This window comes from Echeneis naucrates, chromosome 16 (genome assembly GCF_900963305.1).
Source record: "Echeneis naucrates chromosome 16, fEcheNa1.1, whole genome shotgun sequence".
NCBI lineage: Eukaryota > Metazoa > Chordata > Actinopteri > Carangiformes > Echeneidae > Echeneis > Echeneis naucrates.
The window spans coordinates 10,012,668-10,238,305 of NC_042526.1; the positions used below are offsets into that span (position 1 = coordinate 10,012,668).

Genomic DNA, 225,638 nt, shown 5'->3' on the forward strand with positions numbered 1-225,638 from the left:
GACAATACTTCCCCTGCCCCCCAAAACCTCCAAGTAAAAAAAGAAACATCCTAATTCATCTTCCTTTTCAAGTGGAGGAAAGACCTCCATCCTTTTGTGATGACTGCTTTCACCCGGCACATCTGCTACTGTGGGTATGTATGCTACACTGAAAAACACACAGTGTCTGAAGTCAATCACCAGGCTAGATGTTTGGAAGCCTTTGCTCAGTTCCTGTGAGCAAAGGAAACGAAATACTTAGACCATAAGTTGACCTTGAACTGATAATGTGTTTGCTTACAAAGCGTTTGAAGGTAAGCATTTGTTTTTAAACTGAAAATTAAGATCAAGCATCACCAAAGTAAGTTTCGGTCTTGCAACTTGAAGCATAGTAAAGAGTTCTGCCTGAACCACGTACTTTCAGGTTGCCTTGTGAAGAATCCTCCTCTTAACCAGGTTATTGTGTAAATTTAAAGTCTATATTTATATTTGTTCTTGTTTCTACAGCCATTTGTGGTGTGTGATGTCACTGCTTACTTCCAAAGCTGGTTTAGTTTGTGCTTTATACATTGTCAGAGGAGAGTGTTGTATTCTACATGATGGTCTCTCCTTCTCATGTGTTGCACATCCATAGGAAAATCTTTCCATGTTCACTTAAAAAAAATTATGATGTTAGTTTGCATCTTCCAGGCGCCATCTGCAATGAAAATTGCATGCAAAGTGAGGAGATGAATTCTGACCGCAGTTCAACCCTTTCCCATGCCACTTAAACATAACACTATTAAGAACATGCTGGTTCACTTTAGGTCAAACTAATTCTTGTCATTATGTGTGGCACTGCTCTGCACGATTAAAGTTATTAAAAAAAAAAAAAAGAATTCAGCAAAATCACTATTGTTTTGCTGGAATAAATTAAAGCTAACATAGAAAAAGCATGAATTTAGGTTTTGCTCCCTTCACATTATTTGGAAATGGCATGTTTGTGTTCTGCTCTTTCAGCTGTACTGATTTACCAGAGCTCTGAAGGCTGAAGCACACAATCATCTGCCGGTCATTTGAATTCCTGGATGTGGTCATGGAGGGTGACTGACCACAGGGTGTAACCCTCATTTGTGATCCTCATCTTATCTTTCCATGACCTTACAGAGAAGCTCAGCACTAAAACAATTGTTAGAGGAACTAATCTTTGTAGGCAGTATGAGTCATCTCCTCTTGAAGCTTATTGCTAAGACTGTTTTGTAGCTCTGGTTTTAATACAGTGCAATGTTTTCAGTAAAAATTGTGTTCATTCTGATGCACTTTTTTTTTTTTTTTTTAACTTCAAGTTATCTTCAACACTTTCTCAGTATTTTCAGTAAAGATTCAGAGGTAACGAAAGAAACCAAAGTCCCCTGTCTTCTATTTGCATTGTAAATTGGTATTCCTACTGTCTTTTGGAGTCATTAGAAACTCATAAAGTGAGAACTTTCAGAGGGAGTTGTTGTTTCAACAGCCTCTATGAGATGCTCATGCAAAAACATGTTACTGAGCACTGGCAGCTTATGACAGAGGCTTGCAATGCAAATCAACCATGACAGCACAGATGAAGAATACATTATGCTGATCTCTCTCTTTTGCACTCTCATGTACATTATCATACAAAACAGTCAGGCCACCATCTAATTGCAGCTGATTTGCCTGAACTGTCTCATTAATGTCTGCAATGCCCTTCAATGTGCCAGGAAAATAGCATTAATCGCCGTTATCTAAATATCTAAGATGAGAGCAGAAACACTCCTGTAAATGGCAGTATTACATTTATACTATAACTATACAGAACTATAAAAAAAAAAATAGCTGTCTTCATTTATAGGTCAGACATAGGTCTTCACCTCTGTTCCACTCTGTTCCTTGGTCTTCCAGATGTCTTAACTTCCACAATTCGTCCATGCTGTCATTTCTTCAACACATCTTTGAGCAGTGGAAAGTTTGAACTGGAAGCACACTGAGGTCATTTATGGCCTGCCCTGTTTTGCAGACATCGGTTGCTCAGAGAAGCCCCTTGTTACTGAGCCTTCACATTAGGCCTGAAAAACAAGGGAACTTATTAGCCCTCGTCAGTCTTCAGTTTATGTTCTGTAAAGGTGTATTCATCAAAACTTTCCCTGTGCAACAGCAGCACAGAGATAAACAACTAAAAAAAGGACGATTGTGGGTGTTTATTTCGTGCAGGGGTTGCATTCTGTGGTCTGACAGCAGAGCAGTCTCTGTCAGGCGGAGGGAGACTATCTGAAAATACGCTTGTTGCTCTTCTACGCATGCGCGGTTCGGGGGTCTAATGGGAGAAGAACAGGAAGTGAATATTTGCAGACTCGGAGTTGATGTCTGCTCCTCCCTGCTGCTTCTCCTCGGTGGCCACTTCGGACTGAGAAGAGAGCCAGGCGCCCTGTGAGCCTCACTTTATGTTTGCCTAATCCCTGAGACACCTTGGTGCTGAGGTTTGGAGCTCGTGTGCGGGATAAGGGCGTATTTGAATCGCAAAGTGTCGGAGAGACAGGCTGCCTCCTCCCTCCTCCTCCCTCCCCCTCCTCGCTGGGTGCTAACTCGGTGGCCTTTGCATGTAGCCACACTCCTAGGAAAAGTTGTGTTGTTAGTCTTCGCCCCTTTTTTATTTATTTACCCGGAGGTCAGAGCCGAAGAAGATGGGATGTACTCTGAGCACCGACGACAAGGCGGCGCAGGAGCGGAGCAAGATGATCGACAGGAACCTGCGGGACGACGGAGAGAAGGCGGCCCGGGAGGTCAAGCTGCTGCTGCTCGGTGAGAGAGACGCGGAGGGACGGGGTCTTGGTCCGTGTGCTGGGGATGAACCGTCCTTCTGGCCAACGCCTGCTGTGAAATGATATCCTACATACCCTACACAAGTTTGTTTGTTGGCTAAATTCAAGTTTTTGACGTTGAACGGTTTTCCGGTCACGGGCGGTGGAGTTGAAGGCGTTTCTCGTATTATGTGACGGTTGGAGGTAAAGTTAGCTATTAAAAAAAAAAAAAAAAAAAGTTTGGCTTTGGGGCTTCTCTCTTTTCTTTTTCTCCAAGTTAAAATAACACCAAACGACAAACCAGGTGTCAGTTCACAATGAGATTAGTTTAATCCCAGAGCAATCACAGCGACCGTTAAATCACTGAGCTAATTTAGCTAACGCAATTAGCTACTTAGCTAGGTTAGCGCCCCGCTAGCTGGGATTAGTTAGCGCACAGAAATCATAAACTTCTGGATGATATTTTATCCATCAGCAAGTTTAAAAGGGACAGCCTGCTTCAAACAATGAAGCCAGACAATCTTCACATTTTAAATAAACATTAACTGCATATTTGTAAATATAACCATTAACTGCAATTAAGGCCGGTTTATCTCGTTACAAAGCGACCAGTCTGAATGAAGCAAGATAATGTTTACAAAACAGGTTTCTTGTAAAAGCATATCCCCGTTACGGAAAAGTAGTTGTGCTTTGTGAGGGGGAAAAACCTAAATGCAGCTCATGTAGTGGTTCAGAGACAATGCCAGCTATGCTGCTCAACTAGTTTGGATGTTCCTGTTAACTTACGATCTGGGAGAAAAGCTACAGTAATGATCTGTCCTGTCGAAAACCAAACACACACTTTTAAATTATCACCCCCTTTCAAAATGTAATCAAATCTTACGTAGCTAAGGATGGCTATTTTTCTAACTCAGAAATTGGTAAAGGGACCTATACTGCTTGATGTATGACAATAAATCTATAACTGATCTTACAGATAATATCCAGATTGACATCCACGTGGCAGAAGTTCATTCCCCATATTTTTCAGGAATTGTGTCCTTGTTTCAAAGAAGGCTGCCACACCTCCTCTCAGGTCTTTGTGTAGCTGGAGGTTGAAAACCACTGCTGGCTGTTCATCAGGAAAGGAGGGCCAGGAGGTTGCATAGCAACCTACTCAGCCGACTGACAGCAATATCTGAGGCAACTATGCACACAACACAGATAGTGCATGGTGGCTGGAAGTCTGCATGTGCCATGTAGTCGACAAGCTGTTCAGAAAATGCAGCAGTATTATGCATCTCTAGATAATCCCTTCCCATGCAGGTCTGTCTGTCTGTGGCACCATTTTTATTTTATTTTTTTTAGACACGTGACTTCACTACAGCTGCATATGCTTTACAATTCTCATCCAAAGCAGTCAGATTTTGTATGTCAGTGCGTCATTTGAGATGGAACTGATTTGAATTTTCATGATTGTGTCCGCCGCCCCCCCCCCCTTCTGTCTCGATTCCCACAAGCACCTGCCTGAGACATGTGGAAACGGTTTGTGGATTTATCACCCGGTGGGGCTGTTACCATATATCTTTGAACACACGGGCATGTTTCATGGCCATATTTTGTACTGTATTTGTATTTCCAACAGAGGAAGGCAGCTTTACCCTATGTGTGCAGTGCAGTTTTCTTTTCTACCATCCATCCCACTGGGGCTGTTTGCATTAATGCAGTGATCTGAAAATGGCTTGCTTTTAGAGATAAGTGTTTTTAGTAGGAGAGCTGCTTCAGATGTGTATTGAGTATTACATAGACACAACAGCAAATTCTAGTCATTGATCTTTAGATTTTGTTTAGTGGACATTTCATAGTACAGTTGCAGAGAAAACAGCACATAATTTTTCTTTGATAGGAAGATATCTGCATCTCATAGCCTGACAGAAATGTGCATTTCCTGGTCCAGCCAATCTTTCTCCATAAAACATAGATTACATACTTCTGTCATATTTTTCACAATGCCCACCTATGAAGTTATTCAATTTCAGCAGTCCAGTGAGGTGTGGGCCAGGAAATTAATTTTGTGTGTTGTGATAATTGCAGAGAGATCAGTTGTGTGGCTGTTTATCATTTTGTGTCATGAATTGATAAACAGTTCACCTCACTAGAGAGTTGTTAGTCCCAGCAGAGATAAGGTAATTAAAATGTTGTGTACTCAGCTGAATAAAAACTCTGGATCTCAGAGGACCTGCAGGAGTATGAGAGCAGGTGCACTAAACTCTCCTTGCCTCATGGAGGTGGTTGTTCGAGTTTCACCATTGTAAGCATCTTAAACACCTAAAACTTACCAGAATTTTTTTTCAGACTGCAGTGCCATTATGCTGCCAGTGTTGTATATTGATGGTACATTAGCAACATGGTCCATATAAGATGCATCTGAGAACAGAGTGTCTAATCAGTCGGCCTGTTGCAGCAGGAGTTCATAAGATTCATATAAGCTCATTGACAAGAGGATCTAGTTGATTAATCCAATTGCACTGTGACCTGTTCAAACCAGGCTTTATCCACTTCTTCAATTCTAGTGTAGCGTTTAACATGCTACAAAAAGTAAATAAGATTAAGAATAAAATGTAGATCTGGTGTAATTTGTGGATTTAGGCTGCACAACGACAAAAAATATGGTTTGTGTAGTTGCATCGTGAGTGGTGTAATGTTGTTTAAAATTAAAGAATTTTCACCGCACATTTTGATGATCAGATTGATGTTTGACTTTTGATAATCTGCAAAAAGATTGGGAACGGCAATAACATGACCATTCTCTCAAGTGTATCACCTGTCACTGAATTGGAAACATCAATAAAATAGGATCATGTGTTTTTTTTTTTGGTTTTTTTTTTTAACAAATGTATTCTATTATTGGGATATACATATCCATTTCTGATTGATGCTAAGTCAATATGTCTGACTTCACATAGCATCTTCATCACTGAATTGAGTGGTTTATATTTATCTTAAGCTTAAAAGAGAAAATTAAGTAAATTTTGCTAAGAAATTAAGTTTCAATAAAAGGAAATAATTTGTGTAACAAAATTAGTTTATATCGGAGTAGTCTGCAATGAGGTGGTGACTTTTGGGGCAAGCTGCACGTACTGTACCTAGATCTGTGAGTGAGGCTTAAGCCACACACCTCACGCCTCTGAATTTACTGTAATAAAAATGTTGTCTCATTTGTTTCAGGGGCGGGAGAGTCTGGAAAAAGTACAATTGTTAAGCAAATGAAGTAAGTGGATTATCAACATTACATTTCACAAAATGACTTCAAGACTTATAGTAGTGTTTGTTTTACTAAGTATGGACCTGATAGCCTCATTCCACTATTAAAAACCAAAGGGGTGTGTAAAGAGGTGAGATGCACGTAACACATGCATACACTGACAGGAATAATTTCTTCATTCACTTTACTCTATTATCCGGCTGCTGAGCAGCCACTTTAACTTCCCTTGTCATTGTTCTATTGTTCGTTGTCATCTTAGAGTTTTATGAAATGTCTGTCAGCCTAAAATTCAAGTCAAATAAGATGAAAATATTTCTTTCGTTTTTCAGATATAAAAACATCAAACACCTTAGTTTCCGTGCAATTAGATTTCATGACAACTCAGAACAAAAGGTCAAAATTCTGATGCAGAAACCACAAGCAACAGTTTGCCTTTCTCAGCCAAAAACCTCCTGTTGATCATAATGATTTTTTTCATGTGCTATTTGGAGGGTACTGCTAATGTCATGTCGTTGTTTGCCAGGATCATCCATGAAGCGGGCTATTCAGAGGAAGAGTGTAAGCAATACAAGGCCGTTGTCTACAGCAACACCATCCAGTCCATTATTGCCATTATCAGAGCTATGGGACGTCTCAAGATTGACTTTGCTGATGCAGCTAGAGCGGTGAGTGAAGGAAGAACTGCTGCTCTCATATCACAGGCTGTTCTTCTGTGCTAATGTATAGCTTAGTGTTAGTCACGTCTCCTCCAGGCAGGCCTACTGAGCATCATCCTTTTCTCTGCCTCCTCTGCAGCAGGTCAGTACATCCTTCAACAACGTCATCAAAGTCATCATTTATTGACATGAATAGAGCTGCTTCTAATAACTTTAATCATTTATCACTAATTATTTTTATATAAGAAAAAAAAAACAAAACAGTGAGACATCCAGACACCTTAGTTACTTTCTGTGGAATAGAGTTTTGCTTCATAAGACACTGAGAAGACATTGAGAAAAGTGTGAAGGAGCAGGAAAGGTGGATCTAAAGTGACAAACCAGAAAGCCCACAGGTTCTCTAACTTGCAAAACAATATACTTGCCATAATTTGCACTAGACCTTCAACAGGAAACAAGACTAATAGACTATTCCCTTGATGGAGGTCTAGCACCTGCAATGTGGCAAATAGTTTGTTTTGCAAGTTTGCAAGTGTGTGGGCTTTTTCGATTATAGAAGAGAGACACCGGTACATCCCTGTGAGTGAGAGAGGTCTTTGTGTGTACTTTCTTCATTCCGGGATGTTTCTTAGCTAGATGGAGAAAAAATAAGGAAAATCTTCAGTTGTTGCCTACTTATCCTCTATAAACTTCCAAGTAAATATGGCCAAAAAGGAAGCACAGCCTTTGTCTTTAGCCTTTATTTATGGAGACCTGCAAACTAATACAATATAGTCTGCAGAGTTACTTTATTCTTTATTCTGAACGCATTCCTGTTTCATTTTTGTGGAATAACAAGAGGCTTAGTCATTACCTCACCATGACCAATTTTACCACCAAAGTTTTTTTTGGGGGGGGATTTGCTCATTTTCTGCTCTTAAATGAATCAATCTTTGGCCACCGACTGCTTAAGAGTATGCTCAGCTTTTTGAAATCCAAACTTAAGTACAGTGTGGCATAGCCAAAGTTACCATAACTGACACTTAATCATTATTATTTTTTTAAATTCATCTCTTGATTTTCTCTTAGACAGGGCTGTTTGTGAGTTAGAGATCAAATTCAGTTATGTGATACTTACACTAAATCTAATGTGATTTTGCTGCAATACAGTAAATCTTTGGCAGTTAACATGCTTTACTGGAGGATAGTGTGCAAAATGTGTTGCATTATTATTATTATTATTATTATTATTATTATTATTAATGATTTCCTTTACTGTCTGTCTCATCAGGATGATGCTCGGCAGCTGTTTGTCCTGGCGGGCTCAGCAGAAGAGGGCTTCATGACAGGCGAGTTGGCCGGGGTCATCCAGCGTCTGTGGAAAGATGGAGGAGTTCAGGCCTGCTTCAGCCGCTCTCGAGAGTACCAGCTCAACGACTCTGCGGCATAGTGAGTAGGACATGTTGACACATACATGGGAAATGTGGTGTTGTGTCTAACAATAATGCAATGCAGAATATCTGGTGTGAATCTTTCGGTCTGTCTTTCCGAAGCTACCTAAACGACTTGGACAGGATATCCCATGGTGCTTATGTACCTACACAACAGGATGTGTTGAGGACCAGAGTGAAAACTACTGGTATTGTGGAAACACACTTCACTTTCAAGGACCTGCATTTCAAGTGAGTACAGCCAGCACAGTTGAATCTCTGCTTTTCAGTGAAACACATAGGTCCCGTGTCTCTCTGCTCGCAGCTGTATATACCAAGTTTTATCACCTGATTGTTGGCCCATTACGCAATGGTGGAGGATTTGATGGAAAAAAAGAGAAAAAAAAGTGTATTTTCCAATATTTTGGATTTAAACTAATGTCAAAACAGCGCCTGATAACCTCAATGAGCCTATTTGAAAACATGTGAAGAAGGTAACACATGAATTTAGTCTCTTTAATCTCTTATGCTGAAGCTGTTTGTTACCCAAATGGGAAATGTCCAAATTGTTTCATCCGTAGTTCCCACTCCCTGAATAGAAAGGGCTTATTGTTATAAAGTGATCCACATTCTAATAAAGCATCAATGATAAGAGTCAAGTGGTAAGAGTCTGAGTCATATTTCTCATCACCTGAGGAGACAGTATGGCTACAGGGAAAAATGATTCTTGTGTGAGAGTTTTGTTGTTGACTATATTTGAGGATGAAACTGTTTTATGTGCTACAGTTATTTTACATACAACTATATGCATGTTTTTGTGCTCTTGCTGCAGAATGTTTGATGTAGGTGGACAGAGATCAGAGAGGAAGAAGTGGATCCATTGTTTTGAGGGCGTCACTGCCATCATCTTCTGTGTGGCTTTGAGTGACTATGACCTGGTGCTGGCTGAGGATGAAGAGATGGTAAGACTTGTCTGCCCATAGCTCCCCTTTACTGAGCTTTTTGTATTCAGGAATTCTAGCTTCTCAAGTTGTTTATCACTGTCTCTACACACTTAGAATCGAATGCACGAAAGCATGAAGCTGTTCGACTCCATCTGCAACAACAAGTGGTTCACAGACACCTCCATCATTCTCTTCCTTAACAAGAAAGACCTGTTTGAAGAGAAGATCAAAAAAAGCCCCCTTACAATCTGCTACCCAGAATATGCAGGTGAGCAAAAGGATATACAGATAAAACATAAAAACAATGTACTTTTGTACAGTACATATGAAGAATAAGTCTCCCTAATTTTTATTTATTTATTTCAGAGTTCTCTGCCTCTTGAGGCCATTCAAAGGTGTGGCAGCAGTTAACACTAAGATCTTTCTTTATTGTCCTCTCTGCTCTAAACTGAGTGGGCTGATTCATGTTAATACAATATGTCCTTGTTAGGTCTGCCAATAATTACTGGTACTTGCATGTCCGGAGTCCAAGAGAGATTTTAAGGAAGCGAAAGTCATCATTTCTGCCCGAACAAAAGTTTATAATACAGAATATTTCGTGATAATTTCTTCATTCATTAATCCTCAACCGCTTATTGCCTTAAATTGCTTGCTCAGTTTATTATTTAAAGGCTCTGAATTATCGGGCAACATTGTGTGTGGTGTTGTCTGTTCCCTGTAATTGAGTTGCTGTTGCCCCCTATTTAGGGTCTAACACGTATGAAGAAGCAGCAGCCTACATACAGTGTCAGTTTGAAGACCTGAACAAGAGGAAGGACACCAAGGAGATCTACACCCACTTCACCTGTGCCACTGACACCAAGAACGTGCAGTTTGTGTTCGATGCTGTCACTGATGTCATCATCAAGAACAATCTGAAAGACTGCGGCCTTTTCTAAAGGTAATGCTTGGAACATCAGAGACAAGTTATATGGAGTGTGGTCTGCCACATTTTTCTCCTCTCATCCTGGTCTATCTGTCTTTTCAGGCAGCCTGGTGGCCGACTTGCCAAGTGACGTCATTCAAGGAGAGTCTGACTGGAGTGATCTTCATGGACCCTGCTCAGAATGTCACTTTTAACCTCTTATTAACTTATGTTCATCTCTAAAGGTTTTAAAGATGGTGTGTAGAAAAGATGTTTTGTGTAAAATATTTGTATAACTGTCTATGCCCAGTTATTTTTCACAGTTTTTAAAATGTGCTCATTTGACCTTATTTTTAATTTTTATATAAAAGGGGGCCTTTACATTTTTTTGTCCATGAATGAATGCTTCGCTTTTTTTTTTTTTTTTTTTTTTTTTTTTGTTTGGTAGTTGCTTGTGCCTTGCATGCTTTAGTTGCAGTGTCATTTTGTTGACTTAGATGTTAGGTTTATGTAGATGTTACCATTCAACCCAAGCCCCCTTTATTCCACATCCATTTTTTTTTCTGATTATTTCATTATATCATTTTTGCCTCCTTGTACAAATGAAGCAAGACCAAGTAACTCAGTCGACCAACTCACTCTGACTCTGACATATGTGAGAGATGTGTGTAAATCTTTCTGGATGTGTGGTTTGCATGTGTGTTGCAAATGGGAGCTTTGTTTTGATTGAGGCCGAAAGCCTGTGTGACTGGGAGTGATTGTGTGTCAATGTGTGCACAATATAAGACAAAGGGACTTTATTCCTCTACTTGTCATCCTCTTTCAAAGTCTTATTTTTCTAAGTGACCAAAAAGAACCTACTCTCTAATTAATGAGCGAAAGTTGTTGGTGCACGGTTACAAACTGCAACATTCCCGATTGAACCATGAAATAAAGAAAAGCTTTGAAAAGAGGATGCCAATGGTGGCCTTGTAGCAGACAGTACGACCATATGTAGATCTAAGTTCAGTGCATAGACAGAAAAGTGGCTGGGTACAAGTGCACTGTTATTGATCATGATCTGTGACGGTTTCAAGTTACATATCCCCCCTAGACCCTCAGCCCTCTGTTTCCATTGGATGGGGACATTAGTGGACTAATTGATATCAATAATTTTGCTAATAAAAGAGTTCCTATGGTAAAACCATGGTAACTCATGGAACACATTTTTCTCTTGTGATTTTATTTATACTTTTTGTGTGTGTGTGTGTGAGAAAGGAAAACATGACAAATTTTACTGGTAAATTTAATTAAAATATCGCGATAAAATTAATTACAAAAGCAGATGACATTTTGTACTGACTTTCCTATCGCTGAGCTATAAGGCCTTTGTATCTAACAAAAAAAGGCTTTGTTTAAAAAAAAAAAAAATCTAAATCTATGTTCTGTGAACATGATGATTTTAGACTGGACATGAAATGTCTCCAGTGAATAGTGTATTTATCAGAGCGTGTGTACTACAAGTTTCAGATTTTCTTGTCCCATTTTTAGAAACTTCCTTTTGGACCATGATATGCTTCAAATCCCCCTCATATAAACACGTCATCTGAGATTGAATGTGGACAAAATTTTAGTTTCCCTCTTCTGCAGATGAAAAGAGCTTTTTAGTATCAAACATTGAAAATGCGTCATCCTGCATAGTGTCTAACAGATGTCCCAGTAAACAGAAGTGGGTTTTTAAGCCAAAATGTGTTTTTCTGGGGAGAGGATTTAAACATTTATGCCTAAACTAACTGGAAAGTGAAGTGCTGTAGGGAGGAGATGTAGAGGAGGCTTTAGTGGCAGCTCTCAGTACTTCTCAGGAGTGAATAGTTCCATCTGGTGGACACATCGAGAAAATACTAAGACTGATAGTGGTTTGATGGTCAGTAAGGACACAATGGAGGAAAATCAGCCGTTTTAATGTAATTAACAGATTTTTCCCGACAAAGACGGATTGGCCTTTTATACAAAATCTCCATAGGAAACGCCCCAAGATTAGGACTAATTAATCCTGAACTGGAATGAGATTTATTTTCAACCAAACTGTGGTGATTTAAAGCAAGCACGGCGGCCCAGAGTCCTCTCCAGTATTCATGTGGAGATCAACTGTTAAATTAATTAGTTGAGAGATAGTGATGGGATTATCAGAACAACTGTTGTATTCCAGTCTTTCCCCCTGATTTTTTTATAGATTTGATAAACACCAACATGATGGCAATGAACATCCTACAAATAGGTCACAGCAGTGCCAAGGCTGAATCCGGTCTTGCAGACTTGGCTAAGCCATCACTGCTCAAGCACAATGATTAGGCATTAGCTGAGACACTATTTTTGGGAGTCATTGTGTCATTTTAAAAGCTAACTGCAAACTCATTTAGCTAATCCCCAAAGTCCTCCAAGGGAGATAAAACAGTGTGGATATGAAACTTCTTCAAATAGGAAGGTATGTAGTTCATGAAAGAGTGAAAGAGAAGAAGAAGATGATGCTAATGAATGTGATCAAACAGCACATCTGCAGACTGCAGCTGAAGGAATCCAATCCAAACCATGTATCTCATCTGAAGAAACTCTTTGAACACCATGTGTAATAGCCATCTTAAGTCGTGCTCCAATTAGGAGTTCACATCTGAGAAAATTATAAAAGAATTTATTCCATGTCTTAAATCTGCTAATAGTGTTTCGATAGAGACAAAGATTATTGCCATGGATTGTTTTAAGGCCAGGACTCATGTTTGGAGGGCAGTATACATAAATATGTGTCTGAATATGCAAGCTGATTACATTGCAACATTTGGGGAAAAAAAACAAAAACAAAAACGCAGATTTGCTTTTATGCCAATAATCACATAAAAAGATCACTTTCAATGGTTGCCCTTGTTTTTCAAACCTAACTAACTAACCGACCAGTGGCTGTAGCCTAAATTTACAGATCTGATAAACTGAGACACACTGAGGTGGAGGTCAGGTGGTGACTGCAATACAAGTATTGACTAATATAATATAAAATAATATAATGAGGTAGTATCAACTGATTCAGATGATTAATTCAGTCTTTTTTTATCACTCAGGCTCCACTGAGGAAGTCTCCTTTCAGTTTGGACTTTTACAGGTGTACTTTGCCATTATTAATTTCACTGCATAATTAAATCTTATTGTGAGCCTGAAGAAAAAGCCACCGTGATTTAGTTGCCAATTCCCTTAAGCCATTCAGTCTAATTAACTTATTCTCTGTGTGTTGCATTTGAGCGTGTGTGGGAGCATATTTGAACCAGATTTTTAACCACTTCTCCAGTTTAGCACACTTCTGGGTTTCTATTTGATGCCACCATGTCGTCTCTATTCTTTTAAGTAAAGTGCCTTCTAAATAGTGTAATGCCCACACATAAGACAATTGATGATTCATATGTTTGCCTGCAGTTTGCTCTTTCTATTTAATTTATGGCGGGCCTGTAGATAAAATGAAGATGATAAAGGAAGCGGCCAGTTCATCCTGTGGAGAGCTTCTGTGTGAAGGTGACCCCGCTCCCCCCCAGTCTTTGTTGAGCAACACAACAACTTGGAGTGCATTTCTTGCCTAAATGCAAATGCAGAAAGAGCGTCAATGACTGAGGCAGTGAGCTAAATCCATGTAAGTATATTGAAATTCCCTTCTGAGCGCACAGACTGCCTCATGTTATTGTATTTTGCCTTCTGTTGTTGGCCATCTGCTTTAGGATCATTAGCCGTCGTGGAACTCAGTAACACTCAGGCCAAAGGACTACATTACCATGTTGTTAGGAACTCATGTAAACTAGCTTCCTCCCGATGCTGTCCACGTGTGGCTCTGCTGAGTGCTACTGCATTTTAGTATCCTGTCACGAGGACATCTTGGATGTGCAATGAGCTGCTTGAAGTGACTCCAAATTTAGACGCTCAAACTCAAAGCTTTTTGACAGCTGACGGCTTTTCTTTTTCTTTTTTGTCACACTTCTATTTACAAAGTGGGTCCAAAATAGTGAAATACTCTGATCCAGATATAGATAGATGAGCACAGGACAACAATTTACTTGATGATTTCCTGTACCAAAAAAAAAAAAAAAAAAAAAAAAAAAAAAACTACTTATGTAACAGAAAAAGCTTCACTGTGCCAGATTTGCATTTTATTTGAAGGCGACGTCAGATGATCCCACAATTCAGTACACCAATAAATGCGAATGAGCTGCTGTCACATGAATACCACAGTCCCCTGAACAACCCATGCTAAGTGCTTCCTCACCCCTGAAGCTGCAGTTCCGACATCCACCAGCAGAGGCACAAACAGAGCAAAGCGGGGAGGGATTCATTTCCCCTCTGAGTGTATAATCTCCCAATCCAGCCAGTTTTCTGGATTATAGCAATACTCTTTCGCTACTGTCGCGGTTAGTCTTTAACAATGATCTGGTCTGAATCATCGTCATCTGCTTAGAATCAGTGTCAAAAGCATCAGCTGGAACCGGGACACGCAGTGTGACCTAAATGCAAAGAGTGAAGTAAATAAAGCGACAAAGTGAATCCGCTGCTCTTCATGGATTATTTACTGGTACAGTAATGTGTTGTTGGGCGGATACTCACATCAAAAAGGCACACTGCATGTCTTTAAAGACACACACACACACACACACACACTCACACACAGTGGCAGTAAGAGGGACTCTAGTCCTCAGTAGATTTGGAGGAACGGCTCTTGACTTTTGTGTTTAATTTTGCATGAAACGTTACTTCATCCCCTTCCAAAAGTCATGCAGTCATGAAAAAATAATGTCAACAAAAGGATTTGTCGTTCTCTGATGGAGTTGAATTTATGTCATCATAGCAGTGATGTAACTGTAACCAATTTAAAAGGGTCACATTTACAGAAACGCAGATGCTTAATGTTGCTTCTTTCACATTAGAACAGTAAAAAAAAAACATTTTTCGTTTGATTGTTTGTTTTTTAAACTTGTTTGTATTCCACTTACACAAGGGCTGTTGAAGAATTGTGCAATATTCAGGTTTTCATTGGGTGGCAGGATCACTCTGTGAACTTTCTGCGCTCTCTACGTATTCATGGTAAAGAAAACACTTCAGCATTAGATATCAGATCAGATCGGTGGTATAAATTAAATCGTTTCAGTTTGTAATTTGATCGCGTTGTCCATGTTGCATGAACGCACTCAAATTTTATTTGCAGTTGCATGTTTAAAAAAAAAAAGACGAATCTCAGCTCTATTTGCAGCCATGAAAAGGGGCTTCAGGTGTCTCCTTCCTGTTGTGTTGTGTATGTGAGAGGCGCCCCCGGCAGTGTGGTGGGAGTGAAGCGCCTCCTGTCTTATTTCCCCTCCTCTCCATCCTTAAACGCCGAACCAGAACCATTCATCTCTCCCCTCCTTCAGGCTTCACATCCGGGTCATCCGCCAGTATCTGTCTCTCGCGTCTGTGTGTCTGACAGAGTAATCATTTTTTTCACCCGCCGCCGCCGAGCTGTGCTGCAGCCCTCCGTCCGACTGCGTGGCTCGCCGAGCGGACACTGCGCCTGGCGTGCACCGGTGATGATGGAGCCGCGGGCGCCGTGAAGCTGCAGCCGGTCGCACAAAAGGGAAGGGATGAGACGGTAGGAGGCTTTTTGTATGGGCTAGCCCGCCGAGATCAACTCGCCCTAACGATGTCTAAGAGCCTCAAGAAGAAAAACCACTGGACCAACAAAGTCCACGAAGCGGTGATCACCCGGGGGAAGGAAGGGGAGCTGGGCTTCGAGCTGAAGGGGGGCGCGGAGAACGGCCAGTTCCCCTACTTTGGCGAAGTGAAGCAGGTGAAGGGACTGATCCAGAGCGGAAAGCTGGCCCAGGATGAGCTGCTGCTAGAGGTCAACGACATGCCGGTGGCCGGACTCACCACCCGGGACGTGCTGGCCGTGATCAAGCACTGCAAAGACCCGGTCCGCTTCAAATGTGTCCGGCAAGGTGAGCGGGGCGAGGAGCGCACTGCCGCGGTGACCGGTGACCGGCGACCGGAGGGACGGGCAGGAGTGTGTGTGTGTGTGTGTCGCCGATGTGATGAAGATGTCATCTGTGCAGTCATCTGTCAGTCTGCACTGACGGGAGAGGACGTGTGTTTAGTTGGAAGCGGCTCAAACCGAAGCTGAGGCCCGTTTGTTGCTGAAACGTAAACAGGAGCGTCAGTCCTCCAGGATCAGGAGCCGGGATGATGATGTGCTGCCGTTTGTTTACCACAGTGTTGCTGGTTCGATGCCACGGGCCCGGAGGGGGTGTGTCCGTTTAGGCGTGATGCCACAGCCTGCGGTTTTCTCCTTATTTTGGTCGAGCTCAGGGCTCGTTTCACCAAACAGGCCTGCACTGGATCCAATGTTTTCCTCTGTGCTGCTGTACAGTCTGAGCCACACACGCAAATTACTACTGTATCATCACCCACGGGTGAAAAATCAAACCCATCTTTGATTGATCATGGGTGCCATCTGCAAGGTTTGCTTTAAGTTGCATCTTCAACATCTCACTATGTCTCTCTCTCTCTCACACACACACACACACACACACACACACACACACACACACAGACATTTTTCTTTGTAAAAGGTCTCGAAGTGGAGAATAATTGTGCAGGTCTCTTCAGTCATGCTGTGATGAGCGTTTGAGTGTTTTGTTGTTGTCACTTGAAACAGTGTTGAATAACGATTGTAGGCCTCTGAAGCTGGAGGCTCGTTCAGATGTTTGTGTCCACAGCAGTGGATTTATGGCAACGCTGTTGACTGAGTGACCTGCTTCTGTCAAGCAATGTAAAAGCAGACAGGGCCTATATGAGACTAGAACATTGGATTGAAGGAGATAGTTATCATCACACCCTCTGAGGCTCAGTTTAAGTCCCAATAAGTGGCTGAACGCGCTGCGTTCTCAGCCATGAAATGAGCATTACAGTGGCTCATTTCTGGGACACGAGTAAAGCAAGAAATCAAAGCATTTTTTATTTTTGGACATCGCCGAGTTTGCTCACAGAGGATTTGTATACACATCCTCTCCTGACTGCTTGCTCTCAATCTCTGTGTTTCCATGGCTTGTGTCAATGTGATTGATTATTGAGTTAGAGCTGCTGACAGAGTAAGAGTCCGGTGTTGTTATGTGCGAGTGGTTAATGCAAATGTGAATAAATCTCAGACAGGTCTATTTTCTCCCTCCCTCTCTTATCCATTTAAACATGAGTCTGTGTGTTTATTGAACGACCCACCTCCCGTTGTTCTCCAGCTGAATGTAGCCTTTGAACACCCTTGAGGACACTGTTGTTTCTGCCTATAGCTTGTTGTCCCCTTCACTATATATTTTTGTTATCATCTCCTTAGTCTCCCTCTCTCTTGGGTGTCATATTACTGTTTGACTTCCATTCAGTGGAAAGTGGCACATATTTATGACAGCGGGTTTACAGACAGCTGCTGACATTCGTGGCCTGCTGAGGAATCATCTAGAAGCTCAGAGGCCACACACTCCCAAACAGGAGATGGATGTCCTGTCTGGCTACCATGCAAACACGCACACACTTACACATTATAAAAGTCTTTTTTTTTTTTTTCAGTCAGGTAGCTTGTGGAAACACCCCCATCCCTTGTGGATGGAGACAGAGACCAAAGGGCCTTCAGCAGTGGCATGAACCTCCAGAAAGAGGTCACCGCCTGGTTACGCCTTGACCTGTTTCACTGCCTCTGACCAGAATTTTTGTAACCCTAACCCTTATGTGGAGGGATATGTTGAGTCTCTTTAACAACTCCATTAAGGGTTTGATCTAGGCCTGCTCTATGTGTAAAGTGCTTTGATTTAACTTTGTTATGATTTGGTGCTATATAAATACATTTGGAAAAAGAAAGGCGGTATAGTGGTTAGCACTGTTGTCCCACCAGAAGGTTGCGGGTTCAGTTCCTGGCTTGGGTCCTTTCTGTGGGGAGGGTTGGGTCTTTCTAGAGTCTGGAGACTCTAAACTGACCGTAGGTGTGAGTGTAAGCGGTTGTTGTTCTCTGTTTGTCCTTGTGTGTCGGTCCTGTGATGGACTGGCGACCTGTCCAGGGTGTACCCCTCCCCTCACCCAGTGTGTGCTGGGATTGGTTCCAGCAGCCCCACGATCCGGAAACTGAAAAAGCGTGTGAAGATGAATGAATGAATGTTTCATATTAGAGCTATCATTCAGAGAAGTAATTTTATTATGTCACACTAGCACAGTAAAATGTAGCAATATAGTACACAGTAAAAAGCAAAATGAATGAATGGCTGAATTCAATTTGGCTTCTTCAGTTGGGGGGTCCAGGTCAAGGACATCTTGTTGGCTGTCTGTCACACAGGAATTGGGAGACTTGAATGGATCAGAGCCTTTGTTATATTATTAGTAACACTTGTGCCTTTCCGATTACGATGCATCATGTCCGTTAATTAGTGTTATCAATATTTCCACTTAGCTGCAGACCGCATGGAAAGGATTGTTTTAAAACCTAGATAATGAAAACATCTGCAGTTGTTATATTCAAAATATCCACATATATATAGTTTTTGATTTTATCCTACATGCTGCCTGTAAATGTACGTCAATTTTCATGTCCTCATCTGCTCAGCTTAGTGAGGTGGATTTATAAAAGTGTGCAGAGAGGTGTTAGAACAGTATGGAATGTAGAGAAGTGTGAATGTGTGTGTGTGTTTGTGTAAGTGTGAGTGAGAGCGAGAGATTGAATTAAAGAGAAGAATATGGTAAAGGTGTGAGAATACACACTTGAGGAAACCAAGAAAATGAGGTCTTGCGATTTTTCGAAATTCTCTCTGGCAGATTTTTCATGAAATAAATAGATAATTGAATATATAAATTGATACATTTCTAGATATTTAGGCTCTAGATAAATAAACAAATGTTGGGATTTCCATAACAGTGAAAATCAGATGTGTTATTCTCCTACCTAATTTCTGGACACTAGATGCAGCCATAAAGCCACAAACCTGTCACTACTTGCTAACATTGTGGGATGCAATTAATTTCCTACTTTCCAAATGGACTTTTTGTGACTTGGAGAAGAGCGTGGAGGAGGAAGGGTTTATAAAATACCTTATGCGGTGCTTTATGATGAGAAACAACATGAATTTAAAACGTTAACATGCCCTTTAACATCTAAGTGCAGCACAGCCAGCCTCCACCATACTGTGCAGCAGCTCTAGGCCAGAGCTTATATAGGCCAGGCCAGGCCAGGCCAGAGAACTCTCACTATTACAAATGAAACTGTGACGAAAAAATCTGAAGTTGACTTTAACCACTATATCTGATATATAAAATTTCCTGCTTTTAAGTGTATATTTCTGTCAGTGTACCATTTGCCAAGTAACTGTCACATTTTCCGCTCTCATAGAGCGCATATGCAGGTTACAGCGATAATGGTGGTCTAATCATTGGGTACAGTTTTACACAGAAATAAACCAATGCGGGCTTCACATTCATAGCCATCAGTTTTGCCAACTAAAATGACAAGACTGTAGCAGAACTTGCCAGCTGTAGCCAACCAGAGTAAGCTAATGCTAATGCTGAAACCGCAAAAGTTTCCTGAGACCTCTGTCTCCAGCTGAATGTTTAATGCTTCAAGTGCACTGGAAGCATGAAAAAGTCCCGAATGGAGTTTTAAATATGTGCTATAATCCTACAAGAATGATAATAAATTTTAATAAACAAAATCTTGGCCACAAATTACTACAGTAGAAAAATACACTGTATAACTTTATGTGGAAGCAATTTAGTGAGAAGATGAAGTCTTAAATGGCGCAGCAGCAAAACAGCAACAGTAAAAGTAATGCAGAAGAATAAGAAATTGGTTTTGCCACCTTAACATTAATATCAAACAGATGAATGAAGGGCATAGCTACGCTCTAAAATCTGATAAGTAACATCTTATGTCCTACTTCTTTAACTTCATAACCTGAAATGTAGCCCCACAAAATAACCGTTAGCAATTAGTGGGCTAATAACGGGACCTTTAACTTTTCAGCTAAGATGACTTCTCACTAACCGTGCTTGCGTTTGCAGATTACACAATGTGTGAAATGTAATCTGTGTGAAATCTAACAGATTAGAAAAGATAAACACTAATTCATTTTTCTGGTAATTTTGGCTATGTAAAAACACAGAACACTCCAAATGCCTAAATAAGTAAATAGAGCCTGTTTGAAAAACCTAAAGCTTGACAGGTCATCTGTTTGGTTTTCGAGTTTATACTGTTTACATTTAAAGCTACAGACATCAGACTAAATAAAACAATACTTGTGTCACACCATGATGAAGAATTAGCATTTTGCTGCCCCGAGGATCTAGAATTTAATTAATTGCTTGAAGATGTCAACTTTTCTGACTCTGCTCTCTAAGTCCTGCCAGTCTTTCTAATGGGGATACAGTATGGAGGGACAGATGGAGCAGAGGAAGAGAAAGTGACCTTCTTCTGCTCTCTTGTCGCTTTGTTAATGAGAAGCTTGAAGACTCAGTGAGTAACTTCCTGCCTGCTCTGTTGATATTAATAACTCACCAAGAAACGAGTTCTGTCAGAGGCAGACGGTGATTTTTATTGAGGCTTGAAGCTGCTGGAGCTCAGCTCAGAGGATCAAACTCAAACTCAGCCAGCCAATAGCCAAATTTCTCACTGGTCCAGTTAAGTGAATCAGGTCAATGTAATTCTCTCCACCAGTGACACTCTGCATGGAACAATCTGTAACTGTGCTGCTGTCTGTGTTTCTGAAATGTATTTAGAAGTGGTGTTTTATATGGAAGACAGAAAGAGGTTTGGTCCAGGAATTGCTGCTTCAGTCCAAAACAGTTATTTTACTAATGATGGTGTTTGATTTGTGTCACTGTCCTTTTTGCTTGTAGGAACTGCTTGAACTGGAGATTTTGGCCTCAACAGTTATCATTTTCAGGTGAAAGAGGAAATGGGTTGGATTTCTGACTAACAGGCTGGTCAGTGGAGGGCCTTCAGGGGCTGACTGTAGGATCCATTGTGTAGCACAATGTGGAATATATTCATTTTATAATTTTTACACTCTATGAATATATAAAGTGTTTAGCTAAACAACAAAAAACATGTTTGCCATGCTACATGTGACACTGGAAATGTGTTTATTCCAAGACACAAACATTTTTTCTTATGTGTTGTGTGTATGATGCTCCTCCAACCACTTGGAGGAGTATCTTTTTTGGAGGTAACTAACAGACTTATTCAAGCTCCTCTGCTTTGTTAAAGAAACATGCAGCCTGTTTTCATTCTGTTTGTTATTCTGTCTGTGCAAAGTGTTTTGGGATGGACTCATCGCTGCAACAGCTTTTGAAAAATAATTAGTTCACTTGTGTTTTCCAAACTGAAGGTACTAGAGCAGACTTTATATTCCTTTTGAGTCTGCAGATGTTCACGCTCAGTAAGGCTGCTGCAGCTGAGAGACACAGCCATGCCTAACTTTCAGCGAAGCAGCCAGGGCAACTGGGCCATCACCACTATGGCATCAACCTGTAGTGAAAGTCTCACTGTGAACATCAATAATCTGCACATCGCTCCTTTCTGAGTATGACAGGCCTGTGCTGAAACAAGAATCCCCCCTCCCACCTCTTCAGAGTCATATCTCATTCAGTCAGGCGTGTCAGAAGGCAGTGGATGGTTTCATTCACTGACATAGTGTAGATTAGCAGGGCGCGCTAATCTGATAGTTTCGCTGTGGGTTTCAGATCTCAATGAGAAGGATTACAAAAGCTGGCATCAGGAAGCTGCTCCAGCTGCAGCGCTCAGATTGGTAGAAGCCTACCAAATATGTTCTGTTCTTTTCTGACTTCCTCCATGTGACTTTCTGGAATTAATATCTTGTGTTACACTGTCTGATACAGCGAACGAACTAAGCATGAGTGAAACTGACAAAACATTTAGTTTAAGGCCCTTATGTATTCACACCTCAACTATTTAAAGCCATTTCATGCATATTCTTGTCTTTATCTATAAATCAACATTTTTCTTTATATCATTATCAATAAATAATGTGTCCCACCTGAATTTACCTCATCTTTGTATCTGATATATAGCAGGTGCTTGAGTGCTAATGGATCACTTCATGTAAGATGGGAATTTAATTGCTGGATTGTCTAAATATGAACCCAAATTGCTCTCTTAGCTAATCATATTAATTGCAGCAGTGGCAGCCAGCTTCCTGTCTTCCTAGAAGAAATCTCATCTGATGTGTTTAAGTGCTTAATTTGCATCAAGGATTATTTTGTCACTGTAGTAAATGATACCTACCAATAGAGGACAGTAGCTGTCCAATCAGATAGAACTTCAAGAAGGCCTGAAGCTGCTTTGCTCACCACACTGACAGTCACTGGAAGATATGGTCTAGGACAGACTGAACTACTGACATGATGCTGTTTACATTCTTTTGTATCATAGTAAAGGTTTAAACCTTTACTCATCTGACAGATGTTGATTTCAGAAGTGCAGAAAACTGCACTGAGGACGACAACAATAATAAAGAATTTCTATTTTTTCAAATTGATGAATGAATGAATTTCTAAAATGATCAACTCAGGAGTGTCCTTGTACCTACTGTAGTTACCTGTATGTTAATAAGTTTGTGTTTGCTGTCTTATATTTTAGTGCGGTGTAAGTTGTCTACAGAAATTATAGGTGCACTTAAAATATTAAAGGACATTAGTGGTCCAGTGTCAGTCCAGTGTTTAATTTGCCACTGATTTATCCAACTCTGAAGCAGCAGGCTCCCTGAAAAAACCTGAAAAACTACGTGCTAGCAGATATGAGTTAAAACGGCCCGTTTTTTTATTGTGTAACTCAGTTTAACAAACCACATTGGTTCAGGACAGTACAGATACTCAGTAATGTCTCAATGCTTTGATTTTTGTTGAGCCCAGCACTTATTTTGAATTTTAATATCCGGATACATATTTTATTATGAGTTCATATTTAGATCATGTAATAAGTAGAGGAAGGAGGGAATATTTCTTTGGGGCCTTTCTGGCAAAGGTAAAAATACTTGGAGGAGTCTGTATGATAATAATCTCTGTGTTGATGTATTCAATAAAAATGCACCCTTTCAAGTAGCTTATAAGTAGTTTCCACCTGACTTGTTAGGATGTGAGTTATAGCCAATTTTCACTGACTTGCGCACGGTGTGTATTATATCTCTGTTCATCTCATTTATTCTAGCATGTTCTAATGGAGAGTAGACAGGAGCAGGTCAGTACAGATGAGCTGAATTAAATTTCTTTCAATTTGGAGTTAGCAGCACGAAAGACCCCTTAATCACTACAGACAGGCTTTATTAGACTATCAGCCCATAGCAGCCAAATATAGCATTGGATAGAAGTATCATTATGTTGCTCTGATGGTGGCAGCATCCAGAGTTATAAATCTTTTGTATTTGAACACACCCCTTTTGGTTTTAACCCTCAAGGTTATGCACAATTGCGCCTCCATAATCAATGAATTTCTTATTACTCTCTCTTTCCTCAGAGGCTTCTTCATATCTCTCACGGTCTCTTTTTTCTCCCAATGATTGTTTTATTTTGTTTTTATTATTTTTTTATGGCTAATTTAGCCAAAGAAGAGGGGATGAAGTGTCTGAACTTACAACCCCCTTTAATCTCTGTCTCCATTCTCTTTCCCTCTTCTATCTCATTTTGCTTTAATTCTCATTAAGATGCATCTTGCTTGTTGTTCTTGATAGAGTCTGAGGAGCGCTGCTTGAAGTGAAGAGCGCAATCAGGAGTGAGAAACGTCTCCATATAGTCACATTTAAAAAAGGAGCCACAACACACAAACAAATACACACTTCCCCATGTCCATTGGTATTTATCTCATCAGCAGAGACTTGAGGTGAGGGGAGACAAGGAATTCATTTGCACAGTGTGGGAGGAGAATGACAGGACAAGGAATATTAGGGCTGGCAAATCCTATAACTTTGCTCCTGTAATCTTGAGGTCTCATTTGCAGTGTGGGCTTGTTTCTCTTCATGGTGACTCAGAGGTGGTAAATGCGTGTCTGGCTTTGATTACAAAGCTGTAGACAAAGACAAGGAGGAATATCATCATTAAGACCAGTCTGAGAATAGATCTGGATCAATACTAAGACCTTTAGGAAAGTCTCTGTCATTTTCTGTTAATAATGAGCCCTGCCACCTGCTGTAATAATGCCATTAGGAGTACTGCAAAAAGATCATTCATCCACAGCTAAATGGCAATCACATGTAGAATCAGTACATTCATATACACACACACACACACACACGCCACCCATCTCCATCTTAGAACCAGACACAGGCCTTCTAAGGCCAGTACAGACTACCTGTGCCTAATTGGGACTGTAAAAGAAGAAAAAGGAGACCAGGTCAGATAACGGTAGTCGTAACTGCACCACTGGAGTAAAATCTAAAATCTCAGATGGCACATAGAGGGAAGAGAGAGGACAGACAGAGTAAAGAGACAAAAGGATAATTGGAATAACAGAATAGGGGAAAAAATTGTAGAGAGAGTAAATGGGGAGAAAAAAAAAATACAGAGATGATTTTGGCACCTACCATTCACAACATAAACTGCGTAGGATTGTAACACTTCTTGCACTTCTTTCAGAATTTTGGGGCGCAACAGCTCTCAAACATCACTTCATCTGCAATTGTGCAAGTACTAACAAAAATTTTGTCTTGGTCAAAAAAATTACTTTCTTACCCCCAAATAATTTTTTTCCTCAATAAAATCTGCATACACCTGTTTACTGTCGTGGCATGAAGTGGGCAAATATTGAAATGAACATATGACTCCTGTCTGATTGATGTTACAACCAAACTCGGGTCTCTCCTATACATTTTATACATGTTATGATCAACATACCTACATACTAGCATAGAATAGTGAAAGTAGAAAAATGTAATATCAGTCGGTGCAAAATGAAATAGAGAGTAAAAATAAAACTACTGGGTCCTGATTCAAATGTCTCTCATTACAAGCAGGGATCAGATTTGTAAATTGTTCCTGCACAGAGTTTTCTTCAGACCTTACAGGTGCAAAGTTTGTGTTTAAAGTTAATTTGGGCTTTTATTTTGCCTTATTTTGAAAGTCAGAGGTGAAAACAGGAAATGGGTCAGACGGACGGTAATGCTGTGACTGAGATAAGTGGCAACAAAAGCTCATTAGAAGATTTAAAATTGAGTTCATCTTCAATTCAAAGCGGCAACAATGTACATTTAACCGACTTATGCATTAATAATGTTTGTTTGCTTTTCTTTTTTGTTTGGTCGCTCCACATTGAATTAATAGCTAAAATGAACTGGCAGTTAAAATGAATTCTTTCAGATGTCCTTGTGAAAAAAAAAAAAAAAAAAACCATTAGATTTCCTAATGGATCAAGGCATCAGCTTCAGAGGAGTTAGTATCACGGCCTGACTTCTGCCATGAGATGACTCAGTGGATTTGTTGATGTTTTCCATGGCATCCTCTCCCCCTGAGCCCGGCGTGTCAACCGATTTGGTTCCCCCCAAATCCCTGTTCCCCTTTACGCTGATTTACTGCTGAGTTACCGTGCGTACTTAAGGAAGAAACACAAATAGAAACACAGCTGGATGTACGGAAAGCGAAATGGAAAAATCCAATGTGTAGGCTACTGGTGTGTTATTTATTATATAAAAAATAAATTGAGAATGCATTTGTTCGGCCATTCATTGTCAATCTTTGTGTAAATGGATGCCAGCTAATATAGCTGTGCGAGAGTAGCCTACGTTAAGTAAACCTCAGTGCCGGATCACTTACACTAGTTAGTCGCTTCGAAATGGACTGCTAGCTAACTGGTTAGCTAACTGGTTAGCATGCTCGGCTGACGAACTGATGACATTATTTTTGACGTATAACGTTACTATAGTTTACCGTTCATTTGGAAACGGGCGGAGCGCCTGCGATCATTGATCGATCAACCAGTTAAACTATAGCCTATATACAAGAAAAATGTCAGCAACAAAGCGTGGTATTTATTTACTCATAAAAATTATGAACAAGTCAACAGGCGTGGACTCGGAGCTAAGAAGAGGTCACGTGGGATGCTGGAGCCAATCGCAGCCCACTCTGGGTGGCACGTCATCACGGTTAGGTCAGGTGACGTAATGTGAAATGGTGAAGTAGCGCAAATGTATGCAGCAACTCCACCAGCGCTGTGGCGCAGCGGTAATGCTGCCGCCCCGCACCTAGGTGGGAGGGGTTCGATTCCCGGCTAGGGTATGTAATGTATAATGTAATGATAATGTTAATATGTATACATGATGTAAATGTAATGTGATTGTATGAGTTAATGTAACCATAAATGTATGTAATGTTGAATATGAATGCAAATGTATGTAATGTGTATGTATGTAGAGGTCCATTCCCGCTGTGGGCACCTGAACGTGTCTACGGAGTTAGGTGGTTGCGAGTATTGGACTGGGCTAATGCAGATACGGCGCCCCCCCCAGGACCTAGGCCGAACCACACCAGACCGGTGACGGCACCCCTCCAGGAACGGACCGAGACCAGACCGGAGACAGGACGCGTCCACAGACTAGACCAGTAAAGCGAACAAGTCACCCATGACTTGAGATGAACTATTTTAATGAAAGATTATTTAATATTTCAGTATATTAACTTGTTTTCTTCCTAATTCCTCCTTCCTAATTGTAACCACCCCCACAACAAATGGTTTTGCCACCGACCCTTCGCTAAGCCCCGCCCCCATTGGTTACTGTTGCTATGCTAGCCTGTTGTCTGAAGTTCGGTAGGAAAATGTCCAGTCAGCATCAGTCCAGTGATCAGAAAGGAGAAGAAAGAAGACTAAGAAAATAAAGGGTTGAGAAAGTTTCTATACAAATGTTTTTTTAAAAGGTTGTGACGGTGAATTTGGGACGAGAAACGTAGAGCAAGGTAAGAAACAGGGTCGTTAGCTTGTAACGTAAGCTAACTGGCCAGCTCTAATGCTAATGTCCATTAGCCTAGCTTGTATTAAAGCCCGACACAAAACGTTATCTTTGACAGAAACAGCTGAGTTTGGGAGCTCCATCAGAGCTCCGCACCGCACCTAGGTGGGGGCGGCAGCATTACCGCTGCGCCACAGCGCTGCTGGAGTTGCAGCGTACATTTGCGCTACTTCACCAGTTCACATTTACGTCACCTGACCTAACCGTGATGACGTGCCACCCAGAGTGGGCTGCGATTGGCTCCAGCATCCCACGTGACCTCTTCTTCTTAGCTCCGAGTCCACGCCTGTTGACTTGTTTATAATTTTTATTATAGTCAATAAATGTCATGCTTTGTTGCTGAATTTTTCTTGTGTACATGCTACAGTTTAACTGGTTGATCGATCAATGATAATTATGTAGACCTATAGCCTATTTTATGGGCATGTCGTGCAAGAGATAACAGATAATGTGTAGGCTTTCAGGGAAAAAAAATTTTAGTGTTCAGTGAATGGATCATTGACTTTCGTATAAATCATGCCCTTACTTGAAACTAACCCAGGGCATAAAGTAATTCCCAACCCAGTTTCCCAAATGGCGCAAAGTTGATACATTCGGGAGGCCAGGATGAGCGTTTGTCATGTGAGTGTATGTTCTTAAAATGGTAAACTTGTGTTCAACGGGTTCGTGAATTATGAAACATACGGACACTATCCGGTGGGTGTTTCCAATGAGCAGAAATGTTTCATTCGCAGGCGCTCCGCCCGTTTCCAAATGAACGGTAAGCAATAGTAACGTTATACGTCAAAAATAATGTCATCAGTTCGTCAGCCGAGCATGCTAACCAGTTAGCTAACCAGTTAGCTAGCAGTCCATTTCGAAGCGACTAACTAGTGTAAGTGATCCGGCACTGAGGTTTACTTAACGTAGGCTACTCTCGCACAGCTATGTTAGCTGGCATCCATTTACACAAAGATTGACAATGAATGGCCGAACAAATGCATTCTCAATTTATTTTTTTAGATAATAAATAACATACCAGTAGCCTACACATTGGATTTTTCCATTTCGCTTTCCGTACATCCAGCTGTGTTTCTATTTGTGTTTCTTCCTTAAGTACGCACGGTAACTCAGCAGTAAATCAGCGTAAAGGGGAACAGGGATTTGGGGGGAACCAAATCGGTTGACACACCGGTTCTGTCCGAGGTTTCTGCCTCTTATAGGAACTTTTTCCTTGCCACTGTCACTCTTGGAGGGATATGTTGAGTTTCTTTAACAACTCCATTAAGAGTTTGATCTAGGCCTGCTCTATGTGTAAAGTGCTTAGATTTAACTTTGTTATGATTTGGTGCTATATAAATGCATTTGGAAAAAAACAAAAAACAAAAGAAAGGCGGTATTAGCACTGTTGCCCCACATTAACAAGGTTGCTGTTTGGTTCCCGGCCTGGGGCCTTTCTGGGCTGAATTTGTATGTTCTCCCGATGGCTGTGTGAGTTTTCTCCAGGTAATCCGGTTTCCTTCCACTGTCCAAAAGACATCATGTTTTGGTTAATTGTCCGTAGGTCTGAGTGTGAGTGTTCGTCTCTGTGTGTTGGCCCTGTGAGGGACTGACGACCTGGACAGGATGACCCCTCCCTCACCAAATGTGACCTGGGATTGGCTCCAGCATTCCCACGACCCAGAAACAGTTAAGTGGTTGAAGCCTCTAAGGTGTTTCCACAGAAATCAAACATCCAGCTCACACTCACCTAATTTGAGGGTGTTTTTCCAAAAGGCCTTATTTTCTTCTTCTTCTTCTGTGTGAACCCACACAACACACTGGCACCAATTATTTAGAGCCACAGATGCATTTTGTTGGTTAATTTTTGTATTTTACATGATACAATTCAGAGTTGCTGTATAACAGCCTTTAACATCTGAAATCCTGAACGTTGTCCTTTTCCAACACTGTGAAGTGAAGTTCTTCCTCTCCTATATCACAGATATATCCTTTTTCACTGGCGTGTGTTCAAGAGGTTTAATTGTACATATACTGGCTTTCACCATGTAGTTTTGTTTTCCTTTGTAGCTTGTGTGAGTGTGGGCAAGAGATTGATCACAAAGTCTCTCTCTGAGTTCTATTCTCCATGTATAACCACTTGGGCAATGGCACGGCTTCACCTCAGCTATCCCCAGATGCCCCCGACCATCAGCCAAATCTCAGCCTTTAACCAGCTAGCTGGCCCCTCAGTTTGCTCAGTGTGTACGTTTTTGTTTTTGTTTTTTTTTTGTGGTGTGATTCACATGTATCTGTGCTTTGGTTAGGAGGAACGAAAGAATGTTTGTGTGCATCAAGATAAGTGATTGTGTGCAGAAAAGTTGGCTAGGTTTTGACATTAACAGTATTGAGCATCTGTTTGACATGTTATCTTGGGATTGTGATATTTTATTTGTGTGCGCGCGCATACAGTACGAGTGCTGGCATCTATTAATAAAGCATGAGTGCATGGTTGTTTGCACATAAGAGTGGAGCAGTTAAACCTTGTGAAATGATAGATTTAGAGATTTGTGGTGCTATGTGCTTCGCTCTTGGCCTCCATGGAGAGGGGACTTGTCAAACCTAATTAGGGCTCCTTGAATGAAACAAAATGGCACCTGCTTTTACACGCATCAGCTCCGCCTTCAAGCTTCCTGTTTCTGCACACACAAACAATGCAGTGTGTTCAGACTTGCCTCATTAGAAGAGTGTATTACTTGTCCATGTGAGGAAGTGAGCCCCAAATCTGAACCCAAATAAAGTAGCAGCTAAAGTAGTATAAAGTATGTAAGTTTTAGGATTAAGCATTAAGTTGAATAGAGTCAATAAAGCAGGAAAGAAAAACCAATGGCCTTAAATCAGTATGAACAGCAGCGATACAGAATGGGGTTCTGGTGAGCCCTGCATGCTGATTTTGATTAAAGAATATCTGCCCTCTTTTTCCTGTGAGCATACGGCTTGCATGCTGGTCAGCTCGAATCATCCAAGTAAGATAGTTCATCAAAAAAAGTGACAGATTTTGAAGTGTGATCTTGACCTGCCGAGGGTGTTGAGGGCAGGATTAACAATGCAGTGAACTGCCTTCTGCAAAAAGTTGTATCATTATTATGCCTGCTGTGCAACAGCTATGATGTTCCTCCATCGTAGTTTTACTCATAAATACCTTAGCATCGATGGAAAGAGAAACAATATCCTGCAAAGATGTTTCTTATTGAAATGTAAGAAAAAAGGAAGCTCACATATCTTCTTCACTTGTTAGTTAATGGTATGATTATTTTTGAAGTATCTGTGTGTTTGCAGATGAGATGAATTTAGCCTTTTAACAGCTCTTGGGGCTTCTCCTTGGAAAAACCGACCTGATCTTACACAGGACTTTCTCTTTTGGGTGCAGTTGTACGAAGCTGATAAAGACAATAATGGAGCCAGATAAAAAAAATTCTTTGTTTCCACATGTTTTCATGGTTGACCAGTCCGTCCGCAGTCCTCATAACCAGTCCAGATGTGCTCTGGTCTTTTTTCTTTCTTTTAGGCCTTTTACGTTGCAGTAGAGTATTCTGGAAGGTAGCTTTCATCTGACTACTGAGTACTGTGTACAGTTGTGTGTGGGCTGCGCCTGTGGGATTTTTGAACAGAGGGACATTATAGGGAGGACTAAAAGTTTAACGGGATGATTCGCCTGCACAAGCATGAAGTTGGCTGTCAAAACAAACACCAGACAAATATAGAATCCAATACACACAAAAGGTGTGACACTTTGTTCTCCGCCCTGGACACCATTATTCAAAGATATTTTTAGAGGGAAAATAGTTCCTATTGGTAGAATTTGCTGAAACTGATTGCTATTTAATATCTATTTCCAAAACCTTTGGATGTCCTAACCTGTTATAAATCTACAGCAACAAATACACACCAGAGTTATTCATAAATGGACAATTTGTACTGGAGAAAAATTATTCAACTCAATGCTGCTAATTCTGCAGTTCAAATGACACAAACAAAAAAACTGAAAAATCCATTGAAATACCATGAAAATATTGTAGTCTTTAAAATGAGAAGAGGAACTCTGAATATGTGGCTGTCTTGTAACAGGTGTAGAGTGTTTGTATTTAGCTTTCTGACTTTTGTGCTTGTTAAATCAGGACAAAATTCAAATGTTCTGTGGTGTAGCCCGTGTTGGCTTGGCTGCTCAGAGTGTAAAAACCCTCTGCAGCACTAAGTAACAGTGATGGAGTTCATGTCAGATCTAGTTGTTGTTTATAGTCTTAATTGAAGTCAACTGCAGGCTTTTTACGGAAGTGTTTTAAGTACCAGAAGAAGCCTGTGGGCTTTGGGGTTTCCTAGTCTTAATGCTGCAGAGTGGCAGGATAGCAGCTTGCTTTAAAAAATTCTGTGGCTGAATCTACATTGCTTTCACTTGACTGTGAATTTGCCTTATAATTTGAAATGTACCTGACTAACTGGCTGACCATTGGTCTGCTTAATGCCTTGTGAGTGAGTTGGAGTTTCTGATGGAAACAGTTTCTTTTGTGTACTGCTAAATTTGAATGTTATTCACTTGTGAGCTGGCGACTTTCTTTCAAGCAAGACTGGATATAAACATGCGATATGACTGGACTGTATATGAATGCTCAGAGACCTCCGGGCTCTTACTGCTCAGAAGCCTGAGGAAAGTGGAGGAACGCTTCTAATAAACTGACCCTGAAGGACTTCAGGGCAAATGAACTACATTCATTACATGTAGCGTAATTTCTAAAGGAGGCAGAGAATAAATACACATAAGCCACACAGATCAGGAGGGTGGAAGAGTAGGAGGAAGAGAGACAAGCCAACAGAAACTGCTAAGCTCAAGAAACTTGCAGATTTAAATAGCATGTAAATAACACATACACTAGCAACTGGATTTGAGACAATAGATTTACTGCAGCACAGCAATAAAAGCATTGTTAAGAATTATAACAGTTTGTGCCCACTGAAATGTTCGAAGGCTTTTAATTTGGAACAGTTCCAGGAAGTGTTGAACTTATTACCGTATAAATATTGCAAATGGGAGACACTCTAAACAAGGTTTGATGCTAGAATACCAGTGTGACCAACTGAAATAAATATAAACAGCTGCCTTAAAAGTCTGTTTTGGCTGTATGAAGACTAAACTACTGAGAGATACTGAGACATAAAAATAAGAATGACATTCTTACTTCTAACTTCCTCTCTGACTGACCATATATGTGAAATCACATCTTTAGTTTATGTATCTGGTCAGTTTGTCAGATGTATGAAATCAGGATTTGGGTGTGAGTGGCACAGCTCTATACTAGGTATCAGCCAAGTCTCTCTTAACTGTTAGTGGGCTAAAAATTAACGTATACCACCAAATTTCATAAACAGGTGCTGCTAAGCATTAATTTGCTGTGTTTTTATTTTAAATGATAGAGGTCCTTTGATAAGTATGTTTTAGGATTGTGGTTAAGGTTGTGTCCCGCTTTTATGTTGTGCTTTTTTTTTTTTTTTTTTAACTTTAGGGAAAAATTTCCCATCGGGCCCAAACATCCAATACTAATTTTGAGGCATCGAGGTGACACAGCTGTTATGACCTGTTATGCCGTGCAAACATAATTTTCCCTTTTTGACCATATCACATCTGTTGCATGCCACTCCTTTCTTTCTCTTCGCACATTACCGTACATAATTGTAGGTTATTGCATATTTTCTCTTATATGAATACAGTCATTTAGAGCCCATTTAGGATGAAATGATTTACTGAGAAACTAAGAATCAGCTCTGTCACTACTTTAGCAATGATGTGTTCGGAAAACAGCTGTGTAAACATATCTGCTTCTTTTGTGTTGCTAAGCAACAAAGACATTAGATTATGATGTGTATGACATTATCTGTCAGTACGTCTCTATCTGTGAGACTGATTTCTCTTTGTGTTCTTTCAGATATAAAAATCTATACCAGATACAATGTACAGACCACATATGGCCTAATGCTCCAGATTCACAGCCCCGCAGTAACAGAGAAGACACATACTGCCAGACGCTGTCAACATAAATTCAACAGATGAGTGTACAGATGCGCTGGACCATCGTGTCGTGCTGACAAATAAGGTAGCGAGAGAGCCAGCAGCTCCAACAGGAACTGATGTTACTGCATCGCAGGGAGGAATGTGCTGCTGACAGCTTTAATGGGCCACTTTTTTCAAGTGTCGCTACACAATTGGTGGGGTCGGCTTTTTCAATCAGTTGATGGTCAGTTGATGGGCAGGAGACAATGTGGCTTGCGTGAACTAATGTGAAGCTCCACAAAGCAGAAGCTGAACCGATCGCTGTTTGCCTTGATGGGTTTGTGATTGATTGCAGGTGTCATCCTTTTCTCCCTGATACGATTGTGGGAAAAGCTCTCCACCTGCTTTCCTCAGAATTTTTACAAATTTTGTTTAAACAGCCAGAAAAACAAGTTGCTCTTGTCGGTGTATACAGCAACAACTTTAAGGTAGCAAAATTTGGTCAGTTTGTTATACCAGTTAAACATCTTAACGCAGCAGCCAAATTAACAGCTCTGTGGCTCTCTGTCTCAGGTGATTGTAACTGGGAAAAACACAGTAGGCTATTTAGCAGTTTTAGGTTAGGGATACAGAAGAGTAAAGGGGCTGAAAGCTGAGCTTCTTCTAATGGTTTCTTTAAAATACCAAATGCAACATTTACAAAATTTATTAATGGATGGAGCCATTTTTGCAATGAGCTTGTGGCAATAGTGCGACAATGTGTGTGACAATATTAACACATGCACACAGTCATGAGGACATTGATGGGCAAAATGGATGATCGCTTTGATAGAAATCAATGCTTTTGCCAGGTTTGAATGTTGCTAGAAACACACCATTACACAAATCAACAAATTGTGTTTCCAGCAATTCTTAGGTGTTTGAATGTTAATTCACCGTAAATATATTAAAATACAGCCCAATTTCGCACTCAGCTGTGCTCTGGGCGAAGTCCTCGTATCATGTGTTGGTGTTTGTTTATGCATTGTATTTAGACCAAGACTGCTGAAGGCATCTTGCAGCTGCAAGTTCATCAGCCTTCCATGCGTGTACGGGTGTCTGTAACCTCAGTATGACATCTGCTGCTAATGCTGTTGATGCTGCTGTGTCTCACAGTGTTACACAATGGTTGGTGACATTTACAGGAGGTTGAAGCATCTGGTGGGTGAGACAGAATATCAGAGGAACATCAGGGACAGCCGCACACACACAGATAGACACATCTAAAATACTTTCATATACATTTATTTCCTATGCTACATCAATGCCTCTCCTTCTCAGTGTCTTGCATACACACACACACACACACACACACACAGATAAGCAGTGCAGTGCAGTAGCAGCAGCAGCAGATAGGGGCTGCTGCAGGACTGTGGAGGCTGCCTGACCAATCCCGGTAGCAGGCTGTCTGTTGCCCGGCATCCCATTGCCTCATCTCCTTCTGCTTCTCTTCTCTCCCAACGATCATCATCTCCATCTTTACGTGTCTTTCTTCCCCTCCCTTCCTTCTCATACTCGTCTTCTTGTCTGGGATTAAAATTGGCTGCAGCCGGGTGCTGTGTGTTGGAGCAGCAGCTGAGCAGCAGAAGCAGAAGGTGGTGGTGGTGGAGGAGGGGGGGGGGGGGGTGGGGGCAGTGTGGTTTCACCGAGGCGACAGAAGATGTGCGGTGGTCTGTTGCAGAGCTAGAGGACGCCTGGGAGGACAGACTGTCTGTGGATGTATACCTGTGGAGAAAGGACCATTTTTTTTTTTACCATCTAGGCCTGCAGCTGCTGACGAGGTGTCTGGATTGCGCTGCCTTCCTCCTGACTGTCTGTCCCTCCATCTCTCTCTCTGATCATGTCTTTGTGTGCTGGCTTGCATGTATAAATATGTGTGTATTGGTGTCTATATATAGGTATACATATACATAGCTGGGTGATACGATCGGCAAACCATGACAATCTCATTAATACGATTTCATCCTGTCTTTCTTTGTTTTCTCCTCTCCTCTCCTCCTCATTTCCTTTCCTACCCTATCCCTTTGCTTGTCGTGAGACGATTCACAGCGCTCCCTGGCTTTGCTAAAATGGTTTCATTTTATAGATGTTATTCTGCCAGGATTCATAATTGCAGAATCACAGTCACCTGTCAGTAATATCCATGTATCTGTATCCATATAGAGGATTTCCTCTGACGGCATGTTTCATGTTCTGTCTGATGGCTCGACTGCATTCATCTCAACTGGTAGATGCTGTCAAGTTCATTTGGCAGGGGGTCACTAGAGTATGCATGAGTGAGAAGACATGTTTGTCATTTGTAAATGCATGACATGTAGCCTAATTTTTTCTGCTGCTGGATGCGATAGTCTTTGCAGGCTGAATGTTGTGTGGAGAATAAGTTCCCCTCCTCACATCCTTCTGGGCTTCTTTGGTTTGGGATGAAGGGATGGGAAACTATTCATGGACATTATCATACAGTGTGTGTGTGCAGCACAGATACGTTGGCCTGCTCTTAGTCTTCTGCCTTCCAATAGGTTTGTAATTTATTTTGCTTTGCTCCAATTCATTGAATTCATGAGAAGGAAGACAGCTCTGTTTGACTAAAAATCTGAGACAGAGGTAAAGAAAAGGTGGTGCGTGTGTCTGTCTTCTGTAGGCTTTTGTCATGCAACCTGCTGACACCACACATTTGGCCCCAAGGGGATCACAGGTTCATGCAGTTACCATGATCTCTCTCTCTCTCTCTCTCTCTCTCTCTCTCTCTCTCTCTCTCTCTCTCTCTCTCTCTCTCTCTCTCTGTGTGTGTGATGTCAATAGATGTAACAGCCTTTGCCTTATTACTGTGGTGTAAAAATCTATGTAACCTGATTAAGCCATTTCCACCTCACATTAAACCATTACATTTTTTTTCTGTAACACTCTTTTACAATTTTTCCTTTCAACTACAGGTTCTGAAAAATCATCCTCAATCTTACTATTTGCCATCTGAAAATTCTGATCCTGTATCAGGTTGTTTAAATTATTTTTTTAAACAAACAAGTTGACATTGATTAAAATATATTAAATTTAAGATGAAGCAGTTTTTATGGATGCTTCATTCCTTCATAGTGAAATATTCTACCTTCAGTATGGTCAAAGTACACTTGCCAAACATTCAGTGTGAGATATTTGGTATCTTTGGAAGTTTGGGATCTCCACTAGCTGTACAGCTTGAACTTGAGTTGGTCTTTGGTATTTTCAGACAAAAGATCTAAAAATAAACACCACCAACAACAACAAAAAGAGAATAAAGCCAAACTGTAACTTCTCTCTCTGTTGGTGTTTAGGGGGAGTGGTTGACAAGGATTTGCGGCACTACCTCAACCTGCGCTTCTCCAAGGGCTCTGTGGACCACGACCACCAGCAGATCATCAGAGACAACCTCTACCTCCGCACCGTCCCCTGTGAGTCCACATCCCCCTGGCTGTGTCCCTCTACTTTCTATTTCTCTATTTGTTGTATTCAGTGTCTTTTTCTCTTTCTCAGATATCACTCTACACACCCTCCACCTCCCCCTCCTACAGTTCAATCTCCTTCTCTTGCTCTCTTTTAGTTTTCCTTCCTTACCCCTGAGAGTTTTTCATCACACATGCTCTTTCTCTCTGTCTCTCATGTCTGCCGTTCCTTCTTTTCCCTCAATCGTCCGGCTGCTGAGCTCTCAGCCTGAGGTTTCCACGGCAACCACCCTCCTGTCTCAAGGCCTGTGTTGCTGTGACGCCCTACCCCCTTCAGCAGCACATGCATAGACACACAGATATTTAAAAATAATAACACATTATTCTGTTGGGTACATATTTTATTTATTTGTATGGCAAACTGTACTTTATTCCCGTGGATGGCATGTGGTTGAACATGCCTGTGTGTACATTGTGCTATCGCTGCATTTGCCTGTTTCCTATTGAGGCACAATCTTATTGCAGTGATTGATGTTCAGGGAATGCCGCCAGCACTGTCTGCTGTCAATACACAGAGCAACTTGTGAATCAGCTTCCCCTGGAGAATGAAGCTGCTCCAATGCTTTGCTTTGCAGCTGACATGTTAGTCCTTTCATGCAGCATGTGGCTCAGGTCACTTTGATTTGATGTTTGTTTAAGGGCTATGTTCTTGTATGACATGTGCCAATATCTGGTGAATAACCCCAGATATGCTGTCTGGGGTTTTGTGCAAGTAAAAGGTGGTTGAGTTTAATCAAGTGGCTATTTGGGTGTTTGTGAACAGACTGGTTCTGCTACAGAACCATGGGAAAGCAAAGCTCCAATTTGACGTCAGCGATGGTTGATTTTTTTCATTGGCTGAGCACTTCTACTATCCTGGATGTCCTCTGCTGGTGTGTTGAGCCACTGACACAGAAGTGATTGTTTAATACGCTCTCACAGCTGCACAGTTCCTGAGCCTCTCTCTCCTCCCCTCTCTCCTGTCGACTTTATCTCTTTGCTTTCACTCCTAGCCCTCCCTCATGTTCCGCCTGTCTGTCCCTCCTTCTCACCCTCTTTGATTTTGTTTGGTCACCTCACTCTTAGTTTTAACTCCAGATGGCCCATGCTCTCTCCTCTCCCTCTGCCTCTTTCTTTGTCTACCTTCTCACTCTGTTGGCTGTGTAATAGTGACAAGGTGATGGCTCAGGTGATCAGGGCTGACTGAGGTTCAGGCCCCTTTGACATGTGATGTCACACGTCCCTCTTGGCAGCATGAACAACAGTTTTGACGACCCTTTTCAATTATTATCTGCCTTTCAGCTTCATGAGAAAGAAAAGACAGTTATTCTCTGTGATGTGCAAGTGGTAATGACATCCCCATAATTAACTGCCTATCACTTCACAAAGCTGATGCAGTGTAATGAAGATTATAGAAATTCCAACCCATGGACCTCCTGCACAGCAGCTTTGGATCTTAGCTCACTATTTAAATTTCATTTAAATATCACAGCAATCCCCCAAATTTGTCTTTATCTGACCAACCTGATTTAATTTGTCTTTGGCCAGCAGGTCATCTGTGCACATGAGGATGGTTCATAAACTTTCACTGCTTGACTTCCCGGCAGTTTGAGACACAGGGCGGCAGCCCTTACTCAATCATCACAGTGGCACAGCATCAGACGGTTAAAAATCTGGCATAACGGTCCTGAGCTGTGCTGCTCATGCCCGGCAGGCTGTTTGTTGTTGTGGTTTGGAGCGTTATAAAAATCACTGTTTTTCTTCCGCGTCTGCAGCGGTCTGACCATGCTGTCAGTGTGAGTATGTCAGCTTGACAAGCAGACGCCACTCTGCATCACAACATGCTGTCACACTCTGAGGGGCATGGGAGGAATGTGTGAGTGTGTGTGTTCATACAGCTAGAAGGCTTATATGCTGACATCAACTCCTGCATTCTGTTACATCATTCCTCTCAAGGATTGGCTGCTCTTCCCTCCAAAAGAATAGGAATTCAATTTTGATAATTTGTCATCTGGCATTATTACAGTTGTATTGTTGCCTCCAGGCTGTCTGCTATGTGTGTCTTTGTGTTTGCCTCTGCATTTGCATGTGAATATTTACTTATCTGCAGGTTTGTTTTCCACATGCATTCCCACTTCAACAAGTACACTTACCAAAAACTAGTTGGACTGACGCTTAAAGAATATTCACACACATCTCAGGAGATGGACCAATGCTGACTGATTAAAAAAATAAAAAATAAAAGAGCAGATCGTGCAAGAGTGAATCAATTGTTGCAAAATGTGTCAAGCAGAAGAAAATCAAGAGAAAGTGATTTGGGAGAGTTGTATGGGAAATAAAACTTGGGATAGTCATCACAGTTTAGAAGTTGAAAGATCAGATGAAATTGTCACTACTGGACAGCCTAACTAACCTCTTAAGGTTCAGAGTAAAAAAAAAGGCAGCACCATTTTGATTCATTTGACCACAAAATTAGTCAGAGTTTTTGGCAAAACACATGCTGTTGAGAAATCTGGAGAGTTTTAGATGGTCTCATTCTGCATATAAACAGTGTCAGTGGCTTTTTGATATCAATGGACCTGAAGGGCGAGAAAATCTGGATAATAGAGAGAAACCAAAAGGTGGGTTCTCTAGGCAGACACAGGGAGGGGGATGGTAGATGTGGACATAAGTAAAGAATACAGAGCCTTTGCAAGAAGGACAAATGCACAAGACAGGAGTGAAGTAAAGACAGCAGGGGAGAGGTGGGGAGTGAAGAAGAGAACAGGCAGAGGATGGAAACTGAGAAGGCGAGTTGATGCAAAAAGATGGGAAGAGGATGGAGGGATGATCTGAGCAGATACACGGAGTAGAAGGGCATACGTGCACTGAATTGGGGTAGAGGGAGATATGAAGGAGACTCGTAAGTCATTCCCCAGAGAAACATCTCCTCTCCTACACTCAGAGGCATCAGTAAAAGGCTCTATAAATAGCACCGACCGTGAGCCGCACGTTTCTCTACTCAGATAGACTATAAATACATGCAGCTTCTGTCACTTCACATCCTCTGCTCTGTCCGCATGCTGCCCCGCAGCTTTGTAACCAGCACCAGGGAATCCTCCTCTGGAGCCAACACAGGAGGAGAACATGAAGAAGCTGATGAGGGACATTGCCAAGATGTTTAGGCTTGTGGTGGTGGTAGTGCTGATGGATGTTGTTTATAATGATAGATGTAATGAAGATGACTTTCTTGATGATGTGAGGACACCTCTTAACACTGATGCATACAGGAGGCTCTAATATACAGTTCTGGTTTCACAGCATTGATGCTGCAAGCATTTTTCAGTGTTCAGTTCCACTGCAAAATACTTTGTACATCTCTATGCACCACCATACAATTAATACAACAGCATTTCATGGTCCAAAAGATCAAAATGACCAGGGAGCTTTAAACAGGTTGGCATAAAGCTGTGGATCTCAGACCACTGCCTGTGAATTCACTAAAATTAGGTGTTCATGATTGATGGAAATCAGGGATAGGGAGAGATGAATTTTGCCTTTCTTCTGTTGACTTGAAAGAGAAAAATTTGTTTTTTTTATACCACAAAATGGATGGTTTACATACTATACATACAAAATATGCTACATTATAAATAGAAATTATGAAATAAACGATACAAATAAGTTTTTATTATTTTTTTTACCAGATGGGTTGAAAATTCTCTTATTTGTTGTCTGTTGTAGAACTGACACCACAAAGATGTTTCATTCAGAAGCTGCTGTGACTGGTCAGTCTACAATCAGCAATTTTTCTCTGTGATAATTGACTTTTAATTTTTACATGGTGTTCTGTCTGAATGCGGTACAACCAAAGTGTTCACAGAAATTAAACATGTTGCCGTATAAAGGTTTGGATATGATTAATCTACAATTTGAAATTAGTCCTGCAGAAGGCCACAAATGGAGTAGCTGCTGGTGACTCAGTTTTAATTACAATGAATTAGACAGTTCTAACATTTGTGCAATGACTGTATTTGTTGTTAATGAATCGAAGAAAATGATTTATTGCATAGCTTAGTGCTGGTGTTTGAGTCCTTTTGAAATAATTATTTTTCTGACCAATATTTATTTAAATTATTAAAAATGTCTTTCTTCATTGAATGTGGGAATTTGTCTATATATATATATATATATATATATATATATATAAAAATCTTTTTTTAAACAAAGGAACAAGGCTACCAGCAGTAAAACTGTGTCTGCCAGCTGAGGGATGATGCTTCTGGTACCTGTATCCATTCAAACTGTGACTGTTTGGCACAGACAACATGGATGCCAATGTCTTGTTGTAACAAAGTTAAATTTAAAATTATTGTGTTATGCCTGTGTGCAATCTGATGAGTGGCCCTGCCTGCTGCTTGTACAATTGGATTGACTTCCTGGCTCAGGAGCCAATGGGCCGAGTCGGGGCAGACAGCCTGGAATGAAACTGTTTGTTTCAGTGGGCCCCATCGTCTCTCTCTCCCCCTTCTGCCCAGGCCGACAGGAGACACATTGTTGTCACAGCTTGGCTAGGGTGTTGCGTAGTGATGGAGATAATTGACTTCTTCATATGAAGTTGATCATTAATTCAATATGTTTCATGTGAGATTCCCCTTTCCCACCCCTCTTTTTTATACAAATATATACAATGGGACAAAATGTACATCTAAAATGTTTGTCTAGCCATGAAAAAATCTCAAAAACATCTTTGTTATATCCAAAAAATTAAAAAATTAAACCAAGAATGTGGGTTAGATTTCTGGTGTTGATGTTGAGGCATGTTCTTTAGGATTTCACTGTTGAATCAAGTGTGCTTTTCTTATTGAATTGAATTATTATTGGATGTGAGGGGGCTTTACCCTTAATTTGGTTCTATTACTGATAATGATAAGGTGAAGAGGAAGGAGGAGGAGTGATGAGTAATTGGAGGATGTTTGTTGTGATGATAATGGTTGGATCTGTTGAGAAAGATAAAATGAATCCCCTGTGTGTATGTGTGTTTGTGTTTGTTTCAGTGGAGGATATCTGTATCGCTGTGTGTTTGCACACAAACATGGTATGAATGCACAGGAACGTATGGGTATGTATGTTTTTGGTTTGGTTTTTTTTTATGTTGCATTGATTATTCTGTTTGTGCTGAGATTTAATAGGCCAAGCTGATAAATGAATAATGGGAGTGTTACACGTCATTCTCTTTGGAGGTTGTGTGCTTGCCTCAATATGTTAGAGAGAAATACATCATCCCCCAGGGACTCTCTCCTTAAAGGGGTGATTTGGCTGCTGGCTTGCTCTTGTTAAAGGGCTGGCAGACATGCTTTGATGTGGTTCTGTGCTCCCTGTAGTTTGATTGGCACACTGGATTAATGTTGCTCCACAGATGAAAGAAACTGCAAGGGAATGATATCAATTTTATGATATGAAAATAGCAAGTAGTGAACATGATTAATGTATTGGTTGTGTTTGGAAAGTGCTTTCTGTGTTCAGCTCTGTCACCTCATTTCTTTTTTTCTTCTTCTTGGTGTGCAATTACTCAACAACTAATCACAAAACGAGGCTCTTATGAAGTCGTCTGTTCTGTGTTTGTGTTCCTGTGTCTAGTTTTACCTCTTCATCACCTCACCCTCCTTTCCTCCTTCACACCACACCTCTGTGTGTGGTACTTCTAAGATCAGGGTAATGTGCAGCGATGAGCCAGGTGCTTGGTGAGCAGTTCATCCTGTGATGGTTAGTGAGTGCTGACACCTCAGAGAGCCTGATTGTTTACTCTGGTTGGGCTTTATTTCTCCACACAAACACATACACACACACAGCTCCACATACCTCACAGCACACACTAGATACAAGCTCTGTGTGCAACATCACGACCCACACAGTCGTCCTGTGGCAGTCAGCTCTGCAGACTAATGAAGGTGCTGTTCAGCCTATCAAGGTTGATTTCCATCACCACAGTAAACACCTCAGTACAGGGGTAATTTCTCAATGTCACCCAGGCACCGAATTCACCAGACGCAGATCACTGAACAACACAGATGTGTTTGAAAATGCGAGTGGACCAGACAGATACATTAAGGGGGAAAATCCAAACAAGTTGCAGTTACTATTTTTAAACTGGAATTAACTCTGTAGTTAAGCACTTTTTATTTTTTTGGGAGTTTTATTTGTAGGCATATTTATCATACTTTTCTTTAATCATTGCGTTTCTCTGCTGGTTTCAGTAAAAGGCCCCGAATTACAAATGTTCAAGCACACTAAATATGTCATTTAAACTTCTGACACTGCTGTCCACCATGACAATTATAGCTCACAAAATCCTTAAAGGATTCTCTCAGATACCTCTGGGAGATAACACCAATCAGTCAATATGCCAGTCATGAATTGCTTATGAACAGATATTCTGAAAACATCTGGCATAGTGAATAAGTGGCTAAAGTAATCTTAAATCCAAACTGTCAATTAACCAATCAAGCACTTGACCAAACACAAAATTAAGACTTTTTAACTCTCATGTAATGTTACAGGTAAGGGACCGTTAGGTATTTTGGAAAATACCCTTATTTATTTCCTGGCAAAGAGGTTGAATATAAAGCTAAAGCCACGTACCTGTAAACTAAACCCTAGTATAAATACTGCAACGGGCTGGACCCTATCCCATCTGAAAGGGGCTGTGAGGTGAGATGCCTTTCAGGCACGTTTAAAGTTGATAGTTTGGGCTGAAATGTAGGGACAAGCATTCAGCTTTCCATTCGCAGGGAATTTGGATGGTTGGTAAACCAAACCTACATTTGTGCAGGGTGACCATGCTAAACCACAGTTCTGCCTTGTTTTACACCAGCCTGCCTCTCACTCTTTAGCTCTGTGCGTCTATAATTGAGCGAGCAGCTCAGTCTCACAATCAGCCCACACGCACTGTTACTTCTGGCTACAAGTAGACAAAATCTGTGGAGGCAGAGCATTCTTCAGGCCCAAAAGGGATTTACATTGGCCACCCAAGGCCCCCAGTCCTTCTAGCACGTTGGAGTTAAACCTGTCTACTTATATGCCATATGAATTACTCCAAGCTAACCAGGTGTGAGCTCTCAGTGGCCAAGCTGTGAAAGTAATTGATTGATCAAGTGCAAAGCAGTGAGAAGTACAGACCTGCAGCTCTGCAGAGCAAAATGGCTTAAACAGAACACCAATGAGACTCTAACCCATACAACACACGAAGAACAGCAGTGCCTTATCAGCCATAAATGTTGTTTTTCGAACGTTATGTAGATGTAGAATGTAGATGTTGCAGCTTGTTACCATGGCAAGGCTGTGTTGCCAGGTACAGACGTGTTGTCGTGGCAGCAGACGCTCCTGTCAGGGTGTTGCCATGTTGCAATGCTGCATCTGTAGCCTGGGCTTTGTAGTGTAAATAAAGATGCCTGTGTGTGTGTGTGTGTTCTACAGACCTGCTGTCACACCTCACGACTGCCCACAAAGGAGAAGGAGGGAGGAGGACAGTGAGAGTGAATGAGACATGAGAGACCTAAGTGTTAGACAGCTTTAAGGAGAAACAAAAGAATGTCGGAAAATAGCCACCAGAGGAACAAATGGATGGAAGGGTAATGAGGTAAACTGGGGATAAGAGAGAGAAGGTAATGGAGAAGTACTCAGACAGATAGCGAAAAAGATAGATATATAAATGATAGATGTGAGACTGAGACAGTAAATAGATAAGACAGCAGCTGTGCTGTGTGTAGTGCAAGAAACAAACTGTTTTCATACTCCTCTCTCCTGTCATGCTGCCATGGCGCTTTGCTTGCTCTGTGTTGAAAAGGATTCTGGGTAAACAAGTTCAAGTTTTTGAGGACAGTGGTTTGGATTATTTATTTATTTATTTTTATTTTTTTTGTCTGGTATGGTTGCGATACTGTGTCCTGATATCCAATGTTCCCATTATATTCCCACTTGGGTAACTTCAATATCAAATATGTTTTTATGGCTGCACAATTAGATTGAATAGAAACACTTTAATGCATCATTTCATGCTCTTTTCTTGTGAAATATTAAAAATTGTGGAACCCTTGAGATCTTTACTGGTATCAAGTAAAGGCTTTTGCATCTGTCTGCTTCAGATGCACAAAATATAGGGACATTAGCAAGCCTCACTTCAGCTAAGAAGATACATATTCAGAAAAGTAATGTTTCGCTTTCCGCTTCCTGCTGCAGTTCCCCTGTCGGTTTGACTTACACTACGCTCTGGATACAGGTGAGCTGACAAATCTGAACTTGTCTGCTTGAATCCTCTTTCATGGTAAACCCCAAATTGATTAATGTGAAAAATATCACACCTGCTCACCTTTTAGAGCATGTTTTTAGTTACTGGTTGATTTGGTGTTATCTTGGCCTAACAAATCGCTCCAGCTCCCAAAGCAACCTGATGGCTCTGATGGATGATGATGCTGAATCCAAGAGGGGTTTCAGAGACAAACAGATCAGTACACAGAGCTGGAGGCTCAGACCGGACAGACATGTATTCCTGTTTTTGAGTTGAGTAATTTGAGTCTCAAAAATTCTGGGGATGTAAGGATATCGATCTCTGTATTTATATTTATAGCTCTTGTTTATACCCTCAACTTTTAATATTTAATGTGAAACAGATGGTTGGTTCACATTCATCTCCACGTACACGTGTACACGTATCCATACTCAAGGCAGACAGTATCATGTGACCACCTTCCCCCACTCTTTATTATTATAATCAGTCAATTGATAGTCTTTTTATAGCTCTGAGTCTAACCCGCTCTGCTTCCGCCTCTTGTGACTTCCTTTCTTATTATACAAACGTGTATGCATACATGTACACTGACTCAAACTCATCCATATGCTTCTGTGGATGCATGGTGGAGTTAACCAATCATTCTTTCTCTCCTCCCACTGTCTCCTTCTCTGTTCCTGTCTTTTGCTGGTTGTCTCTGTTTTTACCACACTTCTACCACTCTATTATTTAGCAAAGGTCTTTGCCCTGTTATCGTCTGACGCCCAGCAGAGTTATTTCAGTGTATCAGCTATTTTAGCTTCAGCTTCAAATGGACTTTCCTTGTTATGTGTCTACATAATTTCTCTCTCTCACTCATCCCCACTAATGTGAAAATATTCCGTAGTGCTCAGTCATCTGGGTTTTTTAGGCAGCAAACATCTTAAACCTTAAAATACAAGGTCCGAAGCTTTTCTGGGCGATTGTAGGTTTAAGTTATTTAAGCCATAAATCTCTATGGCCCTCATCCTTCCACTTCGCAGTGTCACCGCTGAGAGGTTTGGGTACACTGGCTGATTCCAATGCAAAAAAAAACAACCTTTTTTGGCTCATGGCCGACTTTATCCTTTACTAGTGAGAGCACGACATCCAATCAATAGTCAACAGCAGCAGTGCTGTTCGCTCAGAGGAAGTGTTGCTGTCTACCCTCAGTGCAGTCTGCAATTTCTTTAATTTGAACACCTGTGCAGCTTGTCCTGCTTTGCCCACTTAATTTATTAACGCTCTGCTTAGGAGTTTGTGTGGCCAGTGGACAAAATATGAACTGAACTGAAGACATTTAATGCTTCTTCCGCAAGACTTCATCAATTATAAAATGAATTTTTATCAGTTTTAGCATCTACCTGAGAGCTTTCTAGAATAAGAAAAAAGGAACTTGCTATGTTTAAAGATAGATAAAGACCAAGAAAAGACGAAATGGGGTACATGGAACAGAAAATGGATTTTGCTGGGGGCTGTGTCAATAATGGCACTTTTTAAGGTCTACTTCACAGTTAGTTATTGGTTATTGATAACAGTAAAGGGGAAGGAGGAGGAGCAACGGGGGAGGGAGCAACACAGGTAAGGTGCTAAATCGCTCTAAGTAGAAACGTGTGAAAAGGAAGAAAGAAAAGAAACGGTCGGCCTATCTCAAGGCCAAATAGGCGATCAATATTCCCAGCTCAGATCCAACAAGGCTCTCTGTGCGTCTCTCTTGGCTCGATTGGTGTGTCCAGTGAGGGAAGCAGTGGGAGAAGGCCATCAGCAGGTCATCAGTATTCCAGCTGGCTGTGCCTACTCTGGTGTGGGCAGCAGAATAATTTCACTCTGATCTAACAGATCAATAGCTGTACCCATAGGAAGACGACCAGCCCAGCCTGGCTGGCTGAGCTGCTGCAGTATTCAGAGTAACACTGCACATGCAATGGACGGAGCTCTTCATGATTCATATTTTTAGTTTTGTGTGCAGTGTAGTCCACGGAGTGGGCCGTGAGTTAGCGGTTTGTGAAGTGTCTTTACATAGGCTTCTCTACATATTCTGTCGTGAGGAAGCAGGAGTGCTTTGAAGACAGACTGGGATGTGTTCACACAGGGACTTCTGTATGCCTTATCCATTAACTACCAAAACCAGAAATAGTGTTTGGACAGAAATGTATGGTCTCTGCTCAGGAAACAAGCTGCTGCCTACAGGACAGGAGTGACGAGAAAGAACTGAAGCCAGGCATCAGAAGGCCACAGGTACAAGCTGCATATTATTGGACTCTTTGAAAGCAACAGACCCTCATAACATGAGGAGAGGTAACTGTTGATGAGGTAGCTGAGACTGTTCACCAACATCTTTCCTTTCTCCCTATTACAGGCTGTTTTCGTCAGCTTTAATTGAGCTATTTGTAGGTTTTGCTATTGTAGCCATCATTAGCATTAACAGCTGTTCCTTTGCCAGTCTATGGGGTGATTTTATGAGTTCAGCATCGAAGTGCATTTTTCAGCCCACTATGGACTCCAATGGTTCTTTTTTTCTGCTTATATTAGCAAGTTTTCCAGCTAGACCTTGTCTGTCTCACCGCTCAATAATTACAACTGACTGTAGTCTCCAGTCTGTCCTGAGGACAATCTGGTCAATGGATCTTGTATAACCTCTGAAAATGCAACAATGGCAAGCAAGTACCAGTAATGTCTCACCTGGAGAAATTAAACATATTCCAAGATGCTGTTTGTTGGCTTTGCACCACTTTAATACTACACTCCCCTAAAAACTAGGATACAAACTATAGGTTGTTGCAGTCCTCATCATAGAAACCATAAAATGTAAGAATGAACAGCAGCACATTTTCAGCTTTCATCTCCAACGCAGGTGAGCTGTGGAGCTGTGTGCTTAGTCCAACACAATGGGGAGGTCTGCTAGTGACACCACTATAGTGGGATTATATCCAACAATGATTAGACATGCTGACAATTTAGTCTGAAACACCACAAAAATCCCTCACCAGGAAGACCATACATCCCACTCTCCACATAAACGTTGAGGAGATAGATAGTACCGTCAACATCAAATTCCTGCAAATCCACACAAACAAGATCTCATGTGGCCCATCGACACCTCCCATTGGACGAAGAACGCACAGCAGAGGCTTTTCTTACAGGAGACTCAAGCACGCCAAACCCCATCTCAGCTTCTGGTTAAATTCTGCAATAGCACCACAGGGAATATCCTGTGCCACTTACCACAGCCAGGTATGCTAGCTACGCTGCCAAGAGCTGTTCTATCATGCACTGTTTTGACTGCTGCTGTCTAACCATGCCTCATTTCAATCACATGATGCTTTCATATACATACCTCACTATAAAAATATTGTGTATAGTGTATAAACATCAACATTTCAACTTTTTATCTTGCTATGTATTGTTTCTCGGTTCCATCATTTATTCATTTTGGTTAGTCTTGTATTTTTATTTCCCTTATGCTGCTGTTGTTTTCTACAACTCTATTCAAGACTGCACTTTATTTCATTTTATACCTGACAAAAAATTCTTGCATCTTTTGGAATTGTTTTAAGATAAGATAATCCTTTGTTATTCCCTTAGTGGGGAAATTTGCACATTAAAGCAACGTATAGAAAGGGTTAGGGTTGCACACAGGAATATAAATACAAAACAAGGGAATTTAAGCATTAGATATGAGAGACTAGCCAGTTTCTAGGAACACTGGTAGATTTACAATATAAATAATAATTACCTGGTAAAATCTTACAATTTAAGATAAGATAAGATAAGATAAGATAAGATAGACTTTATTAATCCCTTGGGAGGTCTCCGTCAGGGAAATTGTTGTTCCAGCAGGTACAGCACCGACAAGAACAGTAAAAGAAAGCACACAGTTTGAAATATATAAACAACAAATGTACAACCATAAATATTCAGGTTTTTTTTTTTTTTTTTTTTTTTTTTAGTGTCCCATCTTCTCCAATCCCTCTTTCTTCCTGCTACTCCTCCCCCTCCCACCTAATGCAGTATACAATACAATGTGTTACACTTAAACTTCTTAAATTTTAGGGGTCAATGGCAAAAATTATACCCAGTGACTTTAATTGCCCTAGCACGGTTGTTTTGCAATATATCATATGGCGTGTAACGAACAACTTGGATTTCCAGTGGCACACGGGAAAAAGATACTTACTAGTGAAGTAACAGCAAAGACAGACTAGCTGTTAATGCTGAGATAAACAAAATATTGGCAGCTGTGTTCAGTTCTCCGCTTTTAGTATGTAAATCACTATAATTTGTCTAAATTTGAAGCCACTTTACTGGTATTTGTGGCTGAGTAATGGTACTTGCTCAGTATTAACAAAGCACAACTTTAAGATGATGTTCTTGTACAAACACAAAATCTGAAATATGAGATATGATGCAGATCCTGAATGATGCTGAGATTACACTGGGATGTTTGTATGGTGTGACATCTTTTTGTATGACATTTGTAGGTTGTATAGCTCGAGATGAGCATGACAGCCAGTTGAAATATATGTGACTGTCTTGTACCTGCGGTGTGGTAGATTTAAAGTGTTGTACTGAGATGTGATCAGCTTGGAGATTGGATTAATTTGGTCACTTAACCACCATTCAGAGTAACAAAGACAAATAAACACATATACAGACACATGGACGGATCATCAGCACAAACACATACCCTCTTTGCATGGCATGACAGTGTTGGACTGTGTAATATACAGACAGACTATAGATGTCTGAAGGTCTGGGATCACGTCTTTGCTCATTATGTGTTGCTAAGATCACACTTCTGCTCCCACTGGAGAAGTAAATACTGTAGTAAATGTTTAGATGCACTACAGGAGGAAAGCAGTGACAGATGATCAATAGAGATCTAATGATTAAGAGATCACACTCCGGAGAGACTTACAAGTCCCTGCATTGCACAAGATGACTTACCTCCCTCTCACTGAGTGTACGTGCATATGGACGCATTTCATGTATATTTCTGTGTGCGTTTGCGTGTAGTCTCAACAGAATATCCGTCATCTGCTTTAATTTCCCAGAACTCACAGTTAGGATTACGATACTAGTATTTTTTTTTTTTTTTCATTCTTACCTGAACATATGAAATGTTCCTTTAGTTTATTATAACCTTGTCAGAGCTGCTCATATCTTTTTATAGACATGTGTACTGAGACTAATGGAGCACAGATCTTACACTTAAGTCAGATCTGACAACCATACAGCCAGACCAATCTGACTTACATTTTTACAGACTTGTTCAATGACTATTTTCAGGCATGATCAGCAGAGAACAGGAATCAGCCCCAGCAGACTGAGCCTGAGCTGAAAGTCCACTTGGCAGAGACACAAACACAGCACCTCATTAAACTCGACACTCCCATCGCTGCCATCACAGACCAGAGCTTTGACGCTGCACTGCCGATGGAGATCTCTAGAGCATTGATGTAGGAAGGCTGTAATTGCTGCATGTTAATGTAGCGCCTCTGCAGTCCTGCAGTTTTGACAACAATCCAGTCAACACAATGTTGTGTATTGTGTAAGGAGGTTTGAGTTGTGCTTGGTAAAAATGTCAAATTGATGAACTCGCTTACTGAAACAGCACCAGATTGGCTTATAGAGGCTGAATGATGGTGATTTGGTGTTTTAGCAGCTCTGGCAGCTCCTCTCTAGCTGTGTCTATCTGTGTCTGGCTGTCAGTCACACACAATTGTGTGAATGGATTTGGCGATCACAAGTGATGTCTCTTTATTCAGCCTCTTCTGTTGCATTTCCTTTCCCCTCCCATTTCCTCCCATGCACTTTGTAGCCTCAAATCTGCCGTCTTTTCCTGGCCATTCCTTTTCTAAGCTCTTTCTCTTTCTTCCTGCCTTTTCTTCTCAAGTGCCCTATTTGGCTCTGATGACCTCTCCCTCCCTCCCCCTTTCTCTCTCTTCCTCTCTGACTCTTTTTCTGCAGGTACCACCAGGCAGCCTAAGGAGGGGGAGGTGCCTGGGGTGGACTACAACTTTGTGAGTGTGGAGCGTTTTATGGAACTGGAGCAAAGTGGAGCCCTGTTAGAGAGTGGAACCTATGAAGGTGAGTTCTGGGTGAGGGTCAGTCCTCACTGAGCAAAGTGGGAACTTTTGCTACAATTGTTGTATCATAGATGGATCAGATTTGTTAGGTAGTTGTATGTGTGTGCACGTGTCTGCGTAAAGGATGTATATATGTCCGTGTGTGTTCCCTTTTTGTATGTTAACGAAGATTTTACTTGTGATTTTTTTGGGCTTTTTGGTTTTCTGTGGCTGCATTATAGGTGCAGAATCTCATTTTGTGATGCACATAAAATAAGACTGTTGAAAATAAAGACGGGAGATGAAAACACTAAAAATCATGGAGAAAGATTAAGAAAGCGAAACATATAGTATCATCAGAGGACTGTTCAAGGTCATTGTAGTGCATGTGTGCACGATTCAGTGCATGTAACGCTTCACGTATGTGACGGTTCTTTCCTAATATCAGTCTACCGTATATCCTGCTGGAATGAAAGTGGGCTGCTGATGCTCCATTTGTCTTTTCCAGCACATGGCAGGGGCTTTTCCTGGGAGGTTGGTCAGTTTTTATACCCCGATAATTCACACCAAACTCCAGTCCCAGCAGACTCCAGTCTGTTTTAAATGGGGGGAAAAGCTCTCTGCAGTGTCAGTCCACAGACACTGTCCTCGATCTCTATTCTCAATATGGTAATGAAGAGGTGTGTAAACAAAGACAATATCCAGGGTGAATTTGACTTACTCATGCGACCTTGGACCTAAGGAGCTTCTTGACTACCTCAGCAATCTCTGGCATGGATATGGGAAAGGTTCCCCCGAGCTGCTCCTTTCACAACCTGATGAAAACCCTGCCCAGAGTCAGCAGTTCTCCTCCCCTCTTTGAGGTGCTGGATGATTGGCGATAGTTTGCATACGCCAAATCAATTACAATATGCTCAAAGTTGATATAGCCTTTTACCCTCTGATTCCAAAAAATGATTGCAGACACAGGTATTGTAAATGACTAGGATTTGTAATTGTTTTATTGTGCCTAAATTGTCATATTTGAGAAGACTGTGAGGGGTTATCTGCTATCTTTGAATTTCTGGTCCAGATAGCAGCAGTGAGTGAACAGTAAATTAACTGCAAGATATCTGTAGTGCCTCCTTTGGAGGGAAGACTGCTGCTTATAGAAGAGTGTTATAGGGTGTATGATAGGCCAACACCCCATCCCCTCTTATTTCTGGCATTGACACCTTATAGATAGATAGATTTTAAAATTAATAGTGTAAATTCTAGAAAATTAAAGTCTGGATGATGCAGATCAGATGCTCAAGTTTACCGTCGGGTTTGTCAGACAGAAAACTATTAGCACCTGTCTTGGTGTCTTGAAACATCAACCAGTGTGCAAATGCACAAAGGTGATTAATTGGAAATGATAGGTTCCCTTAAAAAGTCCCCCATTACTTAGTTGAGTCATTTTAAAACCAAGATATGTATTCAAAGCCCCAGTTTCCCACAAGTGCTTGAACTTAATCTCTGCTTAACAAACCGTGCGTTACATCACCTGCGATAGTCACATACAAAGTCACTAGCACAAACACTGCTGTGCCTGTCTACCTTCAGATAACTTTTACGGCACACCAAAACCTCCAGCAGAGCCGTCCCCTGCAGCCCCTCCTCTGAATGTGAGTGAGGCCCTACTGCCCGGAGCCCGGCCCAGCGCCCAGGGCAAACGAAAGAGGAACCAATCAGTCAGTAACATGGAGCAGCGTGCCAGCCTGGAGCCGCCTGAGGAGGAGGAAGAAGAGAGTCCGGTTGTTAATGGCAATGGGGTGGCCATCACACCAGGTACGGTGCGAAAGGCAAGAAAAAAAGCTACAAGTTTCCAGTTTTGATGCTTTTATTCCAAATTTCCCGTCCCCTCCTGACTGGAATTAGATTCCAAGGGTTTCCCAGGGCCACATATACAGCACCATATTTACGTAAAAATAAAATCTGGTTTGAAGGTTTTGACTGTCCCTTGAGTTATTTATTGCTCCCTCAATGGTAAGAGTGAATTAAACCAGAGATACCAGTCTGTTGTCATAGCAACGTCCATCCTTCCTCTTTATTGTCCCTTATAGATAAATCAAGTCTATTTTCTCCTTTCGTCAGTTTCATATCTGTAGATTATAAAGTCCAGCCAGTGTAGATGGCTTCATATCTGACAACAAACTGTACCCTGACCGGCCATTTCAGACATTGGATTAGTGTGAACTGGAAAGGTTCTGTATAATCTTATGTAATAGAATACACAAGGGCACCTTAATGTCTCTACCATTATCACTGTCCAGAGTGTCATTTTGGCTTCAGCTCCCATTTTTCTGTCCTGTCATTTCTCCATCTCTCCTGGGGTCTTTGTTTTCCTGCCACTGGCCTTTGTCCCTGCTTCTATTAATACCCAAACTCTCCCCACACTACTGTCCTTTTACTTGTGAGCTCTCTAGCTTCTTCTTTGTCTCTGTGGTCTTGTCCCTTCTGCCCTCTTGTCTTCCGTCTGCTTCCCCCATCTCTCTTTCTAGTCAGTGTTGTGTTGTGCCATGTCATACTCTTTGCCTTATTCACTTACCAGCATGTGTTCTGCTATATTTCTGTCCTTACCCCCTTTTTCTTTTGACTGTATTAAGAAAATAGAGTTTAACACATTTAGACATCACAGCAAAAATACAGTCATGTAATGTGATGCTGATAACACTTTGGAGATTAGCATTAAAAATAAGATATTTTGTATTGTCAAAGGAAAAGCGAAGGAAACAAACAAAAAAATTATTCAAAATGGTATTTGAATAGAACTGCCTCTTCACTACACCAGGAAAATGTCTCTTTAGTTGGTAAAGAAATGGAATCTGTAATCCAATAAATGTTGCAAAAGCACTGACTTTCCTCCATCTTTCTTTTCCAGTAAGTAATTGTGAAAGGCAAATGCTGAAAATCTGTGGTGTTCACTCTCTTCAATTCCACGCTCATCATCCGCTGACTTAGATGCCACCAGCTCTTCTCCTCACTCAAAAAATGTTTCCTTATTTCTGACTCAGTCTCTGACCCCTAAAGTCACTGTCTTTCCCCGTTTCTCCATTTTGATTTCTCATGCTCATTGTCCTTAGACTCCATCTCCCCTCTCTCTTCCTCCTCTTCCTCTGTGTCTCTTTCTCTCTCTATCTCCCAGGGGTTCATAGCTCTGCAGTGGCTTGCCTATGACTCATCATGCATGGCATGTATCGTGTGCATCAAGGTCTGCATGTGTTTGCACAGTGAATTTGAGTATAACTGTGTGTGTATGTGTTTTTGTGTGCGTGCGTGCGTGCCTGTGTGTTGCCTGCACTCTGCAGAGTCCAGTGAACATGAGGACAAGAGCACAGATGCCTCTGGGGAGGTTGCTGTTGAAGCATCCAGCCAGGCTGCAGCCTCTGCTGAGCCGCCCACCGAAGGAGAGGAGGCCCCAAAATCTCCGTCTAAATCCCCCGCCAAAGTCCCAGATGCAGATGAGGAAGAACTTGGTCCTCTGCCTGACAACTGGGAGATGGCGTACACTGAGAAGGGGGAGGTCTACTTCATAGAGTAAGAGGAAAAAATGGTTTTAGGTTTTATACTCCCAAAGCTGCATGTCCCCTGATGTCCTTATTGAGTACATGATGGAAACATTATGTGTGAAAATAATTAAACAAAGTGCACTACCTGTGGTTTATGTTAGCTATAAACTTTATAGTGCTGGCCTGTACACACACACACACACACACACACACACACACACTGCTGCAAACTCTTGCCCTCTTCTCTCACCCTCACTAATTAGTGACTGAGGGCTAATTAGTGGATTAATGGTCATTTAGTTTACCTTATAAATCCCCTTGTTTCTCTTTGGACCTGTATACACACACACACACACACACACACACAAACACACCGTCTCTCTGTCTCTTTTCTTTAGGTAATTAATGTTGCTTTGCACTCTTCTCTTTCTCTCACAGTCAGTCTCTGTCTAAGCCCTGTGTGCTCCTTTTCCTCTTTTATTGGCTTCATCTGCACATCTCTTTCTTCTTCAGTCACAACACCAAAACAACATCATGGCTGGATCCTCGTCTTGCAAAGAAAGCGAAGCCACCAGAAGAATGCAGGGAAGATGGTGAGTTTGAACAACCTGCTTGCCTGTTTGCCAACCTCATCATTCATGGCAGTGTGTCATCTCTGCATTTCCGACAATTTGTGTATCTCTCTTGTCTGTTTTTGACTCACTGTTAGCAATGTGTTTTCCCTCCTTGACAACAATCTCTGTTGTATGAGATCATTGTCTGTCTGCTGTTGCCCTCACTGATAATTATGGTGTTATGAAGAGAATAGAAAGAGTAAACTGGACATATAAATTTTAAGCTTTGCTGTAGGGAAGTGTTGATTAGCATCAAATGTTCTTAGTACATGTGCAGTGCACAATGCCATCAGCGTCTTTCAGTTTTTTTGTTTGATGCCTCACAACCAATTGAAATTAAAATAAAATGGCTATAAACTGTGAAGACATGCTCGATGTAAAGATATTAGTTGTTGCATTGGTTTATGTGTAACCTCTCTAACAGACTGTATCACTCCAGAATAAAATCTAGTTTATTGTATTCAAGATTGGTATCAGATATTTGTATAATTGTCAACAAATCGTATAAAAAGACTAACATTGTGTTAGGAAGTTTCTCAATGCGTGCTGATTTCCCTGCTGTGTCTGCAGTTCAGCTGCCGGCTCACTTGTTTTAGTGACGGCATAAAACGTATTAAAATGAGTCACAGATGTTTTTTAATGTTTCATCTTTCAAGAAAGACCACGTTATTTCCAAAAATAGCTTATCATCATCATTGCAATTTAGGATTATATTAAGATGCAAATTAATACATGATTGATGCTTTAGTGCCGCAGTACTCAAACTTCTCAGTGTGCGACCCCTCAAAAAGAAACAGTGCCCACAAATGATAGCTCATCACATTTTGCCCATTTGTAAAATCAGAGTTGAGGAACCAATAACGAGTTTCCTTTCTTAGATTTATTTAACTTGAAATAATTTTAGAGGCTTGAAAAACTTTGTTTATCCAGGAAAAACAGAGATTTGTTGTAATAGTCATCTTAAAAAACAAAAGCTGGTTTGGCAGAATTTTACAAATTTCTTTCTAACCTGTTTTGCTCTAAACTATTCATGACTTTATACACCTTAAATAACAGGTCTAGTGGCTAGTTACAGTACCAGTAACGTATGTGGCAGTTTTTGTTGGTTTTAGTTGTCTTTGTGGGATCTGTTAACAAGAAACTATTGGCTATCAGTAGAGTTGTCTCTATACTGGTGAAGGATGACTTCATTTGATCCTTTGTGGTCAAAATATTTTTTTTGGCCTTTTTTAATGTGTGTTTTAGAGGGCTTTGACATGAAGGAAGCTAATATGTGTGAATTCAGGAAAACATCTAAACTCAACAAAAACTAATCTCAGTGAAGAAAAAAAAAGAAAATAAAAATAATAATCTAAGTCCTGACATTCATGCAAACAAATGAGTCTTCCTGTGGTGTGTTTCTGATCAGATTATATCAATCTGGGGATCTGACATTGCTGTGGCTGTCATAGCCTTCGGTCAGCGAATTAGGTTGTGAAGTGATTCTCCAGAGTGTAGTCTGAATCAATACGTTCTCGACCGCTCTCTGTCCTCCAACTCTTCAATTTTCTCCGTCCTCCGTTCTCTTCTCTGCATTCCTTCACCTCTGTCTGTCACTCTCCCCTTTCAATCTTCCTCTCTTCAATGTACCTTCTCTCTTTTTCATCCTCTCTCACTCTTTGTCGACCTCTCCTCTCCCCTTTTTCCCTCCCCGTCTTTCTCTCCCTCCCTCTTCCTCCCTTTCTCTGCCCAGTAAAGGGCTGGTCTGTGACAGGAATTCTAATAATACCACTCAGTTTTGTACAAACTGGTTCTTACTCTCTCCGCACACACACACACACACACACACACACACACACACACAAAAACCACTGTTATCAATTCACAAACATAGCCGACGTGCTTCGGTCTCATCTTGGCAGAATAAACATCGGTTTTGACCAGCACTAGGGATGTTCAGACACAAAGTTTCTGTCAACTGCAGACCTGTCATTTCAGCGCTTTCTTTGAATTTGAACCTGCTGTGAAATATAAAATGAAAAATTAGCTTTTGTACAAATCAGATTCCACTCTTTCTCCTTGGCCAGTTCTAGATTAATTTAAGAGTGTACAAGAGTATAAAGAGTGTACAAGAGCAACATATATTAATGATATCTGAAGTGTATAGACGTATTTAAGCATGAAATATACAAATTTGAATTTTTTCTTCTGCAAATTGTCAATCCTCTCTCCTAGAGAAGTCAAAAAATCAGCCATGCTTTTGAAAGTGGCAAAAATATCAATTTGCTGTCGTCCCGCTCCTCCTCTTTATTTTCATTTGTCGGCAGGTTATATTCTGTGCAAAGTTGTTTTGGACTATTTCTTTTTTCTTCTGGCAGTTTCTGTCTATGGGGAAGCAGTGGTTAAAGGAAGTTAATGTTTGTGCAATCACTAGTAGAGGATTGTGAATCAAAGGGTGTTTGCAGAACGTTTGTAAAGGTCTTGGATGACACATCACATCCTTTTGCAGTACCTTTGAATTGATGCCTTTTAGAAAACGGCTTTAGATGCCAGGAAATTTTCTCTCTTTCAGTGTAAACAGTGGCCACATGGGTGACAGAAGGATATTCAGTAGTTTAATCCAGCGTGGTGCTCTACACTTCACTCATCATGTCATTGTTTTCTTTCACTGATCACCTTGGAGCTCTTAGTTGTATGCGTGTACTCTTATGTTTACACAGTTTGTATGCTTTTAATGCACCGTCTTCCTATGAAGAGGCAATTTTTATTTCTGCCCACATTAATGGACGTGGCTTTTGAATGATGAAATATGTATGGAAGCAACAACACCAGATTCTGCACAGAAAGTGAAGAAAACAATAAATGTGAGGAGGAACCAACGGGGGGGGGGGTTAACTGCTCATCTCTCTGACGGTTTATTCAGTCTCATTGTCTTTGGCAGGAAGCAGTCAGACATTCAGACACACTTTAATCAATGCTAGTTTTGCATTTTCTCTCTTGTTATTCTCTCTCCGTTGCTTCCATCTCATGCATGTCTGGTCTTTTTGCTCCACTTTCCTCTAGCATTTCATATTCTCATTCACTATTCCCTTTCCCCCTCACACAACCCATCAGCTTGCTTTGCTCCCTTGCTGCATATTCGGTGAATAAAGGACGCCTGTTTGTGTTGATTTGTTTGCATGAATGTGCAACTTTTGTGTGCATTGTGTTGCATCTATATGCTGACACTGACTCCCAGAGTTCAAAGGCTTGTCACCGCAGATCTGGTGGGCTTGTAGTCTACTTCGCAGGCTAGTCCTCTGTTATGCAACATAACCTCATATCTCCTGTCTTTCTCCGAGAAGTCAAAAAAGAGTGAAACAAGCTTTAAATTACAGCAAGTGTTGATTTCAGTTTTGCCTCTGCCTTCGCACTCAATCCCAACATGTCTGTTAGTGCTGCTGATGAAAATATGATCCTCTGGTTCATATAGCAGCAACAATCCTCCCCAAGGCCAGTGTCACAAAACCCTGTTTGTAACCAACAGAGAGCGTGTCAAATAGGAACAGAAACTCGACAGAGACAGTGAAAACAAGAAATATAAGACATTATGAAGTTGAATGGATTGGTGATGATGCACATGGAAACAGACAGTAAGACAGAAGTTGAGACTGAGAAAGGACTCGTTGTGGGAAGAAGTTGAGGGACTTTCAGTGATGGAGTGCTACTAAAATGTTACCTCTGAGTTACATCACTGTAATTACACTCAGTCGTGTCTGGACCAAAACCATTTCTCTGACTATATTTTTCTCTCTCTTATAACCCAATTTTCTTGTTGTCTCTGTCTATTTGTTTCAGTCTCGACAGCTTTATTATTTTTTTCATGTCTCCGCTCTCAGTGTTAGTATTTTTTCCATGTTTTCACGAGTGAATATTTCCTGGTTTTATTATTCTTCCACTGAATATGTTTGTGTTGTGCATTTTTGGTTGGACAAAACACTTAATTTGAATATGTAAAGTTGAGCCATAGGAAATTGTGTTTGGCCTTTTTTTTATGTTGTGCCACATTATAGACCAAATAATTATTCACTTAAATGAGAAAACAATTTACAGAGGAAGTGAAACAAACAATCAATATTCATTTCATCCCTAAATAAATAAAGATGGAATTATTTTAAAAAATCCAAAGTTGTCTTTTGGTTGAAGTATATATGGTTCTAGCAACATAGTTGCTATGTTTTTGTCTGAGTAAGATGAATTCATTGTATCTCTTCCAGGCTGCCTGTTGGTCAGTCCAAGTTTATGTGAGAGGGAAGATGAGTCATCTAATGCAGAGAATTCACAATTACAATTTATGTAAAGAGATAAACAAATACAGATACCAATAAAAAAAAAATGCAGAACACACAAGCAAGCCCCTTGGTGCTCAATACACACAGACATGACAAAGTGTTTGATTTGCTGTAAAGAAGATGATGCTTTCACATATTCAGACACACAAACAGTTAAGACATCTAATGCAAACACACACTGCAAATATATACTCCTATGAATACATAAAAACAAATGCACTCTCTCTCTGTGCTTCAGCAGCAGGAAATAGAGACAAGACAGAGCCCTCAGCTCAGGCGAGAAAAAAAGACTTCCACTGCTGGTTTCCATGGAAACTGTCTCCCTTTCACTTTAGGGGAGGGCAATCGACTAGTGGATGAGTTAGGCTGACATTTAAGGTGGCTCATGGAAAGGGTGGGAGGGAATTTAAGGTGGTTTGAAGTGTGAATCCATCTGACTTTTCTACCTCGGGCATGAGAAGGGTCGTTTGAGGTAATGGCAGTGCAGTTCAGGTGGTTTTAGGAAATGGTAAAGCAGAGAAAAGATAATTGCTGCATCTATTCCTTTTACCTTAGGCTGCACAGTCAGCACACTCAGCAGACAGGACACACATACACACAGATTATTGATATCAAGATCACAAATCTATTCATAATTACATTAAAGCATGAAGGGATGATGCCACAGTATCAGCGTCATACGGACTAAATAATTGTAAAAATAATAGAGCTGGGGATTTGTGTGTGTGTGTGTGTGTGTGTGTGTGTGTGTGTGTGTGTGTGTGTGTGTGTGTGTGTGTGTGTGTGTGTGTGTGTTTGTGTTGTGTTTGTGTTTGTGTGTGTGTGTGTGTGTGTGTGTGTGTGTGTGTGTGCTTGCACATTCATATTCTTGTGTGTGTCAGTGAGTAAATGAATCTGAAAAGATTTTAGAGGGTTGGGTAGTTTTAGGCTGGATTTCCGTTACTCTTGCCAATACAGTACCTTTTTTGGAAAAATATAGACATTTCAGTAAGTAATGCTGTACAGGCCTGTAATGTAAAAGCAACTTTGGAAGATTTTTTGAAGACCTTTCTAATGTAATTATAGGCAAATTTATTCTATAGGTGCACTCAAATTAAATGCTACTGCAACCCACTGATAGTGCCCAGCAACTAAACATGCTTTGCTGGGCATGCATAATATAAAATGTGGCCATTGACAAGACCACAATTCATGTTTCCAATGACAAATAATGTGAAAAAAATTCTGCAGGTGAAAATAAATGATACTCCTATTTTTCTATAATTAAAACCAGTTTGTTTTTGGATTATTGTTGCCAGAATGATTTCTCCAAAACCAATTTTCATTTAACTAATGCAACAAAAGCTCTGAAATATGCAGGTTTCTCAACAAAACCAAGAAACATTTACAATGATTCACTCATCAAACAATAAGAAAGCATTAAAGTTTAACACCCAGCACACCCCAACTCACAATTTCTCTCTGCTCCCTTTCTATCACGCTCTTTTAGTTATTTAAGTTATTAGCTCTTTTGGTACTTTGTCTCTAAACATGTATGTGTGTGTATCTTTGCGTTTTAGTGAAAAGTTCAGAGTCATGCCAAGTGGTTCGTCTCTCATTGTTAGCGGGTTATCTTTTTCAGCCTATATGACACTGGTGTCAAGCTGCTTCCATCAGGATCATTTATTTCATTGCGGGAAATATCCACCTCCAGATGTAGTCATGAATTTCATGGATTAAGCTCGTTCTTATTAAAGAAAATATGAAAATGAATTATAATGAGGGAGGAAGATCAGCCTTTCAGGAACACTCCTGGATTAATACCAGATGCTACTGTGTGCGTGTGTCCCCTTGTTGCTTTTCTTATTCCTTCGTGAACGCAAAGCCAAAAACCAAAACATCCTGAACTTTGCAGATATAGACACAGGCAGTTCATTGTAGTGCACTTCATATTGTGTGTAAGAGTGTTTTTGTGTGCCAATGAGAAGTTACAAGGGGAGAAATAAAATGATAGGGCATAGAGTATGGGTATTTTAGCCGTGCTTGACCCACTTCTTTTACGATGGAGAGATGAGAAATAAATCAGCATAGGGACGGAGGAAGTGAGGTGGGAATAGGGAACATGACAGTGGATGAGACAATAGACACAACAGCCAGTGAAGCAAACTACTGCTAAAATGAGTGGCTGGGTTAGTCTGAGGCTGTTTTGGTAATGAAGAATTTGCACACACTACAAAGGGAAGAGAAGGAAGGAAACAAATGCATGATGCAACATGTCAGATGATTTTAATGTTCTTTTTCTCTTCCCCAACTTGGTATTGATGTCTCTGTTGTGACTCGTGTCTCCATGAAGAAAGCAACTGCTGCAGATCGAAGTGTTGTCTGTCTATTAAAGGAGCACTTTGGGAGCGTCTAGCTGTGAGCCCTGAGATTCGTGTCGTCTCCCCTCAGTGGTTTAATTTAGCGTCTACTTCTTCTCCTTTTTCTGCTATGAGCGTAAACTGACTTAATTTCCCTCCTCTTGTTTTCCTCTTCCTATTAGAGCTGCCCTATGGCTGGGAGAAGATAGATGATCCCATCTACGGCAGCTACTATGTAGAGTAAGTTTCCCTGTTGACTTAGCTGGTTAACTCAGCTGCTCCGTAGTAAAACAGGAAATTCTTTTCCATGGTTTACATCTCATTATGAATTATAAATGACTAAATTCTCATTACTTTTTTATGTCAGTCTGCTCATTTGACTGAACTTCAACAGTGAAATGCTTGTTTCTGTATCTTAAGTATACTGCTGATAAAACCCTGTTGACCTGCTGGAAATGATCCAGCTTACATTTTCTCCGAATGCGTTAAGACACCCCCGTTAACACATTAGACACTTAACCCTTTAGCATATTTGATTGCAGCTGCATTATTTATTCACATGCAAATGAAACATCTGTATGTTATGACAAGCATCCCATTCAAATGAATAGGAAAATGTGTCCAAACTTTGGACCGGTACTGTATGTGTTAAGCCATTAAATACATGTTTCTGTTCAAATGCTTGCACATAAACTGGTTTATATTCAACAGCTGTGGCTTCAGCTCAATGTTAGAAACAGTAGATTTCAAAAGTCATGTTAAAAGAAATTAATATAAAAATCTATCATAAATTGTCTTAATTTGTACTTTTGTTGCCCACACATGTAGCGCATAAAAAGTTTAGCTGGAACTTAATCTTTACCTGAATTTTATTTTGGTTCAGTTACCTGCTAATAATTTGTTCTTAAACTTTAATATTGATTCAGAGTCAAGATGCAAAATTGATCAATGGATCATGAATGCCCTGGAAAGCTGTTTTCAGTATGCCTAAAATGACATGGGATTACTGAGTTCAATGTACTGGTGCAGCTTTTCCTGCCAAGGCAGGTACAATAAACATGCATACAGGACCTTTTAATGCACTCACAGTTTAACGTAATGAAAGCAGTATTTTTCTGAATCAGCGCTCTGACTTTGATTTGTGTCCTTCAGTATGTTTTACTTTTTTATTTTTTTTTCCCCCCCAGGTCTGAATTTTTGCACTGCTATTTATGTCTTGAATATTTGCTCTTAATGATACTTTCTCCATTATTTTTAATGGCTCACTGTATTTTCAGTCACATCAATCGTCGGACTCAGTTTGAGAATCCGGTCCTGGAAGCTAAAAGGCGCCTAGAGCAGCAGCAGCAGATGCAGAGCCAGGGACTGTCCGCTCTGCCACTGCCCACTATATACAGAGGTAGACATGGAATAGAATAGTATGTCCAGGATTTAAAAATATGCTAACATAATTGTTTAGTTACAAAACATGAAATTACCAGGACTGCTTTTTTACATTGAACATTCTCATTATTTTCCAAACCCATGTCATAGAATGGGCAGTTTCTTAACTATTTGATGGGGCAGATGCACAGGGTCGAATGGAGATCCCTGGCAGTACCAGGGACTGAGAACATGCCCTCCCTCAGGGCCCTGGTGGGTTAATCCAGGCACACACATAAGGACGTCCTAGACTAGTACATCATGTACTGTTTCATCTGAGTGAAATTTGCATATTTCCAATAAGGGTTAGCGTTAGCTCTTCAGGAATTGAAGAAAAGGTGTATTTTTTGTGGTGTTTATACATTTAGACAAATGTGCAATATGCTCATTCAGCACTGACATCATTTTAGAAATATAATTTAACCAACCAAAACCAAACCAAAAGAGAAACAACATGGTAAAACCTTACTTAAAAACCATCTCTCCCTGCAGAGAAGCCACTGTTCACGAGGGACCCGACCCAGCTGAAGGGCACCTTCCTGTCCACGGCCCTGCAAAAGAGCAACATGGGATTTGGCTTCACGATCATTGGAGGGGACGAACCAGACGAGTTCCTACAGGTGAAAAGTGTAATACCAGATGGACCAGCTGCACAGGATGGAAAGATGGACACAGGTAATTATATTTGTCACCAAAGAATTTATTGTCAAATTGCTGCCCCTGATACTGCAAAGCATTGTGTATATGAACCTTTAAGCCTCATATGAACTGTGCCACATTATGAACTTTCATTTCCTACCAAATCAGGCCAAGTACAAAGACCTTTTGTTGGCAGACTCTCCGTTTCTAAGTCAAGCAGGTTTTTACTTGCCTCCTGGGTAATTTCTGTCAACATTTCATGTACCTAAAAGGCCAGGAGCACAGCACCCCCATTGTCAGTACGGGCAGTAGTAAATCTGCTGCTGCTCTGTAATTTTGGCCTTGAATTACCAAATGAATTTTTATTCTTACTAAACAGTACAATGAAACACTGACTTGATTCCTCTCAGTTTAAGAAAACACAAGAAACATTTAAACATAAACAAATATAAGAGAGCTCTAAAAAGGCAAGAGCAGCAGCAGTAAAAGTGTCAAGAAATGTGTCGGCGGAGCTACAGAGCTAAGAAATATATGAAAAACACTAAACTGAAGGAGAGACAAGCTGCTGCTGCTGCTTCTGCAAGTGCCACCATCTTGAAAGTTAGACATGTGTTTCTGCCGACTGGTACATTTCTTAGCATAATCTAAGCATAACCAGCACTTTAGTGAGTTTTATGGTTTAAGCCAGAAAAGGCAAACAACAAAATCCTCCCCAGACACGGTCTGTGTTTCTATTTTTGATAAATTGTCTTCAGCAACTGAGTCCTTTAACAAATATTATTTTATTTATGTTCCCTAATGGAAATTTGGAACAACACTGTTTACTGTTCCTTAAGGATGTATTTCAGGTTTCAACATATGTTTATGGTATATGCTCATATGTTTTGAAGGTTGTTTTAGTGATTGACAGGTGTCACAAACTGTTTACATTGGCTGGGCTTCACAAAACATGGATTTTGTGGCTAGTAACTTTAAAATGTTTTCGGTAGTAAATAATTTGGTAACATTGTGTGTTTTATAAATAGCACAAATAAAGCTGCTTTTCACAATAGCGATATAGCTAATAGAATAGCTAGTGTCTTTATCCTATGCTCACTTTTTTACCAGTCTTTTAAAACTTAACTATCATTGTTGAAACCTAAGGTTCAAAAATGTTTGTATACCAAATACAGAATTGCATTTCTATTCTAAGACTGATTAAATCTAAGAAATAAAAACTGGTAGACAGCTTTGGAGGTTTCAGTATCCACAGAAATATCAATTCATCTTAAAATAGGGCATCACTGGTCCTTGGTGGCATATTTGGGGTGTCCTGCATTTGTGTCTGTAGAAGTGTGTCCCAGACAAGTACTTCAGTTTCCCCTCAGCACACTCTCAGCTGTCTGCCTTGACACTATAATGTCCTGCTTTTAACTAGAATGCGCGGCACTGATTTGGTCAACCGTAACTGACTCCAGCCCACACAACACCTTCTTCCTCAGGAGATTCATTTCTGCTTTTAGTAGCACTGCAAGTGCAACATCATTACAATAACACCAGCAGTCGCATTATTATGAAATTGCCCCATACTTGCTTTTGCTTTGATTCATAAAACCAAAGCTCTGTAATGTTGACATAAGCAGTAATGCAATCTCACATGGCTTACTTAGCAGTTAGAGAGACCCTGCTGTATGTGGAAGACTAACAGGGGTGAGTTTGAATTAGCAATATCCTTGACAAAGACATCGAAGCCCTAATAGCTGATTTTCTGTATATTGCTGTGGATTAAAGCCCCCGTTAACAGGCTCATGTGAAGGGCATAATACCTAAAGAGCAACTCATGAAAATATTGATTTTCATTTTTTACAGAAACAAACTTCTCTAACAGACCCTATTTCCGACCTTATCTCAAAGAGCTGTTGTTTGTAAAAGTAGTCTTATGCTCAGAAGGTATCAGTGTACAAGGCTCGGCCTGTGCTCTCCAGTTAACCTGTCAATTGGTCCTGTGCTGAACATGCCGGCTCATTTCCGAGCTGGGAATCCTCCTTCCTACTCTCCGTTGCTCTCAGCCTTGATGTGCCTCCCTCTGCCTATCAGTTTCTCCTTTATCTGGAATCCATCTCTTTTTATTTTATCTCCATCCCCCCTTTTGTCTCTCTGTCTTAGGCTTTATTATGCTTTCTTATCCAACCATGTCATCTGACACTTCTCCCCTGCTTTCAGCCTCAGTATATTTTCATCTCCTTTCTCTTTCCACCTCTCTAGTTTTTCTATCCTCATCCCTTTATCCTGGTCTGTCAGCCTTTTTCTCCCTCTCTGTTCTGATTTCTCTCTCCCCCCAAGTTGCTCCTCTCCACTCTGTGACATTGCCAGAGTGGCTCACGCACATACATGTGCACACACATACACAATCGTATAAACACACAGTCCCACAGTCACAGACGGGCACTCCCTGGCTGGGATTAGCTGGCCTATTTGAGCTGTGCGGCATTGCTCTTTGGGATTGTGTATAATTGTGCACGTGACGAGCAGTATGTGTGTTTATGTGTGTGCCCATGCTCATGGGAGTGTGTGCATGTCTCCATGTGTGACAGAGAGTGCCTCCGTAAGTGTGAAATAGAGGATTTTAGGCAGCTGCATTTGTCATGGGGCTGCGACTTTAAAGCTGAAATCCATAACTTTCCACACATTCAACAGCAGCAGAGATGACAGAGAATCTAATATTGCATTTGTGAAGTTGTCTAACCTCGTTGTTATTGGTATGCAGGAAAAATGCCAACTGCCAACCAGGTAAAGTGAGAAATTTATGGCTTTAGATTTCATCAGTGCTGCTAACCAGTGTAGATGTGACCTGACAATCAATCTCCCTCACACTCTAAACCAAAAACAGAAGACGCTAGATAATTTTTTTTTTTTTTTTTGTGTTTCCATCTGGTCAATGAAGTATCATGAATCACTTAAAACTGCTCCTACTTGTGACTGTAACAACATAACATTCGAGATTTTCATGATCAGCCTCGGTGAAAGCTTGTCTGAATGGCTGTGTGCACCAGCTGTGTCAACTTCACACAGATGCTGACCCTGTCACTCTCTGCCTCACACGCACTTGGACAGGGCCTGCAGTTCAATTGTATATTCCCATGTGACACTTAAGAGGGATACTGCATGCTACGCTGATGTCCTGATGTTCCTGAGATTTAACATTTGTAACAGAAAAGGTGAACAATTTTTATTTTTGCAGCATAGTATGTTTATACGCGAACCAATGAGAGCAGATGGTGTGACATGTAGCTCTGTCCACTTTTGACTAAAATGAAAACCTTCTTCTTCTTCAGGTGACGTCATCGTCTACATCAATGACATATGCGTTCTTGGCACTACACACGCTGATGTTGTCAAGCTGTTTCAGTCGGTGCCAATCGGTCAGAGCGTCACCCTTGTGCTCTGTCGAGGATATCCTCTGCCTTTTGACCCAGAGGACCCCAATGCAGCGAGCACCTCTCTGACGCCCATTGGCCTGGAGCACCGCCCCCTGGTAGTGAATGGCCGCAGCAGCTATGACCCGTACCTGGAGTACCTGTCCCTGAGCTCCCAGCTGCCTCCTCAGGCTCTGGCCCAGGCCGGAGCACCTCACCCCGGAGACACGCATCTCGACGGTTCCTCCTTGCCACCTACCACACCCGGCTCTGGCTCAGCACTCACACCTCATGAAGACAACGTGTCCATGGCTTCCTCTGGGACTGCAGGGGTTGCCGGGGCAACAGCACAAGGGGCAGAGCTTCTGACAGTTACCATGGTGAAAGGAGCAGAGGGTTTCGGGTTCACTATTGCCGATAGTCCCACTGGTCAACGAGTAAAACAGGTAACACTTAATGGATCACCGACTCAGTAGATAAAGATTATTCCAGGAATAAAAGGCTTCCGAGCTGTTTCATGTTTTTATTCTATTACACTGTCTGCGTTTCAGGAAGTGAATTCTCAGCTAATCATTAGCTAAAATAGATTGAGTTTCAAATGAAACGTATTTGGAGTTAAAACAACTGGTCAAGGTAAATTTAATTCAGTCAGTGCAATTTAGGAGAAAGAGACTGAGATAATAAGAACAATTTGCGATCTATTATCCTGAAAATTAATCTGCAGTATAGATAAAAAGATAAATTAGAAAAGATGAGTTTCAGTGTGATAGAATCTATCTCTCATCCTAAAACAATCTGCACTACAAAAAACACATTCAGCAAAAATTTGTCTGTTGGGTGAAACCTCCAATTAATCCCACAGTCAAAAATTCCTAAATTGAGTATGAAAACAAGTGAACTAATCCAAAATAACCAGATTTTAAGGACCAAAAATAGAGACCTGATTTGGGTAAGTATAGAATTAACAGGAAAGTTATGAGTTAGGGTCCTTCAATATAAAAATTAAACCTTGTGAAGACAGGAGAAGTTTCCAGAATATTGAACTGGAGTACGTCAACCTGACTGACAGTGAATGCATCATTTTGTGGTGCAGGTTTTGGAGCCGGGCTCACAGGGAGCATCGGGGCTGATAGAGGGAGACCTGATCCTGGAGGTGAACCAGCAGCCAGTGGCTGCAGCTGGACATGGACGGGTGGTGGAGATGCTTAAAGAGTGTCCTGTGGGAGCCGAGGCAACTCTCCTCATACAGAGAGGAACAGGTGAGAGAGAAACTGTCTCCTTTTTTCGTCTGTACACTCTCACTCTTCTCTTCTTACGTACAAGGAAACTGGGGTATTGGACCTAATCAGACTAGTCTAAAATAAGACAGATATACCGTAAATAGAAAAATAAATGATGATCAAATGAAAATTGACAGTTAAACTTGGTGGGAATAAATGTGATCTCCTCTCTCAAGATAGTCAAAGTTTTTATTACCGACTGTTACATCACCACTCATTTTTGCAAAAAAATGTTATGACAGTCCAGTTAGTAGCACATCAAACATTGCAGTTGTGGCAGCTTTCAAAGACCAAACTAATTTGGAAAAAAAATGAAAGCGTCCTGTGCAAGAACAACTGCCCAGTTGACCATAAACTGGAGTCTGATTGAAATGCACAAAGATAGACGTTTTACTGTGCTTCTTCAGCCCCAGCTGCAACTTCACAAGAGATGAGTCAAGTAGAATTGACAGTGAGAGCTGAGAGAGCAGATGAGATTTTCATTATGATCATTTAGAGATCTGCTGTATTTTTGAACACTCTCAAATGATTTTAGTCAAGTCTCTAGATACAATTTTATTTTTGGAATATTAAATAGTTCAGAGGGAGAATTATTCTTGCCTAATGTAAAACTGGGCAAATGATTACATATATATATATATATATATATATATATATATATATATATATATATATATATGTATATATATTTTTTTCTCATAAAAACAGCATTTTTTTCTAAAAAGTGTAATGATTCAGGATTATTTCACAGGCAGATAATTTCCAGGTGCTTGTGAAGAAAAAAACTTCAATGTTCAATTAAATCATTGCAACATTTAACAGCTACAGGTTACATTATTACACATAGAAAATAGAAAACATAAAACTGAAGTCAAAAATATGTTGTTTAATTTATTTCATATGCTCTGACTTAACAGACCAGAAAATAAAGTAAGCTCATGCCAAGTGTTGTCTGTCACTCATGTGATCTCAGTATTTTCAGATTGGTGCTTTGTCATCAATGTCATGTCAACCCATTATCAGTGTTTTCCATTGAAATAGACTGAGGGGGGATTTAACACAGGGAAGTGTTAAGATAGAGCAAATCAAAAGCTGCTCATGATTTTACATACAGATGAGAGTTGGGATGAGAAACAATGAAAAGAGCTAATCTCACTGTTGGGTGTAGTACAGCTCAGTTGAGTTGGCACCAGCGCTGCTGCGGGAAAGCAGCTTCATTCTCCCTTATCTTCGAAATAAATGCAGATATTTTCCTGTAATCTGTTTTCTGACAGACTGTGGAGAGTGTCATCTTGCTGCCGTTGAATCTGAACTGGTTAGAAAGGTGCTGTTTGGTCACCTGTAATGACTGTTTTTAGTGCACACGTTCAGTAATGATGATGAGCTGGCCTGCAAAATATGAAGAAAAACCAAACAGCCTCAAATATTATGCAAAAAATCCTTTTGTGTAATCCCACAACTTTGAAAGAATTGGCTATGTCTGGATTTACCGATTTGATTCATTTCTGTGTATGAAAAACTTATTCCTGTCTCCTGTCTCTGTGTGTGTCTGGATATTTCTCACGATGGCACAATGTTTCCTCACACACCCACTTGAATTTTAAGCGAAGACTAAGTCATTGATAGATTTCATTGTTAGCTGTCACACACAGGACTGGTGTTGCTCCATAAGACTTTCCGCATGTCAAATCACGGAAAGCTCTGCAGTGAAATAGGCTGCTCCACACCACCTTTAGTTTTCTGCACATTTTACCTCTCAAAGTGAAAAGAGGAGATGGACCATGTGGTCTCAGTCTGAAAAAAAATTCTTAAAATTTAGTAATAAAGTAGCCCAAAAGAGGAATGACAGAAAATGTAACAATGGAAAAGTTTGAAGTGCTGAATTCTTGTAAAACTGCCAGGAAGACATGGGCTGTGTCCGAAACCACCCCCTAATCACTATATAGTGCACTACATAGTGGGTTCGTTGTTTTGTAGTGGTGGCCAAATGTTTTGCGACAAAATGTAGTGCACTCAAAGTATCCCACAATGCATTGTGAAAAGTAGTGAATAGCCAATGGTCACTAACCCAAGCAAGATATCCCATGAAGCATTGTGCCCGCGGCAAAAATTGAATATTAATTATTTAATGGAGATTAAATATTAATTAAAATAATGGAGAGGCAAGTTTATTCCATAGTTTATTTTATAGCACATTTCAAAAACAAGGCAATTAAACATACTGTTTACATGAATGTAAAAAGCATTAAATATAATCAGACATTCAAGTAACACTTGATTACAATTACAAACTGTCACCTAAGAGCCAAGAGAAAATATAATAAAAGAAGACCAAATACAAGAATAAAAATTACAGTGCAGTGCAAGATTATCAAAAACCTTTAACAAAAAGCAGTGATAAAAAGATCTTTTTTTTTTCTGTTTTTAGCTGTGAGTTGGGTACGTTTTAATTGCGCAACAGCAATGATGCAATTAACCTGAAAGGGATTGTTCATTTTGTGAATGAGTTCACTATATAGTCCACTACATTCATCTGCCTGTATAGGGAGTAGAGAGTGAGGGGGTGGTGTCGGACACAGCCTTGGGCTGTGGCCATTTTCTAACATGGGCTCTTGCACTCATTGGCTAAAAATTGCTTTGGTCAAAGGGTCAGAATTAGACTGAGATAATTACCTGGGTCCACCTACAGTAGAATGCCCATGGCCATCTGACAAACACACCCACTGATCCCTGCGATGATTTACAGCACCACCTGGATGAAAGTGAACAGAGTGAAAGTCTTCCCGTCCGTTGGCCTTTTAAAAATTAATTGTTCAAAAGATCGATGTCTGCTTTTGTGCTACCCAGCAGCTGTACAGTTCACATTTTCATGCCCGTTTTGTCATCGTGTCTGTGGTTTTTCTGATGATGAACTGCCAGGAGTGAAGAGTTCATTTGTATTGTTTCTGAGATGATAACAGAACAATGACGACAAATTACAGATAGGCTCTCTTTTTCATGGGTTATATTAAATTAGGAATAAAGGCAGTTAGTCTTATATGCATCTCAGACTTAAGTAATTGAAGTGTGACAGGAATTATTAGAGCTGAAAAGCAATTAAAGACCTTAGCTTTTATTGCTCCTGACACCTCACACTGTCTAATGTTAATTAGCAGGTTAGATGGGCAGCTGAATAAAAGGCAGTCTTGTTGTCCTTAGTATTCACTACATTATTGACAATTATTGAGGATGCATCGACAAATTGGTGCCTGATCTAAGTAAAGTGATTTTGTTCTGTTTGTTGTTCAGTGAACTATATTCAGTCACTTTATTGTGAGGTTTATGTTTGTGTTTGTGCATCTGTAAAGATCAACATGAATGCGACTGCGATGAAACGCTGTGGTGCTGAGCAGCAGAGCATCCTATGAGCGTGTAGGGAAAACATCTGCCACCTGGTGTTTAAGCTTTGCAACGGCATACACTCAAGTTTCCCTGACTAATACGCCATTTAAAAAAAAAAAAAAGCGAAATGTGGTTGAGAAATGTGACAGCCCTACATATCTTAATGTATCACCATGTGTGCATACATGAATCTGTATTCAAAATCTGCAGCCATTCACACAGCTTGAAAGAGATATCTCTCTAAATGCTGAGCTGAATGTGACAAATCACCTCCCTTCGGTCAAATATGTCGTCGTCTTCAAACTCACCCGCTCAAATCACTCAGGACAATGGCTCCACTGGGATTATCAGCCCAACACGCCAGGAACCTCTTTGGCTATCAGTGTGTCTCTCTCCACTCTGTGGGGACGGGAAAAAAAAGGAGAAGGTCCTTTGTGGTTTTTAGTCCTATGTGGAATTCAGGCTACACACATTATTTCCTTTGTGAGACTGAGTGCACCAGTGTGTTCTGTAACACTGACAGGGTGCTAGACTTCTGTTGGATATGTGTGTGTGTCTGTCTGGTTGCTCCGTCGTAGTGTGGGCACTCTGCCAGACTTCCACAGAGCTATGGTCGTGTTCACAGCTCCGTCCTGACATCCCAGCTTGAAGCTGAGCCAACCACAGACTAGAGATGTTTTGTTGCACCAATGAGGATGCAGCTCATGGCTGTGAAGAAAAGCGTGTCAGACTGCACAAGCCAATCAGGCTGATCTGAAAGCCTTCCAGAACTCAGCAGGCTAGTCTGCGAGGCTGGCCTGCCAGACTTCTTGACCACTGACTCGTGAGAGAAGCCACATGAAGCCTCTCTGAGTAACTCATTTGTAGTTCATCAGCATGCACACGAGTGTGCCACACATCCGGCACATATGCCAATCAACCGCATTAGCATTTAAATTAAGCTTAAATGCATCTGTGAGGGTGACGCCCCTTTTTAATACGAGTGGACAATCGTACTCATACTCATTTCCTTCAGTGAGTCATTAGGAAAATTTCATGAAAATTAGTTATTAGAATTCCTTAGAGCATTCCCTTAAGGCTTGTATTCCCTGCTGAATGTGGTTATTAGACTCAACCTCCCACAGAGCCCTCTCCCTGCTGCCACTGTGCTGAAATGATTCAGCACAGTGGATAGCTCTGCTCAAACCTTTGTTCATGTTTCTGCCATTCATGGGCTTTTAGTCAAACATTTCCAATTTTGGCAACGAGGCAAGTTGTGCAAAATATGAAAAACTAAAAGACAAAATCTGAAGGAAAGGGGAAAAATCATTTTAATTTAACTTTGTCTTCACACAAAGGGATCTAGCGATGATCTATTGATTTTATTTCCCTGTAATCCCTCCTCACTGGAAGATTTTGATAGAAAGTTGCCCCATTGAGCTTCGTAGCTAAGTGGTGTGGCTTTTATCTCGTACATCTAAAAAGCAGGCAGATGTAGCTGGAGAGTAATTCCATAAATATACTCCATCTAGTGCTTTCTGACATTTTCAGGAGAAACTGAATAATTATTAAACATATTTAAAGGATATTTTACAAGCACCCACATCTGCTGCAGGAGTCTTTGGCAATGCTGGAGGAGTCTGGTGTGCTTGATGAGTGTGTTCATGTGTTTCTATTTCAATCCACATGTGTAAAGATTCCGGCTGAATACTTATATGAAGCAGCTATTGCATGTTTTTCTTTCACGTCCAACTGTATGTATTTGGGTCTCAGCTGCATAAATGACTTTGTAAGACTTGTAAGATTCACTGGAGTCACAGGGGCGATGTATTGCTACTTACTTCCTACATGCGGATAAAATATGACTTGCTCCATTGCAAACATTTTGAAAGAGAGCGTTTGCAGCCGTGTGTGTGTGTGTGTGTGTGTGTGTGTGTGTGTGTGTGTGTGTGTGTGTGTGTGTGTGTGTGTGTGTGTGTGTGTGTGTGTGTGTGTGTGTGTGTGTGTGTGTTGGGGGAGGGGGTCTCTCTGTTTTTGCCCACAGCTAATGATGTAATTATGTTGAAAACAAACGCAACAACCAAACCTGTTTAAGAAAAGTAATACAAACAAGCCCAACACAGGAGAATATGAAATCAGCAAAGTGAGAATGAGAACTACACCAAATGTTAAGGGAAGATGATTTTAATCTTAATATCTCATTTGTAGAAACCATTGCAGTTGTTTTTGTTGTGTCCTTATTGTTATCTGTATTTTGTTGTTTGATGAAGATCTGAAAGATTGTCTCATTCTGCCCTGTCTTCTCTATTACACAGGCCACATCTCTCCATGGAAGGCCTCCAAACAGGTACAAAGAATGAACAAAAAGTTTTTTTGCTTATGTGTGTGAGAAACAGGCAGACAGAAAAATGTGCATCTGTGAACTAGATTTGTTTGTTTTAGCGGGGATGGTAAGATAGTAGCATCAAGGATTTTTGTTTGGCACTGGGGCTCTGTTGTAACACAGGCGCTTGACTTTTGCTGTATTGTGACCTGCTCGTTGGTTTGAACACATTAGATCTTACACTTCACAAGCTGCGGGACGATCTGAACTTCACCTGTCACTGCCCAGACGATCAACATTCATTCATAATGTTATTCTGAACATTCAGATGTGCTGAACAGTCCCTCCAGGATTTCGCAGACCTTTTTTGTGATTGTTGCGACCTGAAATGCCTGATTTCCCTGCAGCTTTTTCAAAACATTGCAGCAAAAGTTGCGGCAAAAGTTGCAATGCTTTGAAGCTTATTTTTTCAATAAAATTTAATCAACTTCTACTGCACATCAAAGGCAATAATGACATCTCCAACTTTGGTCTACTCTCACGTTAATATTTTCAATTTCTCAACAGTCCCTCTTATACTTGGTAACTTCCATGCACAAACACACACACGATTTGAGACGCAGACCCCCCCCCAAAAAAAGGATGAGTAGACCTACCCCGGTAAAAGCTGTCCCCAAGAATGTCCCCGAGTTGCGCGCAGACTCAAATTGCTGATGTCACTAGCGGAAAGCATGTACGGCACCCGGAAACAGAAATCTTGGTTGCTACGCTACAGATAACAATCTGTCTGTTCAATTTATTGTTCGATTGAACCAGAAGTGGCCGTGATTGGACCTCTAACTTGGGTTGAGACCACCAGTTTTGAAACTAATTGCTGGCTACTCATTTTAACTAATACACACGTGGGGGCAGACTAACCTGATTGGTTGAATTTGTGGTAAAGTTTGCGGTGATTGGCGACAGCACGGATCCGTGGAGGGACGTTGAGTCTATTATGTTTTCCTAAATTAAATCCCATACACTGGTTCATTGCCACTCTGTATTCTGTTGTTTATATAGAAGACGATACATTGTGGCAGAAAAGCAGAAATCTCTCACAGTGTTACCATCTATAATGTGGGATGGAGTACAAATAGCCTCATCAATATTTTTTTTTAATAATTTTTATCATTCTGTTTTGTTTGTTGTTTGTTTTGTTGTTAAAACATTTTCAGTGAAATAAAAACAGACACCATCTGGCTGTAGATTGGAGGTGCTGTGTGTTTAGGTTGTGCCACTCAGAATCAACACAATACAGTACTTTGTTGTGTTGAGCTGTTGTCATTAGGTGATGTGATAGGCACAGCTGCTTTTGAACGATGAGACCAGTGATGTGGCTGCCTGTTAGTGAGTGTGTGAAGCACATCATCCAATTCTAATTTGCTTTGCATTGCTGCATCAACATGAACCAAATAGCAGGTGTATCCCAGGCGACATGATCCATGTACCCCCCTGTATCTTCAATTAAAAACAGTTTGTGTTTCCCTTGTAGCTGAATGATCAGTGGGACCCGCATGGCAGCCCTCAGGCAAACCTGTCTGGTCCAGTCCTGCCGCCTGGCACTCCTTTCCCAAACCAGCCACAGCACCGCACTTCTGTACCTGATTCCACTGAAGGCTTTGACCTTAACAAGCCTGACCCTTATGACCTTTATGAGAAGTCCAGGGCTATCTATGAGAGCCGACGTAAGTGCAGAAATTTCTAGTCATTTTATGTAGAACATTATGTTGCATTCAACACATGAACTATGTGGGTGTGATATTTTAGGCGATAAATCATTTATTGTTTAAATGTATGTGTGTATCAGGTCCAGAGTATGAAGAAGTGGAGGTGCACCTGCTGAGAGAGAAGACCGGGTTTGGCTTCCGCATCCTGGGGGGAGACGAGGCCGTGCAGGCTGTGAGTCCGGACGCCCGTGACAAGGCTCGTATGGGACGGGCTGGACCACAAACATTTTTAACCTCACGCATACCAACCTCGTCTGACATCAGCTCACACAACTAACCAAAATAACATGCGCGTGCACACACACACAGACAAGCACACTTGGACTTTCTCACACCTTCCTGACTCACTAATTGCTCCGTACCTCCCATACTGATGGAACACCTTGCTAACTTGTGCAAGTGTACAACAGCATGCAAACTGTGAGAATGTGGCAGCAGAATATTTTGAAATTGAAAAATGCCTCCATGGCCTGAAATTAGTTTGCAAGCTAGATAAATCAATTATTGTGTGTCTCACTCTCTCATCCCTTTCATCTTCGTCTATGCTGCTAATATTGATTTTCTTTGAACAGATTGTTATTGGCGCCATAATAGAAAACACTCCTGCTGAGCGTGATGGCCGACTTCGACCAGGGGATGAGCTAATTTCTGTGGATAAAAATGTGGTTGCTGGGAAACCACACAAATATGTAATAGACTTGATGCATGCAGCTGCTCGCAATGGTCAAGTTAGCTTGACTGTGAGAAGGAGAGTGCAAATGCCGGGTGAGGAAATGATTTTGTTTAGTTTGGTTCTGTGTTTGTACTCTTGGGTTTTTATGCTAGGGGCTGCTGGGTTTTTTTCCTTGCTGTTTGTCTGTTTGACACTTTACCAAGACTCGACAACAAACTGCACATTTCACTGGCAACAAATTAAAAAAGAACCTGTGTACTGTAGGATCAGTGCGTACTTCTCACTCACACATATTTTCTGTGGTAGAAGATCACACATATATCTATTCTTTGTTCACTGCGCAGCTTGCTGTGATTTGTATGTCTAAATGCAGTATACCTGCAATGCCTGTGGGGTTACACATGAGAGACAGACAAGTAATGTTTTGCCTCGACAGGATCCCTGCTGTAGGTAGGGAGTTGCTTTGTTGCATGCAGACCCTGGAATTTCTCCAGTGGCTACATTTAAAGCTGCTTTCATTTGAAAACAAGCCTCAAGTAAATTACCTTGCTGGGTAAACTAGTTGTGTTGGCTCAAAGTCACAGCTGTTGCTTTGGCTCAATCTGTCTTCTCACTTCCTTTCCTCAAGGTGAACTGTGTCCTGTTAATGGCCGCAGCCCCGGCTCAGTGTCGACACAACACAGCTCTCCACGCAGCGATGCAGCCTCAGCCTCAGGCCCTCCGACGGTCACCATTCCTGCTCCCACGGCTCCACCAGAGGGATCCACCCTGCAAACTAGTGACGTGGTAATTCATCGTAAGGAGAACGAGGGCTTTGGCTTCGTCATCATCAGCTCCCTCAATAGACCAGAGAACGCCACTGTCATCAGTGAGTTGCTTCTGTCTGGATCCCTAAAGGTTGTTACTGTTTTTTTTAAATTGTTCTGATCGAGGAATCCAAGGTTGGTATTTGTCCTTGGTTGGTTGTTTTTGCAATAGCTATCAGTCCTAGTGCTACAGTCTCTGTTGCTCTTCTACAGTTCAGGAGATTTTAATTTGAATAATGTTAAATTTTTAAGATATCAGTGGATAGCAGATAGCAGATATCAGAAGATACTTCACTCCAGAAATGGGGTCATAAGTATAATATCCGTATGTCTTCTTTTCTAATAACCTTTGGGTTGGAGTCCCCACACCAATTAATTTATTTGAGTAGTATTTCTTAACCTGTTCGATAGTTTCAGAACCTTTATTAGCTTTGTGTGTGTGTGTGTGTATTCTTATTTCATGCCAAGATAGTTTTAAACACCTTAAAAGTCTTGAATGTTGTTTTATATAACCAATATAAATATATTTAAACAGACTGTGGGGTTTTTTGAGTCAGCTTGGATTGAGTGCACACTGAAGATTTTATTATATCCTACATACATTAATTCAGTCACAGAAACATGCAGTGCACTCAGTTCATTTCTCTGCATGGTGTATCCAGAAATATTTTACACTGAAGATACTGAAGATTTTTATTTATTTTTTATTTTTTTGGGAATTATTTGTTTAAGACATCGATGAAAGTTTGTTTTTGTTTTTTTTTTAAACCACGTGCATTATTTTAAGATCAGTGTATTATTGCCGGTTCGGGGTTTTGGAAGGCTAAGTATTTCAAACTGTAGTTTTTAAGTGGCTGCACATCCCCAGAGTGTTGAATTGTTGAGTCTCATACAACAAAACAACTCAAAGTGTTATTACCTCCACTTAAAAATTACCTATTAGCAGTGTTGTTCGTGTCTATTTTCAAAATTGGTGTTGACCATCATTTTATTAATGCCTCCTCCCAGCTGTGCCACACAAAATAGGACGCATCATAGAAGGCAGCCCTGCAGACCGGTGTGGGAAGCTGAAGGTGGGTGATCGGATCCTGGCTGTCAATGGACAGTCCATCATCAGCATGCCACATGCAGACATTGTCAAGCTTATTAAAGATGCTGGACTGACAGTGACACTGCACATCATACCAGAGGAGGGTAAGTATCAGTATTCTTCTATAGTGTTTTCATTGTAATTGATGAAGACCACTGACCAAAGTCATTTTTCTTTGACTTACATGAATTATATTTTGTTTTACTTGTCTAAGGGGAAGCGTATAAAAATAACCTTCAGGCAAAATTCAAAACAAGGACACATGTTTATGAGGAGAGAAGCTCCTGCAATGTTTTGGTTGCCACATTTGAATTCTAATCATTTTCTATTTGTATGCTTTTTATCACTTTGCAGAAAATTCTTCTTGTGTATCAGGAGCATGCTTTTTTCAATTTCTTCAAAATGATTAACTCCAGAGACATTTTTCAGGTGAATGCTTAGCTCACAATATGTTCCTCATAGGATCCCATTCTGGGCCAAGCTCGGAGAAGCAGAGCCCTATGACCCAGAAACACAGCCCACAGACCCAGCCCAGCCCTGTAGCCCAGCCAAGCCAAGGCGGCATCCAGCCTGCCCCAACGGCTCCCCAGCCAGGCCAAACGTCCACTCAGTCAGGTCAAGCACCTGTGCAGCCCAGTCAGACACCAGCTCAGATAAGCCAAATTGTGAGTGGACCTCCTGCACCAGCAGCCTCCCAGCCTGTACCAGCTGGAACCCAGCAGAGCCCAGTCACCCAGGCTTCTGGTCCACCTCCACAGCTCTACCTCCATGATGGCAGGTAAGAGTTGTACTAAGTGGGATGTTCCTGTTTGGACTCAGCAGGGACACTTGAAAGAAATGAAATGAAATTCCTTAAACAGACACTTGGTGACTGGAAGAAGGAGCAGGATTTCTCAAAGGTGACAGATATCAAACTATTTATAAAGATAAGAGAGTGTCATCATCTTCTTGCATGCCAGTAAGTTCAAGAGAAAACCTGTGACAACTTTTGGCTCTCAGGCTGGTTCCTTCTTTGTTGTGTAACACTACTTGGCTCTTATGGTGAATAATTTACTTTCGGGTCTCGCTTCTATAATGCAGGAACCCAGCAGCATTCAGGCCTCGTATCAAGATTATGAATATGTGGGTGTGTGCATGGTTGGGTGTGTCTGTATGTGAGCCTCAGATCAAGTTCCAGTGGGAACTTCATAAAAGTTTAAAACATGGAGTGATATTTCTATCCTTGTACTGGTTACCCTTCTTGGATGCATACACACAGTAATACTGTTATTCATATGGCAAACTAAACACATAAACCTCGTCTCTTAATGGTTCTTCTCAACAACGGCGTGTAAATCATGCCACAATTCCTCCTCTGATCTTGTTCTGTTCTTTGATCCTCACAGGTCAGAGGTAAAAGCCAGACAGGACGTCAAACCTGACTTCCGCCATCCTCCATTCACTGATTACAGGCAACCTCCAGTAGACTACCGTCACCCGCCGGTTACTGACTATCGACAGCCTCCAACGCTGGACTACAGACACCCACCTGGTCTGCTGGACTTCAGACAGCATCCTGCAGCTGCACAGTTTCCCCTGGGCATCCCTGCTGACTTCAGACCACAGGTACAGCCAGACAAAGAACTGTCTGCTTTTGCTGTTTCAACACGAAGCCATTACATTTATTTGCTGTTGGTTTATTCCAACTTCTCTTCATGCTGCTCTGCAGGACTTCGATTACTTCACAGTGGAGCTGGAGAAAAGTGCGAAAGGATTTGGCTTCAGTATCCGCGGGGGCAGAGAGTACAAGATGGACCTATTTGTGTTGCGCCTTGCAGAGGATGGTCCTGCCATACGTAATGGAAGAATGAGGGTGAATTAACATAAACAATTCGATAAAAAACACATTTTATAATAATTAATTTTAATTACTGCCAGTCAACAGTAATTCTGTTAGTCAGATGCACAAATAGAATTAGCAAAAGGTCAGTATGTTTAGTTTTTGATGATGAAAAATGATATCACATAACTTGTTGCTGTGTGATTATAGTCCACTACATGTAAAAATATTTTTTTCTCAGTTTTTCGTATGATGTTTCATTATTCAATAGTAAACGGAGAAGCTTATTCTGCTGTCTGTGCTATCTCTATTGTGGGGCAGTTACAAAGGTCAAGAAAGGGGAAAGTGAGTCAGTGAATGTAAACTGAGTGACTGCGTGACCCTCTGCTCACCCTCAGCAACTCCACCTAGTGGCATTTATTCCCCGGTTGCTCCAGTGCAACATTTTTTTGTAGTCAGCCTTCAACCTTCCACAGATACACAAAGTTCGAGGGAACGCAACCCTGCCCTCTGTGTGTCTCCTACAGGTGGGGGATCAAATCATAGAGATTAACGGCGACAGCACCCGTGACATGACTCACGCTCGGGCCATTGAACTCATCAAGGCTGGAGGCAGGCGGGTCAGGCTGCTGCTAAAGAGAGGCACAGGACAGGTGCCAGAATATGGTGGGTTTCCCCAACACAGCCTGACATCTCCAAATGTCTGACCTGTTGCACTTTCTCGTTGCTTCATCACCTGATCTCTCTCTCACTTTTGTACTTGAAATTCTATGTTAGGTTCAACATTACTGTCTTATAACCATAATGGCTTTTTCTTCTTCGTCAAATACTGTGCATTTTATTCAAGAAAACATTAACATGTATTAACTTTAACATTCTCTCTAAAATTCTATTCATCTGAAATTAAACATGCCCTTGTGAGTTCTTGCTCTCTAACTTGGTCTAGTAACCCCTCTGCTTGAAGTCTAATGATTGGTATAGGCTTTTACTTGCCTTCCCTTAGGAATGGTACCTTCCAACCTCTCCATGTGCATGAAAGGTGACACACTAAGCTCCCCCTATTTCTTCCTAATGGGCCACTCTAAAGACACGGTTTGTGAAAAAGTGCACGTCTTTCTTTGCATACTGATTCATCTGTGTGTTCTGCAGTTCTCTGGGCATGCATCCATGTGTGCATGCTTATGACTTTATGAACTAGAAAATAGCAGCTGTTTGTTTTTCTGTGTGTGTGTGTGTGCTTGGGTTTGGGTGATTATGTGTGTTACTGTTTGAAGTGACCCCTCAAATGAAATAGTGTATCCTGAATAGGCTTTGAAGTAGACGGTTTCACACAACAACAAATTTGTGAATTGATTTCAGGCTCTGAATAAATCCTGCCATGTTAATGCAGATATCTTAATAGAGGCCTACATGGGCAGGTGTTTGCTGCTGTCACACATTTGCATGCAAGTTTGCTTGACATTATATCAGGAAGTTGCGTATCACTGTTTCATTCTGTAGATCAGATTATCTCTCTGCATGCACGTGCATGCTGGTTGTGACATGTTTTTTTTTTTTTTCCCTCATTCCAGTTCACCTGAATGTGTTTTGCTCCTCCTTAACAGACTGTGTCAGCCCCTGGGATCCCATTTCTACAGCCCACTCTGCCCTGCAGGAAGTGACCCTTGAACCTCATCTGCGCCCATTGCTCTCATCCCATCCAGCCTCAGCCCCAGACTCCCCTCATCAGCTCCCTCTAGACGCCACAGTGTGCATGGCAGACAAAGCTCCACCGCTGACAGACCACAGCTCCATCAGAGGAGCAACAGGTGGCAGGTCCACCCAGCAGAAGTGCATCATCAGGGGGCAGGGAACCCCTCAGGGTGCTGGAGAGGTGGACTGTGGACCAGGCGACAGACAGCCTTGGGTTCTGCCTACTAATGCTGTCCAGGGGAGGTCCAGTGAAAGACGAGAGAGACAGAGGGAGAGCTGCTCCCCCTGCTGTGAGAGGAAGGGCCTGCACACACAGGGGATGAGCTCTGTCTGGCCCTGGGACACATATGTGAGTGTGAATTCAAACGGAGCCTCTCTGGCCAGTGCAGATGGACATGTCAGCCTCCAGGAGAGGCTAGTGTCCAGAGGCCTATTTCCTAGAGAAGAAGAGCGAGCCAGCGGCCACACTGGGCTCTGCTGCCCTACTAAAGCTATGGAAGATCCTCCTGTGAGGAGTGCCGCTGCCTCCCCTGGGCCTTGGAACATCCCTGGGCCTGATAAACTGCCTGGCACCTTGAGGTCCTGGACCTCCACAGTAAGCAGGTAGAATGGATCTAGCTGGTTTGGACTGGATCACACTGTCTGGCTTCTCATTCAGTTCACCATTGGATGAACAGTAAATCTCCCCCGCACTCTTTTTATCCTGTTTTATTCTCCATTTCCTTCTGAGATCATGTTTTGTTTCAGTTGTTCTTGCGAGATGATTATTACACCCACCACCTTAAAAAACCGAGGAACTTTCACAGCTTTTGTAACATACAGTATGAACCCAGAAAGAGAGATTTTGCTCCTTCAGTTGTGACAGCTGTTGTTCTGATCACAGATGAAACACCGATGTCTGATTCTGAGTGGAGCTGTGCTGCGTGCGTGCTTAAAACTGCTCAAACAGCTTGGTCAGTGCAAAATAACCTCAAGTGGAAAAAGGTTCCTCGTAGGAGAGACATATGTATATCCAAGAGGTTTACTTTTGCTCCATTTTCTCTTTGCAGCGGGATGAATGAGACTGTAAATCTGTCAGATGGAGGGAGTGATGCTGAAACTCCTAGAGGACTGAACCGAACGACAGTCTGGTTAACGTGACATATGTTAAGATCTCAAACGCCTACCAATATATCATATACTGTAAATGTAAAGATGTGGAAAATATGTACCAAACCGTACCCGTCGGTGTTTTATTTTTTTGTTTTGTTTGTTTTTCTTTTTCTTTTTCTTTTTCAGGCCGTGTTGTAGTTAGAAACATTGTAAAGAAAAGAGTAAAAAAACACCAGGACAGTATTTTAGGATCACTATTTCCACGGCCTCGTCTATAACTACATATCAAAGACTGTGCAAGTCACCAAACCCAGACTGCTGAGGGAGGCAGTGGTCGTGTGCATGGACATAAACCACCGTGTCATTAACCAGGGGCTCACATGTCTTTCAGAGGTAGATTATATGGAGGATATCCTCTGACCAGGAGCTGACCAGTTACTACTCATGTGAGACAAAGATCTTTTTTCTTTTTCTTTTTTTTCATCAAATTCAACTTCTGAGTGACTGTCAAATGTTGGCTTAGTAAGAACTCATAATACTGTTATGTACACAAAAAGGTCATAAGTCAACCATGCAGTCATCGTGCAAAATAATAAGCTGTGCTGTAATCATTTGATGCTCAACTGAAACATTTTTGCCCAGTCTATATTTCCCACTTCTATGCCTTTTACTGTGCTATGTGTACCACATCACTGTGGGAGAGGGGCATCGGTGGGGAACAGGAGGCCGATGGTTATGAGGTGGGGCAGAGTGCCTTACTCAAACTAATGCAGAGCTGTTGCTGTTGATTTGTTTTGGGAACTGAATGCAAAACAGATGCTAGTAACCATGCACACATATCAGCAAACTGTTGAGTTGTGGAGCCTGTTTTCTTGGGACTTACTACCAAGCATTATATACAGATATCTCGATGCACTCTCAGCTGTATAGCTTTTCGATATTGCCATTGTCCCCAAGTGTTGAAGAGGAGATAAAATGTAGCCTGTAGCATTACACCCTCTTCTTACAGTCATCTGGGAGAGTCGAGCTGTGAATGTTTATCCAGACAGGGTTATTATCTAAGTGGACTGTGGTTTCTGTTGTCAGATGAGTGTTATTTCAGCTTTAGTTGTTTATTCCTCACATTTGCAGGCAGTGAAAATACTCAAAATCTGAACCCAATATTTTAGATGATCTGTGAAACATCTGATCACAACGTTTTGTTACTGGAAGAGTAGAGGCATGCTGCTATGAAACTGAAACATCACAGATGAAGTTACCATCATCCAGCATTTCTCCATTTTGATATCATCCATTTTTCTCTACAAGATATTCGCTCACAAAAAAAATGTCATCATTCAGACTGGAGTTACAAAAGATCTGATTGCATTGTTGTCCGTGAGACAGAATGCAGATCTAATCTATACTTGTAAACAGGAATAGAACTGGTGAACTGCTTTTTGGTGAGACAGTGCACCTACAGACTGGGTTACTAGTAAGACCTTGTGCATAAATTTACCATCAAGACTGAAGTTGGCCTAAAGTGGTTTCTGGGTAAAACATGTCGTCTGAATGTTACTGAGCTGAGTTAAAAGTTGAACAGACTTTTGGTTTATGTGATGAACTGGTTCACGTTAGTAAGGAGCATGAGATCATGCCGTTAGGCTTTAGAAATGTGTTTCCTGTATGTAGGTGAAAGAATATATCCAGCCCTCTGTCTCCATCCAGGTCGTCCCCCTGCCTGCTGTGAGTGATTTTGTATGCAGAAACAAAAAGTTGCTTTATTGGAACCTGTGAAGGATGGCACGTTCATAAATCCCCATTCAGATCCAGTATAAATGTGTAGTGTTAATTGTGTACTATTCACCTTGTACAGCTGTATTCCTACAAATATGGTTTACTGTATCATTGATACTGTAGTTTCAAAGACGTGAACAACTATTTTTATGAAATGCGACAGTACTGATATATTACATTTTGCTAAAAAACAAAAAACTTGTTTACTGAAAGATATTCTGAAATACTGTCAAATAAACTCTTGACATGGTGTAAAATATTCTTTAAGAGATTGTTTTACTCAATCACAAATTTGAGAGCGGAGCAGAACAGATTAAGTCAGTTAACAAATTCACATAAAAATGAAGTGACTTAAAACAAATGGTTGTTAACCAAAGACAGAATGACATACTCTCTCATTTCAGTTTCTTAGGTGTCTTTTATTAAGACTCCAATTTGAAATTAATGAATTAGACATCATGAACCTCTAAAAATCACGTGACAGGCAACTGAAGACATGAATGAATCCACAACAGATCAAAAGTGTATTTTATTTCATACTATCAACATAGGCACACCAGTCGCATGATTTAAAACATTTCCAAATCTTTTAAAAGCCCAACAGTCCCACACAGATTTACCTTTACTGTGGCCAATTAGAACTTGTCTCAGCTTGAAGTTGAACCGATCTTTACTAGGAGTTTTCCAAATTCACCAAACTGCGCTCAAGTATAACTTTATCACTGCTTAAACATGATCTATCAATCAAGCTTATACATGATTCAATTAAATCTGAGAATAGATCAGAATAAATTAAAGCCTGTGTGGGCAACACAGGACATTAAATATTTGGCACAGTTTAATCGAATAAAGCCAAAACTCAGAGGAATGTAAATACTTTCTTTTGTTGGTTCATCCAGTAAAAATGACAGAAAATTTGTGGACGTATTGATTGATTGCAAGCCTTCCAAGGTAGATGAACAAGCACATCTGAATCATCCATCCAGTCATTTGATAAAAAATAAAACATTATTTAAACATTTCTGGACAAAGTTCTTTTCCAATAAAAGAACTTGTAAACATTTCCCCAGAATCTCATCACTGATTCGTGAATTAGTCCATGATGGTAAACTGGCAGTCGGCTGAAGCCGAGTTGCATTCAATGTCTCATTGTTCAGAGTCATTTTCTGTAGGAGCTGGGCTTTCATTGTTTTCCTGCACATCTTGAGGAGCCTCCTGAAAAAGAAAAATGGGGAAATAAATAATGATAACTTGTTAAATTGCTCTTGTCTGTTGTAAATATGTTTTAACTCAAAGTGAATATTATGTTGAGATTTAGAGTTGTAGATGTGCTTACCTTGAGATTTCTGTAAATTCCCATTTGGAAACGACAGCAAATTAGATCGACCAAGAAGCCAACCATTCCATGGAGCATACCTGCAAATCACTTAAAGATTAGATGCTGATCCTCCACACTGCTTTGATGAGGTGAAAATTGCTTGTTTATGCTGTCGTGTGTTAGCTGCTGAAACAATAATTTCCTTTTATAACTTAATATATCCAGTAGAAATCCAGCAGGTAAATGGTCGTGTTCAGGAGTTTGTGCTCAGCACTTAGAGGTGTGGATGAAAACTGCACTGCTCGACGACGGTGCGATGATATGAACATGCACTTGGCACTCAATGGAACGTATCACCTCAGAGTTTATCTACCTGTGGTTGAGAAAATGCCTCCAATGATGCCACAGAGTCTGACGAGAAATTGCCAGAGGGGCATGTGCTGCTCGGTGACTTTGACCATTAGTGAACTGATGTCATACTTCATAAAAATCCCTGAAACTCCATGGCTACCTGCAGCATGATTAATCGCTCTTTCCTGCAGGGCAACAAGAACAACATAAACACACTGAGAATATCGACAGATGGTAAACAACACAAATATACAATCATGCAGGACCAAAGCCTACCCGCTCAGTGACTGAGTACTGATGTGTGTCAGCAGAGACCCTGTAAGTATTCAGCTTGGTTGGCACAACGGTGATGAAATACTGAAACATGTGGTTAGCTGAAGAAAATGATGAAAAGAAATATGTTGCAGATCAAATGATGACTTCAGATTTTAAAACAAACAACTAAAAGCAGAGACGTACGATCAGCAGTGACTTTTTCTGTGCCGTCCAGTGGGTTGATGAGCCCAGGGATCACTTCTCCAAAGGACAGGTGGTCGATCCGATGAGAAAAGTTATTAGCTGTAGCCAAATACCAAGTCAAAACAGTTATCAACATTTCATCTGTCACTGTCACAATATTAACATACTATAAGAGTCACTGCAATGGCAAAAGAATGAGAACATAAAGAAGTTAATAAACTCACCGTCGTGGCTGATCAGAGCAGCTAGATGAGCATGACCTCTGGGATGTGGGATGGACCTGTGGAGGGATAAAAAAGGGTTCTGTCTGTCATCATATCACAACATTTACTAATTAGACCTGTTGAGATCACACACAGAGTAATTAATTCTTAGGGTCTAGATGGAAAATACCTCATTTCTAATAAATAATCAATATGAACATGCTTCTAACCACATACTTCCACATACTTGCCAACAGTTATGTGGAAATTTCCTGCCACCTTGTTGACATACAGATGTCCATGTATCCTGCAGGCACTGAGGGAGGTGGAAGTGTCCTCACTATGGAGAGAAAGAGAATCATAATACAAAGGGAGTTCCTGGTTCTCTGAGCTCCAAAGAACAGATTATTTTTAGGATTGCTTACCTTTGAGGCTCGGCAGGAGGAACACCTTTTATCGCAGCCTTAAAGAGCACATCTTGAAGAGAGTGCTCCACTCTCAGACTCTCCTGAATGTGCAAAAGAGTCCTGATAGTGACAGGCAAAAACATTTGGGCAAAAATAATTAAATGGATAAAACAGCATCTTAGAGTTAAAGTTTGAACTCAGTGCATACCATGTCAAACCATATAGTCCCAATGAAATAGGTAACAAATGCCCTTTTAGTGTCCTTTTCAATTACTACCACTTTTATACAAAATGTAACACTACTTCCAATTATTTAGACCTGTAACAACTTCCAGCATTATTTAATGATCAACAGAAAATGAAAATACATTAAATCAATGAATCATTGTGGTTATCTTTTTCCCACTAAATTCTGTGGTTGCACCTCCTCAAATTTGGCCTGCAGCTTTTGATTGTCTACCAATAATGACGACATTGCAGTTCAACAACCAATTAGAGATATCATACACTGCATTATTTGTACCTGAAACATCTCCTTGTCAAAAGAAAATAAAATCCACAGAGCCAAAGCATCAGCAAGTGTCCTAGATATAACAGGTTCAACTAGTTAATTTGAATCTTACATGTGCCATAATCGTTGGTGTGGGGAGAGTTCAAAGTTGACCTAGAGATATATATATAAAAAAAAAAACAAGATCAGACAAGAATAAAGTATTACCAGTGGAAAAAAACTAATCAAATATAATGAAAATAAAGGAGTTTAAAAACTTTAACTTTACACTGACAGATTTCACCATAACTGCCTGTGAACCTCCTAATTCAGTACATATTTATGGTAGCTCATACTCACTGGTTCATATTTCAAGCCATCAGACGCAACCATGGTCTCTGCCAGATCCAGAACATCTGCACCGACATCTGCATGTGCCCACACATACATTTTAAAAACACATAATATCTTTCTCAGTCGCAGAAGACAAGTGTGATTTTGAAAAGAACTGAGATAAAATAAAATCTTTATACTTACACTGACATCTCATGGCGACTGTAATGTCCACATTTATCTTGAGTTTACTGTCAATAGAGAACAGAAGCAGGACTCAGCTGTCAGACTATCAGGAACAACTAGCCGAAAGTATGGCTGTCTAACACAACAGTAATGTTATTCATTCTATCTTTGTCGTATGATTGTTACTGTTGACAACATAACAGAGGTGCAGATTATGATATCAGTCCTCCATGATGTGTTGTGCTGACAGGTGTTTGTGTTGCTTTGCTCAGATACACCTCTTTGTATACTGTAATTCAGAAATGCACACAGTGATAAACAGTGGTTATCGCAGGGCTGCAGCAGTTTAGGCAATCTCCTCCTATTACACCGACATTTAAGCTCCGAAACACAACAACAACAACAACAACAACAACAACAACAACAACAACAACAACAACAACAACGTGTCTCACCTGATGAAGTCTTTGTCCACCTCATACTCGTAGCTCATCCATGTGTTTCTGTACACAAAGAACTCGAGGCAGGCGAGAGCAGCCATGAGGGTGAAAGCGATCAGAGACACTGAGGAGAAGTATGGAGACATGAAGGAGCAGGTGTGTGTGTGTGTGTGTGTGTGTGTGTGTGTAACAGCTGTGTGTGTCCGTACCTGTCCCACCGCTGGCCGTGGACTCCACGTAGCTCTCGGGAACTTTGGGGAAGGCGTCCAGCTCCCTGACCAGAGTCAGAGCCTTCTTCTTGGTGAGCCGCCTCATGTCGCAGCGGTGTCTCTGCGCCGGGCCGCCTCATAAAGCGCCGTTTTCGGCCGCAGGGTGACGCTGAGCTCCGGCCGGTCAGACGTTGGGCTCCGACGTCCGGGCTAACGGCTAACGGCTAACGGCAGCAGCTACAGCATGACTGAACAAAATGGCGGAACAAACAAATAGCACACGTTGGTGTACAGTCGGTTTTTTTGAGGCTTTCTTTCGAGGCCAAATAAAAACAAAACAGAGACACAAATAAAACCTCACAGGCACAAAAACACTTCCGTCAGGACATCCGTGATACGAGGTGAGTTGAGTCGGAGCAGTTTGACCCCGCAGTGTGGAAATAAAAGTGTCCGGTCGAGCTGAGCGCCCTCTGCCGTTAAAAACGCCATGTTTCACCGTGTCGTGTCTTCCTCTCATGGGATTTTACATCAGCTCGTTACTGAGATAATATTGTTGTTTTTACACAAATGAGCAGTGAAGGCGCGGATATCTGGTGGATGCACTCATAAAAAGGTGACATGTTGTAGTTACGCCCAGCAGCAGCATCACGTTAGATGTACAATGTAACAGTGTTAACTTTGCCCAGCAGTGGAAGTCTTATATGATTTCCAATGTGTCTAGTGGTAAACTCCTGTTGTCTAATTTCCCCAATAAATGTTTAAACAATTCATTATTAGTTCCAAAGTTGTAATGTTTTTTTTTTTTAACAAGTTTCAGATTGTTTTTAAGAACCAGGCTCGTTCCTCTCCTTAGCTGTGCTTTATGTACAATATTACTCAGCTGGAATATGACATGGCCCCACGGTTAATTATGAAGCTTGTTCATTCACAGCACCAGACATAAACATCTGAAAACCAACTCAGAGCAACGATTTAGACTATTTTTGATGTACACTACTCTGAATAGTCCCAGAATTTTGTTCTGAATACAAAGTTACATATAACAATGCCACTGCAAACGTATTGCTGCACAGTAAACCTTGAGTTTTGAAATGATGAGAAAACAGTCTACAGCATAGGACAATAACTACTGAATTTATCCTCTATACTGCCATAATGCTTAGAGCTTGATCATCTCAGTTTTATTTTCACAATGCTGTAATAAGACAGCTGTCAATCAAAGGACACACCATGTGAAAGATATTGTTCATATAAACATTTGTCAAACAAGAATCACCGTGTTCACATGACTGTTGACCTAAAGATTAAGTTCTATATAAATTCATATACTCTATTCCACCGATTTTGGACTGTATAGTCAATACAAGAATCAAAGTGTGAAGATATTAACCTGATATATAAACTGGTTCCATTTTAATATTAAATCCACTGACTGATCCTCTCCAACCCCATCATTATATATAGTTTGGTTTGTTTAAGAGTGACACCTGTTTCTCTAAATTATATGGCAACACACAATGCGTAAGAAGTTGCTTTATTGATCTTTCAATGGAGTAGCTTCCACTGTTCATCAGTAATCAATGCTTTTTCAATCCACAAATTAAAGCTGAGCTGCTAAAATATGACAGTAAAAATGCCTCTGTAATAGGTAGCAACCTGAAGGAGTGGCCAACACATTCAGTTACACAACCTGATTTCCAGCTTTTACAGCAAACTGGTAAAGTATCAGATTAAGTTCTGTTGAAATCGGACCAGGTTTAAACAAGGATTCACAGAAAAAAGCTATATTAGCACAATGTTTCTTGTACCACAACAACAATATTAAGTACTCTAAAACCATAATAACAACTTTGCAGGTTAAGACCAACTTTTGGCTTTCAGTTAACATAAATCATGAGAGACATCATGAGACTTCCTCCCTTAGTAAGGTGTGCATCTTGTCACACCCCAGAACAAATAAAATATGCCTCTGATCATATTGTGAGTGACCGTCTTTGCCCAGGTTGACGGTCAATAAGACAAATTATATCTATAGTGACATATTTTACAACTTCAAGTATTATTTGCAGTATTTTAGTGCTGTGTAAGTGTAGGATAAATAAACATACCAAGAAATACCCGGAGTCCTCATAGACAACTCATTACAACCTACATTAAGGTTGTTAGGGTCTTCTCAACAGATAGAATAAACTCAAATATGCAACATGACCTTCTGCTAAAAAGGTTTCAAGGATGAGTGAATGAAATGCTTTTGCAAACTGTCCATTTTATTCTGCGGGTACAGAATCCGGACCTTCATCCCGTAGAACAGCGATGTCCAGGATGTCTGATGTGGGCGTGTCAGGCTGCTCCTGGGAAAGATCTTCAGAACATCTGCTCACAGTGGGTGAAATCACATCTGGACTTGTGTCACATGACTCTGTGCTCTGCTCTGAGGTGGCTGTTACAATTCTTGTTCCACCACTGGGGAGAACCGGGTCAATCTCACCATCATCATCCTCCAAACTTGGTGTTTCATGAATGTCTGCAACAACAACAACAACAAAAAAAAAAAACATGACATTTGCTGTGCTGATGTAGGGAAGCTGATTGTCATTAGGAAATAATGAATTGAAAGAAAATTCTAACTCACTGCTGAAAGCTTCGGGGTACTGCTTAGCAATCTTCCCTTTTAAGGTCCTTGAGAAGATAAGGATGTGAAATGTGAAGAGGTTGTGCAGAGGTTTGTGTATGTTTGCAGTGGTGGGGTAGTGCTTACCTGATCCTCCTGAAAACGCTGTCTAAGTCTTTCTTCATCTCAACGAGCGTGCGAGTGTGGAGCAGAAAGCGCTCATTCATCTGCTGCAGTCGCACATTAGAAAGCCCATTGAAGTTGATCAGCATTTCATTGGTTTTCTCAAAGCGGTCAAGCCTGTTTCCACAAAAAGTCAAAAAAGCAACAATAATAAACAGATGGCGGTTTACAAAGAATGAGGCACGCGGTAGCGTCTACGTACAAGCAAAAATGGATCAGGGCTTTCAGGGGCTCAGCCCTGCCACATAACCGTGAGCCGATTTTCCTTTCTTCCTGACCCTCCATGAAACAAGATAGAACGAAAGTCGCTTCTGCCATAAATCTTAAGAAGGAGGATGATGATGAGCAGGAGCATTAAAAAGAAAAAGAAGAAGCAGAACAGGAGACCATAGTCTTTGCTTCTTGTTGTTGATTTCAAAAAAGCAGTCAGATAATCAGCAAGGGTGGCAGAGAGATGGATGAATAGAAGGTAAGGTGAAAATTAGGTCAGAAGCTGACAGGATAAATAACAGAAGGTTAAGTGCTCTGATATTTTGCTAAAATAATGTTGCCGTTTTAATGCAAATTAGCCTCCAGTTTTTGGTAGCTAGTATCCAGAATGGCTGAGATTAGTACTCAGTCTCAACATGTTATATATTATATCAATGAAATTCACCATTGGCAAACCTGAGACCACAGAAGACCCCACATACAAAAAATCCCAGTTTAACCACTGTGTATAAGTGATCTTCACCAAACAGCACAATATCTCCCCTGATGAAGAAGACATGAAGCTAATCGACACTCACATGTGTCTCTGAGCCTGGATGATGGCGTTGACATCCTCAGAGTTGACCATGCTCAGCATCCTGCCGCAGAAAACACTGGCTGCTGTGGTCTCCGCCATGATGAAGATCGAGACGAAAGCGCTGGCAGCAAAAGCTTTAATTCAGAAATGTGAGAGTAGAATGATAACCACAAAGATTACCAAAACAAGAGCACTGGGCCATGATGGAGCTTAATAATAAAACCAATCAATAAAGAGATGTCGCTGAACAACTAGGTAGAGTCAACATCGTTATTATTCTTCACGTTTAGTCAATCAACCTCAGTTTCGATGAGTTTTTTCAATCGCAAGACGATTACGAACAGATCTGTCAGGAGTCTGGACCAAACTGCTGTTAGCTTGCAGGCTAATATGAAAACGGGAGCAGAAGCCTTTATGTGACTTACCTCTGCTTCCAGGGTGGTTGTTTTCAACCCCCGCCTGAAGAAATGACAAATATTAAACTACATCTGGAGCCCAACGCTTGATATGACAGCTGGCTGTAAAATAAAAACAAAGCACTTCCTGTTTGTTTTTTTAATTTCCGGTCATACGACCACTGTTTCCGTTTTTTTTTTTAAATTGATTGATGAATATCTTTCATTTTTTTTAAACAGTGCTACAAAGGTACACCGCAAACAAATAATAAATAATATATTTAACCCATTATGCGGAATACGAAAAGTGTAACAAAAAAAAAAAAAAAAACAAGCTACAAAAAGATATATTTGGAAGGAAAACGTAGATATTCTATCAAAATTGTATAAGTATATGTAAATAGAAACTGCATGAGATGTAGTCAAAATTAGTCTATATTAGGTTATGCATTGATTTTCTTCATAGTAAAATGTGCTTTCGGTCAAACTGTTTCCAGCCTTCTGGACTTAGTAAAACTTTTCTTCAAGACACAAATCTGTTTTACTACGTGCCAGTCAAATGCACGGAAAGAAAAATTACAACTTTCGATTAACAATCCATACTTCTTGATGTTTATATTTAGTGACTTGAGAATTAGAGTCTGTAGTGAGATGCAGCATGTGAACAAAATTTTCACCAAAGCTTCGATAAATTTGGATCTACCTGCTGCATTCATGTTTATCACCTAACCACCTTAATAAATAAATAAATATAGTAACTCCACACTTCCAGAAAACTCACAAAATTACTTTTATTGAGGGACAAGTAAAAAAAGTACATGATGTATAAAAAATACAAAACTGCTTTGTCTAACTTGTAAGCTAAGTAAATGCATAGCAACAGTACATGCAAGTCTAGAGTTAGATATCCTACTGTTCTGTAACAATTTAAGCTACAGGCTAAATAGGGGGAAAGTACAGTTAGGTTGCAATCTATCATTCGTTTCATTCTACATGATACAGATCCAAAATGATGATACAGAATAAGTTAGGTTGCACGCAACTCAACTGATGAGTAAATAAATACTTATCATTTCACAAATATTGACAACTGGTAATTCAACACAACATTAAACAAAGCCTGTGTGAGAATTACATTTGATTTCTGATGTACAAAAACCATGCTACCTGCAATCTAAGGATAAGAAGAATTCAGAGTATTACACGTCTAAGTGGGGATGCAATGATGTAAATAAATATGAAATAAATAAATAATGAACCCATATAAGAGCAATATGGCTCACCCAACCCCTTATGTACATAATACACCCTCTGCTCCCAAGTACAACATCACGTGTGAAATTTCATATTAGTGTTTGTTTTTTAGAATACCATTAACATACATACAAATGACCTTGGACAAGCACAAGTGTCCTTAGAAAACCTGCATTGATTTGTCATTGGGTGAATTTCAATGTGCTTTGGCTTTTATTTGATAAATAAAGTAATATTAGGCTATATATCACAACACATTTGTGGTATATCTGAGGCAATGGCATAAAATTTCAGCTTGTATAAAGTCTTTTACCATATACTGAACCAGGAATGAGCGAAATCACTGATATTGATATTGCTGAATGACTATAGACCGATTATGTGTTCTTCTGTTGTATTGTGTGGTATTATTATGCAAAGGGTTACATTATATTTTTCATTTTTCTTTTTTTACATATAAAAATAAGTTACAACTTCAGAGAAATGGATCCAAAAAAATAAAAGTAAGATTTACAGTTTATATAAGGCCATGCAATTTTAGTAGACTCATGCATCAGATCATTAGGTCTTTTGGATGAGTGGCTTGCCATCCATGCAAAATGCACTACGTGTTGCTGAGGCCACAAATAATATAGCTACTGTCCCTTTTTGTTCCTAAATACCAATCCAGAATTAACACTAGCGCTGTCTGTAACACATAATTAAGGCTGGTGTATTTGCTGTTGAAGCTGTGAATAGGCCTTATTTAAATGGGACCCACATACATATTTGCACACAGAAATGCTAATCCAGTCTACAAACACAAAATCTTTCAAAGGAGTGGATGTCAATGTGAATAGACACAAACACAGGGGTTACTGTACAAGTCTGTGCTCTGTTAATGTAAAAGTGTCATTCATTCCAAAACGAGATATCCAGCATAAAAAAAGAGCTATCTACTCTGAGCAAAGAAATCAAAAGCATTCCCATCATATTAGTCATCTTGACACATATGCTTAGAAAATATCCATGTTGAAAATGGGTTCACCTGTATGTTTGAAATGTTGAGTAATGAATTTCAAGTAGCACCTTTTTTCTGAGTAAATGGATGTATTGCGTTTTGGAATAAAATCTTTTAAATGTACCAGCAAACTAGAGCTCCAGCATTTCACCTAAGGTAGATCAAAAAACACCACAAATGATGGCCCATCGTGAGGATGGGTGGAATATTAAATACAAAAAAAGAAAAATGACAAAGTGGAAACACAACAGTCCATAAGTTACTGTTTACAACATAATAAACAAACCTCCAACAGTATTATGGAGAAGACCAAAGGATTTTCAGCTGCTTTATGATCGAAGGCAATCTGAGGCAACTTCTTTCTGTAAGTGCTTGAGAAAAAAAACAGCACCCCAAAATTTCTTCAGAGACCTGTGCAAGGAGGATTTCAGATTTACCACCCTTCCTCCACCACCACGCTCCTGGTTGGAGGTGTTGTTGTGGTAACACATAACTGAGCAGGCTCTGCATTTTGCTCACATGTTGCTGTCTCCTTCACTTCCTCCTCCTGGGAATTTTGCCCACCAACATCCATGCCCACTTGGCCTTCAACTACCTCCACTTCTTCCTCATCCTCTTCCTCTTCCTCATCTTCTTCCTCCTCCTCTTGCTGCTGCTGTCGTTTGTTGCGGCAGCATGGTTTGAATAATTGTGGGTCGATGAGCACCTCACCAAAGCGCCCCTTGTAGATGATTCCACAGCACACCTTTTGTCTACAAAAAATATGGTACATGGTTCCCATTCGAGTAGATAAAGCAAAACCACAACTACATGGGCACAAATTAATCTCAAATTTTCTATAAGCACTCTCAAAAACTACCTGCAATTGGTGGTTCCAAACCCTACATTTTAACTATGGAGTGCTACTGTTTCGCTGTCTTACTCACCATGTCAAGTGTTACTTTCCTTGCGAAAATGTTTTTGTCAAAATCGTTGTCAAACATTCAAGTAAAACAAAATAAGGTCGATTCCAAAAAAAAAAAAAAAAAAAAAAAACTGAATATACTTTTAACCTACCATTACTATGAAATTTTAACAAGTTAACAGATGTTCACAATGAGTGGAGATCCATTAGAAACATTTAAAATAACACATTACACTTAAACTTAAACTTAAAATTTTTGGGTCAACTAAATCTACCATAGATTTTGTGATATTTGGTCAACTAAAACTAGACAAAAATTAAAACATTTTAGATGACAAATATATGGCTAAAACTAAATACCATTTTCTTCACAATACTAAAAATAAAAATAAATAAAATTGCCTGTCAAAACTATCACTGACCGCTTCCAGTAGGTGAGATCCAGAAAGGAGAAAACTGGTGAACGGCTGGATCCTGGGCTGAGCTCAGTGTCTGAACCGTCATCCGACAGGTTGCTGTAACTGGGAGACTGAGCCGGAGAGGCGCTTGAAGTGGTGCTGTGAGCATCTGAATCTGGTGGGAAGAACCAAGCACCAAAAGTGAAGGGATGATGTGGTGGTCCATGAACATTACGTTTGACAAAAACAAGCCTGCTCCTTTAGAACAACTCATGATTGAATGTTATCGAGCATGTGACAACATCATTGAAAGCGAAAAAGACAGCGCTCACTGTTTCTTTTCAGCTCTTTTTGCAGTCTGCTGATCTGGCTTGGTCGTGCCTTCTTTGAAATGGACTTTATCTTCTTGGGTCTGGAAGTTATCTTTAAACTGGGACCTCCTCTGGCATCCACTACCTGTGCAGAGCAAAGGAGAGAGAGGAAACGGTGGACTGTTAATGAGTTGGCATTAATCTGGTGTGCAATCATAACAATGAGATTCTCACTCACATGGTTCCAGTTCTTCTTAGTTCCCACTGGTAGCTTCTTCCATCGTTTCACCAGGAGCACACAGGCATTGCAGATTTCTCCAGATCGCGTTTCACTCAATCTGCAAGACAGTTACACTTAGTTTGATAAATTCTTTCCTTCAAACAGAGAACCTTACAATATACATCTCATGTGTACAAACTCCATGTGCTCAGGGGTGTTTCCTACCCAAAGCAGCTCCTGAATTCCTTCTCATAGCGCTTGCTGTCAGTGAAACGAGAGCTGGATGACTTAGCACGGCAGATGCAGCAGCCATCCAAACTCCTGTACATTTTCGGCTTGTGAAAGCCAAACATCTGTGTATTAAAAAGAAAAGATTTACTTATTACCACCTCAGGTTCTTGTGTGTGTATGTGTGTGGATCATGTGTTCATAGCAGAAACGCCCCCTCTTCTTCCCGCAGTCGAAGGCTTCTAGGTCAGATCAGATTTTGTATTTTACTCTACTATTTCAGATAATCCAAGTGTAAAATAATAGATACTGTTGAGACTTTGTCCCGATCACATAAACATCCACTGTAGAGATTGTGTTAATGCATCCTTCCGCTCTGACCCACATGGGGGGGAAGTAGGTCAGCAGTCAGACAGCGTGTCAGACGGATCATGTCACTGTGCTGCGCTCAGAGTATGCACGCTTCATTTTGGAAATTCAAAATATAAACATAAGCATGCACTTAGCCCGAGTGTACATGCTGCAGGAGATGCACTATATTCATGGTCCGAAACATCCCACACAATGGAAAGTTATCCTGGCAGAAAATTACAAAAAAACATAAAGATGTCCCAGGAAAATATGAATCACTCGCATGCAATGAGCGCGCCAATTATGCAGAAGAATTATGATTTATGTTGCTAGGCAAAAAATTATCCACCACACCACATGTAGCCCTGAACTGCGGCAAAACTGTGAGCCGCGCCCCCCAGACTGTGTTTTTTTTTTTTTTTTGCCATCGGTCCTGGGGGTCTTCTGTCAGTGCGGTGCCACTGAGAGCAGGGAAAAATCAAAACCTCTCACTTTGGTGGTTATCGCTGATGCTTGCTGGGGTTGGGCAATGTGGGAGGGAGAGAACTAGAAAGCAGCCGCCTCACGGATGGGGATAGAAAATGACACATTTGTCAGCAGAAAACTCTTCCAGGATAACTCCATACAATTATTAAGAAAGTCCATTAAGAATAACAAATAAGCAACCTATGCATCCTTCTAAATTATAATAGCTGATGGACTTCTTTATGTTTTCCCCACGGAACTGGCTGAGGCAATGCCCTATAATTATGCAGAGGTTGAATTATAGCTCTATTCAACCAGCAATATAAGCGATTGCACATTTATTTTACACCACTAACAACAGTACACAGAAGCACAACAGACTGAGGCAATAACATTACATAATACAGAGAGATTAATCGAAACAGCTCAAAACAAAACCGACATGGTAAACTATCGTAAAGACTTTATTTATTTAGTTATTTCGTAAAAAAATTGTTGTGAAGTTTGCAAAGATGTTTTTCTCCGTCGAGTGTGTCGTCGGTCACCAGCAGACGATCTCTGCAGCAGAATACAGTACGTGACGCAACTCAACATGGCAACACGCTTCAAAGGCGGAGGCAGCGCGGAGAAGGGGGTGTGATGCGATTCTCTGCGAAAGCTACAAAATGATAAAGTAAACCGTCAAATTCCCGTCTAAAGGGGTTGGGGCTTGGCCGAAAAGCACATCCGCTTTTTAAAATACAACAGGACGCCGAGCCATGCACTTGATTTTATCGAAAGAAAAAAGTGCAAGTCGCCGATTTCACCGCCCACTCCAGAGAGGAAGCATGGCATGCCACACGACCTGCTTCATGCGCACCCATTTTATAATGCCCGTCCTCTGCTCGACGGAGCCCGACTTCCCACCACAACATCAACTTTACGCAGCGAGATAAACTGAAGCAAACACGCTTCTAAATGCACAAGTGTTTGCGCTCGAATTTAAAAGACGGATTTTTCCGGAATAACGTGTAATTTGATCTTTACTCTTTGTTTATTCCAGAGCCGCCCCGCTCCAACAGTCCACCTTCAACTACATGTGCGCGAAGTTGACGGCGGCTGCTCTGTCAAAGTCCGTCTTTATGTGGCTTTTTCCTGGCGCTGAGCGTTTCTCACGCCGCTCGGCTTCCACAAAGCTCTCGGTAAACAGTGTTTTCCTGTTTTGTTGACAGCGGCGTCCGCGTGCTGAGCAGCATCTCTGCTCCGGGTGGGCGTGAGACTCAACTTGGCTTATTTAGCAGGCGTAGCTGTGTAGTAGCCTGCACGCGCTCCACGGAGACCACCGTGGACAGAAATTATGTCCTAAAACTGCATTTTCTCACCGAGCCGCTCATCATAACCGACTTTAGGTGCATTTGGGCAGCGACAGGAGGAGGCATGTCCCCCACCGACCGAATGCACCGAAGCAGCCCATCATAACAGCTAAGCCCCGCTGGTCATGCTTGCATGCGAAGGCCCTTCTCCCACTATTTCACACATCCGTGGGTCCACACAGCACTCCCTGCTGTACTTTAACTCTTTATAAAGTGGCCCGCACGCCGCGCTGACCACCCAGGCGGTTTTGCAGCAGGCCTTAAAAAAAAGCAATTGTTCTGAGACAAGTCGAAGCTTGGTTTCAGCAACACATCGGAAAAGCTCTGCCAAGACTTCAAATCTCATTCAAGCTCCACCACGAAAGCAGTAAAACAGCGTGTTTTTACCTTGTAACAAGTTGCTCGAAGCTCGAGTCAAAGTAATGGTCCCCTTAGCGCGTTGTGACGGTGCGACTATTATGAAAATCAACCCGCATCAGTGGCCCGCTCTCTTGTTGATGTCTGCGCCTGTGGACGGGACTGGATAGTTGAGGGCGCACTGCGCATGCGTCCCATCCACACCTCCATTTCAGAGTAGAGCAGGAGGGTTTTTTCTTTTTCTTCAATCAAGACATTTACATAAACGACGTGTGACGTAGCTGTGCGTCTGCGTTCTGCTGCCCTTATAAGGATGGGAACATTGCGCGGGAACTGGGGGCTCGGCCCCGGTTGCCATGGCACATTGGAGAATGTAAGCAGATGGGCGGGGCCTGTCGTTTTACTACGGAGCGCCAGATGGCCCGTCTGGAGGCCTACGGTTTTTAGGGGGCTCGGCGTCTCACACGGAGATGCGCTTTGTTGAGTCCAATTGCGTGACATCGGAGCAGATTAGTGGTAAATTAAAAGTGCGTGAAACATGGGGTGTCCGTCCAATGGTCAGCTGAGGGCGACAACTATCGGTGGCATTTTTTTAAACCAGCGGACCAGTCACAGGACCCCATTGGTTCGGGGATTATTCGTCCAGTGGTGGAATGTCACTAGGTATGTACTTTAATCTAGTCCTGTAAATAAGCACGCGCTTCTCTTACGCGTATTTCTGTCACTTGGCCACTTCTTCCATTCAATAGGAGATAATTTATCTTGTGTGCCACACATTTTTTGAGAGAGGTTCTTTCTTGTAACTTCACAAATCAAAACTTATAAAAAGGTGAAAATTGAACATTTTTATAGATGCCACTACATTGTTTATGTCATATATTTAATGGTTTCTTCTTTTAAATAGGAAAACTGCTGCTGTTTCCATGATTATAAAATTCTTCCTTAATATTAATTTGAAATGTAGACAATTTATTGGGTAAATATAGCTTTTCTGAAGGTTGACTTCCTGTAATAATTTTGATGTGATTGCTGTGCCAGAAAAAACAGAACAAAAAAGCCCACTTCTATCTGTGTAGTTTGTAGTTGAGCAATCAACATTGTTTTGGCAAACTGTAATTTTCTAACTATGAGATGCAGCTCCTCCTCTAAAGTCTTGTTACACAGTCTTGTGTTAGAAAATAATTTAACAATGTAAGGATTCAGTTCTTTCAGACATGACAAATTTAAAGCGAGTAATATGAAAAGAAAAAAAAAAATCCCAAAACATGAGTTATGCCAATATTAACTTTAATCTTTGACAACACATTTCATAAATAACAGTTCATTATTGCTTTTTTAATCCGTATTTAAATGATAATAGAGGCTTGGTCTTTGTGGGTTACTTAGTGCTTGCAGGAGAGTGCAGGAGAGAGCATTTTCACATTTCAGTAACTGTTAAATTAAATGCGACATCAACATAATATTTTGCATTTAAGAACCTGTGCTCATTTCATTGTCTAGATTTTGCAAAGACAATTGAACACTCTAGAAACAAAGATGACTATTATCCATATATCAGTAAATTGAGTCCATAGTGGGATCTATTCTTTTACACAGACACAAAGATATCTTTATACAGAAAAATGCCACAAATTCATTATTCCATTATAACAAATGGCCACAATTCTATCAAAGATCTAATGAAGCAAGATATTTACAATGAGAGAGGGAAAAAACAGAAAAACATCTGACAAAGTGGTAGACAATTTAAACTAACATAATTAGGACACCATTTTGGTTTCAGTGTTTGACCAAAGGAAGGTTTCATGAGCACAACTCTCCTTAGCTAATGATCCCAAACTGAAATAAAGAAGGAGAAACAGGCCAGACCTTACAGAGTATAACAAGAGCATAGTAATATAACATTTTGTGACATATTATAGAGTGGGAACATTATCATTATAAGGATATTCCATGAATGTAAATGTTTATATCATAAGGCCTGAGTCCTGATTTTCAGATCACAACACACTAAGATATAAACAAAGAGACATATTTTGGCCATGCATGTGCTTAGTTTAAAATGTAAGTGCAAGCAATACAGCAATACAGCAGTACAGCAGTAGAAAGAGAGTTATAGTTGTCCTAGGGTCAGGCAGAGTAAATGGTGTGAGCTGTGAAAATATCTACTGTAGATGTGAGATTATGAATGACTCCATTTCTTCTCAAGGAAACAGAATTTCACAGTGTAAACAAGCATAGGAAAATGTTCACTATTTCCTAAAGCAAATAAAGAATCTAAGACATTTACATTGGTGAACAAGGCAATATGTTTGGAGCTGGAATTGCCAGTGGCTTCTTGTAGTCCAGTTTTGTTGGGGTTTTTTTTATGATAGTCACATTTCTTGAGTGTATGAATGCACCTCTCTTTTCCCACAAGATGGAAATATTAATATTTAAACCCATCAGATTTTCTACAGCAGGTTGCACGGCAAGTTGTTGAACTCCATGCTCCATATCCATCAGCGTCAGAGGTCAGAGGTCAACCCCTTTAACCAGTGCTGTCTCAAGAGTGATGGTGAACTCATTGAGTGTGTGTAGGATGCGACACAGTGAGTGTACGGCTGGACGGTTGCGCAGGAGAGCCCCTTCTTCATATGTACGCCCTGTCAGAGGACACTCAGCCAAAGGGGGGAGCCACTGAGAGAGAAGTCGGTCCCTACCAAAGAGGACAGGACAAGTCAGTTATAATACAAAAAACAAACAAACTAAAGAAAAAAACCAAAAACTCTGCAGACACAATAACTTGTATCTTAAAAAAAATGTTATAAGGATTGGACAATTTACCAGAAATATATTGCAAAAGCGTTTTGACAATTTTAGTTCACAATACATGGAGATAAATAGAAAACAAACAAAAAAAAAAAATAGTCACCATGTGCTGAGCACATTTTTAATAGTTTAGCAATAGTGATCCCACTACTATCTTACCGACAATGACTACCTTAAATATTTTCACATAATTTGAACTGCCAGCCAACTACATCACCTATATTGAATTTAAGCATTATCATTATTCACTCTGAGTGTAATTGTGCTTACAGATAACTGCTGTGCTGTAAGAGTGACATCACACATCCAAAATAGATTTCACAATGAGCATTGTGACTGCTTTTTTTGGCATGTAGCTGATTTTGCGTGATAGTCACTCACTAATCAGGTGTTTTTGACATGAGCTGTTTTCTGTTCTGTCACTTTTATTAAATTTAGTAATTAGATAGAAATTATATTCTTTATTTTATGTAACCATTACCATTAGAGGATGAAAGCTGATTCATTCCCTCTCTGAGATAGGTCACTGAGAGAAAACAGTAATAGAGTCCAATTACCTGTGGCCTCAGGAAGGAATCAACGCCATCTTTGTGAAACACAATATAATGAGCAGGGTGCTTTAAAAATATATCAGAGTAATGCTTTGGTTTGTGGAGCTCTTCCTCATCTTTTATGTGATATCCTCTTGCTTGAACTTGTAAACATTTATTTTTAAAATGATTAACACTCACCTAATTCCCAGGCAGACAAACAGCTGGAACTTGCCCTCCTTTCCAATGTTTCGGGGAGATGCATTTATGGCGTTGACATAGTGGCACAGTGAGTCACAAGGTGGACCCTTTGTCAGTGTTGACCCATGCAGGTCACCCATCTGATCAGCTGTCTCCATGGAGACCACGGCCTTCTCTGTTGGACAGAGTTGGTTGTATTTTCAGTTGGTAGATCATTAAAAGATTTGCGATAAGGTAAAATAACGCCATGAAAAGCAAACACTGGAGACATATAGTGTACCAAAACAGTCAATTGAAATAAATACATAAATAAAAATAAATTATGCACAGTTTATGATACACATTTTGTGAGCAAGACACCTCTTTATTGAATACTCTTAATGATGGCACACTAACAGTACCTACCAATAAAGTCCCAAACAAACACATTCCTCTGGAAAAGACGGTTAGATTTGAATCCATGGAGCAGGAACTTCTCCAAGGACAGCACCAGTCCCCCTTCACCACACAACAAAACAGTCAAGTTCCCCCTCTGGGAGGGAAAAGACAAGGACATTAAGTCGCCAGAAGAACAATGAGCAAAAGGCTCATCTTACAACTTCAGTAAATCCACTCATATGAGATAGCATTAAACTAAATCCTCTGCTTACTTGGAGACCAAGTAAACAAAACAGAGTTTATACAATAACGGCTTTGCATTAAATATGTTGTTATAATGTCAGAGGCCCATTACAGATTAACTGAAATGATGGTAACTTGCTGCTGAGATGAGAGAGTCTCTAGTCTGACACAAACGAGCAGCTAGAGGACTAAAGGAGCTGAAGTAATGAAGCATGTTGAAGAAAGAAGTCACACACGCTAGCGGTTGATAGTGTAATGCATCACATGCCTCTTTGCATTTACCCTTTTTCTCCCCCTATTTTAGCTCTCTCAGCCAACGGGTGAGATAAAAGCATCTTAGAGAATTATTTAACTCTAAGTGTCACATACCTCTTGTTCCAATTTGTGGAAGTGTTTAACAAGGTTATTTGCTGCCTCCCTCACATCCTCTTGAACTTCAACAGCCATCATTCCTGACAATATGCATACATGATAGTTATATATAGAACCATGAAGATGAATGATGACAAACACGAGGGGTAGAGAACAGAAGTGAATAGAAAGACGATACAGGAGCAGAACCTGTTATTGTGATGAGCTCACCAGCAAGTAGGTCAGCTATTGTCCGAAATAATGTGTTCTTTGTCAGTACATACTGTTTCGGCTGCCAAGCGACCCCAGCACAATCCGTACACTCTGAGAAGGAGAGGACAGCTCTGGGGGTGTCCCGGTCCACCTTCCGGCATCCTCCTCACCACCAGGTGACACCAGTTGACCAATGAGAACTCTTTCCAAGCTGCCGTCACCCACGCCTTTCCCCAGCCATCTGCCACATGGGAACCTGCAAGGAAAGACGCCATGGTGTTTCATTATATTCAACATTAAGAAATGATAATTATAATACTAATGTGATTCTTTATACAGGGACATGGCGGAGCTGAGAGCCATCTGTTTTAAACAGCTGGTGTTGTGTGGCAAGTGCCAATTGCTCATTTTTCTAAACAACTTCCAGAACATTTTTGGTTTGTTATGCTAAAGTCCATTTACTACAAATAAGAGATCAGTAGATTGAAATAGATTTATAAGAAACTTGCAGAGAACTGAACCAAACAGACAATTATTTAGAGTGAAGATATAGTACAGTGTTCACAATGTCTACACTGTGTGATTATCTTGTGTTAAAGCAGACGTCTGTGTTTCAGGGAGCTCAGGCATGCGAAATTTGGGAATAAGGGTCATTTAGTTGTGACCATATCTTACACAGGGAGCTGCCATCCACAAAGCCAGGGATTTTGCTGTGACGCCATAATTGGTGTGAACTGATGAGAACCCAGTTGGAAGATAAATCTTACTTGTAGGTGTGTCCAGTGATCTCATTGTACACCATCACGCAGTCAATCAAACACTTGGCCAGTAAACCAGAGTTTTCCTGTCCCAACTGCAGAGTGCTCAGCCTGCCCAAGTTCTTGCACTGAAACGAGAAGCACACACCGCAGCGAGATCAGCACTCAGGTTGTTGATCGCTGTGTTGACATTAATGCTGACGTGTGTTTACAAACCTGGAAAAAAATCTCTTGTGTATTCTTTGGGATCTGTCTAACTCCTGAATCCCCCAGTTCTCCTGACACACACACCCAGGGGTCAACTGTTGCCATTGCAATACTCAGTTTCTTCATGGGTATAATAACAACACGGTATGGAATACCTGGAGAGATACAAGACACCAAGAGCAAACTTTAATTGAATCATTGAGAAATTCACACTTATTCCTTTACCAGGCTATTTTAATCTAATTTAACCAGAAGCGAACTTTGACCATCTTTAAATGCTATAAAACCTTGGGAAAATTCCACCACTTTGTTGTTTACAGGACTTACTGATGGAGGTGAAGACCCGTGTAAAACAGAGGTAGTCCACAGTGTTGAGAGAAAGCAGGTGAAATAAAAACTGCTCCCTTTCTTCCTCACACAGCAGAAATGCGTGAGATTTATACAACTGCCTGTCAGGGGACAAAAGAGGAAAAATCTGTCAAAGTCACAGTACTTTACATAAATTAAATTGGAGTATAAACTAAACGGTGTATGCATTCTGACCTGAGCAGCTCCTGGTTTGTTAGCAGCTCTTTAAGGTGATGGGAAAGCATTTTCTTCTCCAGAGCCAGGTGGATCCAGGCCCTGGCCTGACCAACCTCTGACAGACACTCACTCATATTCTGGATAAACCTAGAGCAACATCATGGTACAAGCAGTCAAAAAGAAGCGCCAATATTTGGCCTTTTCTAATAATGTTGCATTTAATGACCCTCAAAGAAACTCCAAAATATAATGTTTGTGTAATATATTGTTATTTTTTATCTTCATCCAAGCCTCAGCCAAAATATCTCTTACAATGGGGAAATGAAGCTGCATTTAATAATGCGGGAGACATTTAATGCGCATTTTTAATTAGTTAAAATTAATACATTTTATGTTTACAATAAAACATAGATCACACACATGAATAGATTCATAGACAGTAATAACTGCATAGTTACCAAAGGTCCCAGTAAGTTTGCTCGCATTACCTCATATCTTGTATTAAGGATCCTTTAAGGAGCTGAGTGCCATCATCAAATGTTCTCTGCTCTGAAGCGTTAGACCCTAAACAGGCAAGGAATTTCACATTAACAATCAGTTAACTTACAGTACAGTGATTTATCCAAGAACAAAACAATAGGTTTGTCCTCTGACCTGGACACTCAGTTGGTGTATCTGTCTTCCCCTGGGCTGCCTGGTAGTGAAGCAGATGGGACCAAAGAGCAGACTTACCCTGCTCAGAATAGACATACTTATCAGCAATGAACCAGTCTTACATTCATCTCTCTGTTTTCATGTGCGTGATGTAAATGTGTTTACACAGGAGCACATATCTGTAAGTCGTGTGTGTTGATAAGGCATTTTGAATTACTTGTCCTTGTCTGACCTGTTTCAGCTGCAAACCATGGCCCCAGGTTCTCTCCAGTAGGTCACACAGACCATGAATAAGTGTGTTTTCCTGCAGGCCCGTAATGTTGGCTTCTCCTTGACCGAACTCTACACTCTCCTTCCCCATCCTCTCCATCAGCATTCGTTTGGTCTAAAAAGCCCGAGAACATTTTGAGGCGTTAACCCTGACCAATGACGGCAGTGCCTCCATCACTGTATCGCTGGGCAGAATGAAAGCTCTCACCTTCAGGCGACACTCACTCAGCAGCCCATCAACAAACTCCCTTTGAGTTTGAGTGACAGCTTGGGGCGAAGGGTCGAGGAGCTTGGACTGATGGAGATTCTTCTTTGCAAATGTGTGCTTCTGTTACATACACACAAAGGTGATGTATCTGACATAATCTTCATGAAGCCCTCGAAAGTGTGTTTATGTGTGTTTAACACGAAGAATACCTGTCTGTGTTCATTGTCCCCTCCTGAGTGATCAGTCATTGCTGATCTCTTGGGGTCAGTCCTGCGTGATGCTGTCACACGACTGGACCATCTGTTTACACAGATAAAAATGTAACTACGAGCAAGTGTGCTTCACATTGTATGTGGATTTTGGCAGACATGTTTAAATAGTAGTTCTGCTCTTCAACTTTTTTTTTTCTTTTTTTTTTTTTTTTTTAAATCAAAGGGAACCCTTCAGAGAAAAAAAAACTTATCAAAAGTCTTTATTTTAATTTATTTCAAACTGGATGTTGATTGACTATATTGAAAAGTGGATATATATGCTTACCATATTTATTCATACAAAGAAAATGCCAAAATTTGATAAAAATCTTACTTTTGGCTATGAAACTATTTATATTTACCCGTACCTTTAGCCAAAGATTAGTTTGCTTAACAGAAAATGGAAGCTCACTTGTTGGTGTTTTGTCCCTGTGCGAGTACATCAGCCTGCAGCTTGGGGAAGTATCCCGGCTGGTGACGGCCTTGACCAATCCTCATGTCCAGCAGGTGGGGGTGTATGGCTGTGTGGTCAGCCTTCATCAGTCGGCGCTCAGTTGCCTGGGCTGCAGGCACAGACAGACATTTACACCAGGTACGCTGTTCTGTAGCTATATATCATATAAACTAAATACATACTGCAACAGACAGTAACGATGGAAATGAGGGGGAAAAAAATCTCTGACAGATTGTCTAAATATGACTAAGGATGCAGGCTGTAATGAACAGGGCAGTTTCTGCATTAAGGTTGGCAGCACTGCAAAACAGGAGGTTTTTAATCGGACACAAAGCCCTCTTCTTAAATAATGTTCATCTCCCACCATGACATTTAGTTCATCCCTCTCCAATTCTCCAATTTTTGCTCATATTTACCGTAACTAGTATCTGAGTATCTTACCTCACCTCTTTAATTTAATTAAAGAGGTGATTTATTAATCAGATTGTTTCCTTTTTATTTTCGTTTGTTTAATGATTCACACTTAAAAAGTGGACCAGTGTTAGGCCATTTAGGAATCAAACAATTCTATTTTAAGCTATCGTGCAATGATGTGCATGTCTTAGTAGTTTATTTCATTCTCCTTTGATCATAAGAACCTTCCCAGTACCTGATTCAAACAGTGTGGTGCATTTCCTGTAGCGACAGTTGTAGGAGTCCTTGTCTGTGTCATACAGTCGCTCTTTCTCCAGACGATTGTCAAACAGCTGCTGCAGTGGCTCCCGATCCGCCCAGCGAGAGATCACTTTCCCATCCACAAAAGAGGAAAACATAGATGTCTCCAGGAACCGAGACAAGAAACGCAAGTGGGCTGTGGGCTGAACTGACAGGAAGGACCCCTGAAACAGTGTAAACCATGAGTAAACCAAACAGCGATGGAAAAACATCTGAATATGTGTAGAAATAAGATATTAACATGATCCTTGTGCATCCACTATGGTACCTTGTCAAAGCTGAATGTGCCCTCTCGGTTGCTCAACCAAGAGTCCAGGTCCAAAGCGCTGTGGATGACAAACTCATCATATCTGCCAAACATGGCAGCAAAACGTCCAGCAAGCACCTCTCTCAGCTGAATGTTAAGTTTTGCAGCCTTCAGCTCTTCCTCCTCCTCTTCAAGTTCATGTCCCAGCGTCTTAGCACCGTCTGACATTTTCCCTCCCCCGCATCTCTGCGCTAGAGCCTGTAGCCTCTCCAGCACCGCAAGCTCCTCGCCTCCCAGGTTACCGTTCCTTCGGTCCTCCATCAGATCCTCTAGGACTAAACTGCTCATGCGAGGAGAGGTGGTGCTGGTGGTGGGCTTGGTGATTACACCACCCTGTGGAGGGACCCCAAAACGCAGCAGCACCTCGCTCAGTTCCTGGATTAGCTCGGTCTGGTCTGGAAACACAGGAAGGTCCTCGGGGGCTTCAACACAGTGGTTGTCAATGTCCACAAAGCACAGATTGGCCTGTGAAAGTGCAAGAGACAAAAAAGACTATTAAACTGGCTGGATAATTGTGATAGGTCCAATTACGCTGAACAGATGCTTATTCATCTCATGTACCCAAAGTGGCATAGCTTTAACATCCAATTAAGATCAGCGATGAAGATTTACATTTCATAAATAGATTCTTGGCATTTCCCTGTGTTAAGCTCTCACAGGACATTACCATGTGAAGAATTATCTTAAGATTACTGATATCATAGTGACAGGAGAAACTGCACAGTATCGGGCTTCTGCACCTGCAGACAACACCATGAAACCCGTGCAAAAACAGGGCTCACAAAGCCGCTGAGCAATGAGAAACCAAACTTATTGTGAAAGACAGGCGCTTATTTAAGGAAAACTGCTTCTGTAAGCAACAGCAGAGCACAGTGCAGTCAGCAGCAACACGACCTTCAACAGTGATCTCAGGCAGTCATTTTATAGCCTCGGGGGAAGTTGGGAGATGAGAGTGCAAAGAGGCAGACATCCTCTTACCCCGGCAGCTCCAACCACCAACTTAATGTCGCTTCTTATATCATAACTTTTCATCATCTCTTTGATCAAAGGAAGAGAACGGTTAAAAAAAAAAAACCTTACAAACCTATTTTATTTGACTTTAATTATCAAATCACTTTCCAAATTTTTTCTCGCAACCTAAGCCAAACTGTGCATTCATTTATTTGTTCTTGTTAATGCAACTATCATTATTGGTATGATTAAAATATTTTCCACTTCCTTCAAATTGCACAACTCAAGTAATAATCCCTAATTCTCATTAATTATTCATCAAGTCCTATTATTCTGGATCTCTCTTGCTCTGTATTTTTGCTTTCATCCCCCGAGCAGTCTTTCTGTTGCCTCTTTTCTGGGGCAGAGCAACTTCAAAGAGGCTCAAGTGAGATATTCATGCAGCACAAAGTGATCTCAGTTGCAGGACTGGATTTGAAGTAATGGGGAAAGAAGGGGGAGTCTGGGGAAATATATCTTCTCTGCTCGATAAGGCAGATGGCAAATCATTGTAAAAGCGGAGAAGACAACCAAGTGGCTGTTAAAATGGCTTTGATCTTTATGAGTGAATGTTTGTTGAAATCTTGAAATTATGACACTAACTCAAAAAACAACAAGCATTTTAGACACAAGCTCCTGGTTCACTAACGTACCTCATGTGGTAAGTGAAGGGAGGATCGCTGAGCTCCCTCTCTGCGCTGGATTCCCATTACAAATGGCACAGGGGCATCCAGGAGATGATGTAAAGGTGCAGAAACTATAGGCACATAGATATGTTGCCATTGGAATGGGAATAACAGGGTTGTGATGCCCTCCGCCACTGTCATCAAACGCTGGTAGTCTGAGGAGAGAGAAAGATGAGACAGTAATCATTCAATCAACAAGTTTCCCTGTCATATTCAAATTGAAATCCATGAGTTCTTTTATTGTCATTTTATAGTATATACATAGTACATATAGTCATTTTGCACCATACCATCACAATCTCATCTCAACTATATTCTAATTTATAGTAGTAACCAAGGTGCTAAATTCTGGGGAAAAGGCTTTTTAATAATATCTTTCTTTAATTTCAAAATTTTAAATGTGGTTTTTACCTTGAGAGTAAAGTAGAACTTGCGTCTCCAGCAACGTACAGGTAAGTAGTTGCACCATATTGTCAGCACCCAACAGAGAGAACGCCTCTCCAAGAGGATACTCCCCCAGTGGGAGCTCACTTGGCCCAGGCCGCTGACACATGATGGGTCCCTGCACCCCGTGGAACCTCAGCGACCTGCCAGGTGGGGGCAGGGGCACCTCATACAGGATGTTATGGATGTAGCTCTCCAGAGGGAGAGGTGGAGCTGTGTGTGACGTCACAGCCTGGTGCAGCTGAGATAGGAACTGTCGTGAAGCTTGAAGAAAAGGAAGCGGTGTCAGGAGGCAGAGGGCTTTGGACACATACAGGGTGTCTCGCGCTGGATCAAAGGAGCCTGCACAGGTGAGGCAGCCTGAAACCCTGGCCAGGGACTCGGCGTCTGACTCTTCCAAGCTGCTCACAAGAGAGTCCATGCTGGAGGTGGAGGGTGAGGAGGCAGATGAAGATGAGGAGGAGGGAGAGGAAGCCGATGAGGATGACTGGCGCTCCACTTGGTGCATCTGATAGAGAGTCTGCATGGCAGTGATGATCTGAGGGCTGGTCACCTCCTCATAGAAAGTGTGGACGAAGCCGTAGGAGCGTGTGCCATCGTCAGAAGCAATTGAAAATGAGTGGAACTGATGATCGAGCCTGTCTGCCTGAGTGCGGAAATAAAGACCTCTTGGCATGCAGAGCTGAAGGATAAGGAGGAGGAGAAAGCATAGCAGAGCATTACTATAGCAACACATTCAAGTTGACATTAATATTTTGTATTTTGTGCACCTTTGTGGTATTTCCACATTTTAAATCCAAATAAAATGACGCAAAAATTGTTCAATGTCTTCTCTTCTTCTCTGGGAAGCTCTTCACAATGAATTTTAATATGTTAATGAAATAAGCCCAGAATCAAAATGAACTTGATTTCCTCTGCCTGTTACCAGTTTTTCCTTTCATCATTCTGATCTGCTTTTCCAGAAAAAAATGATAATGTTCTGCGTATCCAGCCATAGTATTGAACATGCAGAGAGACATGGGTTAGGACACATTGCTCTTTTCCCAATGTCATGCTTCCCTTTTGAGTCATATCACTTTTGGTGATGGGTGATCTTTTCATAATTTCCATTGTTGCCAATGCTGAACAGATCATATTATCCAAATCCTCACCATGTTGACAGCATCTTTCCTGAAGGGGTTCCTGTCTGTATTTTCAGGGTAGTGCACCAGAACTTTCGACTTGAAGGACCGTCGAATGGGGCTCTGGTCAAAGCTTTCACCTGAAGGACAAAAAGTGAAAATAAAAGAGAAGTATTGTTGAATTAACATTAGTGCAAAGTGATCTTTGACGTTCAGCACTGCTGAACCATAATTTATAATGATATAGAAAGGACAGAACAGAGAATGTCTCTGTTTAACTGCAGCTTTGATTCACGAAAAAGGTCGGAGACAACTTTGACACTGACACACACACACACACAAATCTGTTGTCAACAACAAGGGCCATTCTCCAGTGAAGGGGGAAAGCCCTTCTAAAGGTTATGTAACTCAACTCATTACCATAGAGATAGACTGGAATAATGGTGCAACTGCCCCCATCCCCGACACTCTGCAGTAGGAAACCCTTCACACTTGGAGGACAGAAAAAAATACAGCTTTTCATATCTGGTTACACATACACTAAAGGATCACATTTTCAGCGCAGTGAATTTCTACATGTTCCTACATATATACCTAGATGGCACCTATTTGATGCATTGGCCTGTCTGGCTCAAGTTACTTCTCCCCTCAATCTCTGTAGCTAGTGTCAGCTTCTCTCTCTGGTTGGATACAGAGTGCTGTCTGTGCTGAAAAGACAAGAGAAAATGGAACCACACCGTGTGTATGATTCAGAGGGTGCAATCGGCCAACAGTAGCAAATTAAGTACTTTCATTATTCATCCACTTTGTGAGGGGATGCCCTTGAACAGTGTGACCATCTTTTTCATTTTGATAATCCACTATGAATTCTCCAAATTTGTGTTTGCCTTCAGCAAACATTGCCACACTACAACAATAACAAAAAGAAGCAGAAAAGAAACACCTGGAGACAGCGAATAAACATTTCCCTCCGCTGCCAGCTTTGACGCAATCACTCCGCATTCAGGAACATCCACCTCACCTGCCTACAAGATGACGTACAGGATCCCGAGAGCTGAAACAGGACCACTTCAAGTCAAAATGAGTCAAAGCCGTAGGTAGGAGGCCGGAACTAATGGATTACAGAAATAAGCGGGGAAGTCAATATTCTTTGCTAAGGATACAAATTGGTGCAGGCGCTGAGAGGCAGAATTGAGCCTCGCACAAGGACGCCTTGTCACCATGGTAGCCATATCCGCTGTGATCTTGAAGATTGTCATCAGACAAAAGTCCTCAACTGTTGCATCAGCCCAAGCTTCATCAGCTAACCCAATTAAAACACTCCTACTTGGCATGAGTTCCCACCAAAGAGTTGGAACAAAACATATTCAAACATAGTCTCACTCGTTTTCTGTGTTAACAGCAAGAGGGAGGTTTGTTTAAGTGTTTCAATGACAGTTTAAATGCTTGTCTCAGTTCGGCTCTACTGGGAATATTTCCTGCTCTTAGCACCTCAGTAAAAACACACAGGGCCAAACAAACCCACGCCAATGTGTTGCAGAATACTTTGCATCATCATGGAAAGTCATTTATTATCACATTATTTAATGTAAAAAAAAACAAAACAGCACACAAAAAAGGCTGTGCCATCAAATAGCTTGCTTTGTCTGACCACCTGTCCAAAAAAGCTAAACATGCTCAGCTCAGCAGTAAATCCTAAAAACGCTGGAGGTAATTCATGTATTTATAAATTTATAGTTGTTGCAGTTTAAAACTTCTTGTTTCTGCTTTAATCTTCATACTTCATATCACAATACTTATCACTGTTACTGTGACAATGTTTACCTAATTTCTGCAGGGGATTAATAGCAAGTATTTCCGATTCTGGAGGAAAAAAGCATTGTTTCGTAATAATTCCTTGATTGTTATGTGACTGTCATCATCACCAGCTGAATTTGCTGCATCATTACATGAGTAAGTGAGGATGGACAGGAAAAGTGGAAGAAAATTAAAATGACAGCAAATGTTAATGGCACTGACTAATGAGAAATTGTTCCTTTTTGAACCAAACAGTTAAAGTTACTCTGTCTTGCATTATAGACTTGACAAATTTAGCTTTTCATCTAATTCATGCAAAGACGTGAGCTGTGTTCATTTGCTTGAAAAACAAGCTAAAAGTGCTGGGTGCCTAAAAATAAAGCAGCTCAGGCTGATATTCTTTGCACAAGCAGCATGTGTATTAATAAGACAAGTACAAGATCCATGCACCTCTAAAATAGCACAGTTCTAAAACATGAGGTCAGGGAGCTCGTGCTCTCTGCTGATGTCATCCCCCTTTGACGGTCATCTGGTCTGAACAGGCACTAAAGCCTCAGCCTTTATGCGTTCACACAGGCAACGTCATGTGAAATTTGATTAGGCTGCAGAAAACACAGTGGCATCTATTGAGGAGCCAACAAGAGCAGATTGTTTTGCTGTAGGCATGCACTAATGAGACATACAGAAAGAGATACTGTATGAGCTACAGAAATTCTCAAAAGCCTCGTGTATGTGAGGCCATGAACATCTCCTGCTTTACTGTAGTTCAGGGAATATATGTGCAAAGATTAATGCATTCACATACAGAGAGAAATCCCTTGAAAGGAGCAGAGCACTCTGCTGCAGTGGTTCTGGGATGACCTGCTGTTACATAAGGAGATTGCTAGAGCTCAAATATACTAGCCAGTGGTGCTGTCACACGCCGCAGGGAGCCAGCGATCAAAGTAATCACTGGATAGCTATAGGACTAACTCATCTGCAGCAGAACTGATCCTACAGAGCATGTCCTAAATTTACATTTGTCCTATGGGAGTTAGTCTTGTTATTCAACAGACATTTGGCTGTAAGAGAAAAGAAAACATGTCTGGTTACCATCTTCCCTGCTGCGAACATGTTCTACATGAGCTTCATTGCTGCCAAAAAGTAAGCAAGGAGAATGCAGGGTGTCTAATGTTTGGGCTTCACGTCTAAAAACTGCAACTAACATTAGAGGTGTTGGTATTTGGCACACCTGCATAGATTTTCCTCCTAACAGACCACACACAATGAAGGACACGCACAGAACACACAGATAGCTCGTGGGAGACTCTGTCCTTACCTCACTGAGCTGAGTATCAACATCTCCGTGTACAAGAGAGCAACACAAACCTAATATCTGTATTTCCAACAATTCCAACTATCCAAACCACCACAAATACACCATGACAAGCCTCCTCACTGCAGCAGTCATCACCATGGAAACTCCAACATCCACCAGCATTGTTGATGCTATTCCCTTTAACTTCCTCAAACACCTTTAGCTTTGAAGAGAAAAGAGGACACTGTTCTCCTGCCTGAGGCCATGAAAGTGATAAGAGTACTGAACAGAGCACGACAGAGATAAAAACTGTGCTGACACACACACATACACAGGAGCGTAATCAGGGCACTCGCCCTAACACAGCTCTGTGTTATTCAAGAAGCCCTGCCAGGATCCGTGCTCCAGCTTTACAGGGCAGACAAGATGATGCTGTCTCTCTTCTATTCAGCCCTTTCTCTGCTGTATTTCTCATCCAGGTGTAGCCGTGGATGACTTGCAGAAACCAGCAAGGCTATATTCTCAGCTGACTGTCCTGAAACTATCATCAAATCACAGTGAAGAAACCTAAAAGCAGAGGCTATGCAAAGGGTCAACACAATATTACTGTCATTTTAAACTAATGTGATTATAACTGATTCAAATTAATAGGAAAAGGCTTATCCAATCAACTGAATTTGTTTTTCTGTCTACGGTCATCCATTTAATGCTCATAAATAAAAACGTTTTTATCAGCCGTTTTTTCAGTTTGAAAACAGAGAAATCCTGACAGAAGGTACCCGGGAAAACGCAGATAAAATGCATCTATTCAAACATAAATGATCTTTTTCCAGAGAATCGGTTAGACACGTATTGTTGTAAACAAGCCTTTGTGGCGTCCAATCAAAACATACAAACCGAAGCCATCCACGCACAAACAGGCCGGTGCGGACAGACAAACGTTCATGACGGTAACGAGCTGAAGTGGTGTTTGGATGACCAGGATACCTGCTCCATCGTCTGGCTCCAGGCCCGTCTCTGCGTCCAGACCACACACGACAAAATAGTGGGCGAAGCGGCAAGAAGCCGATCCGGTGGCCGCTGCGGTGCCGCTCATCCTCGATGGCTGAAATGTGGAGAGAGAGATCCGGTTTAGTCTACTTGATGTTCTGGATGTTCATAGTTGATGCGGCTAATCCGAAATGTGGCCCCCCTCCTCCTCCTCTTTTCCCGATCTCTCTCTCCTCGTCCTTTCCTGATCCGTCTGCTGGGCGTGTGTGTGAAAGCCCGTCCGCCTGCCTGCACACACTGATCCGGTCTGACTCTGATGGAGCACACAGAGATCCGACGATGGTCATCCTGTTTGGGGTGGGGGTGGGGGTGGGGGGTGTAGGCCGGCGAGGGAGGGGGAGAGAGGCAGACAAAGACCTGAATGCATCATCATCCCCGTTTTAAATGGTTTTGTCCAAATCCATCAACACCCACATCAAAATAATCATGCCTTCACAGAGACACACTGTGGTTTATAGATGTGTCAGTGTAGCCAGGGACACATTCATCTCCTTCAAGTCATTGTATTGTTTTTATTTCACTCGTTTAAATCTTCTAGAACAATCTTCAGATGACCAAAAAAAAAAAAAAAAAAAAAGTTTGATAGGCCATCTAAACATTCAGTGAACGTTTCTAATTCAAAAATGAGAAATAAGGAGGTAGACATCCGTTATAGGTCATAAAGGTTTTTATTGAACCATCCAAATACACACATTTCTAATTTTATAGGCAAAATGCTGACTCCTTTAAATAAATATGATAATCTAGGTCATAGGTAAATATCTTGCTGTACCAGTTCTGGTAAAACACATCGCCTGAGAGATTTGAGTTAAAGTCGGTGCCTAAACATCAAAAATGTGCAGCATTTCTACACTTGGACTGGCACAATCTATAAAATCCTTGCATGGAGAGTAAGAAGGAAAAAAAAAAAAAAAAAAAAAAAAAATCATATTCCAAGATACCTTGCCATGCAAATCAGAGGTAAGCAGCTAGACCTATTTAACCTTTCTGTAAATATTATTTACCAAGCAAGCTGATGTGTCCAAAGCTTCAGTCATCCTCTGAACATGCAAATCTGTCACTTAGAGCATGTCTAATGACAGTTAAACGCATAAATCATGACAAGGATTGTAATCACTGTTAACAACCGTTGGATGAACAATATTTTCCACTAACAGTAAACATGGCTTTCACCAGTAATGCCTTAGTCCCTCATTTTAAAGCCTTTTGTAGTTTCAAACAATACTAGCAGCCCAGACACCCCTTTTCCTGAGCAACTTCCTTCTATTCCTCTCTGGGGGATTTGCAGGTGTTTGCAGACCAGTTGAGACAAAAACACCAGTACATCCCTGATCAGCCCACCCAGACAGCTGTGGATGTGGCTGCATCTTCATAAAGTAAAGTGTACCTGGGTGTTCTCCCCTACATGCGCCCTTAACACCTTAATAATCCATTTTTAAACATGTGTTTCACCCTTAAGATCTACATGATACACTGAATCCATCATCTTGTCACAGTCTCATTAAGTGGGACCAACCTTTCTGGAGGTTAATCTTACTCTGGGGCTATTGGAATTATGCTGTTTTTGAAAATAAATACAAAGATAAAAGCTGATTAGATGGCCCTGATCTTGTAATCCAACATATGAAGGGCACGTTTAAATTCTTCTGAAAAGAGTGTGTCTGAATAATGGGAAATGCATTGCCTCATGCTGCCCACCTCACAAATATCTTAAAAAAAAAAAAAAAAAAAAAAAAAAAAAAACTTTTGGCAGTGGGTTTGGATAGAGGACATTCACCTAGAAAATATCTTCACACGAAGGTCACAGAAGTTAGGGCACTGTTGAAATTTGAAGGATAAAAAGTATCTTGCAGTGAGAAAAGTTACTGCTCAGCTTTTAATTACATTGCAAATGACTGGAAATCAAATCATTCAGATGTGTGATGGTAAAATTGATTTGGAGAATGCTGTAGGTATGGCAAAGCTGGGACTGTCAGCTGAGTATCCACTGGAAGCTACACAGTCTGCTCTTTTAAAAGGTTAGTCAAAAGATTTATAATTTAGATTGAAGGGCAATAAATTTATGGCTTTGGCAAGGAGTGTAAAAGGAAAAACTATGCATGAATCAGAACTAGAGACAGAGGGTCTATGTCAAGATACGAGCCACCTGTGCCTGAATATCCCCATCAGGATGTGAAAGCAGCTGGACCAGTCTGCTGTGGAGCTGCGAGGATTCATCTAACATCACCCTAAAAAGGCAATCCTGCTTCAGCCTCAGTTCATCAGCTACTTGGGCTGAGGGTCTCCAGGCCTTTAAATTCCCTGCAAAAGTGAGCAGTCGCAGAAGTACAGCTGGGGCTGTCCGTGCGTCAAACAGTAGCACAACTGAAGCTGGAGCCTTCGGGAAAAAAAAATAAATAAAAAGAACACACAAAAACAAGCTCTAAATCAGGATTTATACTCTGGAGCCAGTTTGACAGTACAATTATTTTGGCTTTCACTTTTTTTTATGAACTTTGAACACAGCTATGGTAGAGAATGTACTGTATCGTATTAAACTATACTGGTTTCGATGTGAATGATAAAGACTTCATCTCAGTCTTACCTGAGTTTGAACAATGTCATCCATCATATCTGGATTAGAGGACAAGTTCACAAGAACTCTCAAGGCCTGAACCTGAAACAAAAACAACTTTACATATTGGGTTGGATTAAAACCTCTAGCAAGTGGTCAACATCATCGATATACATAACATTTACGAAAGTTGTTTGAAAAACCTTTTAAATTGGAATTATACTAACCTGTAATGTTTCATTGCTCACCACAAGTAAAGACAGTAAAAGTGTAACGGATTCTTTCAACAAATGCTGATGTTTGTCTGTGACTGAAAGGTTTGTTAGCAGCCTGAGGGCACCAAGCTGAAGGTCAGAATTTACTGGTGACATCTCAATCAGTTCCAGCACTTGGGGCACATAAAACTGCAAGAGAACATAAAACATTTTTGTGAGAAGTCTGCTAAGACCTCATTTTGGAAAAAGATTGTTTGCTTTGTGCGGCACAAAACATCAAACCTTTATTTGATCCTGGTTTTCGATGTTCATTGACACATTATTTAAAGCATTCAGAGTTTGCACTCTAACATCTGCTGAAGGATCAGAGAGACAACCAGCTATGATAGGAATCCCTTCAAACTCCCGTATGAGATTCTGGAGGATGAGTAATAAAGACTTTAGAGTGAGATAAACCAAAAAAAAACAAAACAAAACAACCTTTAACAAGGTAATCCAAAATGTCAGAAATAAAGACAGGTTTGGCTATGAACCAGACAGCGCTAACCTCACCTGCAGAAGGTTTTAAAGAAAGCATAATTAGATAATACCTGATTCACAGTGAAGGCAGCAGCATTTGCTAATGTAATCAGGATTCGAGATCTGTCAGATGGATTATTGCTGGTCTGCAGACACGACAGCAGCATCTTCAGGTGCTGTGGCTCCAGATTGCCAGGGGACTGATGGATGATATCTCCTATGAAGCAAAAGAGACACTTTGAATTCACTTATTCACAGAACTGACTGATGGTTTAATTCGCTTCATTTGGGATTACGATCAGAGAAGTTTAAAAAAAGATGACTTGGTACAAGTGTTGTGCGTGAGCCCCATGGTCCTTACCTGATGCGGAATCCGCAGGTCGTGGACAGACAACATCCAGACCAGATACTTTGGCCAGCAGACTGCCCGGCTTTAGGGTAACTTCACTGGAGGGACTGCTCCTGACACCGGGACTTTCAGTCACACCTTTTTTGTTTCTTTTGAAACTTCCTCCGCTGATAAGTTTGTAAATCCCGTAAGAAGCTCCTGCTCCGGCAACTATTCCGAGGAATGCCTTCATGTTGCTTAGCCTGGGAGTGACACTGCCATCTCCCATCTTCCTGCTAGCTAGGTAGCTAATGCCAAGCTACAGATGCTCTGAAGCGCTATTCGTCAAATTTGTTAACCTCCTGATCTGGCTCATTTATTAGTTAACAATAACTATTGCCAAACGAAACCACCCCAAATCCCAGCAGAAGTAATGTAGACGGCTCCATTGTTCAGAAAACTGGAGAAGTTTGCTGACAAGCCACAGTTGTCAACAATGCTCTGTCCCGTTGTTCGGGGCGGCGCAGAATGGCCGACCAAATCTTTCGCAGAGTGATCGGCCATTTGCAAAAAGCCTGACCTTTAAGTTTTGTAGCACCCATTTTAAATGTGGTGGGTTTTTTGGCAATAATTAATTTAAGTTAACAATTTGTTATCTGAAAAGCTCTGGGGGTCCAAATATATATTCTCGGCTTTGTACGTTACATCTAAACTCACTGGTTGTCCAACATTTTATGTTACTCAAATTTTACTTGCTTCGTTACCTGGCAACGGCGAGTTTCCAAATGGAGGTTTATGCCAGGAGAAATCTGACAAACATTTCATATAAATAAGACAAATATTTTAATTTGCAGAAACCCAAAATACCAGTTATGGCTGTAGCAAACACGGAGCCTGTTTTGAAAGAATGTGAGCTTAAACAGTGCCTGCCACAAATATATAAGGTAGGTTAAATAGAAACAGCTCGTATACAGTTACGTTATGTACAGTTAAGTAAGTCCGTAGGTCTCTCCAGCGATTAATAAACAAAAATAACCTCTGCTGATTTAAGCGTATGTATATTTAATTTAACCTGAAAAGTCATCTTTTAATTTTTCCTGACAACAGGCCCTGCTGACAGCTTCATGTCTGTCATGTCCCAATGAGCCAATAGAGTTTCTGAAAAACGCTCTCTCGGCCTTCCAGGGAAACGATAATGTCCAAGATGTGGACTGGTAGGTAACCTGTGCCTCTACAGACGGACGCTTGGTGGCTCACTTTCTCAGCTTTTCACTTCGGGGAGACTGACCGGGCATTTATTTTGATCCTTAGGATTTTTTTTTAAAGCAACACCCCTGGGGATCAAAAATGAGCAACCATGTCCCAAACACTGAATAACCAACATATAACTTTTTCCCCCCCCTTTCATGAGGCACAAGTTTGTTGCTGATATACAGCAGCACACAGCTGCCTCTCTGACCTGTAGGACCATGGACACAGCCTTTGTGGATTCAGATGAGACGGTACAGTCTGGTTTAATAGCATATGCAACATTGAAATTCACGTTGGCAAAAAGACCTTGACGCGACTAAAACGCTTTGAATGACATTGCTGTTCCGTATTCCTTTCTAGCTTCCATTTTGTCTGCTTGAGAAGGCCTATGGCTGTTGCAGGAAAACTCTATCAGGCACTTGTTTCAGGTACACCGAAAGTATTTACCTTCAGGTCAAAACAAATAGAATCTTGATTTTTCTCCCAGTCACAGGTGGAAACAGTCCTAATGAAATAGAAATCATCACAAATCCAGTCCTCATATTTTAGAATGAAACATTCATAATTTAAAAAACAAAAAAAACAACCCTTACCCATATTTACATAGGGACTTTGTCAGCCACATGACCTACAGTTAAAAGAAAAATTCACATGAATGGTGATATCCATAATTATCATACTTGATATATTTGCAGAAATTAACTGTAGTAATGCTTGGGAAGCAGTCTTTTTCCATTTTACATCTTAGAAAAAGCATCTTATTTACTACTGTCTGAGGGTGTATGAATATATCCAGGATCTTAAAAACATAACTGAAGAAAAACATTTGTTTATATACCATTTATAGCCACGTCCCAAATGTTCCTCAAATCCCTTCTGGAATTAGGGGTTTTCCTTTTTCTTGGGTCAGTTTCCATTCTTTTGCAGTGTTGCCTCCAACATGCTGATATGGTGTGTAAATGATCTTTGATAAAGACACTTTCCTCCTACCATACCCATCTCTGGACTTCCTTATATATGTGTTTACAGATGATGAGATACTGGGGACTGATTGAGGAAGTCGTCTTGTGTTTCGACCATTCCTCCAAAAGACACCACTGTATGCAGTTGAAGTGTCTGGTTTCACTCCCAGTGGTTGGTAGGCCATTTTAGTGGAGACTTTATTCACTTTGGTTAGATGGTTCTGTACTTCTGTTGGCTGCATGAAGCTCTGCAGAAGGCCAGATCTGGTACCTCTCGTGAAGACATCATTTAAAGAAGTTACCTGCCTCTGTCGAGTAGGGAACAAGTGCAGGGGGTTTCGGATCCCACGCATGTCAAACTGATTCTTGATTTCAAAGTTCCTGGACATGGCTTCATTATCACTTAATCTTGAGAAGGTTCTCTTCGGTTCTGAGGTTGGAACCAAGTTAATTCGAGAATTAAAACTTCGATAAACGTCACCGGCCTGAGAGGTTTTCCCCCTCTGGATTGAACCCAAACCATTGGAGGTAGGAATGGGAATTTTTTCATACATTTGCTTTGGGTCTTGAATGGCAGGCACTGCAGTCTCTTTTGTGGAAGAAGGTATCTTCCCATCTTTTGTTTGGGTAGCAAATCGGGACAGGTGAGGAACATTTAAAGTTGGCTTTCTCCGAATGCCATGATGGCTGCTTGAGTCACGATCGGCACTTGAAGGTTTCAAAGCCACAAGGTTTCTGCTAAAAACTTCATGTTGAGAGGCACCAGGGACACTTACTTGATCTACATTACTGTTAATAGAACCTCTAGACACAGGCAGGTAGCTGGTGGTGGGAGAGTAGTTTATATTCTTTGGTTCCTTGCCAACTGTTGGTTCATAAGTCTCAACTTTTTTGGCTGATCCTTCCCTCTTTGTGGGTAGATTACTTGGGACGTAGAGTTGATCTCGTGGCACACTCTCAAATATATTTTTACCATAGGAATTCAGAGATGAAGACTTTTTGGGAGACCGCACATCAGCTTGTGTCACTCTGTGTAGCTCATCCCTTTGAAAATCTTCAGTTTCAAAGCTGCCTGATGGCTTTTGATACCCTGTTAAAATGCCTCCATTGTGAGATGAATATGTTGGTTTTTGGATACTCTTAGGGTGGAGGGGTTTTATACTGGATGGCTTACTTGAATAATAGCTGACTGGCTCAGATGGTCCGTTTTTTAGGTTGATGGTGGAAGCAGTTATATCGGTGCCATCAGAAAAATCTTCTCCATACAACGAGTCAGAAGCCATTTCTTCAGGGAGCATGTAGCTTGTTGACTGAACATCTTGATTTTGCACATCAGGAGAACTAGTGAAAATGTTAAGGTTTTCACCAGAAATGCCACCATTGGCCAAACTTCCATAATTACTTGAAACATGTTCTGATCGTGCAACATTATGGTGTGGGTACAGCACAGAGTAGGGGCCATAGTTTAGATTGTCATTAACGGTGGGAGAAGTAGAGCTAATAGGATCATGGAAGGAGAAGCTATCTATTGGATTTTGGTAGTTGGCATCCAGGTCACCCTGTTCAGACACTGCACTTCTCAGTTCACTCCAGACTTCATTTTTACTGTCATCGTCATCATCATCATCATGGGTAGAGCCTCGTGTTACAGAATCAGACAATTCATTCATGCTTTCAACAGGAATCAATTGATTTTTTAGTGTTTCATGAGCAGTTTGAAAATGACTGCCCATGTCACTTCCTGGTGTTAAGAAGGAGTGCTTCATAGTTTCAATAAAATATCTGAAATCTTTGATTTTTGGGAAACTAATGCCCTCCACACTTGCCTTTGGTGCGTGCTCCTTCAATAAGAGGCCAAAAGGATGATTGTCAGAATCTGAGTGCTCATATTTCTGCACCGAGGCAGCAGAAGGCATCACAAGAAACTCTTCTTTGTCCTGTTCTGACTCTAGTGTGTGTTGCACCAGTTCTTCACCAAGGCCAGGAATGTCATCTGTATTTTCATGAGGGACCAGTTCTCTCTGGATGGAAGAAACGTTCTGGTGCCTCATAGCCTGTGTTTTAACTTCATTATTTGAGTTTAAAAATGCACTAGAATGAAACTGGGTTGGGGTTTGTGGGTTTTCATTGCGAGAGTAGCCATATACAATATTGTAACCTATCAGAGAATAAAGAATAAAAAAAAATAAAAAAATCATACATTTCATTAATTTAATGTGCAGCAAGTAGTATATTAAAAAGAAAAAAAAAAAAACAAAAAAAAACAAAACAAAAAAAACTTACCTTTCTCAGGAAGAAAACACACACAGCCCCATAACAGAGCATGAAGCCAAGGAAACCTGAAAATAACAAGTGTTTGACATAAAAAAAAAATTTGCAAACTTTGCCATAAATACACACCTTTGTTAAATTTACCCAGATGGATGAGCCATGGCAGTGACTTCAACCACTGAATCCACCCAAAACAGCAGCAATGTGTCTTAAAACTACTGGTGCAAATGACAATCAATCATGCTCAATCATTCCTTTCTCCAGAAAGTATGTCACCAAGGGCTTAACAGCAAAAGTGGAAGGAAGGACACCAAAAGTTTTCAGCACCTGCTAACACTGATTGCATTGATGTGATTGTAGACAGCTGGTGCTGTGTGAATGTCAACCTAATTGGACAAGGGACGGCATGGATTTGGTGTGAATATCACTAAAATCATTCCAGACATTATTGTGTGAGGTTAAAGCTGAAAGACATCTTCTTTCTTACGCTTAATGTCATTTTATAGTTCTGGAATTCCTGGATATAAAAATAACATTTGACTAATGAGAACATTAAGTTTAAGTTTGATAACATTCGGAACAGTGTGTTGAGGTTACACTCATGATTGTACCAAGGTAGAGTGACTCAGAGCCCCAGGTGGAAATTTGATCCATATGAATACATGTTTCTCTGGATCATTGTTAACAAGTGGGAAAGTTCACAAGGATACTCTATCTCACAGACTGTGTTTCACCTTCTCAATGTCAGTGCAGTTATCGCTATCATTGGCTTTTTGTTCCCCATGTAACTGTGTCCTTCCTGCCTCAGTGAAGATTATCACCAAGGCCTCCTCAAGCAGATTAGTGGACTTCAGACAGATGATATCGATCAAAATTAACCTATAAATATTATTTCAGTATTAGTGGCTATCCTGTTGGGTAGACACAGGTGTCTGACAGCCTGCATCTGTTCACTGAATTAATGATTAGCTGTGTTCACAGGAAGTGGAAGAGGTTCACTGCAAAGAGTAAGAGAGATACCACAGAGCTGGCTCTGAAGATGGACATGACAAAGAAGCACTTTGAAACGAAATGTCAGCAGAGTGCACTCAACAAATGGTTCAACTGGGTAAAATTACGCAAGAAGACACAGATTGGTAGGTGACAACACAAGTATTTCTGTGTGGAAAAAGAATCTCAAGTAGTGTTGGCTTAACTAATGTGAATTGAACTGTTTTTGAACGTTCTGACTTTTTCATGTATCGCTAAAGAAAATAAACACTGTGGTTGAGAAATGTTCCCAAGTTGAAAGTCTTTCCCAACAATAATTTCTTCCACTCTGTATACACCCACTCCAGTGACTCATTTTGCCCTCTATATTTTCACCTTTGTGGAACTTCAGCTAAGCAAAGCTAAATTTGCCTTGGAATTCAGTTAAATCCAAATTTATCATCATAATGTTGTTTGCATATCTTTGCCCACATGTCATCCTTGTCTAGATGATGACCTGCAGAACTGCAAATGCATGTGCTGTTTAAGAGGTTTTCATTTCTTTTAAACATAGTTGCCTTGCAGATAATTGAGAGACTTGTATATACTAATCGCCATAAACGCATCATAGCTGCATGGCATAACATTGCAAAGGACTCAAAGAGGACAAAGGAATACTTTAAGGTATACTTCTGAGTGAAATTTTAGTTAAAAAATTGTGTAGTTTGCGAGATGTGTATATAAGTATCTCTTTTGTGTGTGTGTTGGGGGGGGGTGTCTTTTTTTTTTTTTTTTTTTTGTTGGTATGCATTAACGCAGAAACTAGAAATGGGCACTCCAGGAATCAGAAACAAAGACCACAAGTTCGAAAAGGGATTTGATGGCCTCTCAGTGTTCCCTAGCTGCCTCACACTGAAGGTAGTTCTGTAAAAACTTCATGTCTTTCTTAAGTTTTTTTTTTTTTTTTTACAAAGTGATGCTGGATTTAAAGCTGAAGAAAATGTATTTCTCACGTCTCAAACAAACAGTGATGAGATGTCTCATATGTGTTACATAAGTACTTTAGGACTTCACTGTGAACATACAGGGTGTGGCTATCACAGTCATGACACTAATTCTGATTCAGCTGACATGAGACCAATTTCATTATTTAATAACTACACCTTGTACATTTAGTCTCTGTCACACTAGTTGATCAAATTCAGTTACAGCTGACTGTGATAGCTGTTACACACAGAACGGGCTCTGTTTAAGGGACACTTGCCAGGTCTGTTGCAGTGTATACTGCAACATTATATTATATTATAATAATATTATATTACTAATAATATTTTTGTAAACAGTGTGATTGTTGATGCACTTTCATGACAGTGTGACTCTGTATCATGAATATGTTAAAAACTTGAGCGTTACTGCTTCTTCCTTAACTAATCAGTTTTAACTCCTGTTTGCTTTGGATTCAGATTCATTGGCAGTGCAAGTGCAGTTTTGGCTTTGTTTGCTCTGGTGTTTCTTTCCAAAACTTCTCTCAGTAAACAGTGCTCCAACATGACTATGTTTGGAGAGAGAAAGGAACTGCCTGTTCACTTGTATAACTGTAACTTGGGAAGGGCCGTTGCCACTGAACCCTGATTGAATGAGGGCTGTTCATGTGAAGTTTAAAACTAGGCCCAAATATCAATTACAAGAACAATATGAAACTTGCGTCATTGCTTTAATATGTGTATTTCTTTTTCATAATACAGAGGAGGCTGTACTGAAACTTTTGGTCAGATAGCTTAAGTGTCAATTCATTTGTCTACCCTCCTCCCTTGCCAGGTAATGTATGTTGTATGATTGTTTGTTCCTCAGATCTTCCAATATCTAGAATTACGAGACTGGCTGAATTGTGCTGAGGTGTGTTGCACTTGGAAAGCTATCATCCAGTCGGGTATACTTTGGAGTCAGGTATGTACATTCTGTCCTGTATTTAAATGATGGAAATGAATAAATGGTAACAGGAATATAAATGTGTGTATTTAGATCAACCTCTCTGTAGAGAAACACTGGATAACAGACAGCACAGTGAAGCAGATTCTGCAGAACTACAGACTGTTTGTGATCCATCTTAACCTTCGGGGCTGTACGTCACTTACGTGGACCAGCTTGAAATTTATTGGTGAGTGTTCTAGGTCCAATTACCAATTTATTTATTTATTTATTTTATTTATTTTTTTGTGCATTTGATGTTCGTTATGCGTTGTGCCATAGATGTTTAATGACCAATATAAATAATCCTAAGAGTAATAATTACAAAATAGTCAATGGGTTGATAAATCCTATATTTTGATAACACAGCACTAGCAAAAAAGTGTAAAACTGCAAAAAAATGTAGTTTCTCCATCTGATACAGACTGTTTTTACTATACAGAGAGAAAATGAATGAAGAGGAAATTAAAGAGTCAGATCTTAGGACAATCGGATGATTTGGTATTTTTGTGGCAGTCTCAAGTGGCTTGGCTCCAGTTCTTCCTCCAGCTCTCCCTGTACTTCCATTGGTGTGTTCCAAAGCTCAGGGTCCGTCTGGTCTTGATGTGTTCGGCTGTTTTGTCTGTCTTTCGGACATTCTCTGTTGTAGGAATGTACATACTCCTCCACAGTTTCTCCGGTATATTCAGGAGGGGAACGGCAGAGCAGGCCAGAATGCTTCACACCTGGGTGAAGACGAAGCCAGTAAACCATGTAATGGATGCTGAAAAAACAAAAAAAGGAGTCGGTTGTTAGTAACAATTTGTAATTGTGTCAAACACACATTTCGGCAGAAGAACCCACCTATAGTCACACACCCAGGGGTTCCCTCCAAGTCTCAACTTTGACAGGAAATAGAGGTCTTCGAGTACACCGTACTGCACAAAATGCAGGCTGTTTTCAGACAAGTCTAGCTCACGGAGGTGCAGGAGCCCAGACAGGGATGCTATTAAAGGGAGAAGAAATGGAAACATTGCATAGTATCATTATGGATAAAACTATATGTAAAGAATGATCTGTGTCTGTAAAAGGGAAAAATGTCAACAACACTTTTGTACAGTTAATGTGGAAGTATTAAGTGCATATTGTAGAGTTTGCTGATAAATAGCTATGCAGTAATAATAACATACAAAGCTTTACCTGTGTCAATGCGCTCCATGTTGTTATTACTCAGATTTAGAGTTCTGAGGCTCCTTGTGCTTTGGAAATCTCTGGCTTTGAGATGATGGATTGAATTATGGGACAGATCAACATGAACAACATCCTCTGGAATGCCTGCTGGCACCTCAGTTAGACCTGAGCATCAGAGGGATGGGCTATATTAGCGGGTGGTTTGGTTTGTGTGATTATTGTTATATAAGACAACTTCTGTTCATTCACATTCCATCAATGTACAAGACTGCTCTAAAAATCATCTTTCCTCTCAATGTTCTGTAAGTTCAGAAACTGAAAACTGGCAAAGATAGAGAATACCTGAATGTCATTCATTTATGCCCTATTCTTTGATTTATTCTATTGTTAAGCAAATTTATAACGCTTTTATTTGTTTTGCAACAAACATATGTAGTAGCCAAGCTTACTTGTTCTTAGAGTGACAAACAACTGGAACATTGATTAAGACACCAGCTAAACCAGATGTTTGTCTTTGGCACTTTAGTTTTTGGCCCTGATAAGCCTTTGAAGTGAATTCCATTGCAGTTAGGCAACAGTAATATTTATCATGAACAATTTCTTTGATTATGGTGCTACATGAGTATTTCTATGACGTCCTCTGTTGCATAAGAAACATGTGCTGAAGTTCTCATAACATAGTTACATTATGGTGCAGATAAATCAAACAGATTTTGCAGACTTGCCTCGCTTACTGCAGTCCATGCGTATTTTGGGGAAAAGGTAAGTATGACAAGATGTAGTGGCGTCAGGTTTTGAGCGGAATGGACTGGGCCTTAAAGGCTCTGTCATGTCTCTTAGGTCCCCCTCTGGGTGACCTGTTGGGTCTGACTCCTTACAGAGTAATTCAGGATCCACCTGCTTCAACTTCATGCCTTTTAGCCTGATGGGCACTGAACACCTAGCAGAGTCACAAATAAGTCAAAGGGGATATTTGTTGGCTGTTTCAATGTGAATCTCACTAATGACTTTCAGTGAACTCACTAACCTTGCATGATTCCCAAAATTACGATTGCTTGGGACCTGGAGGGTGCGGATGAGACTATCCAATGGGCAAAGACAATTCCAGGGATTATCATACAAACGCAGGTAGCGAAGGTTTGGCAAAGGGATTAGGGCTTCCTCGCTCAGTGTGCCGAGGTGGTTGTGCTGCAGCAGGAGTGTTGTGAGCTCTTTTAGGCCATGGAAGGCTCCTTCCTCCACCAAAGAGATTTGGTTCTGCTGCAGGTCTAGACTAATTAATCTCTCATATCCGAAGAAGGCCCCATCTTGAAGGACTTTGATCCGATTGCGGGCTAGCAGGAGATGTTTCGGTTCTTTGGACCAGGTTTGTGAAGGGGGAATGGAGTTTAGATGTCGTTCCTGACAGTCCACAAAGACGTCTCTAGATTCTGTTGACTCTGAGCAGGCAGGAGAAACAAGCCTGGTGGGCCCTGACCTGCTGTGACGTCCGGCACCTCTGATCCTGACATTTTCGAACACACACAAAATAAATAAATCCATGGTTTGTCATGGTCTACACATTGTCATAAGAGCCTGTCAAAAATGGTTTACACGAGTGAGACTCAAGAGTAAATCCATACCTGTCTCGTGTGAGTTTGTGTCGTGCTCCTCTGAGGCCTCTGCCCTTGCCAGGCTTTTTTGTCTCAATGGATGAGAGCAGGAGAAAAAGCAGGGAGGCTAAGGCAAAACCGGAGTTCACACGCATTCTGAGCCCTGAAGGGTTGTAGTTTCAGTAACCTGAGCTGGAGCCAAAGCACGAAAGTCTTCTCCAAACACACTAGAAAACAGAAGCAACTGGTCAGTAGTGTTTGATGATGAAATCCAGCTGCTGCTTACCTTACCTGAGAAAGTTGCACATTATGTAAGAGACAGAAACCAGCCAAGATAAACACAAACAGCTCTGACATAAGGCAGACTATTATATTACACTATTATACTATTATTTGTGCTGTTTCTTACATAATGTTGTATATTACTTTAATACTTTATTCCATTCAAACCTACAGTACAGGCCAAAAGTTTGGACACACTTTCCTATTCATTTGAATGAGAAGGTGTGTCCAAACTTTTGGCCTGTACTGTACATATAATGTTTAAAGCGATTTTTCTTTTTTTCTTTTTTTTCTTTTTCTTTTTCCAAAGTGAACAGCACAGCCATTTATAAACTCTTTTCTCTTTCCTGTTCAATCTAAATTTTAGGTGAATGCAGAAATCTCCAAGAGCTTAATGTATCAGAGTGTTTCAATGTCACAGTAAGTAAACATTGTTAAGCTAACTGACATTATATTGCCTAATATTACAGTATTCTTTGTGATCAACATTGTTAACATAATTTTTGTTGGTTAATTTATTGTCATATAAATTCATTTTTCCATTCCAAATAAATAGAGTATATAATAATGATTAATTCATTTTAGCAGGATTTTGTTAATGCACCATTGCTTATTTTAGACATCACACCATTTTACTGGAAAGACTTGAGGTAACATTTAAATGTTTTATTGAATGTTCTTTAACAGGACATGATGGTTCAGAGAATTGTGGAGGGCTGTCCCTGCCTGCTCTACTTGAACCTTTCCTGCACAATTGTAACAAACAAAACCTTGAGAGAGCTGTCAAGGTAGACCTTCCATTTTATCAGATAATAGGCCTTGTGACTAGATTGACTAAATGTTTTTATGGTTTACTCACTTTTGTCAAAACAACCACTAAGTTTAAACACTCTCATTAATCTAACTGATCTTGAACAGGAACTGTCTCAACCTTCAATACCTCAGTTTGGCATACTGCTACAGATTCACAGATAAAGGTTTTCTATACCTGACCACTGGGAAGGGCTGCCACAATCTCATCCACCTCAACCTTTCCGGCTGCACGCAGGTTTGTGTGCTCCTCCTTGTTTTCGATGTAATCACGAGTTCAGCTGCAGAGAGAAAAGTGCTTTTTCCCTTCTGGAAGTTCAGTGCAGAGTCCGGTTTGGATGAACTGCTCTCGTTTGTACACTCCTCTTGTTTCTGCTGTACATCGGTGACTGTTTGCTCTCATTTACTGCTGAAAGTGATAGAACAAAACATTTGAAAGAGAGCTAGAGTAAAAGGCAGCTGTGGCAGAGTGGAGGGTTGGGTTTATACAATCAACTTTGGCCCACCCACACAAGATGTGCACACTACATAACATAACACACATACACTACAACATAAAACACTCTTCCCTCTGAGAGTGTGTGTTCGTTTGGTTCCAGATGTATGGTTTCACTTAACGGGGCCCAGAGATGATTGTGAGGAGTGAGGAAAACTATTTCCAGAAGAATGATTCAGATTCTGTAGTGGACACATATTTTCCCCTCTCTGCTCCCAGATGACTGTAAATGGATTCAAATACATTTCAACTGGATGCCCTTTACTCAAAGAGCTGGTGATTGATGACATGCCAACTTTGTCAGATAGCTGTGTTCTGGTAGGTTTGTCCAATCACAGCTCTGTATCTCTGTATAAAAGTATCTGCTTCCTCAGCTCATGCATCATCATTTATCCGCACACCCATAACATCTTAATTTCCTGTAATAGACACTACTTTCCAGATGTCACGATCTATCTGCCATTTCTCTGTTGGATGCTCGTCATCTTTCCGACATTGCCTTCAAAGCCATTGCTGAGGTATCAAGACTTCAGACTTTCAGTACAGAGGGTGAGATCATTAACAACCTTCAGCCTTCATTTCAATATAGAGTTCACAGGAAAATATATCACCTGCCTTTTCTCTTTCTTGTATTTTAGGTAACAACCAACTCTCGGATGTCAGCTGGAAGGTGCTGTGCAGCAGATCACAAGGCCTCGGCAGACTCCACGCTGCAGACTGTCCCAGAGTGACAGACACTACTCTTACATTAGTTTCCACGCTCAAGAACCTGCAATACCTGGACATTTCACTTTGCAACAAGTGTGTTGGTGATTGGAACTGCTGAATCATATTTCACTTCCAAGCTTTTGAACTCCACTGCATGATGTAATGTGTAATTTTCAGGGTGAGTGATGTCGGGATCAAGTACTTGACTGAGGGCTCCTCTGTTACCAAACTGCTAGAGCTAAATATCAGTCACTGCAACATCACTGACATCTCTGTCATGAGGATTGCACAAAGGTAGACTGTATTACTGCACACTCACACACATATACCTTGCAGTCTATTAGTATCACAAAACAGCTCTTTTGTGTCTTTTTGTGCTTTTGTGTTCATGGATGCACAAAAAAAAAATCAGGATGTGTAAAATGCGTCGTCTCAACTTGAGTCACTGTAAGCGACTGACTGACATGAGTCTGGACTGGCTGAGTGGCAGCTCTATCTCCTCTCTTGACATCAGTGGTTGCAACATCCAAGATCAAGTATTATTTGGTTGTTTGTTCCTTCATTTACACAGAAGAAAAGTGACATTTGGTGAACATTCTGTAACTTGAGAGGTGTATTTTTAGGGACTGGCTGCTCTTGAGGGAATTCGCTTGAAGAAGTTAATTCTTGCTGAGTGTATCAACATCACAGACATTGGCATAGAGGTATTAATCTACCAGGAATTTCCAAACATTACCAGAAGTGACGTTGTTGTTGACGGCTTATCAACTAGTACACAATTTCCTAGTAAAACAGTTCTTAGAAAGCCTCACATTTTCTTCACTTACCGTCCACAGATAGATGTGAACAAAGCATTCTTTTTGTCTTGTTGCTAAATCTCTGTCATCTGCCTTTTCCCCATGAGGACAGAAGCTGTGCAAGACTGTGAGAGATCTGGAACACGTTGATGTGTCTCACTGTGTAGCTCTGTCCGATTCGGCCATCAGAGCCATTTCATTTTACTGCACTGGTCTGGTCACGCTGTGGATGCCAGGTTGTCTTAAGGTACACACACACAAATACAGAAATATCCTCCTGGAGCAGTTATTTAGTGTGTTTCCACCTGCCTGTTTCAGTTTTTTCTGTCTCACTTCAGATAACAGACATGGCAGTACAGTATCTGACAAGTGGATCGCGGTATCTACAGGAGCTTGATGTGAGTGGCTGTGTTCTCCTCACAGATCGTACACTACAACTCTTAGAAAGAATCTGTCCTCCACTCCGCTCCATCTCAATGGCTTGCTGCAGTAACATTTCCAAGTAAGACATGAACTTAGAGTACTGGAAAGTTGAAGTCCTGCATGAGAACTTTTAATGAGCAGTGAGTGTGTTCCCTCAGGGTGGCCGCATTAAAGCTGCAACCACGTGTGAAACACTGGGAGCACAGCAGTGACTACCCTCCATACTGCTCTGGATACAACGTGGGCCAAATAAACGATCCAATAACAAGACCCTTCATGACTGATGACCGCTGGGATGTGGTGGAGCAGCGCTCTGTAATTACAAGAACAGCATGTACACATAAGACATAAGGAGATCTTGTTAGCTAATGATTTGAGAAAATCTGACAATCATGTGCTCACAGCAGCCGGCATTTGATCATAAACTTCATATGAAAATGTATTGAGAGCATTTTTGGCAAACAGCATTTGAGGTGAACCTCGGTTAAATCTCAAATTACTTGTGATATTCAGATTGAGTTTCACTGCTTTGTGTGGAAACCACACTGTATCAGCTGCCTCCCTGGAACATTACATTTCATCATCTTCTCTCAGCAGAACATCATGTGCTGCTGTTTGCTGTCTTGATACTCATGAAAACTTGTTGCTTCCACGTTTTTGTTTTTTTTTTTTTTTTCAAAGATAGCTTTTAAAAGAGCTAGTTGAGGATGACTGACAAAGTTGCAATCCTTTTCAGAAATAGCATCCATATTTGATTATAATGTTTTGTTTTTTTTGTTTGTTTTTTTTTTTACTTCCATTGACAAAGAATTAACCACAAATTATTCAATTTGGACTTAAATTCAACAGCCCGAGTTTAAAAAAACTGATCAGTATCGTTTTGTGTCTCTTCCTAAAGTTTGTGAGTTTGTCGATGAAGTGTCTGTGCACGGCTATTTTGCTTCTGTATTCTTATTAAATTAAAAATGTTTTATTTTTAAATCCTGACATGTGATTTGTTTCTCCATTAATACTTTACTTTAGACATTATTTTCTGCTTTTATTGGGAAATGACAGTTATTAATTTATTTGGGGCACAGCTCTTTTGACAGGTGCATTGACTGTTGGAAATGTTTTGTAATATAAAACAATTCATTGTTAAGATAAAAAGAGGTTAAGAGATAAAGTTTCTTAATTAAAATTTTCATGAATTAGGAATTATTCAATTCACAAGCATGATTTAGGAAGCTGATTGTGTAACTAATCAAATGACAGTGCAAGATGTGATGTGTCACAGATGTGATGTGCAATTTCATATTTTACATTATTAACAACATAAATATTAATTACAAAAATGAACAGGCAAGTCTCTAATACACATTCAGAAGAACTTGACAGTTCAGCACAAAAAGGCTGTAAGTCACAAAGTATGTCTCAGACATACAGGAAATTTTAACACTCACAGAACATTTGATGAAAATACAGGATTTTCAGCATATCCTGAGCAGAGTTACATCCTTTGTTGAGGTAAAGGTGCAGTAAATATGTTGCTCTGTCTGGACAAAGCCAGGGCAGAGATGTGGTGTTATGAGCAACACCCCTTCAGTCACAGCTCAACTGCCCAGCTTTAAAGACTCAAACCAACTTTGTGTCTTCAGTGTAACACAGCCTTTGTCTGCCTGAGCTTTAACCCACTGATCCACCGGTGACGCACTATTCATATAACCTAAAAGAAATGCAGGACATGTTCCAAGTAAATGAAATGTGTTGATTTACACGTTGGATGGTTTATTTGCTAAGAATTGTGACATAACGAAAAACGGTTTCTTACCAGTCACTGTGGTTTGGCCTTGAGTTGTGTTGTTCTCTACTCTATGCAGAACCACCTCTGGGCTGATCTCTACCATGGCTCCACAGAGCTCCACCCCTGCTGTTAACGTGGATGGGACACGCACAGACACCGCTCCTGCACGCGACAGATAAATGATGGACTGCGAACAATACTACGAATCAAAGGAAATGACAGTGAAGAGGAAAGAGCAGTGGTTTGTAAGGTGTTTATTCTCCTTATTATGTTAGTGTGTTCACCTTCCTGACTGTGGAGCTCAGCACTGTCTCCCACATACACATCGATGACTCCGCTGCGAGAGGAAACGTTCAGGAAACTATTTGAACCATCTGCAAAAGCAAAGCAAAAGCCTCACATGTTTTACTGATGCATACCATATGTGGGTCATTGTGTAATCGGTCAGTCTGCTTACCTATAACTGTGTCTCCAAACACGTTCCTCACAGTGCCGTTGCCTTCACACAAGGAAAGCACAATGTCAGGAAAATTTGGGCTGAAAGCAGCTTCTGTCACGGGCTTTAAACATGCTACACAAGCATCTCCAAAGTTAACATCATTTTTCCATGAGTTCTGTGATAACAGTCACATTTGTGTCGGGACGAAATTAAAATCCTATGTGGATGATGCATTTTCTCTATTTCCCTTCAGGTGATGTGGCTGTTTTTGTTATCTCCGCATCCAGCAATGAGCATTTTACAACCAACCTGTTGTTTAGCTACACTAAAACAAACGTATGGACTTTGTGATAAATTACCACCAGATTTCAGTCTGTTGGATCTGAGCCCAGGATTCCTGACATACCAAAGTCCTGCATTACCAAATTTACAATGCAGATGCATCACAATGGATTGTAGACTAACTCCAAAGTCCTCCCAGTCTATCTATCTAAAAAGCATATGTTTTTTACTTGAAGCTATTTTTAAATTAGCAAATACAGAAGATATATGTGATTCTGTAACATGCAAAAATTACCTGGTAAGGTTGAAATTTTTGCAGTGTTCAGTATGAAAGGCCAACAAAGTAACCTTGAAGCTACAGCTGTCGATAATTTGTGGAGTGAAACTACAATATTTGCTCTGTAATGAGAAAATTATTCATTGAAGTTGCTTTCAAATTACTTGAATAAATCCACTCGGTTTCTTTCCTCTAGTGGTAATTGCTTCACTCTGCTGGAGTTTGGCTCAAGCACTAACACTACAAACCATTTTAATGAGAATTTACTGCAGATGTGCTGACAGGTGCTGCTGTTTGCTCACCATGCATGTGTCCCAGTTGTATTGTCCCAGAGCAGGAGGAGATGCAGCTGGACTCAGCATAAATGGCTTTGGCCTTCAGAGGACCGTGCTCTGTTGAAATACTCATCTTGGTGCCCTGGAGCTTCTTGAGCTCCACTGCCTGCAACACACAGCAGGTCACACCGAAGGGCTCTAACCACATATATATATATATATATATATATATATATATATATCAAACTTTCTTAAAAATGTATCTGCATATCATAAAATGATGCAATCATCTGGTTGTTTTAAACTGTTGGATAAATTCTGTAGTGAGGCTGCTGCTGCCCCCTAATGTCAGCTCTGGGTGGGTCTAACAAGTACAATCATTAGCACTGTCCTTACACTGTCTCCACTTGCACTGATGTCCACGTTGCCGTGGATGGTGCCATCACATGTGATATGTCCTCCACTGGACTGCACTGTGACCTGATGACCCTGAGATTCAACACAACAGTGAGAGGGTGAGTGTGGCAAATAACTGAAGATTTTTGGAAACCCTTTATAGGGTTTCCTGATCTGACCTTTGAGAGCGGCTGTTCGTTTTTTTCAAGTGACATTTGCTGTATGTCACCTGAATATAATAATATAGGAATGAATATGATATGGCCTCAAACCATGATATAAGATACTGGTGTTTGATGCCATATTTTCTTCATGCTTTTCAGTCTATGCAAAGCCCAATATGGAGTTTGAAGAGTCTGTTTGGACTTCATTTCTTCAGGAATAGGCATTTCGATTTAATGAGTAATACTACAGTTGCATGAAGGGCCAAAGAGATGATGATGTTAGCCATAAAGGTAAAGATGGGGGTAACAACATCACCATATTCATGTCATACTGATGATGACACACTAACTCTCACCTTGACAGAGTGCAACAAACAGTTTCCTCTCTCAGTTTGCACTTTGCAGATGTCACACTCCATCTTCTTCACTGTCACATGTCCTTCACCCATAGTAGTAATGAAGAGATCTACACACACACACACACACACACACACACACACGGACATGATGAGCTACTCTGTCTGCAGGTCGTGGTAGATACTCTGTGTGTGTGTGTGTGTGTGTGTGTGTGTGTGTGTGTGTGTGTCACTCACTGCTCTTGATGGGGGCGGTCAGCTCAATGGACACGCTGCTCTTCAGGTTCTCGGCGGAGATGAGGAGCTCTTCGGTCTGATCATCGTAGTGGACCCGCAGCTGATCCAGACAGACCTGCTGCTGCTCGGAGTCCCCTCCGTGAACAGCGATGAAGGCCCGATCGGCCTCCGGGAAGGAGTGCGGGTCCAGCGAGCGGACGGAGATGCTGCAGGTCAGCTGAGCCCGCACCGTGCTGAAGGGACTGACCGGCAGGTCCCACCGCCTCAGAGCCGCCCGGCCCTCCGCAGGAGAGCCGGAGAAGGACCTGGGGGTGAGCCGGGGACCCCGCGGGGGGACGAGGATCCCGGGGCTGAAGGCGAGGCACCGGAGAAGCCCGACACATCCCCGCTGACCTGCCACACCGAGAAACAGAGAGGCTGCCATTCAGTCAGCACGGAGACAACGACGGAGTCGGTGAGCAGCCATACCGGAACACTTCCGGGAGGAGCTTTCACATTAAGAGTCAAACTAAACCAGACTGCAGTTTACAGTATATTTAAAAATGCTTTACATAACAACATACAGTAAACTATCACGGTATTAATGAATGAATTATTATTAATATTATTTTTGTTGTTGTTGTTATTTTCATTAATAATAAGACCTTGTATTTTACAGGGTGATACTTCTCAAATATGGCCGAGGTTAGAAAACAAAGCGGGGCCAACTGTGAAGTCTGCATCACATATGATAATTTTGCTTTGTGGATAAGAAAGCTGTAGTTTCCAAATTAATCGAGTTGATTCATGACTGAAAAAACATAGAAGTATATTAAATACTGTATACTGAGGAGTCGTGTGGGAATAGAGGTCTAAAGATCAGATCAACAGACCAGTTTATCTGAGTTATCTCAGCCCAGTTGCGCACTAATAACTCAACCATTTTATGCTGAAGGTCAACCGGCACTTTGGGTCTGATTCGCTGTCACTATATTTATTTTGACAAACCGGATGTTCAGGCTTGTATAAACGTGACTCCGCCCCCATCTGGTTTTGTCCAATCAAAAACCAAATTTAATCACGTGTGCTGCTATTTTTCTCGCAAAGGCTGCAGGGATTTTTTGTCTTCAGTAATTATGTGCGTCCCAAGTACAACTAACTGAATGAGGCCAAATTGAATAAGATGAATCTGATCGGCTTTATATCCGACAGGAACTCATTGTTGCTCATTTACAATTTTGATGTGAGTATATGCTTGCTATCGAGTCTATTGGCCATTTTGCACTTAAATTTGTTTGTAAGACAAAACGCAAACGCTACTGGTTTATGTAAATCATTTTTATTTATCTTAACAAAACTATTTTAATCATAAACCATAAAAAACAGTTTGAATCATACATTAACTGGCCTTTCAGTACTGTAATAAAATATCAGTCTCTGCTGCTGCATACTACTCAGATTCAGACATTGTAGAAAAATAGCTCTTCACAAGAGGCCTCCTCTCTCAGCACTGAACTAATCCCACTTAAAAGAAGAAGAAGTTGTTGTTGTGTAACTAGGACATTAACACTTTGTAACTTTGTACATCCTCACTTGCCATATAAAACTGTAAGCAAAACATTGAGTTACCGTAAAATCACCCGCCACAAGGCGGCAGTATTGTGTTAGCGGTGTACAACAACCGTGTGGAGACTATAATAAAGTTTATTCAAATTATAATAGGAGCATCTGGTTGAATGTAGTGGATGTGTCTTGTTTTGAAATAAGTCCCGGCAGGGTCAAAGGTCAGGGTTCAAAGCCTTTCGGTCTGATCATCATCCTGGCGGTTTTGAAGGACCTCCTGTCACTGGTGGGGTAATACTCGGACGAGATGTTGCGCCACGTCCCCCAGAAGATGCCGTCCCGGACCCCGGTGTACTTCCCCACATAGTACCTGCCGTTCAGGTTTGCTGCCATGCAGGCGTCAAACCACCAGCCGGAGCTGTAGTACGCCCCGCAGTTCCCGGACGGGTATCGGTCGTTGTCCCGGTCCGGGGTGGTGAACGGCCTGTTGTTGTGGTCGTAGGTCTTGCTGAAGCGGAGCGCGTCCCCCGCCGTGCCGGAGTAGCCCCCCACCGTCAGCCTGTAGCGCAGCCGCTCGCCGGCCACCTTGAAGCGGTCGTACTCCGCGTACTCCGTCAGCCCGTCAAAGTCCTGCAGCTCCACCCGCAGCACCATGTCCCTGTCCCGGGTCAGCAGGTGGATCATGTTGTTCCCCAGCCAAAACTCCCCCCCGGCCAGCTCCCCGAAGCCCGCCCGGTACTCCGCCCAGGAGCGGTTGAAGCTGACGCTGCCGTCCTGTCGGCGCTGCAGGACGGTCCAGCCGCCGCCGGCCGCCTCCATGTCACAGTAGACCGGGAAGGATTTGCTCCGGAGGTCGGGGGTCACCAGGTACACCCCGCTGCCTGCTGCTCCCCGGAGCAGGTGGTCCGAGCAGTCCCTCTTCACTGCAGACAAGAAACACTCCAGTGAAAGCTGCTTCTATCTCTAAATGCTGCACACATCAACTATTTGATTGAGATTAAATGATCACTGCAGCTGGAAATGTGCTGAGTGAGCTGTCAGTGCAGCAGCAGATACTCTTTTACAATTGTCCTTCAAATTTAATAAGTAAAAAGGAAGTTTTCAGTCTTATTCTGAAGTTTGTTTTGAGAAGTACACTATACGTGCGATGTAGTTTTTGAAGGATGAGCTGAAAAAATGGAAACCTTAATATTTTGACCTACATCTGTCAGAAAGCTGTTAGCTGTTGGTAGCTTTTGAGTCTTTGCATGGTTGTGGTTTAATTTCCCCCCAGACACACACACAATAAACAAGCCATGCACATTCCTCCTCTGACAAATGATGTATAGTATGAAGATGATCTCAAACACATTGTTAGTTTTTGTTTGTGAGGATCATTAGAAATTGCATTACTTAAAATCAAGGGAAATACAACTGTAAAGCACTCAAATAATAATAATTCACAACAGTTCTTCTGTCAGCCGAATGATTTGGATTTAATTAGACTAAAAGACAGTAAAATGTGACAAGAATCTCACTGTGAAGGAATGCCTGCGAATGCCTTCTCTCTTTCACTGAAGGTGAAATTATATCTATCCATTTTCATGCAGTGAATGATAAAATTTAAAGATTGAATTATTGTACATACAGTACAGGCCTAAAGTTTGGACACACTTTCCTATTCAGGTCGCAAAAAATATTATTTACTGCTCCACATCTTACACACACAAAGACAAAAGCTGGTCAGACACTGTGACTGCATGAATATATATATTTACATATTTATGTATTTATGTATGTATGCTTTCGGTGCATCTTGCCTTTAAGCGGTATCCGTGGTGACAGTTTTTGGTCAGGCCTGCTGCCTCCCTGGACGTACTCAGGGAGCTCTTTTGGACGTCTGTCCACTGACTGTCCATTTGGACTCAGGCTGCTGTTGAGGAAAGCAGCCACCTGGTTGATTTTCACACGCAGCTCACGTGCACTGGGAGTGGAAGACTCAGCAGTCGGGAGCTCGGGGCCAGAGGGGTCAGGGGTGGTTGACCTGAGGTCAGCGCTGAGTGCGGAGGCAGTTTGGGGGCTGGGGGGAGAGACTGGAGTCATCATAATATCTGGGGCTTGAGGTTGTCCTGGTCTGTTGCCTGTTTCCTCACCAGTCTGAAGTATCTTGACTTGATCGCTGGGGTCAGTATTATGGAGACCTAGCTTTGTGTATCCTGGAGTGGTGCTAGAGATAACACGCGGGAGGATCCCATGGATGATTTTGTTTGGCCTTGTTGTCATTGGGATCGATGATGGGTGACTGGCTGTTTGTGGCCTCAGATCAGACGTAGTCCTGCTGTTTGGGCTCATGGTGGAGCCTTTGGGGAGATCGTGAGAGAAAGGGAAGGGGCGAGTCTCCAGGCTGCTGGAAGTCTTTGGACCCAGAGTGACGGCAGTCGGTTTTATGGGACCAGATGGAGGTGGCATGTCAGTTTGAGAAATTTGGATGCCATCAGAAGTGGTCCCGCTGATATGAGGAGGATCTAAGCCTGTTTCGGTCTTTGGGCTTGGCTTTAGTTTCTCTGCTGGTTTTTGCTTTTGAACAGATGTTGCTCCTGGCTTGTGAGAAGGTCTAGTTGGTGGTCTGTGTCCAGAGGGAGGCTTTGGTCTAGATGTTTTGTTGGATTCTGCCTCAGGCACAGATTTTGGGTTAAGATTAGGCATTTGGCCAGACCAAGGGGATTTAAGGCCCTGATTTGTTTGTGGTGGGTGGCTTGGTTTAGACTTCACATTTGTGTTTTTGGTCTCTTGGCTGGTTGTGGATTCTGGATGTTTTGGAGAAGGTTTAGGTGCGTGCTCAGGTTTGGGGTTTTGGTTGCTAAAGACGTTTTTCTGGCTGAATTTAGGTTTGTGATCAGGCGGTATATTAATACGATCAGGTGTCATCTTTTGTTCAGGTGTTGAGCCTGAGTCAGGTTCAGGCTCAGGAGGGTGGTTTTCATCTGAATCTGTTAATTCCGTTACAGACTTTTGTTCGGGCTTAGGTGCGAATTCACTCTCAGGTTCAGGCTCTTGAGCAGAAAATTGAGCAGTGAAATTGTGGTTGGGCTCAGACATTTGATCTGCGTTTGTTTTTTCTACATTATTTGGTTCTTTAGCAGGCTTTTGCTTTTGGTCTTGTCTGTTGGTTTGAAGAGGATGATGCAACTTTTTATCTGGTTTTGGGTTTTGTTGGATTACAACAGATTCAGGATCTTGATTATTCAGGGGATCTTTATCAGAGCTGCTTTTGTTTAGAGTTGCAGGTGTGTGATGTGAGGTATGTCCCTGAACAGGAGGTTTCGATGTCCGATGGGACTTTGGATCTTGAGTATTTGTATGCTCTTTGTCATGTTTAGGCATTTCTGTAATTTTCAGGTTTTGATCTGTAGTTAAAATATCAGGCGACACACTCTGGTCAGGTTTGGGAATTTGGATTCTGGGTTTCAAGTCAGCTGTAGGTTTTTGGTGAGAGGGCCTCTGCTTTTGGCCATATTTGGTTTGTTTTTGCTCATTTTTTGGATTTTTCAGCTTTTGTCCTGTTTCAGGCTTAATTCCAGGTTTATGCTTTTCACCGGGCTTTACTCCTTGGCCTGGTTTCATGACGGTCTTAGTGTTTGTACTGCTGTTGATTTTAGATACCTGACTGCTTCTGTCTGCCACGCCTGGGAATATAGTTGTGTATAAAGTCTGACTGGAGGTTGTGGTGTTCGTAGTTGTCATAGTAAAGCTCACTTGATGGTGGACATCTAAGTTTGGACTCAGACTAGTTGTAGAGCTGACCCTAGTAGTGGGACTGGTAATCTGTTTTCTAGATCCTCCCAATAATTTCATTGTGACTGTTTCTGGGCTACTTGTGGCCCTAATGCCTGTCTCTGTATTTTGTTGTGAGTGCTCAGAAATCTCCGGTGTTTCAATGTCTGTGTTTTTTGTCGATAGTCCATCTGCAGCTGTCATCCTCTCTTTATTTATATCTGTGAGCAAATGTGAACTTGACAAAGGAGGAGATGACATAAACATTGTAGCTTCATTTTGGTCCATGTCATGTCTTGGAGCTGAACTAATAGTAGACTGAGGAGTTGGACTGATTGAAATTAAGTCTGTCCTCTCAGTTGCATTCTTGGATCCTAATTCCCCATCACTCCCTCTTAGCACACTCTGGACCACTCCTCCTTCCTCTGTTTTGTTCTCCTTGCCTGTCTGGCTTCCCTCCTCTGCCTTCTTCTCTTTTTCTGCACGCCTGATACTTTCTGTCTGTTTTGGTTTCTCATTATTCCGCTCCACTTTTATTCCCTTTTCTGTTTTCTTTTTCCTCTCTTCCTTGTGCTGCTTCCACTCCCTATTTGTATTCTCAGTATGCTCTCCAGACATCTTTGTCCCATCACTGCTCTTGTCTTCTTTGGTTTTATCTGTTTCCTCTGCTTCGTCTTCTCTTTCTTCTGTTTTATCTTCATTTTTATTAACAGTCTTTCTTTCATTCATTTTCTCTAGATCTTCATTTGAATCCCATTTTCTATAATTTTCTTTATTTCTTTCTGTCTCGCTGTTACTTTTTTCAACAATCCTCTCTCTCGGTGTATCTACTATTCCTTCATTTTCAACAGTAGTTGGCTTGTCTGTCAGCTTTAGCTTGTCCTTTGCCCCCTCTGTCTGAATTTTTCCATCTCTATCTACCACTTCTTTTAAGGTTTCTGCTTGCTCATTTTCTTTTACAAGCCCTCTATCGCTCTTTCTTTCTGCTTCCAATTTCTTTCTCCCTCTCTCTTCCAAAATTGTTGAATCCGTGTTGCCGTCTTCTTCCATAGAATTTTCCACTTTACCGTTTTCTTTTTGACGCTTATGTTCGAAACCTGTCAGTCTCTCAGGATTTTTCTCATTCATACAGTTACTCTCATCGTGCCCACCTGTGCCTTCGTTCAGTTTCACATGTGCTCTTTCTCTTTGTCTAACACACTCTCTCTCAGTTTGGCTTACTGTACAGTCTGTGCACATCTTCCTCAGTTCATCCACGTTGTCCTTCAGCTTCTGCAGGTCCTTCATGATCTTCTCCAGCTCTCCCAGCTGCTTTGGCAAATGAACAGTGAGAGGTGGCAGGTTGAATAGGTAGGGGCATGTGTTCTCATCCTGCCCCTCTCTGCACAGGGCCTCAGTTTGCAGAGTTGCAGCGCAGGGCCCAAATCCCTTAGCTTCCAGGTGGTCACCTTCATCAGAGTCTGCTATCGTCCAAAAGATATTCAGAAAGGCCAGCAGGGTCCCAAAAACACACGGTTCTGTTAACCTCATTACGTCCCGAGAGTACGAGGTGAGACAGGAGAGCGCGTAGAAAATATCCACCTCAGTTTGTGGCGCACAGTGACAGTGAGAGGAGGATCTAAGGTGGGAGGGAGGGGTGGAGGGAGGGGGAGCTGATAGACTGCTTAGTGGAAAGCAAGTCTGTGAGAGAAATGAGGAACGTTAGAGGAGATTTGTGGGGATATACCACTCCATAGATGTTATCTGAGATAGTCTTTTATTGTAATTTTATGAAATAAGTGAGACAGGTCTACTGTATGCTCTTATTGTGAATGTTTGCGTTCTTTGCACAAGAAGCCAGAAGACAAATGTTTGCTTTTCTCTTTGCAAATTACAGTCAACAAGGATTTTTGAATTTGAATTTGAATTAACGTATAGGAGGGAATGGCTCTACCATTTTCATAATATAAAATATAAATATATAAATTATCAAGAAGAAATCCATCATGGAAAAGCACAAACTGTGGAAAGCGGCAGAAATCATGTGTCCTCTCTTAATCCTATTATTACATTCCAATTTATCCTCCTCCTAATCACATCATGTAATGAAGACCATTTGTAAAGCACTTTCACTCCATTTTGGAATGATTCGTATATCACGGGCTTTAGTGTACATATGTGTCACAGTTGCTTCGGCATGCACTTTCCAAGCTTCCTGTCAGTGGTCCTCAAACATGTGAACAGCAGATGTGACAGGCCAAAATATGCATTTTATCTCAATGAAATATTGGCTACTGGGCCAGAGCCAAATGTTTGTTCCTCAGATTTGTAAGGAAGTATTTTATTTCACCGTAAGGTGTGCGGTTAAGTAGTGGAAGTAAGGAATGTCAGACATACTCCAGAAAGCTGCTTGATTAAATTTCTCTTGTGCTATTGACTTTATTTGGACAGAACTAATCCTTGACCAGAGGAGAAAATCAGTGAGGCAGTCTCTGAGTTGTGAGGCTAATCTCACAGTGTACAGACTGTATGTTCATCTAAGATGGAGGTCTTTTAGCGAGCTTAGCAATTGTGTCCACATATAATCAGAAAAAAAAGAGGGAGAGAAAACACAGTCACATGAACTAAATGAGGCATCTGCTTGGCAGGGAGTTTAGATAATGAGGCTTTAGTTTCTCAGACCTGGGGTGTAAATGTCAGTCCCACCACACGATAGAGATAGAATGATAGCATGCAATGCCTGTGTTTGATGTTTCTGAACTTGTGCATTTTCAATGCTTGTTAGACCATTTAAATTGTCTTATTTTCAGACTGCGATGAAACTGCACCCCCATGTATTTTTGTCTCTTTCATTGGATAGTTGATCTGGCTGCACAAAGCTAGGGAGACTTCTCAGCTGTCTTTTAATAATGACAAAGGAAACCATTTGTTTAGTGTGAGCACTGTGGGAAACGTTGTGTTAGAAGTGAAAAATCAGTTCAGGTGGAAGAAAAAGGCTCAATAGGTCACAGCTTTGTCTCGTAAGAGCAAAACAACTTTGAGAGCTACAGTTTGTAGATATTCAGCTCAGCTTTGCACTTTAGAAATTTTTGTTTAAATAGACTATAAAGGCTACTCTATTTTGGTCTTGAAGCCTGTGCAGATATACAATAGGCAGTATCTATTCAACCCTCTCTATTTAACTTTGCATTTCACATTGGACCTTCCATCCTTCCTCTACATGAATGCAGCTATGAGCTCATTTGACATTTGTTGGTAGAACAAAAGCCAGGATTAAGAATCCTTTCACCTTTCACAGTCTCTTCAGTGCCTCAACACTTACACTGGGAAATAGTGTGAGAGAAATGTTTACACACTCAAGAGACTCCTGTCTGAGCACTAGTCTATATTGATTTATTATCATGGAACCACATCTTTCTCAACACAGCCAGGCTTAAATCTCAGACAGTTGCTGCTTAACCAGAATGAGCTAATGCGATGCAAGGACTGCGTGAAAGATGAAAATGGTTAGAAGTTAGCATTAATAGGGTCGATCCATTTGATAGCAACCAATCTTAACTAATCAGTTCTGCCTCGAAAGCTGCAGAGTGCAGCCAGCAGCACCATAATTCCCAATAATACCTTCACTGCTGCCTTTACCCATTTATGGACAGTCGTCTTTTTTCTCCTCAAGGTGCCCTCTTGGGATACAGTGTTTTGAATTCCCCTAGTGAGCTGGCTTGGCCTACTCTCTGTCCTGGATTGTGTAAACATTGTGGCTTTTCTATACAAACTAGAACAAACATCTGACCATCAGTTCAGTGTTCCTGCCTGGGCTGCCTGGCAGACCACTTCATCTCCATCCACTTTGGGCAGAGGAGCCGGTGTCGTCAGTCAAGTCTGTTATGTACATAAGTTTCCCATTTCCAACTGCACTTGAGTGAACCCAGTGACTGTCGTGGTGCATCAACAGCCTCTTATTACGCACTCAATTAGCCCGCCTGAAGGTATAAACCTACCTGGAAAATATTACTCACTGTTTGAATGTCAAGGACAAATAAGTATATTCATTTAGTAAAGCAGTTACATGATACAACACCTGCTCTAATCCTTTGGATCAGTGTGTATCCATCCAAAATTAAAACATTAGTCTTGTCTGTTTTTGTCATCATGTACACACAGGCACACTCACATACACACATTGTCATATTTATATGAATTGTCCCTTAATGCTTCAGTAACTGATACATTCCTTTGCCATATGTGTGGACGTTTTTCATTGGACAATTGACTGATAGTGAGACTAATGAAACAATCAAATGTCTCTCACATCTGGGCTGGATTTCCTACAGCTAGCCAACACCAGATAACATGAGGTCAAATCGTTTTTATTCCAAAAGCCTGGACTTCATTAAGACCTTGTTTGAAATTTATATTGAAGAATTCTTGTCCTGATGAAGGATATGAAAAGCAGGAATAACACGGGAACAGGTTATTTGCTGTCACTTTCTGTCCAATGGGACTGAACTCAGAACTCAGTATGTTTTGTAATTAACTTTCAATAAAGGCATTAGTTCAAGCTGCTTTGTTTCCCATCATATCATAACATTGTTTATACTTCACAGCTTTGGTTAATGCACATGAGGATGCTTGCGTCATCAGCATCTAGTCATCCACATCTCAAAGGTCTGAGTGTGTTGACCCTTCTGTCTTCATCAATTCCTCAACAATATTAAGAGAGGTAAAAGTAATTCGTTTGGACAACCACTTGTTCCAGACTACTGAAATTTTCTCTTGAGTATGAGTAACAATGTCACACTTGATTTTTTTTTTAATTGCAAGTAAAAATCTGCATTGAAAATATATGACTACAATTATTATGAATAAAACTGCTCTTAAAGTATCAATGAAAGTTCTCTGAGTAGATGAATGCCAGTGATATGAAGGCGATTGTTGGCTTGTACTTGTTAAGATGGAGCCCGTGATAAGGTAAAAACTATAACCTTTTCCTCTGAACAGTAGTGGAGCAGAAATAGAAAGAAAAACTGAAAATTCTCACATACTATTGCTTCAAATTTGTATTTGAGTTTGAAGTGGACCATCAGCCACTGAAGGTGCTTTAAATGGTTATTCTCTACAGTCTAGCATTGCAGGGACCAAAAATAACCTTTACTTTATTATCACACTAACTGTCTTCTTCTCTCTATCAACTGTTGAGTTGATAGAGAGAAGAAGTGTCGATGCTCAGTGTTAATATTTGATGAACGAACAATTTGGGCCAACAGAAAAAAATAAAAATAAAATCACATTTTGGAATAAACCAATGCCAGCGGTCATGAACAGTGTGTACACTACTTTTCTCTTTGTCAGATTAAGAGTTCTGCAATGGATGAGAGATAGTCTATGTATAAACGGATCTGGGCTGAGAGTGAGAGCAATTTGACAAGGAGAAATGTAATTTTCCACATTTTTGCAGGATTGTTTCTGTTTTCTGTCAAAAGAAAAAGCTGGCTTTAATAGAGTGTTAGTATATTATGGAAGACAGCATTAAGGCATCAAATAGAACGTTTAATCACATCATGTTGACATTTAATGCGTAACAGATCTTGGGTTTGGGGAATCCTGTAACTAGTCATGATGTCTAACATAAGTTGAATTTCAACTGACGCCTCCCATCATTTATTTTTTGTGCAGGAATCTTAATGTCACAGCTGCCAGAATCAGTGAATATGACGATTTTCAGAGAATAAAATTTTTGATATATATATTTCCATCACTGTGCTGCCACCTAGAGACATTTTAAGAAACATCTGAGATCAAAAACGTCCTCCATCACCACACCAAGCCCATGTGAAGACTTAAAAAATAAAAATATATCTCTTTTTCACAACCCTGCAGTTTTTACAAATTTCAGAGATTTTCTGATGAAAACACAACAACCAAATACGAAGATGTTTTACCAAAAGCTGTTATTTATTTATTTGTATATAAGTATCACCAGATTGTCTAATAAACCCAGGAGATGTTGATTTCTACATGTTTAATTTTCAATTTCTGCTTGTTGTTGTAGATATTGATTGTAGAGACTTTAAAGCCTTATTAAGCAAGTTAGTGTTTATAAAACTGACAAGGACCAACAGCAAACATCTCAAAACAAAACACAGATGAGAAAAGAAATGAGTTAATTTAAAAAAGACAGATTTAATCTATTTTTGCTAAATATACTCCATTCTTGATTTTAGTTGAGGTCCAACATAAATGGCACTTGTGTGAATCCCACATTGTTTGATTAAAAGCTATTTGGCCATTACAGTAACGTTTCCAGTATTTCCCTTCACACTTGAGGACTGAAACAGTCGCACAGAGAAACTAAGGCACGCTGGATATCACAGGAAGTTTTTCCTTGCTGTTGCCACCAAGTGCTTGATCTGATGGGTCTCTTCAACAACTCCAGACCTGCTCTATACGTAAAGTGCCTTGATGTAACTTTGTTAAGATGTGGAGCTTTATAAATACATTTGATTTGACTTGATATCATCCGCATTCAAGCCCCAGGTGGACCTGACGAGGCATACCTGTACAAATGTACAGGTATGTCTGTAAAAATACTGCTCTGCTTCCCCCTCTAGTTCATCCATCCATCCATCCATCCATCCATTCATCGAGCACCAAGCCGGACTCTGTAAGCCGGGCCTGAATCAGCCTTGATTAAACAAGCCTGAACTGCGTTAGTGGAACGACTGGATGCTTCATTCAGCATTGGCGCTAGTTTCAGTCTGGACCTGTTGGAATAGCCGGGCTCGTCTGGCCCGTGTGGGACCTGTTTGTGGTCCAGTGCAGTGCAGTGCAGTGCAGTGCAGCCTGTCGGCCTGCAGGCTGTAAACATCCCTCCGCTCTGCGTGCGTCTGACGTAGCTGGCTAAGCCCCGCCCCCGACCTGGCTCTCACGCACCACTTACGTCTGACCGTAAAAAATAGAAACTTCCAAGATGGCCGAGTCCGTGGACTCCATGCATTTCGCAGCAAACAGCAAAACAAATTCCCCCAAACCCTTTATAGCCAAACGGCCGCCGGAGAGCCGGCCGCAGTCTTCCAGCGACATTTACCCTCCGCCCCCCAAGAAGGTCCGGGTGGAGGAGAAGGGTCTGAAGCCCAGGAAACTGAACGGAGAGGTGTGCGCAGGGGAAAAACACAACGGGAAGCAGAGTTGTGGGAGCCCAGCGAAATGGAGTTTCGGCCCGGCCAAGGCGAGCCACTCCGCCGCCTCCGGGGGGCCGGCGACTCCCGCTCGGAAAATCTTCAAAATCAGCAACTTCCTCGCTTCGCCTCTCAAAGCGAAGAAAGCGAAAGAGAAGCGACACAAGGAGAAGGAGAAAGGCGGCGAAGCGCAGCGGAGCTCCGCCGCGGGTGTGGAGAGAGTGAGCCCAGCTAGCTGCCATACAAAGACCGAGAACGGCGACGTGAAAATGCTACAGAAAGGTACGACAGCCCGGCCAGCCCGCCGCCCGCCGGGCAGCCCGCAGCCCGGCTACCGCAGCAGGAAACACCGAACCTGAAGTCAGGCTGCGATAAAACGATTTATTCAATTATTACATAATTCGCTGTACCGCAGGCCCCAGTATTTATTAGGCCCAGATGGGGGATTTATACACGTGGAAATGTTTGTTCATCAATAATGTCTCTCTGCTTGAATAAATACATCAGCATTTCACTTTACCGCATCTCGCCTTCTCCACTCGCAGGTCATCGTGTGAAGGAGAAAGACAGAGAGAGGAAGAAGAAGAAAGACTGTAAAAACCATAAATTGCCACCTGTACATGACATTGCAAGAGAAAACGGGGACGTGATTTCTTCTCAGAAAGGTGGGGATCGGATGCAATATTGATCCGATGAGATGGAAAGTGACTTTTCATCCTTCCGGGTTAAGTTTGAATTCTATTTGTTCCTTATTTGTTTTTGCGAAAACAAGAGACATGACTTTTGAGATGCAACATAGCTGTAGTCAAGTCAGAGCAGATGAGATCAGTTTGAGTGCCCATTTTATTCTAGATAATATGGGAGTTTGTGAATTACATGTTTTTTTTGTTTGTTTTAGTTTTTTTTTTTTTTTTTTGAAAGAGAAAAGTTTGTGCTAATTCTCATGAATAATTAGGCATCATTTAACATTAACATATTAAAACATAACCGCAAAGTTAAGGTTTAGGTGTATGCTTGAATAATTAAGATTGTTATTATAATATGTAAAATATGTAACTTGGAGGAAGTTTCTTATTTTAGGTCATAAATTGTGCCCATCATTGTACCTGATCTGTAAAAACTACAATCCTCTGTCACAGAGTCCAAGGAGAAACCCAAAGCTGGTTCAGAGGAAGACCTCCTGTTGAAGAAACTGAAGAAGAAGAAGAAAAAGAAGCACAAAGATGGGGAGCGGATGAAGGAGAGATACAGCTCACCCAAAATGTATAATCGCGCATGCCAGACGGTGTGTTCAGGAGTGTCTCTGGGTCTGCCTGAGTTCCTCAGTCGAATTAATGGAAACAACAGCATTGACAGCAGCAGTCTACTCCACACCACCACTGCTCCGCAACACCACCAGGATCCTCCTGTTACAGCTGCTGCCGCTGTCTCTATTTCCTCCATGGTCAGGGACAGGCTGGGCTACAGCTCTCTCCTCCACTGCACTCCAGCGCCAGGCCTGCCTGGTCTGGAGTTTGGACGTCTGATCCACATCGAGCAGCAGGCCAACGGGGGAGCGTCTGTGGTGCACGCCTACAGTGATCAGCTCTCCTCTCTGTCTCCAGCTGAGATGCAGCGTTTTGCCCAGGAGTTTGTTACCCTTTCATTTAGTGAGGACGAAGCCCAGGCTGCCTGTTTTGTGATGGGAATCATCCATGGAGCTGCATCCTACCTTCCAGACTTCCTGGATTACTTTTCCTACAAGTTCCCCAACGCGCCAGTGAAGATGGAGGTGCTTGGGAAGAAGGACATAGAGACGACAACCATGGCCAACTTCCACTCTCAGGTGAGATCCTTGTGATGTAGTGCTTGAAGTCTCTGTGTGCTGGAATGTGCTAAACTGTCCGTCTAGTTTCTGTGAAGTTTCACTTTGTAGTAGGTCTGACCACCTCAGATTCAACTGCCACTGGCTGGTGCAACAGTTTCTTTAAGTTTTAGGTCATCAGTTCATCTCTGTCTGCCTGACTCCTGTGCTCAAAGGGCTTCAGCAGGTTGTCATGCTGTGAAACTGAGGCCCTGATTGTGTGATTCTGTCACATCACCTATTTTCACCTGTCGTTGTTTACTTGAAAAGCTTTTTCAGCCGAAATTCTTTATAGTGATTATGACACTCTCATCTGGAGTTGTGCTTTCAAGTCAGTCTCCTAAAGACATGCAGAAGAAAGTAAAATTATGTATGAGTTTAAAAATGTTCAGCTTCATAAAGTGACAGCAACTGGGTCTGAATTTGTGGACTATTTCTCTTTTGATTTTTTTTTTTTTTTTGTGGGGGGTTATTTTTCGAATGTTTCTGCCTTTTTAAAATCACTCAAGTTTTTAAATCACTTTCCTGTTGTGCTGAAGTGAGATTACATATGATTTTATTAGAAAGTACCTTTCATATAATGGCAGTTTTTATTTTAAATTTATTTCAATTTAAATTAGTAACAATTTTATTCCCATACAAGTGTCAAAACAGTCTGTTCAACAAATACACATATATGAACCTTATCTTCTACAATTGGGCACTAGTATCTTTAAAAGTACCAGGACAAGAATTTCTAAATTATATATAAATAATTACTAAGCATCTATTTATATCCATCATTAGTGACTGCATCCCCACAATTGCAGAACTGCATCTTGCAGAACTTTATTAAAAAAGCTAAATCACCTGAGATAGCTCTTTTTAAAATTATGTTCTTACACTTTACTAAAGCTACGCCTCCAATGCAGCTTGCATTTTAACATCAGTTGAAATAGTTTTTCTCATGTTGAGGTAATAATTTTAGACAAACATAAAGTGATTTATATTAGGGATCACTTTATTACTGATTGGCCTGTGTCGCTCCGTTTGCTTTGTAATCAGATATTTCTTTGACTTGTCTCGCATCGTGTCTTCCCCACCACCAGCATAGGCCAGATGATGCTTTTTATCCTGTTCCTGTTTTCAATAAAACCAAGCTTAATACAACTGTCAACATTAGCTGGTTTTTAGGGCACTAATGATGGGAACTGTGGACTTCAATTTATCCACACCAGCCAACAGTGATGCTGTAAAATGACGGACATGATGTGTCCACTGGCATCAAGCTTACACACGTGAGAGCAATTGGCTACTTTTTCACGTACATTTTATTGTACTGCTTGCTTCAGTGGTCTGAATGATGCACCTTTTATAAAAGCACAGCAGTTTGTCACAGACCTCAGGGGTTGTCAGTTCTCACAATTGTAGAGCTGCTTCTTCTCAAGTCTTGTGATGCAGCAGCATGTTTTGACATTATGTCTGTTTGTGTGGTTGTGGGATTTTTTTTTCTTTAATTTTTTAGAAATTTGTTTCTGTGTGATAAATAAAATTAGGTGTACTTAGAGAGGGGGAGAATAGAAACTAACATCAACAAATGAACCCAATTCATAGGAAGTAGGTATCCAGGGCAAATGTTTTGACTGTTTGTTAAAATGTCAGTGGTACGTGGAGATTACCATTAAGTAGTGGTTGTTCTGCCAATCCTTCAGAAATCAATGTTTTATGAGTAAATTAAATATGAATTTGTTTCAAAGTGCAAAGTACACTTCACTTTGTGATTGTTTGGCCTTGGTGGCAGTGAAAACTGGGAGCCTTGGTTGAAATGGTTAAAAAATTACCCTGCCTAAGTAAAGCAACAGCTGCTTTTTTCCCCCCAAACAGTTAACACTTTGGTGGCAGTCAAGTAAACACAGAGTTGTACTGAGTCAGTTTACGGTGTAAAAAGACACACATTTAATGCCCCCTTCCCATTGTCATCTTATATCTAGTACTTACAGTATGACGCAGCCATTAAAATACCTCATACAGTTTATTTATTTATTTTTTTTAAATTCACTCGTAATTGGTTTGCTTGTATTTGACTTCTTTACAAAGCAACACCTACTATTTTAAAATGGGTACGCTTGGTGTGGTAATGTATATGGTGCCATGCAGTTCCATTTGTGGTTTGTGTCATCAGGTGCCCCTCTTGTTGTTTTACATATGAAATGTTTCACTATTTTGCTGTGTACGTAAACACAACTGGACTACCCTTAATGGGTTCATGCTCCTTTTCTCCATAAATTTTGGTGCAAACTAGGTGAACATGAATGCTTATGAGTATTCAGTCATTATGACTTGTCACCAAAATAAATATCTAAAGGCGAAATGGAGAAAAATTCAGACATTGGGGAACACCACAGCGCATTGCTGCCAACAGAGCAATTAATATTTGTGTAAAAGGCTCATTAATTGTAAAGAAAAGCAATTTGTATTTCTCTAAGGGTCATCTCAAGGGAGGAAAAACGTCTGTCATGAAGATGACAAATTAAACTCAAAATGTTGGCATTCCAGTAAGATGAGACCAGCTTTCTGTTTGATATATATTGAACACATTATAACAATAATATATTTTTTTAAAAGAACATAACAACAACAGGTCACTCTTTTACTGCTGGTGTATTGAGTGGTATTTGACAACATGACTCCTAAGTGTATATTGTTAAATATAAATCTTTACAATATAAACATTATAATTCCTGTTCGTTTTCCTTCATGTCATGTTTTAATACTATTTGGAGATACAGGTTCACAAGCTCATAAGAAACGCTTTTAAGAAAACACAACAAACTAGAAATATAATATAATCCACCATAACCAAAAAAAGTAAGAGTGATCCTTCGATGTCACTGTAAGATGTTCATTCCTCAGGTATGCTTCACTGTTGTGTCGAGACTTGTTCCCAAGATTACTTGAGCTAAAAATATACACTTTTCTATTAAAGCTTGGCACACAGATGCTGATGGTACCTTTGATTGTTTTTTTGTTTTGTTTTTTTTAATCTTAGACAGGTGCATATTTCCGTTAACAACACACTCATTGTTATGCTAGTGAGAAGTGTATGTGTTGACTGGCTGTTTTGTAGTTGTAGATTTATTTTAGTAAAATTCTTTGTTATTAATTGGATTAGAATCTAATCTTTTGGCCTTGTGGCTCCCTGCTGCAGGTGAAGCGGACGTATTCCCAGGGAACGTACCGTGCCGGGGCCATGCGGCAGGTCAGTCTGGTTGGGGCTGTGGATGAAGAGGTTGGAGACTACTTCCCCGAATTCATCAGCATGTTGGAGGAATCTCCTTTTCTGGAGGTTTGTGTTGTTATCATATGTGTCCATGTATGCACCCCAAAAGCCACCGGAAGCAGGAGCTTTTCCATGTGCATCGCTTTGAGTCATTTTGTAACTTAAAGTTCCTCACTGTGTTTCTGCAGCGGACTCTGCCCTGGGGAACGTTTTCCAGTCTCCGACTGCAGAGCCCCACTGAGAGTGACGATGGCCCCATCATGTGGGTCAGACCAGGAGAACAGATGATCCCTTTGGCGGACATGCCAAAGTCACCCTTCAAAAGGAAAAGGTCTGTGTTGAGTCTGTAAATGTTTAGCAGTGCACAGGTGTTATCTCACTAGCATCCTCCAATAGTTCAAGAGGGGCTAACATAGCAAAACCACATCTTAGCAAACTGTTTTATCTCTTACCTGCACATGGTATGTACAAACACTTCACCATGCCTCGAACTTGTGCTGATTTTTGTAAATTAATGTATTTTAGGTCCACCAATGAGATAAAGAACCTGCAGTATCTACCCAGAGCCAGTGAGCCCCGGGAGATGCTTTTTGAGGACCGGACAAGAGCCCATGCTGATCACATCGGTCAGGGGTTTGAAAGACAAACTACTGCTGCTGTAGGTGTGCTGAAGGCTGTACGCTGCGGAGAGGAGTGAGTATATTGTGACACCTGCTAAACTAAATACGATACATAAATATAACCTGACCTCCTTAGCCCAGAACACAGTGGTTAAATCAACTTTTGGTCTGCCACTGGGGACGATTAATTGTTGGTGAAAACTAACACAGTACGTGTCGTGGTCTATTTAATAGGACTTTGTTTATGCCCTTACAGCAGTGACACTCCTGCCCGCATCACCAAAGATGTTGTGTGTTTCCACGCTGGAGATTTCCCAGATGTGGTCATGCGACTGCAGCTTGACCTCCATGAACCTCCGCTGTCTCAGGTGCGTCAGATTGAGAAACCTGCAGTAGTGCACAGCAGAGATAACTTGATACACGCTTGTCAAACTGTCTTTGAAGCAGCACTAACTGTAATGTAATAGGGGTCACTCATACACCCACATGGTGTTCCCTGGACTGCACAGAGTTTCAGTGTCTTTCCGCTCGCTGTTTTGGTTTACTGGGTTTTGCTTTGCTCTCATTCTTATCTGCCTGGTCTCCAGCAGCAGGCAGACGTTTTCAGCAGATGAACCCAAACAGCAGACCAAGTTAGTGTCTAGCAGTTGATGATAGTGCAGCAAATAGCAGCTGGAATATGTTCCTGGTGTGTTTTCAGAAGCCTAAACAGACTAGAAAGAAAGTAAATATTGGTCAGAAAGTTGTTATGTGAGCAGAAATACTACAAGTGAGATATATATATATATGAAAGAGATATCTCTAGTACACTGTTGGCTCATGAAGTTTATTTGTTTATTTCCTGTCAATGTCCACAGTGTGTACAGTGGATCGATGACGCCAAGCTTAACCAGCTACGGAGAGAGGGGATCCGATACGCCCGGATCCAACTCTACCATGACGACATCTACTTCATCCCCAGAGGAGTTGTCCACCAGTTCAAGACAGTGTCTGCTGTCTGTAGTTTGGCATGGCACATCAGACTCAAACAATATCACCAACATGAAGAGAAGGAGGAGGAGGAAGAAGAAGAAGAGGAGGAGGATGAGGTGGTCAAGGAGGAGAAGTGTACACATACAGAAGTCACACTACATATCAAAGAGGAGGAGGATGAGAAGGTAGAAAGGAAAGAGTGTGACCCTGCTGTGAAAACAGTGATGAACCTGGAGGAAGAGGACGCTGAGGAAGGGGAGGGGCCGCTCTCTCAAATTCCGACACAGATTTTCAAGGAGGAAGAACAAGAGAACAGAGGAGATGTGAAGGATGTGTCGACAACACAGTCTCTACCTTTTGTCAAGAAGGAGCAAGATGAAGATGTACTCAGTCATACACTAATAAAGCCTAAAGCTGAGGAAGATGAGACAGAAGAAGGTAAAGGAGGAGGTGATAGAGGTGTGAACACATACCAGATGCTGCAGAAGGACCATGAGGAAGGGGAAGGGGAGGGTGCATCTTTAAAGTCACTACAGCAAAGTAGGAAGGATAATGATGTAGAGGAAGAAAAACAGCAAAAGATTACTTTGTCAGGGCATGGTTTAAAAGAGAAAACTAAAGATAATATAACAACCACTCATAACACACCACCAATCAAAAAGGAAAAGGACAAAGGAAAGAGAGAGAAAGATGAAAAGGAAAGGACCAAAGAGAAAAAGGACAAGGATAGGAGTAAAGAGAAGGAGAGGGATAAAAAGGAAAGGGGGAAAGATAAGGAAAGAGATAAAGACAGGACCAGAGAGCAGGAGAAAGTTAAGGCTGAGGGAGGAAGAGAGCTTAGCACATCGACGCAGCCTCTGCCACAGATGAGGAAAAAAGAGGATGAAGAGCGGACAAGAGAGGGCAGCACAGCCTCTCAAACTTCACTGCTTGCTCAGAGGGATGAGAAGTGGGCCAAGGAGTGCGACTCTAAGACACAACCCCATGTCAAGAAAGAGAAGGAGCACGATAAGGGAAGCACACAGGCAGGGTCTCACTCTCGGCCAGACAAAGAGGAGGCTCGAGACACCTGTTTGCATAAACACAAGTCTTCACATGGCAAGAAGGAAAAGAGTGGCATCAAAGAGGGTAAAGAGAGCAACACATCAAACACACAGGGAGTACAGGCGAAGTCAGGGAGAGAAGAGGGGAAGACAGGCACCCCCAAACCTTCCAACATTCAGGTTAAAAAAGAAGGGAAGAAGGATAAAGATGCCAGCAGTAAGGACGAAAGGAAGAAATCTTCTTCTGGTCCTACAGCACCAGAACACAAACCACCACGGACACTCATCACCTTTGATCTCTTTAAGCCGATGGAGGCTCACCAAACTCTTGCCCTTTCATTCACAGAGAGTAGACCTAAGACCCACCAACACAGTGACTCTCGAGGTTCTTCCTCTAAGCCCGGATCTGACAGTCGGACAGTTGTGCCCTCTAAAGGACCAAAAGTAAAGGACTTGGTGCAAGGAAAACCTGCCACACCCCTACAGGACACTCGGCCCCAACAGCACTCGTTAAAACAGCCCCTGAAAACACACACACCCCAAACACAGAAGGACTTCTTACTATGAATGTCTTGATGTCTAGTCTTCTTTTTTTACTGTACAACTTGCGCCAAGGCTTTGTTGAAATACTTGAAAATGCATCCTTCCTTCAGAAGTAATCTGTTCTTTCTCATTTGTAATCGATGAGCGGGTGCATTCCATTACTTTGCTGACACGGCCACATTACTCCAGTGGCCTAATGACCAAGGATGCACTCTCCAAGTATTTTAACAGTGCCTAAGAATGTAAGCTAAGTAGCTCACTTCACGTTTGGTAGCGATTGTATGTAGGCTCTATACAAAATGTTATGTGACCCGTGTGTCAGTGCCTGTGCACTACTTAGCTTCGCTCTTAAAGCACCTATTTTAGGTACAGGACTAACCAGTCTGAAAACAACCATCCTTCCACTCTGCTGTGGGAATGACCAGCGTGAATTGTTTGGAACATCTCAACAAATCAAAGAGCTCCTGCTCCTAAAATCCTCTCATTACCATGTTGCTTTAGTCGATGGGGTTTGTTGTTTAAAACACTCCAAAATTGGAGCAAGTAGTTGTTTTCAGACTGGACTTTGTTTGACTCACACAGGGCTGTAAATGATACTGTAAGTACCAAAACTGTACAGTATAGATGTTATTAGCACCAATGTGAGAAAATGTAAACAGAAATTGCATATATTTTTTGTAAGACAAGTTTTATTTTCCATAGAATTTATTTATATCATTTAATGTCTGTTTTTATTTGAAATCAATGTATGTGAAAATTTTGTTGTAAATACATTTTATTTCCTAAGATAAGACTTGGTAGTGTGATTTATACTCTGATCAGAACCTCTCAATAAATGGTTCAAAATATTTGACTTAGTTGATGTTAATGTCTCCCCTTAATATCATCAAGCTTTGAACAGTCTTATCCACTTTGGTCTAGAGATGATGTTGGTCCAAAACAGAAGACGACAGTATTGATTGCCACTCAGTTGCTTCAATACAAGATGGGTGATATCTGTTGATATTTGTTGCATTTATAGATTAAAAAAAGTGCTGAATATCATTGTCAATGTATTCCCTACAAGGACGGTGTAGTCGTGGTAGTATATTGGGCATGTAGGTCTTTTCACTTCAGACATGTAGATTTTTGAGTGTACAGTTAAACAGTTTGCAATCATTCTGTGTAAAATCTATCAGCTGAGACACGATAAAGTGCAGTTTATATTGACAACAGTGGTGAGCTGTGTCAGACAAATATTTTTACATGAAGATATGTCATTAACCAGTGCAAAGGACAATTTAATGCATTCAGCTATAGAGAACCCTTAATATGCATTCAAATGATGTCAACACCAAAAGGGACATGCTGGAGTGGGAACTGCACGTCACATACAAAAGTGCCATTTCCTACTCCTGTAGAGAAATGTTCGACAGTGATATAAAACAGCAATTCCACAAACTGGCAAGCTAGTGTAGATTGAGCAATTTCATACAGCTTGTGTCGATGTCACACTGACACCGCATCAGACCTTGCTTCTTGTGTACACACAGTATGCATGTGCTCTTTGTTGAAACGAAGAGGTGACCTGTAACCCAACATTCAGTGAATCAGAACTAGTCACAGTTCCTTTCTCCTGTGGCCTTATAACCAGCCAAAACAATGTTGGCCACTGCTTATGATGGTTTTTGCAGGATCTGTGAATTTTCTGACATCAACAAAGAAGCCAGCATTTCAATGTGGATCAGACATGTCTGGCTGATAAGCAATCTGCTTATTAAGGTCATCTCCGATACCAATCCACTGGATCACATCGGTGCCTTCATAGCCAGAGATGCTTCGGTACAAAACGTTTTTCCCCTTTAGTGCAGTTCAAAACTGACCGCTGCAGATCAGTCCCTCCTGCAGTGGAAAACACTGTGTCCCAGCTCCACCAGCGCCCCACCCAGCAACACCCACAGAGGGACACACACCACACTGACCGGGACATCAGTGTGCTTCTCCAGGTGGGAGCACAGTGTCAGACAGAAGATCAGCTTCAGCAGCAGGGCTGTCAGGTACCACAGCCTCCTCTTCAGGCTCTGCTCGCCGTCCCTGGGGTCAAAGTCCGGCTTGCAGCGTCCTGCCATCTTCACTATCAGCATGAGGATGAGGATGGTGTCAAAGGTCCAGACCGGGAGGAAGATGAGGAACCAGTTCCAGTGGATCTTAGAGTCCAGCTTGAGGACCAGCATGATGAGGAATATCAGGGAAAAGATCCAGGAGAGGAGCACTCTCTGGGCCAGGGACATCTTCATCTACAGAGGCCTGGCTCAGAGCCAGTATCCTCCACACCAGGCCTGAAAAACAACAAGACACAAGTCATCGTGCTGCTCCAGTGATGGACAACCGACAGAAAATACAAGAGAACCGTGGCCCTTCGTGGAGACTCCGACCTCCAGCGTGGACTCTTTTCTACTTCCTACCGTCCAGCTGCAGACCGGACGTTACTGACTGTTAGCAGGCTAACTTATGAAACCACGATGAAAACATTGTTTTAAAAAATCATCTTACTCGATTCTCCGGGAGACTCAAACTCTCTTCTGGTCTCTGACGGACGAAAGACCAAAATTTCACCGATCACACCGAGGTCGGCGCGTTCAAATGGTTTGGTTTTTACATCGACGGACAGTTTTGTAGCTTTAGCTCGTAGCTTGCAGTAACTGAGCGGCTTCCGGTGGGAGTTTTCAAAACAAAAGAATGTTTTTACTGGACTGTTGTGTTTTATTTTGATAGACCACTGCGGTAAATTTTCTTGTGGACGATCAGATAAACGCAGAAGGATTTAATCTCTGTTTGTTTTTTGTTTCGATAGATATTCCCAGAACTGTTGGTGCAGTAGAGGACCCATGGCCCTTCTTTGGCAACTCTGAGAACAATTGTATAGAAAAAAAAACAAAACTCAATAACAATAACTAACTTACTCAAATTCATCGAATGTGTTTTACAGTTGTGGCAGGAATCTTTTTTTCATTAGTATAACGTTTTACCATTTCGGAAATCAAGCTAAGGGTCATTATATTTTAAAAATGTACCCATATTTTAATATTAATTTAACAACAAACATTTAAGTGCAAGATGTGAAAAATCTGAACGCTATTTACAGTAAAAGAAGATAACCCATATGTTTAAACACTTCTCAAATGTATTTATTTTTACTGGGCTAGTATACAAATTAATACAAATTAATACAAAGTACAACTCCGTAGACATCATAGATTGTCAAAAAAAGTAAAGTACAAAACGCTTGAGGTAAAACATCATTTGAAAAAGATTCAGTTAAAAAGCCCTTATTAAACTTTCAATCCATTTCAAGTTAAAAGCTCACTTTACACTGACTAGCGGTCCTAAAAACCAACTATTCATTTTTATTTACAAGGTAGTGGTGGTGCAAAATACAGTGTGAGACAACATTCAGTCAAAGTATTCATGTCTTTGTCAAATGTAAACAATAAACATAGGAGTATGTTTCAACCTCCTGCTGCACAAAGCTAATACAGAAAAGCAAATGCTGTCACACTTATATTTGCATCAGACCTCTATGATCATCACCAGCATTAAAAACAATTCAACAATCCACATTTCATAAGATGCCATTAAAAAGAGCAGAAGACCTCATTACTGTGTTACTGCCAACCAGCAGACAACAGAACATCAAAGAAAATGGCAAATGTTAAGTAAAAAAAATTAATAATAACAAAATCAAATACAAAAACATTTACGTGTGTTTTAAACAGTTTTCCATTTCAATGGCAGATGTACCAGCTGTTTAAATTGAAAGGAACTGCTGCTTGTGTGATAACCTTATGACTTTTATTTTGGTAGTTTTTGTGATTTTAACACCAATAACTTTGATGGTAACAGGATAAGGCTCTTGATGTCACTGTCATCAAGACCTGAACCAACAATTGATGAGTCTCTTACCCCTCATCCAGCCTATCTGTGACTCTCAGCCCCAGTTTTTACTTCGTTAATAAAACTACTGGACACTACAGTTTTTCATCAAAAGTTTCTTAGTAAATAATGGATTCATTATCAATTATTTCCAGACATAGATTAATACATAGCAGCAGCAGCAGAAAGGGGAATGTGGTGTTGATTTAAAGTTCATGTTCCCGGTAATGAATAAAATCTGAGCTTGTGTAACAGCGTGACTCATTAAACTATTGAGTATTAAAGTAATTTTCTGCATTTGTTGGGCACGTTTCCTGTAGTTTTTAAAAAGTCGACAATTTAGATTTACAAGGTTTTCTCTCACAAGTGAAAGCGCTTGAAATTGAGCTGTCATGAAAACTCATTGTACTACAGTGAGAAAGGAAGAAGGTACCCATTTGATCGAATGCAGATTCGTGATTTCTTTAATCTTTATCCGAGATTACGGGAGTGCACACTTGGGGGGTGCGTTCCTAAAAGCGCGCACAGCTAAACAGTGCTCTGCCTGCTGTCGCGACTGTACCCCATAGCCTCTGACGAGTGGGAAGGGAAATCAATAAATATCCCATCTGAATCTGAGTCTGCAGACTCGAGCACTTGTCCAATTATGGTTTCAGGGCTGGATGATTCACTTGGCGGCGTGGAAGATGCACCCTTACTGAGATCAGTCATTGTTGTGGTGGCCTCGGTGCCATGCAGAGCTCCTGAGGAATGAAGTGGAAGGATGGAGGTGGATGAAAGAGGCAAGTCCAAGGCACTAGCTCCTGCTTGTCCAATACCTGTGATTGTAAAGGGGCTGCGTTATTAAAAATTACTGAATAATTTTCATTTTGGCAACAGATGTCTTAATTTTTTTTTTTGTCATACCATTGAACTGAGAGCCGACACAGAGCCTGTTGGAGGAGGAGGCGGAAAGTTCAGGTCCGGAGGCCAGGTCAGCGTAGGCCAATCCTTGATCCTCCAAGCATGATATGATCTCACAGGCAGAGTGGCGTCGAATTCCTCCACTGCCAACTGAGCTGGCATCTGGGTCATACTCGGCCACTGGGGTCAGCAGCAGAGGGATATTGTAGCTCTTTGATCGTACCACAGGGTTTTTAGATGGTTGATCTGCAGACTTTGACCAGCCCCACGGTAAACGCTTGTCTGGAATACAAGAGAAAAAAAAGGAAAGGTGCTAGTGTTTCTCTGTGGAAAGAGAACAGCACGATAATAAACTACTCAGATTTTGGGTTTGAGCACACACTCTCACCGAGAACGCAGCAATGGGCCTCAGCACTGTCTCCAGAGTAAAGCCCATGGGTGCCCAGGTACGGAGAGACCACCTTCTGAACCAGAGATTCCAGCCTCAGGTAGTCCTCATTCACGCCACGTGGTTCATGGACGCCCTGCAAACAAACAGACAGGCATCTGAATGTAAACTTTTATTATTTCTTCCATTTTATGAGGAGAGCTTCTCAAGCGGTTCCATTTTAAATAAGTGGCAATGGAACAGCTTGTGTTTCTATGAATATAGATTAGACACTGAGCTATAGTAAAAATAATAAATTATAATATAAATTATGAACTATAACTGTGGATTTTGAACCAGAGTTAGCCTTATTTTTCAAATTCTTACAAATGTGGCTTAATTATTTTGTTCAATAATGCATTTCTCTGGCAGTCAGTGCACTTTGATCCACAAAAAGCCAAGTATTTTTATTTCATATATATATTCCAGCTCAGGTGTTTATCATTTGTGATGTTGGTTTGCCCTTCTGTTCTTGGAGATAGCTGGAAAACAATGTGCAAAGCTAAACAATGGGATTAGGTGCTGATATGTCTTATTTAGAAATAGCCAAACACTGAGTGAGGAAATAAGCAGTAAAATACCTGTAGAATAAGCAGCATCTGTGTAACAGAGGGGGGCACACGAGCACGAGGCCGAGAGAGAGCATCTTCTAACTTTACACTCAATACTATGGTGTTCCTGAAATGAAGGAGAGCTAGCTGTCGGACAGAGGGCTCCTTACCCTGCACAGAAGGACACAGACAATAGCAGCACTGATTGTAAATCATCCATTGGGCAGCAAAAACAAAAAAAAAAACAAGCAGCCTCTTATGAAGGTCACGTACCTGAACTGGGTGAAAGATGGCCTGCAGCATCGAGAGAACGTCACAAAAAAAGAAGTCCCATGTCTCTGCCAAAGAGTCAAGTAACTTCTGACCTTCATTTGATCAAATAAAAAGATGTCTAAATGACAATTCATTAAAGTTTAATTCAATGATATTACTATATATATATATCCAGATTATGCATCAGAGCAGTCATACCTTCATAGAACCTTATTTTGTCCCGAAGGATGACCATGCCTTTTGTCAGCAGCTGGTTCTGTAAAAATATGATGAAAATCATAAGTTTAGGACTGTCTGAGGTACCGTTTCCATCAAGCTGTCACCTGCGCTCTCTGCAATCAATGTTTCATTTTTCTAAATGATCTTTTTTTCCCTGCCAATCCAGATCCAGTTTCTTTTCAAATCAAAGACATTAGTTACCTGAAGGTATTCTGTGAAGAAGGACCCCAGCTCGGTCTTCAACAGGTGTCTGACAAAACAAATGGGTAACATTTTCTTTCATTCAAAATTCAAACTGTGCGTCAATAAATGACGGCATATCCAGTCATTGTAAATATGTCTGCGTCGGTTTTTAAATTGTACTTTATTACTGAATTACAGAATGAAAACCAATCTATCAAACACTGTTTAGCTGCCTTATAATCTAGTTTCCTTTGCTGTTTAAGTGTGACCCTCCTTGTGGTTTTCCTGTAAATGGCAATGTGTTTACTGGGCTATAACGGGGGTAGATGTGATAGGAGGGATGGATCTGGTAGGGAAGATAATGAGATATCTGGCAGGACCACATGACTCCTCAGGCCCACATACAAAACATACACACACATACACAAACAACCTTATTCACAAGAAGACATTCAGTCAGCATTACCACAGCTCACCACAGCAGACACTAGACTAATTACACTAATTATAGCACCAAATTGCATCAACAGTCTAAAATAAGGTACTTTTTCTGTGCACTGTGCTAGCGTGTGACTACACTCACCGGACACCTTCATTGAGGACGTAGAGTTCGTTATCTGCCAAGCCTTTTTTCTGGAAGACTGCTATGACAGCGTTGTGGATGCTGCAACATAAGACGCACACATCAGGCCAGTTCCAAACACACTTTAACACTTCATTTTATGTAACTGATACTGTGGCGTACCTGTTCCAGGTAGCATTGGCTCCTGCCCTCTTCTGCTTCTCCCCTCTGTCCTCTGGTGAACTTTTCTCACTCTTCCCCAGCTCACTGAGGCTAGGGGAGCTCATCAACTTCAGCCGGTGTAGAGTCCTCATGAGGGAGATATAAAGGAAGTGGCAAAAAATAAGAGTATGCGTTAAGTGCTGGTCAGGAGGGTTAGGGTTAGAGAGGCAGAAGGGAAACACACAATGACAATACAGAGTGAGGAGACAGAGGAGGAGAGAAGTAGGACAGGATGATGCATGGTGAGACAGGGGCAGCACATTAAGAGCAGGATGGGTGGAGCCATGTGTGAGGTGGGTCACTCTGTCACCGTACTGCCTCTCTCAGAAGAGAAGAAAACAATAGCACATGCACCGATTGGGGCATACTCTTCCTCCCGCTCTGCCTCTCTGTTACTACAATACAGCCATTGATGCCAACAAATATTTATGCAAAGCACAAATGCCAGAGGAACAGCAGGATAAGCAGAACGAAGCGGTTGGGACTGTAAGGAGGGGAGGTGGAACAGGAAGTGGTCCGAGAACAACAAAAACATGGAGAGGAAGCAGTGACAAAATACAGGACAGTAAAGTTTTTCCTGCTCTCACATTTTCAAGAGACAGTTGGTGCAGTTACATGAAACTATGCCGAAGTGATCGTGGCTGTTTAGCATTTGATAGTGATCCATTCATATCCAGTATCTCCAGCTGTGTATGTACAACTAGTCCTGGAAATCACAATGTCACACTGAATAAAATATTCAATCCCAGAAAAATGCATATTTTTATGCCAGCATCATAATTTTATTTTTTATGATTTGTGCTTATTGGACCCATTTCCCAAAATTTGACCTGATATAGCAGTGTAACTACTAATGTAGACGAAAACTCTGACCTTTTGGGAAATATCCTTAATCACTTTCTTGAGTGTGAGATGAAAGGATTTCGGACCTATGCAGTCCAGTGTTGGCTCTCTGCTGGCCGCACAAGAGTCAACAATTTGATTGCAGCTGTATTCAATTGGACCCTTAAGCAACCGTTGCTTTTAATTTCTATCACTGTCTGAAAGAAAAAGGGTGACAGCATTCTATTAATTCAATGAGGAAGCCATTCAGATCTGGTGCCTTCCCTGCTGGCATACTGTCGAATGTCATTCGTTAATAGTCAGCGGTGCATCTAAGATGTTTCTTTGCTCTATAGTTAGCTGAGGCAAGTCGATTTCCAAGGAAGCTGCCTAATTTGTTATTTTGTTCAAAATGTATGTTTTTATTTTCATTTACATTTCATACCTGAGTTGCAGTTGTGTAAATAAAGTTATGTTTGTTAAGGATGCTCTCTAGTTGTAATGTATCACTTTGTAGTTAGCAGAATAATTGATTATTTGGATTTATTGCATGTTCCACTGTTAGTGCTTTAATTTTATCCTCTATCTTTTTTCCCTGTTCATGTTTTTTTTTTTTTTATCTTGTATAATATAGTTTTGCCTCTGATTACAGCCTTCTCTTCTTCCCAAATTAAAGATGGAAATAAATTTTAAGGAACCAAGGCAATCAAACATTCCCAAAAGAAGCCATGTGTTGTAGGCTCTGGTGTTTCACGACATCTTCTACCAAAAGGAAAAGTGGGATTTTTTTTAAATACAAATGATTAGATCATGTGTCTTCTGGGACGCCTTCTGTGGTTAAATAGTAATCCCAGGAATTGATCTTTACCTCCGGATTGGATGCTCACTGCTGCTGTCCATGTCCGGGCTTGGAGGAGGGGCGGAGAAAGTGCTGAAGTTGAGGGACAGGGGTCGGGGAGAGGGCCTGGAGGCATGCCTCCGCCTGAGTCCATCCAGCATCTGAAGATATAAAGGTGATTAAATGGAGACGTGGTTATTAGAGCCTACACAAACGTTAGAAATATCAGCAAGTGCAAACAGAGCCAACAGGAAAGATCGGTTTTCATGGATGGATGATGCATCAGTGAAAAATGTCAGACACGGCCCTGCTTCTCCAGCTCCTGCTCACAGCGACACAAGGAATGAAATAAGACACATAATCCCACTAAAGAAAGAAGCCAAACAACTGAAAGTAAAGCTCACATTCAAAGGGACACAGGAGAAAACCACACCACACATTCGAGGTCTTCTCAAAGGAGTTCGGTGTGAAACCAGGCTGCCTGCTTTTTGTTTCCTTATCCTGTCAGTGTTTTGCAATCAGAGCTCAACCCACTCTGCAACTTTAACACAATCACTCACACATTACATCAGACCGAAATAGGGAAATGCATGTGCGTACATGTACAGAATGAGTGTGTGGATTATTTTTTTGCAGAAGCCACGTAGCCATGGTCCTCTCTCCTGAGCAGCTCTGACATTACAGTATGATGGTCTATGGTCTATTTGGGTGTCTCCCCACACAGTGAAACATTGAAGCACCATCGCCTGGTCAGAGGGGAGAACAACAGTCTGGGCTGTCACTCTCCAGACAAAGACAATACACAAGCCTCCCGCTGGCAACCTGCATGTTTATGATACATTGGTGACTCCTGTGTTTTCTGGACTTGTGTTGCAGCTCCATTAGAGTAACATCACATCCCAGACAGACACACACACACACACACACAGGTTACACACTGTGTACTCGACATGCCATGCCACGCCAGTCTGGGCATTTCTGCTTTTGTTCACCCCTCCTCCTTGTCTTGTCTTTTTAGGGACGACTACAATCACATCGGTGCCACTTTGATTTCTATTTGTCTCTATGCTCTCTGGCCCATTGACCCCCCCCCCGCCGACATGTTTATTCGACATAAGATCGCCGGTCAATCGGCCAGACGTGCAATGACCAGTCCATGTTTATCGAACTGGGAGGAATCTACAGCCAGCCGTGCGTACGTGGAGCTTTTTCTTTTTCTTTCATTTCCCTTTTTCACTTGTGTGGAGGAGAGGGTGAGGCAAAGTGTGAGTGTGAAGAGCGTGGATGTCTCCTGAACGCACATCCTGGCGCAGATGCATCACCGAGTCCACCTATGAATAAAAACTGGATCATAATGGCTACAAAGTTGCCGTATGTCATGCGTCCCTGCCCGCCCACCGTAGCCTGCACTCACCGTCGCTTATCCTGTCGTGTCGCTCCTGGATGCGATCAAACGCTCATGTAGTGCCGGTGGGAAGTGTCTACTGTCCGGGCTCATGAGCTGGACTGCTCCCCGCCAGGCTGCGCACCCACACGGGCATGAAGGGTGCAGGCGGATGAGGGGTCGGACCTACGGCGCGGCGGAGGGGGACTCATTCATGAAGCATGCACCGTGTGCTCGCGCTCCTGCTCCGGCTCGCCCCCGCTTTGTTTTGACTAGATGCAAAGAGAACCTGGACTCGGGGACGCGGCCGCGAGCAGCAGCGTGGACGCGCATCGTGGTTACCGTATGCAAACGAAGGGAATCACTTGGGGGGGTTAGCAGAAAAACAGTAAAGCGTGGGACCCCCTGAAGCCATTTCCACTTTATCTCTCAAACATTCAAACGCAGACTCGTGTTGGAGACGGTCACATATTTAACACATATGCACAGGCTGTTAGCCACCAACATAAAAAGCTACAGGCCTGATGTCTTTCCCCGATGGCTCAGCAGCTGTGTCCTGTCGTACAGTAGAAACGGAAGGCAGCAATGTTTCATAGTATCCGCCACTGACCCCAATCTATGCAGTTTAGCACGCAGGGCGTTTCGCCATCTGTCAGAGCTGGCGCTGCTGCTTTGCGGATAATCCATTTCCACCAGTCAACAGGAGCGAGTCTTGCTAACTAAATAAAGCTGACGTTTAAAGACTCAAAACCAGCTGCACACACCAAGAAACTACACAACGCCGATTTCACCATAAGCACGTATTTATCTTTTTATTTACTGTTGCACAAATAGGACGACAGGCAACAAACAAATCGTGGGGCTTGATGCTAAAAAGTGAATCTTCTCATGACATTAACATGGTGGACAGTGTCTTTGCTACCTGCCTTTTTTGTTGTCTGTTTGTGAATACAAGCCCTCTCGGTTGGTTTAGGAGGAAAATGTGGTCCAGTCAGCTTTAGGGAAAATTATTTGTTTAATTGGATCTTTTTGTTGTCCTTAAATCCTTTTTTAAGCTGTTTAATGGAGGAGAAAAATTATGTTTTTATTTAATTCCACTTTGTCGTCCATTCTTCGTGTAATCTAACTGCTGTTTATTCCACTTTAACATTTAAATGAAGTTGATTAATGTCGTGTAGACATGAATGGAAACGCTTTTGATACTTTGTCTCATTAATAGTGTAACGTTTCTATGGTAACAGGTAAATTTGCGGCCTGGCTGTTGACTTCCGGTCAGAGACGGAAAACGTACCAACAGATCAGGATGAGACGCAGTGAGTCACTATATAAGGACTCACAAAGTCATTTGTTTACAGTAATGACACCGCCGACTTTACCAAAAACTGATGACGGCGAGTCTACTGATGGAAACGTGAACACGAAAACGGAGATAGGAGCGCATCCATATTTTCCGACGGGCCCGGAAGGCAGCATGAACTCCTCCTCCGCCCGTCCGAGCGGGAAGTTCAGATGATCGTCGAGGTGAGATGAAGCTGATCTTCGATTTATTCAACACACAAGGTCCACAGAATGGATTTTACTCGGTCAAAGTCTTTTAATACACACCAGCTCGTTAATCGCGGCTGTAAATGAAGAAGTATTAGCGAGGTAACCGAAGGCGGTGTTAGCTCGTTAGTGTGACCTGCGTCTGGGCAGACTCAGCAGTTCACTTCATTCAGCTGCTTTCAGCTCTGTTCATTAAAGTACGTATACTTGGATTAGAGTATGTAACAGCTTTTATTTGGCTACATCGGCTATTGTCATTGAATGTGTGTTTCAGGGACCACGACAGAGCTCGGCCACCATGTCCAGTAACACCGAGGAGACGGACAGCTCTCCGGCCGGGCGCTTCGGTCAGGTAGGCGGCAGCAGGTGTGAAGGACACGGCGTCCTGTCACACCCTGATGGGACTGATGGGACTGATGGTTCTGATGGGACTGATGAGACTGATGGGCCTGATGGTACTGATGGTTCTGATGGTTCTGATGGGCCTGATGAGCCTGATGGGACTGATGGTTCTGATGGGACTGATGGGACTGATGGGCCTGATGGTACTGATGAGCCTGATGGGACTGATGGGCCTGATGGGCCTGATGGTTCTGATGGGCCTGATGGGACTGATGGTTCTGATGGGCCTGATGGTACTGATGAGCCTGATGGGACTGATGGTTCTGATGGGCCTGATGGGACTGATGAGCCTGATGGGACTGATGGGACTGATGGTACTGATGAGCCTGATGGGACTGATGGTTCTGATGGGCCTGATGGGCCTGATGAGCCTGATGGGACTGATGAGCCTGATGGGCCTGATGAGCCTGATGGGACTGATGGGCCTGATGGGCCTGATGGGACTGATGGTTCTGATGGGCCTGATGGTTCTGATGGGCCTGATGGGCCTGATGAGCCTGATGGTTCTGATGGGCCTGATGGGACTGATGGGCCTGATGGTTCTGATGGGCCTGATGGTACTGATGAGCCTGATGAGCCTGATGGGCCTGATGGTACTGATGAGCCTGATGAGCCTGATGAGCCTGATGGGCCTGATGAGCCTGATGGTTCTGATGGTTCTGATGGGCCTGATGGTTCTGATGGGCCTGATGGTACTGATGAGCCTGATGGGCCTGATGGGCCTGATGGTACTGATGAGCCTGATGGGCCTGATGGGCCTGATGGGACTGATGGGACCCTACTGTGCACAAATGAAGATAAGATAAGATAAGATAAGATAAGATAAGATAGACTTTATTAATCCCTTGGGAGGTCTCCGTCAGGGAAATTGTTGTTCCAGCAGGTACAGCACCGACAAGAACAGTAAAAGAAAGCACACAGTTTGAAATATATAAACAACAAATGTACAACCATAAATATTCAGTTTTTTTTTTTTTAGTGTCCCATCTTCTCCAATCCCTCTTTCTTCCTGCTACTCCTCCCCCTCCCACCTAGTGCAGAGTTATACAGTTTTATTGCTCGGGGGACAAAGGAGTCTTTGAATCTGTTGGTTCTGCACCTGGGGAGAAGTAGTCTGTCACTCAACAGGCTTTTCTGTGCACTGATGACAGGCTGCAGAGGGTGACTGGCGTTGTCCATAATAGCCAGCAGTTTGTTTCTGGATCTCCTCTCTGCAACTGTCACCAGAGAGTCCAGCTTTGTGCCAACCACAGAGCTAGCTCGCCTGATCAGCTTGTCCAACCTGTTTGAGTGCTTTGTGGATGTACTGCCACCCCAACACACCACAGCATAGAAGAGGGCACTGGCAACCACAGACTGGTAAAACATCTGCAGCAGTTTCCTGCAGATGTTAAAAGATCGCAGTCTCCTCAGGAAGTACAGTCTACACTGGCCCCTCTTGTACAGGTGTTCTGAGTTACATGACCAGTCCAGCTTGTTATCCAGCCAAACCCCAAGGTATTTGTAGTTACCTACAACCTCCACCTCATCACCCCTGACCAGCACTGGACGTGGACACGGTCTGGACTTCCCAAAGTCCATGACTAGCTCTTTAGTCTTTGAGGTGTTGAGGTGCAGGTGGTTCCTTTGGCTCCAGACAACAAAGTCATTCACCAGACTCCTGTACTCTTCTTCTCTATCATCCCTAATACACCCCATGATAACTGTGTCATCTGCAAACTTCTGGATGTGACACAGCTCCGAGCTGTAGCAGAAGTCTGAGGTGTATAGGGTGAAGAGAAGGGGGGCCAGCACTGTCCCCTGCGGTGCTCCTGTACTGCTGACCACAGTGTCAGACGTGGTGTCCGTCAGCCTGACATACTGCGGTCTGTCGGTGAGGTAGTTGGAGATCCAGGACACCAAGCAGGGGTCCACTTGCATCCTCAGCAGTTTGTCCTGAAGCATAAGGGGCTGGATGGTATTAAAGGCACTTGAGAAATCCAGAAAAAGGATCCTCACCGTGCCGCCTCCCTTATCCAGGTGCAAGTGGGCGCGATGCAGGAGATACAGGATGGCATCCTCCACACCAACACCTGCCCGATAGGCAAACTGTAGGGGGTCCTGGGCATGTTGCACTTGGGGCCTGAGGAGGTTGAGGAAGAGCCGCTCCAGTGTCTTCATCAGCTGTGATGTGAGTGCCACTGGTCGGAAGTCGTTCAGCTCGCTGGGCCGGTTCTTTTTAGGAACTGGAACGATGCACGATGTTTTCCATAAAGTGGGCACTTTCCCTAGCTGTAAGCTAAGGTTGAAAACATGCTGGAGTGGCTCCCCTAGTTCAGCAGCGCAGGTCTTAAGCAGCCGGGGGGACACCTTGTCAGGACCTGCCGCTTTCCTGGGGTGAAGCTTCCTCAGTTCTCCCCTGACCTGGTCTGCAGTTATGCAGGGAGAAGGATGTGGGGAGGGGAGGGGGGAGAAGGGGACAGCATTGTTGTTGTGGAGAAGGTGCACTGGGGGGAGGGGAGGAGGAGGAGGGGGCTGCAGTGAGGGTGGGAGGGTCGTGGGCTGGTCAAACCGGTTAAAAAAGTTATTAAGTCTGTTTGCCTCCTCCACTGACCCTCTTGCTGTCACAGTCTTTACCCTGTGGCCTGTGATGGTATTAACACCATCCCAGACCTCCCTCATGCGACTTTCACTCAGTTTGTGTTCAACTTTCCTCCTGTAGTTGTTTTTTGCCTCTTTCAGGCACTGTTTCACCTCCCGCTGTGCTGATTTAATTGCCTCTCTGTCCTTGCTCCTGAAAGCTACCTTCTTCCTGTTAAGGACAGCTTTAACCTCTTGAAGAGCTAGAGATGTAAAGCACTGCTTCTGTTGTCTCACCCAGAGCTCCTTCTTATGTCAGTGTGTCCTGAGTGTTTCAAAGATGACACTAAACGGACAGAGATAAAGGTCAACAGAATCAGTGATCTAGTATCTAAAAGCATTTTCTAACATGTGCATGAATAAAATGGACTCAACGGCCTTCTGGTGGGAGCAGAGGCCAGTGAGGGAGGCTGGGTTTGGACTTCGCCTGAATAAAACCCATCCCTTTGTGTTATGTACAGTATGTAAGTCTAGATGTGTGTCCAGTTTTATGCAATTCTAAAGGTTAGTAATCAGAGTACAATCTGGAAATGCTGTAGAATTTGAAACAAAGAAAGAACAGATCCAGATAAACAGGTAGTAATATAAAAATGTAAACATGTTTTGAATGTAGATTTTTCTTTCTTTTCTGTGCTTGGGAATGTGTGTTGTGTTTTTGTTCTTAAGTGTGCTAACTGTACTGTGTTGATAGTACACCTACTCAGCCGAGGAGTACCAGGCGGTGCAACACGCTCTGCGTCAGAGACTGGGACCAGAGTACATCAGTACCAGGGTGGCTGGAGGAGGACAGAGGGCAAGTCTTTGTTTTGTGTTTTTCTCTCTGCCAGTCTCCTTGACTGTTTCTGTGTGTTTCTCTTCAAATTTTCTCAAATATATTTTAGATGAATTGTAGAAATGTGACAGTCACAAGAAACATCAGTAAGGTATAAACATTTTGTTGCAAAATGGAATAAAATCAAAAGTTAAGATCCCTTGACTGTAAGTCAACAGGCCCCGCTCTCTCTTAAACAGGTGTGCTATATTGAAGGGCATCGTGTCATTGGCCTGGCCAATGAGATGTTTGGATACAATGGATGGTCTCACTCCATCTCTCAGCAGAATGTCGGTATGACTCGTCAAGCTTTTTGCCACCAGGTGATCCTGTTTCAATGCTACTCTACCTCTGGGCAGTCGGTTTAAAAGGAGTTGTGATTATATTTTCCAGACTTTGTAGACCACATCAATGGAAAGTTTTACGTTGGAGTGAGTGCATTTGTCAAAGTGCAGCTTAAGGTTAGATCATCAGCAAAATTTTCAAGACAAATCATAAATTTCACCAAAATTTTTTGTATCCTTAATCATCATCACTCTCTGCTACTCGTGTTGTCTGCTTGAATTTGTCTTATTTTTCCTTCAGGATGGGTCATTTCATGAGGATGTTGGCTATGGAGTTAGTGAGGGGCTGAAGTCTAAAGCTCTGTCACTAGAAAAGGCCAGAAAGGAAGCTGTCACAGACGGCATGAAGAGAGCACTTAAGTACTTGAATTAACATTATATATTTTATTATATAAAGAAAACGTCTAAATCAAACTATTAAACTACATAGATGTTGTCTTAAGATGCTTTGGTAATGCCCTTGGAAACTGCATCTTGGATAAAGAATACCTCCTTGCCTTAAACAAGATCCCCAAACAGGTCAGATCCAGAATATAAACTTTTAGGATTTTGAGTTTTTATTTTCATTTCAGTCTGTAGATGTTGAATTTTGTCACTCTCTTCCACATAAAGCCTCCTCCTCCTGTCAACCCAGCCCAGACGAAGCGCTCTGAGGGGGAACCCTCTGTGGAGAAGGCCCGCCTCTCCAGCCTAGCCCGTGAGGAAAAGCTTGTATCTGCACTTGGCCCTGCCAGCTCGGCTGTGGAGCCACGCATCTTCAACCAGGACCAGAGCTGCTCAGAAGTTCACACTCCTAATAACGGCTCTTCTTCTGACAGGAAGTACGAGAGCATGGGCTCCAGCTGAACATGTCCCTTTACATTTCCTTATGTCTTTTGCTGCTGTGAATTCTCTGTCCTATTATCGGGCCTTGCAGGGACCCTTTGGATGCTGTTGTATCTGAACTGCATACAGACCCCAAACAACTGAGAAAGCTCCGACAGCAGCAACTGCAGCAGAAGTTTAGGAGTGAGATGGAAGCCAAGAAGCTACAGCAGAAACAGGAGCAGACCAAGTCTGAGGATGCTGAGGTGGCCATTGGACGAGGACCGGGTAGGGGTACAAATAAATAGTTCACAGCAACATTATTTTGTTAAAAGCAGGGGTGTCAGTGGACCAGATTCTCTTCCAGTGCTCCTTAGTTTTAGGCCACTGCTTAAAGATTTTCAGTGTTTTTGGGCATACATTTTTTCTGCTGTTCTCTGAAGAGGTTTCTGCTTTCCAGGTTATGAAACTGCACCTCATAATGAGCACAAGACACCAAGCAGCAGGGACGAGTATTTAGCAGGTGTGGTAAACCAGCACCGCAGGGTTCATGCATATAATGTGGTGAGAAAAGCTACTGCTTTCACTCAGAGCTTGGCCTTCTTCTGCAGATGATCCTGAGATGTGGGATTTCACTCTGGATGGGATTGAAGAGCTGGACGTTCCAGCAGGTGCATCATCGTCGAGGTCATTCAAACCCAGTACACCTGGAAATCATCAAATGCAGACACGTAGTAAGACCCCTCAGAGACCCCCTGGAAGATCGTCGGATCAGTCACACTGCAGAGCACCTGATAGGACTCAGTACATACCCCACCACCAGAACCAGCATCAGGGGAAACCAGGTGAAGTTTCACTAGCAGTTGTCTGTTTGTTAGTGGCCTGTTGGTTACATTTTGTATCAAGCCAATTACTCTGCTTTAATCTTCCAGGCGAAGTCTTCAGTCCGTTTAAACAAGGACAGTACATGAAGAAACGCCGACTGGACACTTGAGTTTTATGTAATCAATGCTTTTAATGATCCATCCACTTGTTATTGTTCTTGTTGTTTGTACTCACTTAGTATGTGTACGTGTTACGGTGTAAGTTGTGTTTGATTTTGCCATGAATAGCTGCTATGTCATTTTGATGAATGTTACCTGGGTTTGTAAAAAAAATAAAAAATAAAATAAAATAACCAAAAAAGTCAGTCAGCTTACCTAAAAACAGCAATCTGCCAAATGAGGCTGCAGTGGTGAAAAGATTTCATGTCAGAGAGGTACTAAAGAGGACACCAAGTTTTCAGCACCTTTTAAGTGGAAAAACCCACCTTAGTTCATTCTGGGTGACTCTAGTAGTAAATAAAAAGGCAGAATTTGTTCATAATAGTTTAATTACACCAATAAGCATGACAAGTAATGTAATTGATAATTTTTATTTGTTTTTACATTTTGTACAATGTGAAAAACAGACACAAAACAGACACTGAGTCACGGGAAGTCTGTCAGGAGGGATCCAGATTAATAAAAGATAACTGCGCATCAGTAGGCTCAAACAGTACTGTGAATCTGATCATCACTGATAACTTAGTAGCACATGGAGCTTAAGCTGTGTTGTGAGCTTGTGCTGTACAGTGGCCAGTTGTCATTTGTAAGATTAAACACTAGTGAAGCTGGCATGCAGAAAGAATATCTTGAGTCTGATATTGAAGTTGTTCCTTTGACACTAGTGAATGATAATTAAACAGACATGTGATGTGTGACGACTCTTGGAAGGCAAATAATTAATAATAATTAAAAAAAAAAAAAAAAAAATCACTGATATAGCGATATCAAAAACATTTACGTCAGTAACAACCCTCATCAGCATGCAAATGTTTCCATTACCCCTCAGTCCTTATAAAACTTTTAACATTGCATATTCTGCATTGCAGTAACTTAGTTTTTCTCTAGAGAAGTTTAACTATTCATCCAATGTACGAGTAGGTGAAAGTCACAATGACAGCATGGCACTTGTGAGGTGGTGAGACAGAAGTTGAGTCAGCATCAGACTGACAACTTTTAAACTTTTATACAGCTCACTCGCTGCTTGAACAAGTGCTTCAAAATAATGGTTTCGTAATAATTCCACAAAAACAAATCAGTGAAAACTAATTATGCATGAGCCAAATATAAATACACAGCCAATTACACAACCAATACAAATGTAACTGTATAGGGAAACGAAACGATATTACTCTGTGCTCTTTGCTCTGCAGTCCCGTGTGTGTTGCCTGGTCCAACATTTCAGAGTGTGATATCCTCTGAGTTGGCCCCGTAACTTGTGTTCTTGCGTTGCCTTAAGTTAACTGGTTTAATGCAGTACAGTCACAGCTACAGGAATATATGAATCTGGAACTTGTCATTAGTGAGGATGCAAGGCACTAAAGTGTTCCTAATGTTTACGGGTTAGAGTGCATGTAGAGTGGGTCACCGCAAGCAAACTTTACACACTGAGCGCTATGTGAAAGCATTTACCTCACAATAACATATGTACAATAAAATAGAAAAGGGGGCAGGGCAGTCATAGACAGAAGAGCTTAATAAACCACAGGATAATTCCTGCGTTCTGAGAAAGATACCAATAACAACGACCCTGCAATTGCACTTCTTATATTCCTTTAACTACATGTTGTTTAACAACCTTTAATAATAATTACAGTGAAACAACATCAAAATCTGATGGCTGAATACAGGTCCATAAAGAACATTGGTTGGTTTTTATTAAATAACGCATACAAAAACAGACCACAGAAAGAGAACCCCAGACATTTGTGAATTGAGACATGACGGCTGAATGTTGTGATATTTAATGGGATGTGACTTTGTTAACTGGTTCATCTGTGTTGTGCACTGTCTGTGTAAACAACTGACGGAAGTGGGAAAGCTGCTTCTCCTCAGGGTCCAAAACTTTCTGCAAAGTTTCCGCAAACTGTCATTTGTATGATATGATGAGTAGACTTTGAACTGCTCATTTCTCATAGCTAAGAACTAAGTGATGTGGTTTTATGTGTCAACTTATCTTAAGAAGATATCATTCTTGTGTAAAATCAAGAAAAAACAAAAATAATTTATCACCCTGCAAACACCCTCTACAAAGATTGTGATCTACAGCAGCAATTCCTCAGTTTCACTTTAACTCTGAATGGTGGTCAACACCAGGACAATGCTTTTCTGTGGCAGATCCACTAGCTTGCTTGTCGGGGGGGGGGGGGCACCAAAAAAAAAACAAAAACAAAACAAAACCAAACCCCACAAACAAACAAACCAAAAAACAATAATGATAATGTCACAATGACACCAGACTCTTACAGAGAAATATCCTCATAACTCAGCGAAGAAATATTTATATACAAAGTCGATGTTTAAATGTATTTGGGATTAAGGCCTCAGTTACAAGGGACAGTTTACCTTCTCTTTGCCATTATTACATTTTACTTAATAGATAGCAAATGGGATGTGTTCCTATTCCAACCATTACACTCCTGCCCAACTTACTACAGCTTTCTTCTTGCTTCCCCAGTCAAACTGAACTGCTCCACATGGAACAAACTATCTATCCAAATCTTATCTTCCACATTCTGTACACTCACATTCTCATTTGCTCTCTGAGACAACAAAAACGACTATCCCATGTCACATGGCCAGGTCAATGTTAAGTTAGGTGTGTGCTGTGGTGTAAGAAACTCTCTTCAGCCCCAGTTTGGCTTTAAATCAGGACTAGTAAGGGTGTCAAACTGAATCCATCGCGTTTCCTCTTTAAAAGAGTCCCAACATGACAATATCTGCTCTCTTCTTTGGCTGCTGTTGGTTGTCCCTTTGGGTAGATACATTACTGGACACAACCAACCTGCTCGTCACAGCTAATTCCACAGCTAATGGCAGGCTAAATGTGAGACTCTTGTGCTGTGGATGTGTATTGCACGCTCCCTCCAACTGCCAGACAGATTTGGTTCTGCCTGAGAGGACACAGATCAACTTATAATACATTATGATAAAAGTCGAAATAAAAATGAAAATCACAATATCCAGCTAACTAACCCATAAACTACAAAGAGAGCTCATGTTTCTCGATCAACGACTGTCTGCCCTCTTTGCCCTGTGTGGTCCTGCGGTTTCAGCCTACATAACCCAGGGCTCTGACTGGGTTATGTAGGCCTCAGGTTGGACCCTCCAGGGCTGACTGATTTCTGAGTAGTTGATGTGTTTACCATGTGGTAGCCTTGATGTATGGATGCTGGAGCTGTGGTAGGTGGCTGGTACTGTGTTAATGGCTGTGCAGATTTAAGCAGGCTGACCTGACACGTGCCAGTGGGTCCTGCCCACTGCGGAGCACTGTATGGCGCTGAGGCATATCCAAACCCTTGAGCAACTGGGCCCAGAGAGCTCTTGCGGGGCCCCAGTGGGACAGAGGGATTGGCTGGGTTGGGAAGGTGAGTGGTAGTGGTGGATGTGGTGGTGGAAGCTGAGGGAATTGTAGGGCAGAGGTAGGCGGGGGCTGAGAATTTACGGCCCATGTTAGCTGGAGGAATTATCTGTTACAGAGGAAAAACCAAACACGTGGCATTATTTACAACACAAGGTAATTAGTAAAAATATAAAATAGTATATTTTATACTATTACTTATATAAAAGTATAAAATGGTATCATGTGGTCAATGCTAAAATTTTTCTTTACTAAAAAGTACTGAATGCTTACATCATGTCCTAGTGCTGCCTGTGCTCCAGTTTTAGGACCTCTCTTGATGTGGGAGAGGTTGATAGCATCTCTGGCCCAGTTATCCACCAGTTGGTGCAGGTCATCAGTAAAGGTGCCCTTGCCCTTCTGGGTGTGGGAGGCTGGAGGAGTTGGTCCAGTTGTCTGTGTCAGGGAAGTGGAGTGGTTCTGGCACTGGCCTGAACCATTTGTGGAGCTGGTCCCACTTTGTCCTGGAAAAGAAAAGGACAAGGTAACTGTGAAACAGGAAATCAAATCAGGAAAATTATTCAAGCAACTCCATTTGACCCAATTAAATGGTTGCACCTACCTGTGGAACAACTGCTTAAACTGGGCATGGATGGAGAGGATCGGAGCTGCTGTGTGGACGACCTGCCAACTGCTTGTGATGCATCTGCTGGTGTTTCCGAGGCCTCTGATGCAGAGGGTGAACCTTGTTTTGGAGGGGACTCTGAACCATGGACGCTCTGAACTGAGGCCGAGGATCCTGAACATATGATCACACCACAGAATGGGATTTACTATTCTACTGCTATAGCATGTACATAGAACACAACACAACCAGAACGCAAACCAAAGTTGATATTAAATTAGTCCTAAGAGTCAAAAAACAGCCAGTTTTTTGTCCTAACCTGAGTGTATGGGACTAGGCAGTCCACTACTGCGAGCAGATTTGTGGCTTTTGCTTTTAAGCCTACGTCGACCTCCAGCCATGGCCACAGCAGGGGAGCAGACAGATGGAGGAGGATGTTTCCCCATTCGCATGAACAGAGCCTCTATCTCTTCTTTCTGACGAGTCTGTAAGGCCTGAATCTCCTTCATATGTCTGTGAAAAGGAGAGGAAAAGTAGAAAAGCATGTCACGTTAAAACACTTCAACTGAGCAGTGATCTTAAATTAGTCAGAGTAAATAAAGGTAAAAGGGAACTGTAAATGCGTGGCATACTTTTCTCTGAGACGGCTGATTTCTTTTTGCAAGGACTCATCCTCTGTCTCAGAGTCATCATCATTGTCACTACTGTAATGGGCATGTGCGTTATGTGGGTCAGAGGTGGAAGAAGAAGGCCCATTCTGCATACTGGAGCCATGTGATGGACTTGAACCTGCTGGTGGAGCTGGGGTCACTGAAAGAAATTAAAGAGTATGTTCTTTGGCGCAATACAGTACCTGAAGACCTTTGATGATATTTGAAAATGCATTCCTTTGTGTTTTATGCATAGAAAAAAGAAAACTTTTACTCCATATATATTTACTGAAATCAAGGATGATCCTGATATGCTACAAAGCACTACAATTTTTGGAAATGCTATCAAAGCTCTTCTTAATACTTCTGACTGTAACCTATGCCAACTGGAAAGATTTAAAATATAATAAATGAGACAAGGATGAGGATGGCTCCAGAGAGCCATAACTTTCTGTAAAGACACCTTGGAGTGCATTAACCTGATTATACCATGATCATCTATTCATTGAAAAAAGCAATAGCTATAATTAAAATGGTCATCCACTTTGAATTGCACAGCTCATAGCATCCTGTGCAATGTTAGTGCTGTGTGAGGAGAGCTTTTAACTACTTGATCCAAGCTAACATTACAGATCTTAAATTAATACATTTGTTATAACCCTAGTCCGCACCTGTGACAGAAAATCGTCCCACTTTAGAGCCAGTGGTGGGCCCAGATGTGGCATTGTTGTTTGTGGACACTTGAAAGCGCCCAATAGTGGTACAATGACTGGCAGCAGATAAAGCTCCATTTACAGTGTCATGTTCACAAATTCCTTTGGACAGAGATGAAGACCGATGTAGGGTATTTTCTGGACTTGAGGGAGAGGATGAGGAAGAAGAAGAGGAAGAGGAGGAAGAAGTTGTAGATGATGGTGTGAGAGAAGCAGAGGAAACAATGCTAGAGGGTTCAGGGACACTGCTGGATGCACCATCAGTGGCAACGGATACCTGAGAAAGTGTAAGAAGATCGTTTTAATGAAATTTAACAGTTTTATGCTGATTAACTATACTCATCTTTATTTGTGCCTAAAACTTACTTGGAAACGTCCCAGAGTGAAACCTGCTGCTGGAGGCTGGACCCTGTTACCTCCTTGAATTGTTTCTGGGCTCAGAGCTCTCCTCAATTGTGCATCCAAGTTACCTAGGGGTTGCTGTGGCTGTACATTCAAACATACAGCAAGCAAGGAACGGTGTAAGCAGTAGTCATTGAGCCATGCATTCTTGAAATTTGACAGCAGTAACGGAGCAGGTAGTATTGCATTGACAATGTAGTCTTTACCTGATTTGGTCCAGGAAATGGGGGCATGGGGTCAGTTGCAGGTGCACTAGCTTGTTCAAAACCAGTAGGTAAAGTCTAAAAAGGGGAAGAGGGGGGAGAAAGAAGAAAAAAAAAAAAAAAAAAGATTTCAAAATACAAATTACAATGTTAAAATGCGTTTAGAATTCATCACTGGATGCTGCAGTTTTCACTAACCTGTGCCCTGGGCTTGGTTGGAGGGGTATGGGCATGTCCTGCTGGGGTAATACCCTGCCCCGGGGTGGTTGTTGGACCCTGGACACCTTGGACCCCAGAGGTGAGGGGAAGGTTAGATGGAGGCACCAGCACAGCTCCAGGTGGAGGAGAAGAAGTTCCCGTGGGAGGAGACGAGGTCCCTGTGTTCTGATCAAGTGATGCAGAAGCTGTACTCTGATCTTTAAAGAGGGACCTTAACTTCTTATCTAGAGCTTGGATATCATCTCTACCAACGTTCTTTGTCTGGAGCTCAGCCCCTTCTGACTCCAATGACTGTGGTTGGACCTGACTCTGGCTGGTTGAAGAAGTGGGTGGTTGAGGCTGAGCAGAAATGGGAGCATGCTGACACTGGGAAGTTGTGTGTGGCGGTGCATGGATGGATGAATTCACAGACTGAGAAGATGCAGCACCACTAACAGGAGGCTGCTGCTCTGAAACAGGGACTGGACCAGCATTACTTGATGCCATGCTAACAACAGACACAGCACTACTGGTCACTTGAGGCGCAGGTGCTGATGGGACGGTGGTCTGTGCTGATGGAGGAGGAATGGTAGACGTGGAGGGAGGGATAGTAGTAATTGGTGGAAGTTGTGAGGCGGCTGTTTCATGTGAAGACTGGGATGGATTTGGATCATTGATTACAAGCGGAAGAGTTTGGGACTGAGTGGATATCGCTGAAGGGGAAACCCTCCCACTTGAGGGTGGTGGTGAAGATGCTGCAGTAGATGGGAGAGACGCTGCAGGAAAAGTTGTGCTAGTGGTAGTGACTACAACTTCTGGAGGAGCCAAGATGATGTCCCGTCCGCTGAGCCTTGACCCAGGCTCAGTGGATGGGCCTTGTTCATGTTCACCAGCAGGGAGATCAATGGTGTTGCCTCTCTCAACCCGAGTTGGGTTCATCTTACTAAAGGCCTGCTGGAGGGTCCCAGATGGAGCAGACAGAGAAAGGCCCAATGTCATAGAGGGAGCTAGGAAAAAAAAGGAAACAGCAAGGAAAAAGTAGTTGCATTAAATTTATCTTAACTGATTTTTTTTTTTCCAGCCACTAACCATTGTTTCTTAAATTAGACATCTGTAATCTATGCAGCTTTCAGATACAGAATCCAATACACTGATTTAAGGATGAAAACAAGCTTTTTTTCTCTCACCAGGTGCAGTCTCATCTCCAAAGGAGGTGTTAGCAGAAGAGGCTCCAAAGAACTGTTCTCGAAGACGGGACTCTGGTACTGGGCTGACAATGAACCGTCGACCTGCAGAATGCACCACCTGGGCTGTTGTATTGGGCGAAATACCTAACAGAACAGTCAAAAGAAAGACCAGACATGAGGACTAGTTTTAAATAAAAATTGGACTTTTAACGCTATTTCTGGCTGGAGTTTTTTTAACCTGGTAGCATGGGAGCATCCAGCTCAGGCTGTTGTTGGAGGTCACTCATCTGTAAAGAAATAGAAGGCATGCATTATAGTCAGGTTCAGCAGTTTGAATAAATGTTATGCTGTGAGGGTGATGTGTATTACATGATTACCTGAGGAAAGCCTTCATTCATCCCTTCTCCTCTCTCATCAGCCATTTCTATGACTTCACGGACCTGTTCAATGAATGACTCCCTCTCACTCTCCAAGATAAACTCACTCAGAACCTAAAAAAAAAAAAAAAGAAAAAATGCAAAAGGTTCAACTACAGTGACCATAATTGCTACATAGACAGAATAGCTTTGCATTATTATTGTTATCGTTGAAGCAGCAAATATCCAAAAAGAAAAATAACATTAGCAACATAAGCTATATTTTTCTTTATTAAAGTTTTTTGTTCAGCTATAGTGGAAAATCATGGCCAATTACCAATTTAATAGCACCATGTAAATAGTTACAAAACAAACTATATTGGCCATTACATGAGTATATAGTGTGTGCTATAAATGTATGTAATATATGTAAGACTTTTTTCACTGTAATAAACAATCGTTGGGCAGCTCATGCTTTGTAATCATTAAGTGGAATAAAATCATGTATCACTACCATGATTTCTGCAATCTCCTCTGGATTATCACCATCAAGGTCAAATTTGAAGGTCACCATCTTCCTATTATGTGTTTCCAGCTGGCATTCTGCTACTCTGTCACCCACGTTAGAGATCTGCAAAACAATGATTTCAGGTTAGAGGACAGAAGACTATCACAGAGTTGAAGAAAGGATCTGAATGCACACATAAATTCAGGTCCATACACTGATAACATTTAGCTTGGCTTTTGCAGTCTTCTCATGGCGTGAACGGCTGCGCACAGATCGCCTCTGGTGACGCTTCAGTGAGCGCCCCTCATGGCGACCTCCTGATGTAGAACTTCCATCATTTCCATCACTAAGCCCTGAGGCTGCATCTGACAGGCAGCTGTGAGAGATATGAATCCATGAGCAAGAGATCAGATAAGTAATGCAGTCCTGATGACACCCCCACCCCCCCCACCCCAAAAAAAAGCACACACCAATAAAAACCTTTTCCTTCTCACCTCTCAACAGATGGCAGAACCAGAGGAGAAGATCCTGGCTGCTCCACTGGTAGTGACTGAGGAACACTCATAGCAGTCTGAAAAAAAAAACAAAACAAACAGAAATCAAGCATATAATGTCAAAAATGAGTATCAAGATTTGACAGCTCTTTAGTTATTGCATATATTGCATAAATATAACATAAAATAGTCCAACAGATGGAGCTGTTGAACCAGGTGGACTTTAGTGTAGCTAGGTGTTGCAGGATATACAATTATTTATCCCTCAGGCAGTGGAATTATTGCTGTGCAATATTTTTCATTCCATTTCCTTTGTTGTGGCCTCACTTATTCTTAACGGAATATTAGTTTGTTTACACAAGTTCAATAAATTTCCAGGTCAAACCATGTGAGTGATTTTTATATAGTGATAAGTTCCTATTACTTATTACAAGCACTTCACCAACCTTTCCATGTAGGAGCTCAAAGTAAAACCTAAGAGCTGTAAAGATTCTAAACTGAATATCTTTTGGTCAAAATTTGCATTTTCAGAAAAGGAAATAGTAAAGGAAAAAACAAAGCACATGCTTAACATGTAACTCATACACCTACACATAGATTCGTTTTGTGTCTGTAAAATACCTGCAGAACAGAGAGGGATGAGGACTGATAGAGGAAGTAAAGATGCTCTGCGTTGAGTGGAGGAGACAGGACAGGACTTGGATCATTGGCCCAAGACTAAGAGTCATGCAGGTATAAGCAGCATGCAGAAGGTCAAGAACGGAGGAAAAAAAAAAAGGGGGGGGGGACCAACCCAGTAATGAGAATTTAGTTTGAAAAGAAATATTTTTCGAAATGCAAACATAAAATGGACAGAGTGAAATTAGATGTTATGGTCAAGCACAGTTAAATGAAAGAGTTCAAAATCAACACAAGTTGACATCTTAAAGCAGGATAGAAGAATTTTACACATTTAGTATGAGCAGGGTAGGGGTGTGTGTCACCTGTATCTGCTGCACTCCTGACTGTGCCTGTGGAAGAATGGAGCTGCTCTCTGACTGTTGCTGCTGGGAGGCAGAAGCCTGAGAGGATGGCAGCATCATCGCTTGTTGGGAGGGAATCTATAAGAATTGAAAAGGTAAAGATGGAGTAAGGGAAATAGAAAATAATATCAGAAAAGTAAGATGTTCAGATAAAAATGGGCATGGATTCACTGTGGAATTTAAGTTACTTTCTAAAAATCTGGTTCCCTTCTATTGACCTTCTTTTGACTCAATTTCACAGCCACATGCACTTACCCGTTGGACAACATAGTTGCATAAAATCAGTACACGTGTTTGAAACCATGGGGTGTGTATGCTTATTTAGTTTGGCTGAGGAAGCTATACTCTGCTGGCATATTGTAAGTGGTAACAGGATAATGGGACATGTTATCTACCTGAGGGGGAAGCGATGGTTGGTAGTAAACGCCGTACTATAAGAAACAAAACATAACACAGGGTAAGAGTAGAAATCTGGAGAACAAAAAGAAAAGTAAACTAGGGAAAAACTCAGGGATTAGAGATACTCGGCTACTTTGAATGCAGCTGCCTCAACCAGAGAGTACAGACTTTAATGGTTAACTTAACACCCCCTGAGAATAATGCTTTTGGTGACTTGAGTTGTTGGAGTTGTTTACAGTGGAGAGTTCAAGTTTGTTGCATCATACAGAAGCCTACAAGGGTGTGTTCCGTACATTCTGTCATTAATATTCGCTATAGTGGTAGGTTTGAAAGGTTTTAATCTGAGGTCAGGGAAAAACGCTTTGCCGGTGGTGTTAAGTTGTTCTTTAAAGGTCATTCAGACACGCAATGTGTGTACCTGTGGAGATGCCCCCGGAATAGACTGGCTTGAGGGTGCAACAGGAACGACTTCAGGTTGGACACTTTGTGTCTGGGATTGAACCTTGCAGATAAAAGAGGGAAAGCACAACAAATAAAAGGCAAAGAAGACAGTAAAGTGATATAGAATAAAATTTCGATAGTAACGTTATATCAAGTTCAAGGGACATGCGTAAATGTGGAGGAAAAGTTCCCACTCAGCACCTACTGAGACAAAGATCTCAGGTTCAATTTCTGAACATAACAGGCTGTATCTTAGACAATGTGGGTGAAGATGTGCATTTTTACTTAACAGGCAACTAACACTACCAGCACATATATTGACATGGCGACTACAATTTAACACTAGATTTTACAATGTATATAACTGCTAGGAATGGAGAATTGGTCATTATATTAGGGGGAAAAACAGCAGCTAAATCAGCAAATACATGACTCACCACTGACAGCTGCTCATTTTGTATCTGCGGACATGACACCTGGGGCTGAAGGTGCTGGCCAGGACCAGAGCTGTAGGACAGTCCTGGCTGAGAAGGCTGGCCTTCAGGAAGAAGGGAGGAACCAGGCAGTCTGTCCCCGACATGGCCTGCTTGAAAAGAGGGGGGTGTTCAATTTATGAAAAATATTCCTCTTCAAATTTCAAACAAGTTTATTACCATATAATGGGCTGTTATTTTATTTGACCATAGATCTTTGATACACACCTCCAGTATGTTGTAGGTGCTGGTCAGTTTCAGAATCCTCTAACTCTGCCTGGATGGTTGCAACACTTTTGCCCTGAACTGGAACTGAGACATGCCCAGTTGACTGGGGGACATAAGGCACCCCCTGTGCCATGCCAGTAAGTTGGGTTGTTTGAGGAGTGTTATAGTTTGAGCTTTGAAGACTCTGGTGAGATGGAGGTTGAGCAGACATTTGTGCGCTGTGTTGGTTTGGTTGAAGAGGGACATAAGAAGCTTGTGACACTGCTTGGGACTGAGGCACCATCTCTGTGCTAGATTGTTGGACTGGCTGTGCTGGAAGTAACTGACTCTGCTGCTCCTCTTCAAGCTTTCGCTTCTCCTGATCTTCTCTGACCTGCTGCCGCTGCGTTCTCTTGCGACTGATTAGAGAGACCCTGTCCTTTATGGCTTTTGCAATTGTCTTGTGGTCACCTTCGCACACATAGCCAGACTCAACCTAGACCACAAGGATATGAAACATAATTAAGCAATTAATATTTAAAAGATAGTGATGAAAACCGAAAACCCACAAGATACATTTTCCTTTCTGATTGCCATGCAGTTTTTAAGTTCCAGTGTGACTGAATCTGATATGTTCAAAAATAGAGATAAAAGTTCAAATCACCATTTCCTGAGCCACAACCTCTGAGACATCTTTGCTGAGGTCAAAAGAAAACTCAATCGCTTCGTTGTCTTTGTACTTCCCCTTGAGTTTCTTTATATCCTCAATTCTAAGCCACAGTTTTATAGCCTCCATCTCTCCATCATCCTCTTCTGCTAACTCCACACGCACCCCCGTGTCTTCCTGGAAGAAGGCATGGCTCAGAAGATCCTTGATTGAGTACCTGAATGGAGTAGACAAGTAGTTAGCCAATGTTTTCTTGTAGACCATGGCTACTGTCAACCTGGTAAATATGCTCTTTAGTTAGAAACCTCTCATCCTTGTACTGGCGAATACATCCCTCAATGATCTCCTTCACTTCAGGAATGGCCACCTTGTCAAAGCTGCCAGGCTTCACACCCTGTGGGAAACACAAAACCCTGAATGAGAATGGTTCTTCTTCTCGTCTGATCTTTTTTTTTTTTTTGGAGACTATCTCATATCTTGTCTTTATCTACTCATAAATCCAAGATTAGTACCACAACACACCTGTTGTGTCACAGATGACTGAAATGAATGCAAGCTAAAATCATCTTTCTAGTTTAATTTTGTCTTAGAATGTATCTCAAAACTCACAGCATGAAGTGGAGGAGGTTTCTCCTACTTTATTCCTTCTAAAATGTCAACACAAAACCATTCAAACAATGTTAAAAGAATGGTATATGCTCTGTCTGGTGGCATTTAAGGACAGCAAAATGTCAAGTGATGGAAAAGGAAGATATAAAAATCGGAGGATGGCGACTGACGAGAGGTGATGAATTGAGCTAATGGTAACAGGAAAGCAGCTGGTGCTGCAGGAAAATGGAGGATGAGATATGGATGAGAGCTGAATGGCCAAAATGCAATGACAAAAATAGGAAGAACAAAAGCCCTATCTCTCCAAGGAATACTACTGTAAAAGCAGAGGATGTCACACTGCTTAATGTAGGCTCAACAAAACAATAGCACTTTGTTTCTTAGCTGAGGCAAGTGTGTTTATTGTTCCACAGTATAAGCTAATAGTGGTTCATTAAGTGTTAAAATTCAATACTTTGCATTAGAGTAATTAAAAATACTTTGTTGACTGACAGAATAGCACTGATTCAGCATCTGTGTTTTGTAGTTAATGATAAACTAAATGTCTTGGTAGAGTTTTCAAGGCACTTTTTAGACAACAGTCCATGAACAAGTTCAACCTTTGAGACTTGTAACTGCGTGAATCATGTGTATGAATCATATTTGTGACTATGGATTTCAAATACGAGCCTCATGAACTGTATGAATAAGTCTAGAAATATGCGTTTTCCTGTGACAGTTACTCCCATTCTGTATCATTACAGGACTGAACCATTAGCCCTTAAGAATACAGCAGGACTGTGCTTGCTCTGGAACTTATCAATCATCGACCTCTCTGGTCTACACGTTTAACCAACATAAAGGAAAAGAAAGCAAATGGAAAAACATTGCAAAGTTAAGAAAAGGGGCTTATTGGTATAAATGGCTACATTTCTTTGGAGGGTTTGTAAGATATAGTTTTCTTGAAAAGGGTAGAGGGAAATCATCTTGGGAGATATAGGAATACGCTCAAGCTTAGAGGGGAAATACAACCTGAGGAATGTAGAAATGTGATACAAGCTTGATACAGAGGTGTAGGCAGGAATATAAAATTATTCCAGGAATGGGACACTAGCCTTCTTGGCAGATAGGAAGAGGTGAAGGCAGGTCAGAGGGGTGACATGGATGGTTGAAAAGAGGACTTACGCTGGTAACTCTGCGGTAGATCTGTGCAGCATTCTGGCACTCTGAGTAAGGGTACTCTGAGGTGGCCATCTCCAGCATGCACATTCCAAAGGCATAAACATCCACTGACTCGTCGTACTTCTCCTCATACATCTCAGGCGCCATGAACTCAGGGGTACCTTAAATCAAAACAACTATTCAGAACTCTCGAACTCCCTTACTGATTGAGTGGGGTTCTCACAACCCATTGCCCCTCTGCTCCTCTAACCCGTGATGGGTTGAGGAAGAGGAGGATGAGAAGAGTGACCGGCCTGCTGACATCTCCTGGAGTTGAACCTGTGAGGTGAAAGTTGGAAAAGAGAGAAAAAAAAGAAGAGGGGAAGGAAAGCAAAAAGAGACAGAAAACAAAAAAGGAAGGAGAAGCTGGGCTCAGTTAGACTGCAGAGATGAAGGCACGTGTTTGTCTGTGTAAGACCTTACCATGTTGCAATGTAAGAATGTGACTGAGGTTACCAATGTGCAGACCACACTTGTTAGCCAAAATGAATGTTAATCACACTGTTGAAAATTTTGCTTTAAAATTGAGAATAATACCCCATTAAGAACACAGTGTGATTTGTTCGAAGGAGCACCAATGATCTCTGTAAGAGAAATATGACTAGCTATGGAAATAACTTTTGTCAAAACCTTACCTTGCAACCACATTAACATTGCCCTCAATAGTAGACTTACCTTTTGAAGTCAGACTTACCATCTCTTCTCGACCTGCATGAGAAAAATGTTATGGTCAAGGCTGAGAGAAGCAGATCCCATAGCTAGTTGCTGTGCTGAGCAGTGTGTCCCTGCACATCAGCCATGTTCAGTTCATCGATAACTTTACATTCAATATCAGGTCTTACACAGAAAAACTGATTTGGTAATTTGAATGTAATTGTTTTTTGATATTGTGTGTTACAGCACACTGTCAGACTTACCAGGCCCATAAAAGCTCATACTTACTCAATGACCAGCAGTACCCTATTCATTCCAAACAGCAGAATGGGGCACAGCTGAGGCTAGAGCCTACATTTTAAAAACATACCCAAGAATGTGAAAGTAAAATAAATAAATAAATAGATAGATAGATAACAAAACAAAACAAACAAAAATTAAAGACAAAAAGCTGACAGAGAGGAAGTGGGGAGAGCTCCCTGGACACAATGGAGCAAAAAGATTCTGCGATCCTGCGATATTTTAAAGGATAGTAAGAGACAAACACTAGGGAAAAAAAACCTGTTGAGGCAAACCCATAGAAAGAGATGTTAAACATTATAGGTTTAACTGGTAAACAGACCACGTATTTCCAAACCACAGAACAAAGACCAGTCTAAGACAGAAGCAAAGGCCATACCTTTAGCCATGGCCAGGTTAGCCTGCAAGAAGGCATGACAACTATTATAATAATGATATAATTGATATTTAACAGTAGGAAAAATGTTAGGCGCTACTTACATTCAGTAGGTGCCTGGGAAAAAAAAAAACTCTTTCTTTTTTTGGAGAAACAAAGACCAGAACTGTTCCATACAATGACTAAACTTAAAAAAAAATATATATTGTGCAAGTTTGAAGAGTGAAAGCCTTGGAGTTGTTTGCCTAAGATTACCGGAGTATTTGGCCTCCATTTGAGCTGTGGTTTGAGAGACAGCTGAAACGCTGTGGTCTGTTTTTGAACCACATCGCCAGAAAAACAAGTATAAGAAAAATACCTTCTTGAAACATCATCATTTTCAGTATAAACATTATAACACAACCTCAGGAAAGGTACTTCCCTACAGCAAGGCAGGGACAGATTTGTAGAAATGACTTTTGGGTCGTACCTATAACACTCTTGGCAAAGGATGCACGCTTGAGTGTGGCCAGCCCAAGATCTCCAATCTTGACAGATCCTGTTGGGCCTGTGATGAAAATGTTGTCACATTTAAGGTCCCTGTGGATGATGGGAGGAGCGCGGGTATGAAGGAAATGAAGTCCCTTGAGGATTTGTCTACACCAGCTTCGCAGCACTTTAATTTTCATCACTTTAAAACGTTTTAGATATCTGAAAGTAAACAGATCAGAATTGTTAAACACCTGTATTTTCCAAAGTAGCAAAAAAAAAAAAAAAAAAAAATTAAAAAAAAAAAATTAAATGTTAATTATTCCACTTCAGACTAAAAGTGTATCCAAAAAGTGCCTAGACATTTGTATTGAATTACATATTGAAAATTAAGTTACGTTACATTGTCTATTTATGAAAAGGTGAGATATGTGGCAAACTCCAAGCATGCATCGTATAAACAGTATAGACAGAGTTCTTTATTAATACGTGATAGCGCTGCCAAATGTGAGACTCACGTTTTGAGAGTGCCAGAAGTCATGAGTTCAGTGACCAGTACAATGCACTTCCTGCCTTTAGAGGGTCCCTCCCAGGAGTCGTAAAAACGGACAATATTGGGATGCTGTAGGCCCTTTAACATCCCTGCTTCCTCCTTGAAGCGCTGTCGCTCTGCCTTTGACAACTTACGATCCTGCATGGAACAGACACAAAATACAATTTCACTCAACAGAAGATGGCACAAATTTATTTATTTATTTACAGAATTATTTAGTGTGATGAAATAGTAATTTGCCAATTCCTGCAATAATGACAATTATCAATATTCATACCTCAAATTGGACATATATTCAGTCACAAATGCACCCACAGTTGGGGAAGAGGGATGTGATCCTGTTTTCTCTGGGAAAAAACAGATCTTGCCTGAATTCTATTTATTAGAACTGTGATTCAGGCTCTGTTCATTCTTTTAATTTAGATGGTTTGTATTGTGAGTCACCACAAAAGCAATTATAGAAAATAATCAATATTAATATATGGACCCCCCCCCCCCCCCCCCCCTTCAGGAACCAGCTGTATCTTTTATGAAACTAAGTGTGCTTAGCAAGGCCTCTGTTCTGAGCAAATATTTAGATGATGTAAGTCAAATAAATATCTGGCAGCTGAAGGGTTTGTCAATGAATCAAAGCAAATCAAAACGCAAAAATCTTACAGCACTGTGCCCAGGGACTTAGCTTTCTATAAACTGACTAGTGCACTAGTGCCTTTAGTAGGGTCTGTGTATTAACAAAAATGTTTTGAATGTGTCCAACCAAACTTCTCAGGCTTCCTGAGTAATTCTTGGTGTGACCTACATGTATAATGTGCATGACTATAGAGCAGCTAACCAATGCCTAGTCAGGCCCAATGGAATTGCATAGCTAAAAACCTCTCTTCAAAACCCCAGAGGCCTGGCTACAGGCCAGGCTGCCCAGGAAATACAGCCTGCTAGAGCCCCATGGAGAGTGGGTGTTAGACTTTGTGTATGTGTGAAAACTTTCCTCTGAGTGACATCTCCATCAGAATAAAATATTTGAGATTTCTGCAACCTCTTGTATAAAGTGTTTTGGAGATTTTGGTTTGAATGTTTCCACAGTCCTCAGCAATGGAGGAAATATAAGCAACAGGAAAGCACACCAAGTCAGGAAGCAATGTTAGAAACATGGGGGTGAGGCTAGATAGACAGGTAATAAAGACTATAACATGAACTTGGATAACTGACCTACTTTCCAGAGTATTTATCTGGTGGGGCAGTGGCTCCCCTTTGTCTCTCTGCACATCATGTGAAAACAGTCATGCAAAATATCTACTGCAGCAGTCGGTCTCAGGATTCCTAGCCTTGGGTGCAGCACCCCAACCCCCACACATACCAAAACTACTGTATCAATGATGGCAAGCATAAAATAATCTTTTTTTTTTTTTTTTTAAAGGTCTTCCTTTATAAGCCACTTAAGAATGCATTCTCTGTAAGACATAGAATAAAGATGTTCACCTACTTAACTTCAAGAAAACATGGAAACATTGGAAGTGTTAATATTAGAGAACACATGTTAACACACCGTATGAAACTACTTGGTTATTTCACTGGGGAAATTTACTTAAGAGAATTTTTATAATTTTCCTGCAAGTTGCCTTGTAATGAGAAGCAAAATCACATTCCTAAAAAGCAGAACACTAAAATGTTTCAACATTCATCACACTCCTTTTAACATCACATGAAAGTACTTTGGCCTGTGTGATTTCGTGATTTTTACTCTCATAGGTTACAGTGCCTGGTAGTCTCTGGTACATCCACAAATCCTGAACACCAAGGCCAAATATCGGCTACGGACTCAACAGCAGAAGGGACACAAACAGAAATGCTTTCTCTGATTACTCTACTGATTAACAATCCAAAACTATTGTAATTTCGTTCATTTACTTCATTAGAATACATAAAAGATGACAAGCAATACATGCTATAAACATTTTAAAAATGTAGCTTTCTTATCCCATATCAGCTCAAGGCCTGATTGTACAATTTGTATGATCAGGGCTAAATTATTTAGGTAGTTTAAAAGATTGTATGTCCATATTTGTCTGCAGACCTTTGTAATCAGCATCCCATTTTGGCAAATACCAATAGATTAAGAAATGTAACCTGGCATGCACTCAAAGGGTAGCAGCTGCAGCTGAGCCAGAGCAGCTCTACTTGATAAAGTGGGCATGAGTCATTTCACTGGAGGGCTTAGTTGCCACCACTGCCTCTGCAATATCATACCTCAGCTGTAAATACTGCCATCTTTGAATCTGATAAACTAATAGAATGAGTGCATGGAAACTAGAAGTATCTCTTCATGGTCGTATACCTGAGCTACTAACACTAGTTTTAAATTACATCCTGTTTCTGTTTACCCAGAATTATGATTCCACAATTGAAATTACTTTGGAACTCTGGTACCTTACCCAAGTTAATGACATAGCCCCAATTTAATGACCTAAGGCTTTTGCATCTTATTTGAATTACATCTGATGCCAGTTAACTACAGATCCACCCAAGCAGAGCAGAAAATGCTGCTTCTAGGCAAAGGCCATCATAAAAAAAAAAAGACCCTAAAAATAGAATGGAAAAAAAATAAAAGCTGCAATCATGCCAAGGACTGGCTCTGTCAGGTCCCTGCACTGGGTTTGACAACGAGAGTTAGACGATGCCCTCTGGGTAACATTGGTTAAGATCAGGGTATTGTCTGATAAGGAAGCCTTTGAAGCAATGCTGATAATGCATTCAAGAAACAATTCTTGTGTTTAACACAGAATTAAGCAATTACAACTCAAAAGTCCATAAAAGGTAAACCAAAAGAATCCTGATCATATGAAGTAATTACAGACTAAGCACTGTTATACTAGTATACAGCATGTTAGTCCCAGCAGATGCCATTAGCCAGCTGGACACACAGCGCCCATAACTTTTATAGCTCATCTTTCAATGGTTGGCTTCAGCACCTATTGGAGAGGAAGGAGGTGGGGAGGAAGCAAGTGGAAGACGACATGGCTGAAGATGCATTAGTGAGCAAGAGAGGGGAGGCTCCTAAATGTATTCCCCTTTTCCCCCCTCAACTTCCTCTTGTGGTGACCTACTTATTGTTCAGCCATGTCTGCAATGTAAGATCTGAAACAAATGTAGGGGGTTCATGGACAGGGGAAAAAGGGAGGATGCCTTGAAATTCTTAGACGATCATAGACAGATCGTAAACTTTTCAAACTAAAGGTTTTAGCCATGATTGTAGCATAGCTGGAGGGAAGACAAAGTAGATTGACTTATACACTATCCAACAGTCTGGTTCAGTGTTATGCATTCCACTACTTGAGAATTTGTCATTTGGTACAGAAGTTCAATTTGTTCTTGAAATAAATGTTTCTGAACAAAGTCTGAAACAACAAATGTAAGACAATAAAAAGTTAAAAGACTTTCCTTGAGGTAAAGGTAAAACTAATGAGATGGGCAATGTTCATTTTCCGGTGTATGGTGAGCTTTACAGACTCACATGGATGCAAATGTAGGTTTGGAATGTTTTGCCATACTGAAGGAGGCTTACAGGACTTTGAAACAGAAACCTGCCAGACTGCTTTCATTACATACAGGCACGGGTTCTGCTGTTGCTTCCAGCTGACACCAAATTCCCCATGATGATGTGCCAAGATTGAATACTTCTGCATCACTGATTAAAGCATCAACAGCAAACAAAATGACATGTTTATTAATGGAATTAGTTCCTTCTTCATTCTTTCCAATGATCAATGTACCATTTTTGCTGTCCAAAGCACCAAAGTGGAAATTGCAGTAATTGTCAATTGTTTGAAAAGACATTGAACCACTGAAATTAAACTTACATTAATGTATTTTAATCCAATATTCTTAAATTATGCTGTAATATGCCTTGGGGATATATGGGAAATATAATACAGGCACTTTTGTGATCACAGAACAGCTTTAACAAGCATGCATGAGTAGATGCCAGCATCTGTGTAGTTGAACCCTTCCAAGTACTGAAACTCTTCCATTGACAGAGGAACAAAGAAGAATCAGAGTGTCAGGTTACACGTTCATGTTTCAGAACAGACCGCAAGCATTTAACAAAGCTGGTTGGCTTTCAACTGTTTTTCAATAAATTTCAATAAAATCCCCTCTTTCCAATGAATCTGATTCAAGTAGTAATTGACAAAGACCCAACTAGAAGACACAAGCATATTTTTCTGTCTGATAACATACTGATTATTCCCTTAAACTTCAGTCAATGAACTGATTACCGAATAGTGTTCAACACACAAAAAAGTGAAAATCTTGAAATAACGTAAGTCAACAGGCTCTGATAACTTGTGATGTCCAGTTATATTCTGCTACAGTACACTAACAAAACAGGTAAATATGAGCAATCGGGCAAAGTAAAATTAAGAAATAAATTAAAAAAGTATGTAATTTCACACTGTGAAAATGTGCTACAATAGGGGGCAAAAGTACGTTTTTAAAGCAAAATGAAAATAGAAAAACCAACACATGAGAGAAATGGCATAGCATTCAAGCTAGTCCAATTTTAAACTAAACCAAGTTAACGTCACTTCAGTTGAAAGGAGTTTAAAAAATAAATGAATAATAGAAGAGTTGGAAGTGGAGCGTTAGTTAAGAAACAGGCCTTGGCAGGCAAAGCCGATCTGCTGCACTTCACACAGGAGATTCCTCTGTCAGGAATGTGACCCATTTTACATTCACAGAGCAGAAATGCATCACGCATGCGTCTGAGTCACTCTGTCTGAGGGGGGAGGGGCACGTGCCTCCAATCTTCACATTGTTCTGAAACCAGTGTAGCTGCAGCTGAATGTGCTGCTGTGTGAGGCCTGTGTTTCTCATGACACGGTGAAAGTGTGACACTAAAAGTAAACAGTCGTGGTGAATGAGATCAAACTTTCCAATAGGCTATGTAGGGGCTTTACTGAACTAACTTCTTGAACTGACAGTAGAACAACATTTGTTTTTAAGAAATGCTTTAATTGCTGAATTTGATTCAAGCAATATAGTGCCATCTTTAATACAACAATACTTGTAGAAATATTAATAATTGATTGGATTTAAAAAAGAAAGTTTATAAAAAAGAAAAAACCTTTTCTAAGAAAGATTTAAGAAAAAATATGTTTAAAATTTAGCTCATTTATAACCACAGTAGCTGCATTTAGCCTGTGGAATTGCAAATAATAACTTGAATTTAATCTTAAAGTTTTACTTCATTTGAAGAATTTTACATTTTAACAAGCTATAGTAAAAATAGGATATATAATGAATCTCCTTTGTTGATAGATTTTCTTCAGGTATAAAACATAGTATATAAGGTCCTCTACGTTTGTGAGTTTGTGAAAACTATAAACTAGAGATAATCATTGGAATTACATAAACCCTGCATAGTTTTTGTTTCAAAATCTAGTGCAGGCTTATGTCCCATGTCTAAAGTCTTAGATATTCATTATTCAGTTATAAACATATTGAATACACAAGCTCTGGTAATTACCAGGCTCTGGTAATTCCCCAATGTGTGAAGCACACTCACGATTAGGTGCGGTGTGGAATGAAGATGAACTATGCCAAAAAAGCTGAATAAAGGTTTTTTTTTTTTTTTTTTTTTTGCATTTTTAGCTGCAAAATGCAATGTGAACAACAAAACAGGAAATGACAGAGGTTATAGCTCAGGTAACAGTGTGGAAGGAAATTACATTGATTTGACTCTATCTGTTAAAAGCAGGCCTAAACAAAAGAAGATGTAAAACAATTGGATGTGATTCAATTCAAATGGGGAAACACGAGTAACTAATGTCCTCTAAACTGCTAATGTACAGCAGAAAAGCACAGGATTTCAGTAAAAAATTCATTGAAATGACAGTGACAGTAGTAAGAAAAGGTATGTAATAATGGTTATCACAACTTCATACCTGCAGCTCACACCAGGCCACCTCCACTGTGGTCTCAGTGTCCAAGCCCTTGTAGACGGTCTTGAAGGAGCCACGTCCAATTTCTATATCAAACTTTAGGAAGCGCCCATCTGGTGATGTTCCTACAGCTTTGATTTCTGCCTCTTCAATGTCATCCTGCACTTTTTTCTCAGCTTCTCTCAGCTCTGCTTCTGCTCTTGCCTTTGCAGAGTCCTTATCCTCTCCTTCCCCATCTTCTTCATGATGTACCTTCACCTCAGTGGTGTTTTCAGGCTCCGTTTGACTTGGCAATTCTCTTCCTAAGCTTGGTGCAGAGTGAGCTGCTATCACCACCTCTCCATCACAGATATCTCGTACACTGACTGGCTCCTGGTTTGAAGGCACAACATCCACCTTGGCTATTTCGGTAACCTTTCCTTCCTCCCCTCTCCTTTCAATATCAGCAGACTGATTTTGAGCTAAACTTGTTTCAGTCCTTGGCAAATGAGCAGCAACAGTAGTTTTTTGTCGCTGGGGGATGGCTTCCCATAGCTGAACACGTGGAGGTGCAGGGATAGGGATCTTGCTTGGTAAAGGGAGAGCTAATGCTGTGGCATTGGAATCACTGATAACGCTGCGGCGCAAGAAACGGTGTTCAGGGTTACAACGATCTCGCTCCATGGTATGATGCCGGCGTCTCACTTCTGCTGGCCGACATTCACTCACCAAAGAATCTGAACCAGAACTTGGGCCATTTCCACTCTTCTGGGGGGGAGCAAGGAACTTCACCATTTTATCGTCTGGGATTTCCGACATCCCAACACCCACACTGAGAGTAAGGGGGTATTAATAACTGAATAATTAAAACAAGTATATATCCATGTCCATCATACAAGCTAATATAAGCAGTATCTATCTGTGCTTTAAAAAGTAAGATAGATAGAAAGTCTTTGGGCCTCTTTCTCTGGCTTTCTTTTTTACTGCTCAAAGATGGACTTTATATATATATATAATGCAGGGGCTGGAGTTGTAAGATAGGAGGTGTTCTCTTGTAAATGGAAAAAGACTGAACACCACTATAGAATACGGAGTACTGATTTTGACAAACAAGTCTCTTTAGGTCCACACCATCCATCCTGTAGAAGACAGAGCGCAGCTTCTTTCAAGCATAAGGAATCACTGGTGAGGAACAAATGATCACAGCCTGCAACAGGCCCCAAACTTCCTATTGTAGGCAATGGTAGAATGGCCACACACTCCAGATATGCTCGAGTCCAGTTTCACTGTAAAAGAATAAAGGAAACAAAAGTTGCCTTGAAAGCCTTTTGGAAAGTAACCAACATTATGTCAACAAGATTATTAAGAGAGTAGTCTAAGTATTCACAAGGGTTAGAAGGGTATACAGAAAGTTCAATAAAATTGCTTTACACATAAGCACAGATGACGCACACACACACATACACACACACACACACAAATACAATAGGCATGGTTTTCCAATATACTGCACTGAACCACCTATGAAGCACAGTTTTATAAATTAAGAATCTGTCTTTAAGGTTGCTGCCCTGATAACATGCTATCTACCAAAGGACATAGCAGGTGTAGTAAGTAACATGTTTACTTTCGCTTTGGTTTCACTTCAGTGAAATTTTAAGTTTATATATACACATTTATATATACACATTTCAACTGTGGCCAATTTAAACATTAAAAATACTTATTTTGCAAGCATCACATATTCAATTATATTATGAATAGAATGAGTATTTAAGCAATTGGTGACAAATCCAAAATGCATCCAAATGCAATATCCCTTAGGAATTACATACTAACCTCTCAATACCTCACATTTGTTCTTTGGGGCAGAAGCAATGAATTAAGCCTTATAATTACATTATAATTGAGTTGACAGCTGAGTGTTTCTCAGTCTTCAGTTTAAGGAATGATATACACTGGTCTTAGGGTTAAAAAAAAACAAAAAAACAAAAAAAAAAAATAAAAAACATATTAACCAAGACCAGGTTCAACAGCGAAAAGGCTTCAGGACACAGTTTTAAGACCTAACTACATTAAACCTGCGCTGCAGAAGACTAGTACAATTAAATTAGATTATGATTGTATTTATTTGCAGGCTTGCAATGACAATCTTATTACTTCTTAGTCATCTATACCCTGCCATGTTTGCTGCCATTACAAGCGAAGGCAGTCACAATGTTAAGACGAAATGTCAATGTTAGCGTCAATAATAACCCGGTTAATAAAACGGCAGACAGGCCAATTTAATTCAATTGGCAGTCAAATTCACACAAATCTCGCCTTACATACCAATTTCCTCTTCGTCTTATAGGTGACACCATAGCCACTTGAAACGACTACATCGAGCATACAAAGCAAGGAGGAGCAACGGCTCTTTGTTAGCCCGCTAACGATTACAGCTAGCACAGAGCTAGTTAGCTGGCGTCAGCTAATCCTTAACCAGAGAGACGTTAACCAGCGATGAATTGTTTTCCTGTCACGTCATTAGTTTGAAATCACATCGGTCTGTGTTCAGAAACACATCGATTACTTCACGTAGCTGCCCCGTAATGTGTTTAAAAATATCTTTAACCGTTAATAATGAGCGTTTACTGTATTTAGACAAGTTTACCGTATCCATGTCCACCATCCATCCCTGAGTGACTCACATCTCAAGCCGAGCTAACACGCCGGATACGGTCGCGCTGTGACGCCGGTTGAAAAGCTACCAAGCGGTGACAATTAGCGCTACTGCTACGCAGTTAGCTCGCGTTAGCTACACTGCTGTTACTGAGGGCCCACAAAGCTGGCCCCATTCAATTTGACGTTATCTTGTTGGGGGGTGGGGGGGTAATAGCGCGGACGGTCCGCTTGCTGTTACCAAGCAAAGTAAATTATACTCTGACCCTCTGACCACGTCCACCTTCGGTGGCCATCTGTTCGATAACTCGTTAGCTGCCTTTCGTTTATATCTCTGGTTTTGGCTAACAGTTTTAGCATTTAGCACTTAGCTAGCGGTGCCGGGTGGCAGACAGCGACCTTACCTCAGTATCGTATCCACAACACAGCTAGCGGTCATCGGCATTGAAATCGTGCCCACGACGTGATTCTGTCTGTTACAGAGAAACATGTACCACTATCCTCAAGCGCAAAGAGGACAAGTTATACAGCTGGCGAAGATCAGAAATGGGTTATTTGGGCTCATTTTCAGTTGCTACATATTGATGTAGAAACGGCTTTCTGCGAAAGCGCCTGCGCCGGTGAAGAATGACCTCATAACCAAAATCATAAGACATAAGAATCAATCTGAAGCGCATTTATGAAAGGATTATACACATTATATTTCATATGCCCTCGTACTTCATTTTTATTTTACCTACTTTTTTCTATGCAGTTCCACAGGTCTGTTAAGATAAATTAAAAGTAGATTTTAAAATAATTCGTATTGATTACCTATTTTATTAATACCGACGCTGAAAAAATACTTTGATCACACAATTTTTTTATAAACATTAACGACTGAAAAAACAACCATTGAAAGGCAGAAGATAAATATATTTGCAATTCCGCTCAATTTCTTTTATTTTTGTTTACTGAAAAAAAAAAAGATCGGAAAGTATATTATATTTCCTTACAGCAACAGTTTCGGTCGTAGCGGTAAGCACTGCCCCCTGCTGGTGTGTATTATGGGAAGTTCGGATCACTTTACTGACTCAGGTCTTTTAATCCCATGCAGTAACATTAACGAATCCCTTTTCAAGCAATTCGTTCACCTCGTTCATTGCTATCGAGCACCCTTTTGGGCCACAGCTGAAGCTGAAGTTTAGCCTACCTGGTCACCCATAGAGTATTAATTTGTTCCAATGGAAAGGCAAATTAAACATCCATCCCATTGCTACATAGCTAACGTTAACTTTCATGCCACTGTCAGGTAGTGCTCCTCCCCAGTAATACCTGTTCGTGAATGAATCTGAACCTGTAGTTCACATTCGCAGACCAGGGAAAAGAGAATGAATCACTCATTGGGGGCTGCTGCCTACAACCATGCCTCTTGTCTCTGACTTTCACCCAGACCCCCTGACTAGATCCCGGCTGCTCGGGAGCTGGGACTCATACCAAAGATTAGTTCAAATGAATGAATCATTCACGAGCGACACATCAGTACTCCTCATGCCATGTCTGCCTCCGACTATACAGTATTTCACCCAAAATAAAATGAGAACTGATGAAAATAGTAAATTTCCTTTGTTTAATTAAAATTTACTGTCAAATTTAGAGGAAGACGTTCTGGGCTGAGTAATAATAAAACATCACTACCAAATGGCGTTTGTTTACCAATGAATTGCGAAGCGATACCTTCTAGCTCTTCAGTCATATTTATTCAAAGCAATGTGTCTTTGTCAAAATTTCAACAGGCCTCCCTCAAATCCTCTCACTGTCAGCTCGTGACCGCGCGTTTAAATTTCAAGCGTGGCGAGAGGGACGGTCGTGGGCGCGCACAGGAGTCTTGACGTCACTGAGGCGCCCTGGCTCTCCTGAGCCGCTGGTCCTGCTGGTGAAAAGATGGGAAAATCAGATAGACATCTACTGAGTAATTGACGTAAAATGACCGTTTTTGCAGCTGATTTTTATCCACTTGACAGAGGATTCGTAACTGGCACCAGTTTGAGCTCTACCCGACTACGAGAAAGGTAGTTTGCATGAGAAGGGTTTCTCCACTGGCTATTGTGTTACCGAGAAAAAAAAAATAGTGGTTCTGGTTGACCGTATCAACTGGCTGGACAAACCTCCATCTGTCAGGTCGAACTAACGCTAAATGTGTGAATTTGATATTTAAGCTCCTTTTTCTTATATCGAGTGGATTAACAGCTCTGTGAATGAAGAATCCCGGGTCACAAAACGAGAATCGGCTCACTGGAGGAGGGAGAAAATGGATATGGTTTGATATGGGTGTCTCCAAAGCAGACCCTGTTCGTTGTCATTATGATTGTGAAACAAATGGTTTATTTCTGCCTTAATGCGTCACAAATTGACACAGCATTTAACTAACTAATCTCATCGGGCATGTTACTGTCTTTGTGTCAGGGTATTACTTCAATTTGTGCAAAAACATTACAAGATGGAAGAGATTTTTCCCTCAGTGTCCACCATGGACCAATCCCCTTTGCCTCCCTTGCTAGTTTCAGTCCACAGCGTCAGCACATTGAAAAAATGATTAATTTATTCCAGATTGCGTCCTCCGGGGGAAAAATGTGTCCGATCTCTGCAAGTAAAACGACAACAACTGTGAGGTAAAACGTATTTAACCGCAAAATGTGAACCTTAACTGTTAGCCGGTATGTTAACGGGACGCTAGCTGCTAGCAAGGCCACGCAGACTGTCTGGTTAAATTGCTGTGGTGGAAATTCAGTGTAAAAGAAAACGTAAAACCGAGAGAGAAAAAAACAACAACAAAAAACCCAGAAGAGCCTGTCCGGCTCACAAAAAGATAGGTGAAATATAACTCCTGTAACGTGAGATAAAGTTTACACTGAAATGCTCCTTACCAACAGATCCAACGTTACACTATCCAGGTCAACCTCTGATGAGGATAAACCCAAATCCAGTGGCTCTAAAGCATTTCCACATCTGCTTACAAGTATATATTTGAATTACCGATGAGGAAAGACTGTACTGAGGGATTCCTTCAGGGTAAAATATTTATTCTTAGGAGTGAATCTTTTTCAGTTACATAACTGTCTGTTTTGCAGGAAGGAATCCAGTTAAGACTCATTTTCTGGAGATAGCTAGAGACCGTCAGTGACACTCACTGGACTCTGCATGATAAAGCCATTGATTTATTTAGGCTTGATTAATAATTCAGTTGTCTTCAGTCTTACATTGTCCATTTTGACTATTCATTCATAACAGCTAATGTATGTATGTTGTGAAGTTTACCAGAAACAACTGTGTCTTCTTCGCAGATTTGTGTGACACTGGCTTGCTCCTGTTGGAAGGGGGAAGACTTTTTTTTTTTTTTTTTTATCATGAACATTGTGCTGACTATCTCCAGTTGAAACAGGGTCACTGAAAGTTACAGCCACAGAATAAAAAAAAAGTATATAACAGACATTCAACGTCATACATTTTTTTTTAGTCAGCTCCATTTTTATAAGAAGATGTATGGTAGTGCCCGCTCTGTTGGCAGAGGGGATGCCAACCATAGTGGAGGGAGAGATGAAGGGGGAAATATTAACCAGGGATCTGGCCGTTCTCCTCGCCTTCCCCGCTCTCCTCGGATGGGGCACCGTCGTACCAACAGTACTGGAGGCAGTGGTGGCGGACCTGGAGGAGCAGGAGGCAAGACGCTTTCAATGGAGAACATCCAGTCCCTGAATGCTGCGTATGCCACCTCAGGCCCAATGTACCTGAGTGACAATGAGGTTGCCATGGCAGGGGACCACATTCCTAAAAGTGGTGGGACTGTGACAACCATGGGAAGACAAAGGGTGACATATGGGTCGCGGGGTAGCAGTGGAGTGGTGGCTGCAAGCACTCCCAACATCTCCACCTCAGCACCTGCCAATGCTGTGTTGCCAGCAGGCATGATGGCAGGTGATGCTCTAGCTTTTGGGGACCACCACATGGCCTCCACTGTACCTCATTCTCTCAGGCAGGCGAGAGACAACACCATACTTGACCTGCAAGCCCAACTTAAAGAGGTATTTTAATGATGTACTCTCGGTTTTCCAATACTCTCTAACAAGAATGTGGGAAATGTCAAGGCTTATTTTCTAGGGTTGATTTACTATATCACAGTATCTAGCAATAATGTGCTACTGTTTTATCCTGCTCTGAAAGGTACTACGTGAGAATGAGATGCTGCGACGGGAAGTTGAAGTTAAAGAAAGCAAGCTCAGCTCCTCCATGAATTCTATCAAAACCTTTTGGAGCCCAGAGTTAAAGAAAGAGCGAGCTCTTAGGAAAGATGAGGTTTCTAAGATTGCTGTCTGGAAGGAACAATACCGTGTTATTCAAGATGAAGCACAGGTGAGTGTTACCTTGTTTGTTTTTTTTTTTTTTTTTTTTTTTTTTTTGGTGAGATTGCATAAATGAGTTTGAGCACATATCTGAGAACAAAGCTATCACCCTGCTTGAGCAGAGGTGTTTGACTATAAACGTGCATTTTACAGTTTTTCAGCTTTATTGCAAGCATGTTTCCCCCTATCTTGTTTCTTTTACTACATAGGTTAGAATTTGAATGTCTAGTTAATCCTCTTATACACAGCTTATATTCTCATGCCTAACATATGAGAGAAGCCGTAAATATAATGGCTGCATTAGCATGGATGTGGTGAACAGGATCAAACTGTGTAGTATGTGCATATGTAAAACTAAGTATGTTTTATGTATTTTCAAAACTGCAGAAAAGGCAATCTTAAAAATGGCCTTCAATCATGGAAAAGTAGTAATAACAGTACACAATTATTATCTGCCTTTCAACAATATTGAACTAAAAAGTAGGACAACAGTGATTTACCACACATTATAATGACCAAGAATCTGATAAATACATGTTACAATTGTTTTTTGTTTTTTGTTTTTTTTCCTACAGAAATTTATACCAAATCTTCAGAATTCAATTTTTCTCCAAAAAGCTAAACTCACTTTAAATACAAGTGGTAAGAGTAGCCTGGGTTTAGATGGAAGAACACTTACAAGAGTGATGGTTTCTATATGTGGGATTACTTTTGAGATTACCAGAGATGAGCCCATGATATGATATTTCCTTTTTCAGTTAAAGCAGGTTTTTTCTCCCTCCAAAATGAGTTGCTATTCATCCAACTGACTTCTTCATTTCTGATGCAGTATCCCATCACTTCAAGTACCCTGTATTTGCCATGATTTGTTATGTCAGTTTCTCTTTTCTTCTTCTCTTCCTTAGCCAGATTTTAAGCAGCATTGTTACTCATCAATGTGTGTAGCCCTGCACGCATGCGTAGACACTGTATGCACATATGTAACAGGTGAATATATGCCCATAAAATCTATATTTAAACCTGCTGTTTTGGTAACAGCAAATTGAGTTTCAGTAATGAAGAGCAATAGTCTTTGTTTTCCTGTGATTCTTAATGGTGGGGCTGACCTGTGTAATTTTCTGTTTCACTCCTGCTGATTCACAGAATCACATTGTGGACTAATTCCTAGTAATGCCCGACTAGCACAGGGCGAATTAGTGGGTGCTGTAATTTAAAGATGTCAGCCTTAACTCCCATGCTGGCACATGTGCAGCTGAAAGCGTAGACACAGACACTAAAACAGTGCTTAGCAAACTGCAAGAACATAGATCCAATTAATATTGGCAGTTGTGTGTTAATCCTCATGTGCATGTGTAGCTTTGATGCATTCATGTGGTTGCCATACTCATACATTCACTAGTCTTCGTGCTTTCAAATCCCAATTACAAGGCTATTCTCTCCATCATGATGAGTAAAATGTCTTATAATCTACATAGTGTTTGATAGAATGACAGTGACATGGCTGTCCTCTGTTTTCTCATTGAAGAAGCTCAGATACTTATTAATCATCAGTTATTTCTTAAATAAGTACAAGTAGTAGTAGTAGTAGTAGTAGTAATATAACAATAATAATAATAGCTAAATATTAGTAAACACATGGGTCAGAAATCGCTTTCAACATAAGATGTTGTGAAATGCTTGTTTTATTAGCTAATACACAGTAACAGTAATGTTCTTGTACCAGATACAACATTTAAATGATAAGATGGAGTTTTAAGAAAAATTCTTAACCATTCAGATGTCTATACAGCTTGTCATTAAGACTGAATGTTTAGATCACTTAAGTTAGTTAATCATGTCTGCTATGCTTTGTCCTCTCTCAAATGCCTGACTGTTATCTCTCCTCAGGCAGAGGTTGAGAATATAGGGAGGGATGGTAGAAGGGGTGTGTGTTTCTGTGTGTGTGTGTGTGTGTTTGTGCGTGTGTGTGTTTGTGCTTGTCTGAGCATGCATCTGGCTGTGTGTATATTGGAGGGTGGATCAGTGCAGTCACAGCAGTGAGTCAGCCTTAGTCACGGGGTGGAGAAGGTGATGGAGGGTGTTAGTTAAGAGGAAAGGTGAGAGTATTGGTGGGAAGAGAGAATGAGAGCAGACAAGGCAGATGAATGCTGTGTATGAAGAATAGAAGTGTGTGCTGGTGGAAGAAGGAGAGAATGACAAAGGAAGGAAAGGGAGGGGGAGGACTGAGAGAAATGAAGGCAGACACTGACTTCTCTCTTTGTTCTGTCGTCTGAAACGCTCACAGCTGGTTCAGACCAGAGTGCAACGCAGCCTTGTGTTTCTGTCTCACAGCAACCATGCCAAGTGTCCGTGGCGTCAGATGCCATGAACAATGCAATACTATGTTGGCCTGATTGTGTTTCACCATTTGTATTTGTCTGGGCTTGAACTGTAACACTGTACATAAAGCCTGGCTGTTGGTGCTGTATCTGTCAGGTCACTGCTACGTTTTCAGTCATGATTAGAGGGTGAATTTTTACTAGCTGCAACCTAATATTGTTCTGAGAATTATTAGATAAACACAGCCAATGGATGCGCCTGTGTTATTCATATTATCAATATTTCAGCACCTCATCTACCTTGTGTAAATCATTTTCTAACAAAGTCTAGCAAAGAGGGTATATAGATGTATTTACCAGGTACACATGTCTTTTATTTGTCTGTAGCATCTCCAGATGACTGTTCAAGCTCTTCAGGATGAGCTGAGGATCCAACGGGACCTGAACCAGCTGCTTCAGCAAGATCCTGCCAGCCAAGGCAGGGACTTGGCCCTGACATCTGAACCAACAGAGGAAAACTTCCGAAGGTTACAGGCCGAGCATGAGAGGCAGGCCAAAGAGCTCTTCCTCCTAAGAAAGACCTTGGAGGAGATGGAGCTGAGGATTGACACACAGAAGCAAACCCTTGGAGCCAGAGATGAATCCATTAAGAAACTTCTGGAGATGCTGCAAAGCAAAGGTAGTCTTGAACTTGGAGTGGAATTAAGAATCAGGTTTATAGGCTTTCCCCTACTGGCCAATACATTCTGATTTGTTCATACTAAAAAAACAAATAAATAAAAAAAGAAAATATTTTTAAAATAATGTCCTGGGGCAACGGTGGAATAGCAGGTAGGGCATGCGCCTCATTAACAGGAGGCTACAAGGTCCTTGTCATAGCAAGTGGTTTGATTCCTGCCGGTGTCATTTACCATCATTTTGCTCTCTCTCTCTCTCTCTCTCTCTCTCTCTCCCCCCCTTTTCCTGTCCCACTTCAAGTCCTATCAAACCAGAAAGGCCACCAAAAAAATAATAATAGTGTGCTGGCTTCTCTCAAACATATTTGATTACAGTAAATTGTAGACTCAGATTATCACGGAGAGTGGCTGTACTTCTTACTCGTTTACCTTCATTTAAACGGCAAGCATTTCCCCTGATGGCCAAATATGGGTTTCTATTCACCATAAACTGATCATAATGATGCCCTAAAAACCCAAGAATGCCATTTGGGTTGATTTTAAAAAGTGCTTCCATCATAGGAGTTACTCAGAATAATTCAGTGTTATAGTTTCATTGATACAAAATACTGAGATTGTCTCTACAACATGGAAGATTAAGAAGAAAACACAAGAGTGATTTAAACCCATTAGTTTAAATAAAACCAGACTACCAAATAAATTAGAGTTACTCTTAAGTTCTGTGTGTAGCCGTTTGGTCTCAGCTCCTTTGTCAGCCAGTGCAAGTTAATCACATGGCTGATGATTGTAGTTCACTGTAAAAAGACTTTCTTTTTCAAGACTTCATTTTGATAACCAGATGTCTATGTTTTGTCAGGGCCTTCTGCAAAAGCATCAGAGGAGGACCAGGAGCGGACCAGGAGATTGGCTGATGCAGAGATGCATAGGCATCACCTTGAGAGTTTACTGGACCAGAGAGACAGAGAGATTTCTGCACTAAGAGAGGTAAAGCTCAATACAACCATGAGTAATGTGTGCCTGTTTCTATTGTTATGGTATTAACTGTTTATTGTCCTATCTGAACATCACATAGACACTTAAGTTTATCAATATGAGCAACATGCAGCCTCTTTGACTTAACAGGAACTTCATCGTCGATTTGAAGGAACCCCCGAGTCCACCAAAACCAAGGCTTTGCAGACTGTCATCGACATGAAGGTGTGCATTTAAATATATGCGTGATGATGTGCATGTAGTGCATGTGTTAATTCCTCTCTATCACCCAAGGATGCAAAGATCAACTCAATGGAGCGGAGCCTGAGGGACATGGAGGAGGAAGTGCTAATGCTGAAATCCAATGGACTTCTGAGCTGTGAGGAGCGTCAGGAGGAGATGAAGCAGATGGAGGTTTATCGCAGCCACACCAAGTTCATGAAGAATAAGGTCAGAGACAACATGGCATTCAGTGTGGCTAAACTGCGGTAATACTGTATTAATCTGTGTATGTCTATATTTCTCAATCTCTGCCTTTTGTTTTTCAGATGGAACAGGTGAAGCAGGACTTATCCAGGAAGGACACTGAGCTACTTGGTTTGCAAACAAAGCTTGAGACACTCACCAACCAGTTCTCAGACAGCAAGCAACACATTGAAGTCCTCAAAGAGTCTCTTACAGCAAAAGAGCAGCGGGCTGCCATCTTACAGACAGAGGTACAGCAAATATATACTTTTACACTTTATACACTCAGAGAGTGTAAAAGGTGAATACTTTTTTTTTTTTGCAGTGAGGGGAGAGATTTTTTTCCCTCCTACTTTAGAATGATAGTAATACAGAAAAAGTGCAAATTTACCCAAAGTAAACAAATCTTTATTTGCTTTTGTCCATTTTTTTTAATAAGGACACAGTTACAGTGTCTGGCTATAAGTTCTCTGTCTTTTCTTGGCCAGGTTGATGCCTTGCGTCTGCGTTTGGAAGAAAAAGAGGCAACTCTGAACAAGAAAAGCAAGCAGATACAAGAAATGTCTGAAGAGAAGGGCACACTTAATGGAGAAATCCACGACCTCAAGGACATGCTGGAGGTCAAGGAGCGCAAAGTTAATGTTCTACAGAAGAAGGTGATTTGCCCTACAAGTCATTAAAAAAAAAAAAGTTGTTGTTTGTTGTGTGAAATGGTTACAAAAATGAGAAAGACTGCATGTCCTGCAGTCTGTGCATTTGACTGATGGTTGTTTCTGTTTGCTTTATAGATTGAGAATCTACAGGAACAGCTGAGGGACAAGGAGAAACAGATGAGCAGCCTGAAGGAGAGAGTGAAGTCTTTGCAGGCAGATACTTCCAACACTGACACTGCTCTCACAACACTAGAGGAATCTCTTGCAGAAAAGGTGAATTTATGTATTCACTAACTCACAGACTAGTGCTTTAGCTTTCATTTCCAGTAAAAGTCAAATGTAAACAGTGCCATAAACTTTTTTTTTAGTTTTTTATTTGTGTTCATTTAGCAAAAATATGTGTTGAGTTAACTTTATGAAGATGTGTTATTTCCTTTACCTCTAACTAGGAGCGCATCATTGAGCGTTTAAAGGAGCAGAGAGACAGAGATGACCGGGAAAAGACAGAAGAGCTCGACTGTACAAAGAAGGAACTGAAAGAGTTGAAGGAGAGACTGAGCTTACTGCAGGGAGACTTGTCAGACAGAGAGGTGAGAAACACTTCCAAAAATATATGTTCACACAAAAACCAGCAAACTTTTGTATACTGTATTGGAGCTAATGCATTTGCAGTCTCCAAGCTGAAACAGGCATACCTATTCTTTTATGCTCATGCTTCACGTGTGGGTGTATATGTTTGCAGACCTCACTGTTGGACCTGAAGGAGCATGCATCATCCCTGGCCTCCTCAGGTCTGAAGAAGGACTCAAAACTCAAGAGTTTGGAGATCACTCTGGAACAGAAGAAGGAGGAGTGCCTCAAACTAGAAAACCAGCTCAAGAGAGTACGCTGCTTCGCACAGCCAGGATGTGACAAGTTTATCATAATGCAATTCTGCTTTGTTTTTTAATTAGTTTTCTAATCAAGAGCAGATTTCTAAACAGCTTTGTGTCTTCTTTCAGGCTCAAAATGCAGCGCTGGAGGCTCAAGCTAACACTGAGTTGGCTGAGCGCATTAGAAACCTTGAGCAGGAAGTGGCCCGCCACAAAGAGGATTCTGGGAAGGCCCAGGCTGAAGTGGACCGCCTACTGGAGATCCTTCGGGAAATGGAGAATGAGAAGAATGACAAAGATAAAAAGATCAGTGAGCTAGAGAGGTGCGTGCAAACATGCATGTAAAATAAATCTCAAAGATGTGGACTTGACTCTTTGGTCAAACTCTGTTCCCTCTCTATTCAGAAGGTAATGAAACCTTGTCAGTTTTTTGTGCCTCAGGTCTCTGATTGTTGGCACTGAAAAAAGTATCTTCTCTAATCTTCACAATGTAGAGATTTTGTTATGTCTCTCAAATGGGTCTTTTATGTAATCTTTTCTGTGTTGTTTGGCAGCTGAGCTTTCTGCTATCTGTTAGCTTGCGCTGGTGACCACTGTTCTTGTGTTAAGTGATTACATTTTCCCTCCGTAACTTCATATCACCCTGGAGACTGTTGCCCCTGGTACATTAATGATGGATTTTTATGTAATTTGGCCACCTGCCATTTAGCACTTTGGAGGTATTGCTTTGAAGGGTAATTTGGTGAATGTTACAGCTACAGTTATTGATACAGGCAAACAGTCTTTCATTTGACGTTTCTGTGACTGTGTTATCCTGGTGAATTTTGTGAACTGGTAACATCAAAGACACCGATATGCAAGCTCTAATCTTAGTGCTGAGGCATGTGAGGCATCTGCTCTTCCTCTCTCTTTTTTTTTTTTTTTTTTTTCTTCGTATGTGCTCATTTTCTTGGTCTGAGTCTGTTTTTCTCTTTACTGCTTTCTTGTCTTTACACCGGAAATCTCTCTCTACCAGTTTGGCCTCCAGGTTAGTATTTATTTGTTTGTTTGTTTGGTTTTTTTTTTTTCCCCCCTTCCTCTGACATCTTTTCACTCTTTGTCCTCTCTTAACTTCTCTCTCCATTTGTTTCTCTTCATCTCTCGTTACTTAAGTTGTTGTGCCAGAAGCAATTGCTTTGTCTTGACATACTGAAGTCTTACTTTTGTCTTACTTTTGTTCATGCGCATTTTCCTCTTTCACCTTCCTATTGCTTTATTTCACCAATGTCAAATCAAAAATGGACTCTTTGCAGTGGTGTCAAATATTGCCAAGCATCTCCTCTATTTAAACTCTTTATTTTAATTTTTTCCCCCATTATTATTATTATTATTTTTTATTATTATTTATTTTTTATTTTTTCATCGGGAAAAATGCTTTTCTCGTCAAGTAGTACCATGGACTGAGTTGTACATGTACATAAATCCTATTCATGTATCCTATGTTGGACCTTTAGGCAGATGAAGGACCAGACGAAGAAGGTGGCATCTCTGAAGCACAAGGAGCAGGTGGAGAAAAGCAGGAACGCTCGACTCATGGAGGAGGCTCGAAAGAGGGAGGACAACCTGTCTGAGACCTCCCAGCAAGTGAAGGTAAGGCTAATGGTGTATCACTTAGACTGTATGTACCCTGCAATAATATTTGCAATTCCTGGCACTGACATCTTCTGCTCCTGCCCTGAAGGATACTTTGCGTCAGAAGACAGAGCGTATAGAGGAGCTGGAGGAGGCCCTTAGAGAAAGTGTTCAGATCACTGCTGAGCGTGAGATGGTGCTTGCACAGGAGGAGGCTGCTAGGTCACTGCAGGAGAAACAGGTAGGCAATCCTCCCTTTCCCCAGAACACATGCAAAATCATGACACAGCAATATTAATCAAGCCACAGGATCACATCTATGGTTCATACATTTCACTTCTTTATACACCTATCTACAGGATTGTTTGACAAATCTTTCTCCCTCACCTATTTGCTGCCATTGTGGTGTTTCACATCCCTTCCTCACCTTCCTCCTCCTTTCTGGCCTCCTCCTCTTTCTTGGTTCTTTTATCGTTGCTTATGGTTCTCTCTTTTCTCTCTGCTACACACTGCCTCTCAGAAGCACTCACTCAAACCAATGCATGAGTCCAACCTCGCCCACTTTAAGTGGTCTAAGGTATGAGCCCAGTATGAGTGACCTCCATCAGTGAGCAACAACGCTTACATGGGAAGGATACAATAATGGCAACACCTCTGCAGTTGATGTAGTCTGATGCATAGCCATTCCATAAACGTTTTTATGAAATTTGGTTATTTTTTGGTGCCTTTAAGTCATGTCTGCAAAGTGTTGCTGTTGTTTCCAGTCCATGTAATTTTGATGCTACTTTGTTTACCTGTTGTTTCTTTATAAAGCATACTTAATTGGTTCATTCATATGCCAAGTAGCCAATAACATAAAATATTTGGAGATGAATTATTCACTTTTATTCAGTTCCCTGTAGTTGAAGTATATATTGATGTAAGACAGTGAAACCGTTGTGCCTTTTTAAGTAAATAACAGGTAAATGAGATTTAGTGCTGTAATTTAAAGTTACTTGTGTTTTAGTGATATTCTTTCCAAATAGGCCACATGAATTCTGCCCCTGCCTCTTATTAGAGTAGTTTGTACTTTCTTCCTGTATTTTCCTGAAAAGCTCTGTGCTGATGGATTTAGAGCACATGCTCTTACTGTATTCATGATAGCATTGATTGTATGTGTGTGTTCCCAGATGGAGGAGCTGCTGGGGGCCATGGAGAAGGTGAAGCAGGAGCTGGAGTCTATGAGGGCCAAGCTGGCCTCCACTCAGCAGTCTCTGTGTGAGAAAGAAGCCCACCTGACAACCCTTCGAGCTGAGCGCAGGAAACACCTGGAGGAGGTGCTGGAGATGAAGTAAGTAAACTCACGTGCACACCCATTTGGATGGAGCACACCCTATATTATTGATTGCTACCTTCATCTTGTAAAATGTCAGCCAGTTCAATCCCCAGCCGGCAAGATGACTTTGTGCAATGAATTATAAATGATAATTGAGCTATTTACTTGTGTGGTAAAATGCCATGTTGTGTCACCCCCATTTAACAGGCAGGAGGCACTGTTGGCTGCTATCAGTGAAAAGGATGCTAACATCGCCCTTCTGGAGTTGTCCTCGTCTAAGAAGAAGAAAACACAGGATGAGGTGGCTCTGCTGAAGCGAGAGAAGGACAGACTGATGCAACAGCTTAAGCAGCAGGTAGGGAGGGCTTCTCTGCTTCACAATGAGGAAAACACGTGACCAAGACATCTCATCACTTCAGGCCCTTGTATGATCAAATGATTATTTCCTTCAATTTTTGTTGAAAGATACTATTGTCATAACTTAAGATGATTTATTAAAGAGATAAATTTGTATATATACTAAAACTGAAACACAGTACTTGAATATTCATACAGAAAGTTTTGAATGATTGTAGGATAATACACTTTCTGTAGTATATAAATGTTTTTGTCAGTATGATGGATGATTAGTTTTTTATCAGCCCTAAGTCAACTGGGCTGACTTATGCGTGTGTGTCACATATAGTTGTAGTTTCAGCAACTTTGCTATGATTTTTATGGTAATATTTTACACTTTTTTATTACTAGATACTGCTGGGTTATCACCACACCCCCCGATTGCCGAAAATGCTGAAATACTAAAATAAGCAGCTTTATTTATTTCCTAAATAAGCTTTAAATGTCCGTAATGACATCAGGCTTCTGCTCTCTTTCCCCCAAATTTTTTTTGTGATAAGTCTTTGTTTTAATCCTGACTTTGTTGTATTCGCAGACTCAGAATAGGATGAAGTTAATGGCAGACAACTATGAGGATGACCATCTGAAGACTGCCCCTGACCAAATGAATCACAAACCCTCTCCAGATCAGGTATCAATTATCTGGATGATATTGGTATTTCACATTTAACAGGTCTGCATCCGATTTGTTATAGAAGTGATCCTATCTTAAGGGAATTATAATGCTGATTTCATTTATTTATTTATTTATTTTGGGTCCTTCTTAACTTTTTGTCTGTAAGCACACTAACCAAATATTCCTTTCTAATGCTGCGATTGGCTTACCATGTGACTAACAGGATGATGAGGAGGGTATTTGGGCGTAGCCAACCTTTTGACCTTCCCCTCTCTCTCTCTCAGCCATTATGTTCAGAAGGGTGAGCTTGTGTGAAAAGTCAGACCAGTCACACCTTTCTTTCTTCATTGTGTTACTGTGGCATGTTGACTTGTGATCACTCGTGGTTTTCTTTTCATCACATGTTCTTCCTCTCTTAATGTTACGTTGATGGTCATTTTCATCATTGCTTTGCAGTTCTCACCACGCATCCTGTTCTGTAACTCTGGTCATGTATTTGTTATTAGTGGCTTATGGGACAGGGGATCAGTGGTGCGCATGTTTTTGTGTTTTGTGTTTTGATTCTTATCGTCTTACATTAAAGCACCTTAGCTTCTCATGCCTCTGCTCTAAGGCTAATGAATGGCTCTCACATTTTCATTGTTTTTTACTGTTGTACTGTACAACAGAATCAGAAAAGTAAGTTCCTTTTCTAAGATGCTCTCGAGCATCATATAAATAAATAAAAGGAATACATGTGCTTATTATGTACTTGAGTGTTTTCTCTAATGTGAGATAGTGTTGCATTCATAAGCATGCATGTCGATGATGATGTTTTGTTTATCTCTTGTGGGGGGAAAATGTATTTTTGTGTGTGTCATGCAAATAGTGTCTTGTGCTTGTGTCTGTTGCTCAAACACTCAAACAACGGGAGCATAAGTCCTTTTATGGGTGTGAAGCTGAACAAAATCTTTTTTTTTTTTCTCTCTCTCTCTCCCCTCCGCCTTCTCTGTCTCCCCACTTTCTTTTCTTCCCCCTCCCACTCTGTAGAAGATACCCCCTCTTCTAGCCCTTTCCCAGAACCGCAGTAAACTGAAGCTCTACATTGCCCACCTGACAGACCTCTGCCATGACCGGGACCCTAGCATCCTCAGCCAGCTCACCCCACCCTCTCACTACCATGACAGCAACCCCGAAGACTGGGAGGAGGAGCTTCAGAAAATGAGTGTCGAACAGGTAATTGAGGAAGTCTCATGTGCTAAAGCGATAACCTTTTAAACAAACAGATGTTGATATTTTACAAAGAGCATTTATTCTTAGAAATGAAGCAGGATTTTGCAAATGGCTGGATTTGATAAATCTGTTCAAAACGAAACTAATTGTTGCTGTCTTCTCCCCAGTTGGAGCGGGAGCTGGAGGTGTGTGAGAAGGAGAGCGGAGAGCTGCAGGAGTATGCCAACTCTGTTCTCCAACAGATAGCAGACTACTGCCCTGATATCCTGGAACAGGTTGTCAATGCTCTGGAGGAGTCCTGCTGACAGCTCTGACCTCAGACAGCCTGGCTGACTACTGGTCTTCACATAACCTGTAGCTGAGCCCAGGTGCCCTTACCTCCATCTGGTGATGGTCCAGGAAGGAAGTTATGAAGGAACAAAAAAAAAAGCTGGGGCATTATTTCACCCACTGAGCTCTTATTTCTTTGTTCCCCTCGTCCACCCTAGAACAAACTTTCATGACCTCTCGAGTGCTTTCCTGACTCATGTGTTATACTGATGAAATCAAATTAGGGATGTTCCTTCAACTTGGAGCAAATATCAGATTTTCACTGTGCAGGAAGGCATGCTCATTTAATGATGGCCATGCCACATGGTGGAATCGCATTCGGGGAAATTATTTAAAAGGGCCTACTAGAGGTTAATCAGACTTGATGCTCTTGCAATTGTGAACATCCCAAATTAGATTTTTGCTTTTGGGATACTTGAAAAAAATACCATTGGACACCTGTATGTCTGGGACAGGTGCGTTGGTAGAAAAAAAAGATTTGAGATGAAAGAAGCAAACTTTCGCAAAGTCTTGAAGTTTACTGCCAACCTTCCTCTCCCTAGATGGCGTCATTCACATCAGGAATTGCCAAATCAAGCACAGTTACCTCACCCATTTCTATCTCAGTGTTTTACCTCTTTCCTCTCACAAATCTTCAAAGGGATAGATTTATTCTTCACATGGGGCAGGAAAGCACTTTCTGCCTTGGAGAACTGGGGAGCTGCTACATCAAGGGGGGGACGGAAAGGAGTTGAGTTCAGTGTGTATATACCACAGAGCCATGTAGACGCTTGTTTTATGTTTTAGTCAGCGACTTCAAATCGTTGCTGCTAGTGGCCAATCATCACTTCTTAACCAAATACCACAGCATGTTCTCCAAATACTTCCTCTCCGAGCTGTGGATGCGCCCATGTAGCCAGGATTAGGTGTAGGTACTGTCATATGTGGCTGGGTCATTGGCATGAGAGGGGGAACAAGGCCTAACCTTTGATGCGGATCAAAGATCAGAATTTAATTGTTGCACAACATTTTCAATAGATGAGAGAGGGAAGAAAAAGCTTTTTATTCTCGGTGAAGTATTAAGTTTAAGATGGTTTTGCACAACGTCCACTTGTTATTGAGGTATGCAATGTTTCTTTTGAGAACGTTCTAGTGGCCTTGGAGCATGCACAGAAATCAGTACTGGACCTAAAAGCAGGGATATGTATTCCTCTGTAATATTGGTGCTAAGGCATGATGTAGGGAATTTTTGATCTGATCCATTCAGTCTCATCCAAAGTTTCTATAGACATTACTTAAAGCCCGCCTGCTCTTTTGGTTGGCAGACTGAATCATTGAAAAATACAGGCGATGCCCCTTTTTCTTGTGTTTTTAAGATTACTTATAGATGCAAGTGATGCCTCCTTTTACTGTATTTTTTGAAATCTTGAAGCTGAGGTTTTTAATTACTAAGTGCATCTACATTACTTGCTTACAAATAAAAGTCAATTTTCAGCAAATTTTGACTTTTTAGATCAGTTTGTAAATAACGTGATATTTAAAATATAGTGACTGAATAAAGGTAAATAAGTGGAAGGTGTTGTGCGTTCTTTAAAAAAAAACAAACTGAAAAGTTAAAAGAAGTGCAGTTGTCCTTTGTGTCTAATTTTGTCCTCAAGACAAAATGTGTGTGACAGTACTGCCATAACTCGCAGAAAGTCATGTTCTTTAGAGATATATATATATATATATATATATATATATATATAAAAATTCAAATATCAAACGTATATAAAAATGTTTACTGTATGGATATGCATTGAATGTTTGCACAGAATCTCAAAGAGCAAGCTGCTCTGAACAAAAAAAGTGTTGAGTTTGTGTCATCGCCAGAAACTGAGGAAAGAAGTGTCAAAAAAAAAAAAAAAATTGTCAATGTGTGAACTACAAAATGTTTTCAAACAGTGACTGTAATGGGAGAGTACTTTTCTTGCATTTATTTCTAATTGGCTTTTTTTAAATATTTTGAGCACATGATGGTGTAAATTGTATTATCCAGAGATTTCAATGTTGCAGTCTCCTTTTTGCTGTTGTTGTTGTTCTTACCTGTCCTGTCATGGTTGATGTCAAAAGCAGACTGACTCCTAATGGAGTAACCATCATGGCTGCTGTTAATAGAGGAAATAATGTAACGTAACAAAACAGTTGCACACTGCATCAGTATACGTCAAAAAATAGATGGAATTTTAAAATAAACTTTGGGTGTGTGATTGGTTTACAGATAAATTTGGGCAGGTACATTTTTCAAGTGGACTAATAGCATGTCATACTGAACATAACACTTCTGATTTTGGAGGATTTTAGTTGGATGCTTGAGTTTTGTACTTGTCAAAGCTATGAGAATGAGTTTTTCATTCCTAACCCCTTTATCTTTCACCAATGAGTTCAGAGAAAGACTAAGGCATTTTTTTAAGTGTTTTATTTCCCTTACTTTGGCCTGTGTGTCCCTGCCCTTGCCTTAATGTCTCATCTCTTTTTCTCGACTACTTATTGAGGAACAAAGAGCTGATAAAGGGGCATCTGTCAAGTACATGGTAATTGTTTCTTTTCTTTTGCATTTGTACAAGAGATGTAATTGCCTTCTGTCTGTTCGTGTTAAGAATCAAACTGTAAAAAGAAAGCAAAAGACATGTTTGTCAGTTATTTGGATTTTGTATGTATGTAAATAAATAAGTTATAAGCCTTTGTTTCTTTAAGCATCTTTTTTTCTCAAAACAAATTACAGAAATAAAAATGGCATATAAACTATAAATTCTAAAAAAAAGAAGCCAACGTTCATCTAATAAATGTTAACGCACTGCCACAAAGAACATTGAGAAAATAAATTTCTAAGTTGAATTGGTGTTCGTTAAAGCCTTCATGAAAACTCAAATTACTTTTTCATATTTCTGTAACAATTTTTTCTTCTAGAAAATCGTAGTATTACCTGGAGTGAAAGCAAGACAATCTGCATTTTGAGATAATTCACTCAGAATTTCATTTAGGGGTAACTTTCTACATATACATAGAAACTTCCATTAGACTCATATAAAGCTATTTCAAAATGTACACAACTGTAAAAAAACAAAACCCTTGCAGACATAAGGTTATTGTCAAAACTAAAAAAGTTGACAAATTTGTTAAACACACAACTTGACAAGATTGAAACATATTTGCCATCTTTATTCATAAATATCACTACTATGAATATAAAACAATTTTAAATTACTGTTTTTATTTTTTTTTAAACAAATACTCTGACACTATCATTGGAAGCTCCTCAGGAGAAAAACCACTGATGAACAGTTTAAGGTATTGCATATAGCCTTTGCAGCTGTTAATTACTACGCCTTACTGTAGTTGTGTTGATGAACCTCTGACAGAGTAGCATACTGGAACATCTGACACATAGTTATTTCCTCAGGAATACGAAACATAGCCAACTATACATAGGTAAACAAAGACAGACAAAGAGTGATCCACCCACTTCAATTTGAAGTACAATTTTGTCAACAACAGTCATTCAATACAAAAAATATTGGTTACACAAGTAAAAAATACATCAGCCAAAAAAACATTTTATCAAAACTTCAATGCAAAGTAATCCAGACTTTTTAAGAGTTAAAATGCCTATATATTATTCTGAAGTGAGATTTCTTCATTAACAAAATCTCAGTTGGTGTGAGTCACAAAAATATGCAAAGTAATCTAGTATTCAGCAATAGTAGGCACTCCTGTGTTTGATGGGTGAGGTAGCTAGATAGTAAGAACTGTACACTGGCTGAGATTAAACAATGCACCTCAACAGAGAGCACAAACATGAGACACGGCCAGATTAAGAGTGGATATTGCAGCGGAGGTGAACAATATTCCAGTGATCAATGCCGAGTCCCTCTCCTTGTTTTTAGTCACAGTATAGAAAGTAAAATTAAGAAACCAAGCACTGTACACAATGAAACACGTGTATACTAAATGGGAGAGTTCTCATCTTACTCTCTCACTCTCAGTCATCTGCCACAAACCCAGGTTTAACACTTTAAGGCACGGAAGCTGTGTTATTCTCTCCAGACCCCTCTTGGTGATCTTAGTACAACCATACAGATCAATTCCTGTGAGCTGGGTTAAGTGGTCAGCTATCAACTCCAACCCTTTGTCTGTGATTCTCACACACTGTCCAATGTTCAGAGTCTTGAGTTCATGCATCTGGCGCACCATCCTGTTGATGCCATCATCACTGATATGGCACGAGCACAGAGAGAGTGACTTAAGCTGATACAAGCCCTGGGCAATGTATGCCAGGCTCTGGTCCCCAATCTTATCACAGAACGAGACATCAAGTCCAGACAGCCGGAGAGAGCCCATGGCCAGATGCATTATCCCTGTGTCACTGATGTTATCACAGGACCGCAGGTTCAGAGTGAACAGATGGGTCATATGTGACAGGTGGATCATGCCTGCATCCGATATCCCTCCACAGAAGCTGAGGTTCAGCACTCTGAGCTTGTTCAGCCCCTTTGAAACGTGTTTAAGAGAGAGATCAGTCAGCTTCTGGCAGTCCTGCAGGGTCAACTTCTCCAGCGACAGGCAGCCCTCCGCAGCGCTGCGGGTCATGCCAGACAGGTGTCCGATGCCCACATCGGATACATGCCTGCAGCTGCGCAGGTTAAGGCTCTTGAGTCTGTGCAAACCCCAGGCGATGAGCAGCAGGCCTGTGTTGGTGATGTTGCTGCATCCCCCAAGTTCAAGCACCTCCAGGTTTTTGAGGTACTGGGCAATCCTGCCCAGGCTGGAGTCTGTGATCTGTTTACAAAGGCTGAGGTTCAGCACCCGCAGCGATGGGATGTCCTGCACAAAGGCATGTCCGAGTCCGTTGTCCGTGAGGTTAAAGCAGCCGCACAGGTTAAGGCTTTCGATGTGCGGCATCCCTTGAATCACGTAGCTCAGACTTCGCCTCAAGCTGAGGATCTGGACTTTCTTGATCCCCCTGGTCTGCAGGCTGGGGAACAGAGACGGGTTGGCCCGCCGCAGATGGAGCTTGGCTTCCACCCCCCTCCACACCGACTTGTGGTAGGACGCGTCCCTCCAGGCCGCGCACACTTGAGCTACTCTTCCTTTGTCTTTAACGTCCAGATAACTGAAAATAATGGCCAGGATCTCTGGGAAAAGGCACGATATATGCGTCTCCATTTCAAACATGTCTGCAAGTCGATTGCTTTCGATGGCAGAGGTTGCTTGTGGGCGACAATGCGGTCGTTGTTAGCTCGCCGAAACTCTGCAGAAGTTGCTGGCTTGCTCGCTAGCTAACGTCAGCTAGCATATGGGCAGGATACCTACAGCCATTTAGCTTTGTGCGTAACGTAACAAAAACCCATCCATCTCGCAGGAGATAGGAATGCTATCCAATTAAATTAAACGTTGGTACAAATAAACCGATAACAACCTTGGTCCCGTGTTGACAACGTGGATACAGATGCGGGAAACTCCGAAAGTCACTCTATTTACCTAGCAAGCTAGGCTAACCCTGTTAGCTATCGATGGCGTCACATTAGCATTAGCTGCTGAAACTTGTGAGCTTCAAAGACGAAGGAGCTGCCGGTCCGAGCTTTCCAAAACTATTTCTTCTTAACTCCACCTCATCGCAGAGCATACTCAACTACTTTGCTCGTAGAAACTTTCAGCTTCAGGACTGTTTCCTCATACACAGATGACTGCCAGGCTCCTTTGCCTCCTGAAGCATTTCCAGCAGCGGCGGAGCATCCCGGATTTCCACTAATGAATAAACCGACTGTGGCGACTCAAAGCCGGCTGAGACTCTGAGCAGCGGCTCCTACTGGAGGCAGTCAGCATCGTTACTGCTGCAGATTCCCACCACCAGCACCAGGATGGATTACAGATTCAGATTGAAGTGCTTTACATGCAAATTAGAGCAACAGCTCGTGTTGTTCATAGTTTGATTCCTGTTACAAACTAATCAAGTCAAATAAAAATGTGTCATTATACTGTATGGGGCCGTTTATATAAAGAAGCAAAAAAAAAAAACAAAACAAGTAAATAGTCGATGATCTGCCATTTCCAAAATCCCAAAGCATCATCAGTTAACTACCATTACATTTACTGTCATAATATATTATAAAAACCAACCACTTAAGGAGAAAATGTTCTCAGTTATTTATTTATTTCAATTTATAAAGTTTACAAGAGTGATGTTCATATTAGTAATTCAGTCTTGTTTAGACTTGAAAACCATATGTGCAAATATGATTCTTAATATTCGTATAATTTTTGCTAATTTACTTTAGAAGCTACTTTATTCTTTGTCAATAATAATCATGCTGCTTTAGTTTCATTTTTATTTGCCTGTAAACTGACCGAGAGGCAGCTGAAGGTCTCTGTGAATCCCTACTCTAAAAATACTAAAATGTTCAACCCTGAGATAAATGCCTTTGCTCAGAGATCACCTGCCTTCCGCTTCAGTGCTATTCAGTGCGAATGTCTTTGACCTGGCAGGAGAGCCAGATTCACCACAAGACACTGACCTAGTCAACTCTGCTGGGTGGACACGCAGAAAGAGCTTTTCAGGGATTGTTTGTTGTTCAGTGTGGTTAAGACGAGATACAGTGGCACTGGATGTTCAAAAAAATATTAAAAATTTTACACCCCAATCTCTTATAAGAGATTAAATGATGCAGTTATACTTTAATAACAACTCAATAAGTTGACATTTTCTGAAACTTGAGTAGGAATGAAGTTGTATATAGTGTCTATAAAAATGTTGTATCAAACATAATTTATGCCTCTGAAACAAGTTTACCTCACCAGCCAACTGCTGTCAACGCAAACACCCTTGAGCAGAGTTCGCAGAGCAAACTACAGTGGAGATGTTGAGTAAAGCAGAAACATTTGGTGTCTTTTGATTGATTATTGGTGCTTGAAAATCACAGAAGCTAAATTGTCTAAAAGAACACATTGAAGTGGAGAAAAGGAAATAGATTGGTCTGTTTTCTGGAAGAACTGAAGGCAAATATGAAATAGTGAAACAACACTAAGATGCTATGTAGGAAACAGATCAATCAAATGTGTGTGGGGCTGGAGGTGGACATCCAAGGACAAGAAGGCATTTAAAAAAGAAAGATGGACCTGAAAGAGATGCAGTGAGTATCATAGTCTGGTTAATCCACCTCAACCAAAGAATTTCTTCTCTCCGCTGTGATGGGGAGGAAAATAACCAGTCAGTTCTTTCTTTCTCTTTTGTCTGTGCTCAGCTCTGTGAGCCCAGACCTACATCTGGCCAGCAGAGAGCAGCACTGATCTGATCAACAGAGAAAAGACCAAATGAAAACAACTAATATACTTAAATTATTACCGTTTCAACCTGATTCTTCATACACACACAGTGAATCAAACAAATTTAAACTGTATTTGTGCGTTTGTGCTTTACGAAGGGAAGAAATTTGAACAATAGGATCTGAAACAGTTGGAGGGGGATCAAACAGGGAGATCAAGGCAAAGAGATGGCTTGGTAGACGGGGAGGAAAGGAAAACCAAAGACAGGGTGAGAGAAAGTGAAGGATAGTGATTCCCCTCTCGGCCTCCCCTGTGGCTGGACTTGTCTCTGCAAATGGCCCTGTCTGCTGGCTCACACAGACAGATGGTGAATTAACTCCAATTAGCCCACTCTCACCAGATCCCGTCTGACAGCTCACCCCACACACACACACACACACACACACACACACACACACACACACACACACAGGACAAATGAGAGGTAATTTGGAAAGCCTCCAGCTGTTTACATTTGTTTACTTTAAATGTAGTTGAAAAGTATAAATGAACAATATCTGTTTCAGCGCTTGTTTGAAATGGGAGCTGGTATACTCACTTGGAATGTGTGTAATATGTATTTTAATGTTAACATTTCATTCAGGAAATCTTGTGTTTCTGTCGTCTTAAGAAAAATTAATGCGTGCACAGATGTTTTAGATTTCTTTTCTTTTTTTTTTGCAGAACAGTAGAAACTGTTGAGTCACATGGTGGCTTGGTGGTTAACATATGCAAGGTTTATTACAAACTCGGATGTGTGCGCATACACACATGCATACACACACACAGACCAGAGACTACTGTATGACTGTAATTCGCTGTCATCGTGTTCAGAGTTGCTGAGGTGTGAATGGTCATCATTCATGGGGTTCACATTCTCTAAGTGGCTGAACTCAAATGACAGGTCGAACAAAGCGTAGCGTGTGTTGTGTCTCTACATAGTTGTGTGTCACTATAATTGTCGCTCACAGGACACGTAATCTTTTTATGATTTACTATGCTGAGGAGAATATGTCTCTGACAGGAAAGAGATGCTGCCCAGTCTGTGTGCGTTTATGTGTGTCTAGCAGGTGTTGTCCCTGCTGCTAAAATGATTCCATCTGAGAGTGTGCGAGTTGATCTCTGACCTTGTTGGGGTCAGCAGGTGCTGAATGATGAGCATCAAGAAATCAGCTACTGTGTGGTGAGACACAATGACATTATTGAACACTGTGGTGAAATAAACACTCATAATGCAGTAACATGGCAGTCCACAAACCTTTCTATACTTATGAATAGTGCATGCTCATGCTGTGTGCACCAGCGCATGTTTGTGAGAAAATCTGTGTGTG

The 225,638-nt window shown here is 41.2% G+C and overlaps 18 protein-coding genes across 42 annotated transcripts; 6 read left to right on the plus strand and 12 right to left on the minus strand.

Moving 5' to 3' along the window:
* The first annotated feature begins 2,305 nt into the window (after positions 1–2,305).
* On the plus strand, positions 2,306–10,332 carry LOC115055897 (guanine nucleotide-binding protein G(i) subunit alpha-1). Its single transcript, XM_029521963.1, has 9 exons — positions 2,306–2,778; positions 5,985–6,027; positions 6,545–6,686; positions 7,948–8,105; positions 8,210–8,338; positions 8,919–9,048; positions 9,145–9,298; positions 9,778–9,970; positions 10,058–10,332. Exons 1-8 carry the CDS (start codon positions 2,661–2,663, stop codon positions 9,966–9,968), a joined length of 1,065 nt encoding a protein of 354 aa, XP_029377823.1. The 5' UTR covers positions 2,306–2,660; the 3' UTR covers positions 9,969–9,970; positions 10,058–10,332.
* Positions 10,333–15,614: 5,282 nt separating this feature from the next.
* Positions 15,615–84,926, plus strand: magi2b (membrane associated guanylate kinase, WW and PDZ domain containing 2b). Its single transcript, XM_029522422.1, has 22 exons — positions 15,615–15,912; positions 36,298–36,414; positions 50,699–50,818; positions 52,381–52,605; positions 54,126–54,354; positions 54,840–54,919; positions 61,772–61,829; positions 62,867–62,988; positions 63,504–63,686; positions 66,965–67,491; positions 68,139–68,304; positions 74,001–74,032; positions 75,540–75,732; positions 75,855–75,970; positions 76,347–76,539; positions 77,076–77,315; positions 78,262–78,447; positions 78,806–79,121; positions 79,729–79,948; positions 80,052–80,195; positions 80,690–80,828; positions 81,767–84,926. Exons 1-22 carry the CDS (start codon positions 15,615–15,617, stop codon positions 82,459–82,461), a joined length of 4,599 nt encoding a protein of 1,532 aa, XP_029378282.1. The 3' UTR covers positions 82,462–84,926.
* Positions 84,927–85,233: 307 nt separating this feature from the next.
* LOC115056517 (endoplasmic reticulum-Golgi intermediate compartment protein 2-like) lies at positions 85,234–89,588 on the minus strand. Its single transcript, XM_029523020.1, has 14 exons — positions 89,480–89,588; positions 89,119–89,366; positions 88,925–89,033; positions 88,488–88,534; positions 88,311–88,378; positions 88,084–88,124; positions 87,479–87,580; positions 87,301–87,393; positions 87,075–87,130; positions 86,851–86,949; positions 86,668–86,765; positions 86,414–86,576; positions 86,059–86,138; positions 85,234–85,937 (listed from the first exon to the last, which is right to left on the minus strand). Exons 2-14 carry the CDS (start codon positions 89,222–89,224, stop codon positions 85,869–85,871), a joined length of 1,131 nt encoding a protein of 376 aa, XP_029378880.1. The 5' UTR covers positions 89,225–89,366; positions 89,480–89,588; the 3' UTR covers positions 85,234–85,868.
* Positions 89,589–90,470: 882 nt separating this feature from the next.
* On the minus strand, positions 90,471–93,255 carry kxd1 (KxDL motif containing 1). 2 transcript variants are annotated; one of them, XM_029523480.1, is made up of 5 exons: positions 93,125–93,255; positions 92,701–92,833; positions 91,877–92,029; positions 91,751–91,797; positions 90,471–91,642 (listed from the first exon to the last, which is right to left on the minus strand). In XM_029523480.1, the coding sequence occupies exons 2-5, from the start codon at positions 92,796–92,798 to the stop codon at positions 91,386–91,388; spliced, it is 555 nt and encodes a 184-aa protein (XP_029379340.1). In that variant the 5' UTR covers positions 92,799–92,833; positions 93,125–93,255; the 3' UTR covers positions 90,471–91,385. The 2 variants fall into 2 exon arrangements, with proteins under 2 accessions (XP_029379340.1, XP_029379339.1); XM_029523479.1 differs by having other exon boundaries at positions 91,386–91,642; positions 92,701–92,820; positions 93,125–93,240.
* Positions 93,256–93,867: 612 nt separating this feature from the next.
* Positions 93,868–100,101, minus strand: sinhcaf (SIN3-HDAC complex associated factor). Its single transcript, XM_029522862.1, has 6 exons — positions 99,965–100,101; positions 97,407–97,534; positions 97,200–97,299; positions 96,983–97,106; positions 96,675–96,825; positions 93,868–96,100 (listed from the first exon to the last, which is right to left on the minus strand). The coding sequence occupies exons 2-6, from the start codon at positions 97,532–97,534 to the stop codon at positions 95,782–95,784; spliced, it is 822 nt and encodes a 273-aa protein (XP_029378722.1). The 5' UTR covers positions 99,965–100,101; the 3' UTR covers positions 93,868–95,781.
* Positions 100,102–101,257: 1,156 nt separating this feature from the next.
* On the minus strand, positions 101,258–116,607 carry LOC115056189 (DENN domain-containing protein 5B-like). Of its 4 annotated transcripts, none has more exons than XM_029522458.1 (21): positions 116,332–116,607; positions 112,281–112,390; positions 111,097–111,811; positions 110,653–110,840; positions 108,971–109,474; positions 108,638–108,866; positions 107,947–108,097; positions 107,493–107,583; positions 107,284–107,403; positions 107,038–107,190; positions 106,812–106,884; positions 106,640–106,715; positions 106,170–106,298; positions 105,954–106,075; positions 105,636–105,781; positions 105,429–105,547; positions 104,733–104,917; positions 104,467–104,549; positions 103,882–104,008; positions 103,477–103,651; positions 101,258–102,632 (listed from the first exon to the last, which is right to left on the minus strand). In XM_029522458.1, the coding sequence occupies exons 1-21, from the start codon at positions 116,438–116,440 to the stop codon at positions 102,449–102,451; spliced, it is 3,789 nt and encodes a 1,262-aa protein (XP_029378318.1). In that variant the 5' UTR covers positions 116,441–116,607; the 3' UTR covers positions 101,258–102,448. The 4 variants fall into 4 exon arrangements, with proteins under 4 accessions (XP_029378318.1, XP_029378316.1, XP_029378317.1 ...); XM_029522456.1 differs by having other exon boundaries at positions 106,806–106,884; XM_029522457.1 differs by having other exon boundaries at positions 106,806–106,884; positions 107,484–107,583.
* A 1,522-nt stretch (positions 116,608–118,129) lies between these two features.
* armc10 (armadillo repeat containing 10) lies at positions 118,130–120,521 on the minus strand. Its single transcript, XM_029522854.1, has 6 exons — positions 120,044–120,521; positions 119,754–119,899; positions 119,446–119,580; positions 119,176–119,352; positions 118,979–119,050; positions 118,130–118,771 (listed from the first exon to the last, which is right to left on the minus strand). The coding sequence occupies exons 1-6, from the start codon at positions 120,297–120,299 to the stop codon at positions 118,520–118,522; spliced, it is 1,038 nt and encodes a 345-aa protein (XP_029378714.1). The 5' UTR covers positions 120,300–120,521; the 3' UTR covers positions 118,130–118,519.
* Positions 120,522–120,882: 361 nt separating this feature from the next.
* On the plus strand, positions 120,883–134,361 carry fbxl13 (F-box and leucine-rich repeat protein 13). Its single transcript, XM_029522423.1, has 18 exons — positions 120,883–120,954; positions 121,118–121,224; positions 125,476–125,630; positions 126,038–126,147; positions 127,315–127,410; positions 127,486–127,621; positions 130,843–130,895; positions 131,163–131,263; positions 131,394–131,523; positions 132,001–132,099; positions 132,210–132,330; positions 132,420–132,582; positions 132,667–132,783; positions 132,902–133,025; positions 133,113–133,349; positions 133,399–133,533; positions 133,625–133,788; positions 133,868–134,361. Exons 1-18 carry the CDS (start codon positions 120,883–120,885, stop codon positions 134,058–134,060), a joined length of 2,313 nt encoding a protein of 770 aa, XP_029378283.1. The 3' UTR covers positions 134,061–134,361.
* On the minus strand, positions 127,764–131,726 carry LOC115056424 (leucine-rich repeat-containing protein 17-like). Its single transcript, XM_029522851.1, has 7 exons — positions 131,464–131,726; positions 130,224–130,420; positions 129,629–130,105; positions 129,327–129,541; positions 128,611–128,766; positions 128,275–128,416; positions 127,764–128,194 (listed from the first exon to the last, which is right to left on the minus strand). The coding sequence occupies exons 2-7, from the start codon at positions 130,346–130,348 to the stop codon at positions 127,912–127,914; spliced, it is 1,398 nt and encodes a 465-aa protein (XP_029378711.1). The 5' UTR covers positions 130,349–130,420; positions 131,464–131,726; the 3' UTR covers positions 127,764–127,911.
* fam185a (family with sequence similarity 185 member A) lies at positions 132,966–138,373 on the minus strand. Of its 3 annotated transcripts, XR_003841790.1 has the most exons (9): positions 137,919–138,373; positions 137,682–137,791; positions 137,162–137,254; positions 136,793–136,931; positions 135,950–135,991; positions 135,777–135,866; positions 135,520–135,654; positions 135,152–135,414; positions 132,966–134,022 (listed from the first exon to the last, which is right to left on the minus strand). XR_003841790.1 is itself a non-coding variant. In XM_029522853.1 (8 exons), exons 1-8 carry the CDS (start codon positions 138,340–138,342, stop codon positions 135,302–135,304), a joined length of 1,155 nt encoding a protein of 384 aa, XP_029378713.1. In that variant the 5' UTR covers positions 138,343–138,373; the 3' UTR covers positions 132,966–135,301. The 3 variants fall into 3 exon arrangements, 2 of the variants coding, with proteins under 2 accessions (XP_029378713.1, XP_029378712.1); XM_029522853.1 differs by having other exon boundaries at positions 132,966–135,414; positions 137,682–137,803; positions 137,922–138,373; XM_029522852.1 differs by having other exon boundaries at positions 132,966–135,414.
* An 866-nt stretch (positions 138,374–139,239) lies between these two features.
* On the minus strand, positions 139,240–144,743 carry LOC115056164 (proteoglycan 4-like). Its single transcript, XM_029522424.1, has 2 exons — positions 141,260–144,743; positions 139,240–140,383 (listed from the first exon to the last, which is right to left on the minus strand). The coding sequence occupies exons 1-2, from the start codon at positions 144,741–144,743 to the stop codon at positions 139,683–139,685; spliced, it is 4,185 nt and encodes a 1,394-aa protein (XP_029378284.1). The 3' UTR covers positions 139,240–139,682.
* Positions 144,744–150,159: 5,416 nt separating this feature from the next.
* LOC115056849 (round spermatid basic protein 1-like) lies at positions 150,160–159,512 on the plus strand. Its single transcript, XM_029523604.1, has 8 exons — positions 150,160–150,649; positions 150,913–151,032; positions 151,507–152,192; positions 155,398–155,535; positions 155,658–155,800; positions 155,995–156,162; positions 156,346–156,457; positions 156,947–159,512. Exons 1-8 carry the CDS (start codon positions 150,160–150,162, stop codon positions 158,669–158,671), a joined length of 3,582 nt encoding a protein of 1,193 aa, XP_029379464.1. The 3' UTR covers positions 158,672–159,512.
* Positions 159,335–161,329, minus strand: LOC115056850 (transmembrane protein 60-like). Its single transcript, XM_029523605.1, has 2 exons — positions 161,180–161,329; positions 159,335–160,965 (listed from the first exon to the last, which is right to left on the minus strand). Exon 2 carries the CDS (start codon positions 160,921–160,923, stop codon positions 160,519–160,521), a length of 405 nt encoding a protein of 134 aa, XP_029379465.1. The 5' UTR covers positions 160,924–160,965; positions 161,180–161,329; the 3' UTR covers positions 159,335–160,518.
* A 413-nt stretch (positions 161,330–161,742) lies between these two features.
* On the minus strand, positions 161,743–169,215 carry prr5a (proline rich 5a (renal)). 7 transcript variants are annotated; one of them, XM_029523373.1, is made up of 12 exons: positions 168,974–169,215; positions 168,861–168,890; positions 167,590–167,720; positions 165,861–165,986; positions 165,699–165,779; positions 165,134–165,182; positions 164,912–164,969; positions 164,714–164,805; positions 164,471–164,611; positions 163,851–163,986; positions 163,466–163,744; positions 161,747–163,377 (listed from the first exon to the last, which is right to left on the minus strand). In XM_029523373.1, the coding sequence occupies exons 2-12, from the start codon at positions 168,876–168,878 to the stop codon at positions 163,088–163,090; spliced, it is 1,401 nt and encodes a 466-aa protein (XP_029379233.1). In that variant the 5' UTR covers positions 168,879–168,890; positions 168,974–169,215; the 3' UTR covers positions 161,747–163,087. The 7 variants fall into 7 exon arrangements, with proteins under 7 accessions (XP_029379236.1, XP_029379233.1, XP_029379232.1 ...); XM_029523372.1 differs by lacking the exons at positions 168,861–168,890; positions 168,974–169,215 and adding an exon at positions 167,964–168,815; XM_029523374.1 differs by lacking the exon at positions 168,861–168,890 and having other exon boundaries at positions 161,751–163,377; positions 168,974–169,214.
* On the plus strand, positions 168,587–177,186 carry rad52 (RAD52 homolog, DNA repair protein). 6 transcript variants are annotated; one of them, XM_029523382.1, is made up of 13 exons: positions 168,616–168,754; positions 170,299–170,685; positions 170,763–170,840; positions 174,201–174,302; positions 174,521–174,614; positions 174,714–174,781; positions 174,906–175,024; positions 175,108–175,183; positions 175,277–175,485; positions 175,581–175,756; positions 175,929–175,991; positions 176,080–176,313; positions 176,401–177,186. In XM_029523382.1, the coding sequence occupies exons 3-13, from the start codon at positions 170,787–170,789 to the stop codon at positions 176,460–176,462; spliced, it is 1,257 nt and encodes a 418-aa protein (XP_029379242.1). In that variant the 5' UTR covers positions 168,616–168,754; positions 170,299–170,685; positions 170,763–170,786; the 3' UTR covers positions 176,463–177,186. The 6 variants fall into 6 exon arrangements, with proteins under 6 accessions (XP_029379240.1, XP_029379242.1, XP_029379243.1 ...); XM_029523383.1 differs by having other exon boundaries at positions 170,299–170,590; XM_029523381.1 differs by having other exon boundaries at positions 170,299–170,464.
* Positions 176,864–201,762, minus strand: LOC115056705 (serine/threonine-protein kinase WNK1-like). Of its 8 annotated transcripts, none has more exons than XM_029523366.1 (28): positions 201,576–201,762; positions 198,535–199,796; positions 192,561–192,733; positions 192,044–192,264; positions 190,209–190,366; positions 188,741–188,829; positions 188,433–188,652; positions 187,790–188,264; positions 187,526–187,671; positions 187,066–187,149; positions 186,644–186,679; positions 186,210–186,326; positions 185,848–185,943; positions 185,227–185,303; positions 184,946–185,108; positions 184,739–184,855; positions 184,246–184,359; positions 184,107–184,155; positions 183,869–184,012; positions 182,682–183,688; positions 182,487–182,561; positions 182,245–182,364; positions 181,837–182,155; positions 181,148–181,325; positions 180,835–181,028; positions 180,513–180,689; positions 180,185–180,414; positions 176,864–180,020 (listed from the first exon to the last, which is right to left on the minus strand). In XM_029523366.1, the coding sequence occupies exons 2-28, from the start codon at positions 199,327–199,329 to the stop codon at positions 179,634–179,636; spliced, it is 5,961 nt and encodes a 1,986-aa protein (XP_029379226.1). In that variant the 5' UTR covers positions 199,330–199,796; positions 201,576–201,762; the 3' UTR covers positions 176,864–179,633. The 8 variants fall into 8 exon arrangements, with proteins under 8 accessions (XP_029379226.1, XP_029379223.1, XP_029379225.1 ...); XM_029523363.1 differs by having other exon boundaries at positions 187,526–187,674; XM_029523365.1 differs by lacking the exon at positions 201,576–201,762 and adding an exon at positions 201,164–201,266 and having other exon boundaries at positions 187,526–187,674.
* A 1,312-nt stretch (positions 201,763–203,074) lies between these two features.
* LOC115056772 (ELKS/Rab6-interacting/CAST family member 1) lies at positions 203,075–219,687 on the plus strand. Its single transcript, XM_029523481.1, has 20 exons — positions 203,075–203,222; positions 204,495–205,232; positions 205,372–205,560; positions 208,256–208,547; positions 209,402–209,529; positions 209,668–209,742; positions 209,812–209,967; positions 210,066–210,233; positions 210,471–210,638; positions 210,771–210,908; positions 211,085–211,225; positions 211,378–211,518; positions 211,637–211,830; positions 213,001–213,136; positions 213,228–213,359; positions 214,288–214,448; positions 214,641–214,788; positions 215,365–215,460; positions 216,475–216,660; positions 216,825–219,687. The coding sequence occupies exons 2-20, from the start codon at positions 204,690–204,692 to the stop codon at positions 216,960–216,962; spliced, it is 3,330 nt and encodes a 1,109-aa protein (XP_029379341.1). The 5' UTR covers positions 203,075–203,222; positions 204,495–204,689; the 3' UTR covers positions 216,963–219,687.
* A 454-nt stretch (positions 219,688–220,141) lies between these two features.
* On the minus strand, positions 220,142–222,740 carry LOC115056594 (F-box/LRR-repeat protein 14-like). The gene has a single exon (XM_029523150.1). It carries the CDS (start codon positions 222,178–222,180, stop codon positions 220,969–220,971), a length of 1,212 nt encoding a protein of 403 aa, XP_029379010.1. The 5' UTR covers positions 222,181–222,740; the 3' UTR covers positions 220,142–220,968.
* Positions 222,741–225,638: the final 2,898 nt, after the last annotated feature.

What these genes read in the sequence shown, in the direction of transcription:
- LOC115056705 (XM_029523363.1), bottom strand. Translation starts at nt 199,329, where the DNA reads ATGTCGGAAATCCCAGACGATAAAATGGTGAAGTTCCTTGCTCCCCCC. An exon ending in CCAAGCTAAATGTTATCAGT is followed by an intron (nt 184,856 to 184,945) that starts GTATGGACCTGA and finishes ATTGTTTTGCAG; the next exon opens with ATCTCTAACGTGGGTGACAG. An exon ending in TGGAGATGAGACTGCACCTG is followed by an intron (nt 183,689 to 183,868) that starts GTGAGAGAAAAA and finishes TTTTTTTCCTAG; the next exon opens with CTCCCTCTATGACATTGGGC.
- LOC115056424 (XM_029522851.1), bottom strand. Translation starts at nt 130,348, where the DNA reads ATGCGTGTGAACTCCGGTTTTGCCTTAGCCTCCCTGCTTTTTCTCCTG. An exon ending in CACAAACTCACACGAGACAG is followed by an intron (nt 130,106 to 130,223) that starts GTATGGATTTAC and finishes CGAAAATGTCAG; the next exon opens with GATCAGAGGTGCCGGACGTC. An exon ending in CATGGACTGCAGTAAGCGAG is followed by an intron (nt 128,767 to 129,326) that starts GCAAGTCTGCAA and finishes TCTGATGCTCAG; the next exon opens with GTCTAACTGAGGTGCCAGCA.
- kxd1 (XM_029523480.1), bottom strand. Translation starts at nt 92,798, where the DNA reads ATGGCGGAGACCACAGCAGCCAGTGTTTTCTGCGGCAGGATGCTGAGC. An exon ending in ATCCAGGCTCAGAGACACAT is followed by an intron (nt 92,030 to 92,700) that starts GTGAGTGTCGAT and finishes TTGTGGAAACAG; the next exon opens with GCTTGACCGCTTTGAGAAAA. An exon ending in GTACCCCGAAGCTTTCAGCA is followed by an intron (nt 91,643 to 91,750) that starts GTGAGTTAGAAT and finishes TTGTTGTTGCAG; the next exon opens with ACATTCATGAAACACCAAGT.
- LOC115056850 (XM_029523605.1), bottom strand. Translation starts at nt 160,923, where the DNA reads ATGAAGATGTCCCTGGCCCAGAGAGTGCTCCTCTCCTGGATCTTTTCC.
- fam185a (XM_029522853.1), bottom strand. Translation starts at nt 138,342, where the DNA reads ATGGCAGCCTCTCTGTTTCTCGGTGTGGCAGGTCAGCGGGGATGTGTC. An exon ending in GCTGACCGCCCCCATCAAGA is followed by an intron (nt 137,804 to 137,921) that starts GCAGTGAGTGAC and finishes GTGTGTGTGTGT; the next exon opens with GTGTGTGTGTAGATCTCTTC. An exon ending in GTTTGTTGCACTCTGTCAAG is followed by an intron (nt 137,255 to 137,681) that starts GTGAGAGTTAGT and finishes GTTGAATCTCAG; the next exon opens with GGTCATCAGGTCACAGTGCA.
- LOC115055897 (XM_029521963.1), top strand. Translation starts at nt 2,661, where the DNA reads ATGGGATGTACTCTGAGCACCGACGACAAGGCGGCGCAGGAGCGGAGC. An exon ending in GGTCAAGCTGCTGCTGCTCG is followed by an intron (nt 2,779 to 5,984) that starts GTGAGAGAGACG and finishes CATTTGTTTCAG; the next exon opens with GGGCGGGAGAGTCTGGAAAA. An exon ending in TGGCTGAGGATGAAGAGATG is followed by an intron (nt 9,049 to 9,144) that starts GTAAGACTTGTC and finishes CTACACACTTAG; the next exon opens with AATCGAATGCACGAAAGCAT.
- LOC115056517 (XM_029523020.1), bottom strand. Translation starts at nt 89,224, where the DNA reads ATGAGGCGGCTCACCAAGAAGAAGGCTCTGACTCTGGTCAGGGAGCTG. An exon ending in CCTCCTGCCGAGCCTCAAAG is followed by an intron (nt 87,394 to 87,478) that starts GTAAGCAATCCT and finishes TTCTCTCCATAG; the next exon opens with TGAGGACACTTCCACCTCCC. An exon ending in TGCTCTGATCAGCCACGACG is followed by an intron (nt 86,950 to 87,074) that starts GTGAGTTTATTA and finishes ATTTGGCTACAG; the next exon opens with CTAATAACTTTTCTCATCGG.
- LOC115056849 (XM_029523604.1), top strand. Translation starts at nt 150,160, where the DNA reads ATGGCCGAGTCCGTGGACTCCATGCATTTCGCAGCAAACAGCAAAACA. An exon ending in CGTGAAAATGCTACAGAAAG is followed by an intron (nt 150,650 to 150,912) that starts GTACGACAGCCC and finishes CTCCACTCGCAG; the next exon opens with GTCATCGTGTGAAGGAGAAA. An exon ending in ATGAACCTCCGCTGTCTCAG is followed by an intron (nt 156,458 to 156,946) that starts GTGCGTCAGATT and finishes CAATGTCCACAG; the next exon opens with TGTGTACAGTGGATCGATGA.
- sinhcaf (XM_029522862.1), bottom strand. Translation starts at nt 97,534, where the DNA reads ATGTTTGGCTTTCACAAGCCGAAAATGTACAGGAGTTTGGATGGCTGC. An exon ending in GAATTCAGGAGCTGCTTTGG is followed by an intron (nt 97,300 to 97,406) that starts GTAGGAAACACC and finishes ACTGTCTTGCAG; the next exon opens with ATTGAGTGAAACGCGATCTG. An exon ending in GATCTCACCTACTGGAAGCG is followed by an intron (nt 96,101 to 96,674) that starts GTCAGTGATAGT and finishes TATTTTTTGTAG; the next exon opens with ACAAAAGGTGTGCTGTGGAA.
- LOC115056189 (XM_029522457.1), bottom strand. Translation starts at nt 116,440, where the DNA reads ATGAGCGGCACCGCAGCGGCCACCGGATCGGCTTCTTGCCGCTTCGCC. An exon ending in GGAGCCAGACGATGGAGCAG is followed by an intron (nt 112,391 to 116,331) that starts GTATCCTGGTCA and finishes TTTGTCCTTCAG; the next exon opens with GTGAAAGCTTTGACCAGAGC. An exon ending in TGAGTGAGTGTCGCCTGAAG is followed by an intron (nt 107,191 to 107,283) that starts GTGAGAGCTTTC and finishes CGGGCTTTTTAG; the next exon opens with ACCAAACGAATGCTGATGGA.
- armc10 (XM_029522854.1), bottom strand. Translation starts at nt 120,299, where the DNA reads ATGGGAGATGGCAGTGTCACTCCCAGGCTAAGCAACATGAAGGCATTC. An exon ending in ACCTGCGGATTCCGCATCAG is followed by an intron (nt 119,900 to 120,043) that starts GTAAGGACCATG and finishes TTTGCTTCATAG; the next exon opens with GAGATATCATCCATCAGTCC. An exon ending in TGAGCAATGAAACATTACAG is followed by an intron (nt 119,051 to 119,175) that starts GTTAGTATAATT and finishes TTTTTGTTTCAG; the next exon opens with GTTCAGGCCTTGAGAGTTCT.
- LOC115056594 (XM_029523150.1), bottom strand. Translation starts at nt 222,180, where the DNA reads ATGTTTGAAATGGAGACGCATATATCGTGCCTTTTCCCAGAGATCCTG.
- fbxl13 (XM_029522423.1), top strand. Translation starts at nt 120,883, where the DNA reads ATGGCTGTAGCAAACACGGAGCCTGTTTTGAAAGAATGTGAGCTTAAA. An exon ending in GACATTTCACTTTGCAACAA is followed by an intron (nt 132,583 to 132,666) that starts GTGTGTTGGTGA and finishes TGTAATTTTCAG; the next exon opens with GGTGAGTGATGTCGGGATCA. An exon ending in GTCATGAGGATTGCACAAAG is followed by an intron (nt 132,784 to 132,901) that starts GTAGACTGTATT and finishes AAAAAAAATCAG; the next exon opens with GATGTGTAAAATGCGTCGTC.
- LOC115056164 (XM_029522424.1), bottom strand. Translation starts at nt 144,743, where the DNA reads ATGAGGTTAACAGAACCGTGTGTTTTTGGGACCCTGCTGGCCTTTCTG. An exon ending in ACCACGGATACCGCTTAAAG is followed by an intron (nt 140,384 to 141,259) that starts GCAAGATGCACC and finishes TCTTGTCTGCAG; the next exon opens with TGAAGAGGGACTGCTCGGAC.
- magi2b (XM_029522422.1), top strand. Translation starts at nt 15,615, where the DNA reads ATGTCTAAGAGCCTCAAGAAGAAAAACCACTGGACCAACAAAGTCCAC. An exon ending in CTCTACCTCCATGATGGCAG is followed by an intron (nt 79,122 to 79,728) that starts GTAAGAGTTGTA and finishes TGATCCTCACAG; the next exon opens with GTCAGAGGTAAAAGCCAGAC. An exon ending in TACGTAATGGAAGAATGAGG is followed by an intron (nt 80,196 to 80,689) that starts GTGAATTAACAT and finishes TGTCTCCTACAG; the next exon opens with GTGGGGGATCAAATCATAGA.
- prr5a (XM_029523372.1), bottom strand. Translation starts at nt 167,999, where the DNA reads ATGTGTGGTGTGGTTTTCTCCTGTGTCCCTTTGAAT. An exon ending in CAAAATAAGGTTCTATGAAG is followed by an intron (nt 164,806 to 164,911) that starts GTATGACTGCTC and finishes GATCAAATGAAG; the next exon opens with GTCAGAAGTTACTTGACTCT. An exon ending in TGTCGGCTCTCAGTTCAATG is followed by an intron (nt 163,378 to 163,465) that starts GTATGACAAAAA and finishes TTACAATCACAG; the next exon opens with GTATTGGACAAGCAGGAGCT.
- rad52 (XM_029523380.1), top strand. Translation starts at nt 168,716, where the DNA reads ATGTTTATCGAACTGGGAGGAATCTACAGCCAGCCGTGC. An exon ending in CATCTCTCAGCAGAATGTCG is followed by an intron (nt 174,615 to 174,713) that starts GTATGACTCGTC and finishes TATATTTTCCAG; the next exon opens with ACTTTGTAGACCACATCAAT. An exon ending in GGCCATTGGACGAGGACCGG is followed by an intron (nt 175,757 to 175,928) that starts GTAGGGGTACAA and finishes TCTGCTTTCCAG; the next exon opens with GTTATGAAACTGCACCTCAT.
- LOC115056772 (XM_029523481.1), top strand. Translation starts at nt 204,690, where the DNA reads ATGTATGGTAGTGCCCGCTCTGTTGGCAGAGGGGATGCCAACCATAGT. An exon ending in TTATTCAAGATGAAGCACAG is followed by an intron (nt 205,561 to 208,255) that starts GTGAGTGTTACC and finishes ATTTGTCTGTAG; the next exon opens with CATCTCCAGATGACTGTTCA. An exon ending in TGCAACAGCTTAAGCAGCAG is followed by an intron (nt 214,789 to 215,364) that starts GTAGGGAGGGCT and finishes TTGTATTCGCAG; the next exon opens with ACTCAGAATAGGATGAAGTT.